The sequence below is a fragment of the Sus scrofa genome, chromosome 14 (genome assembly GCF_000003025.6).
Source record: "Sus scrofa isolate TJ Tabasco breed Duroc chromosome 14, Sscrofa11.1, whole genome shotgun sequence".
Taxonomy (NCBI): domain Eukaryota; kingdom Metazoa; phylum Chordata; class Mammalia; order Artiodactyla; family Suidae; genus Sus; species Sus scrofa.
In genome coordinates this window covers 102,783,726-103,072,083 of record NC_010456.5, presented here as the reverse complement: position 1 = coordinate 103,072,083, position 288,358 = coordinate 102,783,726, and the positions used below count along the sequence as shown (strand labels likewise).

Sequence of the window (288,358 nt, the reverse complement as noted above, 5' to 3'; positions counted from 1 at the left end):
CAGAGGTCCTTGAGGAACTTCCAAAGAATCTTTGACCCTCGCACAAGAGCCAGGCTTCAGTCCTCTGTCGTGACAGAGGCATCAGTGTCTAAGAGAGTGCTACCCAAAGTGAAAAGTGCTACTTTTCTATTTCTCTCTTTTCCCCTGACTCTGGAAGACCCAGAAGCAGGCAAAAGAGGAAGATTAAGAAGTAATGAACAGGTCCCTGAGCTGAGTCAAGCAAGCTGAGATAGTGAAAAGGGTGGGAGTAGAGCAGAAGCTTTTATGTTTTGGGATTAGATGGGACTTTTTTAATATTTGGAAATAAGGCTTGTCTTTATAACTCAAAGTTTCCTGAAGCCTCTTGTTCAAAGACCAGGAAGGGAGAGCTGATATAACATGATGGAAGGCTGGAGGAAAAGAAAACCATTTCCCATTTCTCCCTCATCAACTTCAGCTAACAAACTGGTTGAAAGTACAAAAACCCTGTGAAGTATGATTATTGTCCAATAACACTGCAGTTCCAAGAAGTTACCTGCCCGAGCCCACATGGCTTGGAAGTGGTCTCAAAGCTGGAAAACTAGGGAGTTGCCATCAGGGCTGAGCATAAATGAATCTGACTAGCATCCATGAGAATGTAGGTTTGATCCTTGGCCTTGCTCAGTGGGTTAAGGATGTGAGCTGTTGTGTAGGTCACAGACACAGCTCAGATCCCATGTTGCTGTGGCTATAGCTCCGATTCAACCCCTAGCATGGGAACCTCTATATACCCCAGTGCAGCTCTAAAAAGACCAAAAAAAAAAAAAAAAACCTGGAAAACTGGGACAGTCTGTCCAGAGCCTTCTCACTGTATCCCAACTGCCCACTTGAAACAGAGCGAGGCCTCATTTTAAGAAGAGGCAGAATTTTGAAAAGGCTACAGGTGAGGGCACTGTAGGCAGATAGGAGTTTGAAGCCTTGGGATACTGAACTAAGCTGGGTCTGAATGCAGAGAGAAGGGTGCTAAAGGGAGGCCAGGTATAGTATAGCTGGGTGATAAAATCTGGGAAGGGCTGCCTGGGTCTGATGGTCCTCCTGGTAATCCCAGCCAGCAAGTGAGATGATGAAAGCCATGAATAAGCACTCTAGTGGGGCTGAGAGAAGACAACACACAAATCAGATCCTCTCAATAGCCAGGAGGTGAGATAATGAGAATTAGAACAATTAGAACGGTAATGGTGGCAACAGAAATTGGCAGAACATAAGGACCAATTTGATGGAGGGAATAAAGAGGAGGCTTAAATAACAGGTCACTGAAGAAAAGAAGCTGTTGGGGGCCATCCCTAATCTATCATGGCAAATAGCTTGAAGGGCAATCTGTCAGTTACCACTGCTATTAAGAGCCCAAAACTGCCAGGGAAAGAGAATTGGTCTAATTTAGTTTAGTCTTTCTTCTGTGCTGTTGCTTGACTGGCGATGCAATGTGAATGCTCATGCATGTGGTTCAGGGTATTCACAGTGACATCAGCCAGGAAAGCCAGCTGGCTGGCAAGACACAGCACAGGGTGACATGCAATGGAGTGAATTGAACACAGTGGAGCGTCTGGCTTTAACCCTGTAGGCAGATAAGGTTTTCCCTTCTCCTTCCCCAGGGACATGGCAGGCAGCCAGCTCCTCTAGGTCAGGAGGCACTAAGCAAGGGTAGCAGAAAGGGTCTATGGTCCACCAGATTGCTCCACCAGCAGGGATTGGGAACGGTAGCTCCATCCTAGAGGAGAATGAAGAACAGAAAAGCAGACAGATTAGAATGATTGACAACACAGAGCCAAAGCTGAAGAATGGAAGAGAGGAGATGACAGAGAGAGAGAGGGGGAAGGAGAGGAGGGATTTGGAAAACTAGAGGTGGTAGGGAGTCAGAAGCACTGGGAAGAAAGCGGTGGGACTCTCCAGAGCCCTCGGAGAGGGCGACGGTGGCAGCGTGGGTGGCCCTGGGCATTGGGAACAAAGGCTGGGTGGGGGTGGAGCTCAGAGTTGGGTAGATGCTATTAGGATTAGAGCAGATGGTTCAAGCAGGAAGTTACTGTTCTGAACATTCTTCTGGACGTGTCAGTGCGTGAGGAGATTGATCAGCTGACAGTGAGGCTCTGTTTTTGTCTGGAATGCCAGAAAACCGTTTTTGTCTGTACTGCAAGAGGAGAAGCTCTACTTTTCAGGAGTGACCCATAGTAAGCAAAGCCACAGAAAGAAAAGTATAAGTGGATACCAATCTATTGATTTATAATGAGAAAGACAGCTGTTCATAGAGCAGCTTCATGTCAGCAGCTCTGCAGCTTCCCTGCCTGCAGTCAAGTGACAAGGGGAGTCAAATTATGGCCTGAAGCTTATAGACGAGCCCACAACCAGAACTAGGGTAGTTTGCTGCATCATTCACAGCTGCCATGCAGCCAGCACAGAAAGACTGTTCCCTTGCAGCACTTAAAGGACCTCAGCAACATTAGGTGCTTTAAATTCCCCCCCCCCCACTTTGTAAAAATCATCTAAACCATAGTTTCTCAAAGTCTGGTCTAAAAACACCTGCATTCCGAAGCTGGATTGCATATTCATGGTAGTAAAATGTTATTGTTATGTATATAGGTGGGGTAATATAACTGCAGGGGTTTGTTGTTGCTTATTCAGATACATACAATTGAAATTATAGATGAAGTGATATGATGCTTGGGATTCATTTCAGAATAATTCAGGGCCAGAGAGAGTGCTGGGAGAGGTGGGTGGGAATATAGATAAGATTGGCTGTGAGTTGATAATTGTTGAAGTTAAGTGCCAGGCAGGTCAAGATTCATTATGCTATCCTTTCTACCTTTGTATATGTATATGTTTTATACAAAAAAACAAAATAGATTTTTACAAGCAAAACAAATTGAAGATAATAATACCAATCACAAGAGCAGAGCTGACAACTTCTTCCTACTATTAGCATTTTGTCAGCCATCCAATGAGATAAAACAATGATAGACAAAGACCATATGATATCACTTATGTAGAGAATCTAAAATATGGCACAAATGAACTTACCTACAGAACAGAAACACATTCAGGGAGAGCAGACTTGTGGTTGCCTAGGGGGAGGGGGTGGGATGGACTGGGAGTTTGGGGTTGGTAAATGCAAACTATGACATTTAGAATGGATAACCAATGAGGGCCTACTGTACAATACAGGGAACTATATCTAGTCTCTTGGGGTAGAACAGGATGGATGATAGTATGAGAAAAAGAATGTATGTGTATAACTGGGCCACTCTGCTCTGCAGCAGAAATTGACACAGCACTGTAAATCAACTATAATACAAATAAGAGAAAAAAATGTTCTATCTACCTGTGAGAAATGACATTACATGACTTTTAGTCTCTCTTGATGAATGAAGAGAAAATTTACATTAAAAAAGAAACAATGATAGTCTGATTAGAGCTGACACAAAGTTGGGGGAAATCTCTGAGTTACTAAGACCATTTGAAATATTTCTAAGGATAAACCCTCAATTAACTGCATGTTGTGCCTCAAGACATTAGCCAGTGCTCAAAGATCAAAACCTCAGTTTTCTATATTTTGCCAGTTTTTAAAATCACTTGACTGAAAAAAAAAAAAAAACAGACAAAATATATGAAAGAGTGGTTTCCAGACATTGGAGGACAAGCAGAACATGATCCCTGAAAGAAGGGAAACAAATGAAGTGAGTGCTGTGATTACCCCAGCTTACTGCTCAGAGATTTCCCAGGGCCAAGACGTGGGGAAGGAAATCCCAAATAGCCTGGAAGGCACCCTGTGTTCAGGAGAAGGATTTGAGAAGTTAGAGGAGCCAAAGTAGCCAGAGCCAGAGGGAAAAGTACTGAAGAGAGGAGCATCATGGAGACAGAGCTCTGGAAATTGACAGAAGAGTTCTTTTGCACTTCAGCTGAAAGCTAATTGGCACATGCGTGTAAGGAAATTACCTGAGACCACCAGAAAGGAACAGAGAAAACAATTCTTGGATATCTCACAAGGCTTAGAACAGCTCACCTTCCCCATGGTCAGAGCAGAGAAATTTATTAATACATGGGACATCTGAGTGCTAGGTAGAACAGTCAGAATGGTGTTGTTTTAAGTAAAGGAACCAAAACTGCCCTAGAATATTGTTTCTCAATCTTGCCACTATTGACATTTGGGGCTAAATAATTCTTTTTCTTGGGGGTTGGCTGTCCTCTGCATTTTAGGATGTTTAGAAGATTCCTAGACACTAACTGAGAGATACCAGTAGTACTCTCACTCCTGTAGTTGTGACAACTGAAAGTTTTTCCATACATAGCCAAATGTCCCCTTCCCATAGGGTCAAAATTGTCCCTGGTTGAGATGAGTTCCTGGGACTAAAAGCTTCTCTGGTCCTGCCTAATGGAGCTTAGAATTAAGCTACAAAAGAAACAATTTCTAAGGTACTCCACTGCATCTCAGGAAAAAGTTTAGGAGTACTGAAAAGAACACAAACAATCCAGTATGCCAAAATACAAAATTCATCTTGTGTAGCACCCAGCCAAAATTCTAGACAGGCAAACAAACAAACAAAACAAAAAACTAGGCAGGAAAAAAAACAGGAATGATAACCCACAATGAGGAGGAAATGTAATAAATCAGAGACAGATTCAGAAATAATACAGATGATAGATCAAGGAACAAGAATGTTAAAATAGCTACAATTAATATATTCTATATATTCAAGTTGTACAGAGAAACACAGTTTTAGAAAAGATGTAGGTGATAGGAAAAACCCTTATTGACCTTCTAGAGATAAAGACAAGAGCTAAAATGAAAACACACTGAATAGTACTAATGGTAGATTAGATACTTCAGAAGAAAAAAATTAGTGAACTTGAAAACATAGCATGGAAATTATTCCACTAAAACACTAAAGAGCATGGGAGCTTTGGGCTAGATGTCTGGGGCCTAATATAGACATAGAGTTTCAAAAGAAGAGGAAAGACTAGGGACAAAGACAAAGAAATAATGGTTGAAATTATTCCAGATTTTATGAAAACTATATGTCTACAGTTTGAAGAATCCCAACTACAGAAGGGGGCAGGCATCAAAAATAAAAGAGGCTACAACTCTATTGTCTGCAAAAAGAATACCATTGGAGTTCCCGTCGTGGTGCAGTGGTTAACAAATCCGACTATGAACCATGAGGTTGCGGGTTCCGTCCCTGAGCTTGCTCAGTGGGTTGATGATCTGGCGTTGCCGTGAGCTGTGGTGTAGGTTGCAGATGTGGCTCGGATCCCACATTGCTGTGGCTCTGGCATAGGCCGGTGGCTACAGCTCCGATTCAACCCCTAGCCTGGGAACCTCCATATGCCACGGGAGCGGCCCAAGAAATAGCAAAAAGACAAAAAAAAACAAAACAAAACAAAAAAAAAACCATGCCAAAAACCTATAAAAGTGAAAAGGCAGAGAACTATACCTCAGATAAGGAAACAACAAGAACAAAACACCAGAAAAACAGCTAAGTGATCTGGAGGTTATCAGCCACCAGGAAAAAGACTTTAGACTGATGATGCTGAAGACGATGCAAGACATTGGAAATAAACTGGAGGCAAAGACTGATAATTTACAGCAAACACTGAGAAAAGAAATACAAGATTTAAAACTTAAGCAAGCAGAGATGCAAAATATAATAACTGAAATAAAAAGTTCATTAGAAGCCACCAACAGCAGAATACAGGAGGCAGAAGAATGAAGTGGAGGACAGACTAGTGGAAATCACTGATTCAGAATAGAAAAGAGAAAAAACATTGAAAAGAAATGAAGGCAGTCTCAGAGAACTCCAGGACAATGTTAAATGCACCAACGTCTGTATTATAGATGATGCCAGAAGGAGGAGAGAGAAAAAGGGACAGAAAAAATATTCAAAGAGATAATAGCCAAAAACTTCCCTAACAAGGGAAAGGAACCACTCACTCAAATCCAGGAAGCACAATGAGTACCATATAAAATAAACCCAAGGAGGAACACCCCAAGACACATATTAATCAAAATGACCAAAATTAAAGACAAAGAGAAAATCTTGAAAGCAGCTAGGGAAAAGAAACAAATAACATACAAGGGAACCCTGATAAGGTTATCAGCAGAAACTCTGCAGGAGAGGGTGACATGATATACTTAACATGATGAAAGGAAAAAAACCTCCAGACAAGATTTCTTTACCCAGCAAGACTCTCATTCAGATTTGAAGGAGAAATGAAAAGCTTTACAGACAAGCAAAAGCTAAGAGAATTCAGCAACACTAAACCAGCTCTACAACAAATACTAAAGGAACTTGTTTGGGCAGAAAACAAAAGGCCACAACTAGAAACAAAAATACCGCAAATGACAAGGCTCACCAGTAAAGGCATACATATGGTAAAGGGAGGATATCATCCACTCACAAATATGCTACCCAAATCAGAAATCATGAGAAGGGTGTAAATGCAGGTGCACATGCAATTAAGAGACTAACAACTTAAAACAATCTCATATATATACTCCTATATCAAAACTTCAGTGTAACTGCAAATAAACAATCTATGATTGATCACAAAAATCAATTCAAATACAATACTAAAGATAGTCATCAAACCACAAGAGGAGAGAACAGAAAAAGGCAAGAAAAAAGCAACAAAAACAAATCCAAAACAGTTAATAAAATGGCAATAAGGAGAGTTCCCGTCGTGGCGCAGTGGTTAACGAATCCGACTAGGAACCATGAGGTTGCGGGTTCAGTCCCTGCCCTTGCTCAGTGGGTTGATGATCTGGCGTTGCCGTGAGCTGTGGTGTAGGTTGCAGACGCGGCTCGGATCCCGCGTTGCTGTGGCTCTGGCGTAGGCCGGTGGCTACAGCTCCGATTCGACCCCTCGCCTGGGAACCTCCATATGCCATGGGAGTGGCCCAAAGAAATAGCAAAAAGACAAAAAAAAAAAAAAAGCTGGGGTATCAATACTCATATCATACAAAATAACTCTGAAAATAAAGAATATTTTAAGAGACAAAGGGTCAATCCAAGAAGAAGATATAACAGTTTTAAATATCTATGCACCCAACATAGGATCACAAAAATATATAAAGCAACTGCTAACAACCTTAAAAGGAGAAATTGATAATAACACAGTAGTAGTGGGGAACTTTAACACAACACTTACAGCAATGGACAGGTCATCCAGACAGAAAATCAATAAGGAAACACAGGCCCTGAATGAAGCATTAGACCAGATGGACTTAATAGATATTTATAGGCTATTCCATCTGAAATAAACAGAATACAAATTATTCTCAAGTGCACATGGAACATTCTCCAATATTGATCACATCCTGGCCTACAAATCAAGCCTTAGTAACTCTAAGAAAATTGAAATCATATCAAGCATCTTTTCTGACCACAATGCTATACAACTGGAAATCAACAACAAGCAAAAAACTGCAAAAAATGCAAACACGTGGAGACTCAACAACATGCTACTAAACAACCAATGGATCACTGAAGAAATCAAAGAGGAAATTAAAAAATACCTAGAAGCAAATGACAATAAAGATTCAACACCCCAAAAACCTATGGGATGCAGCAAAAGCAGTTCTAAGAGGGAAGTTTATAGTAATACAAGCCTACCTCAGGAAACAAGAAAAAGCTCAAACAACCTAACTTCACATCTAAAGAAGCTAGAGAAAGAACAGACAAGACCTAAAATTAGTAGAAGGAAAGAAATCAGAGAGATCAGAATAGAAGTCAGTGAAATAGGAACAAAGAAAACCATAGAAAAGATCAATGAAACGAAAAGCTGGTTCTTTGAAAAGATCAACAAAATTGATAAACCCTTAGCCAGACTTATCAGGAAAAAAAGAGAGAGGACTCAAATCAATAAAATTAAAAATGAAAAAGAAGTAACAGCAGACATCATGGAAACACAAAGGATCATAAGAGACTACTGTATGCCACTATATGCCAATAAAATGGAAAGTCTAGAAAAAATGGACAAATTCCTAGAAAAGTACAATCTTCTAAGACAAAACCAAGATGAAATAGATTAATGGACCAATCACATGTACTGAAGTTGAAACTATGATTAAAAAACTTCCAACAAACAAAAGTCCAGGACCAGATGGCTTCACAGGTGAATGCTATCAAACATTTAGAGAAGAACTAACACCTATCCTTCTGAAACTATTCCAAAAAATTGCAGAGGAAGGAACACTGCCAAACTCATTCTATGAGGCCACCATCACCCTGATACCAAAACCAGACAAAGATAGCACAAAAAAAGAAAATTACAGGCCAATTTCACTGATGAACATAGATGCAAAAACCCTCAATGAAATACTAGCAAGCCAAATCCAAGCATACATTAAAAGGATTGTACATCATGATAAAGTGGGATTTATCCCAGGGGTGCAAGGTTTCTTCAATACCTGCAAATCAATCAGTGTGATACACCACATTAACAAACAGAAGAACAAAAACCATATGATCCTCAGTAGATGCAGAAAAAGCCTTTGACAAAATCCAATACTCATTTCTGATAAAAATCCTTAAGAAAGTGGGCATAGCAGAAACCTACCTCAACATAATAAAGGCCATATATGACAAACCCAGAGCTAACATCATTCTCAATGGTGAGAAGCTGAAAGAATTCCTGCTGAGATCAGGAGCAAGACAAGGATGTCCACTCTCGCCACTACTCATCAACATGGTTTTGGAAGTCCTAGCCACAGCAACAGAGAAGTAAAAGAGAAAAAAGGAATCCAAATTGGAAAGGAAGTAGTAAAACTATCACTATTTGTAGATGACATGATACTAGAGAATCCTAAAGAAGCTACCAGAAAACTTTTAGAGTTCATCCATGAATTTGGCAAAGTCATAGGATACAAAATTAATACACCAAAATTGCCTGCATTTCTATATACTAACAATGAAAGGTCAGAAAGAGAAATTAGGGAGGCAATCCCGTTTATCATCACATCCAAAAGAATAAAATACTTAGGAATAATCCTACCTAAAGAGACAAAGGGCCTGTAGTCTGAAAATTATAAGACACTGATGAAAGAAATCAAAGATGACACAAATAGATGGAAAGACATACCATGCTCGTGGATTGGAAGAGTCAATATTATCAAAATGACTATACTACCCAAGGCAATCTACAGATTCAATGCAATCCCTACCAAATTACCAAGGACATTTTTTACAGAATTCGAACAAAATATTTTAAAGTTTGTTTGGAAGCACAAAAGACCCAGAATAGCCAAAAATATCCTGAAAAAGAAAAATGGAGCTGGAGGAATCAGGCTCCCTGCCTTCAGACTATACTACAAAGCAACAATCATCACAACTGTATGGTCCTGGCACAAAGACAGAACTATAGATCAGTGGAACAGGATAGAAAGTCCAGAATTAAACCCATGTACCTACAGTTAACTAATGTATGACAAAGAAGGCAAGAATACACAATAGAGAAAAGACAGCTTGTTCAGTAAGTGGTGCTGGGGAAACTGGACAGCCACATGGAAAAGCGTGAAACTAGAACACTTCCTAATACCATACGAAAAATAAACTCCAAATGGATTAAAGGCCTCAATATAAGACCAGACGCTATAAAACTCTTAGAGGAAAACTTAGGCCAAACACTCTCTGACATAAATGACAGCAATATCTTCTCAGAACTACCTCCTAGAATAATGACAATAAAAACAAAAATTAACAAATGGGACTTAATTAAACTTAAATTTTTCTGCACAACAAAGGAAACCTAAACAAAATGAAAACCCATAGAATGGGAGAAAATATTTGCAAATGAAGTGACTGACAAGGGGTTAATCTCCAAAATTTATAAACACCTCCTACAGCTCAATACCAAAAAAAAAAAAAAAAAAAAAACCCACCAACAAAAAACCCCATCAAAAAATGGGCAGAACATCTAAACAAACAATTCTCCAAAGAAGACATACAGGATGGCCAAAAACCACATGAAAAGATGTTCAGCATCTTTCATTATTAGAGAAATGCAAATCAAATCAAAACTAGTATGAGGTACCACCTTACACTGGCCAGAATGGCTATCATCAAAAAGTCTACAAAAAAATAAGTGTTGGAGAAGGCATGGAGAAAAGGGAACCCTATTACACTATTACATTTTTGGAATGTAAATTGGTGCAACCACTTTGGAAAACAGTACGGAGATTCCTCAGAAAACTAAAAATAGAATTACTGTTTAATCTAGCATTACCGTTTAATCCACAGTCCCACTCCTGTGCATCTATCCAGAGAAAACCATGACTCGAATAGGCACATGTACTCCAATGTTAATTGCAGCACTCTATGTAATAGCCAATACATGGAAAAAACCTAAATGTCCATCCACAGAGGAGTGGATAAAAAAGAAGTTGTATATATACACAATGGAATATTACTCGGCCATTAAAAGGAAAGAAATAAGGGCATTTGGAGCAACATGGATGGACCTAGAAATTATAATGCTAAGTGAAATTAGACAGATGCCAATATCTATGCTATCATTTATACGTGGAAGCTAAAAAAAAAGTACACAATGAACTTCCTTGCAGAGCAGATAATGACTCACAGACTTTGAAAAACTTATGGTTTCCAAAGGAGACAGGTTGGAGGGTAGAAGGATGGGCTATGGTTTGGAGTTGGAAATGCTATAAAATTGGGTTGTGATGATTGTCATACAACTATAAATGTAATAAAATTCATTGAGTAATTAAAAAAATTTTTTGTTAAAAAAAAATGAAAAATAAAGTTGAAAAAAAAGAATCTCAACTATAAACAGATGAAAGATAAGAATAGTACACTAAGGCATTTCCCAATCAAATTGATTAAGAGAAAAAGAAAAATCTTTAAAAAGAATTAAAACTCAAATTATATACAAAGGAACAAATAACGACAGCAGACTTATTATTGGAAACAGTGCAAGAAAAAAGAGATAGCACAGCTATATCTCTAACGTTCTGAGGGAAAAAAATCTGTTAGACTTCTATACCCAACAAACATATCTTTCAAAAATGAAAGCAACATAAAGATTTGTTTTTTAGCATATAAAAGCTGGAAAAAATTCACTGACAGCAAACCAAAAGTATAAGAAATTTCAAAGGAAGTAATTAGGGTAGATGGAAAATGAAACCTCATGGAAATATGGATCTATGCAAATAAATGAGAGCCCCTGAAATGATAAATATGTGGGCTAAACAAAACACTTTTTTTTTCTTATTTTAAGAGGACCTGGGTATTATTTTAGTGATAGCAAATGTTTCTTTTTTTCTGAAATCAGTAAATAACATGATTTTACCTCATCCTTTAAACATTTCTGTTTTTATATTATTATATATTACTATACTAGTGCAGTGTTCATGCATATTTATCAATCAAGTAATAAAATATCAGTAATATAGGAGTTGCATGCTCATTTTTTTCAGACAAGAATGAATAATTAAAATCTTGGAGATGACTGCCATGATTTATAAAGATCAACTGGAGTGTTTTGAATAGTGATAATTATTATCTGATTTCACTTTTAGAAAAGCCACTAGAGTTAACAATATGGACAATTACTTAAAGCTGTGGGGAACTTAGAATGAGATTAAACTGCTGAATGTGAGCTCTCAAAATCTGAGATCATTCAGAGGACACTAAGCTAGCTTTATAATATGTGATTTTGGAGGATAAATTAAAACAAAAATATGTGTCTCATCCTATATAGTTGTTTTAGCCCGTTTGAAAAAAAAAGTCTAGTTTTTACACTAACTAAGCATTTTTAGTGCCTTAAATATAAGCTAGCACAAGCCTTAAATTTTATGGATTTGGAAACTGAGGCACGCTGAGATGAAGTTACTTGCCTAAAATCATACAACTAGTTAACTGAATTGCATCTGGCAGTCAGTCACCTTATGTACTAGAGTGTGAGGATACCAACACACTTGAATTTCAAGTAGTAAGATGACTCTCAATTATGACATTCTCAGGACTCCTTGTCTGCTGTGCAGTTTTGGTCACTAGGTGACAATCTAGACAACAGTACCTTCTGATCCTGTGATTTCTCCAGTTTTGATTACTCACTTATGGCAAGTCAATGCTATCCACTTTTGTTACCATAAAATAAACTTCCTTTAAAACTTACCTGGTCACTATAAAAAAAAAAAAAAATGAAAAACGCCATTTTCAGCAACATGGATGGACCTAGAGATTATCATACTAAGTAGGTCAGACAGAGAAAGACAAATATCATGATGTCATTTATAAGCTGAATCTAAAAAAGTGACCCAAATGAGCTTATTTACATACAGAAATTGACTCACAGACATAGAAAACAAACTTATGGTTACCAAAGGAGATAAGGAGATGGGGGCAGAGGGATAAATTAGGAGTTTGGGATTAACAGATACATACCACTATATATGAAATAGAAAATCAAGGACCTACCACTATATACGAAATAGAAAAGCAAGGACCTACTTAGAACATAGGGAACTATATTCAACGTCTTGTAATAACCTATAGTGGAAAAGAATATGAAAAAGAATAGATATCCATATTTGTATAATTCAATCACTTTGCTATATACCTGAAACATTGGATATTTATGTGATTAATCACAGTAACAGTCACCAGCAAAAATTTAAGAAGTAAAACACAGGATATCTGTTTTCAGATCACAAGAGATGTGGGGAGAAAGAAGCAAAGATAAACCATAGAGTTAAAATATAGAAAATAAAGGAAATAGTAAAGAAACTTTTAAGGAAGAACAGTAAGGAGTCCCTGTCATGGCTCAGCAGGTTACAAACCTGACTAGTATCCATGAGGATATGGGTTTGATCCCTGACCCCGCTCAGTGTGTTAAGGATCCGGTGTTGCTGTGAGCTATACTTTAGATCACAGTCGTGGCTCAGATCCCACATTGCTGGGGCTGAAGTGTAGTCTGGTAGCTGCAGCTCTGATTTGGCCCCTAGCCTGGGAACTTCCATAAGCCAAAGGTGCAACCCTAAAAAGCAAAAAAAGCAAAAAAAAAAAAAAAAAAAAAAAGACAGTGAAAGACCAAGCATGTCAATTATGACAATGACAATAAGTGTAATAGTTAAATTTTCCTATTAAATATCAAAGGTGCTCAGATTAATTACAATCTATATGTAGAGCAATTACTAGAGGCAGTTCTAAAACAAAATTTAAAGAGAGAGGTTAAAAGAAATGTGGATTTTAAAACAATTCCTGTTTTCCTTGTAATTGGGCCTAGCACCCACCTCTCCCCATTCTAATGTAAAAGCTCTACTGGCTGATGGGCCATCCATCTCCCTGCAAGTCTTACTGAGAAATGTCATTTCATTAGAGCTGATACTCCTGCCTCCACATCCCCTTTCCCCAACACAGAAGGCTTTAAGGTGAAGGAGGAAGTAAAACTTAGGTTTACTTTTGGGAGTACCCAGTGTTTACAGAGGCAGGGAGTGCTTGACACGTTCTCCTTCCCACAGGCAAAGAAAAGCTCAAGGTGGAATCAAGTTTGAGATTTTTTTTTTCTTTCTTCTGTGTGAAAAGGAGACTGATATCTTTGTCTCCAAATGAAAGTCCAGAAAGCTATGGTGATTGCTAAGATGCCCCAGGTAAAGAAAGAGCCAAATTGAGGGGTGACAAAAGGCTTATCCAGGGAAGCTGCCATTTGAATTCCTGAGATTTTAGAATGTATATGCTAACAGTCCCTTCAGAGTCTCCTAGAGCTTAGGTTGAAGACTGTAGATGAGAAGGTGGGAGGTGCATCTTGCTAGAGACCACATAGCTTGGGTCAAAGAGGGACATATATCAAAGAGTATCACACACTGCTGGGTACCATCTGGGGGTCAGGAGGAAGATGCATTTGAATCTACAAGGGCTCTCCCGTGCCTAGGGGAGGTTCTTGGGATTGAAACTCAATCCAGTAATTCCCTATCCACGCCCACCAAATTGATAGATAATGAGCTGGTTCAGCCAGGATGAAAAGCAATAAAGAGTCATCTGTCTTATCACCACTGACTGGTGGTTGCTCAAAAAGGCAATAACATTTGCAGCCAACAAATCAGAGGTCCTATAACTTCCCTTGCACAATCACTAAAAGTCTTTTCTCTTTACCAACTGAGACAAAGTGACAGAGATGAAGAAGAAGGCAAGAGAGGAGTTCCTGTCATGGCTCAGTGATTAATGAATCCGACTAAGGAACCATGAGGTTGCAGGTTCGATCCCGGGCCTCACTCGGTGGGTTAAGAATCCGGTGTTGCCATGAGCTGTGGTGCAGGTCGCAGACACGGCTTGGATCCCCGCGTTGCTATGGCTCTGGCGTAGGCTGGCAGCTACAGCTCTGATTAGACCCCTAGCCTGGGAACCTCCATATGCCATGGGTGCAACCCTAGAAAAAGACGAAAAAATAAAAAATAAGGCAAGAGAGCATAGCATGTGTTTTGCTGAACTCCTCTCCTTTGCCCACCCTCACGGACTCTTTCCCACCTAACTACTGATAGCACAGTACCAGCCTATACTTGGAGGAAGGGGAGATATGGATACTTTGACTGGGGAACCTAATAGACACTGAAAGTTATAAGATCAGACTGAAACATTATAGGGTCTATTCAGTTTAGCTCATAAGTTATTCGTATAATAAACTCTTCCACATTTATATTCCCAGTGAGTCAATATGCCTCAGTTAAAATGGTTTTAAAAAAGAGTCATTATAATATTAGTGTAGAATTCAAGAGAAAATGCAATAAAAGGTAAAAAATTAATACTTTCATTTTGATCAAGTATAGTTTCTTCCGGGAAAATAAAGTCATGGGTCCTTATGAACCAAATGATAGTCAATGAAAATTTACAATAAAAATCTGAAGGAATAAAAGGAGAAATAGAGAAAATCACTGTAGATGTAAAACCTTTAAAGTGTGATAAGACAACTAAAACTTAGTGAGGTGAATTTATTTGCCAAATGTTAGCAGCAAGAGAATGGTGGTGTCAAGCCCAGAAACCAGATCTCTTGACCACTGGTCTGTGTTCTTTGCCTGTCAGCAAACTGACTTCTTTCCCTGACATATGCACATGTGCACACATACATACAAATTAAAATGTGTCCCCATACCTAAAGCTGACACTTAGGGCCTTTTTTGTTGTCATTAATTGTATACATAGGTTGAATCTCAAAATCCATGAGAAAGAAAAGGTTCTCTTGACTCTCTTTAGGAGAATTATTGTTTCAATAGGCAAAATAACTTTGGAAGCCTGGAATAATTTAATAATATTTGGCTTTTATAAGTCAGTTTGCATTCATTAAAGCAAGAGCAAATAAATAGCCAAGCACCAAACAAAGGCGAGAAAAAGAATCTTACTGCATATGAAAGAGACCGGCATATGTCAACTGCATTCTCCCTCCCTTTCTTCCTTCTGAATAATTAGGGTAATAAATGAAACTAGAACAGGAAAACGATTTAGTTTACTCTGATCTCCAGACCCTTGAAATAACATTGTAGTCTGGCAGTCTGCTACAGACCAGATGCTGATAGACACACTGTCTCTTAAGCTGTATTCAGAAAATGCCAAAAGAACAAATAGCTCCCAGTGTAACAGAACATGTTTGTGTCTGAACAGTTTTCTCTTTATAGCTATCTTTACCTACATGGAATTAGCAATTGGAAATCATATAAAATCATGTACATTTCAGTAAAAGAAGGAAGAATGGGGGAGGGGAGGGAGAGAAAGGAAAGGAAGAAAAAAGGAATTTAGCACATAAGATACTGGGAAATATTAGAAATGGCCATTGAAAACTTCCGTCTTTTGCCTTTTTTTTTTTTTAAGGTCTGCACCCAGGGTATATGGAGGTTCCCAGGCTAGGGGTCTAATCAGAGCTGTATCTGCTGGCCTACACCACAGCCACAGCAACGCGGGATCCGAGCCACATCTGCAACCTACACCACAGCTTATGGCAACGCCGGATCCATAACCACTGAGCTAGGCCAGGGGTCGAAACTACAACCTCATGGTTCCTAGTCAGATTCGTTTCCACTGTACCACGACGGGAACTCTGGCCATTGAAAACTTCTAATTGGCATAGAGTAGATTGAAATATGAATCAGGAGTTCCCGTCGTGGCGCAGTGGTTAACGAATCCGACTAGGAACCATGAGGTTGCGGGTTCGGTCCCTGCCCTTGCTCAGTGGGTTAACGATCCGGCGTTGCCGTGAGCTGTGGTGTAGGTTGCAGACGCGGCTCGGATCCCGCATTGCTGTGGCTCTGGCGTAGGCTAGTGACTACAGCTCTGATTCGACCCCTAGCCTGGGAACCTCCATATGCCGCGGGAGCGGCCCAAGAAATAGCAACAACAACAACAACAACAACAACAAAAAAAATATGAATCATACAATCCTACTGTGATTCTACTGATAATGCATAATCATAGAATAAATTCTAGTTCATTGGCATTTCTTTGGAAGTTTACTTCCTGGGAAAGAATAAGGAAGAAATTATGATACTTGTGGTTTAACAGAAAGGAAGAATTCACCTATATAACTAGTGAGACCAGATTTTTCATTATTTCACCAGGACGGGGGTAGAGTAGGGGCTGGTTTTGCCTAGAGTGGGGAGGTCTCAGTGCCACCATCTATAAAATGTCAATGCATGGTTCTTATAAGTATTCATGGTTTAGGCTTAGTAATCAGAAGTTAACAATCTCATAGATCAAGAAGACATCCTTGTCACTCGTAAGCCTGAAAATTCCTTCTCTGTAGACCTATTTAAATTCAACACTTTAATTGAACACTTCTTTTTAAGTAGTCTATTGTTCTTGTTACAGTACTACCATATGTGTTACTGTAACACATATGCCACTATGTTCCTGATCATGAGAAATAGCCAGTTCTGTTCTGATCCCTCATGATTCTATTATTTTTACTTCCATCAACTTCCATTAAGTACCCATATTCCTACCTTTTGTTATCCCAAAGGTGATAATTTCCCAAGAACCTTTGTGGTCTGTTTTTATTCTGAGTCTACTTGGAATCCCTAAGGAGTGAATTCAGACTGAGAAGGCTAGAGAGGTCATAGCAAGGACACAATAGATATGTGTTGCTATCTGTCAAGTAGTTAACCTTTAACTTTATACCACTCAGCTACATGGCTGAGTGATAGATCATTCAGCGTTCTATGGAATAATATCAAGGATGAAATAAAAATAGATGGTATTCATTCTATTTTAAGCACAGGTAGATTACTAAGTCAAATATTTGGAGTGGCTACATAGGAAAACATGTAAACTAAACCTAAACCTGTCTCTCTCTCTCTCTCTCTCTCTCTCTCTCTCTCTCTCTCTCTATCATCTCTGTCTACCTATTGTTACCAATGACCTGAATGGATTTATAGTGCATTGAGAAACTCTCAAGTATAAAGCATTTAATCTCAGTTGTTTTATACACCTATGATACAAAATGAATGAATTGCATGCTGCCTTATCAGCAGTCATTAGATGAGAAGATTTGCCTGGATATATAGAATATGGTAGTTTTGATTCCCATCAAAAGGACTAACATTAGCATCTTATTGCTAAAAATACTCTGTACTTTAGTTGTGTAAATCTGTCTTGTTATCTTACAGCGAGCAAGTGGTGGTGGTGGTGGGGGTGACTCAGGCGTACAGGAATAGGAGAGAACAGTGACTTCTTCGAAATGAAAAGTTGAAATAAAATCTTTTGAGTCAACAGAGAAGATGCCACAATTGTGTGCATGCACACACACGCAAATCTATATTTAGAGATATGATTCACAACCCAGAAGAATAGAGATTTTATATTCATGCCTTATAAAATTCCCCCTTTCCCAGTTCTTCATGGATCAATAAGAAAGAATAGGTGCTTTTTTCCCCTTGTGATGTTGTAAATTATGCACACATTATTCCTCACAGTCTCTAGTAATCTAGCAGAATCCCAAGATTTATCCAAAGAATGTTTGAAAAGTAGACACTGAATTTGCCAACTCATCACATCTTGAATGCAGTGGTGATGTTTTAGTGTCATTCCTATGTTGGAAATTACTGATCTTATTGTTCCCAAGATAACTTGGGATACTAATTATCCCAAAGGTGATAATTTCCCAAGAACCTTTGTGGCCTGTTTTTACTCTGAGTCTACTTGGAATCCCTAAGGAGTCAATTCAAACTGAGAAGGCTAGAGTGGTCATAGCCAAGACACTGAAACTGGAGCAGGTTCAGGGCCTATGAAGGAGTTCAGAGCCCACTGCAGCACTGGGTAAGGGGGAAAGGGGGCAAGCTTTCCCAGATTCTTTCCTCCAAGACCACAGATCAATCATCTATGCCTGGCATGTATTTCCATGGAAAATCTGGATCAGTATATATCTTAGGGTAGTCCCTAGCATGCATCATCATGGACTTGTGGGATTAATTTGCAAAGGGAAAAATAATATAAATTAAAGGCAGGAAACAAAAGGTAGGAATATGGGTACTTCATGGAAGTAAAAATAATAGAATCATGAGGGATCAGAATAGAACTGGCTATTTCTCATGATCAGGAACATAGTGGCAAAGGACATATGCAGTCAAGTTTCTAAGTTTATGGGAGATATTAAATTGAGTAAAATGTCAGCCAGTAAAGATAATCATAGAGAGTGCTCCAAAAAATTAGCAGTTGAGTGTCAGTAAGGGGGAATGGAAAGCAGTATATGAGAAAAATATAATGGTTCAAATTTTGCTTAGGGAAATTGACCTTGAACTATCACATATGCTCAGTGAAGCCCTAAAGTCAATCTGTTCCAGGGGATAATTTTACAGTGAAGGCTGGCTTGACATCTCAGGAAGACCCCTGGGAACAAACCAAAAGAATATCTTCCTACCTGGGTTAAGAACTCTGGTTCAGCCATATCTGGAAGAAAAGAAATCATATGGCATCACTAGGACTCAGAAAACCATAGCTGAAGTGAAGCAATTTCAGAGAAAGGCAATGGCATGATCAAGATGATGGGGGAAATATAGACAGCAGGAGAGTCTGAAAACCAAGTATGCTTGGTTCACGAAATATAGACAATCATCTTTGCCTAAGAAACCATAATGGAAACATGAATGAATTGTGATTTGTTTCCCAATTCCTAGAACAACATATCTGGAGATACCATTTGAAGTGCTAATTAGTAACAATAATTATGATGATGACAGCAAATAATTTTGTTCTTGCTTGAGAGCTTATGCTTGGGAAATGCTTGTTGATGAAATGGATCACCTTTGTTGCTATTGTTGTCTAATGCTTGAGAAGCTAAGCTTCCAGGACCTCCCTCAGGGACAAAGGAAGACAGAGCCTGTTTCTTATGTCATTGAGCCATACTTCCCAGTCCCAACCTAAACAGTGCAGTAGGCAGCCCTATGTGGTAGCCCAAGGCATCCTAGTCTTTTTAACTGTTTAGTGATGTAGGCTGTGGTCTGCCTGATTGCTGCAGTTTGGTGTCTCCAGGAAACAGACCCCGAGTTGGATATTGGCAGGCAGAATTTTTATGGCATGCCCTTGAAATCATCTCCTGTGAAATGGAAGAAAAGGAAGCAAGACTGAGCAGAGGGAAAAACTGAGCTGTGATGCTATCTTAACAGATACCTCAGCCAACTATTTGGGTGGTTATGAAGACAGAATGAAACTGTAGGGGTGTCATATGTTGGGCCTTTCTCTACTGTTAATCAGTCATTAGAGATAGGACCCTTTGGGAAGGAGGGGTGATCTTGGTCAAGCCACAGGGAGCTGATGGCTAAGCGTAGAATGCCATTGGCAGTCCCATTGGCAGTCCCAGCAGCTGGGAGGAATTGGTTCTCCATTCCCGAAGAGGGATCTCAGCAGCATATCCCATCTCAGCATCCCCGCACCTGCCTCCGTCTTGACCTCCAGTTCCCACGAATTACCTGGTTGCATAACAGGAGTCTGCTCAGGCTCTGTTCAGTGAGAGACCATGGCTTAGCTGCCAACTACAAGACCAGCCCTTGGGGAAACCAAGGAACTGACGGGTTTGTCATCAGTGGTCCTAGCTTCCCTTCCTGAACTCCTTGCTCTCTTTGCCAATGCTCCCTGCTCCCCTCTTCCTTGCCTGGTGCTCGTCTGCTTACCTTCCCATTGCTTCTATCACCCCATCTTTCCAGCGCAAGTGGTTTCATAAATTCATTCACCCAAACCTGTCAATGACAGGGACTGGCTTTGCATTTCAAGGTAGAGTCTTTAGGCCCAAAGCGTGAAGTGAAGCCCTCTGTAACTTGAGGCTGTCTTGGATGAGCAGAAGCATTGATGGGGGAAGGGAACATCCTTCTGACTCATAGGAATGAAGCGGTATAGGGAGTCATCAATATCTGCAGGTTAACATGGCCCTGGAGAGATCCTACTGGATTGGTGTGGTTGGGCCAGCAAGAGAGAGAAGAAAAATAAGCTTTTCATGGGAGCTCCTGTTTCTGGGCATGATTGACAACTGCTGATAAAAGCAAGATCTGGTTTCCTCAGTGTGGCAACTGTTGCTGCCTAGCAACTCAGGCTAAAGAATCAAAGCAGAGGTTTTTATACCCTGAACTAAGAATTCATCCCTTGTCAGTTCTGATGAGTTTTTTAAAGTGAGTCCAAGTGGAGACTGGAGAAGCTAGACCTGTTACAAAGTGTTGATGGTGAAGATAGTTTGCATAGGACTAGGGTTAGTTCATCAGCCTTCTTCTCCCTCAGTGGTCCCCACCTCTTCTAGCTACCAGCATTTCACTTTTTAGCAGCAAGAACCTTTGGTAACCTAAAAGAAGACTTTAAAAGGGAAAAAATTAGAATATTTTATTGATATATCATAACCCTCTATTGTTCAAAGTGGGGCAACTTTCTCAAAGATTCCACATGCTCTAACAGGCTGTAAAACAGTTTTTACAGCTCTGTCTGATCTCATCTTATTTGGGGGGAACTTAATCTCTTCCCTTGATAATCTGTAATTTAGACCATCTCCAAGTTTGATATTGTACTTTGAAAAATCTCAAGTTACCTCCATTTTAAACATCAATGAGTTATTTCCTGGAAGAAGCACATGGGGGAATAAATGAATTCTTAAAGGTGTAGATTTGAAAAAAAAAATTCTAGCTGAATTTACCTTTAATTCTGCTTTTATCATACCTCTTTATTTTCAATATAATTCTTCTGTATCAATAGTAATCTTTTCTTATGTCCCACCAGCATGTAAATCGTATGCTTGTTTTGTTCAAAGATATATTTCTGTACTGAGAACATAGGGAATCAATACATGCTTGTGAAATGAAATTAATATTTCCCATTACTGTCTAGGGGCTCAAAATTCTCAAGCTACTCTTTGGCTTCTTGGAATATCTTCCCTTGGCCCTCATCAAAATGTAACTGTCTTTGCTCCAGTCTTTCTTTTTACTGATGATGACTTAACTAGTAATCCTTTTGGCTTTGTATATTAGAAAGAGTTGACTAGGAGTCATGATTCCCAGGATTAATCCAGAATCAACTAATGATTAGTTGGGAAACTGTAGGCAAATCACCTATATTTTTGGGGTCTCCATTGGTTCATCCGTAAACAGGCAATTTAATAATTCCTTTATCTTGAGGGACATTGGATTGAATCTAATGCATAATAAATAGCTTAATGGTTAAAAGCAAGAACTCCGTATCTAGATGCAAATCCTAACTTCTTTCTTTCTAATTGTATGACCTTTGGCAAGATATTTAATCTTTTTACACTTTAGTTTCTTCACATGTAAGATGGAAATATTTATAGCACCCCCCTTAGAATTAATGTATAAATGAAAATAGTCAATACATGCAAAAACACTTAAAATAGTGCCTACTACATAGAAAGTACTCATAACAAATGTGTTATGATATGTAGAACAGTTTGGAAAGTGTGAGTTGCTGTACAAATGTAAGGTAATTAGATTTCCATTTAACCAGGTTACCAGTGGCTCATGCTGAAATGAATAATTAATGCTAACATCTTAGGCCGTATGCTAAGTTAGGAGGTGGATGATTTGGCATCTCTCAAATTGCACCCCATAGTTGGCCATGTATTCTCTCTACTCCCTGGGCTGGCCTGGGCTGTCCCTGTGAAAGGGCATGACTGGTCAATTTACTCACAGTGGCTCTGCCTCCTGAGTTCTGTCATCACCTACCTGTGTGATGTTGGATAAGTCTGTTAACTTGTTTGATTCTGAGTTTCCTCATTTGTAAAATTGGAAAGATAACAGCTCACTGCCTTTTTCAGAGGTTTGATGAGAGGCCCAGTGAAGAAATTCACTGTTCAAATATGAAGCTGTATTGTCCTTTTGTTTATTCTTTCTAACATTTTGATAGAATTTTAACTATCCTGCTCTAATAGGCTGTTTGCTGTGCAACTCTAAGTGTAGCTCCTTACAGACTGAAATATTTTCTATTTTTCTATCCAGACTCCTCCATTATGCAAAGTTAAAAACAGACCCTATAAACCATCCAATTTGCTAAGGCCTCATTTCTAAAAGACTCTGTGGGCCATGGCAGTATAGGAAGTCTCACTAGCTAATCATTCAGTTTTAATGGCCCTTTTCTTATCAGTACAGTGTTTGCAAATGGCCAAGTTGGTCTAATTGGTTTAGTTTTGCAAGTTTGATATATTAAACAATTAATGAAGTAGAGCATTTACATTCTTATGTTACATAATTATGAATATTATAAAGGTGGAAACTTGGATGTAGAATATGTAAGAGATTCTGAGGATGTTTTCATTTTTGGTTTTTGGTTCAAATCTTGTATAGATTCTGCTTGGGGGACTGTGATAGAATAACTGGTATTGGATTATCTCTCCTGTGGTAAACAATCACAAAACAAGAAAGATACATGAAGCAACATCAGAATTGGAAAACAGGAAATGCAAAGGATGATCCCTGAGAGAAACTTGGGAGGTAAGGCCCACGGGGATATTTTCCAAGCCATGGTGTGGAGACCTGAGATAGGGGCAGAGATCGCTAGTCCTGATGAGCTGAGGAAACAGATCACTTTGGGGTTGCTGAAGTGGCTGGAATCTGCAAAACAGGACAGTAGAGAAAAGGAGCTGCACAGAGCAGGAGGAAGTTCTCCCTGAACCCTTGGCTGAAGATGATGCTACATATGTGCAATGAAATGGTAAATGGTAAATAAGAGGGTACATTTAAATGGCAATGTTACTTTTTCTTTTCATACTTTTCTTAAAAGTGAAAGGACTATTTAAAGCAAAATCAATAATGTAAGGGGGTTTTACATTTGTAGAAGCAAAATATATGACAGCAGTAGCACAAAAGACAAGGGTGAGTAAGTAAATGGAATTATATTATTGTAAATATTATGCTTGTGAAGTGCAAAGTGGGAAGTGAAAAGTGTCAGGTGGAAAGTAGGAAGGATGAAGTAGGAAATGCAAGGGTCAGATAAGAAGTGTGAAGTTTGAAGGAGTACAATATAATCCTGTGTTAAGGATGTAAATCATTAGTCTGAGAACAATCACTAAAAATTTAAAATAAAAAAGGGATATAACTAAGAAGCCAATGGAGAGAACAATATGGAATACTTAAAAATATTCAACTAACCTAAAAGAAGGCAGGAAACAATCAACAGAGACAAAACGCAGAATAGACAAATGGAAGACAAAGAGCAAGCAGGTAGATTTAAATATAATCTTATAGGCCATTTCAATAAATGCAAATGGACTAAACTCCAATTGAAAGGCAGAAATTTTGTAATTGGATAAAAAAGCAAAGCTCAGTATATGATATCTTTAAGAATCACACTCTGAAAATAAAAACACAAATAGAACAGAAAGAAATATTCCATGCAGCAATAATCATAACAAAACTGGCAATTACTATTAACTAATTACTATAGTAATATCAGATAAGTTAGACATCAAGATAGAAAGTATTAGAAAAGATAAAGAGGTTAATTCATCAAAAAGACACCATAGTCCTAAATGTGTATGTGCCTAATAAAAGAACTTCAAATTGTGAGGCAAAAACTAAAAAACCAAAAGGACAAATCCATAATCACATTTGGTGATTATAGCATCCCTCAAGTTATTGATAGAGTAGGTGGATAAAAAAAAATCAGTAAGGATATAAAAATCTTAATGACACTAACAAACATTTTAGAAGGATTGAAATCATAGAGAGTATATTCTCTGACAACAGTTAAATTAGAAAGCAGTTACAATATGCTATCTAGAAAATCTCCCATATTTTTGGATATTGAAATGCATCTAATTTAGGTTAAATCAGGAGTTGGGATTAACATATATACGCTACTATGTGTAAAATAGATAACTGACAAGGACTTAATGTATAGCAGAGAATTATCCTCAATATTTTCTAATAACCTATAAAGGAAAAGAATCTGAAAAGAATGTGTATATACGTATAATTTGGCTGTACACCTGAAACAAATACAGCATTGTAAATAAATGATATTTAAATTTTTAAAAAAACTGGAGTTCTCATCTCAGTGCAGTGGTTAACGAATCCGACTAGGAACCACAGAGTTGTGGGTTCAATCCCTGGCCCTGCTCAGTGGGTTTTCTTTTTTTGTGGTATCTTTGTCTGGTTTTTGTATCAGGGTGATGGTGGCCTCATAGAATGAGTTTTGGAGTATCCCTTCCTCTGCGATTTTTTGGAATAGTTTCAGAAGGATAGGTGTTATCTCTTCTCTAAATGTTTGATAGAATTCACCTGCGAAGCCATCTGGTCCTGGATTTTTGTTTGTTGGAAGTTTTTTAATGACAGTTTCAATTTCGGTTCTTGTGATTGGTCCATTCATCTTTTCTATTTCATCTTGGTTTAGTCTTGGAAGATTTTACTTTTCTAAGAATTTGTCCATTTCTTCTAGATTTTCTGTTTTATTGGCATATAGGTGCATAAAATAGTCTCTTACGAGCCTTTGTATTTCTGTGATGTCCGTTGTTACTTCTCCTTTTCACTTCTAATGTTATTGATTTGAGTCCTCTCTCTTTTTTTCTTGGTTAAGGGTTTATCAATTTTGTTGATCTTTTCAAAGAACCAGCATTGATCTTTTCTATGGTTTTCTTTGTTTCTATTTCATTGATTTCTGCTCTGACCTTTATGAGTTCTTTCCTTCTACTAATTTTAGGTCTTGTCTTTTCTTCTCTCTTGAGCTGCTTTAGGTGTAAAGTTAGCTTGTTTATTTCAGCTTTTTCTTGTTTCCTGAGGTGGGCTTGCATTGCTATAAACTTCCTCTTAGAACAGCTTTTGCTGCATCCCATAGGTTTTGGAGTGTCGTATCTTTGTTGTCATTTGCTTCTAGGTATTTCTTAATTTCCTCTTTGATTTCTTCAGTGATCCATTGGTTGTTTAGTAGCATGTTGTTTAGTCTCCACGTGTTTGCATTTTTTGCAGTTTTTTCCTTGTTGTTGATTTCTAGTCATATAGCATTGTGGTCGGAAAAGATGCTTGATATGATTTCAATTTTCCTAAAGTTACCAAGGTTGGATTTGTAGCCCAGGATGTGATCAATCTTAGAGAATGTTCCATGTGCACTTGAGAAGAATGTGTATTCTGTTACTTTTGGATGGAATGTCCTATAAATATCTATTACGTCCTTCTGGTCTGATGCTTCATTCAGGGCCTGTGTTTCCTTATTGATTTTCTGACTGGATGATCTCCATTGCTGTAAGTGTTGTCTTAAAGTCCCCCACTACTATTGTGTTATTATCAATTTCTCCTTTTAAGGTGTTAGCAGTTGCCTTATATATTGTGGTGAACCTATGTTGGGTGTGTAGATATTTAAAATTGTTGTACCTTCATATTGGATTGATCCTTTGATCGTTATGTAATGACTTTCTTTGTTCCTTAAGATATTCTTCATTTTAAATTCTATTTTGTCTAATATGAGTATTGCTACTCCTGTTTTCTTTTGATTCCCGTTTGCAGAGAATATTTTCATCCATCCTCTCACTTTCAATTTGTATGTGTCGCTAGAAGTGAAGTGGGTCTCTTGAAGACAGCATATATATGGATCTTGTTTTTGTATCCGTTCAGCCAGTCTATGTCTTTTGGTTGGAGCATTTAGTCCATTAACATTTAAGGTAATTATTGATATGTATATTCTTATTGCCATTTTATTAATTGCTTTGTTTTTTTTGTTTTTTTTTTGTTGTTGTTGCTCTTTTTTCTTCCTTTCTTCTCTTGTTCTCTCCTCTTCTGGTTTGATGACTATCTTTTGTGTTGTATTTGAGTTGGTTTTTCTTATTTGTGTGGGTATCAATTGTAGATTTTTGGTTTGCAGTTATTCTTAAATTTTGATATCAGAGTCTATATGTATATGAGATTGTTTTAAGTAGTTGTTCTCTTAATTGTAAGTTCATCTCCAGTGTCCTGCATTGTACCCACCTCTTCTCATGATTTCTGATTTTGGTGGCATAATTGTGTGTAGATGATTTTGTATCTTTACTGTATATATACCTTTACTGGTGAGCCTTGTCATTTGTGATAGTTTTGTTTCTGGTTGCAGCCTTTTCTTTTCTGCCTAGAGAAGTTCCTTTAGTATTTGCTGTAAGGCTGGTTTAGTGTTGCTGAATTCTCTCAGCTTTTGCTTATCTGTGAAGTTTTGATTTCTCCTTCAAATCTAAATGAGAGCCTTGCTGGGTAAAGTCATCTTGGTTGGAGGTTTTTTCCTTTCATCACGTTAAGTATATCATGCCACTCCCTTCTGGCCTGCAGAGTTTCTGCTGAAAAATCTACCCATAACCTTATTGGGGTTCCCTTGTATGTCATTGTTTATTTTCCCTAACTGCTTTCAATATTTTCTCTTTGTCTTTAATTTTGGTCAGTTTGATTAATATGTGTCTCGGTGTATTCCTCCTTGGGTTTATTTTATATGGTACTTGTTGTGCTTCCTGGATTTGAGTGAGTGGTTCCCTTCCTATGTTAGGAAAGTTTTCGGCTATTATCTCTTTGAATATTTTTTCTGTCCCCCCCGCCCTCTTCTCCTTCTGGCACCCCTATAATACAGATGTTGTTGCGTTTAACATTGTTCCAGAATTCTCTGAGACTCTCTTCATTTGTTTTCAATCTTTTTTCTCTTTTCTGTTCTGCATCTATAATTTCCGTGTTTTCCCAGGATGTCTTCCAAGAATTGCAGTCACGTTTGACCCAGATTCCTATGGAGACTTTGCTTTGCCCTGGGACCCAGTGCACGTGAAATTCTGTGTGTACCTTTTAAGGATGGGGTCTACATTTCCCTCAGTCCTGTGGAGCTCCTGCACACAAGCCCCATTGGCCTTTAATGCCAGATGCTCCAGGGGCTCTTTCTCTCCACATTTGGGAGTTTGATGCAGGGCTCAGAACTCTCATTCCTGTATGTGAGTCTCTGTGAACCAGTTTCCAGTCTGGGGGGCTTCTCATCCAGGAGGTTATGGGGTTGTATATATCATGTAATTGCCCCTCCTACCTCTTGATGTGGCCTCCTCTTTATCTTCTGGAGTAGGATATCTTTTGTAAGGTTTCTGTTCCATTTGTTTGAAAATTGCTCAGCCTTTATTTGTGAATTTTGTTGTTTTTATGAGAGAAGTTGAGCTCCAGTCCTTCTATTCCACCCAACAAGGATGTGTTTTATAATTTATTTTATTTTAAAAATTTATTGGAGCCTAGTTGACATACAGTGTTATATTAGTTTCAGGTGTACAGCATACAGCAAAGAGAATCAGTTATACATATACATATATCTATTCTTTTTCAGATTCCTTTCCCAGATAGGTTATTACAGAATATTGAGTATATTTCCCTGTGCTATACAGTAGGTCTTTGGTAGTTATATATTTTATATGTAGTAGTGTGTATATGTTAATCCCAAACTTCTAATTTATCTCTCTCCTGCCATGGTTTCCCCTTGGTAACTATAAATTTAGTTTCAAAATCTGTGACTTTGTTTTATCAATGTTATTTTGTATCATCTTAAAAATTGGAGTCCACATATAACTAATATCATATTTGTCTTTTTCTTTGACTTACTTCACTCAGTATGGTAATCTCTAGGTCCAACTATGTTGCTGCAAATGGCATTATTTCATTCTTTTTATGGTTCAGTAACATTCCATTGTATATATGTACCATATCTTTATCCATTCCTACGTTGATGAACATTTAGATTGCTTCTATGTCTTAGCTATTGTAAAAAATGCTGCAATGAACATTGGAGTACATGTATGTTTTCAAATTATGTTTTCTCTAAGTATGTACCCAGGATTGGGATTGCTGGATCATAAGGCAGTTCTCTATTTAGTTTTTCAAGGAACCTCCACACTGCTCTCCACAGTGACTGGCACCTCTTACATTCCCACCAGCAGTGTAGGAAGTTTCCCTATTCTCCACACTTTTCCCAACATTTATTATTTGTAAACTTATTGGTGATGGCCAATTCTGACTGGTATGAGGTTATATCTCATCATGATTTTAATTTTCATTTATTTAATTATTAATGTTAAAAATATTTCATGTATTTTTTGGCCATCTATGTCTTTGGAGAAATTAATATTTAGATCTGACCAATTTTTAAATTTTTTATTGTTTCCATTATAGTTGATTTACAATGTTCTGTCAATTTTTTCTGTACAGCAAAGTGACCCAGTCATATTCTCTTCATATTATCCTCCATCATGTTCCATCACAAGTGACTAGATATAGTTCCCTGTGCTACATAGTAGGATCTCATTGCCTACCCACTCCAAATGCAACAGTTTGCAACTATTAACCCCAAACCCCCAGTCCATCCCATTCCCTCCCCCTCCCCTTGGCAACCACAGGTCTGTCCGCTAAATCCATGAGTTTCTTTCCTGTGGTAAGTTTCATTTGTGCCATATATTAGATTTCAGATATAAGTGATATTATATGGTATTTCTTTCTCTTTCTCATACTTCACTTAGTATGAGAGTCTCTAGTTCCACCTATGTTCCTGCAAATGGCATTATTTTGTTCCTTTTTATGGATGAATAGTATTCCATTGTGTATATATATACCACATCTTCTAAATCCACTCATCAAAAGATTTTTCTTTTTCTTTATTTTTGCTTTTATTTCTGTTGCCTAGGGAGACTGACCTAAGAAAACATCTGTACAGTTGATGTCTGAGAATATTTTGCCTGTGTTCTCTTCTAGGAGTTTGATGGTGTCTTTTCTTATGTTTAAGTCTTTAAGCCATTTTGAGTTTATTTTTGTGCATGGTGTGAGGGTATGTTCCAGTTTCATTGCTTTACAGGCAGCTATCCAGTTTTCCCAGCACCACTTGCTGAAAAATACTCTCTTTTTCCCATTTTATATTTCTGCCTCTTTTGTTGAAAATTAATTGCCCATAGGTGTCTGGGTTTATTTCTGTCTTCTTTATTCTGTCCCATTTGTCTGTATGTTTGTTTTGATAGCAATACCCTACTGTCTTGATGACTGTAGCTTTGTAATATTGTCTGAAGTCTGGGAGAGTTATGCCTCCTGCTTGGTTTTTGTTCCCCAGGATTACTTTGGCAATTCTAGGTCTTTTATGGTTCCATATAAATTTTTGGATTGTTTGTTATAGTTCTGTGAAAAATGTTATGGGTAATTTGATAAGGATTGCATTGAATCTGTAGATTTCTTTGGTTAGTATGGCCATTTTAACAATAATAATTCTTCCAATCCAGGAGCATGGAATATCTTTCCATTTCTTTGATTCATTTTTAATTTCATTGATTAATGCTTTATAGTCCTCAGCATATAAATCTTTCATATCCTTAGTCAGGTTTATCCCTATGTGTTTCATTTTTTTGTGGTGCAGTTTTGCAAGGTATTTTATTTTTATATTCCTTTTCTAATATTTCATTGTTAGTATACAGAAATGCAACTGATATCTGAATGTTAATCTTGTGTCCTGCTACTTATCTGAATTCTTTGATCAGTTCAAGTAGTTTTTGTGTGGAGTCCTTAGGGCTTTCTATATATAGAATCATGTTATCTGCATACAGTGACAGTTTTACCTCTTTTCTTCCAATTTAGATACCTTTTATTTCTTTTGTTTGATTGCTGTAGCTAGGATTTCCAATACTATGTTGAATAAAAGTGGTGAGAGTGGGCTTCCTTGCCTTGTTCCAGATTTTAGTGGGCAGGCTTTCAGCTTTTCTCCATTGAGTATTATATTTGCTGTGAGTTTGTCATAAATGGCTTTGATTATTTTAAGGTATATTCCCTCTATACCCACTTTGGTAAGTGTTTTTATCATGAATGGATGTTGGACTTTGTCAAATGCTTTTTCTACATCTATTGAGATGATCATGTGGTTTTTGACTTTTCTTTTGTTAATGTAGTGTATGACATTGATTCATTTGTGTATGTTGAACCATCCTTGTGAACTTGGAATGAATCCCACTTGATTGTGGTGTATGATCTCTTTATGCATTGTTGGATTCAGTTGGCTAAAATTTTCTTGAGAATTTTTGCATCTATATTCATTAAAGTTATTGGCCCATAATTTTTTTTGTATTATCTATGTCTATTTGTGGCATTAGAGTGATAGTGATTTCATAAAATGTCTTTGGGAGTATTCCTTCTTCTCTAACCTTTTGGAAAAATTTAAGAAGGATGGGTATAACTTATTCCTTGTTTGTTTGCTAGAATAGCCTGTGAAGCCATTTGGTCCTGGACTTTTGTTTGTAGGAAGTGTTTTTATTACATATTCAATTTCATTTCTAGTGATCAGTCTGTTCAATTGATCTATTTTTTTCTTGATTCAGTTTTGGTGTCACTAGAAAGTTGTCAGTTTCTTCCAAGTTGTCAAATGTGTTGGCATGTAATTATTCATAGTATTCTCTTATGGTTGTTTGTATTTCTACAGTATCCACTGAGATTTTTCCTTTTTCCTTTTTTTTTTTTTTTTTTTTTTTGAGTTTTTTCTCTCCTCTTCTTGGTGAGTATGGCCAGAGGCTTGTCAATTTTGTTTACCCTTTCAAAGAACCAGCTCTTGGTTTTATTGTTTTCTTTCCTATTACTTTTTTGAATCTCTATTTTATTGATTTCCTCTCTGATATTCATGATTTTCTTCTGCTGATTTGGGGTTTTGTTTGTTCTTCTTTTTCTAATTCTTTTAGGTGCTCAGTTAAGTTGTTGATTTAATATTTTTCTTTTCTGAGGAAGATTTGTATCACTATGAACTTCCCTCTAAGCACTGCTTTATGGCATCCCATAGATTTTGAATGGTTGTGTTTTCATTATCATTTGTCTCAAGGTATTTTTTAAATTTCCATCTTGATTTCCTCATTGACCCATTGGTTTTTTAGTAGCATGTTGTTTAGTCTCCATGTAGTCATTTTTTCTTATTTCTTTTCCTGTGGTTGATTTCTAGTTTCATGCCATTTGGGTCAGAGAAGATATTTGAAATAATTTCTATGTTCTTAAATTTGTTGAGGTTAATTTTTGTGCCCCATTATGTGATCAATTCTTGAGAATGTTCCCTGTGCACTTTAAAAAAAATGTCTATTCTGGTTTTTTGGATGTAATGTCCTGAAAATGTCAATTAAGTCTAACTTTTCTATTGTTTCCTTTAGGATCTCTGTTGCCTTATTGATTTTCTGTCTAGAGGATCTGTCCATTGATATGAGTGGGGCATTAAAATCTCCTATTATTATTGTATTCCAATTAATTTCTCCTTTTATGTTTGCTAGTATTTATTGTATGTATCTGGGTGCTCATATATTAGGGACATATATATGGATGATTGTAATATCCAATTCTTGAGTGAATCCTTTTTTATCATTAAATAGTGTCCTTCTTTGTCTTTCTTTATGGCCTTAATTTTAAAGTCTATATTGTCTGATATGAGTATTGCAACTCCTGCTTTCCTGTCTTTTCTATTTGCATGAAATATCATTTCCATCCCCTCACTTTCAAGTTAGTGTCCTTTGCCCTAAGGTGAGTCTCTTGTAGACAGCATATTGTAGGCTCTTTCTTTTTTATCCAATCTGCCATTCTAGGTATTTTGATTGGAGCATTTAGTCCATTGACATTTAAGGTAATTATTGATAAATATGTATGTATTGACATTTTAAACCTTGTTTTCCAATTGATTGTATGTTTCTCCTTTGTTCCTTTTTTTTTTAGTTGGATGATTTTCACTTATTTTATGCTTGTGTTCTCTTCTTTTTAGTTGTCGTGAGTGTATTGTTTGGTTTTAATTTTCAGTTGCCCTATTTTTCAAGTATTTTAACCCCTTCCTATATCTTCTTGCTTTAGCGTAATAGTTATATGGGCTTGAACACATTAAAAAAAAAGTCGATTTTCTTACTTTCCTTCCCCATGCTTTATGATTTTAAAGTCCTTTTTAAATATCTTCATGTTTGTCTTTTTGCTATTCCTTGTGTTTATTGTCACTTTTACAATAGGTTTTTTTTTTTTTTTTTCTTTTAGATCTGTGTACTGGCTTATTTTAAGTGATTGCTTTCCAATTGTAATTTCCTTCATCCTATTTCTTCTTACTTTTTTACTTAGACAAGACCTTTCCATATTTCTTTTAGAATGGGTTTAGTATTGCTGTAATATTTTTATTTTTGTCTGTTGGAGAAATTCTTTATTTCTCCTTCTATTTTAAATGATATTCTTGCTGGGTAGGATATTCTAGGATGCAAATTTTTCCCTTTTAGAACTTTGAATATATTTTGCCACTCTCTTCTGTCCTGTAGTGTTTCTACAGAGAAATCAGCTGCTAGCCTTTATAATTCTCTTTATATTTAACTTTTGCCATTTTTATTATAATATGTCTTGGTGTGGGCCTGTTTGGGTTCACTTTTTGGGATCTCCTACTTCCTGTATCTTGATATCTTTTTCCTTTAGATTTGGAAAGTTTCAGCCATAATTTCTTCAAATATACTTTCAATCCTCTTTTCTTTTTCTTTTCCTTCTGGAATCCCTATTATATGAAGATTGGCCTGCTTTATATTATCCCATAGATCTCATATATTGCTTTCATGTTTTTTCATTTGGTTTTCTGTCTGCTGTCCTGATTGGGTAATTTCCATGATTCTATCTTACGAGTCACTAATTCGTTCATCTGCATTATTCATTCTGCTCTTTAGTGCATTTAAGTCAGTTTGCATCTCTGCAAATGAATTTTCTAAATTTTCTTTTCTCCTCCTTACATTTTCTATTTCCTTTCCAAGGTAATCTGCATTACTATTTATATCCACTCTTAATTCCTTCATATTCACCCTTAATTCCTTCAGTATTTTCACTGTCTCCTTTTTGAACTCAATGTCTGTCAGAGTGAATTGCTGCTTTAGGTGAATTCTTCTGTTCTTTTAACTGAGAATGGTTCCTGAACTTCTTAAATTTTGCTTATATTTTTCTTATTCTGTGAGTTTAGGAAAATCAACTACTGTAGTCTTAGAGACCTATTTATATGCAAAAGCACCCCTTTGTGTTTTCTGGGCGCTTACTCTTTATTTTTGGCATGGGTGTTTGAATATTTGCTTTCTCTTTCCTCAGTGTGAGCAGGCTGTTATCCCCTTTATAGGGTGCTGCATGTGTTTCCAGGGAGAAGGAGGCAATGGGCAGGGCTAGTAGTCAGTGCCTGGTTACTGGACTCTTGATAATAGCAAGGATCCATGGGAAGGTGGCTTAGGCTACTCCTAGTTGCAGGGCCCTGGGAAGTGGTAATAAGCCTCAGACAGATTAGGTGGTGCCTGGAGCATTTGGCAGTGGCAGCAGCAGGGTGTGTAAGTTCCCGGGGGGGCGGGAGAGGTGAGAGAAATAACAGGTGGTGTTTGGCTGCAGTGCCCTCCTCCGGGGTGGCTTCTGAGGTGATTGGGGCCGCAAGTGTTACCTGTTCACAGACCCCTAGTGGTAGCAGGCCATGTACCCCTCTGATTTCTGGGATGACTGCTGTGGTTTGTCCCTGCTGTCTGTAGATCCCACAAGAGGTTCCACATTGCACTTAGCACCCCTGATGTCCTTAGCCCACACAAGAGGTGCCAAGCCACCTGTAGCCTACACAAGAGGTGCTCCATCTCCCACAGCCCAAGCAAGTTGTGCCTCACCACCTGTAGACTGTGCCAGAGTCTCCCCACCCTCTGAGAGTCCACCATGCACAGGGAAATAGATTCCTATGGCAGTCTACCCCTCTTCCACTCCCCTCCCCCAAAATGTCACCTTACTTCTCCTCTGGGCCCAGACCTCCTTCTGGGTTCCCTTGGCTCTGATGTATGTTTCCCAAGCCCATAGCACACTGCTCCCTAGCCCCTCAGGCTGTCTCCCCTCAGTGAAACCCCAGTCCTCCCCTTGGAACTGACCTCCAGAGCCTGCATTTCTGCCCCCAGCCCCTGCTTGAGCATCTCAGTCTGTGGTGTCTGGGGAGGTGGTCTGTGTGGCTCTCACTATGCTTTGCCCTCCTCAGTTCAGTTGCTGTACTTTTCTTTGAGACTTTGAAGTCCCTCTGTCTTGGCTGATCTCCCTGTTGGTTAGGGGGCTTCCCACGGTATGGATTCCTTTCCTCTTTAACAGCTCCCTCTCAGGGGTGCTAGTCCCATCCTGATTACATTTCTCTCTCTCTCTTTTTTCCTTTTGTTCTACTCAGTTGTGTGGAAGGTTCTTGCCCTTTTTGGAGGTTTAAATTCTTCTGCCAGCATTCAGTAGATGTTCTGTGTGAATCATTCTACATGTAGATTTTTTTTTTTTTTGTCCTTTTAGGGCTGCACCTGCCACATATGGAAGTTCCCAGGCTAGGGGTCCAATTGGAACTGTAGCTGCCGGCCTATGCCAGAGCCATACCAATGCCAGGTCTGATCCGAATCTGTGAGCAATGCCAGATTCTTAACCCTCTGAGCAAGGCCAAGGATCAAACCTGCAACCTCATGGTCCCTAGTCACATTTGTTTCCACTGCGCCATGACGGAACTCCAGGTTATTACTATTTTTGTGGGAGAATGGGAGTGCCACATCTTACTCCTCTGCCATCCTGATCCTTTTCCCAACCATTTTTTAATTGGGTTGGGTTTTTTTGATATAAAGCTGTTTGAGATGTTTGTCTATTTTGGAGATTAATTCCTTGTAGGTCACCTTGTTTCCAAAGATTTTCTCCCAATCTGTGGATTGTCTTTTCATTTTTTAAAAAATGGTTTTCTTTGTTGTGCAAAAGCTTTTACGTTTAATTAGGTTTCATTTGTTTATTTTTACTTTCATTACCTTGGGAGGTGGATCCAAACAGATACTGCTGCCATTTATGTCAAAGAGTATTCTGTGTTTTCCTCTCAGAGTTTTATAGTATCCAGTCTTATATTTATGTCTTTAATTCATTTTGAGGTTATTTTTGTGTATGGTATTAAAGAATGTTCTAATTTCACTCTTTCACATGAAGCTGTCCAGTTTTCCGAGCACCACTTATTGAAAGGCCTGTCTTTTCTCCATGTTTTAGAATTTTTGAAAGATGAGAAACAACCACTGAATAGTGACAGGAAAATTTATTCAGGTGAATGTAAGAAAACTCCTCCTGGAAATAGAAAACCTAGCATTCTATTCTGGCATGTGCCATCCCACAAAAAGTAATAAACACTTGGATTTTCTAAGAATTGAAAGATATCGAAATGCACTCAACATGAAAACTCTGCTGAAGAGAACTGATCCTTTGATGAGTCACCAGGCTTGTCATCCCCATGAGCCAACATTTATAAACATTGTTCTGGCAAAGAACTGGAAGATTAATATCAGAGATTAATATTTCCTGTTTATAGAATGTGAGCTACTTGGGAATTTAATGCAGCCGTGTTTTAAAAGAGGCCTTTGGGGAGTTTAATGCAGGAGATTTCAGGAAGGACAGAGCAGAGTGAGGGAGGCGCCATTTTCATCGCCCTTGGTAACTTGTTACCTAAAGCAAGCTTTCTTCCCCCTAATTCCTGCAGAGGAGGCCTGCAGCTATTTTTCTTAGCTGACAAACAAGTCGAAATAAACACTCAATATTTTGGAAAGACACAACTATTTAAAGAGGTTTTGGATTTTATCTTGTTATCGCTCAAAAAAAGGGGGGACTTACAAATGAAAATGAGACAAATCAACCAATTAAAATGCATGGGTCCTGACTATTTGGACCCTGATTAGAAAAAGCACAATGTAAAAGCAAACAAAAATTATGGGGCAGTTGGGGAAATGTGGATACTAATTGGATACTGAATGGCATTAAGACATCATTACTAAAACTTTTTAAGTGTGATGTAACTTTGGTCTTGTTTTTAAAAATAATTTTTTATACATACTGATGTACTTATGAATGAAATGATAAGATTTCTGGCATTTGCCACTAGATAATATAGGTGAAGAAACACAGACAACTTTGACTTAATATCAGAGTTTTAAAGGAAAATTGCCCATGGATTAATTTTTATGAGTGAGTCTGAAGGTTTCCTTCAGTGTGATTCTCTGGGTAACAGATTTGGAGCTTCCCTTTTAAGTGTTTGCAGGATGCTCCTAAACAAGGCCATGATGAAAGGATCAGGAGCCCCTATGGCTTTTTACTCTTTAGTTTGGGGATTGCGCTATGCCTGCTCCCTCTCCCTCTGTTCTTGACTTTCAGATTTTGCCTTACTTGGCTTTTACCTGGTTCTGTCATTTTCTCTGGTGCTGGTTCCAGATAGATGCTCTGGTCCAGCTCTGGCATTTCCTTGGCTGCCATTTTCAGTGTGGATTCTTTATGTATACACACACCACTGCCATAGCCAAGTGGCACCATGTCCCTCTACCTTGCCAGGCTTCATGGGTGAAACACTTTGGAAGAAGCTACCTAAGACTCTGTCTCTGTGAGGATGTAGAAAGGAGTCTGATATAATTATACAGTTTTTACAACTTATCATCAGAATTGGAAAAGGAAAGTGTGAAATTGTGGGTACATTATAATTCCACCAAAGAACTGGATGAGCAATATTAATGATCCCACAGGAAAAAAAAATCTTGGAAAATGCTAATTAAATTCACTTTTTAGTTACACTTTGTATTTCATCAGAATACTCTAAACTGTCCTTTAAACCACAGTTTAAGTAATATATTTTTCCAAATTGTGGGTCATATTCCTTTAATGGGTTGTGAAATTAATTTAATGGACAGCAAAAGGCATTTTGAATAGTCTAGACTAGTTTAAAGAATTTTTTAGAGTTCCCATCGTGGTGCAGCAGAAACAAATCTGACTAGGAAACATGAGGATGTGGGTTTGATCCCTGGCCTTGCTCAGTGGGTTAAGGAGCTGGCTTTGTCATGAGCTGTGGTGTATGTCGCAGATGCACATCCGATCTGGTGTTGCTGTGGCCAGCAGCTACAGCTAGAATTAGACCCCTAGCCTGGGAACCTCCATATGCCGCAGGTGCAGCCCTAAAAAGACAAAAAAAAAAAAAGATAATAACAAAAAACTATAGTTTATTTTTAAAAATCATTTTTTAACTAAAATTTTTTTTTATGGCCACACATGTGAGCATATGGAAATTACTGGGCCAGGGGTCAAATTGGAACTATAGCTGCCAGCCTACATCATAGTCACAGCAATACTGGGTCCTAGCCACATCTGCCACCTACACTGCAGCTGGGTCCTTAACCCACTGAGCAAAGTCAGGAATTGGATTCGCATCCTCATGGACACTACATTGAGTTCTTAACCTGCTGAGCCACAGCCAGAACATCTAGTCCAGACAAATTTAGAATAAAATGGAACAGAATGAAAATATTGAAGTGAGTCATATATAGTAAGAATATATTTTTTGTAGAGCTTTTAGGTGTGTGTGTGTGTTATATCACAATGTAAAAATCAATTTCTTACTGTGGTCATTGCCCCATAAGCTTAAAAAATCTATGTAATGATTTTATACATACAATATATAAATAACAAAAGGCTCAAGGGGAGACAACAAGATAACTCAATTTAAATTTCTTTCCAACCCAAATCCCAATAACTTGTCACCTGAATCAGAGAATGAAAGCCATGCCAACCAGTCAGAAATCAGAGATAACCTAGCAGAAGAAACAAGCTATCAGGTGCTACCTAATTTGTTGTTGTCTTTTTTCCCTTTTTCTTTTAACTTTATGGCTGCCCCTGTGGCCTTTGGAAGTTTCTGGGCCAGAGACTGAATCTGAGCCACAGCTGTGACCTACACCACAGCTGAAGCAACACCAGATCCTTTAACCCACTGTGCTGGACCAGGGATTGAACTTGCACCTTTGCAGTGACCTGGGTCATTGTAGTTGTATTCTTAACCCACTGGGACATGATGGGGAACTCCTGATTTGTTGTTCTTTTCAGGTGGTTTTGCTTGCTATGTTTTCCTATTGACTTTGTAAAGCTCTATGCATTTTCGTTACTTGGTAACTGTCACCTCCAGAATCGAATTGGTCTGTCTCCACATGCAGGTGATATGATGTCAGCTGATGGTAGGAGGATGAGTAAGGCTGTGTAACTTTTCAGTTGGTTGGCCACAGCCTAAATAAAGACTTTCCCCCTCCCTCTTTCTGTTTAGGTCATGGTAAGAACAAGGTAAGGTGACAGGAGTCGTCAAACCATGGATTCGGCATGCAATGTCCAATATGCCTACAAAGTTGGCTATGTGCCAAGGCCGTATTTGGCCAAAGAATGCATACCCTTTGAAATCCCAGCAGGCACACACCCACAAATTCTCAGCTGATGAAAGGTGCATCTAATCTTGTAGTCCTAGGGTAGGGAAAACAGTATCCCCTGGCCAAATTTTCTTTTACGTAAAACTTGAAACAAGAACTTCATAATGCCTACAAACCTGGAAATTTTAAATTCCAATCCTTTAAAATTTTGTGGCACTTACAGCCTCTCATTGCTGTTTGAGAGCCATTGTTGAATGGATTTGCATTTTTCTATGCCAGAAGGAATAAATCCTATAAAAATAAGGAACATAACTAATAGAGGGGTGACTCCCCAAATGGAAAGACACTTTGAAAAGGCATAATTCAGCCAGAGAATCTATCTCGGCATGACATGATCCTTTGGAGAATGAAATATACAAATTCTGACTGAGGGGTTCAGGAGGAAATAAGTCCTCAAGTCTTAAAAATGGGAGTACATTGGGGAACACAAATGGTTTAGAAATGATGAGGAATGCAGAGTTCCCATTGTGACTCAGCAGGTTAAGAACCTGACATAGTTTCCTTGAGGATTTGGGTTTGATCCCTGACCTCAATCAGTGGGTTAAGGATCCAGTGTTGCTGCAAGCTGCAGCGTAGGTTACAGGTGCAGCCCCGATCTAGTGTTGCTGTGGCTGTGGCATAGATCTCAGCTGCAACTCTGATCTGACCCCTAGCTGGGAACTTCCACCTGCAGCCCTAAAAAGAAAAAAAAAAAAAAAAAAAAGAATGATGAGGAATATAAAATGTCTTTATCAGATAGTTTCACAATGTGATCAGATTGGTGGTGGGTCCCTGGGTGAGAAGGAAGCCAGGCCTACTGTATTGAAAGCAGAATGGTGGGGACATTGGCATGGCTCTCTGAGCAGTCACTGGTGATTCATCTGGAGGCACAGCTGGGGCCCCAGGCAGCAGGGAGAGAGTGCAGTCAGTGTGAGCCCTGTGGTTTCCAGGAGCTCTAACTCAACTCTGATGCAAACTAGGGCCCTGACAAGCTGTCCTTTCCCAGAGAACAGAGTCTGCTCGGGTTCATGTTCTTGCGTCATTGCAAATTTCAAATGAGGTAACAAGAGTGGCATCTGGAATGTTTCCTGGTAAGAAGGCTTTTCTCCTTCTCCTCTCCCAGACCCTGTTTTCCATTTTTAATCTCTCTCTGCTCCTGTGGGAGTGAGACCAGCCTGCATTCAAATCCAGCCTCCCCACTTGCTTGCTGTGTGGCTTGGAGAAAACCATCAAACTTCTCTAAGCCTCGGTTTCCTCAGCAATAAAATGGAGAGATAGCTCTTACCCGATAGGGTTGTGTGAAGATTTAGTCAGCATTTCTCAACCTCAGAATTTTTAACATTTTGGCTAAATAATTCTTTGTTGTGGAGGCTTCCCTGTGCATTTTAGGATGTTTAGCAGTATACCCGATCTCTATAAACTAGATGGCAAAGGTACCCCATCTCTTCGGTTCACTTCGACTTCCACCTTGCCTCTGTCTCTGTTTCTCTTTCTCTCTAGAGAAAACAGAACTGCCGTGTTATGGAGTAGTTCAGGTAGCAAGGAATTAATGTCTCCAGCAAATAGCCAGCAAGACACTGAGGCTAGTCTGCCACTAAGTGACCAAGCTTGGAAAAGGCTTTTTCCCCAGTTGATCCTTGAGCTGACTGTGGCCCTAGGCAATACCTCAGTTGCAGCCCTCTGTGTCCCGCCTGGTCAGATGCACTCAGTTAAGCCATGCCCAGAACTCTCCTGCCCCACAGAAACTCTGAGATAGTAAGTGCTCTTTTTTAAGCTGCTAAGTTTTATGACAATTTATCATTGTCACAGCCTAAGACAAGGACCAACAATGTATTAAGTGATATATAAAGTGTTGCATTGAAAAGCAGATGAGTGAGATGGAATCTCCACTTAGAAAGGGCTTGAGAGTAGCCTCCAGGGCAGATCCTAAAGTTTCCGTGGTTTTTTTCTTTTTTTCTCTTCCTTTCCCCTCTCTCTTTCCCTTTTACTTTCCCTTTCTTTTTCCTTTCCACATTGGCATCCATTGCATTAGGTCTAGCCCACAGGTATCACATGGTTGTCCAGTAACGTGTAGTTCTCTGTCTATATGACTTATTCAGACATCTTAGAATAAGTGGTCACTTCCTCTTTGTAGGGCTATGGCTTACCTTTTAAAAACCACAATGAGATATCATTTGATACCTGTTAGAATGGCAGTTATAAGAAAGATAAGACATAACGAGTTTTGGCAAGGGTGTGGAGGAAAGGAAACCCTTGTACATTGTTGTTTTCCATACAACCACTGTGGAAAACAGTATGGAGGGTCCTCAAAAAAATTAAGAATAGAACTATCCTATGTTCCAGTAAATCCACTCTTGAGTATTCAACCAAAGAAAACAAAACACTAAAAATAATCTGCACTCCCATATTCACTGCAGCATTATTTACAATAGCCAAGACATAGAATGAGTAAATGTCCATCAATAGAAAAGTAGATGAAGATATTGTGTGTATATATATGTAATGCATGTATGTATATAATGAAATGCTATTATAAAAAAAAAATGAGATCTTACCATTTTGCAAGAGCATGGAGGGACTTTGAGGTTGTTATTCTAAATGAAATAAGCCAGACAGAGAAAGACACATACTGTATGCTCTCACTTACATATGGAATCTAAACAAACAAACTAAAAACCAAGCTCATAAATACAGAGAACAGATTGGTGGTTGGGGTGGGGTGGCAGTGGTAGGTAAAATGGGTGAAGGAGGTCAAAAGGTACAAACTTCCAGCTATAAAATAAATAAGTCCTGGGGATGCAATGTACAGCATGGTGACTATATTTAATACTGTGTTACATATTTAAAAGTTACTAGGAGCATAGATCTCAAAATCTTCATCACAAGAAAAAAATATTATAACTGTGTGTGGTGATAAATATTAATTAGGCTGGAGTTCCTGTTGTGGCAGAGTGGAAACAAATCCAACTAGTATCCATGAGGATGCCGTTTCGATCCCTGGCCTTATTCAGTGGGTCGGGGATCCAGCATTGCTGTGAGCCTGTGGTATAGGTAGCTTAGATCCTGCATTGCTGTGGCTATGGCATAGGCCACACTAACATGTGCTGTGAGTGAAGGCCTAAAAAATAAAAAGAATAAAAAAATTTTAATTATACTTATTTTGGTGGTCATTTCACAAAGTATAGAAATTCCAATTTTCATGCCGTATACCTGAAATTTATATAATGTTTATTATACCTCAACTCAAACAAAGAAAAATTTGTATTTTTTCTGTGTTTATTTTTTTTTAATTTTATTATTTTTTTAAATTTCCCTGATACATTATTTTTTTTTTCCTATTGTACAGCATGGTGACCTAGTTAAACATATGTATACATTCTTTTTTCTCAAATTATCAGGCTCCATCATAAGTGACTAGATGTAGTTCCCAGTGCTACATAGCGGATCTCATTGCTAATCCATTCCAAAGGCAATAATGTGCATCTATTAACCCCAAACTCCCAGTCCATCCCACTCCCTCCCCCTCCCCCTTGGCAACCACAAGTCTATTCTCCAAGTCCATGATTTTCTTTTCTGTGTAAAGGTTCATTTGTGACATAGATTCCAACATAAGTGATATCGTATGGTATTTGTCTTTCACTTTCTGACTTACTTCAGTCAGTGTGAGATTCTCTAGTTCCATCACTGATTATTAGAGAAATGCAAATCAAAACTACCATGAGATACCACCTCACAAGTCCACAAATAACAAGTGCTGGAGTGGGTGTGGAGAAAAGGGAACCCTCCTGCACTGTTGATGGGAATGTAAGCTTGTACAACCACTATGGAGAACAGTATAGAGGTACCTTAGCAAACTATATGTAGAATTACCATATGACCTGCAATCCCACTCTTGGGCATATATCAGGACAAAACTTCCCTTGAAAAAGGCACATGCATCCGTATGTTCATTGTAGCGTTATTCACAATAGCCAAGACATGGAAACAACCAAAATGTCCATTGACAGATGATTGGATTAGGAAGATGTGGTGTATACACACAATGGAATACTACTCAGCCACAAAAAAGAACAAAATAATGCCATTTGCAGCAATAACTGTTCATTTTTTTTAAATTGTCTTAAGAATTTAAGAAATTTTACTTAGAAAAGGGGCATAGAGAATGTTAAGCTAAATGTCCATTATTCTAAATTTATTTCCCAATCTTGTTCAATGTACAGTATTCATACATTTCTTCACTATCATCAGTGCTTATACTATTTTGTGTTCCTCTTTTCCTAAATGTGTTTTATTGCAGAAGTAACAAATAGTAGATATAAAGAAATTAAACTAGTCACAAGAAAGCATACAAAAGAGTATGTCACTTGTAGTTTTCTCATGGCTCAGTGGGTTAAGGATCTGGTGTTGTCACTGCTGTGGCTCTAGTTGTAGCCATGGCTCTGGTTCATTCCCTGGCTTGGGAATATCTGCATGTTCCAGGCACAGCCAAAAATATGGGTGGTATGTCATTTATCAGAATTAATATCTGTTAATAATTTTGTATGTATCTTTTCAGGTGTTTTCCATGAAATACAATTGTACCACATGTATTTTTATTGAGATTCTTTGGATCCAAGGAATAGGAACAAAGACAAATTGGCTTAGGCAAAAAGAAAAACTTAATTAGTTCAGATACCCCCACATTTTGGAAAGACAAGAGTAGAATTGACCCCTTAGAGCTGGCTGAAACCAGGACTAGAACATTGGGAATCACTCATTTTGTCTCTCGTTTTTCTCTCTCTCTCTCTCTCTCTCTGCAAATGGGCTTCATCCTTCCATATTGAGCTCTCTGTGTGTTAGGAGATATGACCACCAGCAGCTCCCAGCTCTGAGCCTTACAACTTTGTGACCAGAGATGAAAGGAGCATCACTCTTCCGACTTGAACAATCCCAGAGAATATTTCTGATTGGTTTACTCTGTGGATTCATCACACTAGCCAGGAGTGTGAATTATTATGAAAAGCTCAGCTGTGGTCACATGGTCAGCCCATTGCTGGAAAAAAGTATCTGTTACTAGAAAAAGCAGAGGAATGGATGCCAGGCAGCCAAAAACAATAGGCATCTGTCACTTGTTTTAATCCAAATTGGATTATAATGTGCATATTGTTCTCTAGTTAATCAGTCAACTAGATATTGTGTTGTGGACATCTTTCCATGTCAAGATAGATTATGATCAGTTTACTAAATAGTCCATACTCAATGGAACAGAACTAAGAAATTTTTAGTTTTCTCCTCAATCACTTCTTTCAATCATATTCCATGGAAATATCCCTTTTTGACCTTTAGTCTTGGCAGATCTCAGAACTCTCTGGACACTTTTTATTATTAAAATGACCTGTCCTGTTAGAGTAGTTTCAACCTAAATCTCATATCCAATTTAATATTCCTTCTCTTCCTCAAACCTGCCAGTGAAGAGTAGACTTCAGTCAAGGGGTTTGGAAAGGAGATAGATGTGGGTTACCTTTTCACCTTTTCTGCCCTCTCTCTTCTTTGGTTGGAGTGTGAAGGAGGCATAAGAGAGACAAGTGTCTCCTATTTTTGACATTGAATTGAGAACCCTCAAAATTCATATTTTGAAGCCCTAACCTCCAATACATCTAAATGTGACTATATTTAGAAATAGGCCTTTGAAAAGAGGTGATTAAGTTAAATGAGGCCATTAAGGTGGCCCTCACCCAACCGGGCTAGTGTCCTTAGAAGAAGAGGGAATCTTGGAGTTCCCATCATGGCTCAGTGGTTAATGAATCCGACTAGGAACCATGAGGTTGCAGGTTTGAACCCTGGCCTTGCTCAGTGGGTTAAGGATCCGGTGTTGCCATTAGCTGTGGTGTAGGTCGCAGATGTGTCTTGGACCCTGCGTTGCTGTGGCTCTGGTGTAGGCCAATGGCTACAGCTCTGATTCGACCCCTAGCCTGGGAACCTCCATATGCTGCAGGAGTGGCCTTAGAAAAGGCAAAAAGACAAAAAAAAAAAAAAAAAGGAAATCTGGACACACAAAGACACCAGGGGCTCCCATGTGCAGAGGGACAACCATGGAAAACCGAGGAGAGCAGCCTGCAAGGAAATAACCCTATAGCCCCTTGGTCTTAGACCTTCAGCCTCCCGAACTGTGAGAAAATAAATTTCTGTTGTTAAAGCCACTCCATCTATGGTATTTTGATATGGCAGCCCATGCAAAAGAATGCAGTGGCCGTTGTTGGGCTGTTCTGACAATGCTTATTGTACTCTAAAGGCTCCCTTTCATGGGGTATATGTTCATGAGACATATGCATGGCTTCTTCAGGGAACACACTGAAAATTCTCCTCAGGATGCAGCTCTTTGGCCTGGCAAACGTGCTAGAGCTCAACTTTTTCCAGTCCCCTCTCAGCACCCACTCAGTTCATTCTACAGTCTCTTGTTCCCAGCGGTCTTTCTCCAGGTGACCAAGCCACGTGGATAAGGATACCCATCAGGGTGTCTGGAGCCTGGCTACCTCCAAGATCATTTCAATCTCAAGAAGCCCACATAGCCTTGTCACACCCAAGCATGGACAGGCAGACTGCTCCATGCCTATGTCCTCCAGCTTTCTTCCTCCTTCTATTCCCTGATCAAGCTGACATAGAGGACACATGTGCAGTTGCACTGAATAAGCGGGGAATACAATGTGAGGACCTCCCCTGCCTTCTTGCCTGCACTTCCAATCTCTGAGTGTTTTCTCTTACTTAATTCTTTTGAGGGACATTTCCTTTCAAAAGGGAAGAAAGGGAAACCTCAGCACTCCCCACTAGGCTGACATCTCAAGGCTAAAAATTCTTCTTGAACTTTGTCTCCCAAAGTGGTCTGCATATACATGGGTAGATTAGAGGGGATCGTGTACTGGCAACTGGGTAGTTGAGCCAATCCAGCTGTTTCTTACCTGCCCTGAAGAGACACCCCCAACTGCTTTAGGCTCCCTTTAGAACGTGAATTATTTATCACCTCAATCTCAGCCAATTCTGAGACAGCATTGTACTACAAGTCAGTTTACTTAAAGTCTATTTTAATGACTTACATAGTATGCAAACATTATAATTTAACTTGTCCTCTGATGATACACACTTGGGTAAGGTCCAGGTTCTCGCTATTGCTTCAGTGAACATACTCTTACTATTTGGGGGAACATCTGAGTGTTTGTGTGTGTTTGTGTATGAATGTTTCATGGGCTAAATTCCTATATTTAAAACTGTTGAGTCAAAATAGTTTAGAATAATTTTAAAAGTTATTCTGTACATTATCATAAACTTTTACTTTTTTTTATTATCACAGAGTAAGGATTTCTTAATGTTGGTGTAGGGTCCAACGAATGTTAACCCATATATGGGTTCCTATAGTCACTACTAGGATCAGGATGCAGAACAGTCCATCTCCCCAAAACACTGTCTCATGGTGTCACTTCATTTTGCCCTCTCTCTCCCTTGTATAACCCCTAATAACAACTCATCTGCTCCAGCATAATTTTTAATGGTAATAACCTTCTATTTGTTTGGTTTGATGGATTGACAAAGCAATGATTACTCTGTCATAAACAAGTTCAAGACATTAGTTTCTAGATCTGCAACTATGATCATGTTTCCATGTAATTAACATTAATGAGAAGATAAATTATTTAAAAAAATTTTTAAGAGCATTTAAGTAGAAGAGTTTTTGAAATACCCTAGGCCTTAAGAAAGGTAAGCCTTATCAGCATAGAATATTCTATCATATGGAATTCTGTGTTTTTTAAAAATTATAAACTAAATCACATAACAGACGAACATACAAATACAATTTAAATAAGAATAATAAAATAGATACCCTTATATATGTTTCCCAACTTAAGACCTAGAATATTATAGTACCTTTGGCGCCTTGTCAAAGCATCCTACTTTCCTAGGCCTCAGGGGACCCCTTCAAACTAAATTTTTTTTGTGTGTGTGTGCGTTTTAGAGCCACACAAGGGGTATATGGAGATTCCCAGGCTAGGGGTCAAATCAGAGCTACAGCTGCTCTCCTACGTCACAGCCACAGCAATGTCAGATCTGAGCCACGTCTGTGACCTACACCACAACTCACGGCGACTCCGGATCCTTAACCCACTGAGCGAAGCCAGGGATTAAACCTGCAACCTCATGGATATGAGTCTGGTTTGTTAACTACTGATCCATAAAAGGAACTCCCAAACTAAAAATCTTTGAATAATGTTTAATATTTATTTGGGTGGGGGATAGAATTATTTCTTTATATTAAAATTTGAATTACTCTATAGTAAATAGGATAATGGCTCCCCAAATATGTTCACAACCTAACCCCTGGGGCATGTGACAAAAGGGACTTTGCAGGTGTGATTACATTAAGGATAGGAGATGGGGAGATTATCCTGAGCTATCTGGGTAGGGGTTCCAATGTAATCACAAAAGATCCTTGTAGAAGTCAGGATGGTCAGTGTCAGGAAAGGATACGTGATGACGGATACAGAGGTTGGAGTGATTAAGGAAGAGGCTATGGAGTTCCCGTCATGGCTCAGTGGTTAACAAATCCGACTAGGATCCGGCGTTGCCATGAGCTGTGGTGTAGGTTGCAGACGCGGCTCGGATCTGGCGGTGCTGTGGCTCTGGTTTAGGCTGGTGGCTCCAGCTCCAATTAGACCCCTAGCCTGGGAACCTCCATATGCCATGGGTTCAGCCTTAAAAAAGACAAAAAGACCAAAAAAAAAAAAAAAAAAAAAAAAGAGGCTATGAGCCAAGAAATGCAGGAGGCTTTAAAAGCTGGTAAAGTCATGTAATATGGTAAGTTATTAAGTCACTAAATTTGTAGTAATTTGTTACAGCAGCAATAGGAAAGTAATACACTATTTACATTTTAAAAAGATTTATGGCATTGTCTAAATATAACATGATATTTAAATATTTTTATTTAATACAATTCCAGACTTTCACAAAAGTCAAAAGAATGTTTAAGAAACATGTATTCCCTTTATCCAGATTCACCAATTGTTAATATTTTGCTCATTTGTTTTATTATTTGCTATTTTTTTTTTTTTTTTACCTTTTGAAAGTATCTCAGCGTTCCCATTGTGGCTCAGTGGAAAGCGAATCTGACTAGTAACCATAAGGTCACGGGTTTGATCCCTGGCCTCGCTCAGTGGGTTAAGGATCTGGCATTGCCTTGAGCTCTGGTGAAGGTCACAGATGCTGTTCGGACCCTGTGGTGCTGTGGCCTAGGCTGGTGGCTATAGCTCTGATTTAACCCCTAACCTGAGAACCTTCACATGCCACGGATGCAGCCCTAAAAAAAAAAAAAGCAAAAAAAAAAATTTTTTTAATGAAAGTATCTTGCAGATATTATGAACCTCTACCCATAAATTCTTTAGTATGTATTTCTTAAAAGCAGGGGCCCCATCTTACATAACCACACTACAATGATCATAAACTGTAACTGTGACATAATACTGTGACCTAACATTCATATTTAAATTGCTCCAGTGGTGCCAGTAATTCTTTTCACAGTCATGATTTTCCCTGGTCCAGCCAGGATCCAATCCAGGAGCATACACTGCATTTAGTTGTCATGTCTCTTTAGTTTCTTGTACCCTGAAGCAGTTTCTTTATCTTCTCTTCTCTTTCACCTGTTTGATGATTGTGAAGAGTACAGGCTATGTAACTTATAGGATTTTTTAAGTTTTTACTTCGAAGTTTCCTCGTGATTTGATTCAGGTTATGCCTTTTTGGTGGGGACACCAGAGGTGTGATACCGTGTCCTTTTCTGTGCCTTACATCAGGAGGCACACAGGGTAGGCTTGTTCCATGACTGACGATAGTAATCCTCTGGGCAGTTACTGTGTCCCCCAGTGTAATTAATAAGCAATTTGTGGGGGAATACTTGGAGATTACCTCCTCAACTGCATAAACTGTAGTTTGACTCTAGCCTTCCCTGTTTCCAGTTTTTAACCCTCCCTTCTTCTAATATTGAGAAACCTGACTTCCATGATCTAATCCAACATTTGAACCTATTTGGAGTGATCTTTTGTGTCACCATTTCTCCATTATTTACAATTCAAAGTCATTCACTGCCCCTCTGATTTATATGCATACAATTATGAAATCTTTTTCAAATCATGTTTAAAGGTTTTTCTTGGATTTCATGTTGCCAAAACATTTCTCTCTCTTTCTACAATGTTACTATCAGTTTAATTTTGTGATTTTGAAAAGGAGAACAGACAACTTATTGGAATGTATATAAAGAGTTTACAATTTAGGTAGTAAAACAAACCATTCTTTAATTGAAGAATTTCAGCTGATCTATAGGTATTATCATGGAAGATCTCGAGGTTGGTGGCACAGATATGATTATTCAAGTTCCAGAGAATATCACAAAGGCAGTCATCACAGTTGGGTATCTTGGGTGGTAAATGTTTCTCTTTTTTCCCCATGAGGGCACTTGTGACTTTGGTGGAAAACCTGAGTTATCAGACTTGTGATTGGGATGTCTTAGTAACTCTTAGTGATGCTGCCTCAGGAAGTTAACTGGACTGTACTTCCTTTAACACAAGGTCAGGTTGGGCAGAACTGAATTTTCTAAAGGATCATTTAAACTGATTGGTGGTTTTCCATTTTCTGGAAATTAGAAATTTAAGATCTGAACCCACTCTTTGGTAAACTGGCTTGACTTGCTCAAAGACAGAAGAGTCAGGGAAGAGATAAAATTAGACTGATGAAGAGCTACTCAATGATGGGAAGAATTGTGATACTCTGAGCATACTGTGGACCCAAGGGACCTCAGAAAACATCCATAAAGTTACCTGACATGCATTCCCAGGAAAGGGCAGAGAGGTTATGCATATGGGCTTGGCACCAAGCAGACTCTGGTTTGAGTCTTAGTTTATGGAATGACTCTGTTTATGGAATGACTTTCAATAATTTGTCTTTTGAATGACTCTAAGTTATTTAACCTTTTCGACGTTAAGTTTGCTTCTCTATTAAATAGGGATAATAAAGATGCTAGTGTTGCATGGTTGTTGTGAAAATGTATTAATGTGTGCCAAATACAGTAAATGTCAGCTGGTGGTAAGTTTACAGAGTCCATCCAACAAAGAGTTTAATTTGTCAATTCTTCGTTTTGTGAGTATCAAGGGAAAGGGTCAAAAGTGATCACTTTCAATTGGCAATCTAATTTTTAAAACAATAAGATCTTATTTTGCAACCATGTGGGTGAGGATAATGTGTGAACTCCAGAGTGGTGATGATGCTACAGCTGAAGGAAACTTGTCATCCCTGTATAGTACCAAGTACTTACTGTGATAATATAGAGTGTGTAGGCATAGTCCAGAACATGGTGAGCTATACCTATGATGGCGTAACTGTGTGCATATAAATGACCAGTCTTTTTTTTTTTTTTTTTTTTTTGCAAATGGTTTGTAGAACTACTATGTTTCCAATATGTTATGACAGGGGGAAATAAATGTTCAGGAAATTCTGTTGAGAAAAAGAAAAGCAGGGTCCTCCTGGCTGACTCCCTTAATCACTACCAGTAATTAGGAGGCACGTAAACTTATGTCAGAACCCCTGCCTACCTCCCAGTATGCTACAGCCTGTGGGCATGGTCCTGTAGCCCTGTTGTCTGTCCAGTGCCAGAGTTCTGAGGACTCTCCTTGGTGGTCAGCTTTGCTCCTAGCTTAGTCCCTAAGCTTAGTCTCTACCATATGTTCTCAATACTGACTTCCTTAGTGTCTGTAAGTAGTATCCACTATTGGTCCCTGAAGCCCCAAGCTCCATGCTCTGAGTCTAGGATATCTGGGATTTTTACTTCTTCCAGGAGACATCCAGGGAGGATAAGGCTAGGCGGAAGGAAACTTTGGAATCAAACATGATCACCTCAGGCCTTGTCCAGGATGAATCCAGATCACCAGACCAAGGGATTACCATATTCCAGGACTTAATTGGAATCTAGGACCCAGGAACTTATCTCAGTATGCCTCCTTTGGCTTCCTGCTACCTGGATTTTAACTTCCTAGCCAAATCTGTTGGTTATATAAAGCAGATTCAGCTCTAGCCCACATCTGAGTAACAGACATCATCATCAACGCTTGGCAAAAATGAAAGTGTGAAATGTGAGTCAGTTGTTTTATTCCACTTCCTAGTGGAGAGAGACAGTTTCTAATCCTATGTGAATCGAGTCATTCAGGAAGAAGCTCTATCCCGGAGAATTATTCAGACAGCAATTGCAGTCGCACTTCATTAGCCCCAGGCTGACTCAGGGGGCCCAGGACCTGACATCTCGGGCTTGCTGTAGAACAGCTGCTGTTGGCCATCATACCAGGCTGGCCTCTTACTCAGTCTCTGAGCACCTGTATTTCTTCCTTTAGCAAATGACCACAATTATCATTATTACCTATTTAAGTGTAGCACAACCAGTTTTTGATGTTATATTCATCCTGCCCCAACACACATGCTATCTTCTGTGGAGGTAGGTTCCAGCCAGTGGAAGGCATGTTCTTTGTTGGACCCTGAGATGATGCCAGTGAGCAAGGCTGGAGGCAGACTCAGAAGCAGCACTGAATTGCTCACCATGATGGGGATGTGAGGGGAATAGGAAAACTAAAGTTCTAGAGGGAAATCTAGGAAGAAGAAGGTACAAAACAGCCAGGTCCAGAACTGCTTCAGCAAAGGATAGCGAAAACTCAAAGATGGAGATCAGACACTTTCCAAGAGAATTTGGAGTATTTCACTGAGGTGTGTAACAATGGAAACCAAACTCCTTTCTCTATGTCCTAGATGGAATCTTGGTCAACACCTATGTTTTTCATTAATGCTTTTAGTGTAGAAGAGATTGTCTATTTATTTATTTGAAAGAAGAGAGATGATTTGTCTTTCATCCAGGTTACCAGGAGATCAAAATAGAGTCAGCTCAGAGGTCAGTGACATTTGAGTTACTTGTGTAATTAAGGTATTTGCTTAATGCCTACCCCCCTACCCCAACCTAATCTATGAGCTGCATGAGGATAAAAATTGTGCCTCTTGTTAGCATATCCCAGTACTTGGCACAATGTTGGCACATAAAGGGTGTTCAATTATATGTTGGATGAATACACAAATGAATGACTCCACTTGGTGGCTCCATACAACTTCTGACCCCCAGCTGAAATGAAGTGTAAAAGATGATATTCCTTTGTCCCTTTGCCCAGAGTCTAGAGGGCGCTATAGTAGACTAATGATTTGGAGGATGATGAGTCCAGCAGCAGCAGCTTTTAGGGCCATCCTTTTACACAGACACTTTTTGGCCCCAGTGTGGTGGAACCATTGGCTGACAACAGAGCTGGGAATAATATACCATATGTGAGAAAGAATACAGGCCATCCATGTACCCTCTTTCTTTGCAGTGGAGGAAGCCGGTCTGATTTACATAAGTATTAAAGTCACAACAGTGCTATGGCATTTTGCATGCTGATTTATAAGAAAATAAAAATAAAGCTCTGTGTGAAGAATTGCATTCGGTCTTTCCCTGTTTACCCTCTGGGAACTTTCATTGTAAAAAGAACTTGAACTCTCAGTTGTACTCAATTGTGACACTTAGGAAGAAATATAAAGTATATGTAGTTGCAATAACCTTCAATTTTTTCCTTAGGCTAAAATGAAACTTATTAAGTTGAGAAGGAAACTGTACAGCGGCTGCAATGTATCACTAAGAGTGGTATTTTAAATCAGAAGATGTGGGTTGAAGGCCCACTTCGACCATTTACCAGCTATGTGAGCTTGGAGCGGTAAATTGAATGAATGCTCAAGGCTTCCATTTACTCATGTGTAAGATAGAAATATTAGTAAGATGTGTGTGCATGTACGTGACATTTTGATGAAATTGTTTTGATATAGCTGCTTTGGCTTAGCCATTTTCATATGGCCTGAAAAATAACAAATCCTTTACACTTTTGCCTTTTTTTGTTTGTTTGTTTTAAAGCAACATATGGATGAGAATCCTTATTGCATTCTTGGGTCACACTCTAAGCCTGGCCCAGCATGGAAAGTTAGGCATCAAAGATGAATTAATAGCCAGCAATAGCTATTGCCTATAGAACTTGATCATTAAGAAGAAAAATCATTGTTGCCGGGGGAAAAATTTGCTATTTATTACCAAAAAAAAAAAAAAACAAAACAAACACCCAGCAGCAACGTCTGCTGCCTGAGTAGTGATATCATTTGTGTCAGGGTAGATGTTTTATGTAGGGAAATATATCGAGAGCCCCTTTGGGAGTGGGCTTGGTCTGAAAGGTGAGAGGAGACGAGAAAGAAATGGAGAGAGATACAGAGAGTGAGAAGGCTGAATCTCTCTGCAAAGTAAATTAAGGAAATTGTGGGGTTTCTCAGAGGCGAGCTAAGAGAGGGAAGGCAAGTGGCTCAAATCAGTGACAGAGGGCAATGCAAGGTGAGAAGGGGAGATGCCAATACGGTGACAAGCTTGGTCCTGAAGGAGGATTCCCTGACAGAGAAGGCAATGCAGTTTAGGGGCCTTCCAAGTCTTTTTATGTTAACAGCTGGTTTTGATCTTAACTTCTCAATTTCAGAGAGCAAGCAATAAGTATAATTTTAACTCTAAAAGCAGTAACACCTGAAATGTGGGAAGATGAAAAACTGACAAGCCAGAAAAATGTTCCCAATTAACATTTCTTCCTATTTTTAGTTTTACTACTGTGTGTCTAGGTATGGGCTTTTGTTTTGTTTATTCTTGTTTGGGGCACAATGTATCTCATAAATCTGAGGACTTAGGCCATTCTTTGATTCTGAAAAATTCTCAGACTTGATCTTTTTCAAATTCCTCTAGTATTTCCATCATTCCTCTTGGTCCTCTTAGTCTCCTTAATTTTGTTTCACTTTAATTTTTTTTATTGGCATATTGTTGATTTACAATATTGTATTAGTTTCAGGTGTACAGCAAAGCGATTCAGTAATGTACATACATATATCCATTCTTTTTCAGAGTCTTTTCCCATATATGTTGTTATAGAATATTAAATGGAGTTCCCTGTGCTATGCAGTAGATCCTTGTTGATTATCTATTTTATATTTTCTGGTGCGTATGTGTTAATCCCAACCTCCTAATTTATCCCTCCCTTACCTCTCCCCTTTGGTAACCATAAATTTGTTTTCAAAATATGTGAGTCTGTTTCTATTTTGTAGATAAATTCCTTTGTATCATTTTTTAACTTCCACGTATGTGATATCATATGATATTTAAATCTTTCTCTGACTTACTTCACTATGTTGCTGCAAATGGCATTATTTCATTCTTTTTTATGGCTGTGTAATATAGTTCACTTTGTTTTTGATATATTAGGGATGTGTAGGATTAACCTTCTTACTTGTCCTCCATATTTCTACTTCTGTTTCATAACTTTCACCTCATTATCCCTCCGTGCTGCATTGCATATAATTGGCTAACATCTATCTACTATGTCACTAATTCTCTATTCAGTGCCTAATCTTATAAATAGGTTTTCATTTCTGAAAGTTCTATTTATTCTCTCTCTGCTTGTTCTTTTCACATCCTATCATGTTCTTTCATTATATAGTCTTTAATTATTTTAAACATACATCTATCTTAGTCTTCTATTTGGCACTACTTTCTTCAGACCTTGAAAATGCTGCTTCTGCCAGTTCCACCTCATGGTAGATGGCTTCCTTGTATATTGTGAGGTTATCTTAGTCTGCTGTTTTGTTTTTTTTTTTTTTTTTCTTTTTCTGAGGCTGTGATTCCTGTGTTCCCTGAATTGTAGAACTATTCCTAAGAAATTATTTTGAATTTGCTTCTTCTTCTGTCCTAGTAGTTCCACCAATTTTAGTGTTAGTTTTTCACTTCAGTTTCTGCAATCTAAGGGTAGCTAAATTTTGGATCTTATATCCTTACACGGTATGGGCTTTGATGTCTCATGATGTACATTTTTTCCACCCAGAGCCCTGGTTACCTTCAGCATCTATTGGCACTTTCCAAGGCTAGTTGGAGGGTTTTTTTTTTAAGTGCCATTTTCATGGAGGGGATAGCTTTTCAAAATTCTTAGCCTTTTATTTTTTGGCTAAAGACCTGGTTCCACTTCCTTCTTCATGTGGTCTTTCTATACACATAAGCTTTCTAAATGATCTCTCATCAAGAACAAACAAAACTCAGATCTGATACTGTAAGGCTTAATTTGTCAATAGTGTTCTGTAGATCCCTATACAATTTTCACACTTCTGTTATCCTAATATGGTAATGTATCATGCATGTAAACCCTAATTTCCAATCTTGATTTCCAATACAAATTCCTCTTCTGTTAACTGAGTCTTGTGAGATGAAGATCTCATTGTAGTCAGCAGTGGTGTGACCAAACTCAAATTTTCTAATGGTAAATAATGGAAGAATTTCCAGGTACAGAGGAAATTTTGAACTTTAAAAGTGAACCCCCAAGAGATTCCCCTTCCCTTTGCTGGTTGCTATTGCTGCAACCATGCTGCCCATACATGGACACACACCCTTACCTTAACAAAGAAGGAAAACAATCAGGGACATAAAATGAAACCAGGAATGAAGTTATCACAAGAATGCATATGAATGGGTCCCCATACGCTTGCTATGGGAGGGACCTGAATTTGTCTCTACACTTTTCAACAGCAGTTCAAAGAGGGAAGCAAAACTGATTAGATATTTCACAGTGACTAAAAGATACAAGAAATTGCTCAAATGAAGCCTGGGTTGCTAGTAAATAAGGAGAGCTAATGTAATGGGGGATTTGAAAGTAATGTTTTGATATCTCTCTTGGTCATCTCAAGCTGCTGTAACAAAATACCACAGACCAGGCGACTTAAAGAATAGACGTTCCTCATAGTCCTGGAGGCTGAGGAGTCCAAGGTCAAGGTGCTGACAGATTTGGTTTTTGGTGAGGGCCCTTCTGGCTTGTACATGGCCATCTCTTCCCTGTATCTTCACACAGTGGAGAAAGGAAACTCTGGTGTCTCTCCTTCTCATAAGGGCACTAATCCACCATCGGGCCTTTACCCTTATGCCCCATCTAAACCTAATTATCTCTGGAAGGCCCCCCCTTCTTAATACCATCACATTGGGGGGTATGGCTTGAACATATGCATTTGGGGGCACACAAACATTCAGTCCATAACTATAAGCCACTTAGAGTAGGGAATTTGAGACCCCGGAGTTCATGCTTGAGAAAGAGTAAATACATACTAAGCTGCTTTTTAAGGAGGGTGGGTTTTAACAGATATTTTGTTTTGTCAGGTAGAGTTTGTATGTTTAGAGTCAGAGCTGAGGAGAGACTAAGAGCTACCCTGGTGGTCTTTCCTTGCTTTTCTCCCGTATTTCACTCAGCTTCCCTCTAAGTGAAAGTAGCATTTAAAGTGGCACCAAGGATTTTGTTTTGTTTTGTTTTGTTTTCCAGTCTGTCTGGGGAGAATCCACATGTTTCCATCCAGGCCTGTTTTGACAGTAAATTTCTCCTGACACAGGCCCTTCTCTGTGTGCCCAGCTAATCCTTTCATTATGTCTATATTTGCTTTCCTCTTCTAGTTTCTATTATTCTTTGATCTCCATTTCTGGGTCTCTCAACTCTTTCAGATTCATGACTGCTACCTGTCACCCAGCACATGGGGCCAAATAAACATCAGCTCTTTTCCTGAATGGGGCAGCTCCATAAGAGTCCCATAAATTAGGGGCAGGACTACCAGGGGATGGATGATGTGCTCCTGGGAATTCTAGTCCAAAACAGACTTTCTCTAGTTAGTCATAGTTTGGGTACTGCCCCCTTTACTCTTTTTTTTTTTTTTTTTTTTAGGTTACAATTCCTTCAGGAGACCCTCTTTCCCAATTGATTTTAATTCAGGATTGTGTAAAGAACTCTTAGACTTGGGAATATTTGGGTTATAAAGAGCTATGTTACACTGAATAAGAAATTTACATTCCAGTTTTCATTTTCACAGCTGAAAAAAAAATTTGAAATAAAAGAATAGATTTAGGAGTTCTCTTGTGGCAAAGTGGGTTCAGGATCCAGCATTGTTACTACATTGGCTAGGGTCACTGCTGTGGCAGACATTTGATCTGTGGCATAGGAACTTGCACATGCTGTGGATGTGGCCAAAAAAAAGTTATTCTCAGAAGGCTGTATATAATACACCACTGTTAAAGGGAAATAAAGTAAAACAGAATTATACATTATTTTTTAAAAAGGAGGAATAGATTTAAGCTTTCTAAGATCTTGTCTTCTGAAGAAACTTTAAAAGGCAACCTAACAGATAGGAAGAGAGTTGCTGTATAAAAGTGGAGGTTGTAGCGTGGTAATGCTGGGTGCTACCACCCTCTCTTCACTCTCCAACGGAAACCTTGGTGCACCTTTACAGAATCCAGCTTTAAAGAGCAAAGTTGGGAAAACCACTGGTCTGGATCCAAGGTCAGCAAATTTTTTTTTGTCAAGGGCCAGGTGATAAATAATTTTGGCTTTGGGTAACATATCATCTTCGTCACAACTTAACTCTGCCATTGTAGCATTAAAATAGCGATAGACAATATTTAAACAAATGGGTGTGGCTGGATTTGGCTGATGGGTCATAATTTGCCAACCCCTGATTTGCAAAATCCTTAGATTTTTTTTTTTTTGCCTTTATTTTTTTAGGACCACACCCATGGCATATGGAGGTTCCCAGACTAGGGGTAGAATCAGAGCTACAGCTGCCAGCCTACATCACAGCCACAGCAACACAGGATCTCAGCTGTGTCTGCGACCTACACCACAGCTCATGGCAACACCAGATCCTTAACCCACTGAGCGAGGCCAGAGATGGAACCTGCATCTCTTGGATATTAGTCAGATTCATTTCCATTGAGCTATGTTGGGAACTCCCAAATTGTACATTTTAACCATGTGTAATTTGTTGTATGTCAAATAGACCTCAGTAATTATGTTAAAATGTCAGTTTTTTGAGAAATACTAGACCTTTGTAGGTATCACAAGTCATTGGAATAGATTTTTCTGTTAATGAATTGGTGGACCCTCATTTGCAGGATTCAATTAAGGCTCCAGTAATTTTTAACAGGGCATAGACCTCTGGCACAGAATAATGTAGTGAATCTCAATCGTTTTTATTTACCCAGGGTCCTTCTTCACATTTTCTGTTAACAGCATTCCCTCCTCCTTGGGAGATCCTTTCTTTTTGCAGTTACCCATCCAACACTCTTGCCTGTTTGTGCTAATAGTGCCCATCACATTGTCTTAGCCATGGAGGTCATGGGAGCCAAAACTGTCCAGATATGGTACCCTACCACCATCCATGGTCACTGGTCAAAGAGGTCGGTATCAGACTCAGAGAATAGAAAGTCTTTCCTGGAAGATTTAGATGTAAATATGGATATAGACAGAGATATAGAGATATACTGAAGACAAATAAAAGAAGGCTTCTCTTGGGAGTTCCCGTCGTGGCTCAGAGGTTAGCGAACCTGACTAGCATCCATTTGGACATCGGTTCCATCCCTGGCCTTGCTCAGTGGGTTAAGGATCCAAGTTGCCATGAGCTGTGGTGTAGGTCACAGATGCGGCTCAGATCTCAGTTGCTGTGACTCTGGCATAGTCTGGTGGTTACAGCTTCGATTGGACCCCTAGCCTGGGAACCTCCATATGCTGTGGGTATGGCCCTAAAAAGACAAAAAGACCAAAAAAAAAAAAAAAATAGAAGGCTTCTCTTGCCTCTGGGGTCAATAGCTTGATTGTATAATTCAACATTTGACAGTGAATATCTGTGTGAAGGATGCTTGACAATATTGTAGAACTTACATGTTCATTTACCTCATTTTTTTTCTTTCATTTTTCTTTATTATTTTTTTTTCTTTTTACAGCCACACCTGCAGCATATGGAAGTTTCCAGGTCAGGGGCTGAATCTGAGATGCAGCTGTGGCCTATGCCACAACAACAGTAACAACAGATCCAAGTGCATCTGCAACCTATGCTGCAGCTTGCAGCAATGCCAGATCCTTAACACACTGAGAGAAGCCAGGGATTGAACCTTCATCCTCACAGAGACAACATCTGGTCCTTAATCTGTTGATCCACAATGGGAACTCCTACCTCATATATATATTATTGCATCCTTGCTACGTGTCAGTTACTGGTCTAGTTGTTGGAAATACAGTTGGGAACAAGCAAAGAGACATGTACTTGATGAAGAAGGAGAGAAAGTCCAGGTGACATTAACTATCACAGGCACTCTTTTTTTTCTCACTTACATAAGGTCATTTAATTTTCCTTCTTGCTAAAGATAGTTTAAATTTTTTTCTTTCTCTTGAATGTGAAAGAATTCTGACATAATAGAGTGAGAAGGGGTAATGAAACCATTATTTTTAATTTTTTGTTTTCAGAAGTAATATTGATAATTATTATTTTAAAGACCTAGATATGCCAAATACTTTTCAAACATTGTATCTCTTTCAGTCCTCAAAACTACACTTCAAGGAGGGTAGAAATAGTTGGTTAGGATCTTGAGAGGATCAAATAGCCACTCTTTTCTTCACCTAAGTTCTAAATAACCTGAGAAACAAGACAAAAGAGAAGATAGAGGCAAATATCACTTTTCTTACTGCAAAAGAATAAGTCAGAGGATTTAGATTAGTGGAAGAGCCACATGTCTCCTTCACTGAGCCCATCCAGTCACTTGAATGCTGGACCAATGCAGACCTCTCAACATGGGAGCTGTCCAAGGAAGCCCTGTAATATAGAAGAGGAGTTCACTCCTAAGAAGGAAAATAAAGAATCCGTGCCAAGAGCACTCCCTTTATTCTTACAAATTTACCCATCAGATAAGGCACTTTACCTCCCTTGAGATGAGTGATTAAATGGGTGGAGAAAGGACCAGGAACACATCCTTATTTGAGTTCCTTCAACTAGGATGGAACTTCAAGAGTGTGGAAGTGTTTCCTAAACATAGTTCAATCTTACAAATACAGAAAATAAGGCCCAGAAATGTTGAATAATTTGGCCAAGATCGCACAGTTAATGAATGGCAGAACCAAGATTCAAGGTCCGTTAACCACCAAGTCCATCTCTTTTCATTACACTCTGCTTCTGTTGCACTTTAAAATGTTTGTGTGCAATTCCATTACTAGGAATTTAACAATACACCCCCATAGGTACACCAGTTATATTTAGAAGGACACTTGATACAGCATATTTTTAGTGGAGAAATTAAGGAACCCAAATGTTCTTCAACAGAAAGTCATTAATTACACTATAGCATATCCACAGAGTAGAATGATTTGCAGCAATTTTTTAAAAACAGGGGTGATTATCTTTGTAAGAAAAGAGAAAAACTCATAATATTTGAAAGAAAAAAAGCATGTAAATGAATAGCATGTGTAGTTTGTTCCTTTATGGATTAAATTTCAAATGTGTATATTTACATACACATAGGCCATTTCTGTAGAAGTATAAAAGAAACCTAATAACAGTTAACACTTGTGAGAACACAAGTGCTCATGTGTGAGTGGCTGGGCATTCTTCCCAGCCATTGGAGGGAGCTGGAGCACTCCTCTTGAGTCGGTGATCAATCAGTTGTGGTCCAGCATGCATCAGTGAGTGGTGAAAGACTGCAGAGCTGATGGGTTGTGAGGATATAAGTGCATCTGAAGGCTCTCACACTCCCTACTCCAGGATAAGGACAATCTGTATTAAAATGTATGCTTGAGGAGATGAGATTAAGATGGTGGAATAGAAGGACTGGAGTTGAACTTCTCTCCTAAAAACAACAAAATCACAACCAAATGCTGAGCAATCTTCAACCAAATGGACTGGAAACTTTCAAGAAGTTATCCTACTCCAGAAGACAAAGAAGAGGCCACATCAAGAGGTAGGAGGGGTGATTATGCAATATAAGCAACCTCATACCCCCCTGGGTGGGAAGCCCCACAGACTGGAAAGTAACTGTATCACAGAGAGTCACCTATAGGAGTGAAATTTCTGAGCCCCTCATCAAGTCCCCATGCCTGGGGATCTGGCATTGGGAAAAAGAGCCCCCAGAGCATCTGGCATTGAAGGCCAGTGGGGCTTGTGCATAGGAGCTCTGCAGAACTGGCGAAAACGGAGACCCTATTCTTAAAAGGCACACACAGACTTTAACATGTACTGGATACCAGGGCAAAGCAAACTCTCCACAGGAATCTGGGTCAGACCTGACTGCAGTTCTTGGAGGATCTCCTGGGAAAACAGTGGGTGACTGTGGCTTGTTGTGGGGGAAGGGCTTTGAAGCTAAGCTCTTGGGAATATTTATCAGCCTGCCTTTCTCTGGAGGTGGCCACTTGGCCCCACCTGTCAGTCAGTGCTGAGAAGCCCCAGGCCAAACAACAATCTGGGTGGGATCACAAACCCACACATCAGTAAAAAGTCTGCCTAAAGAGCCCCCCAGGCACACAGCTGCCTCCAATCTCACCCAGAGACAAAGCCCCACTCACCAGAGGGATAGGAATCAGCTCCTCCTACCAGTGGGCAGGCACCAGTCCCAGCAAGCCTCCCTACCAATGTTGGCCACAAGGGGTGTGGGAGGGGGCAAGCACCAGAAGCCTACAGCAAGGCCCTGTGCCAACTTCAGCCACAAGGGGGGCAGACACCAGAAGTAAGAGAGGATACAACTCTATTATCTGTTAAAAAGGTCACCATGCCAAAAACCTATAAAAATGAAAAGACAGAGAACTATAACTCAGATAAGGGAGAAAGAAAAAAACCCATAAAAACAGCTAAGTGATCAGGAGATTCTCAGCCTGCAGGAAAAAGACATTAGACTGTTGATGCTGAAGATGATGCAGGACATTAGAAATAAACTGGAGGAAAACATGGATAATTTGCAGGAAACACTGAGCAAAGAAATACAAGATATAAAACTTAAGAAGCAATGCAAAATACAATAACTGAAATAAATTCATTAGTGGCAGCCAACAGCAGAATACAGGAGGCAGAAGAACGAATAAGCAAGGTGGAGGACAGATTAGTAGAAATTACGGATGCAGAACAGAAAAGAGAAAAAAGATTGAAAACAAATGAAGAGAGTTTCAGAGAACTCTGGGACAAGGTTAAATGCAACAACATCTGTATTATAGGGGTAACAGAAGGAGAAGGGGGGGGGGGGACAGAAAAAGTATTCGAAGAGATAATAGCCGAAAACTTTCCTAACATAGGAAAGGAACCACTCACTCAAATCCAGGAAGCACAAGTACCATATAAAATAAATGCAAGGAGAAATACTGCAAGACACATATTAACCAAAATGATCAAAATTAAAGACAAAGAGAAAACATTGAAAGGAACTAGGAAAAATAAACAAGTGACATACAAGGGAACCCCAATAAGGTTATGGGTAGATTTTTCAGCAGAAACTCTGCAGGCCAGAAGGGAGTGGCATAATATACTTAACGTGATGAAAGGAAAAACCTCCAACCAAGATGACTTTATCCAGCAAGGCTCTCATTCAGATTTGAAGGAGAAATCAAAACTTCACAGATAAGCAAAAGCTGAGAGAATTCAGCAACACTAAACCAGCTTTACAACAAATACTAAAGGAACTTCTCTAGGCAGAAAAGAAAAGGCTGCAACCAGAAACAAAACTATCACAAATGACAAGGTTCACCAGTAAAGGTATATATACAGTAAAGATACAAAATCATCCACACACAATTATGCCACCAAAATCAGAAATCATGAGAAGAGGAGGGTACAAATGCAGGACAATTGAGATGCACTTGCAGTTAAGAAACCAACAACTTAAAACAATTTCATATATATATAGACACATCAAAACTTAAGAATAACTACAAACCAAAAATCTACAATTGATACCCACACAAATAAGAAAAACCAACTCAAATACAACACAAAAGATAGTCATCAAACCAGAAGAGGAGAGAACAAGAGAAGAAAGGAAGAAAAAAGAGCAACAAAAACAAATCCAAAGAAATTCATAAAACAGCAATAAGAACATACATATCAGTAATTAACTTAAGTGTAAATGGACTAAATACCCCAACCAAAAGACATAGACTGGCTGAATGTATCCAAAAACAAGACCCATATGTATGCTGTCTTCAAGAGACCCACTTCACTTCTAGCAACACATACAAATTGAAAGTGAGAGGATGGACAAAAATATTCTCTGCAAACGGGAATCAAAAGAAAGCAGGAGTAGCAATACTTATATCAGACAAAATAGCATTTAAAATGAAGACTATTTTAAGAGACAAGAACATTACATAATGATCAAAGGATCAATCCAATATGAAGGTACAACAATTTTAAATATCTGCACACAATATATAAGGCAACTGCTAACAACCTTAAAAGGAGAAATTGACAATAACACAATAGTAGTGGGGGACTTTAACACAACACTTACAGCAATGGACAGATTATCCAGACAGAAAATCAATAAGGAAACACAGGCCCTGAATGAAGCATTAGACCAGAAGGACGTAATGGATATTTATAGGACATTTCATCCAAAAGCAAGAGTATACATATTCTTCTCAAGTGCACATGGAACATTCTCCAATATTGAACACATCCTGGCCTACATATCAAGCCTTAGTAACTCTAAGAAAATTGAAATCATATCAAGCATCTTTTCCGACCACAGTGCTATAAGACTGGAAATCAACAATAAGGAAAAAAACTGCAAAAAAAAAAGCACAAACACGTGGTGCCTAAACAACATGCTACTAAACAACCAATGGATCAGTGAAGAAATCAAAGAGGAAATTAAAAAATACCTAGAAGCAAATGACAATAAAGATTCAATGCTCCAAATCCTGTGGGATGCAACAAAAGCCGTTCTAAGAGGGAAGTTTATAGCAACACAAGCCTATCTCAGGAAACAAGAAATAGCTCAAACAACCTAACTTCACGTCTAAAGAAGCTAGAGAAAAAACAGACAAGACCTAAAATTAGTAGAAGGAAAGAACTCATAAAGATCAGAGCAGAAATCAATGAAATAGAAACAGAAAACCATAGCAAAGATCAATGAAACGAAAAGCTGGTTCTTTGAAAAGATCAACAAAATTGATAAACCCTTAGCCAGACTTATCAGGAAAAAAAGAGAGAGGACTCAAATCAATAAAATTAAAAATGAAAAAGGAGAAGTTACAACAGACGTCATGGAAATACAAAGGATCATAAGAGATTACTATATGCAACTATATGCCAATAAAGTGGAAAACCTAGAAGAAATGAACAAATTCCTAGAAAAGTAGAATCTTCTAAGACAAAACCAAGATGAAATAGAAAAGATGAACAGATTGATCACAAATACTGAAGTTGAAACTATGATAAAAAAAACTTCCAACAAACAAAAGTCCAGGACCAGATGGCTTCACAGGTGAATTCTATCAAACATTTAGAGAACTAACACCTATCCTTCTGAAACTATTCCAAAAAATTGCAGAGGAAGGAACACTGCCAAACTCATTCTATGAGGCCACCATCACCCTGATACCAAAACCAGACAAAGATAGCACAAAAAAAGAAAATTACAGGCCAATTTCACTGATGAACATAGATGCAAAAACCCTCAATGAAATACTAGCAAGCCAAATCCAAGCATACATTAAAAGGATTGTACATCACGATAAAGTGGGATTTATCCCAGGGATGCAAGGTTTCTTCAATACCTGCAAATCAATCAGTGTGATACACCACATTAACAAACAGAAGAACAAAAACCATATGATCCTCAGTAGATGCAGAAAAAGCCTTTGACAAAATCCAATACTCATTTCTGATAAAAATCCTTCAGAAAGCGGGCATAGCAGGAACCTACCTCAACATAATAAAGGCCATATATGACAAACCCAGAGCTAACATCATTCTCAATGGTGAGAAGCTGAAAGAATTCCTGCTGAGATCAGGAGCAAGACAAGGATGTCCACTCTCGTCACTACTCATCAACATGGTTTTGGAAGTCCTAGCCACAGCAATCAGAGAAGTAAAAGAGATAAAAGGAATCCAAATTGGAAAGGAAGTAGTAAAACTATCACTATTTGCAGATGACATGATACTATACCTAGAGAATCCCAAAGACTCTACCAGAAAACTGTTAGAGCTCATCCATGAATTTGGCAAAGTCACAGGATACAAAATTAATACACAGAAATCAACGGCATTTCTATATACTAACAATGAAAAATCAGAGAAATCAGGGAAGCAATCCCGTTTACCATCGCATCCAAAAGAATAAAATACCTAGGAGTAAACCTACCTAAAGCAACAAAAGACCTGTACTCTGAAAACTATAAGACACTGATGAAAGAAATCAAAGATGACACAAATAGATGGAAAGACATACCAGGCTCTTGGATTGGAAGAGTCAATATTATCAAAATGACTATACTACCCAAGGCAATCTACAGATTCAATGCAATCCGTATTGAATTACCAAGGACATTTTTTACAGAATTCGAACAAAATATTTTAAAGTTTGTTTGGAAGCACAAAAGACCCAGAATAGCCAAAGATATCCTGAAAAAGAAAAATGGAGCTGGAGGAATCAGGCTCCCTGACTTTAGAAAACAGTCATCAAAACCATGTGGTTCTGGCACAAAGACAGACATATAGATCAGTGGAACAGGATAGAAAGCCCAGAATTAAACCAATGTACCTACAGGCAACTAATCTTATGACAAAGGAGGTAAGAATATACAATGGAGAAAAGACAGCCTGTTCAATAAGCGGTGCTGGGGAAACTGGACAGCCACATGGAAAAGAATGAAATTAGAACACTTCCTAACACCACACACAATAATAAACTCCAAATGGATTAAAGACCTAGATATAAGACCAGATACTATAAAACTCTTAGAGGAAAACATAGGCCAAACACTCTCTGACATAAATGACAGCAATATCTTCTCAGATCCACCTCTTAGAGTAATGACAGTAAAAACAAAAATGAACAAATGGGACCTAATTAAACTTAAAAGTTTCTGCACAGCAAAGGAAACCCTAAACAAAACAAAAAGACAACCCACAGAATCTGAGAATATATTTGCAAATGAATCGACTGGCAAGGGATTAATCTCCAAAATTTATAAACACCTTCTGCAGCTCCATACCAAAAAGAAACAAACAACCCTATCAAAAAATGGGCGGGAGATCTAAACAGACAGTTCTCCAAAGAAGACATACAGATGGCCAAAAAAACACATGAAAAGATGCTCAACATCACTCATTATTAGAGGAATGCAAATCAAAACCACTATGAGGTACCACCTTACACTGGTCTCATCAAAAAGTCTACAAACAATAAGCGCTAGAGAGGGTGTGGAGAAAAAAGAACCTTATTACACTGTTGGTGGGATTGTAAATTGGTGCAACCACTGTGGAAAACACTATGGAGACTCCTCAGAAAACTAAAAATAGAACTACCATTTGATCCAGCAGTCCCACTCCTGGGCATCTATCCAGAGAAAACCATGACTCAAAAAGACATATGTACTCCAATGTTCACTGCAGCACTATTTGCAACAGCCAAGACATGGAAACAACCCAAATGCCCATCAACAGAGGAGTGGATCAAGAAGATGTGGTACATATACACAATGGAATATTACTCAGCCATTAAAAGGAATGAAATACCAGCATTTTCAGCAACATGAATGGAACTAGAAATTATCATGCTAAGTGAAGTCAGTCATACGAAGAGACACCAACATTAAATACTATCACTGATATGTGGAATCTGAAAAAAGGACACAATGAACTTCTTTGCAGAACAGATGCTGACTCACAGACTGAAAAACTTATGGTTTCCAAAGGAGAGGTTAGGGGTGGGGGGTTTGGGGGTGGAAATGTTATAAAATTGGGTTGTGGTGATCATTGTACAACTATAGATGTAATAAATTCATTGAGTAATATAAAAAAGAAATAATGGTTAACACAAAGTGTTGCATTGATCAATGCATTGACTTCCCGTTTTCAACATTTCCGTAACAGTTTTTTCTTCTTCTTTTTTTTTTTGAGATATATTTCACATACCATAAAGTTCATGTATTTACAGTATATATAATTTCATTGGTTTTAGTATATCCACAGGGTTGTAAAACCATTACCACCTATTCATTAACTCCAGAGCATTTTCACCACCCTAAAAAGAAACCTCATACCCATTAGCACTCATTCCCCATTCCCTTATATCCCAAATCTTGACAACCTCTGATCTACTTTTTTGTCTCTAAGGATTTTCATATTCTAGATATTTTACATAAATGGAAGCATACAATATGTACCCTTTTGTGTCTGACTTTCACTTACTATAATGTGAAAGAGGTTCACCCAGCATTATCAATATTTCATTCATTTTAAAGCTGAATAATATTCCATTGTATATGTATATGCCACATTTTATTTATGAATTCATCAGGAGATGGGTATTTGGGTTGTTTCCATTCTTTGTCTATTATAAATAATACTGACATGGGGAGTTCCTGTCGTGGTGCCGTGGAAACAAATCCGACTAGGAACCATGAGGTTGTGGGTTTGATCCCTGGCCTCTCTCAGTGGGTTAAGAATCCAGCCTTGTCGTAAGCTGTGGTGTATGCCACAGATGTGGCTAGGATCTGGCATTGCTGTGGCTCTGGCGTAGGCTGGTAGCAACAGCTCCGGTTAGACCCCTAGCCTGGGAACCTCCATATGCCACCCTAGCTCAGGATCTGGCATTGCTATGAGCTGTGGTGTAGGTTGGAGACACAGCTCGGATCCAGCATTGCTGTGGCTGTGGCATAGGCCAGCAGCTATAGCTCCAATTGGACCCCTAGCCTGGGAACCTCCATATGCCACGGGTGCAGGCCTGAAAAGACCAAAAAAAAAAAAAAAGCCCTAAATAATTAAATAAATAAATAAATCTGATATGAACATATTTGTACAGCTTTTTGTGTGGACCTGTGTTTTAAATTCTCTTGGTATTTAGAAATGGAATTGCTGGATTGTATAATAACTCCATGTTGAACCTTTTGAGAAATTGCCAAAATGTTTTCGAAAGCAGGGAAGCCACTTTATACTCTCATTCAACTTTGAAGGATTATATTTTGTTCGGTATAGCATTATTGGTTGACAGTCTCTTTCTGTACTCTGAAAATGTCATGCCTTCTAACCTCCATGGTTTCAGATGAGAAATCGGGGGTTAATCTTATCAAGGATTCCTTTTATGTGTGGAGTCACTTCCCTCTTGCTGCTTTCAAGATTCTCTTTGTTTTTGTCTTTCAATATTTTGTGATGTGCCCAGGAATAGACCACTTTGAGTTTATCCTACTTACAGTTTTTCTTTTGGTTTTAGCTTTTTGGATATATAAATATTTTTCATTGAATTTAGGAAGTTTTTCTAAAAATATTTTGGGCAATTTTTCTTTAAATTATTCTTTCTGCCCCCTTTTTGTCCTCTCCTTCTGGACTTTCATTATACACATGTTGTTATGCTTGATGATGTCACACAGGCCTCTGAGACTCTTGGGATTTGTTTTTTGTTTTTAAGTATTTTCTTTCTGTTCCTCAGATTGGATCATCCCAATATTATTTTCAAGTTTGCTAATTCTTTTCCTGGTAGCTCAAAATTAAGCCTCTGTGATACATTTCAGTTACTGTGCTTTTCTATGCTAGAATATCTATTTGTCTCTTTTAATTAATTTTGAAGTCTTTATTGGTATTCTCTAGCTTTATTGACATTTAGTGAGACATTCTTTTCATCCTTTACTTTAGTTATTGAAAATCCATTTCCTTTGATTTTTTCAAAAATATTTTAAATAGCTGATTTACATTTTTTTGTCTACTGCCTCCAGTGTTTGGCTTGTTTAGCAAAAGTTTAAGTTGAATGCTTTTTTCACCTCTGGGTATGGGCAAAACTTATTTATTTGCTTGTGTGGTGATTTTTCTGTCCAAAACTGACATTTAAAATAATATAATATGGCAACACTTGAATTCATGTTTCCTTCTTCCCTAGTGTTTGTTCTTGTTTGTACCTGTTTGTTGTTGTTTCTGTTTGTTTGCTTAGTAACTTTCCTAAACAAGTTTTGTAGAATCTGTATTCTTTGTTATTTTTCACCAATGAAGTCTCACCTCAATTAGCTAATGATTAAACCAAAACTTCCTTAAATAGCTGGAACTGATGGGTCTCCCAGCTATTACTGGTGGGTCTGTATGTATTTTGAAGAATTACTTTTAATGCTTAAGCAGATGATTTACAATTCTGCCTAAGTCTTCACTTCCTACTTACACAAAGCCTCAAAATCAGCTAGTGGTGAAAGCTTAGGGTGAGGCCTTTTTAGGTCTTCTCTGGGCATGTACACAGCATTGTGTACTTAACATTGCCACTTTACACATGTGCATGTCTCTCTTTATTCCCAAGACTCTGTTGGAACCCTCTAAAGCCTGCTTTGGACGACTCATTCCCCATCTTTTTCCTCTTACTTTTTAAATTAGCTTTTTCTTAGTTCCAATTGCTACTCTGCCTCAGGCAACTGTGATGTTAAACAACTGTGACTGATTGTTTTCAACAAACACTTCCAGGAAAGAGGTAATTTGAAATGAGAGAGGTCTGAGTCATGTTAAATAAAGACAAGCCTTGCAAGTGCGCATTTCTAAAGAGCTTCCAGACAGGTAAAAAAATGACAACCCTCTAAGAAATGTGTTTTTTGGTAGCTCCAAGCTCATTCTGTCCTTCCAGGAGTTGCCAACATGATGGTTTTCACCATGTTTGCAGAACTTTTTCTCTTTAAGACTTCAGTGAATCTTGACAGAGAAAGACAGAAATAGGACAAATTAAAACATCACACATTTTACTGTTTTTACTTAGATACAGCCATTTATCTTGAATGAACACTCTATATCGTTGCCAGCTTTTGGTTTATTTCTAGAGTTTTGAACATATTTATTTTGACCACTTTTGCCAGTGTTTTTGTTGCTTTTATGGAGGAGAAAATTTTGGAGTTTCTTAATCTCTTTTCCTACTGATGTTGTCCTCTGTAGTATTTAAATTTTAAAAATCCATAACCATGTATAAATTTTTAAATAAAAATAATACATGATGTAAAATGAATAAAATAAATGTTGGCCAAGTTCTAGAATTTTATAAACAGTGATTCTCTTCTTATGTAACTTGGTGGCAGGGAGAAAACTAATCCATGGAAAGGCAGCTGTACATCCATGTGTCCCAAACCCAGGATTTCCAAGTGAACTATAGGATGCCCAATTAAAATTCAATTTCAGATAAAAGTAATAACATTTTAGTAAAGCATATCTCAAATATTGAATGGGGACAATTATAGCAAAATTTTATTACTTATCTGTAATTCAAATATAACTGAGAATTCTGGGGTTTTGTTTTTGTTTTTGCTAAATCTTTCCAACAAACAAGACAAGTTCTGGGACTGCAGTAAAAAGAAAAGCCTTTCCTACTGACGTTGTGGGCCTCTGGGGAGGTTCTCAAAGCAAGTCTCAATTATTAGCTGAAGCCACTGTGGAGTTAAGAGAGTCACAGATTGCAAACCTGTGGCCTGAGGGCAGGTGAGTTTCCAGCTGTGGGGAAGGGGCAGAACATTGGGAGTCAATGAGAGACAATTATTTGAGAAGATTTCACTTGCATTTTAAAATTTTCTGTGCTACTCAACTATCTTATAACAAGTATGTATTCCTTTAAAAATTTTTATATAAAGTTAATTTAAATAATTAGTTTGTATTAAAGTATGCATATATGCAGAAAAGTGCAAAAATCATTAGTATTTAGCTCAATAAATTCTCATAAATTTTTGAATTTATGTGATTTTTTGTTAATATCTTAACTAGATTCAAGATGGTATATCTAGACTTTGAAGTCTTTTTTTTCTCCCACATTTCCCAGAACCCTTACTTCCTCTTAGAGACCTAGTTATCCCCTCAGTCTCCAGTTTTGCACATCTAAATCACTGAATTACTTTTTTCTGGGTCATTATATATTAATTGCCAAATGCTGGTTTGAATCATGATCTATCTTGATGTGGATGTGCCTTGTCTCCTCAATTTTACTCTAAGATTCTTGTTGTTGGAGCCATTTGTGTTCATCTTTACATTTCCACTCCCTTGTATTGCTCTCAGTAGTTCAATGAGCTTTAAATGATAATTGATGGATAATATATAGAATTAGCTCCTTAGGTGGCCCTTGGATTGTCCAAGCTTGATTCTTGCTGAGTCAAACAGAGAATTTTTCCTGGGTTTCTTTTAGTTCTAGGATTGTTTTCTATTCTAATGGGACATGAGGCAGAACCATGGGTTTGAGTTGCCCATAATATACTTCTTGCATTATTTCCAATGCCAATCTTCCATATTCCCCCATCCTCACACTGGAAAATTGTTTCTGATGAAGTAATAGGCAATTTCCAAACACTTGAGGCTTATTTAGAAAGCCTTGTATCCAGATAACCAAAAGCTGTCAACCAGTTGAACCCTTGGATAATAATGATGGTTACAAATTTTGTTGCTTGATTTTCAAAAAGGTATTGTTGCCTTTAAAACTCAGCCAGAAAATCAATATAATGCAATCAGCAATGATTCCAGTAGGCTTTCTCACCACAGCAACCTAGTTCCTTTGGAAGATAAATAGCCCTAATAAAAATGCATTAAGAAATTTTTTTCTTGAGTTTTTCAAGAGGGTTCTTCAGTTTTGTTTTCTAACAAATTTACCCAGTTTTATTGTATTCTTTTATTCTCAGATCCTACATTCACATTGGTATAACGACTATCAGGAGTTGACTTTCAGGAATTGACTTATCTCCATACCCCGTCAGTTATTTTGCATTTTTTATTGAGACCAGGGTTTTATATAAAATGTCTTCCCAGCATGGAGGTGGGAAGGAACTCAAGAATGGGCCACTTTCAGCATGGCAATGCAGAAATTATTCATTATTGTTCTTAATCCATGATATGATTCCTAGACAGGAGCTATTCACTTTCATAGACATCCTTGCCTGGACATAGCTCTCTAGTCAAATTTATTTTGTAAATCTAGGAGCCTTTACCTCTAGTAATTAAGAATATTTTTCCATAGAGTTCTACTGTTCATTAAAACCCTCAACTCCAATTGAAACCAAAATGGCTTTTCTCTAGAATAAATCGACACAAGTTATATTTGTTTGAGTTTTTCAAGAGCAACAATACTTTCTACATATTCTCACAACTTCAGGAGTCAGGCTGCCTGGATCCAAATATATTTCTGGAACTTGCCAGCTCTATGTCCTTGTGGTAGTGGGATACTGCATTTCTTTATTTCCTCCTCTCTAAAAAGGTGACTTAGCAGAACCAGCATTCATAAAGGTGATAAGGATTATAAGAGAGAATGAAAATAATTATATTGCGTGGCACTTAACTCAGTAAAGCTCAACAAATGGAAGCTGTTGCTTTCACTGTATTTGGCTTCTTGTTAAAGTCCATGGAGTTTTTAAAAGTTAGAGAAATTCCACAGTTACAGAGAACCATAGTTAAATTTTTTAAACCTCTGCTCTCTGAAATGCTCATATTTCTCTTGAGGTCTTACTATTTCACCAAATAACCTGCAGTTGTTTCTTCTCACTGGTATCCCGCAAATAAGACCATCCCCTTCTCCATTTCTTCTAACCAAATATGGCAAAACCGATCCAGCAGAAAACTGGAAAGAGAGAGTAAAGGGAATAATCTCAAAATAAGCTAAACAACCTTTGTCCCCTTTCCAAGTATTTCTGGCAACACAAGACTAGTGTTAATACCAGTGGAACTGAGTGTATTCAGAGAGATACAGGGAAATGCTTACTTTCACAATGAGTTGAAATTTTCATCTCAATAGGCTGTCTACACATTAAACACTATGACATTAGGGTGAGTGGTTGGTCTTCTCCCAAGATTAGCCTTTATGTTAAAAGATGCTGAGGAGCCATTGTAAAAGCCTTTTTATCTGCATAGATTCTGGGCAAGATATACCCTGGGAGTGGATAGAAATGCTCTGTGTCAGGGAGCAGAGAGCAAGTCTTTGTATGACTCCAGTAGTTCAATGCACACACTAATATCACTAACAACAACTAATAAGCACCCACGGAAAATTATGCCCCCCAAATATGTGACAGGGCTTATATTACATGGCACAGCAGGCTTGTGAGGTCTGTCAAGTGCTAGGGCAATCATCCTAGATGAAGAAACCAGTGGGAAACTGCAGCTATTATACATTCATGCTTCTCAGGCAATAAGCAGTGTTGTCCATTTTGACTATATTGGGATTAATCCACCCTTCATTTCACAAAAAAAAAAAAAAAAAAACCTGCTAGTCAAGGGATGGCCAAGATTAAATCTGCTGAATTTTCTCTTTGGCTATTTTTCCAATGAATAATGTGTGCGTCATTTGCTATCATACAAAAATGTTGAGCATTCAATGGATTTGTTGGCTGTTACCTATGGAAACTTCTGGATTTATGGCTAGAAGGCAAATCAAAATATGCAATAAATGATATCCATAAATGTGCAGTGAACAACATGTGCAACTGTACCTGATATCCCTGGATGATTTATCTATTAGTGAGTTTGAGAGAACTGAGTATGTGTAAATCTGCCCCTTCCACCTACTTTTGTATTTGGCATCTGCCTTTCTGTGCAGAGATCCTTTACATTATAATATATACAAGGGAAACTTCTTTCCTCTGCAGGCCTGCAGACTTTTAGCCCTATCTGTGAACGGGGGCAGGGGGAGGGGTTATGTTCAATTCTGGGATACAGTATTAGAAAGCCCTTTGACAACAAAGGCCTCTTTCGCCAGTTTACTTTTGGCCTCTCTCTGTCTTGAGTCTTTCTTTCAATTGATTCTGAATAGGCAGAGAGAAAGAGAGCAATATTTATTGACCCTTTAAAGCTCCGTGCTTCATCATTTATTGAGCCACTACTATATGCCAGTTTCTCTGATCACATCTCATTTGATCCTCCCTATGCCTGCGAGTTTTGCCTTGTTATCCCCATTGTACAGAAGATTTGAGGTCAGAGACATTTAGTGAGTATCAATAAGAGGTAGCAGAGCTGGGATTTAAGCCAATAGCCTTTTGATTCTGAAGCACATCCTCTTTCTACTCTACAGTGGTTTCCAAACAATTTTTAGGGGCATCACTGTTTTTCCAAAAATGAAATGTTCATAGAGGTTAAGGACCCTGTGTTTTCCCTGCTGTAGCTCAGGTCAGGTTTGATCTCTAGCCCAGGAACTTCTGTATGACATGGGAACAGAAAAAAAAATTTTTTTAATTGCTTTTTAAAAATAATAGTAAAAATGAAATGTGTCAAGCCAAATATGTGAAAAAGAAAAAAAGATGAAACTTACTGATTGTCATGCGGATGGGGCCTTAAGCTCCACTCACCTCATTCCCCCACCCTCTGGTCTTTGTGTTCACCTCTAGGAGTTTTTCAGAGCACAGTTTGCAAGCCATTGCCTCTCTGCGTTGCTCAGGGATCTTTGCAACAAGGTTGCTCAAGGCAGGGTTCTGCCAAGAAGCGGGTTACCATTCTCAGTTGTCAGTGCTGGGGGTAGCCATAGGGAGCGGGCCTGAGCAGTGGTCATTCCCCAGGAACCCCAGATGGCTGCCTCATGTGCTCTTCCCCTTGGGCTGCCCTGGTCCTTCCAGGCTGGGAGACAGATCTGTGATGACAGCTCAGCTCTTTTTGAATTGTCCCCCAGGCCAGGCTGAGCCAGTTCTTCCCAAATACGGGGAGTGCTATGGAGGTGAACAGAAAAGGGCAGACACGGAAGGGCACAGCCTTGGAAAGCCTCCTCCTCAGCTGCACAAGGATGGTGCAGTTTTTGATGGGGCATGTTTCTGATGGAAAGGGGAACAAAGCAAGAAAAAACAAATGGTCACATGTGCAATTCTTTCCTTTTGTGCAACTGAAAGGTCTAATTTATAAATCCTGCAAACCCTACTGACTAGGGAACGATTTGACCATATGGAAAGGTTTCCTACTGTTGCCTCGGCTGGAGAGAATACTTGTAAGTTTGGACTAATTGTCGGAGATTAGTCATGGGGATGTTGGGGGGCGGGGGGAGTCAGCATCTTGCCCCCTCCATGGGGGCAGAGCTAGCTTCAGTCACAAGACGTTTCTGGGAGTGTGTTTTCCTTTCATTGCCTTTCAGAGGAGAATAATTTCTGAGCCTTTCTAGTAACTGAGTCTTTGTTCAGTAACTAAGAACCATCACTTTCTAGAAGCCTCGAATCATTATTCGTGCGACTCTTAGGTTTTGCACGTCTTACCTTAATTAAGTAGACTGCTTCCATTCCAGAAGTCGTGTGTGACTTTTAATTTACATCTTGATGGAGTCTGCATGTGCAAGCTAAGGATATTGTTCTTACTTATGGACCAAGACACTCACTGATAAATGCTTGTGTTGGTGTGTCTTTCTGCATGCTTGGTCTGAAAATCAGCAGAGGGTTCAACTGCCCCCTTCAGGAACATGGGAGAAAAATTCAAGGATTTTCTATAGGATTAATCCCCAGAGTTAATAGGGTTACTTATTATTAATATGTAACAAAATGCCCCCAAATTTAGCAGTTTAAATCAGCCATTTAATTTTTAATTTATTTTTTATTGAAGTGTAATCGATTTACAGTGTGTGTTAGTTTCAGGCGTACAGCAAATTGATGCACTTTACCTATACATATATCCATTCTTTTTCAGATTCTTTTCCCATTTAGATTACTACAGAATGTCGAGTAGAGTGCCCTGTGCTGTAGTATAGTAGGTCCTTGTTGATTAGGTATCTTATATATAGTAGCATGTAAATGTTAATCCCAAACTCCTAATTTATCCCTCCCGACCCCTCCCCACAGTTCCCCTTTGATAACCCTAAGTTTTTTTTTGAAGTCCGTGAATCTTTTTCTGTTTTTGTAAATAAGTTCATTTGCATTTGTTTCTCATTTGTCTTTTTAGGGCCACGCCCACAGCACATGGAATTTCCCTGGCTAGGAGTCAGATTGGAGCTGCAGCTGCCAGCCTACACCACAGCCATGGCAACATGGGATCCAAGCAGCGTCTGTGACCTACACCGCAGCTCATGGCAATGCCAGATCCTTAACCCACTGAGCGAAGCCAGGGCTCAAACCCAAGTCCTCATGGATCCTAGTCAGGTTTATTATTACTGAGCGACAATGGGAACTCCTGTATCATTTTTTTTTTTAAGATTCCACATTTAAGTGATATCATGTGATATTTGACCACTATTTAATTTTTCTCATGATTTTGTGAGTCATATTTAGAAACAGTTTGGTGATTCTTACTGAGGTCTCCCATGTAATTGTTGTCAGATGTCTGCTGGGGCTGAAGTTGACCAGAGCTCTACAGACCTGGAGTCCAGAGTGAGTCACCCACACAGCTGGCAGCTGATGTTGGCTGTGGACTGGGAACTCAGCTGGGGCTTCTCCAGCATGGTGGGCCCAGGTGGTCAGACTTCTCATGTGGTGGCAAGGACAGGCTTTCCCAGAGTGAGCCTCTTAAGAGAACCACATGGAGGCAGCATGGCTTTTTCTGACTTAGTCTCTGAAGGTATGCCACATCACTGCCACCGCGTCCTAGTGGTTACAGCTGAGTCACTAAGAGAAACCTGGATTCAAGGGGAAGGGACATAGACCCCATGTCTTTTTCTTTTTCTCTTTTTCCTTTTTAAGGCCACACCTGCAGCATATGCAAGTTCCTGAGCTAGGGATTGAATCAGAGATGGAGCTGCTGACCTACACCACAGCCACAGCAACACCAGATCCAAGCTGCATCTGTGACCTACACCACAGCTCATGACAACACTGGATTCTTAACCCACTGTGCAAGGCCAGGGATCGAACCCACGTCCTCAGATATTAGATTCATAACCCACTGAGCCACAACAAAAACTCCAACCCCATGTCTTAATGAGGAGATTGTCAAGGAACTAACCTTGCTATACGCCTTCTCGAGAACGACAGAGCCCAGAGAGTTAGACCACCGCTCCCCTTCATTGATTTTATAGCTAATTAAGTATTGAATATGCTCTCTCTTTTCCCTTCTTTATTTTATACTAAGGAAAGAAATTGTATTCCATTTTCCTGCTTTATCTTAAAATTCTCAGTTCACAGAGAAGGAAAAAAATCTCTGCTGTTTATTCATTTATTCTTTCATTTGATAAATGTGTCACGTGACCTTGGCACTTTATCGGAAACTCAGACTACAGAGGGGTGCCCCACCCTCAAGGAACTTAGGATGTGGCAAAGCAAGAAAGATTGCTAGTGATTCTGCAGCCATGTGTCTGCAACTTGCAATAATAAGGACTATACCAGTGGTAAGAGCAGTGCTATGGGAATTGGAAGGCAGCTGTTAATTCTGAGATTGGAGGAAGAAGGAAGGAGAGGCAGAGTTTAAAGAGCCTCACTGGGACCAATCATGACCGAAGTTTCAGGGCTGAACCTGGCTTGGAATCAGGTATTTGGGGTGGAGGAAGAACATGTAGATAGAGATTCATCCAGGAATTTTAAACTCTCAGCTCTGTTCAGAGCTCTACCTGGGAGGGAGCAGATGTCAAGAAAAATGACTTGAGTTCCCCTCGTGGCTCAGTGGTTAATGATCCCAACTAGTATCCAGGAGGATGTGGGTTCGATTCCTGGCCTTGCTCAGTGGTTAAGGATCTGGTGTTGCCATGAGTTGGGTGTATGTCACAGACATGGCTCGATCCCTCGTTGCTGTGGCTGTGGTGTAGGCTGGCAACTACAGTTCCGATTCGACCTCTAGCCTGGGAACCTCCATATGCCTCAGGTGCAGCCCTCAAAAGACAGAAAAAAAAAACAACAACAAAAAAACAAAAACACAAGACTCAAAAGTCTAATGAAACAACACATGATTTTGAATATTCCAAAAATATGGCTTCTCCACATCTGCTTCCCCTGCTTTGTTAGTAAACTGCAAAAAACTCGGTGTGACCAGTAAGATGTTCAAAGTCAATGCTGTTTAATAAATAAGCATGTCTCTTTTCACTTATGCCTTTATGAGTAAGTATGTACTGAGCACCTACCATGTGCCAGAAAGGTGCTAACCACAGGGATGAGCAGGTGAACATGATATACCGTATTAATCTTATTTTTGGAATGTGGTTCTGTTTTGGTCAAATGTGTTGACTTTGTGTAAAGGGAGTTGATTAACCATCAACTCCAAACCAAATAGGAGTATTTACTTCTGGAAGGGAATTTGATTTGGTTTCAATAACATCAAAACTTGTGACACCAAGCATGGTGAGAATTCGACCACCAGAACCACATGGGGAGTCTTGGACGCTGGTTTAGAGATGGGACCACCAGGACTTCCCAGTTCCAAAGATTCCGTGTGAGTTGCCTGTTTGTGCAGCATGTTGTCAGGTTGGAATGTTAGCTTCGAGTGCAGAGATGAGAGGGCTCAATGGAACACAGCACTGATCTTTCTCTGAGAGGTTGTGGAGGAAACTCAATCAGCATTAGTGGACCACTGATGAAGAAATAAGCATCCTTCTTAAAAGTGCACTAGGGGAGTTCCCGTCATGGCGCAGTGGTTAACGAATCCGACTAGGAACCATGAGGTTGAGGGTTCGGTCCCTGCCCTTGCTCAGTGGGTTAAAGATCCGGCGTTGCCGTGAGCTGTGGTGTAGGTTGCAGACGCGGCTCGGATCCTGTGTTGGCTGTGGCTCTGGCATAGGCCGGTGGCTACAGCTCCTATTGGACCCCTAGCCTGGGGACCTCCATATGCCGCGGGAGTGGCCCAAGAAATAGCAAAAAAGACAAAAAAAAAAAAAGTGAACTAGGGCTGTCCATGATGGACAGAACTTCATGTCACGTTTTCTAAATGTGAAAAATCTCAGTAAACACAGAAATTCTGTGTTACACTCCCATTTATTCTTCTGATCAAAAGAATGGTTCCCTCCTCATTTTGTAACAAGTGTATTTTAATGGATTTTCAGATGTTTATTTTACACTGTGTGCTGCAACTTAGGTTTCCAAACCCAGGTTTCCAAAAGGGGTATTCAAGTCCTTTTTCAAAAGTGTGTCTACATGTGAGCAAAAAAGCCTCCCTTTGCTCTAGATTCTAAAACAATCTTTGGAAAAGTAGAGTCAATAGAGAAAACTGAATTTTACTTATATATAAAGAAAAAATGCAAAATTGATGTTTCAAGAACTGAAGTGTGAGAGTTCTCTTGTGGCACAGTGGGCTAAGGAGCCAGCACCATCACTGCAGTGGCTTGGGTCCCTAGAGTGGTGTGAGTTCAATCCCTGGCCTGAGAACTTCCACCCGCTGAGGGTACAGCCAAAATAATAATAAAGATAGATAAGTAAGAACTGTGGTGTGGTCATTCCTGTCTTCTGCTGGTAGTCAAGTCCTTCATTTCTTCCTATATGCGGATCTTATGGATTTAATAATGGCAAAAGCCATATTCCAAAATTTCTGAGCTCTGAGTTCTCTAGTCAAATTGTCAGCTGTTGGACCCCAGGCCCCTGACCCTATGCCTGAATAGACTGTAGGATTAAAGATCCTGGTAGAAAAATTATAGGGAAGATGGTAGGAAAATTGGGGATATTGGTGCATGCTGGTTATTTTTTATAGCCTTCCAGAAAGGGATAGTCTGAGGGGCAAATTTGGATGAAGAATGGCATACAGGAGTTCCAGTTATGGCTTAATGATTTCTGAATGCATCTTGTACGCACGAGGATGCTGGTTCAATCCCTGGCCTTTCTCAGTGGGTTAAGAATCCAGCATTGCCATGAGCTGTGGTGTAGGTCACAGAAGCAGCTCAGATCTGGTGTTGCTTTGGCTGTGGGGTAGGCCAGCAGCTGCAGCTCCGATTTGACCCCTAGCGCATGAATTTCCATATGCTGAAGGTTTGGCACTAAAAAGCAAAAAAAAAAAAAAGAGGGGGGGCATATCTGAATGCAGAAAGGGAAGTAGAGTTTTGCTAATACAGACTCTTTCTGCATCTAACCTGCAATCCAAGTTGACTTTAAATTCCTGTAATTTGTAGAGTTTCAAGATTAGAAATTCTAATTTTGTTCAAAAATGATTCAAAAATAAAAGGTGGGGAAAGAAGAAATTTAGCAGGAGCTAAGATGGATAGGGCTGGAATAAAAGCAAATCTGCTTGCCTGCATTTCCCTTTAATATCTCTCTTCAAACATTCTTCTCAAGACAAGAAGCACAGCCTAGCTCAGATGCTCTTGGGAAGGCTGGGATTCCAGATGGCACCCACTCCCTCCTTCTCCTCCTCCTCCTCCTCCTCCTCCTCCTCTTCGTCCTCTTCCTCCTCCTCCTCGGCTCTGCTCCCTCTTCCACAACTGCCTCCCCCTTCCTTAACTGCCTAAGTTAAGGCCATTAAACTTTGGGATGGAGGGTGGGCAGAACATGGAGAAGACCAGTGAGGAGACAAATTGTGGGGCTCAAAGGCTTTATTTAGACAAGATCATTGGCCATTATGATTTCCTGGAATTGACACAAGTGAATCCCAGACTTGACTCATGAAAGTTTGGGACATATGAGCCCTAAGGTGGACCTGTGACCATAGAATTGGTACCCACAGGAAGTGGGCTGCTAAATCTGGCAGCCTCCAGGAGGGCATCATTTTCAGTGCTCATCCCAGAAGTGGCCATAAAGGCCAGGAAGCAAAGGAGGTCCTCCAGGAGAACAACGAGGGATGGCCAGAGTGGCTGGGTCTTGGGAATGGCACTTGTAAGTCCTGTGCTGTGGGAAATCCTATGTGCTATGGACCAGAGAGCACAGTCACTTTTTTCAATGGGAATTTTATTGGATTTATCTTGCTTTTTCTTGATGAGACTCTAGGTTATTTCCACTCATGGAGTAATGAGCATGTTTCGCACAATGTTTGAAACACGGGATGTGCATGGCTGTGGGAAAGCCAGAGGTGGGCGGTGAAAGATGACACTTGGGTGACAGTGAGACTGGTGACCTTTCTCCGTTTTTTCCTTGCCACTGGAATTGTTGTTCTGTTTGAAGGAAACTCAGGCAAGGGACCCTATTCCTCCTAATTTTAGGGATAAACGTTGTGGTTATGTGTTAAGTATGGCAATCCCATTTCTTCCACTGTTGGCTGGCTTTACCCATGGGTCTGCATTTAATCCTGACTGAAGGGGAGTGATGGGGTTCTGAGGAAGGAGAAGAAAGAGAGGGATGGAGGAAAGAGAGAGAGAGCTTCATTTGCAGCTGGAAGCTGTTATTTCTTGATTTGCCTCCTGGAATGACCTCAGTCTCCCTGAATCTATAGGGTGCTCACTGGTGGACAGTCTGGTACAGAAGGAACTTAACATCCTTTTTGGTGTCACTGAACCAATTTAACTGAGCTCCGTATTACTTGTGACGGAAAATAAGAAATTCCTCATATTTGTTAAACCAGATGAATTGAAATTTGTAATGATTTGCATTCTAATTCCCATGGAGAATAAAGAAGGAAAACTATAGGTATTGATGGAAATTATGTTCAGAATCAGTACCTCAGGGCTGGTATGGAAAGGTTGGACAGAGAGCCCTGTGGAAAATTACTGTTTGCTTGCTTGGTAAAAATTAGAAGAATGGTGTTGTCTTCCAGAAATTATGATACAAATTGCAGTAAAGGATTATTTGTCCTTCGAATCACTGAATGCTATTTGCTGAAATAAACAATACGCGATCTGATTAGGTTTTTGGAAGGGTCACTTCTGAGGGGAGCTGTGCTATGTTTTTCTCTCAAAAGCTCTGTTCTGAACAAGGATAGGAGGCAGGTCATGTGTTGTTTTTCTTCCTTCATAAGAAGGAAGCAGCCTGTGTCCTCACTTGAGCTGAACGGTGTAATAATCTTAATAAAACTTCCAACATCGGAAGAGCAATTACTCTCTTCTGCAAAGTTCCAGGCAGCTTGCCTGAACTAGCTTCAGAATCAGCACATCATCAGGAAAACAAGCAGCTCCCTCCACTATGTCCCCAGTACTGGGTTGCAGCCTACTTTACTTAAGGACAAAGAGATTCAAAATACAAAGCTGAGGACACTACTCAGCGATGAGAAGGAACTACAACCACACACAACGGCATGGACGCCTCTCATAAACGAGAGACAAGCCAGAGACAAAATAGAATGTGCTGTGTGATTCCTGCACATACAAAACCAAGCAAAACTAATCTCTGAGGTCAGAAGTAAGGAGAGTGGCTGCCCCGAGGTGGGGAATGGGCCTCTGGCAGCAGGGCAGGAAGGAGGCTCTGGGCCACGGGAAGTAAATGATCTGATTTGTGATCTGGGTGTTGGGTGTCCTGGCATTTTTTGAAGAGTCATGATTGCCCAGTGTTTTGGTGTTTTGTGTATGTGTTATAATTCAACTTTGTTTAAAAACTTTATAAAACTGACCTGTAGAGGATATCTGAATTTAATAAAAATCCACGTGTTTAAGAAAGACATGAGGCAGCAGAAAATAAGCCGGAGTGCTTGCTCCATTTCTCTTGTGTCTTCATTTTCATCACCCTAAAGCTGCTCAAACACCTGTTTTGGCCAGGGCTATGGTTGCATGTGACAGACCAGAATTCCAAAGAGCTTCATCTCAAAGGGGGAATGGGTTGGGTCACAAAAGCTACAGACATATTTTTTAAATACTGGGCCTGGGAAAGAGCAGGGAGGCAGCTGGGTCTTAGGAATAACTAAAGCCAGGTTCTCCAAGAGCATGAGGCCCCCTCCCTGTACCCTGCTGTTCTGTCCATGTGTGGTCAGCCGTCATGTTCTCTTTCCTTACAGACTGGATCACTCTTCGTGGCCAGAAACACGTCCCAACTTTGTGCCTCATACCTTCCAGCTTCAGTCACCAGAGAGAGACTCCCAGCGAGAAATAAAATCCCAAGCAAAGTCCATAGGACAAATTAGCTGTGGTTAGGCTTCTGAGTCATGCAACAAAACAAACTTATATGTCCAGATCCATTCCCATGAGATACAGGGATGGGATGGGTGACTGTTTCTAGAAAAACAAGTATAGTGAGCATTGGGTAGACAATCCTATAAATCTTCATTATAACTGCTGTTGTTTCCACAGCAAAATGGAATTTCTATAAAGAAAAACAAAGAATATAGAATTAGCTATTAAATATTCAAATAACAGAGTTCCCGTTGTGGCTCAGTGGGAACGAACCCATGAGGGTTACCGCTCGGGCTTCGATCCCTGGCATCTCTCAGTGGGTTAAGGATCTGGTGTTGCCCTGAGGTGCATGTAGATCATAGATGCGGCTTGGGATCCCCAGTTGCTGTGGCTGTGGTGTAGGCCATCAGCTGCAGCTCTAATTCAACCCCTAGCCTGAGAACTTCAATATGCCGCATGTGTGGCCCTAAAATATAATATGTATATTATATAATACATTTCTATATAATGCCATTATATATTATATTATATTTTATATACACAATATATATACAATCTTATTATATATAATATATTACATTATATGTTAATTATTTAATATAATATAGAATTATTTATAATAATCTATATTATATAACACATGTAATATTATATATAATATATTATACATATTATATATAACATTATTTAATATAATTTACAATATTTATAACATATAATATCTAATATATATATATTCAAATAGCATTTTACATTTGCAAATATTGCCTCTTCATTTCAGCTACTTTGTTGGGGAGGCTAGCACAGGCTAGATGTGGTTGTGACTTTCTCGTTGGTGTTTCTGCCACGGGACCCTTATTTTCCAGGATTCCTAAGCATTAGAGCCTCTCCTGGGTGTCAGAAGTGGAGACTGAGTGGGCAGGATACGTGGTTGCTTCACACCTTGAAGAACTGCTGTAAACTGTGTCCTGGGAAATCACTCAGTTGGAACATCCAAAGCATCGTCTCTGCAGGTGATGAGGGTGTGAACAAGACCCAGATTCCTCCTCTGGTTTCCTCTTAGTTTACCCACAAGCTGAATTCTGCCATCATCGCAACCTATGTACACAAACCCTAACATTTAAGAACCATTTCTTCTCTTGGAATTAGCTATGGAATGTTCCCCAAACTCTCTAGTACACCCTTTGCAAGTTAAAAATAGCGCATTTAGGAGCTCCCACTGTGACACGGGGGTTAAGAATTCAACTGCAGCGTCTTGGATTGCCATGGAGGTGCAGGTTTGACCCCAGCCTGGCACAGTGGGTTAAAGAATCCTGCATTTATTGCCACAGCTGCGGTGTGGGTCAAAACTGCAGATTGTATTCAATCCCTGCCCTAGGAACTTCCATATGCGAGGGCGTGACCATAAACATGTTTTAAAAAGAGTACATTTAGGCATGTGATTATGAGGGTCGGGGGTCAGACCAGTGGGGCTTTTAATCCTGGCTTCTCACTTACTGTGTCACCAGCAATGTATTCACTCTTGGTAAACCTGTTTCCTCATCTTCAAAATGGGAATAATACTAGAACCCCCATCACAGGTCGTGGTGAGGATTAACTAAGGTCGTTAAGAGGATTCACACATACACTCCTTGCACTCAGATAGACACACAGAAAGGGCTCAATCAGCATTAGCTATCTTGTGAGCTTACTGTCGCTATAACTCCATCTCTCTGAAAGGCTCTGGTATCTTGCCTTCCTGTCTGCATGTGTGTCATGCCTATTAGATCCTGTGCTCTTTAAGGCAGGGCTGAGACTCACCTATCTTTCTAATGCCCTCAATAGTAGCTTGATGCCTCAATAAAGGTTTGTGCAGTAAATGTTGGCTAAACCGAGTGTGTGTTGTGTGGCATTTAGTGACCTTTGGTTCCATTGATTGACTCAAGAATCCAGTAGCACTGCAGAAAGACTGGGCACACAGCTGAGGTCAGAGTCACCCAAGCTCTTCCACCTCAGGCCACACAGGTGTCTGCACCTTGATAAGATGGAACCAGGTACTTTTCTTTTCACAGGCTTACTTGGTGATGGTGGAAGTGGAACTCCTGGAGGTGTGGGAATCAAGAGCACTGGGACTCATTAGAGAACCTAAGCCTTGATCATGCATTGGAATCCCCCAGAGAGTTTGGTAAAACACGGACTCCTGGGAATTGGTGGGTCTGGGATGGGCCTGAGAGTTTGCATTTCTAACGAGGTGATGCTGACATTACTTGCCTGAGACTGCAGGTTGAGAACCACCAGGTTATTAGAGCCGTGCTTCTTGCACCTGGCTCCACCTTGGACTCCCCTGGGAGCCTCAGCAGAAATGATGGAATCTGAATCTCTGGGCCAGGGATCCCGGGTTGTATTTCATCCCTCTGGATGATTCCAATGTGCACCTAGAGTTTATAACCACTGCATTACATCAATCAAAACAAATGAAAAACCTAAGGGGCTGAGATAGGAGCTTGGAGGGAAATTTAGACCTATGAAGTAGAAACCGAAATTCCAGTATTGATGAGTCGACCATGATTGATGCTGACTGCCAAAGAGCAAAAGAAGCCCTCACTTTATGGGGGCTCAGGTGTTGAAAGTCAAGAAGTTGTTCAGTTAGGCAGTTTTCAAAATGTACTGGGCACTTAGAGCTGCAGAGGAAGTTACCACGAAGATCCTTGGGTGTTTGGGAAGCTGCTGTGTCGGCTGCAGTTACAGGGACTGACCCTCAGGGGACACAGAGCTCGGGCTGGGCTCAGAGCCCTCATTCCAGACTCTGATCAAGCAGGGGCAGCTCGAGCACAGAGACCCAAAGTACTGGCCTAGTGTCTCCATCAAATTCCCTGCACAAGCCTGCTTTTCTAGGCCCTGTCTGAAAACCTAGCAGTTCTGTGGCTCAGTAAGTTTTTTTGCCCCTTTTTCTGGTGTGAAGTTTCTAAATATACTTTGATGGAAATTTATCTCTTGTTGATTAATAATAGCTTACATTTAGTGAGCACTAATATTTGTGGAGGTACTTTTCCTGCATTATTTTAATTAACACTGCTTTTTAGCCCATGAATTAGGTACTCTTATTAATCCAGTTTTACAGGAAATCAAAGTACCAAATGGTTAAGTAATGTGCCCAAGGTTATATATTTAGCAAGTGGCAAAACCATGATTCATATGCAGGTTCTGGCTCCAGAGGATTTTAGTGGTGTGGCCTGGAGACCTCTGGGGTCTTAGAGGCTCCTACGGGGGGGGTCTATGAGATCAAAACTATTTTATAATTAAGACTAAGACCTTAGTACATTTCACTCTCATTCTCACAGAGGAATTTTCCAGAGAATATATAATGGGTGATGAGATCTCCACTTTGTATGGGTACTTGCGTATTCTTGTGTTTAAAATTTTTCTCCATTTAAATTCCTAATGATAAATATTGATAGATATAACCCTCATAAACAAAAGCTCCTTGGAGTTCTCCGTAGTTTTAAGTGTTGTGATGGGGTCCTGAGGGCAAGAAGGTTGAGAACTAGTACCACCCCGGTGGGAAAGGATACCATTCTCAGGAAGTGCCAACCTGCAGGGACTTTGGGTACCATCCAGCCCAGGTCCATCATTTCACAGATGAGGGAACCGAAGTCCAGATTTCATGTGGCTTGCCAAGAGGACACACAAGAGGCAACACCAGAACTAGCACTGGGCCAGCTTCCATACTTTTCAGTTCTGTTAAAAGATCAACTGAGGTGTATTAAAAATTAAGAGGTTATTTGAGCAAACATCTCTTTGAAACAGGCAGCATCCAATCTGCAGATAGAAAGGAGCTCCAAGGAGCTGCATAAAGTGAAAGGATTTTATACACAGAGGGAACAAGACCATAGAAATGGTAGTAGGCAAAAAAGTGAGTTGGTATCACAAGATTACTTTCTTTTAGGGAATGACAGGGGGTCTGTTAGACAGTTACCCAACTAGGGTGGATCTGGTGATTCCTGATTGACTGCCTCAAGAGTTCTATTTCTGGGAAAGCCAAAACTATAGTCGAGTCTCAGTTTGGTGATGTGGGGCTTAGCATATGTGGCTCCATTTGGGGGCCTGTGTTCTTGTTTTGAACAATTTGAACTGATGAGTTTGAGACAAGGAGATTATGCCAACCCTTTCTCACAGGTGTTCCCAGATTCCCAGAAGATGCTGGGCACCCCCCAGGCCCCCCCCCCTTTCTGTTTTCTGTGGCACATTCTCCAATAGAAGCTGACCCCCTGGTGGGCCTGGAATCTCGCCCTAATGTTCACTGTGCTCACACAAAGCTCTCCTTTGAAGTAACCGAAGTAACTGTTCTTTTCTCAGAACATTTCAAGTGGAATAAATGTACACCAATCAGCATGCTGTGCAATCAGCAATCAGCTCCCTATTCATTCAAGCTGGTGACCCAGAGGCCCCAGCGCCCTGTGAAAGCAGCTGGGTGACAGGGGTACCACGTGGGAGGCCTGGCCTCACCATTACCTGCTATAAACAGACTGTCAGAGTCCTTTCTTTTGAGGGTATAGATCCCTGAGAGATGCTGAGATGAGGTTTCTCATTCTTTGCAAAGCTAAGGAGGCCAGCAAAGTCAAAGCAGAAAGGAAAAAGCTTCAGTCTTAGAAGATGGAGGTGTTTATCTCAGCTGGGGTTAATAAGAAGGATTTGGGGGCACACCTCTAGGTTGTAAATACCTTGTTCTTTTTTTTTTAATTTTTATTTTATATTGGAGTACGGTTGATTTACAATGTTGTGTTAGTTTCACATGTACAGCAAAGTGATTCAGTCAAGCATATACATATAACCATTCTTTTTCAGATTCTTTTCCCATTTAGGTTATTATAGATTAATTGTTCTTTTTTTGTTGTTGTTGTTCTTTTTAGGGCCGTACCTGTGGTGGCATATGGAGGTTCCCAGGCTAGGGGTTGAATTGGAGCTGCAGCTACTGGCCTTTGCCATAGCCAGAGCAATGCTGGATCCAAGCTGTGTCTGTGACCTATACCACAGCTCCTGGCCAGATCTTTAACCCACTGAACAAAGCCAGGGAACAAACCTGCATCCTCTGGGATACTAGTTGGGTTTGTTACCCCTGAGCCACAGCAGCAACTCCCTTTTTTTCCCCATTTAGGTTATTATAGAATATTGAATAGAGTACCCTGTGCTATGCAGTAGATTCTTGTTGATTATCTATTTTATATTTTCTAGTGTATATGTGTTAATCCCAAACTCCTAATTTATCCCTCCCCATCTTTCCCCTTTGGTAACCATAAATTTGTTTTTGAAGTCTGTGAGTCTGATTCTGTTTCATAAATAAATATATTTGTATTCTTTTTAAAGATTCCAACTATAAGTGATATCACGTGATGTTTGTCTTTCTCTTTCTGACTTACTTCACTTAGAATGATAATCTCTCTCTAGATCCATCCATGTTGCTGCAAATATCTGACCATTTTTTGATTGGGTTGTTTGTTTTTTTGATACGGAACTGCATGAGCTGTTTGCATATTTTGGAGATTAATAACTCCTTGTTCGTCACTTCATTTGCAAATACTTCCTCCCACTTTGTGGGTTGTCTTTTCATTTTTCTTATGTCTTCCTTTGCTGTGCAAAAGCTTTTAAGTTTAATTAGGTTCCACTTGTTTATTTTTGCTTTTATTTTCATTACTCTAGGAGGTGTATCCAGAAAAATATTTTTGCGATTTATGTCTTAAAGTGTTCTGGCTATATTTTCCTCTAGAAGTTTTACAGTGTCTGGTCTTACATTTAGGTCTTTAATCCATTTTGAGGTAAACACCTCATTCTTACATGCCCCACCACTAAAGGTGATGGGTTACATTCTCTTCAAAGTCCATCTACTTCTTCCTGACGCGCCCCCCAAAAGGCAACAGAACTATTGCAGGCTGATGGCACCCCCTGGAGGCCAAAGTGGGGAACTATGGTCTTGACCACCATGACTGCCCACCACCCCATCCTCAGGGGCTGTTGCACAGGTCAGATCCCTTGCCTGGTCTCTCTTCTGAGTATATTACACGCGCGCACACACACACACACACACACACACACACACACTTTCGTGTATATATATATATATGCACATCAATAACAAAACACCCAGAGGCATGTATATCCCTCCTTAACCCCTTGAGTCTTCTCAATTCTTAACCAGTTATCTCAGGGGAAAAATAATTCCATTTCCCTCTTTCCATTCCATTTGTGTTGCCTAGATTTAACTCTAATCATATCTGACGAGACTCACAGGGGAGCTAGTGAGAGAACTCTACTAAGAGAAAGAAATGTCACTGGCTTTGAAGTGAAATTGAATGCCGACAAGATAATCCTGTAGGACCTGGTTTGGGAGTCAGGCTCCCAGGCAGACAAAATAACCATCTCATTACATAGGACTGATGGATTTCCTTGGCCACGGGACTTTGAAGACTTAGAACTGGGACAGTATGGGGAAAACCAGGTCAACTGATCACCCTGGGCCCAGCACCTGGTGGTGGTCCTGGGCAGGTGTTTCCTGGGGGCTTTCTCCTTCATGCAGTCTGGAGGATCGGAAGAGCTCTGCAAGAGGGGAGAAAATAAGCAGCTCTTGAAAGTGACTACCATTTGGGAGACATTAAAGTTCTCAGACGTTTAGATAAGGGTGTGCATTATACTCAGTTAGATTTCATGCTGACCTAGTATTGATTCCATTTCTCACTCATAGTAAGATTCATTAAATAACATAAAAGCAATCCAGAATTTCTGCCAAAGACATTCATTTTCATCTACGTATGTATGTTTTGTGCAACTTCTTATTATTCAAAACAGCTTATGCATCTCAGAAAAGCTAAATAGTTATGAAAAGTAATGACTGTTTTTTAAAAATTGAAATATAATTGCCATGGAATATGTTAATCGTTCCAAGTATATAATATAATCATTCCATACCTATATATCGTGAAATGATCACTGCAATAAATCTGATTAACACTCATTACCATGCATGGTTATACATTTCTTTTCTTGTGATGAGAACTTTTAGCATCTACTCTGTCAGCAGTTTTCAAATATGAGTTATTATTAACTGTAGTCACCATGTGTATGTTACCTCCCCAAGAGTTTTACATGGTACACCTGGAAGTTTGTACGTTTTGACAGCCTTCACCCATTTTGCCCATTCCCACTCCCCGCCTCTGGCCGCCACCAATCTCTTCTCTGTATCTATCAGTTCCAGGGTTTTTTTGTTTCTATATATAAGTAAGATCATATAGCATTTCTCTGTCTGGCATATTTCCTGAGCATAATGTCCTCAAGGTCAAAACATGTTGCTGCAAATGGCAAGCTTTCCTTCTTTTTATGGATAAAAAATATTTTATCATGTATATGTACCACATATTATTTTTTAATAGAAGCATAATTAATTTTCAATATTAGTTTCAGGTGTACAACATAGTGATTCAGTATTTTTATAGATTGTACATCATTTCAAGTTATGATAAAATAATAGCTATATTTCCCTGTGCTGTACAATATATCCTCGTTACTTATTTATTCTTTACATAGTAGTTTACGTCTCTTAATCCCATGGCCCTATTTCCCATCCCTCTTCGCTCTCCCCAGTGGTAACCACTAGTTTGTTCTCTATACCTCTGAGTCCATTTCTGGTTTTGGGGTTTTTTGTTTGTTTGTTTGTTTTGTCTTTTTAGGGCTGCACCCATGGCATATGGAGGTTCCCAGGCTAGGGGTTGAATTGGAGCTATAGCTGCCAGCCTACACCACAGCCACAGCAACGCAGGATCCCAGCCGCATCTGCAACCTACACCGCAGCTCACGGCAATGCCACTGAGCGAGGCCAGGGATTGAACCTGTGTCCTCATGGATGCTAGTCAGATTCGTTTCTGCTGAGCCATGATGGGAACTCCAGTTTCTGGCTTTTTAATATACATTTAGTTTGTTTAATTTTTTAGATTCCACTTGTAAGTGACAAGAATATTTGCCTTTGACTTATTTCATTACACGTAATACTCTCTAGGTCTATACACATTGTTTCATTCTTTTTATGGCTGAGTAATATTCATTGTGTATATGCACTACATCTTCTTTATCCATTCATCGGTTGATGGGCACTTAGTTTGCTTCTATATCTTGGCTATTGTAAATAATGTTTCTGTGAGCATTGGGGATGCATGTATCCTTTTGAATTAGTGTTTTTGTTTTCTTCAGATATATATCCACCATCAGAATTGCTGGATCATATGGTAGTTCAATGTTTAGTTCCTTCTTTCTCTTTCTTTCTTTTTTTTTGTTTTTTGTTTTTTGTCTTTTGTCCTTTTTTTAGGGCTGCACTCACGGCATACGGAGGTTCCCAGGCTAGGGTCTATTCAGAGCTGTTGCTGCCGGCCTACACCACAGCCACAGCAAAGCCAGATCTGAGCCGCGTCTGCAACCTACACTACAGCTCATGGCAATGCCGGATCCTTAACCCACTGAGCGAGGCCAGGGAACAAAGCTACAACCTCATGGTTCCTAGTCAGATTCGTTTCTGCTGAACCACGACGGGAAGTCCGAGGGACCTCCATACGGTTTTCCATGGCTGCCATGCCAATTTACCATCCCACCAACAGTGTATTAAGGGCCCTTTTTTCCACATCCTTGCCAACATTTATATTTGTAGCTATTTTGATGATAGCCATTTGACAGTTGTGAGGTTTTGATTTGCATTTCTCTGATTAGTGATGCTGAGAATTGTTTATGTGCCTGTTTGGCCATCTGTATGCCTTCTTTAGAAAAATATCTATTCAAGTCTTCTGCCCATTTTTAAATTGGATTGTTTTTGGAGTTGCTGAGCTATATAAACTGTTAATATATTTTGGTGTTTTGGATATTAACCCCTTTGCTGTGCAAAAGAGTTTAGGTTTAATTAGGTCCCATTTGTTTATTTTTTGCTTTTTTTTTTTTCCTTATGAGATTAGATCCAAAAAAAAAAGTTCCTAAGATTTATGCCAAAGAGTTTTGTTTTGTTTTTTTAACCTGCATTCTCTTCTAGTATGGATTCAGGTCTCACATTTGGGTCTTTAAATCTTTTTTTTTTAACTTTTTGTTGTTTTTTAGTTTACTTTTGTATAGAGTGTGAAGAAATGTTCTAATTTCATTATTTTACATGTAGCTCTCCAATTTTCCCAGTGCCACAATGGACTTCTATCCATTGTGTATCTTTGCCTCCTTTGCTGCAGATTAATTAGCCATAAGTATGTGGGGGTTTTTGTGGGGGGGCTCTCTGTTCTGTTCTGACAATCTATGTTATTGTGCCATTACCATGCTATTTTCATTATTGTAGTTTTGTAGTATAGTATGAAGTCAGGGAAGGTGATACCTCCAGCATTGTTCTTTGTTCTCAATATTGCTTTGGCAATTTGAGGTCTCTTGTCATTCCATGTAAATTTTAAGGTTATTTGTTCTAGTTCTGTGGAAAATGTCTTGGGTATTTTTATGGGAATTGTATTAAATCTATAGATTGCTTTGGACAGTATGGACATCTTAACAATAGTGATTGTTCCAATCCAGAAATCATTCCATTTCTTTGTATCATTTTCAAATTCCTTCATCAATGTTTTACAGATTTCAGAGTACAGATCTTTCACCTCCTTGGTTAAGTTTGTTCCTGGATATCTTATTCTTTTTAATGTGATAGTAAATGAGATTGTTTCCTTAATTTCTCTAATAGTTTGTTGTTATTGTATAGAAAAGAAGCAGATTTCTCATATATTAATTTTGTATCCTACAAATATACTGAATTCACTTGTTAGTTTTAATAGTTTTTTTTTGGTGGAGATTTTAGGATTTTCTATATATACAGTATCATGTCATCTGAAAATAGTGACAGTTGTACTTCTTCCCTTCCAATTTGGATCCTTTTTTTTTTTTTTTTTTTCTTATCTGATTATTGTGTAACTAGGACTTCCAATACTATGTTAAAAAAAGACATGGCAAGAGTAGAAATCCTTGTCTTGTGCCTGATCTTAATGGAAAAGCCTTAGCTTTTCAATGTTGGTATGATGTTAGCTGTGGTTTTGTCATAAACGGCTCTAATTATGTTGCAGTATGTTCCCTTTATACTCACTTTTATGAGAGTTTTTATCATGAATGAGTATTGAATTTTCTCAAATGCTTTCTCTGCATCTGTGAGATGATAGTGTGATTTTTATCCTTCCTTTTGTTAACGTGGTGTATCACATTGACTTGTGAAAACTGAACCATCCTTGCATCCCTATAATAAATGCCACTTGATCATAGTGTATGATCCTTTTTATATATTATTGAATTTCATTAGCTGGTAATTTGAGAATTCTTGCATCTATATTCATCAGAGATAGTGGCTTATAATTTTCTTTTTTTGTAATATCTTTATCTGGTTTTGTTACTGGGGTAATGGTGGTCTTGTAGAAAGAATTCAGTGTTCCAACCTAGTAATTTTTTTGAAATAGTTTGAGAAGGATAAATATTAGTTCTTTGCATGTTTGGTAGAATTTCTCAGTGAAGCTGTCTGGTCTTGAACTTTAGTTTGCTGGAAGTTTTCTAACTTACAAATTCAATGTCACATCTAGTGATCAATCTGTTTAGATTGTCTGTTTCTTCCTTATGGATCTTTTTCTTTATTTTTTTGTTTTTGTTTTTGTTTTTTTGGTTTTGTCTTTTTAGCGCCCCACCCAGAGTATATGGAAGTTCTCAGGCCAGGGGTCAAATCAGAGCTGGAGCTACCAGGCTACAGCAGAGTCACAGCAACACCAGATCAGAGCCATGTCTGTAACCTTCACCATAGCTCAGGCAATGCTGGATCCTTAACCCACTGAGTAAGTTCAGGGATTGAACCCACATCCTCATAGATACAAGTAGGGTCATTACCACTGAGCCACAGTGGGAACTCCTCCTTATTCAATTTTGGATGTTTGTATGTTTCTAGAAATGTGTCCTTTTCTTCTAGGTTGTCCAATTTTTTGGCATATAATGAGTTTTCTCTTATGATTTTCTGTGTATGTGTATCTCTGTGGTTTCAGCTGTTATTTATCCTCTTTCATTTCTTATTTTGTTTATTTGGGTCCTCTCTCTCTTCTTCTTGATAAGCCTGGCTAAAGGTTATCAATTTTGTTTATCTTTTTGAAAAAAACAGCTTTTTGTTTCATTGATTTTTTTCTATTTTTTTGGTTTTTTCTCTATTTTATGTATTTCCTCTGATCTTTATTATTTCTTTTCTTCTCTTGACTTTGGGCTTTGTTTTTCTTCCCTTTCTAATAGCTTTAGATATTAGGTTAGATTGTTCATTTGAGATTTTTCTTGTTTATTGAGGTAGTCCTGTATAACTATAAAACTTCCCTCTTAGAACTGCTTTTGCTACATCCCATAGATTTTGGAAAGCTGTGTTTCCATTTTTATTTGTCTCAAGGTATTTTCTGATTTCTTCATTGACTTTTTTTTTTTTTTTTTTTTTTTTTTTGTCTTTTTGCCATTGCTTGGGCTGCCCTTGTGGCATATGGAGGTTCCCAGGTAAGGGGTCGAATCGGAACTATAGCCATCGGCCTACACCAGAGCCATAGCAATGCAGGATCCAAGCTGTGTCTGCAACCTACACCACAGCTCATGGCAACGCCAGATCCTTAACCCACTGAGCAAGGGCAGGGATCGAACCCGCAACCTCATGGTTCCTAGTCGGATTCGTTAACCTCTGCGCCACGACGGGAACTCCCTGACTTTTTTTTTTTTTTTTTGGCTGCACCTGCAGCTTATGGAAGTCCCCAGGCTAGGGATTGAACTAGCACCACAGCAATTACCCAAGCTGCTCCAGTTACAATGCTGGGTCCTTGGAGTTCCCATTGTGGCTCAGTGGAAACAAATCTGACTATCATCCATGAGGATGCGGGTTTGATCCCTGGCCTCACTCAGTGGGTTAAGGATCTGGCATTGCATAAGCTGTGGTGTAGGTCACAGACGTGGCTCAGATCCCATGTTGCTGTGGCTGTGGTGTAGGCCAGCAGCTACAGCTCCAATTCAACCTGTAGCCTGGGAACCTCCATATGCTGCAGGTGCAGCCCTAAAATACAAAAATAAATAAATAAATAAAAATAAAATCTATTTTTGGGAGTTCCCATTGTGGCACAGTGGAAATGAATCTGACTAGTATCTTTGAGGATGTGGGTTCAATCCCTAGCCTTGCTCAGTGGGTTAAGGAGCCGATGTTGCTATAAGCTGAGGTGTAGATTGCAGACACAGCTTGGATCTGGAGTTGCGGTGGCTGTGGTTGTGGCCGGCAGCTACAGCTCCAATTTGACCCCTAGCCTGAGAACTTCCATGTGCCATGAGTTCAGCCTTAAAAAGACAAAAAACAGTCTATTTTTTTCTGAGTATTGCTACCTCCACTTTCATTTCTATTTGTATGAAATAGTTTTTCCATCCCTTTACTTTCAGTCCATTTGGCTTTAGTTCTGAAATGAGTCTCTTGTAATCATCATATAGATGGGGCTTATTTTTAAAATCCAATCAGCCACCCTATGACTTTTCGTTGGAACATTTAGTCCATTGACATTTAAAGTAAATTATTGACAGGTATGTACTTATTCCCTTTTATTACTTGTTTTCTTTTTTTTTCTGTAGTTCTTCCCTATTCTTTTCTTTTTTTAGTTTCTTCACCTGTGGTATGATGATTTTTGTTAATGGAATACTTGTTTTCCTTTCTGTCTAGTTGTTGTGTGTCTATTGTAGGATTTGATTTGTGGTTACATTGAGTTCATATAGGTGAACATATAACCTATATTTTTTTGTTTTAAACAGGTAGTCTTAAGTTCAAACACATGCTAAAATATAACATTTTTTACTCCTTTCCCCCACATTTTGTGTTTTTGATGTTGTATTTTGCATCTTCATGTTTATTCCTTTACTGATTATTGTAGTTATACTTGATTTAAAATTTCTTTTCTTTTAATATTTGTACTAGCTCATTTAAGTGGTGGATCCCCAGCCTTTACTATATATTTGCCTTTGCTAGTAGGATTTTTTTTCTTTCCCATAGATACTTAGTTCTTACAGCCTTTTATCTTACATTTAGAGAAGACCCTTTAACATTTCTTTTAGAGTCAGTTTAGTATTGATGAACTCTTTAGTTTTTGCTTGTCTGAGAAGTTGCTTATGTATCCTTCAATTTTAAATGGTAATCTTGCTGGATAGAGTATTGTAGGATGCAAGTTTTTCCCTTTTAGCACTTTAAATATATCATGCCACTCCCCTCTGATCTGCAAAGTTTCTGCAGAAAAATTAGCTGATTACCTTATGGAAGTTTCTTTTATGTTGTTCTTTGAATTCTCCTTTTAACTTTTGCCATTTTAATTATCATATGTCTCAATGTGGTTCTGTTGGGTTTGTCTTGTTTGGGACCCTCTGTGCCTCCTGCACCTGGATATATTTCCTTGTTTATGTCAGAAAGTTTTCAGTCATAATTCCATGAAATATTTTTTCTTCCCCTTTCCCTCTCTTTCTCTCTCTCTTTGCCTTTCTTCTCTTATAATGTGAATGTTGATATGCTTGATGCTTGACAATATTCCAGAGATCTCTTAACCTGTTCACATTAGCTGTTGTTTTTCTTTTTGCTGTTCTAATTGTGTGATTTCCATTACTATCTCTTCCAGATCATTTACATGTTCTTCTGTACAATTTAGTTTGCTATTCATTCCTGATAGTGTGTTTTTTATTTCAGCTATTGAATTTATTTCTGATTGGAACTTTTAAAATATTTTCTAGTTCCTTATTAAAATTCTCCCTGTGTTCCCTAATTCAGTTAGCATTCTTACTACTAATGCTTTGAATTCTTTATCTGGTAAATTGTTCGTTTCTGCTTCACTAGTTTTTTCATGGGTTTTTTCTTGCTCTGTCAATTGAGACAAGTTCCTCTGTCTTCTAACTTTGCTTATCTTTCTCTCTATATATAAAATTAGATGAAATAGTTACCTATTTCAGCCTTAAAGGGGTGTCCTTATGTGGGAACCTCCTGAAACAAGCCACTTGTGCCCAGGTGTTCTGGTGGGAGCCTGGATTTAATATGAACACAAATCACATCTTTCCTCATGGTGTGCTGGCAGATATCACCTTGGTAGGTGATGGAGCTGGAAATCAAGGGTCTAAGGCTGGAATCAGTTGTGATTCAAAGGTTTTCCTATGCTCACTTGTACTACATTTTATTTATCCATTCATCCATTGATGGACACTAAGGTTGTTTCCATAGTTTGGCTATTGTAAATTATGTTGCAATGAACCTGAGGTGCATATTTCTTTTTGAGTTAGCATTTTCATGTTCTTTGGTTTAATACCCAAAAATGGAATTGCTGAGTCATATGTAGTTCTATTTTTAATTTTTTTGAAAAGAAAGTTATTTTGTTGAGATAGAGATGCTGCTAGTGCAATGAGAGGACTTCCTGCTGATCAGGAAAAGCTGAGCTTCTATTTTTAATTTTTTGAGGAAACTCCGTATCATTTTCTATAGTGGCTGTACCAATTTACATTAACTACCACCATCAGTGCACAAGTGTTCCCTTTTTCCATGTCCTAGGCAACACTTGCTATTTCTTGTCTTTTTGATAATAGCCATTCTTAAAGTTGTGAGGGGACTTCCTGTTATGGTGCAGTGGTTAATGAATCTGACTAGGAAGCATGAGGTTGCGGTTCAGTCCCTGGCCTTGCTCAGTGGGTTAAGGATCCGGCATTACTGTGAGCTGTGGTGTAGGTTGCAGACTCGGCTCAGATCCCGCATTGCCCTGGCTCTGGCATGCGCCAGCGGCTACAGCTCCGATGAGACCCCTAGCCTGGGAACCTCCATATGCCGAGGGAGCAGCCCTAGAAAAGGCAAAAAGACATAAAATAAATAAATAAATAAATAAAAGTTGTGAGGTGATATTTCATTGTGGTTTTGAATTGCATTTTTCTCATGATCATCTTTTCATGTACCTGTTTTCTGTGCAAAACATCTATTCAATCCTCTGCCTGCTTTTTTAGCTTAATATTTGGATGATTATTATTTATTGCTCTTGAATTGTATGAATTCCTTATATATTTTGGATAGTTAACCCTCATCAGATAGTGATATTCAACTATTTTCTCTCATTTGGTAGTCTGCTTTTTCAGTTTATTGATGGTTTTCTTTGTTATGAAGAAGCTTTTGAGATTGATGTAGTCTATTTTTGCTTTTGTTGCTTTTGCTTTTGGTGTCAAATCAAAAAATCATTACCAAGACTGAAATCAATTTGCTTATTGCCTATGTTTTCTTCTAGGATTTTTATGGTTTCAGGACTTACTTTTTTTTTAAATTTTATTTATCTTTTTTTTTTTTTTTAGGGCCGAACCCACAGCATATGGAAGTTCCCAGGCTAGGGACTGAATTGGAGCTACAGCTGCCAGCCTACACCACAGCCACAGCAATGCCAGATGCAAGCTGCTAAGCAATCTACACCACAGCTCATGGCAACACTGGATCCTTAACCCACTGAGCAAGGCCAGGGGTCAAACCTGCATCCTCACGAATAGTCAGATTTCTTTCTGCTGAGCCACAATGGGAACTCCGCAGGTCTTACATTTAAGTATTTTATCCATTTCAAGTTTTTACCAATTTTGAGCTAATTTTTGTGTATGGTGTAAGGTAGTGATCTATTTTCATTCTTTTATTTGTGGTTGTCTAATTTACCCACCACCCTTTATTGAAGAGACTGCCCTTTCCCATCTTTGGCTTATAATTGCATGTTCTTGAATACACATTCCACATTGTATATTCATTGTATATTCTTTGTCATAAAGTAATTGACAGTATAAGTATGGGTTTATATCTGGGCTTTCTATTCTGTTTCATTGATCTATATATCTTTGTAATATAGTTTGAAATCAGAAAGTCTGATGCCTCCAACTTTGTTCTTTCTCAAGATTGTTTTGACTATTGGGGATCTTTTGTAGTTCCATGCAAATTTTAGGATTGTTTGTTGTATTTCTGTAAAAAATGCCATTAGAATTTTGATAGGAATTACACTAAATCTGTAAATTGCTTTGGGTTAATGACTACTTTTTACTGAGCACTTTCATGTACTCCTCTGAAAACACTGTCTTTTCATTACACCGAATTGACAGAAAATGAATGTGTGCCTTAGAAAGACAGATAAGTAGCCCAAATGTCAAGTGGCAGAGAAAGATTTGTACCCAGGTCTCTGTGACCGCAAAGCTGCTCTTGACCATGAATATTGGATTTGTTTTGCTTATGCTCTCTTACCTTATCAAAACACATTGTTTAAAATTTATAAGCATCTCCCCCCATTTCCATCCCAATAATTTTTTTGCTGTCTACAGTTCATCCCCCTCCAGTTTTTTTTTTTTCTGTGCCTTTGAATTTAGTTCTCTGATGAGGTTCAAATGTTCCCTATAAATTCCCCAGTCTGCCAAGAGAAATCAGATTCAGTCTGTCATCATACCTTGAGCTGGTATTTATGGAGGACAACTGGAAAGAAGCCACAAGTGCTGGCTGATCCTCAGGGGGAGAGAAGTGACTTCCCAAGAAAGATCCCAAGGAACCTATGAGGTAATGTTAGCTATAGCACTTGGAGAAAACCATAGATTTTTTCCTTTCTGAATTCACTCTTTATTCCTTTAGGTTTATGTATTTCCTGATTCTTGAAAGAAATTCAAACAATACAGAGCAGAATGAAACTCAAACTGAAAGTTTCTCTCTCTCTTCCTCCCTACCTCAAATTATACACCTTTATTATTCTGTAATTATTGCCCTTAAAATGAAATTTAGGAGTTTCCATCATGACTCAGCATAAACAAATCTGACTAGTATCCATGAGGATGCAGGTTTGATTCCTGGCCTCACTCAGTGGGTTAAGAATCCAGAGATGCCCTGAGCTGTGGTGTAGGTTGCAAACGAGGCTCAGATCTGGTGTTTCTGTGGCTGTAGCGTAGGCCAGTGGCTACAGCTCTGATTCGAGCCCTAGCCTGGGAATTTCCATATGCTGCAGGTGCAGCCCTTAAAAAAAAAAAAGAAAAGAAAAAAGAGGAAAAAAATAAAAAGAAATTTAATCACATCCTTTTGTACTTATAAACTTTTTTTTTTTTTAATACTTTCACCCACATTGGATGAGACCATATTGAGCTGCTGTCATGGAAGAGATCTTTATAAATAAAGACCCACAGGTATGAAATAATCAGGTATTGAGCTGGAGTTTGTTTAGGCTGTTAGCTTTTAATTTCCATAAGCTTCTAGCAATTGAATTTAGCAAATTGCATTTTCTCCCATCTCTGAATAGGGATCAAATGTGTCCTCATTCCTCCATTAAGAATTCATTGAGTATCTTTCTGTCCACGGCCAGACTGTGCACTGACCTTTCCAGTAGCCTGTTGATACAGGAAGGAAAAACCAAAACCCAGATATGACAGATTATGTACTGTGACATGCAAGAAATGAGGATTCCCAAACCCAGAACTATTAAATTTAGTGATAGGGACAAACAGGCTCCCTCCTTTCCTTTCCCATTTGCCCAGAGGTGGAAACCCCTAAGTTTTGGAATCCTTTGGCTTGACCAGTTTCTCTCTATGCACTTTGGCTTCTCCACCTTAGGAGCACTGCCATGAGAAAAGGGGAGAGAGCCTGTGTGTCCTTGAGCTCACATGTCTCCTTTGCACTGCTGCGTGTTGGTTTTGCAGTAAAGCAAAAGGGAAATTGAACAGTCACACAGTAACCACAAAATACATTTCAGTGCATATTTTTGCAGATCTTTTCCTAAGCTATAATCTATTTTACTTTTGTGGTTTTGTTCAATTCTTCTAAACAGCTTAAACTATTTGGTGGTTAAACAGTTGTGACCTTTCCGTTACTGAACATGTGATGTGTTTGTTATTCATTGTGTTCTTTTTTAGCACCTAATTTTTTTGAATGGGTGAACTTTATTTCAATTTCAAGGTTTCTCTTAAAACCACCACTTCTTTGTCACTTGAAGCTTTATCACTTGAGAACATTGAACCTGCCAGGCTTTTCTATACTCATTTGTGGGGGACCTTGTGGGTTTTCAACACATTTGCCATGAGAGCCAATGATGTGGAGAAGAGGTCAACCTTGATTCAGGGCCTACAACGTGCATATAGAAAGTTAAAAACACATACATAGATATATACATACATACATGGAATTCCCATCATGGTGCAGCAGAAACAAATCTGAATAATAATCATGAGGTTGCAGGTTTAATCCCTGGCCTCACTCACTGGGTTAAGGATCTGGCATTGCTGTGAGCTATGGTGTAGGTCATAGATGCAGCTTGGATCTTGTGTTGCTGAGGCTGTGGTGTAGGCCGGCAGCTGTAGGTCCGTTTCAACCCCTAGCCTGGGAACCTCCATATGCTGCAGGTGCAGCCCAAAAAAAAAAAAAAGAAAAGAAAAGACAATTTTAGATTCCTCAGCACCCAACCAGTTTCCCAGATAAGGACACACAGCAGGAGGAGCTTCTAGAGACATCTTTTGTGATTTTGTTAAAATGGCGTTTTCTTTAAAAAACAGATTCACCATTTACGGAAATATGCATTGAGCACTTATTGCATGCCAGGCACTGTTCTAGGCACAGGGGGTCCAGCAATGAGAAAAGACATCCCTGACCACATGTGATTTGCAACCAAGTAAATATATTATCTATATATTGGACTTTTTAAGTTAGAAATATATTATCTATATATTGGACTTTTTAAGTTAGAAATATAACATGCTTTTGCCCCAAAATCAGATCATGTAGAAGAGTATACAGCAAGGTTACCTTCCCAAGCTCCCTTCAACTCCTTCCTCAGAGGTAACCACCATTAAAATTTATTGCGTATCCTTCCAGATTTTTTCACCATGCCTATATAAGCATATACCCATGTATTTGTTGTGGAGGAGGGATAATTACATACTGTGCTTCAACTTTTTCCATTTTAAATTAAGATATGCAACTCTCATCATCAGAACATGGAGGTCTACTGCATTCTTCCCAATGGCATAGTATGGGTTTATTAGTCCGTTTCTCTATTTTGTGAACATTTTTATTGTTTCTATTTTCTCACCATTACAAAAATGCTGCAGTGAATATTCTTTTGTAATTACATCACTTGCAATGATAACATTTCTGTATGCTGGAGTCCTTCAGCTGGAATGTCTAGAGCAAAGGGCATGCTTATTATTAGATTGATTTTTCTGATAGTGAAGTCATTTGAAAGTCACATAGGAGTGAAGAAGGAAAGGATGGGTGAAGAGTTACAAAAACAAAATGTCAGAAAAAATAGCTCTGAGGGAAGGGCGCACCCAGAACGAGATGGGAGTATAACTGACCACAGAACGCAATTGCCCAATTTTTTGTCTGCCCTCTCATGAATTTCCCATTAATTTCACAGTTGAACCAAGTTATCTGAGCACCATGAAATGAGTATCAGAGAGTTCTCATTTCATGCTATTTGTCTTCACTCAGACTAAGTATTATGGACGTCCAAAAGGCATTGTCAGATTCAAACCACCAAACGTATATTGAATTCTTCCATTCACTGCATTGAATTTATTTAATTTAATCACTTGATAAATGTTCCTGGAGTACCTACAACGTGTCAGGCACTGTGCTTGGCCTCTCATGGGAGGACTAATCCCCATGAGAGGATTTCCATGGAGGTCAGGAAACATTTCCCTGAAGGGTCTTCCCAAGTTGAGTTGGGAAAGTTTATCATAACCTTTTACATTTTTTAGGGTTTTAGGTAATGAAGACTAAGTTGAGTGGAGGATTTTTTGGAGTTACTTAAGAGAAAGCATATGCAAAGCCTCAGTAATGGGGAGAAACTAACCAGGATAAGGGATAGAAGGAAGCCAGGTGGCTCTAGATGGAACTTGTAGATCATGACTGTGATATTAGATTTATAATAAATACATATTTGATCTTCATCCCCGTAGAGCGCCTAAAACCCCTGATATTTCCTAAGTGATAAATGTGATAAAATTGTCTTGATGTTTATAACAAACCCCTTTTAACCACAGCTGAGTTTATGTTAGTGAAGTGACCTTCAGAAAGCATCTAAGGATGAGAACTCGTTGCCAGGGGAACCGACCATGTGATTAGAGGGTTGGAACTTTCGGTCCTCCCTGACCTCCAGGGAGAAGAGGCTGCAGGTTGAATTGATCACCAGTGGCCAATGATTTAATCAATCATGCCTATCTAATGAAGCCTCCATAAAACCCCAAAAGTATGGGGTTCAGAGAACTTCCATGTTGGTGAATACCTGGAAATTTAGGGAGAAGGGTCTGCTCAGAGTTTTCCTATATCTTGCCCTATGTATCTCTTCCACATCGCTGACCCTTAGTTAAATCCTTTTATAATAAACCAGTGATCTAATAAGTAAGATGCTTCTCTCATTTATGTGAGTCACTCTAGCAAATTAACCAAACCCAAGGGCAGGAACTTTGGAACCTCCAATCTACAGCCAGTCAGACAGAAGCACAGGTGATAACCGTCTCTGGATAGAGACTGTCAGAGCTCTGTTGAATGGTAGGACATCCAGTTAGTGTCACAGATTTTCTTGTTGTGGGAACCCCACCCCACATTGGAATTGGGTACAGAATTGTTAATGACCAAGCATGAGGCAAGATGAGGCTGGAGGGATGAGCAGGGCCCAGAGCATGAAGTTCCTCACAGGTCATGCTCAGGATTTTGATTTGTCCTAAGAACAGTAAGAAGACTTTGAAAGGCTCTGAGGAAAGGAGGAAGTGGTGGGAGGCTAGAGGATGGATGTGGTGGCAGAATCAGACTTGCAATTTGAAAATATTGTTCTGGAAACAGCATAGAGAATGGACATTAGGGATGAGTAGGGGAAAAGCTCATTTTGGGAACCAGATAAAGGGCTTTTATAGCCATCCAGTTAAGAAAACGTGGTAGCTTAGGCTAGGGCAGTGATACACTAGATGGAGGCTTCATGAAGAGTTATTAAGGAGGTAAACAGATGGTACTTGGTGGATTGGACAAGAATTCAGAAGAGGATTGTATCAAAGATGACCCCAAAGTTTTAGGTGTAGGTGACTGCAAGGATGGTGAACCATTTACTGAAGCTGGGAGTACTGAGAAAGACTATTTGAGGAGTGGGTGTCCTAAAGTTTACTTTGAGAAGGTTTAGTTTGAGATATCTTTGAAACAGCCAAGAGAGGCTGTTCCTCTTGCCTAATTCTTAATCAATCAGTTATGAAATTTTCAAAAGTTACTTAAAAGACCAAGAAGGTTAAAAAAAAAAAAAAAAAGACTTTATGTTTTGGAGCGTGTGTATACAGGGTCCTTTAAAACAAAGGTCCAGGGCAGGGCCCTTCTTGCCCCAGTCCAGGGCAGTAGTGGTGCTGCAACCTGCAACTATGTCTCCACTGAGCACAGTATCTGTGAGTTCATAGTCACTGGCTGTATTGATGACTGAGGTTTCTCTTTTTCCCTTGAGCACTGCCGTGGGCCAGGCTCACGCAGAATGGACCCCACAGATTGGCATGTGTACTCATGCTACTGGCAGCCTGGCTGGGAAGGCAGATGCTACACAAGTAACCACCATTGAGAAGAGTGTCAGGGAAGGGAGGAAGAGGACCAGAGAGGGGAATTAACTTGCCCAAGGTCACACAGCTAGTGAGTGGGTGAACTGTGAGTGAAGTCCTCCTTGGTCTGACTCCTGGATCTCAACTCATTTTCCTGTCACCCCTCCGCATAACTGGCTGCTCTGGGGCTGCCTCAGATGGAACCCCCAGTGACAGCTCTGAGATGCTTTATAGTGAGCACATTTCTAACAACCAGAGAGAGAGTCTCTATGTCCTTGGGCCATTTCCATCTCCCTTCCTGGTCAGCCAGAATGGGAAAACTTCCCAGAACGTTGCCCTCATCCCTCCAGCAGCTGCTCACCCAACTGCTTCCCGGTGGGGAGCTTGAGAAATAAAGGCAATTGGATGTGGGAGGTTGTACTGACCAGGGCCGCCCAGCTGGCTCAGCCCCATAGGCAGGTGACAGAGCCCCTGCATAGAGGATCAACAGCATGATGCTGGTTTCACTGACACTTTCCCAGTCCCTGGCTGGGTCACTCTGCCCTCGCTCAGATGCCAGAGTGTCAGCAGCTGAATTGGACTCTGCTGGTTCAGGCAGGACTTTACTCTCCTTTCCTTCAGCCCAGCTCTCAGCTCTCAGGGGGCAGCTGTTTGGGAAGAGCCTGGCCTGGGCTGGTGCCAGGGCCTCCGTCCCTCAGTCTGGGCGCCAGATGCTGCAAGGCAGGTGCAGGCGAGTCTCCTTTCATCTCCTGGAGCCATCGGGAGCTGTGTGAAGGCTGCAGGCTTGCCTCTGACACAGTGGCCACAGAGAGAGGCCACCTTGGTCACTTTATGGGCTCACCTTCACGTTTTTCTTTTTTCTAATTTGTGTGTGTTTTAGGGTCGCACCAGAGGTATATGGAAGTTCCCAGGCTAGTTCCCAGGGCCAACAACAAGGGATCTGAGCTGCATCTGCAATCTACACTGCAGCTATGACAGCGCCAGATCCTTAACCCACGGATCGAGGCCAGGGATTGAACCCACATCCTCATGTATATTGGTCAGCTTCATAACCTGTTGAGCCAGGACAGGAACTCTTGCCTTCATGTTTTTCAAAGAGATCCTTCAGGAGTTAAAGAAGAAGGATGCACGCAGAGTGAGCTGGGCTGTGAACACCCTTCCTCAAGGAAAGAGGGTGAGGCTCCAACAGCACCCCAGGAAGGCTTGATATGAGAGACTGCAGCTGTGGGGACACTTGCCTGGAGTCAACACACCCAGAGAAATGAAAGGGCCGGACAGAGGCCACACCTCTCAGTCCAGAGGATCAGGGCAGAGGAAGGGCCGCTGGGCTGATAGGAAACAAAGACTCATCTTTGATTGTGGGTCAGGGTCGATGACCCTGAGGGACCTTGTGAGGGTCCCGCAGTAGAAATAGCAGCCAAGATCTGCTTAAACAGGATGCTGCACAAGGTGGCAGCCTGGAAGAGAAACCCCAAGTAGTAAGAGGCTGGCATGGAAGGAGAGGAACACCAGGAACTGCCACTGAAACTGGCATGGCTCCTGGCAAGGTACATGGTGGCTGAAGGATCCCAAGGGGACCCTCCAAAGAACCCAGAAAGACCGCTGAGAAAGAGGAGGCTTTCAACATCAGTCAGGTGCAGGTTGCTGGGAACTGGCTTCTATGCTGTTCTGCTCTGTTCATTTCCACTTCTTCCCCACCACGTACCCAAACCAGGGAAGGGGGGACCATCACCCTCTCTTTTCAAAAGGAAGGTGACTCTTTACAGCACCCACGTAGGAACAGGGAAGAAATGGAACCTTGCAATAAATAAATAAATTAATCCATATACTGAACTGGGCTTTTTAATTTCTGAACTGAGACCACATTTTGTGATTTAAAGTGTGCTGAGAAAGTCCCAGGGCTGCTGACATTTTCATCCAGGGGAAGGGATCTATGAGAGATAGAGATTCAAGGAGTGGGTGTGATAATTGCATCTCACGAGTTCTTTCCATTAAGAGTCTCATTTACCATTGAGGAGATACTATGTCATTCACCCATCCTTCAGGTAATCAGCGGGAGAGCCCTTACTGCAATTTAGGGCTGGACTGCTCCCACGCCTGCCTCTGACAGGACAGGGCTGTGTAAAGGTTTATGGGGACAGAGTGGGCACAGACCACCTCTGGGGGGTGGGGTGGGGAAGAGAGCAGCTCCTGAGGCCTGCGACCTGCATCCTGAGCAGGGGCTAGGGCTGGGTCTCCAGTGGGGAGTAGGGGCCTGGTGGGTCAAGGTGGGTGCTTGACAGCACAGCGGGTTCTTGTGGGAGCCCTGATCACCAGGCTTTTCAGGATCCTTTCTCCCAAACAGAACTGGCCTCCCTGCTCAGGGTTTCCTCAGGCAGTTTTGGGGGTTTGGTGTGGCTGCTCCTCTTAGCTTCATGGCTTCTTCCCACCCTTTTGGTCTGAATTCCCCACCTCCATCTATAGCTTCACCTATGGCTTAAAAAGTAAAAAATAAAAAGATTTTTTAAAAAGGAGTTCCCATTGTGGCTCAGTGGATTAAGAACCTAACTAGTATTCATAAGGATGTGGACTTGATCACTGGCCTCACTCGATGGGTTAAGGATCTGATCCCACACAGCTGTGGCTGTGGCATAGACTGGCAGCTGTAGCTCTGATTCCACACCTAGCCTGGGAACTTCCCTACGCCATAGGTGGTAGTCCTAAAAAGAAAAAACAAAACCCCTCAACTTTCGTTTAATACAGGCATATTGCAGCCAGGGTGGGGGGATACATGAAAGAAACCCCCTTCTCTCCATCACCAGATATGTTTGATCTTGAGTTCAATCGCTCTGGGCTGGGACCCTTCTGCTTTTTTTTTCCCTGAACTACTGCTTTAGGCTTTTAGCCTGTTCCCATGTCTGTTCTAGCCCCTACCCCTTTACCATATATGCTCTGCAAAGCTCCCAGGGTGACCATTTAAACATGTAGGAATTATCGCTGTGGTGCAGTGGGTTAAGGATCATGTGATGTCACTGCAGCAGCTTGGGTGGCTGCTGTGGCATGGATTCGATCCCTGGACTGGGAACTTCAAACAAGCTATAGGCACAACCAAAAAATAATAAGTTAAACATGTATACAAGATGCTGTCAATCCCCTGGGTGAAACCTTTCTGCTGTAACCAGAATAAAACAACAGCTTTTAAATAGGGCTTAAAAGTGTCTACCTGACTAGCCCTTCCTTCTCCAGAATCCTCCCTCTCACCACGACCCCTCTCCCTCCTGCAGGTGGCTGGGTGGGCAAAGAGCTCTCACTGCTCTTACTTGTTCTCAGGAATGCTCCTTCCAGGGCTCTGCCTGCTAGCTCCAGCCTCTCCTTAACATCATTTTCTCAGGAAGGTATGGACTTCCCATTCTTTCTCATACAATTTTTTTTTTTCAGGTCACCTACCACTCTTTCCATTATGCATTAAGAATGTCTTTGTTTCCTGGGTGTCTCTTTCCCAGACTCATTAGTATAAGTGTGGAATCTGTTTGGCTCCCCTTTTGTGTCCCAGAGCCTCGCAGAGCATCTGATACACGCTGGGTGTGCAAGACGACGTGTTGACCACAGTCATCTTGGGCATGTCCTGGCTGCTGAAGGATTCTCCTCTGTGTGAGCCGGGAGGGCCTGAGTATAATCTTCTCTAGAGCTCTCAGCTCTCAGATGCAAAGAGCAAGGGCCCCTGAGGACAAAATCACCTTTGGAAATAGGCTCATGGTGGAGAACCAAAAACATCTTTGTGATTTGAAGTTAGATCACTTTCACAGCATTAAAATTGGGCTAAGAATGGCTGCCTCACTGATCTGTTCTGATTAAACCAGGAAGGGAAGACCTGTGTAAAGCACCTACTACGTGCTAGGCCCTGGGCTGCATCCTTTATGTATTAGTACATTCAGTGGGAATGAGTTTTATGAATGACCATGTGATTGGAATAGCTCTAGGTAACCAAGGTTTGACTTGCTTGTGGTCTCCGCATGTGGATGGAAAAACAATTTTCCAGATTCAAAGCAAGAAGAAAAGACAAGTTTATTGAAGCAAGAGACACTGTTAACGCAGCAGGCCGACTTCCTGATAATTAGGGGGAGCCGACCCTGGGCACGTGGTCGTTCTGTTTTTATAGCCCAGAAGACAAGGAAGTGTGAGGAGAGGTCCTGCCATATACCTGTTGACCCGCTGATTGGTTTGGGAATAATGGGGTCTTCTGATACACTTGCTGGTTGTTTGGGGGTGTATATTGCCCCTATAGAGGCTGGATAAGGAGTGGGCCACATACCTTTCCTAGCAGGGGGCAGGAAGGAGTGGGCCAAGCTGCTGGGGTGAGGAGGTCCTTAGGAACATTGTAACAATTACAGTGAGACAGGTTGGATAATAAGCGTCTTATCTCAGGATTCTTATCTCAGCCAGAGGCTTTTTTGAGTCTTGTCTCCTTGTAGAGGACTTAAAGTCCCACATTGCTTATTGGTATTTTCGCTCCCACAAGTCAGAGACAACGTTGTACAGGTGTAACACTGGGTTGCAGCCTGGGATGATCCGATGGCGATGGAACACAACTGTGCTGTGCTTCATTGTCTCCACTGGCAGTGCTCCGAGCACCTCCTGTGGGCTCTCAATCCTCCACAAAGCTGTGAGCTAGAGATACTGTTCCTGCTTTAAGTAGGAAAATGAGACCCAGCCAGTTAAGTAAAATTGCCCAAAGTTACACAACAGAATGGCCCTGAATTCGATCCTGGTCTGTGGGACACCACATGGCTATTAGGAACTGAGTGGTGAAGCCTGAATCCTAACATCATCTTTGAGGCAGGGCCTTCAGAGAGGTGAGATAAAGTTGATGAGGTCATAAGGGTGGGGTCCTAATCCAATATGATCCATGTCCTTAGAAGAGGGATGGGACCAGGAGATGGGGTAAATGGCTGGAGATTCTAGCATTGCCTCTGCTCTCTGAAGTCTGAATTCTCTCTTCTACCTTGGTTTTGTGGGGAACAGTTACTGTGCAAATGTACTGTGAGGGTGAGGATACACCCAATGACTGTCGACATCCCTCCCAAAGCTCATAATCCAATGGTAAAACCAGCAAACATCAATTACTATGGTTGAGATAAAAGTGCTAAGTGCTACGAAGGAGAAGAAATTCTGGATGAGCCTGCTTGAATCCGTGGGATCTGAACTGGACTTGGGAGGAGCAGGGCTTTGGTTGCTGGAAGGCAGGGGGGATCATTTGCTGTCTATTCTCCATCTGATAACAATCCTGGCACCCCAAATCCCACAGCAGGCATATGGATGTCAAGCAGGGCTCTGCGTGGCTTCTAGCAAAATAGTGTCTGCTAATTCCTTGGCCACACAAGCAGAGGCTGGTTCCCCAGCTTCTCAGGCCCAGCTGGAGGCTCCTCCATACCTTTCTAGCGAAAAGACCAGGGCTGAGCCTGTGTTGATAAAAACTAAGAACTGGGTAAAGTGACCCTTTTCACAAGTGGAGACGTGGCGGAGACCGATTAGCACCAACTGTTTGTTTCCCTTTTCCATGGGCTGTCCTCCAGCCTCTCCTAAGGCCCTCACTGTCTTGCTCAGAGGATGCTGCTTGCCTGGCTCACTGAGGACCTGGAGTCCTAAGCCACCCCCACCCCCCCCATGGTACCACTGCCCTAAGACAAAGCTTCAGGCACTGTAACAAGGGGCAGATATACATGACTGAAACCCTGTGACTTGAATGTCTTACTTTAGCCCACCCTGAATTGCCAGAGCAAGGTATTAATAAAACAAAGCTGTTGTCTAGCAAGCTGAGGGGAGCAGTCTGTCTTTCAAATCACTTGGGCCTTACTTTGATACTCCATTACGTTCAAAAGATGATTTGGATTTGATTAACAAAGTAAGAAACTGTTCTGAAGTATATGTGTGTGCCTCAAGTGTTATTTGAGGGCCAGTCTGCCATCTTCAAACTAAACAGCTCAAAAATCTTCAGAAAATGTTTATCATCTCAAATATTTACTAAACATTCATAAAATTTGCTACAGTAATACTCGATGGAGACTTTTAAATGGAGGTTGTGAGCTACAACTACTGATATGAAGGATGACAGACAGCGAGAAATTATGCAATTGAATTTTTTAATAACAAAGATACTATTTTTAACATGGTCAAATATACTTGGCTAAGACCAGATTTTAAAAAACAAAGGTATCTAGCCCAACAGTACAATCATACAGCTTTGTACAGAACACTCCATAGATAAACAGAAAATACATTTGAGCACAAAAATAAAAAGTATTTAAAGAGAATCTCTAAGCAGCATTTTATTTCTGCAAAACAGACATATAGTACTGATTAAATATCTACAAGTGCTTCTCCTTTACAAAAATACATATATTCTTAATAGACTAAGTCATTAACAATGACCTGGTAATCTTTCACTTCAATTTGAATGATTTATAAGCTAAATCTTACAACCACAAAAAGGTTTTTATTTGTATTAAGATGTTACCACTTTTGACAAAAAAAAAAAAAAAGCTTAAAATATTTTATATTTCAAAGGAAAATTAGCAACGTAACTATACAATATAGTCTGTGATGGTTTTATTTAATGTGAGGGCTACTCTAGTAAAAACATGTTTGCTGTTGTGTTGCCAGATGCAGGAATGCAGCAGAGCACTGCCGCTCCCCCACAAGCTCTTGTTGTTGACCACAGCTTCATAAGGACACTTGGGCCCCCATCCCCATTCAAAGAATACAGCAAAAGAAAACCAACCCCAAAGAATGTTAGGCTGATCCCATTCCATTTCTAATGTGTAGAACTCCTGCTCTGATGGACTGGCGTGAAGTCCATGGATAAGTAATGTACTTACTATCTCTACCTTGCCTAAAAACATTTCATGTTCAATTTGTACTAGATGATTTTCTTATTCCATGAAGTTCTGAAAGATGGAAAAAAACTGGACCCAGGATTTAATGTTTGATTTGATTCTAGATTTAAAGATGATTAAAATTAATAAGCATTTCTGAACAATGTCTCAAGTTTTGAGTCCTAGAAAAAGGGGCATAACAAGCATACAGACACATTTTAATGACCATCAAAAATATTTTTAATTTCATAACTTTCTGAAAAGGAAGTGCTCAAGCATTTTAATTCTATTTGAAAATATAGTAAGGATAGCAAATAAACATGCTACTTGTGAAAACTACATTACACTAGGGAGAGAATCACTTTTAAATTATGGGAAAATGCCACTGCTTTGAGAAAAAAAGATGAAAGCCCTGTAATGTATATTTAAGTACATTTTAATGAACTTTCAATTTGAACTTTTTTCAACAAAATACTACTGAACTAGGAATATCAAGTAAATCCAGAACTGGGTGGTTATTTTGTGCTTTCAAAGGGTTTGAGTCTGTAGCATATTTAATATTTTTCAATTTTTCATAAACCAGATCTGGCAGACATGTTATGTTTCTTATTGCAGGGTTATATATTTTAAACTAATAGCATTTCACGTTCTTGTGTTTGTAACCCAGAGAATTTAAGTTATGGCAAACTCACTCATTTTTGAAATTCCCACAACCAACATCTACATCTCACTGGTAATTAAACATATAGCCTGCCAGACAACTCCTTATGATAAATGAGAGTACGCAATGGCGAGCATCCATTTTTATCCTAACCGAGGAGGTCTGCCTAGTGGCCTATCAGAAAGACTCCATAATGTGAGCTTTACTCAAGGTGGCCCCCCAGCTTGGGCTCCCCGAAAGAATGGTGTGACCTGATGTGTATGCTCTTCATCTGGGGCCCATCTGGCCCAATTTGGCTATATGGCTAAATTCTAATAACAAAGTAATTGCTGAGGAACAAGACAAAGAGTTACTTCAAAACAAAACAAAACAAAACAGGTCTTTAGGAAAATTTTTGCTTGTGAATACAGCAAAAGCATTTTCTCATGAGTCCAACAGAATGTACTATTTTCTATAAAAGTGAGCATGTCAGCATTTTGACCAAAAAGCCTGTCTTTAATAAACTTTCTCGTATTACCAACAACCCAGGAACTAAATAAGCATAAATTTAGTTTATATCACCTCCCTAAAATAAAAAGCTTCTTAAAGTAGAATTTAAAATCTTATTTTCAATTTTCTTTTCAAAGTATGTGTTTCTCCCACTTTTCATCCAGAGAGAGGCTATCTGTTGTGTTAACCCCAACTTTGAGGATTTCCTAAGACCTGTCAGATGGTGCTGGAAAAAACGAAAAACATAACTGAAAGGAAGTAAGCTCTGAATATTGCAAGAAAAACCTTCATTTGATTGATCTTACCACGAAAATTCAGTTTAAAGCCTTTCTTTGGTGATATTTTAGCAATTACTCAAGGTTATTGCCTAATTATATAAAAGTAAATTGCAATCTAAAAATTTCCAACCTCCAAGCAGTTAAAACTCTCTTCCCTAACATGGTTATTAACAGTAAAATGTCTTTGGTGATAACTATTTTCTTATGAAAAATCTTTCAAAAAGAGATTAACTTACAAGAGCCTATTTAGATACAAAACAGTTGATAAGAGACAGGGACAGAAAACTCATAATTTATGCAGTAAATCTAAAACAGAAATGCACTTTAGCAATGAGGCACTTTCTCTTAAATAGTTCAATAAAGCTAAACAGTTCACAATATTATATAACACACTTTTTTTCCCTTAAAGAATCTTTTAATTTAGGTTACGTTTAAGTGTAAAATATAGTTGAGCAAACTCATTACATTTAGAAAATGTGGCATATTAGTATGGGACAGATTTTTAATGAATAAAGGGATAACATACTTTTCTAAAAGTAGTTAAGACATTATCTAAGGTACCTGAACCCCAGACTGAATGACCTCATATTGCCACATCAATGAGCCTTAGAGTTTATTTTTTTGAATACTTCTGAAAAGTATTTTGTTAATCTAGAGAAAGGGCCATATTTAGATTTTTTAAATTAACTAACGTGATTGCTTCACTTAAAGTGATGTCTATAAACCACAGGCCTTCTTTAGATTCAAGGTTCCTTGAACCTTGTACGTCTATGATATCTACAAGCAGAGAAATCAGATTACAAAATCTTTTATGGAAGTAAAGTTTTTTCAGTTTGTTGCTCAAGAAACAAGAGATTAAAGAAAAACTTATTTTAATTTTATTCTCCAATTTTGCAGATTCAGATGACTATTCTATAGGTTATTTGTATAACACCCTAACTTTGTAAAACTAACCACCTATATATTTTTGCCTGTATATTTTTTCTATACCTGGTTTCATGCATATTCCACAACCTGACTTAGGGGGTAATTAACTAAGGATTACTGTATTCCTAGACATTGATAGTAGTCCCATACTGAGAAAACCATAGTCGAATATACCAAAAGACATGGGCTGAAAAAGTCTCTAGTTCTAATAGTAATACCACATTACTCAGGACCATTATAAATCTGTACCTTTCCCCATATGACACCCTTCTTTGTGCAAGGTTTTCACATATTTTGGCACATATTCCATTGTATTTCAATAAAAATGTCAATATTTTAACATTAAAGGAATTTTATATAAAACTATCCTCAAGTCCATAATTGCTTCCCATATATTTCCTTGGAAAATAGTGACATTACATAAGATGAGGCAGCAGGCCAAATTTAAAGAGATTGTGTATATAAAACTCATTTAAGGCTGAAAGTTTTGGCTGGGGACCTAAAAACATCCAGGTCTCACTTGTGGTTTTTTAAAATGCACTCTCAATTCATTTTGAGTTAATTAAAGATCACTTCCACATGCAATCACTGACCTAGACGTGACAAATTTATAATAAACGTAAAAATTTCTTAGGGATGTCAGGGAATTGGATTTCACAGCATAGTGAAATAATTTCTGTTGCTAGAGAGTAAATTCAGGTTTTGGTTTACTGTAATGGTCTGTTTCAACCACTGTTTAAGTGTTAATGAAAATCTGCCTTTTAAATTCTGTTTGTGAGCCCTTGCAAGCACAAACACAGTCTAACAAAATGAAATTTTTAAAGTATTGCCATAACTTTTTTCACAAAAGTCAGACCAGAAACAACAGAAAACTTAGACTTTTTGACTTGAAACGAAGGTATATGGAAAAGAGAGATAAGAAGTTTCAGCCTTTTATATTGTGAAATGCATTGAGATTTAGCTGTATTTTGTACGTGTTTCTTAGAGTCGTGCACTGTTTGATTTCTAAGAAGCATTCTGAGATTCAGAAGGCATTAACTTGTGATACATTTTACCAGAAAATGTAGCACACTACTTATGTATATAGTATAAAAACTATGTGTGTAACACACAGATTGTGCTCATGTCTGATTTCTAAAACAAATATTTTTCCTAACTTTCAAGATTATTTCCTAAGTTTCAGAGGTTACCTTTGTTTCAAAGCAATTAATAAAACTTAATTTCCAAAGAAGTTAATGAGAACAGTTGTACATTTAAAAGGGTTAAAATGAAGTTCTTCATATAATTTAAGGTAACAAGGCTTTTTTTGACTTGCGGACTCATCTCAAAATGAATGGAAGACTTAACAAAACTGTAAAATCAAGGACATTATCACAGCTCTGACCTTAAAGAACTTACGTATAAAACAATAATCCCACTTCCCCAATTACTACAGGATCTAAAATGAAATATCCTCAAACCATTAATTTTGGTTAGCATATTTATCTACGACACTGCATTTGATCTACTTTACGCAGAAGGTTTGGAAATGTGACAGGTTACTAACAGTTTTAATCTACAATTGCTTTGAGATTTCTGAAATCCGTAAAACAGCTAATGTTATCTGCTCTAAAAATCCTAATACTTAAAATCCTCAGAACCTTCCACATGCCACAATGACACACACCTAAGGCCAGCTGATAAAGAGAAACAGTGTACTCAGTACATAAGAGCCAGAATATAATGGTGCATACATAAAGTGGGCTACGTGAAGGTAATGACGGTCGTGAAGCAGCACCCACCCGCCTGAAGACATTATCAAGGATGCACCTTACTCACACATTAATTTTGTTAGAAGTAAATGTGATCAGCTGCCAACACTTTAAATGGTTGTGAATCTCAACTTTTGCTCTCCAAGAAGTCACATACGTTTTCAATCTTGAGGGTGAACAGGCCTTCCTTGTGCAACTGGTAGACTACACGGACGGATGACTTAAAATGCCTACAGTTATAATGTGCTCTAAGGTTTAAAAAAAAAAAAAAAAACCCGTAGGAATTCTTTCCAAAAGGACTTGTACACTCAAGAGTGAACTATTTTGCACACAGAAAGCTTATCGAGAATAGGACAGTGGCTCCAGAAATCACTTTTCTAAATGTATTTCCCATATGAAATAATTTCAAGATATAATTATTAGTTTCTTGTACAGTACTCTATTTAAACAAGAATAAAATAGTAAGTATGTGAAAACTGCAACACCACAAAGATTGAGCCATATTACTAGTGTAATCAAACATTAGAACAATCTTGGAACAGGCAAGCAAAGTATTGAGAAGGCTGGATTGTGGCTGCACAGCTAACCGATTTCAGCCACGACTTGTACTGGACACTGTGAGACAGCACAAATACCTTATGCAGACGGATCAGGAGCAGAATGGCACTTGGTTTGCTCTTAATAGAAACAACATAAATGCAACTGATAGTTTAGAGACAGACGATGGCCTTATTCGCATGCTGAAAACCTGGCTGTGTCCCTCTAGTCCACACACGGTTCACTGTGCAATCTGCCGATGCGTAAACACTTAGTGCAGGATTCAGTCAGTGGGATCTAGGCCCCTTGGTCTAACCGAAATCAATTCTTGGTCGATACTGCAATACCATGGGGTATGACTATAAAATAAAAACAGATGATGAGTTAAGACCGTGTTTACATAAAAACAATACAGATTATACATAAAAGATTTTAAGAATGTGGCTTTATAATTTACAGTATTTCCTGGTACTAGTGACTATGGCAATTAAGACTGTAGTTATCATTAAGACTCTATATCTTTTAATTCTGTTATTTTCCTGAATCAGTCCAGTTTTCCATAATATGTCAGGTTCAGAGGCCTGCAAATGTCATACTGGTTGCCCATGCGAATAGTGCTGTTAACGTAAGTGTGAGGCAGGGCCTGTGGAGGGTGGAAAGCTTTCCACCTGCTTAGAAGCACTCACTCATTCACCTGTGGGGCTGAACAAAAAAGCCCACCGGCTGGGCGCCGGCAGAGCTGCTGAAAGCTCACTGCGTCACAAATTAAGAGAGAGACTTCCTGCTACAAATCTATGAAACTGAGGTAGAGTTCACAAGCCACACTTAAGTGTGGCTTGTTTTAAGTTGAGTTTGATACTTTTTTTGGATTTGACTATTATATAATTGAAAGGTTCAGACTGTTCTTCGGGTTGCTCTATGTAGGGAAGGTATCGTACATCAACACACATTAGACAGGAAACAGCTGCTTGCGGATAAAAGCCACGTTGCTACTTCTGCATCTATTTTTTACCCTGTTTTGCCATATCATATAGAACTCAAACATCACAAAGTCGTAAAGGGTCTGAAGAAGCAATGGTTTTCCTTTTCTTAAAGCTGAAGATTCCCCTTTTTAAAATGAAATTTCCAGGAGCTACTTTTATGAAACCAAGAAAGGGCTGAGATAGTCAATGACTTGTTTCCCTCTCATCTCTGTGGAGGTGAATGCAAAAATCCAGTGCTGAGGGAGTTCCCGTCGTGGCACAGTGCTAAGGAATCCGCTAAAAACCATGGGGTTGTAGGTTCAATCCCTGGCCTTGCTCAGTGGGTTAAGGATCTGGCGTTGCCGTGAACTGTGGCGTAGGTCGCAGACGCGGCTTCAATCTGGCATTAGTGTGGCTGTGGCGCAGGCCGGCAGCTACAGCTCCAATTCGACTCCTAGCCTGGAAACCTCCATATGCCACGGGAGAACTCTCTTTTCTATAGACGAGAGGTGTAGACTGAGTTTCCATAACCCTGAAAATGACCGTTTCTGTGTGTATCACAGCTATGTTATGTCCTGGGAAGCCTCTCTCACCATTCAGCTCAGGATGAAACTACAGGATAAGAATGAAAATTCCTAGATCTTGCTGTACACAGCTGAAGAAGTAAAGTGGTCTAAATTTATTTTGGTTAAATTTTTGCTCATTTGTTTTTTACTTTAAACTTTATTCGATTCCCTCTGAATCAGAATATCTGTGGCTGGGACACAGAAATCTGCATTTTACAAAACTCCCTAGGTCATCTTAGTTGAGCCAGATTTGGGGACTGCAACCCAGACATCCTACAACCTAACTCAACTACTGCCCATTTCTACTTGACCCAACCCACAGATTGCCTCTTATTACAATAATCCTTCTAGCTTTGCTTTCCACTCCTCTTTGACTCTGCACACTTTCTGCAAATAATTGTCACTCGTGCAAGAATCCATTCATCACGTATTGAAGACTCCATCACCAACTCTACTGGGACAAAGGAAGAGAGGGAATTAAATGGCTTGGTTGTCAGTGGGTGGGATTTTTTCAGTTTTTTGGCTGAAAATGGTCCTGTCTTCCTCTCCAAGAAACCATTGTGTGTGTGCGTGTGTGCGCGCACACGTGTGTGTGTGTGTTCTGTGACAATGAGAAGTTGAAGAATTTTACTGGTGTTACAATGCTGGAAATTGTTCGGGTATACTTGAAGTTCTATTTGAGTTTTAGTTTGCTTTCTCAAGTAGAATGGCACTGCACTATGATGCAATATAGCCTGACTCCTCTTGGTGCTCAGTGACTGCACTGAATGGGGAGTTGCCAGTCCTCAGGCTCATCATTCACTAAAAGAATATATACTTCCAAAGTATACATTTTAAATGTGGTAATTTTAGAAAATGAAAAACAGTCATTTTCATTTTTCTCAAAAAATACATTATTCGCCATAAAAGTAACTTGGCTCTACAGCAGATTTGGAGAATACAGAAAAGCACCAAGAAAAAAAAGGAAAGTCATTTCAATCCCACCATCCAAAGATAACCACCACATGTACATCCCTCTAGTCTTTTTGTCTATATACATAAACTTTTCAAAACTGGAATCATGCTACATATATTGTCTGGTAAATAATTCTGTCTAGATGAGAAGTCTGTCCATTTAAAATTCCACAAACTTATTTCCACACCATGTAACATGGCCCTATGCCATCATTTTTAAAGGCTATATATGCCTCTATAGAAATGAACAAGAAATTATCAATAAATATTTTACTGCACATTTTAGTTTATTCCTTTTAATTAATTTTTTTATTTTTGCTATTGTAAATTTATTGTGACCCAATGATCTATTCTGTGCTGCCCAACCAACCTCCCCTGAACCCCCAGGGGTGGTTCCTAGAAGTGGAACTCCTGATTCAGACGGCATTTTAAAAGGCTATTTGATAAATGCCATCACACTGGACTTCCAGAAAGTTGTTCTGTTTTTACATTTCTCAAAAAAATAAGACTGCTCATTTTTCAATAGCTTCATCAGTAATGAGTCTTATTCCTTTCCTCTCTTAATTTGAAAATTTTACAAACAAATATAGAATTTATTCTTTCACTTCTTGACATTTAAATAAGTTAATCATTTTCCTTCTTTTGTGACTTGCCTAATTATGTCTTCTGTTCTTCTGTTTCCATTTTTCTATGGAAAGGTGAACTTTCCCCTACAGATTTGGTATGGATTCTTTATGTACTAAAGGACATCCAATCTTTCTGTCATATATTGCAAATATTCCTTAATTATGGTATTTTGCCATGTACTTTTCCAATATTAATGGTCAACTTGGTTTGCCTATTTTTTTTTCCTTTCAACATGTACAATGCGAAAGGCCATCCTCACTCTGAGATTACTTAGTTATGTTTTCTTCTTGATCTGACTGTATTACTTTTAATATGTACATTTTAGCCATGAGAAACACATATAATGTGAGGTATGGATCAAATCCCCACCTCTTCCATCACCACCACCAATAGGCTCAGTACAATTAACTGAAAATAAACCCCACTAGGTCACATCCCACCCCCAACCTCTACCCTCCAAGTTCACCAATTCCCCAGGCCTGCTCCAGGCCTGTTGGCAACCTAGCAGCCCTCAAACAACCACAAGGGATCTCTGCACTGTGTGCCCTCAGCCTGGAGTCCCCTGCTGCTCAAAGACACATGGCTATTACTCTCACTTCTTTCAGACTGAAAGTTGCCACCTGAAATAAGTCTTTCCTTGGCTGTCATCTGAAATATCTATTTACCTTACTTTTCTTCTAACACTATAAATTTTACGCATTTATTTTTCATTTGTTACCATCATTAGAGCATAACGTCCATGCAGGAAACAATTTTTTTTTCATTTTTGCTTCTGTGTTCCCAGGGCCTAAGAGTGCCCAGTGCATCAACGCTCAACAGACAGCTGTTCATGAATCTTTTCACCCTCTACTAGAGGTACTCTCTTTAGAGAGTCATACACACTAAAGTGTATTCCTGAGCTATTCTTTTTTTTGGGGGGGGGGTGTCTTTTTGCCATTTCTTGGGCCACTCCCGCGGCATATGGAGGTTTCCAGGCTAGGGGTCTAATCGGAACTGTAGCTGCCAGCCGACGCCAGAGCCACAGCAACGCGGGATCCGAGCTGCGTCTGCGACCTACAGCACAGCTCACGGCAACGCCGGATCCTTAACCCACTGAGCAAGGCCAGGGATCAAAACCGCAACCTCATGGTTCCTAGTCGGATTTGTTAACCACTGCGCCACAATAGGGACTCCCAGCTATTCTTTTTATTCTGTGTCTGTGTTTAAGTTATTTCCCTATTTTAATTATTTCAGCTTTAAAGGAGATTTCAGTAGGTGGCAGTGCATGTGGCCTGATTACTCATTTAAAAACATGGCTGACCAAAAGCACAATTTATATCTCCAGGTGAACTTCAAATGACTTGGTCAATTTAAACAAGAATCTGGTTAAAATGTGTTTGAAACTATATTAAACTGCATTATTTCAACTTTTTTGTTGTTTTGGAAAATTTCAAAATAAGGCTTATAGGAAAAATCAGGATTTAAAATTGAATTTTATCAAGTGTCTTTTCAACATCTACTGATATTTATTTGACTTAGTGTGTTTCTAATATAATATTTCCCTCCCACTATTAAGCCATTCTTTTATTTCTGATAAAAAATATTATTTGGTCTTGGTTTATTATTCTAGCATATTATTTTTGTATATTTAGTACATTATTTGTTTTTATATTCAAGATGAGATTTGATACTTGTTTTCTAGTTGGGGCTTGTCAGTTTTTACTTTCATGATTATGTTAGCTTTGTAAAATGAACTTGGAAAAATTTTACTTTTTTCAATGACTTAAAACAATTTAGAATGGGAATGATCTATTATTTGAAAACTTGAGAGAATGTGGCCATAAATAAGAAGTTTTATATTTAGCTATCCTTTAAGGAAGTAATTCTTTAATAATTTTTTATGCTTTTTATGACTTAGTGATTTATATTTTCTTTCTTCTTGGGTAAATGTTAGTCCACTAGTATTTTCCTGGAAAACTCTTTCAGGAAATGTTCACAAAATTAAAAAAATTTAATAGTATAAAGCTGCACATATAATATTTTCTTGTAAAAATAGTGATAATCTTTTCCTTGACATTTTCCAGCTGATTTTTGGCGAAAGTTACATCTTATTAACTAACAAGTTCAGCTTTCTGACAGGACTACACTTCATTATAAAAAAAATTGAGGGAAGAAAATGCATATGGATTTTTGAAAATTTGGTCTTATTCTAATTGTTTTCCAAAACTTTGGATCATAGCTTAAGAACATCTTCATTTCTTAGGAGTAATAGCAAAAAGCCATGTATGTGCGAGCTCTAAGTAAAAAGAGCAGGAGCAGCGCTAAAATTCACCCCAAATCAGCTGTGAAACTAAAAGAGCTGAATATCTACACAATCTTACCAGCTCAGTTTAATTATTTACTCAACCCCCGTTCTCAATAGCATAATATAAGGAAAAGGATGATTTTTCCCCCTAAATGATTTTCTCTTGGCCTTCACAGTCGCTAACTTTGCTTATTCCATTAAAAAAAAAAAAAACAAAAAAAACAGAACACCACAGACTTAACCAGTGTAAGCACACATTTTAATGACAATGTGGGGATTTCCAGTATCACAGCTCTGACAATGAGACTGAGGGAAATTCTAAATAGACTGCTAATTTAACATTTTTGATTTGAAATGGTTTTTTTAAATACTTAACATATATTTATTTGTCCCAACTCTAAAATGCAACATCACTGTTAAGTCTGCGAGTTAAGGTCATTATATAGTAACAATTCTCCTTTCTTGGCTCCAAAGAAATAATGATGAAGACTACTTTATGGGATAAAAGAACAGAGATTTTTAAAGAGATGCCCTGATTAATCCATGGATTAAGGCTGATCATAGATCATCTCTGTACTGAACAATAACCCTTACCATACTACACTTAGTCTCTTCTGTTTTCCAAATTTTTTAAATGTATTTTTATTTTAGATAAACTTTTCTCAGAGGCATGTTCAAGTTTTCTCAGTGGGTTACTAAACTGCTTCACTATCATTTCTGTTCTGTAGGAGTTAAGTCAAGTTCTTAGGGCGGGGCCTAGTTAGCAAGCTCACAACTGCATTTGGTGGTTGCTGTTATTTAGAGTCACTTAATCTGGCATTCTCTCTCTCACGTGTGGGTCTATGATTCATTAACAACAACAACAACACAAAGAAGTGTTAAGTATGGAGCAGAGATCCACAGTGGAGCAGAGCTTTCTCGAGGGCCGAAACTGGTAATTACTAAGAATTCCTGACTTACATATAATGGCCTTTGCACTTACAATTTCATTTTCAGTTCAGTCAAATCAAATGTATAATTCAAGGGAACTGAAATAATGGGAAACTTTTGGGTCATACGTTGAAAAGATGAAGTTTCGCAAATAAGAATTAATTTTGCAGAGTTATGTGTTTTAGGAACTGGGCTTGGGATTAAAGCTGCTGCCTTGGTGGCGGCATCACTGGGTCACATGTGCAGTCGTGAGTGCCTCTTACCTGATACAAAGGGCCATCCTGAGGGCAGACTTGCGAAGCTGAGCAGTTCAGACACCGAAACTGCGGAGGAGATGAACTCATCAGATAAGAGGCATCCACAACTGGATACATATTTAAAACTGATTATTTAAAATATTTTAACGTTAAACACGAGTCAACATGATTAATTTTAAGTAAACACTCTCCAATATATGGTAGTTGTTTTTGGAAACAGATTTTAATAACTTAGTGACTGGTATATTTTAGCTTGAAATAGTTTTAGTATCTAAATAGGAGTTTTGTTAATCTTCTGCGAATATTTACTAAAATGGGGACCTCTCCTACATCTCCGCTTCAAATACTAAATTCCTCGGCAAACCTCACTGTCTCAATCTGGGAGGGGAACGCTCTTTGTTCTACCCTTTCCTGCAATAAATCTCTCCTAGACCTCCTCTTCAACCACCCTGAAAGTGATCTTTAAACACTCTTTACCGATCTCACTCAGTGCTCTCAGAGGGCAGGGAACTTGCCTCACCCTGTAAGGGATCCATTTTCTGTTTCTGATTAGGTTCTTTACATCACTCAGATTAGACTTAGTCTCCATAACTATTTTAATGGCATTAGATTGTGAGCTCCTTGAGTCTGAGTCTTATTTGTAGTCTTAATAGTTAAGGTGCAAAACAGGCACACAGTGGCCTCTCAAAAAATGTTTTAGGAGTAAATCAATGAATGCATATATTTTTAAACTAGTGAGTAGATTCATTTCTAAATCCACTACCTTTTAACAGGTTAACGATTCATATGAAAAAATCATTCCCAAGTCTTGAATTTTCAGTATTATGCTGAATATTTATTAAACATAAACATGTTAATGGTAATGGAATTATGAGACATAAAAATATACTTTATAATTATACACATATGAATTCAACATCGCAAGCCTCTTCAAAAAGACACATAAAAAATATGTGAGGTGTAAATTAACCAGGATAAATCTAACAGCCCAGAGCAGGTTTTTAAAATATAATTTGGAAGAATATTTAAGGAAACAATTATTCAAAACAAATATATTGGTAGCTTTTAAAATAAAATTTTAGAAATTTTCCACTTCTTGAAAGACCTTAGCAATTTTTTTCCATAGAAGTTAGTCTTTGAATTTCTGTACAGGGCTCATCAACAGGCTGTAAGACATACCCAGCCCTGCTCTGCTCGGCCACCTTCCCCTTTCTCTCTCAAGTCCCCACACTCTGGCCTATCAGACTTGGCCTAACCATGCAAGTGAAGAGGGTGGAAAGAGGCAAATTTCACTAAGATTTTTTTCCCTATTAATCTCTTTGTTGTCAGTCAAGGTAAATGTTTGCTTTCCCTAAAATTACTTGGTAATACAAACAAAGCAAAGCAAGACAATGTCAGGCACTAGCTTTAGGTAAGGACTGGCGGTGGGAGGGGGGGTTTGCTGGAAGAGATAAAACCAACTAGGATTATCTGGGAAAAGGGGGAGTCTTGAGAGCAGATACTCAGCCCACCCAAGGAAAAGTGAGCAGGAAGAACAGGAGTTCATGGTGAAAGCTGAGGCTGAAGAGAAAGAGACTTTAACAGTAAGCCTGCAGGGATGAGATGAAATTAAGAGGAGAGAATTCTAATAATGAAAGAGAACATACATAAACTATTAATAAAATAACATTATATCAGGCACTCTTGGTACTTTATTATGTAATATTTCATTAATTCTTACTAAACATTTTCAAGATAGGTATTATTACCCCAATTTTAAGGATCAGGAAAAAAAAAAACAACAAAAAACAGATAAAAATAGGCACAGGACACAACTGGGAGGAAATAGCTGTAATATACACAACAAAAGATGAATATCCAGAATACATAAAGAGCTCCTAGATGTCAGTAAGAAAAAGACAAACTTTACAATGGAAAAAAAGGGCAATGGATATGGAAAGCTATTTCACACAAGATACATAAAACTGAAAACAGGCAGCGTTGGTGAGAAAGTCAGAAAATAGGCACGCACACATTACTGGCATTGATTATAAATTTCGAAGACTTTTTCAGAGAACAGTTTATCAGTACTTATCAAATTTAAAACATGCATACTCTGCTCTAAATTCACACCTGGAATTTAGTCAGTGAATATGCTTCCACATGTGCAAAAAGATACATGTACTGAAATACAGCAGTTTTTGTAATGTCAAAATATTTGAAAAAAATCTAAATGTTCACCAAAGAAATATGGTAATCAAATTATGCTACAGCCACACAAATGGAACACTATCAACTTGTTAGAACACTTAAAGTTTACTGATTCTCCACAAGATATTAATAAGTGAGAAAAAAAGTTGCAAAACAATACATGTTTCAAACTGTGACGAACACTGCATATGAAAAAGACTGCATAGATATTATAAACAGAATTCCTGTATTAGATTGGTGATTAAGTCTCTTCCAAACTGAGATCTAATTCTTTAATTCTATACCCTTCTTTAAATAGGTGTGGAAGCCACAGGGCAAACCAGTGATCATGGACCATGTCTCCTAAAATCCTCCTCAAAGGAAGGTCCAAAGATCAGAGGCACTGGATCCCCTGAGAGCTTGTTAGAAATGCAGAATTTCTGTCCTCACCTCAGATCTACTGAAATAGAATCTGTATATTACCAAGAACCCCAGGTGATTTGTGATTTGCCATTAGAGAGGAAATGGTTTAAAAAAAAGGTACATTTTCTCCCACCAAAAAGCAAAAGATGAATGTCAATCTTGAGGCGCAAATACTGTTATGAATAGAAAAATTTCTAGGACTTGGCTAAGTTTGACCAGATATTTGATTCCTAAAGATAAAAGTCTTTAAAAAATGCATCGCAATGGAGACAAGGATCCAGAAAGAGCACAGAGGACAGAAAACAGGCTGAGCCTCAAGTGGAACTGCTCCAGCCGAAGGTGAGGCACAGATGCTCTTTTGCACAGGCAGAAATATCCTGCTCTTGAGGAGTGGAAGCAAAATGGACTTCCCGAGATTCTTCCTATGAGTCTAGGAAGAGAACAGCGGGAAGAGGTGATATGAACACAGGGTAGCCTTGCCTGAGGTGAAAGACCCAGAAGAATAGAGGTGGCATCCCAACTGAAGAGGGAAGAAAACCATAGACTTTGCTCAGAGACACAGAAGAGGCCAGCCCACAGAACCAAACAGAAGAAAAGACTGCAAATGCCAGCCAGGTCAACCTAGAAATGTAATGCAATGCCAATCACTATCCTATTCTCAAGCTCACCTGAACAGATAAATGGGGAAAACTAGCAAACGCAATTAAAAAATAATAATAATACAGATCTTTGCCCTAAAAGATACTAATACATGTCATAATAGAACCTAGAAGGCCCAATTATTTTCCTTGTTAGTTTGGAATTTGTTTAAATTGTCCATTTCTCAAAGAAAATGGACAATTGAGGGGTTTTAGATAGGGCTGTTACATGATCAGACTTTTATAAAAGCTACAATGTGTAATGCTGGTGTAGGATGAATCTCACTCAAAAGAATGAAAGAGAATGTCCAGGAACATAGATACACACATCTGTGTGTGAACACACATCTATACACATATGCAATGGATAGTGCCGACATCTCAAAACAGGCAAAGTATGGATTACTCAATAAACTGTATTTATGTCAAAAAAAGTTAGAGTCTTAGCCTCATTGTAGGTATGTGTGTGTAAATGAACAAATCCCAGCTGGATTAAAATGCTTAATATAAAAAAGAAGTGAAAGAACGATCAAGCAGTCATTAGTTTAGGAAACACACTGACCCGAGCCCAAAGCAGAGCCAGTGAGCAATGCCAGTAGGCAGAATAATGTGAGCTTTTCAGACATCCTATCATCTTGCTAGCAATGAGGAGGGAGTTGGGAAGGGATGTGATTGCAATAAATATGCTGGTAGGGGCTTAATCAAGAAAACTGTTTTGGAGTTCCCATCGTGGCGCGCAGTGGTTAACGAATCTAACTAGGAACCATGAGGTTTCGGGTTCGATCCCTGGCCTTGCTCAGTGGGTTAAGGATCCGGCATTGCCGTGAGCTGTGGTGTAGGTCGCAGACACGGCTCAGATCCCGAGTTGTGTGGGCCGGCGGCTACAGCTCTGATTCAACCCCTAGCCTGGGAACCTCCATATGCTGCAGGAGCAGCCCTAGAAAAGGCAAAAAGACAAAAAAAAAAGAAAGAAAATTGTTTTACTGCTACTCTGTCCATTCAACCCAACTGTCAGAATTCATCAATTACTATTATAATAACTCATAACTAATTGAAACAAACAAAAATTTAAAATTTAACAGGAAACAAATGGGAAACAGATTAAAATAAACAAAATGATCTTTAGGACATATTTTGCAAAATTATTACCTTATAAAAGACAAAACTTTCATTCGATTTACTCTTCCAACAAACACTTACTGAGCATCTGCAATAGGCACTGCTTCAGGTGCTAGAAATTGCGGCAGTGCACAAATAACCACGCCTGCCCTCAGATTACGTCTTAGTGGGGGACAAATGATAAATATACACAAGAGGCTAAAGTATCAGATGGTCCGAAATACTATGGAAAATGGGAAGGCATGAGAAGGGATTAAGAGTGCCAGACTGGGAGGGGGTGGTAACATTCAGGGAAGTCAGAGGCCTGAGAAGATGGTGTAGAAGCAAACATCTTTGAGTGAAGGGGGTGAAGGGAGTAAGTTAGGTGAATACTTGGGGAGGCAAAGGCAAGCATGGCAAGTTAAAGGAAACAAACACAAGGGCAGTGAAGCCAGAGGGAGAGGGTAAAGGGTAAGACCATACTGGTGTCTGGGAAAAACTGTGTGGGGTCCCTGGAAGGACTCTAGCTTTTATCTAAATGACATCGGACATTACTGGAGAATTCAGAGCACACAAGAGATGTGTTCTAACTTGTGTTATGGGGGTCACTCTTCTGTGCTGGCCCAAGATGGGAGGGGGAACAGGTGGCAGCAAGAGTGGCAGCCTGCAGCTCAGCCAGGGGCCCCTCATAGGAATTCTGGAGAAGAGTGATGGTGGCTTGGACCACAGTGGTAGCAGTGGAGGTGGTGAAACATAAGTGGATTCTGATTATCATCTTTAGATGCCAGAAGTCAAAGAATTTGCTATGGATGGATGAAACCAATCAGGGATTCTGGTCTGAGAAACTGGAAAAATGGAACTACTAATCTTGGAACTGCTGACATGGTGAAGGCTGAGGGAGAAACAGGTTAACAAACAAAAAATTAGGTTCCCATACTGAAAAAATGAAATGGGCTACTATATTGCTTTACTGCAGTACTAAATATAAAATGTGGCAGTTTTTCTATTTATGGGTTTAGTTTTTACCTGAATAAAAATCATAAGGTACTAAACCATTTTCTTGAACCAGCTTTTATTAAAACATGTCTTAAACAACCAGGGACTTTAAATCACTCAGAAATGTGTGATCAGATGCATAAACTGCAGTAAGGACTGACTTCTCTTTATTAATAACAACTTCTATGAATGAGCTCTTTCATGCTTCGACAGTAAAATAACCAGCAATGGAGGACCTTTGGGAAGGAGCCTTGTGAAGGACACGGGAATGCCAGCAGAGATCTCGCTGTGGATGATGAGCTGCATCTCTCCAACCTTAAGGCAAACCTACTCATGATGATGATTTCAAGCAGTAACACATACTGACATGGCCAATGAACTATCAAAGGAAGCTAAGATTCTGTATTATGTGTAATATCACAAGATTTAGGCCCCAGCAGTGCCAGGCAATAGATAGATGACTAACTCTGGAATCTGCACTTGGTACCTGACACATTTTGGTTAGGGATTAAATGAGGGTGATATATGTATAATCACTTAAAAGTACATAAAATGTCACCGAAAGGCAAGTAGTAATTTACCAAATATGAAGAAAAGTAGACTACAAAAAGAAGAGCCCTAGAGAAGTTTCATGAGTTCTTCAAGGGCACACAACTAGTTGGTGGCTGGGACTAGAACAAAACATTCCTTTTGGTCACAAGAATGCAGCCTCACAAGGTTTCATCCAGTGGGCTGCACATAAAAAAAAAAAAAAAAAAAAAAATCTGACTTAAGAAGTTAGGTGCTTCATTTATTATTCAATCAAGATAGTTCTGGAAAAAAAACAAACAAACAAACAAAAAAAAACCAAACCAAAAAAAAGAACAGTTCCATAGATATTTACATCCAATGTAAATATGTTTTTTAACCACTGTAATTGTGTGAGGCTACATTTATTAATTTCATGTCTTTTATAATTACTACTACATTCCTTACTGTTACATATCAGCCTTATAATTCCTGGCCCCTCAAATTTCTCTGCTGTCAATGTTACATACCACTCAGATATGCCTGAACTGTCTAGCCCTAATCAAAATATAAAATTCTCCTTTTTAAAAAATTTTCTTAGTTTTCTCCTTTTAATCATTTCCCCCATATTGCCTGAGGACTAAAGCACAATAATCTAAATCTGGCATCAGAAACCACTGGAAACTCACTTACCCTTCAGTCCGATTTTAGACTTCAGTGTAAAGAAGGCACCTGAAAAGAAGATAATCTAGATTCTACTCTTTCTTTTCCCCTACCACAACCAAAAATAATACCTTAACCGTAAGATTTACCAGCCAGGGCAGTTCCTAAACGTTCCCATATTTGATTGGGATTTATATATGTTAAGTGCCATCTCCTCCATCTCTAGATTAGTAGAGTTCTGAACATATCCAGATTGGGGTTTTAAACTCACCTTACATATAACAAAACCACATTTAACACAGTCTTGTCCTTGGGACCAATTATCGTGAAGCAGCTGAGAGCAACAGTAAGAGGAACCAGTTTCTTCTCTGCCCTGAGTTAGTTTTATACAACTTCTTTAGGTTTCTCAGTAATACTGTTAAATTTCAGTAACATCATGGTAAATAAATACATATACTCAGAGGTAAATATAAAAGCAATTTACGTTTTCGCCTCTTAGTCGCCATCTGGTCATGTAGATGAACTCCATAGTATGATCCTTCCCCATAATTTCACCATTGCACAGCACATCCAACTTTAAAAAGAATAGTTACAGAGCCATTAACATAAATAATCTTGAATTCTTAAGTGCTTTACACATTTTTTTGGCCATATTTCAAAAATGATTCAAATAGTTATAGCAAAATAAAAGCAGTATCCATTATTTAAAAATAACACTGAATCTTTCTATTAAAAACACTGGTTCAGAGTTCCCTTCATGACTCAGCAGTTAATGAACCTGACTAGGATCCATGAGGATGTGGGTTCTATCCCTGGCCTCACTCAGTGGGTTAAGGATCCGGCATTGCCGTGAGCTGTGTAGGCTGCAGACGCGGCTTGGATCTGGCATTGCTGTGACTGTGGTGTAAGCCAGCAGCTGTAGCTCCAATTCGACCGATAACCTGGGAACTTGTACATGCCGCAGGTGCAGCCCTAAAAAGCAAAAAAAAAAAAAAAAAAAAAAAAACAAAAAACCAAAAACAAAAAAAAACACTGGTTCAACTCAGAGGTATTAACAATTCAGATATAAGTAACATGAACCACACCTTGTCCCAACCTCTACCTCAAGTTCATCACAGAATTTCGAAGTGCAATGTGAAGTTTCTTAGTTTATGTCTCTGTGCAACCTTTGAGGTGTCCCTTTATTTGCTTATAAATTTTTCTGTGATGGCCTTTTATTGAATGAGGAGAAACTGGAAACTTCAAGGTTCCTCAGGTCACCTAAGGCTCATGAATTCATCTCTCATTTGAAGGAGTGGCTTTCCCACTTTACATTAGTTGAGAGGGTAAATGAACGCATGTAGATACATGACTTCTGGGGCCCTCAAGGCATTCAAGTTGACAGAGCAGATAGGAACAGGCGACAGGCCTATCCTACGGCTCTCCACCTCTCTGCTTTGCTTGGTTGGGAACTTGCATAATACTTACAGGGCCCTTTCCCACCTCATATGTGATCTCAAAAAAAGGGGTTGTGCTTAGCAAGGCCCATTTTTGTTCTAGAGTTGCAGTAACCAAAAATCCCCGACCCTCCTCAGTCCTTAAGAAGGCCACAGGAGCTGTGGTTATGACTTATGAATTCCGCAAAGCATCATTAAACAAACATTTATCAGAGATCCCTATAAATAAGACAGAATTTCAATTCTCTAGATATTAAAAGCAGGATTGAATTTTAAGTGTGGAAATGGAGAAGAAGAATGGCTTTTAAATAATTCTTGTCTGGCTTGACGGAGACTGGAGTATAGTTCCAATTGTACTAGACAAATTAGCGAAATTATATTGATTTTTTGATAATTTATGCCTCAATGTTATTCAGACACCATTTTATTTTTAAAAGAATGAAGTAGATAATTTTATTTAATCTTGCCTATAAAATAAATTTATAAGCAAAGAAGTAAAGGGACTTACTTAGGATGCAATTCCTAATCAGGTATACTGCTTCTATTATTGCCATTTAAAAACCCATCTCTACTGCCCCAATTACCAATGCTACAGCTCTTAAGTATTTCATTAAATCATCCCCTTACATGTTGGACAGCCAAATAAGGAGGGGAACAGCAACTATTACTAAAAAATCTTGGAAAAGTTCTTTGCATTGGGGTAGATCAGGAGCTGTCAGTGGATGCGGTCTCTTCCCCGTCCATCCTTTTCTATAGAGAAAAGTAGTAAATGCCAGTAGTAGGACTGTATGAGAGAAATAGTTCTCACAACTCTAACAACTTCCTGAAAAACGAGAAAATAACTCAATGGGTGACACTTAAAAGTAAGGAAATAAAACTGTAAGTGGTATTTTGCAAGAAGAGAATAAAGAACAAAACCAAATTATAAATACAATTTCATTTTCTATTTTCACTATCTATATATGGTTATCACCTTTTTACTTTTATCAAGTACATTCAGCTTTGATTAGCTTTCATAATTTTCTTTCTAAGCTAAAAGTTGCTATCTCTGGAAATTTTTTTATATTTGTAGGACCAAATACATAAGAATTAATTCTTAATCCATAGACTAATTAATCATCTGCAAGACATTTTAAAATAATTTCAGGATCAGAGATTTCCTCAAAATACAGACTTAGTACTTGAACTTGTCAACGCTTATGTTCAAAACCTATTTTATTTCTGCTATGATGCTGGCATGTGACTATTACCAAACATAAGCCTGAAAATCTATGTTGCCTTTGATGTCTTTGTTTATATAAGAAGCTAGCCTTAGTCTTTAGTTTTTTTAGCTGCTATAACTGGAACCCGAAGAGGAAATTAATACAAGTTGCCAGACAACCATTTGGGCAAGTGAGAAATGGCAGCCACGTTTCCTCATTAGGTTATAGCCATAACCCTAGGATCATAAACATTCTCTAAACACTACATACTTTACAAGCTGTGCTGTGATCAACATCAGGGCAAATGACTTCTCCTCTAAAGACACTAGTAAACTACATTTATGCAGATGCAATACATTGGTTTTACATAGGGCTAAACAATAGCACTTATGCATGTTACAGAACTAAAGGGAAATTAATTACAAAATCCCTTTTGACAAAAAGACAATGTTACCAATTAGACATTATGACAAAAAGAAGTCTATAATGAACTGGTTAAAAATGGATCTAAAAGGTCTCAGATTGAAAAAGATATACCATAAAGCATGTTGGCATTTTAAAAAAAGGATCTATTTAGTTGGGATATTTATTTCAAGAATACGATCTATTTAGTTGGGATATTTATTTCAAGAATACTTAAGTTATTTAAGTATCTCCTCTAATTATAAACCACTGAATTTATTTGTATCACATTTTAGGACATTAAATTAAAAAATACAGGTTACACACATAGAACATTACTTTCTAAAAATTAACTTTTTAACATGAGAATAACCAAAGTTTCCACAAAAATTACTTTAAATACATTCTTAGTTAAATTTTACTTTTTTGTTAGAATTTTACTTCAAATTAGAATTATTGAAATGATCAAGATTAGATTATTAACTTACCTCATAAGAACTTGGAAGTTTTAGTTTTAAGCTTAGAAATTTTTTAATAGTTCCCACAGTTACACGTGTAGAACACCGAATGAATTTCTTCATTAAACCCTAAAGGAAATAAAGATAACTAATGAAAGTATTCTACCTTGCTTTTAATAAAATAACAGGTGCCATTTCCACTATCATTTTGAGTATTTTCAAAATGCATTTTGAAAATGTTTCAAAATTTAAAGCTCTTTAGTACTTGTGAATAAAAATGTTCCTAATTCTTGGAGTTCCCGTCGTGGCGCAGTGGTTAACGAATCCGACTAGGAACCATGAGGTCGCGGGTTCGGTCCCTGCCCTTGCTCAGTGGGTTAACGATCCAGCGTTGCCATGAGCTGTGGTGTAGGTTGCAGACGCGGCTCGGATCCCGAGTTGCTGTGGCTCTGGCGTAGGCCGGTGGCTGCAGCTCCGATTCAACCCCTAGCCTGGGAACCTCCATATGCCGCGGAAGCGGCCCAAGAGATAGCAACAACAACAAACAACAATAACAAAAGACAAAAGACAAAAAGACAAAAAAAAAAAAAAAAAAAGTTCCTAATTCTTGAATACTTACATGATATTCTATCATGTGTACTAGGAAAACCCTTGCAAAAAGACAATCTGCATTCCTCTAGACATTTTGGTAAAGAACACTTTATGAGTTTAACTGAAAACAAGGTCATAAAATGCATATAAAATATTATATGTCACTTCCAAAAGAACTAAGCACATTAAAAAAAGTTTCATAACATTTAAATTTTTTCTTTAAAAAAAGCAGTGCGGAGTTCCCGTCATGGTTCAGTGGAAACAAATCTGACTAGCATCCATGAGGATGCAGGTTCGATCCCTGGCTTTGCTCAGTGGATTAAAGATCCAGTGTTGCTGTGAGCTGTGGTGCAGGTCGCAGACATGGCTCAGATCTGGCGTTGCTGGGGCTGTGGCGTAGGCTGGCGGCTACAGCTCCGATTAGACCCCTAGCCTGGGAACCTCTATATTTTGCAGGTGCAGCCCTAGAAAAGACGAAAAAAAGAAAATTAAAAATTTTAAAAAGCAGTGATTTCAAATGGGGCTCTGAGGAGACCTAGGGTTCAAAAGAGAGGCAGCTGGGCCACAAGATCCCAATCAACTAAAAGTCATGTAAAACGGACTCTTGATTGGGGAAAAACACACCCAGTCAGTGTCTGAGGGGCTGTGGCTTTGATTTTCCTTATTTCCAGAGCAGTGTCAATTCATTCATTAAGCTTGAACACCAGTAAAATATGAGAACCATTCTAGAATGGACAATCAAACTGAAAATGAGTCGAGATGAAGTTGTAGACATGATAAACATGAACCAATGTGTGACACAAAACTATATCCCCAAACCTTAAACATTATCAGTATTACAACAAAACCCAGCAATTGAGTCTTTTAAAGACATAAAGTATTACTTCTACTTATATGTTTAGGAAATTAGGTGCATAATTTGGAAATGTTCTTAAATTCATTAAGGCAAACAGCAGAAACCATCAAGTCAAAATGTATTCCTAGCAAAATATATTTCCCAAGCAAAGAGCAACAGAAGCTAACCTACAAGTGACATTTGATCACAAGTCAGATGGTAAAGTATCCACTGACAGAAAACAGAAGTTAAAAGTCACATCTAAAGCAAAATAGTCTACCCATTTCAAATGGGAAGACTGACTTTCTAGACAGCATGAAAACAAAGGGAGAGATACACATCTTTTCTGATTGATTTAATTGATTATTCCTTTACTTTTCCTTTGGGAGTGTGGAAAGAGTTAGGAGAGCCATCTCTTTTGGTTTCACATTCACAAAGTGTCTCAAAGGTATACTTTTGACATTAACCGTAAATGTGGTTAAAATGACACAAATCATAAAATCACACTGACAGGATTGTTTTTCATTTAACTTGCGTCCTATTACTGGATTGTACCACATGCTATGCACTGTAAATTAATATTTTTATAAATCATGTGATAAATTTATCTTTTGACTGGCACCATTATTTGACTGCATTTTTTGGTGTTAAGATAATTACTCTAAAATGTAAATTTCTAAAATACATCATTTTGTAACCCTCAAAAAAAAATTCTAGTTCTTACAATAATGAACTTTTTGTTTCTGTCTTTAAATTCAAATACCTTACAGTACTTTTCTCTCATCTTTAGAATGATAGATCAACATTGAACTGATCAACAAATTCAGCAAAGAAGCAGGATATAAGATTAACACTCAGAAATCAGTTGCATTTCTGTATACTAACAATGAAATATTAGAAAAGGAATATAAAAATACAACACCTTTTAAAGTTGCACCACAAAAATCAAATACCTGGAAATACACTTGACCAAGGAGGTAAAGGACTTATAAGCTGAGAACTATAAAATATTAATCAAGGAAATTAAGAAGATGTAATGAAATGGAAAGATATCCCATGCTCCTGGCTTGGAAAAATTAATACTATAAAAATGGCCATTCAACCAAAGCAATCTACAGATTCAATGCAATCCTTATCAAATTACCCATGATATTTTTCAAAGAACTAGAACAAACAATCCAAAAATTTATATGGAAACAAAAAGACCCAGAATTGCCAAAGCAATCCTGAGGAACAAAAACCAAACAGGAAGCATAACTCTCCCAGACTTCAGGCAATACTACAAAGCCACAGTCATCAAGACAGTGTGGTACTGGTACTAAAACAGACAGACCAATGGAACAGAATAGAGAACCCAGAATTAAACCCAGACACCTATGGTCAATTAATCTTTGACAAAGGAGGCAAGAACGTAAAATGGGAAAAAGACAGTCTTTTCAGCAAGTATTGCTGGGAGACCTAGACAGCTGCATGTAGATCAATGAACCTAGAACACACTCTCACACCATGCACAAAAATAAACCCAAAATGGCTTAAAGATTTAAATGTAAGACAAAACACCATCAAACTCCTGGAAGAGAACATAGGCAAAAACATTCTGTGGGATTGACCTTATGAATATTTTCTCAGGTCTGTCTCCCAAAGCAACATAAATAAAAGCAAAAATAAACCAATAGGACCTAATCAAAATGACAAGCTTTTGCACAGCAAAGGAAACCAAAAAGAAAAAGACAACTTACAGAATGGTAGAAAATAGTTTCAAATGATGCAACCGACAAGGGCTTAATCTCTAGAATATACAAACAACTTACACAACTCAACAGCAAAAAAGCCAACAACCCAATGGAAAAATGGGCAAAAGACCTGAATAGACATTCCTCCAAGGAAGAGATACAGATGGACAGCAAGCACATGAAAAAATGCTCAACATCTCTGATTATTAGAAAAATGCAAATCAAAACTACCACAAGATACCACCTCACATGAGTCAGAATGGCCATCATGAATAAGTCCACAAACAACAAATGCTGGAGGGGGTGTGGAGAAAAAGGAACCCTCCTGCACTGTTGGTGGGATTGTAAATTGGTGTAACCACTGTGGAAAATAGTATGGAGATTCCTCAGAAAACTAAAAATAGAACTACCATTTGATCCAGCATTCCCACTCCTGGGCATCTATCCAGAGAAAACCATGACTCAAAAAGACACATGTACTCCAATGTTCATTGCAGCACTATTTGCAATACAAAACATAGAAACAACCTAAATGCCCATGAACAGAGGAGTGGATCAAGAAGATGTGGTACATATACACAATGGAATATTACTCAGCCATTAAAAGGAACAAAATAACAACATTTTCAGCAACATGGATGGACCTAGAAATTATCATGCTAAGTGAAGTCAGTCATACAAAGAGACACCAAAATCAAATGCTTTCACTGCATGTGGAATCTGAAAAAAGGATACAATGAACTTCTTGGCAGAACAGATACTGACTCACAGACTTTGAAAAAAAACTTATGGTTTCCAAAGGAAACAGTGTGGGGGATGGGGGGATGCGCTGGAGGCGTGGGATGGATATCCTATAAAATTGGATCGTGATGATCACTGTACAACTATAAATGTAATAAATTCATTGAGTAATTAAAAAAAAAGAAAAAAATATCCTGTAATACACCATAATGGAAAAGAGTATAAAAAAGAATATATATGTATAATATATATTATAACCATGTCACTCTGCTATACAGTAGAAATTGGCCCAACATTATAAAGCAACTGTACTTCAATAAAAATTTTTTAAAGTGTGAAAAAAAATTAAAAAATAAACTCATCAGAGATATATGTATTTATTTCTGACTCTCTGACACTTATGCCAGATTCACTGTCTTGATTATCAGAGCTCTGAGGCAAGTTTTGAAACTGGGATGTTGAGTCCTCCAAATTTTTTGTTTTTCAGAAGTTTTTGACTATTCCAGGTCCTTGGATTTCTATAAGACTTTTAGGAACTGTCATAAAAGGCTCTTAGAATTTGGGTTAGAATATTCAATGAATCTGAAGAGCAATTCGGGTAGCACTGCCCATTTTAACACTATTAAGTGAACATTCTAATGCATAAACATGGGGTTCCAGCGCATTTACTGACAACTTCTTAATTTCTTTCAATGTTTTTTTTTTTTTTGGTTTTATTAATTTTCTCTATTGTTTTTTGAGTCTCTATTTTATTGATTTCTTCTTTGATCTTTATAATTTCCTTCCTTCTGCTGACTTTCGGACTTTTTTGTTCTTCTTTTTCTAATTCGTTTAGGTGGAGGGTTAAGTTGTCAATTTGGGATCTTTCTTCTTTTTTGAGAAAGGCCTGGATTGCTATAAATTTCCCTCTGATCACTGCTTTCGCAGCATCCCATAGATTTTGAGAGGTTGTGTCTTCATTATCATTTGTTTCAAGGTAGTTTTTAATTTCCTTCTTGATTTCCTCATTGACCCATTGGTTTTTTAGTAGCATGTTGTTTAGTCTCCATGGAGTAGGTTTTTTCTCTTTGCTTTTCCCATGGTTGATTTCTAATTTCATGGCATTGTGGTCAGAGAAGATACTTGAGATAATTTCTACGCTCCTAAATTTATTGAGATTCGCTTTGTGTCCCAATATGTGGTCGATTCTTGAGAATGTTCCATGAGCATTTGAGAAGAATGTGTATTCTGCTTTTTTTGGATGTAGTGTCCTGAAGATATCAATGAAGTCTAACTTTTCTATTGTTTCCTTTAGGATCTCTGTTGCTTTATTGGTTTTCTGTCTAGAGGATCTGTCCATTGATGTGAGGGGGGTATTTAGGTCTCCTACTATGATTGTATTCTCATCAATATCTCCCTTTATGTCTGTTAATATTTGTTGTATGTATCTGGGTGCTCCTGTATTTGGGGCATATATGTTGACAATAGTAACATCCTCTCCTTGGATGGATCCCTTAATCATTAAATAGTGTCCTTCTTTGTCTTTCTTTATGCCTTTTGTTTTAAAGTCTATTTTGTCTGATATGAGCGTTGCGACTCCTGCTTTTCTGTCATGTCTATTGGCGTGAAATATTTTTCCCCACCCTTTCACTTTCAATCTATATGTATCTTTTGTCCTAAGGTGAGTTTCTTGTAGGCAGCATATTGAAGGTTTTTGCCTTTTTATCCACTCAGCCACTCTGTGTCTTTTGATTGGGGCATTCAGTCCATTGACATTTAAGGTGATAATTGATAGATGATTATTTATTGCCATTTGAACCTCGTGTTCCAGTTGATTCTATGGTTCTCCTTTTTTTTTTTTTTTTTTTTGGTTGGATGGTCTCCTGTTATTATCTGCTTGAGTGGTTTTTTTTTTTTCATTTTTTGCAAATGCAATATTTGGTTTTGGCTTGTGATTGCCCTGTTTTTTAAGTATGCTAACCCCTTCCCATAAATGTGTGTTTTAGCCTGATGGTCCTGTAAGTTCAAACACTTCATTACTATATTAAAATTAAGAAGAGAGACATACATATAAACAAAAAGGGTTATTTACCTCCTGACATCCCTTGCCCACATTTTATGGTTTTGATGACTCTTTTTTATTTTTTTCTTTTTAATTTTATTTTGTTTGAAGCATGTTCATGATTAAATCTGTATGCTGGCTTATTTGAGTGACTGCTCTCTGATTGCAGTTTCCTCAGTCCTAGTTCTTCCTCTTGTTCTTCTTCTTTTTTTTTTTTTCTTTTCTTTTTTCTTCCCTTTCCTTCCTTTCTTTTTGGTTTAGAGAAGCCCTTTCAATATTTCCTTTAACCTGGGTTTTGTGTTGCTGTATTCTTTAAGTTTTTGTTTGTTGGGAAAAATTTTTATTTCCTCTTCTATTTTAATTGATATTCTTGCTGGATAGAGTATCCTAGGTTGCATATTTTTTCCTTTTAGCACTTTAAATATCTCTTGCCATTCCCTCCTGGCCTGTAGTGTTTCTGTAGAGAAATCAGCTGATATTCTTATGGGGGTTCCCTTGTAGGTAACATTCTGCTTTTCTCTTGCTGCCTTTAGGATCCTCTCTTTATCACTAACTTTTGCCATTTTTATTATGATGTGTCTTGGTGTGGGTCTGTTTGGGTTCAGTTTCTTTGGGGCCCTCTGTGCTTCTTGTATCTTGAATCCAGTATCCTTTAGATTTGGGAAGTTTCCAGCGATAATTTCTTCAAATATATTTTCCATTCCCTTATCTTTTCTACTCCTTCTGGAATTCCTATTATGCGTAGATTGGCCCGCTTTATATTATCCCATAGGTCTCTTATATTGCTTTCCAGTTTTTTGATTCGGTTTTCTGTCTGTTGACCAGATTGAGTGATTTCCATTATTCTATCTTCCATATCACTGATTCGTTCTTCTGCATTATTCATTCTGGTTTTTTACTGCCCCTAGTTCAGTTTGCATCTCTGCAAATGAATGTTCTAGTTTTTCTTGGCTCCTCCTTATATTTTCTAGCTCCTTTCTGAGGGTATCTGCATTACTGTTCATATCTTCTTTTAATTCCTTCAGTATTTTCACTATTTCTCTTTTGAACTCCAGGTCTGTCAGACTGTCGAGATTTGTTTCATTGTTGACTGTTTTAGGTGAGTTCTCCTGTTGGTTTGACTGGGGGTGGTTTCTCAGCTTCTTCATCTTGCTTGTTGTTTTCTTTCTCCTGAGGGAGTTGTACTCTCCGTGATCGGGCAGTGTTTGCCTTGTCACTGCCGTGGAATATTTCCTGAGCGCTGGCGTTGTTGGTCAATCTTTTTTGAGGCAGTGTGGCTTTTCTGGAGTGTTGATGGGGCTAACAGTGTTTCTTTGAAGCAAAGGAGGACTTCCTGAGGGCAGACAGGACTGAGAGGTCCACACCACGATGGTAGCAGATTTCACTTGGTCATGCAGAGCTTGCTCTGGTGTTTTTAGGCTGTGGGGTTCTTGCAGGGGGTTGGCGGTGTTGGGCAGCTGCTCTTTAGGGGTGCATCACCCCCTGGGGGCTGGAGCAGCTATCTGGGGCACTGAGAACCTAAGAGGCTCTTCCCTAGGGCAGCCCAACTCAGAAGGGCAGCCTGAGAATGTAGGCGGATCTTTTCACAGTCTGGCTGAGCTTGTTGCAGCTTTTCTGGGCTGCAGGGGGTCCTGCCTGGAGCTGGCAGTCCTATGCAGCTCGTCCACTAGAGCATCCCCTGGGGGCTTGGGCGGGTAGCAGGGCCGTTGGAAACCGAAGTGGCTCCTCCCCAGGGCAACCCGACTCCGAAAAACCGTCCGAGAATTAGGCCGATCTATTCACAGCCTGGCTAAGCTTGTTCTAGCTTTTCTAGGCTGCAGGCCTTTTCTCGGGGGCTGGTGCTGTTTGGTGCTGCTCTGCGGAAGTGTAGCCCCTCCAAAGGGCAAGCAGGCCTGTGCTCTTTCAATGTTTTATAGTTTTCAATATACAAATCTTTTACTTTTTTTGGTTAAACATATCCCTATTTTATTCTTTTTGATGCTATTGTAAAATGGAATTACTTTCCTAACTTCATTTTTGGATTGTTCATTCCACATTTATTCTTAATTCTTATATCCTTCAACATTGCTAAACTTCTTTATGAACTAAAGTAGTTTTTCTGTGGATCCCTAAGGGTTTTATATATATATATATATATATATATATATATATATATATACACAAGACCATACCATCTGCAAATAGAGACAGTTTTACTTCTTTTCCAGTCTGGATAATGTTAATTTTCTTTTTCTTGTCTAAATGGTCTAGCCATAGCCTGCAGTACAATGCCGAATAAAAGTAGTGAGAGCAGACACTCTTATTTCTGATTTTAAGGAAAAAGCTTTCAGTATTTCAATATTAACTATGATGACAGCTGTGGGTTTTTGGTAGATGCTTGTTTTCAGCATGAGGCAGTTCCCTTCTAGTCTTACTTTGCTGAATGTTTTTACTAAGAAAGAACACTGGATTTTTTTTTGGGGGGGGAGGTGCTGTACTTGTGGCATATAGAAGTTCGCAGGCTAGGAGTGGAAGGGTGGACTCGGAGCTGCAGCTGCCAGCCTACACCACAGCCACAGCCACAGCCATAGCAGATCCAAGCTGCATCTGTGATCTATGCCTCAGCTCATAGCAACAATGGATCCTTAAGCCACTGAGTGAGGCCAGGGATCTAACCTGCAGCCTCATGGATACTAGTTCTTAACCCACTGACCCATGATGGGAACTCCAGAATACTGAATTTTACCAAATATTTTCTCTTCACCTATCAAGATGATCACCCCTTATTCTATTAATACAGCATATGATCCAATGAACCAACCTTGGTCATGATGTACAATCCTTTCATATGTTGTTAGATTCAGTATTTCGTTGAGGATTTTTTGCATTTACATTCATGAAGAAAATTAGTCATAATTTTCCTTTTTTCCAAACTTTTTTTTTTGCAATTTTTATTGTGGCGAAAAAACAACACGTAACACAAAACTTACCATCTTAACTGTTTTCAAGTGTAGAGTTCAGCAGTATTGTGTATACTGACACTGCTTTAAAATAGATCGTCAGAATTTTTTTTCATTATGACAAATTGAAACTCTACACCTACAACTCCTTTTCCTCCCTCCCCCAAGCCCTGGTAATCACCCTTCTACTCCCTGTTTCTACGTATTAGATTAGATACTACAGACATACTGTCTGTCTTTTCGTGATTCTCTTACTTCACTTAGCATAATGCCCTCAAGTTCATCCATGTTGTAGGCTACGACTGGATTTCCTTCCTTTAAAAGGCTAAATAATATTCCACTGTATACACCAATTTTGTTATTTGCTAACAGACATTTGGAATGTTCTACCTCTTGGCTACTATAAATAGTGCAGCTATGAACGTGGGTGTCCAGACTTTACTTTCAATTCTTTTAGATATATACCCAGAAATGAGAATGATGGATCATAAGGTGACACTGTTTTTGTTTGGTCGCACCATGGCATGCAGAAATTCCCAGGCCAGAGATTGAACCTGTGCCACAGCCAGGACAATGCCAGGTCCTTAACCTTAAGCCACCAGGGAACTCCAAGGCAATGCTGCTTCTAATTTTTGAAGAACCCCACACCCCACTGTTTTCCATAGAGGGTGTATCATTTACAATGACACCAGCAGTGCATAAAGGTTCCCATGCCTCTTATGTCCTCACTAACACTTGCTATTTTCTGTTTTGTTTTTGATAGTAGCCATCCTAAAGGATGTGAGGTGAAACATTACTGTGGTTTTGATTTTCATTTCTCTGAGGATTAGAGATGTTGACTGAGCACTTTTCCATTGCCCATTGGCCATTTGCATATCATCCTTGGAGAAATGTCTATTTAACCCCTTTGCCCAATTCTTATTTGGATTATTTTTGTTGTTGAGCTTTAGAGTTCTTTATATAATTCGGATATTAACCCCTAAAGTTATGATTTGAAAATATTCTCTCCCATTTTGTATGTTGCCTTTTCACAATACTGATTGTGTCTTTTGATGCACAGACATTCTTTCATTGGTATCAGGGTTAATACCGGCCTCACTGAATGAGCTGGAAAGTATTACTTCCTCTTCTCTCTCTTGGAAGAGTTTATGACAGACTGATGTTAATTCCCATTTAAACATTTGGGCTTTTCTTTATGGAAACTTTTTTTTTTTTGGCCACATTTGCGGCATGCAGAAATTCCTAGGCCAGGGATGGAACCCGTGCCACAGTCGTGACCATGATGGATCCTTAATGTGCTAGGCCACAGGGAACTCCAACATTTTTTTCTCTTTAAATTACTAATTTCATCTCTTCGCTTGTTATAGGTCTTAATATTTTTATATTTCTTCTTAAGTCAGTTTTTGCAGTTTGTGTCTTTGTAGGAATTTTCTGTTTCATCTACATTATCTAATTTGTTGGCCTACTACTGTTCATAGCATTCCATTAAAATCCTTTCTATTTCTGTAAGGTTGCTGGTAATTTCCCTTATTTCATTCCTGACTTTAATAAGCTGAGTCTCCTCTTTCTCTTAGTCTGTCTAGCAAAAGTCTTGCCGATTTTCTTTCTTGAACATCTCAAAGAACAAATTTTTGGTGTCGATAATTTTGTTGCTTTTCTATTCTTTCATTTTTTTCCCAATCAATTCTTTATTGCTTTCTTCTGCTTCCTTTTAGTTTGATCTTCCTTCTTCTATTTTCTTTAGATAGAAGAGTAGGTCATTAATTTGAAGTCTTTTTCCTGTTTTAATGTAGGTGTTCATAGGCATAAATTTCCCTCTAAACACTGCTTTTGCCACATTCCATAAGTTTGGGCATGCTGTGCTTTCATTTTCATTTTCATTCATCTCAAAGTGTTTTCTAATTTCCCTTGTGATTTCTTCTTTGACACATTGCTTATTTAGGAACGTATAGCTTAATTCCCACACATTTGTGAATTTTGCCAAATTTCCTCCTGTTACTGATTTCTAATCTTATTCCACTGTAGCTGGAGAATACACTCTGTATATCAATCCTTTTAAATTTATTGAAGCTTCTTTTGCAGTCTAACATAAGGTCTATCCTGAAGAATGTTCCACATGCACTTGAGAAGAATGTACATCCTGCTGTTGTTGGATAGAGCATTCTGCTAGGTCTAGCTAGTTCTGGTGCTATTGTTGGATAGAGCAGTCTGCTAGGCCTAGCTAATTCTGGTGCTATTCAAATCTTCGATTTCATTATTGACCTTTTTATCTCGTTGTTCTATCCATTATTGAAAGTACAGTACTGAAGTCCATTATTGAAAGTGGTATTACTGTTAAACTGTCTTTTTCTCCCTTTAATTCTGTCATTTTTTGATTCACAGATTTTGGGACTGTGTTCTTAGGTGTATTTATATTTAAAACTGCTATATTTCTTTGATGGATTAACACTTTCATCATTATAAAGTGTGCTTCTTTGCTTCTAATAATTTTTGTCTGAAAGTCTGTTTTGTCTGACATTACTATAGCCACATTTCTGCTCTTTCAGTTACTGTTCACATGGTATCTTTTCCAATATCCTACTTTCAGCTTTTTCGTGTCTCTCAATCTAAAGTATGTCTCTTGCAGACAACATATGGTTATATCATATATTCTTAGTCCAGTCTGCTAACCTCTGCCTTTAACTGAAAGTTTAGTCCAATTCCATTTAAGGTAAACTAGTAGTGCAGGATTTATATCTGCCTTTTAAAAAATTGTTTTCTATTATGTCTTAGACCTTTTTGTTCCTCTATTTCTCAATTACTGCTTTATTTTGTATTAAAATTATATACTAGAAACTATCTCTTTAATTGCCTTGTCATTTCTTTTACTGCATATTTTTAAGTTACTCTTTAAAATGTGATTTCCCTGAGGATTACAATTAACATCTAAATTTATAATGTCTACTTTGGAATAATACTATCTATCTTAATTTCGATAGCATATAAAAATTTGCTTTTATGTAGCTCTGTTCCCCACCCTCCCCCATGCTGTTGTTACAAACTATATCTTTATACTTGTGTGCCCATTAAGACAAATTTAAGGTTACTGCTCTATGCAGTCATCTTTTAAACCAGATAGGAGAAAAAAAGTTTACAAACAAAACATACCTTAATTTTGTGTTTTATATTTACCTGTTTAGTTACCTTTACTAGTGCCCTTTATTTATTAATGTAGATGTGAATTATTGTCTAGAGTCCTTTCATTTAAGCCTGAAGGATGCCCTTCATTATTTGCAGAGAAGGTCTGGTAGTGACAGTTTCTTAAAATTAATACTCTCAGATAAAAATTAATTTCCCTTTCCTTTTTGAAGGATATAGATTTTTAATGGACATAGAATTCTTGGTTGACAGGTTGGATTTTCTTCTTCTTCTTTTTTTTTTTTTAAAGCTTTGCATATATTATCCTACTGCCTTCTGGCCCCTTAGCTTCTGATGAGAAATCAGCTGCTAATCTTACTGACCATCTCCCTTTTAAGTGATGAGTCACTTCTTTATCGTTGCCGTTAAGATCCTCTGTCTTTGACTGTAATGAGTCTTATTATGAATTTCTTTGAGTTTATCACACCAGATCCTCAACCTACTGAGTGAGGCCAAGGATTGAACCCACATCCTCACAGAGACTATGTCAGGTTCTTAACCCACTGAGGCACAATGGGAACTCCTATTCTTGTACTTTCATTCAGATATTTAGATATGATTTCTTTTAGTTCTTTGCATATATTTTAAATGAATGATTTTTTTTAAAAATCTGTATTTCGTCAAGTCCAATGTCCAGGCATCTTCACAGACATTTTCTGTTGACTGCTTATTTCCCTGTATATGGGGCATACTGTTTTGTTTCCTCAGAATTGTTTGTTGAAAACTGGACACTTTAAATAATGTGGCAACCCTAGAAATCAAATTTCTGTGTGCCCATCAGGACTGTTGTTAGGGGTTTTTCTCATTTCTCATTTCTTTCCTAAACTCATTTTGTAAAGCTTGCATTCTTTATAGCATTCTTTATAGTATGTGGCCACTAAGTTTCTGCCTAGTGGTCTGCTAACGACTGAACAGAGATTTCCCTACACACTTGAAACCAATAAGCCTCCTGGTCTTTGCTGAGGGACTCTGTATGAGTTTGGAGCCACGCCTTCAACACTCAACTCAACCAGGTTGCTGATAGCTCCATCTTAGTCTTCACTTCCCAATTGTGCAGCTCCTTAAGGGTCAGACAAAGGTGAGAGTTTAGGGCCTCCTAGTATACTATGTATGTGCTTGGCTTTCTAGATTCCCAGGAATATTTTTAAGCTTTTCAAAGCCCCTATATATTTTGATATCTATAGGCATCTCATTCTCCAGTTTTTCCTTTTAAGCTTTTTGGTTGATTGTGAAAGTTTTTTACAGTTTTTTTCCATTGCTTTTATGGAGAAGCAAATTTTTGGAGGTCCTTACTCTACTATTTTCATTGCCTTTTTGCTCTTGACTTTGACTTTTGAATTGCATTAGGTTTACTATATAAACTATACATGCAGCCACTGTACACCACATCTGAGAATCTCATCCTACTACAGAGGAATGAAATGGTTGAGAAAGTTATAAAGGAACACAGGCATAATTTCTCTGTCTTTAGTGCTATACAACCCAGTTTCAAAGACAAGATACATACCAAATAATAGCAATAATAATAAAAGACAGTATGAGTGCCTAGTACCTTTGGGAACATAATAAATGTTGATTTAATAAATAACAAACTAAGCCCTAACTGAGTGATAAATGCAACTCTTAGAGAATTTCAGAGAAGGGGTTTACTAGGATGGAAAAAATACCACAAAGAATAGAGGTCTCCTGGATCTTGACAGAAGTCTAGGACAGTGGTAAGAAGAGGGAAGAAAATGCCAAAAAAGAAGAACCATTTGAAGTTTTAAAGGGTTTTAAATATTCTTTTTTTAAAAAAATTGAAGTATAGTTCATTTACAATGTTGTATATTAGTTTCAGGTATAGAGCAAAGTGACTTAGAGATATATATACATATTTTTTTCAGATTCTTTTCCCTTATAGGTTATACAAAATATTGAATACAGTTCCCTGTGCTGTACCATAGAACCTTGTTGGTTATCTATTTTAGTAGTGTGTATATATTAATTCCAATCTTCTAATCTACCCCACCCCCCTACTCCCCTTAGGTAACCTTAAGTTTGTTTTCTGTGTCTGCGGGTCTATTTCTGTTTTACGTATGAATTCATTTGTATACTTTCTTTAAGAGTCCACATAAGAGATATCATATAATATTTGCCTTTTGTCTGGCTTACTTCACTTAGTATGATAATCTCTAGGTCCACCCATGTTGCTGCCAATGGCATTATTTCATTCTTTTTTATGACCGAGTAATATCCCACTGTATAAATATACCACATCTTCTTTATCCACTCAACTGTGGATAGGTATTAGGTTGCTTACGTGTCTTGACTATTGTAAACAGTGCTGCCATGAACACTGGGGTACCTGTACCTTTTCGAATTAAGGTTTTCTCTGGATATATGCCCATGAGTGGGACTGCTAAATCATATGTTAGTTCTATTTTTAGTTTTCTGAGGAACTTCCATACTGTTTTCCATAATGGCTGCACCAATTTACATTCCCACTTACAGTGTGGGAGGGTTCTGATTTTTCACACCCTCTCCAGCATTCATTGTTTGTAGACTTTCTGATGATGGCCATTCTGACTGGTGTGAGAGATTACCTCTCTGTAGTTTTGATTTGCATTTCTCTCATAATTACAGCTGTACGTCTTCTTTAGAGAAATGCCTATTGAGATCTTCTGCCCATTTTTTGACTGGGCTGTTTGATTTTTTCATACTGCGCTTTGATCTATTTGTATATTTTGAAAAAAGGTTTAAAATATTCTTAATACAAGCCTTTATATATTCTGGATAATTTTTTGTCAGATATGGGTGCCAATATATATGGTACTCATAATATGGTACTCACAAATAAATGACAATAATAAAGTATTATGAGAGGAGGATTCACTGAGGGAATAATGGGAGATAAACTCATCAAGATTGGGGTTAGGGAAAGGCTTGAACGCTAACACAAGGAGTTAGGAGTTGATTCTACAGGCCAGAAGATGGTAAACTATGGCTAAGGCCTTCAAGCTAAATCTTGCTGGCCATCTATTTTCCTACGTAAAGTTTTACTGGAACACAACTGGGCCAGTTTGTTCCCTATAGTCTATGGCTGCTTTCACAGAGTAAGTTCAGTTGTTGCAACAAAGCCCATGTGGCCCAGGAGCTAAAATATTTACTATTTGACCCTGATATTGGCCATGACTCTGGCTCTCATCTTCTGCCTTGCACACACTCAGGCTGCAGCCTTAGCCCTAGATAATAAAAGAATTAAGGATACAAGAAACACTTGAGACTACTTTTTAACATCTAGATATAAAGTGAGAAGCAGCAGAGTGAGGGAACTTTTGCAGGACTTATGACTAGTTGAAGGAAAAGGGTAAAGGGTCAAAAACAACTGAGATTTTGAACTCCTATGATTGGTGGAAAGGTGGTAGTGATAAATGAAAATTCATGTTTGGAGTAAAGCTTGGTAAAAGTACAGTATTTATACAGTGAATTTGTCTTTAAACATGTTACATTTGAGGTATTAGTGAAACTCCCAGTTGGGATACTAGCAGTTGTTAGAGATACAATACTTCCATGTGGGAGAGACGGCTGACTTGGAAAAGGGGATTTAAAAGTTCTTTGCATAGTTGAAGCCACAAAAAATAGAAGTGACCTCCTAGGATGAATACAGAGAAAAGATAACCAAGTAAAGGACAAGGTGTTAGGCTATCTTCACAAAGATCAAGCAAAACACAGGTAGAAGTGGAGACAGTATAGGAATGGCCAGAGAGAAAGGTGGGAATCAGGGTAGCACAGGATGAGTCATGTAAACTATAAAAGTTGTTTTAAGACTGAAGGCACAAGGATGAAGAAAAGTCTATAAAGATGAACAGATAAAAGGTCAACTGGAATGGCGAAGTGTCAAAGATGCCAAATAGAGTATCAAAGTAGGGGACAGTTAATTTTTCAGGTGAATTGCAACAATTCAGTGCTTTATAACTTTCAAACTAGAAATCCTACAGAGAAGTAGATTTCACATTCATTTATGAAAAGATATTCCACCTTTCTGCTGACTTAATTTTCACTACAAAACAACTCATGTATTAGCTAAAAGATGATCATAATCTCTATTAAGAAGAACCTCCCAAAAAGAGGATTACAGAAATGACTGGGGATAAGAAAGAAATGCAAGGTTATTGAAAACTCTGATGAAAAGACTTACAAAAAGGAAAGGGTTTTGCACCAGAGCACAAAATAAACCAAGAAAAGCCTGGAAGGATAAATAGGTGAAGTGGCCACTTCTCTGAAGATTGCTATAGTCTATTGCAATGCCTTGTCCAACCAACCTCTCTTAATTAAATCAATTATCTTATTGTATTGTAACAGTCTGTCTGTATGTGTGAGACCTAAACAAAGATCACTGAGTGAAAAAAACCTTATTTACATCTTCAATAACTAATATCCACATAGTGGATAAATATTCAGTGAATCACTATACTAATACATATTTCTTTTTGCAAAATGCTGGGAAACTTCGAGTTAAAAAAATAATTATCTGTTTTCAACTTCCTAACAGGAACATGTCATTAAATGTATCAGGAAAAAATTCAACCCACTGGCCTACAGATCACACAGAGGAAGTAAAGGAAAAGTTCGCAGGTACTTTACGACATTCAATTTTACTTCAAAACTAATTACAAGATATATTAGCCATGACATAGCTTTTGAGTTACAGATAAGGAAATAAAAGAGAAAATTAGAAGAGGATAAAGCAAAGGACATGACATGAAATGAGTCTATGTTGGTGACCATGCTTAAAAAAAGGAAAAACAGTGTATATGAACTCCCAACAAAAGTATAAAAGGAGGTGGTAGAAACACAAATACAGGAGTGATTCTCTGCATTGGCCACTAGGTGGTGGCATTGACCCAGGACGTTTCAGTAGTAAGGGTTAGCAATCAGAAGCCTGAAGGAAGCAACTACTTGGCTATTGGCAGGTAAGGGACTGTGTAGAGAATGACATTCTATTTGTTTATGTTGATAAAAAAACTTTGAAAACAAACATTCTGAAACATAAGGAAAAATCATCAACAAATTATCAAATGTTTACTATACATTGCTTATGAAAAAAACAACCGTATTTGTCCACTCACCTTTACTACATTGTCCCCCGATTGTCCATTATTTCTTAAACAATCTAGACATATAGCAATCTGTGGGTCACTTCTGTGATAGTCTTTATCATCTTGATTTTCATCACCTTCTTCATCTACTTTAGGTTTGTCAACTTTTGAAGTATCATCTGTATAATTTAAATAAACCTAAGTTAGATATAACTTGAAGTTGACTTTATAGTTAGGCAACAACATACTAATCATGAAAACAAAAATCAACTTTTTAAAACATTTCCTAACTTTCTGATGAAGAATAACTGTAAATTTTAGTACATTTAAAATGTTTCAACCAATTCAACAGTGGAAATTTTTTTAAAAAACCATGAGTGACTTATTACCACATCTTATGACTTCTAGGCTCACTGCAATATCCAAATGAAAGATTCAGGGATTTTCCATCATGACTTAGTGGTAACAAACTGGACTCATATCCATGAGGATGGGGGTTTGATCCCAGCCTCGCTCAGTGGGTTAGGAACCAGTGTTGTCATGATCTATGGTGTAGGTGCAGACACAGCTCGGATGTGGTATTGCTGTAGCTGTGGTGTAGGCTGGCAGCTGCAGCTCCAATTCGACCTGTAGCCTGAGAACTTCCATATGCTGCCTGTGAGGCCCTTAAAAAAAAAAAGAAAAGAAAAAAGAAAAAAAGAAAGATTTAGGACTAGCTTTATTTTGGTCACAAAAATGACTGCCATTAGTGATTAGACCACTTAAAAACTGACAGGATAGAAAAAAATACTTCCAAATTCTATATACATATTCAAACTTAAAACCAAGTACTTTTTAAAACTAAAACGTTAAGTTCTCAGAATATTAAATTATTAGATATAAAATTGGCTAATGAAATAATGAGTAGAATGAATTAACTTTTTTACCACATGCATAGCCATATAACATATTAAAATGCTATCAAAGAAATCTGAATAGCATATTTTATATCATAAACAAAAGTATTTAACCTCTGAGAGTCCAGCAGCCTAAATGTAATGCAACTATAGTTTCTGGCTCATTTATTGAATAGCTTACTTTGTTAAACATGCATTGTGCTAAGCCTGAGGGAACAATATTGAAACTGGAGTGTTACCGTCCTCATCCTGATCGTGTCAGGGTATAGAAGGAGATATGGGCAAGGAAAGGAAAGAGACAGATGGCGAAGTCGATAGGGGCTTTGATGGAAGAAGTAAAACAGAACAGGTGGCATGCGCATCAGAAGTAATGAACACAAACTCTGGGCTGAAGCAGAGATTCAGGGAAGATTTCCAGATAAAATGTCTCTAAGCTGAAAACTTGAAAGAACTAGCCATCCAAGCATCAGAGTACAGAAAAGCCCAGCGAGGGGGGTAAGAGGCCAGTTACCTCCCCTTTGATGGCTGTAGCTAAAGCATTACAGGGTGTATCATACAGAGCAAGGGGGTTCTTTATTTTGCCTTTTTATATGGAACCCACATAGACAGGAGCTACCTCTTATGAATCAAACTCAAGCTCCAAGAAAAAGTCCAAATTCTCCACCCAAACTAAAGACCAAAAATGATAAAATACTTTAGAAAGGGAGAAATATGAGAAAAGGAAGATAAACACACAGTAGGTTGTAATCCTTTACTAGTTACTCTGTATGACACAAAAAGTCAGGACTAACCTGACCACACAGTTTCTGATACCAATCCCTGGACTCCTGGTTTCTGGAAAAGGTATCAGAAACTGGAACATTCAGTCAATTTTACCTCTATTTTTACTATAGCACTACTGTCTAAACTGCAATTTATACTTGGGTAAAACAACCCTTTACTTAAGTCATTTTTTTTTCCAGGCTTGTTTTTTTTTTTTTTTTTTTTGCCTATTTTGATGTCATAGATCAAAAATAATCCTCTGCTATCTTATTCCAGTCATTCAAAATTATTCTCAACCTCCCCTGCTATAGGAGGCCAGCCCTGCACAGATAAGTAGAACTAGTAAAACTCTGATCCCCACATTACACATGAAAAGACAAAGCCATTTTAATGATACATAATGATAATCCTAGGATCTTATGGGAAATCCAGGGCTAAAGACTGAGCTCACAAGTGAGCCTATAAAAATACACATCCATCCTTCAAAGATTTCAATGGTCATCAGGCCATCTTGAAACAAATCTCATATTAAATAACAATGGGAAGGGATACTAAAAGCCTTTTCTCTGCCCAGTATTGTCTGCCATTTTGTTTAAATTATTACTATTACTATTGTTATGATTATTATTTTGGAGCTGTACCCACAGCATATAGAAGTTCCCGGGCTAGGGGTCGAATCAGAGCTGCAGCTGCTGGCCTACGCTGCAGCCACAGCAACTTGGGAACCAAGCCACGTCTGTGACCTAAATTATTATTAAAAATTACTGACTGCTAAGGCTCCTGGGATGCGAAAGGGAAATTTGGACACTTAGCATAGGTGACAGGGAAAATTCCCACGAGGGCCTAGAAATATTTTTCAAATCTCAGAATGTATAAATTGTATCATCCAAGATCCACCTATGAAAAGTTCACTCTAGATTATCAGAGCATAGCAACATCCTGGCTGTCAAGCTATATCCCAGTTCCCTCTCCTATTTAACATACAAAATATAATACACAAAACAGCAAACTCCTCACTGTTGCAGGATGGGACTAGTTCTTACTTCAGTTTCCCTTAGCTCTCCAGCAAATACTGCTATGAAAAGTGACCAGTTTTCTGTTTTATCTCCTTTTTCTCTCCCCAAAGTCCAATTTCCTCTATTTCCAATTACCTTCAACTGGACTGACTTCAGACTTAGACGCATTTATATAAAATCTTGTGATTTACACAAAAGGTTCATAATCAGAGGCTCAGAATGTAAATAAAGAGACATGTGAACATCAAATAGGAGAAATTTGAGCTTTAAGACAGTGGTTAGTTCACCACAGCTACCAAGCAGTGACCAGCTTGAGAGAGTTCTATTAGATACAGAAGTTTAAAAAAAAAAAAAAGTCACCTTCTCCATTTTCTTGAGGCTTATTCTTCTTCCAAAATTCAGATTCACGCTCAAGTTCTTCTAATTTAAAAGAAAAAGGTATAAATGGAAACAATTGTGAAATCTTTAGTAGAAATGGTGATTATACAAAACACAAAAATCTGCAAGAACCCAAAGAGCAACTTACGTTCTCGTAGTCCAGGGACCAACTTAAATATAATTTCCTCTAACGTGTTATCCAACCTTTCAGAGAGGAAAAAAGACAATATGCTAACAATGAAGACACAAAATCCAATATGTAAACAGTTTAAGATCTGTATCCCACACACTTTATAAAATTCAGAACATACACAGTCAGCAAGTACCACACTCAACTCCACTGCAGGTGGACACAGCAGCCTCCAGTCTGTCCAGGGGTGGACCAGATTACAGGCTTGTCCCCAGCTCTCTCTACAGGACTTTGAAATTGCTGCCTTGATTAAGGAGTGGAGTCCTTAGGTGGAGAGAATATAACACAAGTGACACTGCTCGTTCTGAGCCTGAGCCTCATGGGGCTCAACACATGCTTTGTTTGCCGTGCTGTCCTTAGAATCCTGCCACCGTGAGAACAAGTCCAGAGGAGGAGACACTGTGTCCAGGAGAGCCAAGCTGCGGAGCTAAGGCCATCTCAGACTAGTTCACGGACAGCCCAACCCAACAGGACAGAACCCGGCCCATGTCAGCAGGGCTGGGGCCTGACCAGCTGCTGACTGCAATCACCTGAGTAAGCCGAGCCAAGACCAGAAGAACCACCCAGTCTGTGAACCACACAGAGTTGTGAGGAATGATAAATGCTTTTATTATTGTTTTAAGCATGAAATTTAGGGGTATGGTTTACTATGCAGCAACAGCTGATACAGCCACTTTCAAAATCTCCACCACAAACTCTGGCTCTTTCCTATGCTGGGAATAACCTCCATTCCTCTCTTCCAAGAAATTTAAACCATTTGTTCTATCTTGCTAGATTAAAAAACTGTAAATATTTACCTTAACATTTTTCTTGCTTTCTTTTCCTGCTGCATCTGAGTGTAACCCTTCCCTTTCATGGCTTTCATTTCTTGGTCTCATGCCTTGCTCTTATAATACCCTTTTCTCTTATCTCCTTCACCCTGCTCAGCTGCATTACCTTCTCTGACTAAAAATACGTATACTTTTCTCACATCTGAAAAATCCCCCATACCTTGGCTTAACCTACTGTCTTTTCAACTGTTAGCAGTTTCTCAACATTTTCTTTCAATTTGAAAGCATAACTGACACTATTTCTGCTTCTTTTACTTGACTGAACTCCCCAAATTATCCATATCTTCCAAACTGAACAGATTTTTAAAATTTTTTAGAATTAAAATTTTAAATTTTAAAATGACTTTTTCATGTCATTTTTCTCCTACCTTGCTCTGCAGCAGTCTGTCAGTGCTGCCTGACACTGCCTCCTTGAAAATTTCCTCTCCTGGTTTTCTTTTTCTCTATTGACTTTCTGTCCCTAAATAACTTTCTTTTTCCAACCGCCTCTCCATCTGCGTATTCCTCTTTGCTCTGCTCTCTGAACTCTGGCCTTTTTCTACAGGTTGCCTTCCTTGAGGATCTCATCCACTTGTCTGGCTTCAAAATCTATATACAGACAGATAACCTACACCCCTAACGCACACACCCCATCTCTCTGCTGAGCTCAAGGTCAGGATTTCCAACAGATGTTGACCGCTCTCTGTCAAGACTCATCTAGTCTCCTTCAACAAAAAACTGAGCACCTCCGTTAGTTTTAAAAATTAAATTTAGAAATGATACCACATCACTCCCAAACAGGCTCAAAATGCAAACATTCTTAACCTACCTCTGTCTCTCTCTTGCTTCACACTCGCCTTCCCGTGCCAAGCCCCAGACAGCTCCTGCTCAATGCCTCTCCCACCCAGGCTTCCCTCCCCACCCCCCGCTTCCATTCTCTCAATCACCATTCAGAGGAGCAGCACAGAGATACTTTCCTTCACCTTGACATGCTCATAAGGAATCTTCCTTAAGCAGTAATTTGATCATTATCTGCCTGCTCATTTCTTCCCACCACCTGCCTTGGAGTGTTTATACAACTTGAGCCCACCCTACCAGCTGTAACTGGTACTACTCGCCTGTCACTCTTCTCTAGCCAACTGGCTTATTCAATTACTGCTGAGAACGCCTTGCCTTTTCCAAACTGTGTTCTCCCTCAAGCTTTCCATCCCAGCTCAGATACTCCTTTCCTTTTCCTCCTCTCCAACCAAACCAACCTTATCTTGTTCTTCAGGACTTACATACTAATGCATTCACAGTTTTCCTAGACTATTTAAGAGTAGCAGTATTTGAAAGAAGCATTATTTCTCTTCTTGTTTTATCAATGTAATCCATGTAAATAATTTACAAATCAAGCATTACGTTAAAATACAACATTCTCGGGAGTTCCTGTCATGGCTCGGTGGTTAACGAAATCTGACTAGGAACCATGAGGTTGTGGGTTCAATCCCTGGCCTTGCTCAGTGGGTTAAGGATCCAATGTTGCTGTGAGCTGTGGTGTAGGTCGCAGGCACAGCTCGGATCCCGTGTGGCTGTGGCTGTGGCTGTGGCCAGGAGCTACAGCTCCAATTAGACCCCTTGCCTGGGAACCTCCATATACCGCGGGAGTGGCCCTGAAAAAGGCAAAAAGACAAAATAAATAAATAAATAAATAAATAAAAAATAAAATAAAACATTCTCATGCCCCACTCTCCCTGTTTCTAATTCTTACAATCCCAGGGGCAACCATTTTCAAATCCACCCTGTCCCTGGGGGTCTAGTAGTTAGGATTCAGTGCTCTTAAATCAAACCTGTTTCTTCTAGTATTTACTTCCATATTTCTATATATATAATAGATTAAAAACAAAGCCATATTTTTCTGTCTAGCTGTTTCCCACCTCCTCCTAAGGAAGATGAAGGTCGAGCTCTCTGACATCACACTCTTACTACGCCCCTGTCCTTCCAACATATGTTTTCCAAACTCTCATCTTCCCAACAGACTTGATGCCATCTTTTAAATAATCAGTGTTTTTACATGATTATGATTTAGAAATATTCATAGTGTACGCTGATTATAGATATACCCTCACTCAACGTTTTGTTCCCTGGAGTTAGCAATTGCTTCTTTTTCTTCACTTTCTACATTCCCAAATTGTCTAAAAGAATTTCCTCTTACTATGTACAAACAGATCAGGGATCGAGTAGTTTCATTTCTGTCCCTGTTAGACATCATCTATCGCCAGTGAGAGGTGCTCTCCGCCCTCCTCATCCAGTTTAGGATTTACTCCCGTCAGTCATTAAGGCTTGCAGACACTTGCCTCCCCTGTCCCTCCCTCACTTGCTCAAGGTTATCTGGTAACACTAGTTAGATCCACCTCTCCATTATCTTGAGCTTGTACCTGTGGGCTGGAAAAAAAAAACACAACCACACCTCTTTGAATTCGTAACTACCACCCAGGTGTGCCTTTAAGGTCGCCAGGAATTGTGCCACACTTGCCCAATCCATTCGTCCTCTTACCTTCCTGGACAACATGCTTTTTTCTCTCCTCAAGCCCCTACAACCCCTTTTCCATCCTTACTCTTGGCTGACAGTCCCACGCAGTGAGACACATACTTCCACACACTCTGACCACCATGCTTGCCTATGGCATCTGCACACCTGTTTACTCTGCCCTCCTACCTGCTGCTGCAGATAGCCTGTCGAAGCTTCTATATGAAGCCAATCTCTTCTCTTCCACTATGAGGTTCCATTCCCTCTCGCCCACCCAGGGACAACTGCTTCCGCACCGTCCCCGCCCCCAACCCCCCTAGGATTAACTTTTTGCGCTCTCCTGGATCATCCCCTCCAAACACAGCATTATTTCTCCCGTATCAAAACAAAACAGAGGGGTTCCCGTCGTGGCTCAGTGGTTAGCAAATCCGACCAGGAACCATGAGGTTGCAGGTTCGATCCCTGGCCTTGCTCAGTGGGTTAAGGATCCGGCGTTGCCATGAGCTGTGGTGTAGGTCACAGATGCAGCTTGGATCCCGTGTTGCTGTGGCTCTGGCGTAGGCCGGTGGCTACAGCTCCGATTAGACCCCTAGCCTGGGAACCTCCATATGCCGTGGGAGTGGCCCAAGAAATGGCAAAGAGGACCAAAAAAAAACACAGAAACCATCTTGACTGTATGCCCACAAATAGCTACCACCCCATGCTTTGCTCCCATTTGTGGCAAAACTTGAAAGAGTGTTTATACTCACTGTTTCTAATTCTTCTTCCTGCCTTTCCCTCCCAAAACAATCCTCACAGCTCTACTGAAAGTGCTCTTGTCAAGGCTGATGACCTCCATGTTGCTAAATGCAACTGTCAAGCCTCAGTCTTCACCTTTCAACATCAGACACAGCTGACCCCTCCCTCTTCTCTGTATGGCTTCCAAGCCACACGCCCTGGCATCTTCCTTCTCCCACACTGACTGTGCCTTGTCGGCTTCCTTTGCTGGTTCCTCCTCCTCCTCTCCCTGATCTCTCATTGCTGGACTGCTCCAGGAGTCAATCCTTGGTCCTCCACTCCCCTCTGCACTCACACCCATAGGGCTCTCATCTGGTCTCACAGTTTTAAATACCATCTCCACACTGAAGACCACCAGATACCTAACTCCGGCCAGACCTCTCCCCTCAGTCAGAGACTTGTCTATTCACCTGCCAACTTCCTCTTCTCTGAAATGATTAACAGACTCAAGGAGTCCAAATCCAAACTCCTGACCCACCCATTCCCCAAACCTCTCTATCCTTGGTCTTCCTTATCTCTGCTCACAACTCCATCCTCCAGCTGCTCAGGTCAGAAATCTTAGTCACACTCTACTCTTGACCTCACGCCCAACTCCCGTGCATCAGCAAATCTTGCTGGATCTGCCTTCATACTGTATCCAGGATACGACCACCTCCTGCCCCCTTGACTGCCCCCATCTCTTACCTTCTAACTGTGCTCCCTGCTTCCACCCTGCCTTGCTACATGCTGTGTATACTCAACACAGTCATCAAAATGACCCTTTTAAACTAAGCCAGGCCATGCCAATCCTCTAACCAAAACCTTGCAGTGGCTCCCCATGTCACTCAGAGTAAGAGAGAACACCGTGACAGTGGCCTACAACACTCAGGACTCCCACGATCTCTGAACTCCTGGCCCACTGCCCAGCCGCCCCGGCCCCCATGCTGCTCCTCAGACAATTTGCAGGTGCCCTCCTGACTCTCGACTGAGGCCTGCTGCACTGGCTGCTCCCTAGATCTGGAACAAGCATTCGCATTCCCCAGATTACGCATGGCTAATTCCCATGGAGACAGCAAGTCTGTGCTCAGATCTCACCTTTTCAATGACGCCCATCCTCATCATTTTAGTTAAAACTGCCATCTGTCCTCCTTTCACACTCCTGATGTCCTTCCCCACCCCTGACAGCACCTTCTCCTGTCCTCCCTTTGCACTTTTCACTTCCTAATGTACCATACAAGTTATGTGTGAGATGGCTTCTTGTCTCTCTCTACAAAAATATTAATTCTTCAAAGACAAAAATCTTTATTTTGCCCACAAATGGGCCTCAAGCACCTAGAATGGTGCCTGGACATAACGGGCATCCCTTTAATATCTGCCCAATGAATGATTCCTCATAGAGTTCTCCACCCTCCTCCTACCATCTGTATCAGTGATGTCCAGTAGAAATATGAAGAGAGTCAAATATCTAATGTAAAATTTTCTAGCACGTATATTAACAAATGTATTTTACATGTTCTTTTGAAAATATCTAAAGACAAAAAACAAATTTTAAATTAAAAAATAAAGGAGTTCCCATAGTGGCGTGGTGGAAACAAATTTGACTAAGAGCCATGAGGTTGCAGGTTCTATCCCTGACCTTGCTCGGTGGGTTAAGGATCTGGCGTTGCCGTGAGCTGTGGTGTACATTGCAGATGCAGCTCGGATCTGGTGCTGCTGTGGCTGTGGCATAGGCCGGTGGCCACAGTTCCAATTAGACCCTTAGCCTGGGAACCTCCATATGCTGTGGGTGCAGCCTTAAAAGACAAAAAATAAAAAATGAGAATATCTTAATATGTATTAAAATATATTTAATAATATATTCAGTTAGCCATTTTTATTTACTTTATAATAGCTTCTATTTAATGGGAAAGTATTTACGCTATCACAGGTATTTCATTTTATTGAATTTAAATTAAGAACTCCAAGGATGGAGTTCCCGTCGTGGCGCAGTGGTTAACGAATCTGACTAGGAACCATGAGGTTGCGGGTTTCGGTCCCTGCCCTTGCTCAGAGGGTTAACGATATGGCGTTGCCATGAGCTGTGGTGTAGGTTGCAGACGCGGCTCGGATCCTGAGTTGCTGTGGCTCTGGCGTAGGCCGGACGCTCCAGCTCCGATTCGACCCCTAGCCTGGGAACTCCACATGCCGCGGGAGCGGCCCAAAGAGATAGCAAAAAGACAAAAAAAAAAAAAAAAAAAAAAGAACTCCAAGGAGTTCCCTTCATGGCTTAGTTGTTAATAAGCCCAGCTAGGATCCATGAGGAGGTGGATTTGATTCCTGGCCTCGCTCAGTGGGTTAAGGATCTGGCACTGTCATGAGCTGTGGTATAGGTTGCAGACATGGCTCAGATCCTGCTTGCCGTGGCTGTGGTGTAGGCCAGCAGCTGTAGCCCCTAGCCTCGGAACCTCCATGTGCCATGGGCACAGCCCTAAAGCTCCAAAAAAAAAAAAAAGGAAAAAAAGTTAAGAACTCCACTCTTCAGGTGTCCTAGCTATATCGGCAGTGCTCAGCAGCCCCACGTGGCTCTGGCCACAGCCCTGAACAGCTTGACACAGGCTGCTTGTTTTCCCCGCCTGCTGTGCAGCTTCATACTCTTTCACCTCTCCCCATGCTACATGCTTGCCTCTCACAGCACATCCTGAGAAAGGGTACCGAGGAGGGAAGGTTGTTGATTGTGACCTACTGTAGAAGGCTAACTCTCCCTTACATCCTGCTGACAAAATACGATCATGTTCTGGCAGCAATGTGTCCAGCCTGAGAGATAAATCAGCTCAAAACCTCACACCACCAGCCAGGGTGGCACGTGGCCCAGTTAGGGCCACGGAGAGAAAGCCTCCTAGTACACTCAGGCCAGCTCCACCATCACCACCACCACTCTGCTCTCCATGTTCACGCTGCTACCATCCCTTCTTATGCTTTCCATAAGTATTTACTGAGAATTCATGAAGTTCCAGGAGTTATTCTGGGCCCCAAGAATACTCAAGTTCTTATTCTTATTATCTCTCTGAATTTATGTCTTTAAATAAACTTCCTTTGTAATAGCTTTAGTGGAATAGGAGGAGAAAAAGGCTCTATAAAGGATATCATTAGATAAACTGACGAAATGGGGGGTAGATTACAATGTTAGACCAATGTAACAGTACTGTGGTTATATGTTGGATGAAATACACACTACAGTATTTAGGATAAGGAGCCATGATGTGTGTAACTTACTCTCAAGTGGTTCATAAAAAGTAGAGAGCAAACAATCATGCATGCACATGACACAATGAGATAAAAATGTTAGCAAGAGAGTAATCCGGCTAAGGTGAAAAGTGCAAGTGTTCCCTGCACTATTTTTTTTTTTTCCTTCTTTTTTGGCCCCCTCCACCCTCTATTCTCCACACCCTAGCATGTGGAGTTCCCAGCCAGGGATCAGGTCTGAGCTGCAGCTGGGACCTACACCACAGCTACAGCCCATGTCAGATCATTTAACCTACTGTGCTCGGCTGGGGATCGAACCTGCATTCTGGTGCTTCAGAGACACCGCTGATCCCACTGCACCACAGCAGGAACTCCTGAACTACTTTTATTTTTGCAACTTGTTGTAAGTTTTAAATTAATTTCAAATAAAAAGTTTAAAAAATATATATGATGGGAGTTCCCTGGGGGCTCAGTGGGGTAAGAATCCGGTGTTGTCACTGCTATGGCTCTGGTTACTGCTATAGCATAGGTTTGATCCCTGGCCTAGGAACTTCTACATGCTACAGGTGGGACCGAACAAATAAATAGATTAAAAAAATAAATATGTGATACACTTAAGCTAAGGGATTAGTGACTTCATGTATCTAACAGTCAAAAACAAAAGCTAAGATAATTTGTCAAAACAAAAGCTGAGATAATTTATCTTAACAATATAGCACTTTAAAATGGAGTAGGTAATAATTACGAACTGTTATAGCTTTTTCTAAAGCATCAGGAAAAAGATTTTTTGAGAGAAAAGTTTGTTCTGTTATCCTTTGAATTATTTAAACAGAGGCTCTTGACTGACATTGTGGGCTGGATCTCTGGGGATGGGGCTGTCCTTTGAAATGCAAGATGTCCAGCAACACCAGCATCCCTAGGCCTTACCCTAGGGCCAGCCGCAGACCCCTCACCCCCAGTCCTGACAATTAAAGGTGTCTCCAGACACTGCTAATCGTGTGCTGGGGGATAACATCGATTCAAAACACTGATACAAAGCCACCTGGCAGAAGCCCTGTTCAGGACTACAGACTACAACAGACCTACAGTTCTTGGAAGGTCAGCATACGTCAGAATCATGTGGTGGTGGGGGGGGAGCTTGCTGAGATGGGCTCCCCTCTCAGAGTTGCTGACACAGTGGGTCTGAGAACTATCATTTCTAACTATGAATGGTTTGGGGACCACACTTTGAAAACCAACGGGCCTGACATTTACGTGTAGACAAAGTACTCCAACCAAAGGCACTTACATAGAAAAAAAAAAAGTCTGAAACCTAAGACTTGCAAATCCAGATTTATAGAATGAGGCAAACATCACTGAGAGATGAACATTAATAATGGCTCTCTAGAGAAGAGCTAGCTCTGTTTTGTGATAGGTACTTCCCTGAGATCACACAGCTGCTCTGTGGTAGAGCTGGGGTGGGAACAGTGGGAAGAAAATGAGCTCAGCGGTGAGGACACTTGGATTGTAACTAGAAGTGATATCTGAGGTTGTTGAGGCCTTACCCAATGTCACGTCACTTCTGTAAATTTCAGTTCTTAATGCTGAAATAGGATTTGGATTAGGATCTTACACATCACTTCCAGCTTTAAAAATATGTGATTAAAGGAGTTCCCGTCTCGTGGCTCAGTGGTTGATGAATCTGACTAGGAACCGTGAGGCTGTGGGTTCGATCCCTGGCCTCGCTCAGTGGGTTAAGGATCCGGTGTTGCTGTGAGCTGTGGTGTAGATCACAGACGCAGCTTGGATCTGGCGTTGCTGTGGCTCTGGCGTAGGCTGGCAGCTACAGCTCCAATTAGACCCCTAGCCTGGGAACCTCCATGTGCTGTGGGTGTGGCCCTAGAAAAGACGCACACACAAAATGAGATTATGCTTCTTTATATTATTACTATTTGGTGTAACAATTGTACCTACCACTAAGTAAATGGTCAAAGGGTAGTCATTAAAAAATTCTTTGTTTTACATAAATGTTTATACATTCTTTTTTGAATGTATGATAAATTTTTAAAAATTAATAGTACTAAGATTAGCCTTCCTCATTATTTTGTTTTAACATTCTTTTCTTTTTCATATTATCCTCCGTCATGTTCTAACCCAAAAGATTGGACATAGTTCCCCGTGCTAAACAGTAGGACCTCATTGCTCATCCATTCCAAATGGTAACAGTTTTTATCTACCAACCCCAAACTACTAGGTCTGCCCTCTTTTCCACTACTATGTAGCTGAACCTGAACGAATACAGAGTATTATGTAGAATATTAAAATGCTGAAAATAATTACAACTAAAGTAACTCTAAGAGCCTGAGATAAAGTTATAATTTTTAATTTGGAAATGCATTTCTTAGATACTTAATATGCACAGATTTATTTCCTCTTTTTTTAAAATTTTTTATTTTTTGCCTGTGCCTGAGGCACGCAGAAGTTCCTGGGCCAGGGACCAAACCTGCGCCACAGGAGCAACCCAAGCCGTAGCTGTGAGAATGCCAGATCCTTAACTCACTGAGCCACCACAGAACTCCTTTATTTCCTCTTAATAAAATGCTTTAAATTGAAATAAATGTTTTAAAATGAAAATCAAGAAATTCATAAAACCTCTATCAACTGAGTCAAGGCACCAACAAATATTTTGATGCATAATAAAAATTATTGAGTTTATATAATTTATTTAAGTTAAATGAACTAAAAGTGAATTTACTTACCTCAACATTTCTAATGGGTTTGTCTCATGAACCTGGTTGCCACACCTTGGACAATCATTGCTATCTTCAAAGTGCTGGACAATACAAGTCTTACAGACTGAGAAGAAAGAAGATAGTAAGTTAAAATGCATCACTCGAACTTGGAGTAATTAGAAACAGTCCTTATAAATTATCTACTATATATAGAACCCTGTTTTGTTTTTTTTTTAGGGCTACACCAGTGGCATATGGAGGTTCCCAAGCTAGAGGTCAAATGGGAGCCGTAGCTGCTGGCCTACGCCACAGCCACAGCAACATGGGATCCGAGCTGTGTCTGAGACTTACACCATAGTTCAGTGCAACGCCAGATCCTTAACCCACTGAGTGAGGCCAGGGATTGAACCTGTGTCCTTACGGTTACTAGTCAGATTCGTTTCTGCTGAGCCATGATGGGAACTGCGAATGCTCCTCTTTAAGCAAATTTTATAAAACCTTAAAATTATATCACTATTAAAAAACACAGCTGAAATAAAGCCTCCTACCACAATATAGAAAGTATAGACTAGTTTGCTTGTTTTCGTTAAATATATTCACAAAACAAATAACTTATTCACATACTATTATTTAAAAAGCTGATACATAAAACAGTATGTTTTTCTCATTTAAAGAAGTAGGACACAGAAAGGTAAAAACTGATAAGTCGGCATTTATTTCTTTTGCTAAGAATGTATTTGAGTGCAACATAAATAGTTCTTAATAGTACTTTAGAGCCGCCAACATCTCTGGCTTACTTTTTTCAGCAGGGTGCTCCTGGGATAGATCAGGAGCTACAGGGGGACTTCTGGCCTTTGCAGACTATGATGAGTCTGTGCTCACAGCTCTCATAACACCATAGAACACGAAGCAAGGGTAGTAGCAATGAGCTGGTACAAAAGCACCAGAGGAAAACCAAAAGAACGACTGAGAAACTGACAGGAAAAATTAAGATTTTTAATAAAGACTATAAACAAAGACAATGGAAATGTGATTTGTGGCTTTTCAGCCACTCTCCCACCTTTTCCCTAACTTCTCACCTACCAACTCTTACCCAAAATCCTTAGACATATTTCCAGCATCTGAATTAAAAAAAAAATTTAAATCCTATCCCCTATTGCAATGTGCCCCCATCTCATTACCCTGGATTATCTGAATTTTTCACCTGGTACAGGTCAGCTCTCCCTCTGACAACTCTGTTGCAAAGTACTCCCCCCCACCCCCCTTATGCCACACACCATTTAAGAGGAGTAAAAATTCATCTAAACGACTGGTCAAGGGTAAACACTAGGATTCCTACCACCGAGGTTAGGTCTGAAAATTCAAACATATCACATACACTGGTCAGAGCAACAATGGTCAGGGAAGAATTCTGCAAGGTATCTATATTTTAAAATTATTAGTACAGACAGAGAACAGTATCTTGGTATTGTCTTTCATTCATTCATTCATTCATTCGATAGCCAAGCATTGTACTAGGAGTCGGGGATGCAAGGGGGTAAACAAAACAAAGTCCATACACTGAGTCCATGTGGAGTTTATACTCCATTTGGGAAGTTGAACACAAAGTGTAGTTCGTAATAAGCAATATTTACAAAAAAACAAAAACAAAAACCCATAAAAAACGGCAGAGAAAGAGCATGCTGGGGGCTGGTAGCTATTTAGGTAAGAATGTTCAGGGCAGGACTTCTTAAGAAGGTGACATCTGAGCAGATTTTTCTGCTGGAAGAGTGCACCTGCATCTCACATTCTTTACCTCTTTTCACCATTACATACAGCTATTAGGGTATCAACTTTTTACTAAAATTCTCCTAAACTTTGGGTGAAAGACAGTATTATTAGCTTAGATATGAACACTTCTGTCCTCCAAATTTCTTGGCCCCCAAAACATTCTAAATGTCTTGTGGCGTGATGTGTCTAAATGTCTTGTCAGTTAATGTCTGGGAAAGGAGGGCTGTCTAGTTAAGCCATACTGAAGTAGGGCAAAAAGAAGCTAAATTCTTTAGATTTCAGGTATTTGCTCTATTCCCAGGGACACTAGATAAGTCTCTGAGGTTTGGGAAAGAAGGCAAACAGAACCGATAAGAGGCAAGAATGAAAAGGTATAACAAAGCCTGATCCTGCCCCGGAGCTCTGATCTTTGTGGTTCAAAATGTTTATCATACTCAAGGAGTTCAGGAATTCCTGGCTGTCCACCAATCTGGGCCAAAGAGAGAGGCACGTGACATGCACAGAGCAAGTCCTCACCTGGGTCAGCCCAAAGGCTACGGGTGGGAGCCTGTTTTCTCAGGGGCAAAGACGGATGCCTTGCAGCACACTAGATGTACAGCTCAAAGCTTAAAATCCAAACCACTATGCAATCATCTTAAAGTCAATTTCATTTCATCCCAGGTACCAAGATTTCATATTTTAAACTGATCTTTATATTTATCTCATCAACCATCATTAAACTTCTGCCCAAAACTTACTAAGTGAAATCATTCCTTTAACCATGTCTTAGATTTGAACTAGGTTGTAACACAACAGAGAAAGTCACTGTGTCCTCTAAAGCAGGGGTTCTCAAATTTGAATGGGCACCCCAATCACCAATGAGTTGGCTTAAAAGAACAGATTCATGGGCCCCATCCCAGACCAATTAAATCAGACTCTCTGAGAGATGAGCACCAGGACTTTGGTGCAAACTCTGCAAAGCTTTCTCACCAAGGCAGCCTGAAAACAACTGGGAAATCCTGGCCACAAAATCCTTACTGGTTAGTGCCACTGAGGCAGCGCCACTCCAGGATTTGGCTCTCTGCCAAATCATAACCAGAAATTACTTTATTATTAACCATTAGGAAATCACCGTCACGGGCCAAAACATAATCAAAACAAATATGGGATTAACGTGCTCTCTCCCTACAATGCAGATCCTAGGTAGTATAGCATAGTTGCTTTACATTAAAGATAAACTTGAGGGTAGTTCTCATCGTGGTGCAGCAGAAATGAATCTGACTAGGAGCCATGAAGTTGCAGGTTCAATCCCTGGCCTTGCTCAGTGGGTTAAGGATTTGGCATTGCCAAGAGCTGTGGTGGTAGGTTACAGATGTGGCTCAGATCTGGTGTAGGCCGGCAGCTGTAGCTCCAATTGGACCCCTGGCCTGGGAACCTCCATATGCCACAGGTGCAGCCCTAAAAAGGCAAAAAAAAAAAAAGATAAACTTGAGGCAGGCAGCTGGATCTGAATCCCAGTTCTGCCGCTAGGCAAATTACTTACTTTGCGCTTCTCTGTACAAGAGAGATGACAAGGGGACCTATCTCACAGGGTTCTTATGAGAATTAAATGAGATAAAATATGTAAAATGTGTAAACCAATGTCTGGTAACTTATATTTAATAATGTGAGCTATCACTATACATCAGATTGCTGGATGAGCATAAAATCATAACAAAAAGAATAGTAGTAATCAAATATGGACTGGCATCAGACAGGATTAGTCTGATGTGTCCAGCTTACATAACAGATGATCTTGCTAATGGAACTTGAAATGTCTATTAATACTGGTATTAATCCTCTGCAGCCACATTCACTCTACAGATCGTCTTGCAGCTCAAGTATATTTATAACACCGGAATGGGAACTGCCTCTCTGTGCATGTGTGACCCTTCTTTTTCTGGGGTTGAGGGTCCAAGATTGACCAACATATCTTCAGTATACAGGCCTTCCCTAACTTTTATGTCTGATCCAATCCCTGCACAGTCCTGTTGGTCTAAGAGCTACCTTGCTGTATCTCTTCCTGAGCACTTTGCACATCCCTGCTCTGAAGCATTATTTTATGTTGATCCCATAGTTTAACTATTAAAAGGCTATCCTCCTTTTTAACTTTCAAGTTCTTGAAGGGGACAGGTTCTTCACAGCAGGTCAAGGTCCACCTGTTGTTGCTATCTTGGATGTGTGGTCCACCCACATCTCTTAAGAGAGCTAGCTTCCCAGCTTTGATGCCACAAAGAGATCTACAGAAATTTTTCTTGAACACCAATTCTGCTATTGCTGATAATAAAGCAACAATAGTCTTTTCTCTCCATTCCTTGGGGGTGTCATTCATTAGTAACGCTCTGTTTATTAAAAGTGATCAAATGCTGACTTTGTTAAAATCAACTGAAAGTGTTGGTTTTATCTGTCAACACAGAAGCATATTTCTTCTTCCTTCCTTAAGTATATTGCTGTCTTTATGGGCCCTTCTTGATAACACTCAATTGATACAATTTGCCTTTGAAAAATGTGTGTTATCTGCTAACAGTTTATAAGCAAACTGGACATCTGCAAAGAGAAGAAACATCAGTTTGTTACTTTTGATATGGATTTACATGTGAACCTGACATCTTTAAAGTTACCCAGAATAGCTCTAATTTGCTTCCATGAGACAGTATCTCCAAGTTTTAAAGAACTCATGCACATACTTCTCTTATGTTATACACGGCACATCTCTTTCAAAGGCCTCCATGGGTTGCAATTTCATGGAGAACATGAGTGATAGCATCACTTTCTACTGAGGAGAATGCTTTATTCTTATTTTGCCAGGACAGAGGACCAGGTAGCAAGGCAGGGCTTTCTGGACAGGGTCAGGACACCGTCGAGGTTGATGGGGTTGAAGCATGGCAGGGGGATCTGAGAGAAAGCAGGCCAGGAGACCATAAGGTCCAGGCAGGCTGGAAGGGGTACCTCACCTCCATAGCAGGCTTATGGAGTGAAGTGGGATTCCAAGGTGAGGGTAGTGATGCCCTCATTCCCCCCTCCTTATCAATGCCAATTTCCAGGTCAATCAGAATAATTACTCCTCACACACACACCTGGTAGCTCTGCTCTTCTCTACCTCAACTCTTCTACCTGTCTCTTCCTTGGTCATACTTGTTCAGTTAAACTATCAACCCTGGCTAAATCTATCTCTCTACATACCCTGCTTTAAAAGATTACCACTAAACATTGTGGGAGAAAAACATGCACCATGCTGACTAGTCCCTCACCTTAAATTCATGACCAGCACCCTCAAAAGTGGGCCCTTCACCTGTCAGGCTGTCACACTCAATGCCCTAATTCCATATGCTCCTCACCAACACGTCTTACCTTCTCCTCCCCCACAAACCCCATTTATCTTCCTCCATCCTCACTCTCCACTCATGACCTCACTTCCTGTTTTACTGAAAACAAAAGGAAAGAAGAAAAAGAAACAAAGAGAATTTATACCACCACCCTACTCACTCACTAGCATCTATACGGCAGTGCTCTTGCTGTTTCTAAAACATTCACGTGCCAATCTCTATTTGCTAGATCTCCTTCTAGTGACCTGAGAACACTGCTCCACCGCTTGTTCCTCTCGCCTGTCAGTCTTCTGCAATCTACTGAAGATGCCCATCAATATTCAAACACACTACTTTCTCATCTTAAAAAAAAAAAAAAGGTCACACATCTGTTGACCCTCTTTCCCTTGTCGGCTTTTACCCCATTTCAGAGCTACCTGTACACTCTCTCAGTTCTTTTCTTCAGCCTTCTTAATTTGTTAAGATGAAACTTACACAGTCACTGTACAATTATTAAAACATTTCCATTTTCTCACACCCCCTGGGACTTTGCCCCTCCCACCCCCGAAAGTGCTCAGCCAGAGTACCCAGGACCCCCCTTCACACTCAGCCCAGGGCTCAGTCCCCTCTTACTCAAAGCAGCTAACTTGGCTGATCCTCCTCTGGCATTGGCTTTGCCTCCGGGGACCTCTAGCTTTCCTCCTACTGCGCTTACTCCTCCTCAGTACCCAGGGCAAAGTCCTTCAGCCTCTTTCTTCTCTTCTCTAGCAACACTTGCTCCCTTGGGGCTCTCACGGATTATTAAATTAGATCTAAATGCCAATAATCTACAGACTCATGTGTCCAACTCCCAACTGGGCATCTCTGTTTGGATGGCTCACAGTTTACATTCAAATCCTAAAATATAACCTCCTGATCGTCCACCCTCATCCTTTCCTAAATGATTTGACGGTATCTCTATCCTTGGTCTAAGTATCTTAGAGCAAATATCTCAATGCTATCCTGACTCCTTTCTCTTTTATGAGCAACATACAGTTCACTAGCAAATCTGGCTCTACCTTCACAATGTAACCAGAATCGATGTGTCCTGGCACAAGCCATTGTCACCTCTTGCCTGCACTCCTGTGGTAGCCTCCCCACAGGTCTACTTTTTGAAGCAATCTAAGGGATGCTTTCATTTTGTCCTTTTTTTTTTTAGGGCCACCTCGTGGCATATGGAAGTTCCCAGGCTAGGGGTTGAATTAGCTCTACAGCTGCGACCTACACCACAGCTCACGGCAACACCGAATTCTTAACCCACTAAGCGAGGCCAGAAATCAAACTCACATCCTCATGGCTACTAGTCAGATTCTTTTCCGCTGTGCCACGATGGCAACTCCAGGGATGCTTTTAAACATAAATCAGACCATGTCAATCCTGCCTGAAATAGATACTCTTTTCTCTCAGAGTAAAAGCCAAAATCCTGAAAAGGGGCCCAATGAGAACAGTGTGCTGTGCCTCTGCCCGTCTGCCACCCCACTCCATCCTACCCCTCCCTGGACTCCTTTACTCACTGCTGACTGGCCACTCTGGCTCCCAACCATCTCTCAATGTGCCCAGCATCCTGCCTTACAGCCTCTGCTCATTATTTCCTCTACACGGAATACTGTTCCCTCAGATAGCTGGTTGGCAACTCCTCCACCTCCTCAAGTCTGGTCAAACGCCACCTTCCTAGGGAGGCCTACCCTGAACACAGGCTTATTTTCAGTCCTAACACTTTCTCACTGACCACCCAACTTCCCTTACCCGGCCTAACCTTCCACAGCATGTATTACCTGATCACATACACTATGACTTTCTGCCTACGACGTCGCCTGATGTGCCCCAGGTGCCCAGAACAGTATCTGGAGGAGGAGGTGCTCAGTAAGTATTTGTGGAATAAATGAGGACACAAGGGTTAGGAACAGAAAAGGGAGCCATGATTTTAGGACCTGCAGGTATATTAATTACTCTAGTCAAGTCAGAAATCAGCCTACGTTTTCAACTAAAGCAAGGGAAGAGATTCTGAGTTGACTAATAATTTTCTTGACAATTAAAATGAGTTAATTTGATATAAGCTAAGTAGTTTCCTAAAATAAAATGATCATTTTCTGTTCTCTGAGTAAAGAAGTGTCAGTGGTTGAGCGTTCTGAGAGAATATAGCTTTGTTCACTGGTTTTTGACACTCTGATAAATATACAGTCCGGTAAAAATCAGGACATTATAATACCAGAAGTTACCAAGTATCTATTTTCCATTTTAAAGTAGCCAAATGGAAATGATCTTTTGTTTTGTCTATACTGGCTGGACTGTACTTCTTCATAATGGTTACATTCAACCTTTGTGCTAGACTCTTAAATATACCTGAACATGGACCGCAATTTCTAACTCTGAGTACTTTTGGGTTTTAGGTTACTTATTTTTTTCTCACCCATCACTGGAATCAGTTCCAACTCATCCTGACCTAGATATAATTTATTCTCAGAAACCAATACAGAAGACAGTTTATTTGTTATCTCCTAGTTTTGTCTTTTAGTGTCCACTATGAATTTGCTCAACTGTTTAAACATTCTTTATTATCAAATGCATAGTTTCAAAAACTAAGAGAACTATACATCTGATATAATTATTAACATAATTACTACTAATAATGACACCTAGATTGTTTAAGGCCTATGATTACCACTTCCTATTTAAAAAGAATCACCAAAATGAACACTGCAATCACTTTCAGAAATGAATGACTAGTTTCTGCCAAAATACTGTTTGAAACACGTAACGTCAGTTATATCAATGACCTTATTTCCACTACAACCCTAGGACATTATATTTGCACCTACTGAAACTTTAAATATAATTTCTATTTAGGTCTTTATTATTCTAAAAACAAGTCTTGACTCTAAAAATTCAATTTTATAAAGAATACATCATTGGAAAGTTCAATTTATATCTCTTCTTCATTATAATGGCTACTCATTCAGAATTATTTACAAGTTCAGATCCTGATTGGGTATATAATGATGGTATACAGTCACAAAAACACAGTTAGAGGATGCTTACTATCTATATTTTTAAAATTCATATGTTCCTTAAGGAATTTTAGAAAATGTAGACTAGCAGAGAGAAGAAAAAACAAAATTAGAAAATGTCCTAATTTATTACAAAAATGCACTCAAGTCAGCTATTTGGGATTCAGAACCTATCTCTAGCACTTATTAGCTGTGTTACTTAAGCTTTCTTAGCTTTATCTCTGTGAAAAACACTGGAATAAGAATCTGAAATACTCTTCCCTCAAGTCTTTTCAGAGCTTGCTTTCCTATTATTTATGGTCTCTGCTCAAATGGTAACTTCCAAGCAAGACCTTACTCTATTTTTCTTCCTAGTAGGTGTTATACATAGCATCTAAAATTATACCACTTATGTGCTCTTTGTCTCCCTCTTCTATCGGAACATAAACTCTAGGAGGGCAGACTATGCCTGTCTTGTTTATTGCTGTCTTCCCACTGGCTAGAGTAATGACTGGCCCAATGTAGGTGCTAATAAACATTTGCAGACTGATTTAATAATACCACCAAACTAGACGCGTCCTTGGGAAGATTAAATAAGGCAACATGTAAAGCCCATGACCCCAAATATGACATTCAATAAATAACAGCCATTATTTTAATTTTATTAGCATTTATTTCAATTACTATAGGATTAAAAGTACAAACTGCTGGGGAGTTCCCGTCATGGCTCAGTGGTTAACAAATCCGACTAGGAACCATGAGGTTGAGGGTTCGATCCCTGCCCTTGCTCAGTGGGTTAAGGATCCGGCGTTGCTGTGAGCTGTGATGTAGGTTGCAGACGCGGCTCGGATCCCGTGTTGCTGTGGCTCTGGTGTAGGCTGGCCGCTGTGGCTCCGATTGGACCCCTAGTCTGGAAACCTCCATAAACTGCAGGAGCGGCCCTAGAAAAAACAAAAAACAAAACAAAACAAAAAGTACAAACTGCCTACTTCAAGAGACATTGGTATTACAAACATCTGGTCCAAAGTGTGCTTCTTAAACTTTAGTGCACAACAGAATCACCTGAAGAGCTTGTTATTACACAGATTTCTGGCCCTCTTCCCAGAGATTCGGATTCGGTAGGTGTATGGCAAGGCCCCAGAATGTGCGCGTCTAACAACTTCCCAGATGAGAATGCTGCTGGTCTGGAGACTGCACTTTGAATAGCAAGTGTATGTGGCAAAAGATTTTTAAACACTGAGTTCCAATGTATCAAGAATTCTCTGTATCTTAATTAAATATTTGTGTATTCATGACACTTGTTCAAAAAACAATAAATGATGGAAGTAAATTTTACCATCTTTTGATTAAATTATTCCTTCATTCTTACACATTACTACATAAAATTACCATGTCCCTTAATTGTCACATCAACTGTATTTAATTATCAATTAACCCTTCTTGTTTGCCTAAGTTAAAAACTAAGTACAACACTGTTTTTCTAAAGAATTCATTCTTAGTTAAGGGATTACGGCCATAATCTCTGAAAAGGCAGAGAGAAGAAAGCTTTCCTTTCCTGTACCACAGAATTCTATGTCTATAACCTTCCTTTTTTTCTGAGGAAAGAATCATCAGATTCTTAAAGGGGCCTCTAACCACAAAAGAGTTAAGAACCAATGCACTGTGCTCTGCACATTTCAGCTGCTAGAACAAAGCTCCTTTGTTCTCAGTTTAAGTGAAAAGTCTTTCATTTTAAGTCAACAACCTATACAACCACAGAAAATACACTCTAAGCAACCTCAAAAAGTTTCTCAGGATCCTGGTGCAAGAGATAGAGCGTCCCTTAATGAAGAACCACCAATCTCTACTCCCTAATCCTGCATCTCTCCCTCTCCCACCCCCTCTCTGCTTAAAACCCACAAAGTTCCCACTTTTATTTTATTTTACTTTATTTTGGCTATGCCCATCGCATGAAGACATCCTGGGCCAGGGGTTGAACCCTCGCCACAGTAGCAACCTGAGCCACAGCAGTGACCACACCAGATCCTTAACCCACTGAGCCACCAGGGAACTCCTCCCACCTGTATTTCAGAAGACAGTTTTTCCAAATTCATAATTCCTAACTGACATTGCCTACATGCCTTTCAAGCTACCTATCACTGCATCTGAATTTTTGAAAGGAAAAAAAAAATGGAATAGTCAACAAACTGGCCATTTATATATTCATTTAAGCTTTTATTAAGAGCTCAAACAGCAGGTATTAAGGATATACTTAACTCAAATCTGCCTGTGGGAGCAGGTGAGTGGCATACCTTGGAGTAGGTGAGTTTTAAAGGATAGATCGCTGCTAGCCAGCCATATGAGAAGTTCCATGAGCAAGCAGCTGAACGGCAAAGGTGTGCATGCATGTCAGATGGTTGGGGAGGAGGCAGGCAGAAATCAGCTCAGTAGCTTTATATCCTGAGGGAAGCAGGGTACCTTTAGGAAATTTTGGGTCAGCTGAAGAATGAGTGATGAAGACAATGAGCTCTTAGAAATGATCACCATTGACACAGTTTGAGTGAGCTGCAGGTACTTTGGTGAGAAGGAATGAGAGCCTGAGCAAGAACGGTCACAGGGGATGGCAGTGAAGGGACAGACTGAGACAGCTTACAAGCAGAGACCCGACGGACTCCTGCCCTGTTCTGTTAGTGAGGGAAAGACAGTCAAGCATGGAGCGTACTTCTTAGATAACTGAGTGGTGGTACAACATCCATTCGCTTTTAGGTATGTTAAGTTCCAAGTGACTTCAGGATGTCTAAGTGGACATCCAGTGGGATTCTGAAGCTCAGAAGGACTATGCCAGAAATAAAGATTGGGGAGACATTAGCATAGGCAGAAGTCAGAAGAAATGAGTTCATATAAAAGAATATCCAAATATACCTGCAGAAATTTCTTCTTGGCTTATGAGTTTTGCTTGACAGTTTTAAGTTCCAAATTTACCTTTTTTTTTTTTTTTTTTTAGGGCCACACCCATGGCATATGGAAGTTCCCAGGCTAGGGATCTAATCGGAGCTGTAGCCACTAGCCTGTACCACAGACACAGCAATGCCAATGTCTGCCAACTATACCACAGGTCACAGCAACACCGGATCTTTAACCCACTGAGCAAGGCCAGGGATCAAAGCTGCATCCTCATGGATGCTAGTTAGCTTTCACTGAGCCACGACGGGAACTCCCTCAAATTTATCTTATTACCACCCTGCTCCAATGGCTAGCAAAGTGCCCAGTATCTAATTATTTAAACAATTCAATAATTATTTGTGTGAGCAAGTTTATTTCCTTAGGTTTAGGTTTAAAATTACCTCACTGACATGTAACCATGGTTAGTGTGGGTTTAGTTCATCTAGCATTAAGTGATTATTTAAAGAGAATAGTCCGTATTTTAAATTTTTACCTCATTGAGAAGTTTTATATCTTTTTATCGAATGTCCTTGGCTGGCTAAAGTGAACTGGTTTTAGTGGATGAGATATGAGCTTACTTAAAGGTGGGGGCTTTTAGAAGCCTTTTTCTTTTTCTGCAGCTACTTGTCAGGAGCGTGGGACAGCCTACAGGGCCACCTCTGCCTCACCTTTCCTTCTGACTGGCCTGCCCCCTTCTCTGCCTTCTACAGAACTGAGTGCTGTTAACACCAAGGCTGTGGCAATCAGACAGCCTGCTGCCATTCTGGCCTTTGCTCCTACATCCACATGGAAGCCAGGCAGTGTGAGCGCAAGAATTTCTCAATGGGAGAAGAATAGGGGAACAAGAACCTACCTGATCTGAGGAGGAGAGAGCGAGCTGAGTATTTACAGAGTATTCTGAAAGAGTGAAGTAAATTCCTTTATCCACATCAAAGGAGGGAGGGCCACTCATGACCCCGACCTTGCACTCCAACACACCTCTGCTGCAGCCACACCCAAGGGCTTCTGTCCCAGCCTGGGAAGGCCTGTGGCCCAAGGCTAAGGAAATTCAGAAAACACTCTGGGGTTCCTTTGCTGGCATTCCATTCTGGGCAATATCCTGACATATATATGCTATTACATCATTTTGTTTCATTATTTTCATCACACTTAACAGCATCCAAATTTATTTTATACATTCCCTAGCTTGATATTCTTTCTTCGCTTGACCAGAGAAGTCCAAAGGGACTGGGCCCCAAAGTCTGATTTTGCTTACCAGTAATAAAGATCCATTTATATGTTTCAAACTTGAATAGTAAGAACAACATTTTTATATTTTATTATGAGTTTTCATAATAAGAACTAATGTTTACCCCTTCTTTCCTTACAGTATCATAAAACTGTAGTCTATGTACAAAGTTATTTTAATAAGATATTCTTTTTATATGCCAAAGTCAAGATGGAAAAAATCATGGGGCACCTCTCTATCACTTAACACTTCTCCCTTTCCTCATGCCCCATTTGGCCATCTTCTCTACCAGACACTGATCCCAATCACAGTGCCATCACAACTCTTCCACTTTATACCTAAACCAGGGAGACACAAAGACTCAACCAATGACTGAGGAACACTGATTTGCAGTACTATTTATTCTATCAATACAAATCAGAGGCTATTTTGCAACTGCAACAGGTTTTTGGTTTGTCTGTTTTTGCCTATAAGCTCCAACACAAATACAAGCCAAAAAAATACACAAAAATCCAAGGACCAGAAAGAGCATAGGGATTAGTACTACAGAATCCTCTATAGACACAGGGTTGAATCCCTCACTCTTTCCTCTTTTACTCTACTGTTCTGTGTTCTCTGTGGATGATAAAGGTCACATTTGTGATTTACACTGTCTTTTAATTACATTTCTGCCATGTGCTATGCACATTCTCAGTAAAGGTATGTGCATTTCTCAGTAAAGGGGCCTGATGACTGCCAAGGGATTTTTTAGGCCAGAATTGACTTGAGCAGTTAAACTGTTGCCTACCCATTTAAACCTTAAATTGCTGTTGCAAACATAATCATTGCTTATAAATTGATTTTTTTTCTTTTTTTTTTGTTTGTTTTTCAGGGCGGCACCTGTGGCATATTGAAGTGCCTGGGCTAGGAGTCTGCCAGCCTATACCACAGCCACATGGGATCTGAGCCACTTCTGCAACTTCCACCACAGCTCACAGCAACAAGGGATACTTAACCCCCTAAGGGAGGCCAGGGATCAAACCTGCATCCTCATGGATACTAGTCAGATTCCTTACCCCTGAGCCACCATGGGAACTCCCAAACTGATTAATTTCTAGAATCTTTTATTTTTTCCTTCAAAAGAGTGGCATTCAAACCAGGATTTCATTCTCTCCCCCAAATTTTTCTTTCAGAAGAACAGATATAAAATCTGTATTATATAGGTAGAAATGGAGCATTTGTGGTTTCTTCTTATCTTCCAGAGTTGGCAGTTTTTGCTGGAGAAATCCAAATATAAAAACAATGCACTAGGCATTAAACTAGAGCTTACTGGAATTACTTTCATTGAAATAGGAGAATAAATTCACACTGGCAAAAACACAAAAGGTATGCGAAATCCTGGCCCAACTGGCTATAAAAATGTCCTTCCTCTATTGACAGGACAGGTGAAAAAGAAACTTGTTAGGAGTTCCACAGACATAATCATATTAAAACAGTGAGTCTCAAACTTGTGAATGAATGCTTCAGAATCGCCCAGAGGGCTTGTTAAACAGATGGCTGGGCCCACTCCTGGAATGCCTGTTTCAGTAATTCTGGGGTAAGGTCTGATAATTTGCATTTCGAACAAGTTCCCAGGTGATGCTGAGGCTGCTAGAGTACAAGGCAAGTCCTACAGATCTACTGTACAGAACAGTGCCTATAGTTAACAATACTGTGTTGTATACTTTAAAATGCGCTCGCTGAGACAGATTTTATAATATTATTATTATTATACTGTAATAATAAGAGGATGGAAGAAAACTTTTGGAGGTGAAGACACGTTTATGACATTGATGTGGTGATGATTTCATGGGTGTATACTTGTCTCTAAACTCATCAAGTTATATACATTAAATATGTACAGCTTTTTATGACAACCATAACTCAATAAAGTGGTTTAAAAAACCCACAATGAATTAAAGTATGAATACCCTAAAAAATCTCTGAGCATGTTCATTCTTTCAGTAATTATTTTTTTGGCCATGCCTGTAGCATGTGGAAGTTCCCAGGCCAGAGATGGGACCCACACCATAGCAGTGACTTGAGCCATAGCAGTGACAATACCAGATCCTTAACCCACTGAGCCACCAGGGAACTCCTCAATATAATTTTCAAAAATCAAAAACCTCAGATAGTTCACTTTAAAAAAAAAACCCATAACTCAGAGTTCCCATTGTGGCTCAGTGAGTTAAGGACCCAGATTGCCTCTGTGAGGATGTGGGTTCAATCCCAGAACTCGCTCAGTGGATTAAGGATGTGACATTGTCACAAGCTGTGGCACAATTTTCAGATGCGGCTTGGATCCTATCTTGCGATGGCTGTGGTACAGGCCTGCAGCTGCAGTTCCAACATGACTCCTAGCTTGGGAACTTCATATGCCACAGGTTTAGCAGGAAAAAGAAAAAAAAAATTTTTTAAAAACCTATAACTGGAGTTCCCTGGTGGCCTAGGCATTAAGGATCCAGTGTTGTCATTGCTGTGGCTCAGGTCACTGTTGTGGCACGGGTTCTATCCCTGGCCCAGAAACTTCCACATGCCACAAATACAGCTAAACAAAACCAATAAGCAATAAACACTTATGATCTTTAGAACATTTTACAATCATAGAAAAGTCAACTATTACGATTAAAAAAAACCAAGAAACATTTATACCACTAGTATCCCAACAAATTCAACTCTGAAAGTAAATTCAAAGTTAATTCTTAGGCTACTTACTATTTCACAAGTTACAATCCAGGGAGGGGGAGGAATGTGGTAGTTTTAAAAGAACAAGTGTAACCCAAAACTTCTGATGGGTTGATGACCAAAAAAAAAAAAATACTTACAAGTATGGAGGCATTCCGTCACTGTAGTTGGCTTGATCAGATACCCTTTACAGATATAGCAGGTGATGTATGGATTGAAATCTTTTACCAAGTGTTTCCTTTGGGTAGCCATTCGTGGTTAGGTAGGACGGGCTCTAGCAGTTCAGGCAAAGAGGGTTATTAAGTGGATGAAAGTCTAATCCCAGGAACTGGTGTGGAGTTCCCAACTGGATGTCCCAAGGCATGAGAACCAACATCCAGACTTCTTAGGAGATCGCTGGTCATCACTCTTTTTGGTGGTTCTGCTTTCCCATATCTTCTTCCACGATAACTTTTTTAAAAAATGAGAGAAGGCATCAAATTCCTCATACTGTAATAACATTATTATATTAGCAGCAAGTGTTACATGCTCCAAATTGAGTGAACAGTGTTTCCCTCATTGTAGCATTAATTTACAAATCTGCTATGCTTAATTCAGAATAATGACAAATCTATCCAATCCTGAGGCCTCAACTATCACCTCGATACAATGACACCTTAGGCTATTAACTCCTGCTTTGGTATCTTTACCTCTTCAGTAACCTATTTTAACTATCTGCTAGACTGTTCTTTTAGGAGTTCCTGCCAACACAAGCTAAAAGATTCAAAATTGAAGTCTATTATCCTTCCTGTTTCCATTTTGTACTCCACACCCAGTCAGTAATCAAATCAAACTGATGTTCTTTTCCATTCCATCCAGTTACCCTACTTGACTACTGCCTTTCTATCTGCAGCTCAACTTAGTCTACCAAGTTTATTTCATTCTGTTAGATTTGGATCCTCTTCTCAAAGAATGTCAGTGTCTCCTCTTTACTCTGAAACAGGAAGGCGTTTAAATTTCTTACCTTGTCATATAACCCTCCAGAGGCTGACCTTAACATACCCTTCAACAAACATGCAAACTGAAAGGACTGGTCTCGCCATAGTCCATTCTGCAGGTTCTATGCTCTCCATCTGACAAGCCCCCCTCCTCTCCTCTATCTAGGGCCTACCTATTATTCTTCCTATTCTTTTTTTGGTCTTTTTAGGGCCACACACGTGGCATATGGAAGTTCCCAGGCTAGGGGTAAAATCAGAGATACAGCTGCTGGCCTACACCACAGCCAGAGCCAAGCCACATCTGCGACCTATACCACAGCTCAAGGCAATGCCGGATACTAACCCCACTGAGCGAGGCCAGGGATCAAATCCACGTCCTCCTGGATACTGGTCAGGTTCGTTACTGCTGAGCCACAACGGGAACTCCCGAGAACCTACCTATGCTTCAAAATATTTTTCCAAAGCTAGCCTCAGTGTAATCTTGCCCTGGTTTTTTACACCTTACTTCTCTCATATTTTCCCTTGTATTTTGATTTAGTTACATTCATTCTTTATCTCTTCTATTACACTGCAAAATCTTTAATGGAAACCAGTCACAATTAGCAAATGTTACCTGGGCAATGCTACATATCTTCCCTAAGCCTCAGGGTTTTTTAAACTGAAAAATGAAAACAAGAATGCCAGCCTCCTCCAGCGATGACAATTAAATGAGACAATATATATAAAGCTAGTACACTGTAAAAGTTTAGTATCATTAACTTTTTCTTCCCAGAAACGTTTAGTATGACTTACCCATATGGTTACTTTAAAAAAAAAGAAAAGTTTTAAAGGTTTCTTACAACAAACGTGTCCTCTGAGAAAACACAACACGAAAAAAGATGTTGATCTCCTGAGATAATTCAATAAACAAAAACTTTTCTAACTTAGATGTTAACTCATAGGTAAGTGTAAAGCAACCAGAGAGGTAAAACACATCATTCCATCTTCCATCGACAGACACATCGTCATTGAGAAAGTGAACGGAATAGGTTCTGCAAGTAATCATCCTACCCGCTCAGGATATCGTGTAGATGGTGTAACAGAAGAGAACATAATTATCAATTAGGGGGTCTGAGTGCTGATCCTGAGCCCTATATGACCTTCAGCAAGGCACTTAATATCCGTGCCTGGGTCCCAGCTTCCTCCTCTATATTCTGGTATTAACTGCCCTGCCTTTCCCACAGGTTTGCCACAAAGCTCCAAAGTCTGAAAAAGTCCACTGAAGGAGAAGATGCCCGGTCCCGATCTGGGGTGGCATTAGATCCTAAGCCATAGAGCCTCGTCACCAGGGCGGTTAAAGGAAGCCAAGTACTTGCAGGGGCGGGGCGGGGGCAGGAGGGAACTTTTCCGCGTCCCCCGGACCGACCGGGTAGTAGCATGGCTCTGGGCGGTCCGAGCCCCAGCCGCCCCGCCCGCCTGGCAGGTGCGCGGGCCCGGGCCCGGCCTGCGCCAGAGAGGACGCGCTGCCTCTCCCCGAGCTGGCCGCCCGCCGCCCTCTCCGCCCCCGAGCGCACCGCGCGACTTCGAAGCCCCCAGACCCCGGCCGGCCACCCCTGACCCCAACCGGGAAGGGCTCTCCTGGCTCCAGGCGGGGCCCGCCAGGGCAGGTGCCCGGAGCTGCCGCTCAGGCTCAGGGAACAAACTTGGGCGGGGAGCGAGGGGGCGGCCGGGGTCCTGGCCCCTCTGCCGCTATCCCGCCCGCCGGGTACCTACCCCGCGGCCGCCGCTGCCGTCGCTCCGCGCCCGCCAACGCGCCGGCCTCAGAGGGAAGGAAAGTGAAAGAGAAACAGGGCCCGCCGCGGCGTGGCCGGTCCCGGCGCCCCGTCCGCCCTCCCCCTGCAGGCGGGAGCGCGCCGGCTCCGCGGGGCCACTCGGCTCGGGCCCGATAGGGCGCGGCGGGCCTCGGGGCCCAGGGCGGGTGCCGCCTCCAAGGGCAACTCCACCCCCTTCCAACCGCCGGCGCCGCCGGCCGGCCCCGCCCCCGTCACGCCCCCCGCCACCACGCCCGCAGGCCACGCCCGCCGGCCCCGCGCTCCTCGCAGGTGCCGCGGGCGCCCCGCCCGCCCTGCTGGCCTAGCTCCAGGGCGACTGTAAGCTCTGGCCAAATTTTACCTCGGTTCTTCTCCTCACCACCAACCCTCCCGATTGTTTTCATCATAACAATGCCTGGCATATTTTCCCTGGCGGGTTTACAAGCAATGGTCAGTGCTGAGAATGAGTCACCCCATGAAACTGTCTACTCAGCTGTATCTTCCCCACGCCAGTCCCCCAAGGGCCGGGCAGGAAGACCGCTTGATTAGCACCTTAAGAATCACCAAAGGGAATTCTCCTTGTGGCTCAGCGGTTAAGACAAGACTGGTATCCATGAGATGCATACGGTTAGCTCCCTGGCCTCAGTGGGTTAAGGATCCTGCTTGCCCTGAGATGTGGTGTAGGTCACAGATGATGCTCGGATCCCTACTGTGGCTGTGGTGTAGGCCGGCAGCTGCAGCTCCGATTGGACCTCCGGCTTGGGGAATTTCCGTATGCAGCAGGTGTGCCAATAAAGACAAAAAAAAAAAAAAAGGAATCACTAAGGAACTTGTTACTGTGGGGTGGGTCTGGAGATCAGGATCTGTAACCAAACAGGAGAGCCGTGGGGGTGGGGTTGTTAGAGGAAATGTAAAGAATTATTAGTGTTTGTAAGGTTCAAACAAGCAAAAAATCCCAGTTTTCTTTCTAGAGGACTTTGAGAAGGACAAGAGGCCATTCATTGCAAAACATTTATTCAAAAGCATACATTAACGGATTCCTCAAAGTCTTTCAATCCTAATATACTGCATTCCACAATCTTACAAATTTCTACGACAACCACTATTTTCCTAACATAAATTAGACCTGGTTCTTTGCTGCTTAAAAGATTGCAGTCCAGTAATCCTGAAAGAGCAGGCAGATCAGTGTGGTCTCCACCAGTCAAACAAAAGTTCAAAAGAATATCCCGAAGGTTATCTGCCAAGGGCAACTTTCAATCTTTAGTGTTAAAAGGAGAAAAAGGTGCTGCAATTACATCATCTTTGTTTCTGGAGAAGTGTGAGCAGTGATAGCGAGCAAGTTGACAGTAATGGAGAGAGGGTGGGGGAAAATTAATGCAAAGTATTTGCTTCATCTCCAGTTGAGTCACCTTACTTACTACCAGAGTGGAGATGGCTCTAGTGGCAAACTAATGAACACAATGCCCACTGGTCTAGCAGAGTCTAAGTATTCCAAGATCTACTTCAAGTTTAAAATACACTAAGAGGTAGATAAGGCAGATTTAAAAATATCCAATTTATAATAAACTTACGTAGAGTGGACATAACATTTAAAAATTACCAATTTTTAACAACCTAGCAGGGGCAATACATTTTCTGAAAGTTTTCAATGACTGCATTGTCACAGTCCTTATAAGAACCATTTTGCAAAAGCATACATGCCAATTTCCAAGCTGGGATCAACTTCAATAAGTCCCAGCAATCGCAACGAGCAAAAAAAAACTAACTAGTCAGGTAAATGACTTTTTTTTTTTTTTTTTTTTTTTGGCCGAATTTGCGGTATGTGGAAATTCCCAGGTCGGGAACTGAACCTGCACCACAACAGCTACCCCAGCCACTGCAGTGACAACACTGGATCCTTAACCCACTGCACCGCAGTGGAACTCCTAAAATGACTTTATAGCTGAAGGATTGCTCTCCAGATCTTTCATCTTGGAAACTAAACATATTAACATGTGAAAAGTCACCCTATTTCTAGTGCATTTAAAATATGTGATGGAAGATATTATTGTATATCCTTAAAATATATACACTATGACTTGGTATGTTCCTAATTTGCATCTGAAGTTATTGTAAGTATATTTTTAAAGAATAACACTTAATGAAGTCCAGGGGCCTTAAGTGTGATTGGTAATCTACACTAAATGGAGTTAGATAGCATCCCCTGGGGAAATGAGCTTAAGGCTGGGTATTAGGCGAATTTACATTAGCAATGCTGAGAGGGGTCACAAATATGCCACAAAGCACTATCTGAAGATAGATGTGGAGGTGGGGTTGCCATAATGAAACTGTAAATGGGAGACTTGGAAGCAAGGAAAGACAGCTTTTGTAAGAAAATCTGTGCTTTGTGTCTCGAGAGGCAGCATGGTTTGCAGAAAAGTGTTCAGTAGTTTCTCCTTTCCCCTCTTCAGCTACCACCCACCTTTCCCATGCCAAGGAAAAAACGCACACACGCACAAGAAAATCAAAACAGACAAAGAACTCAAACGCTTGTCTGGGTAAAAATATAATAAAAGTTATGGCAAGAGGGAATGTTACAAAGGGGCAAGTTTCCTGACTTAGGTGTAGGTTCTAAGGATTTAAACATAGGACCATTAGCTGCTGGGTTGTGTCTCTTCCTTTGGGACTGCTTTTCAGTAACTCAACCCTTCCTCCCTTGGTTCTGACTGTGGCAACTAGAACAAACCATAGTAGCCTCAGTATGAGGGGGTGGCTCTGATAACAAATTAAAAAAAACAATGGGACCCTCAAGTGAACAAAGGCCTAGGAGCAACTGGATATATGGAACCAGGAAAAAGAAAAGGCAGATAAAAGAATCATAGCTGAAATTCCCCTTATCACTAATCTACTTGGGCGTTCTCATTTTACAGATGTAGAAACCCAGATTCTGAGAATTTAAGGGCAGTTAGGTAAGAAAAAGATTAACTTAGAAGAAAATAAAGGAACAAAGGGAGGGAAGAATAAATGAAGGGAGGGAAGGAAGTAACAGACTAGAGAGTATTTGGGAGTGAATTGGATGCTGGTGATTTCCTACCAAAGCAGCATAACCCAGAGTTCCCAGTGTGGCTCAGTGGTTAACGAAATCCGACTAGGAACCATGAGGTCGAGGGTTTGATCCCTGGCCTTGCTCAGTGGGTTAAGGATCTGGCGTTGCCGTGAGCTGTGGTGTAGGTTGCAGATGCCGCTCAGATCCTGCGTTGCTGTGGCTCTGGCATAACCCCAAAGTGATGACGTGCTTCACTCTCTCGTTATGAGACTGAGGTGCTGCCTACTGAACTAAGGAGGTAACTTCATTTGATCATTGATCCAGACTTTTCCAACGTACCACATATGGCTCTTGACAACCCCTGGAACTGCTTGGAGCTATCTGCATACCTGAAAATCTTCTCATTATTTTACAACTTATGCTTAGATTTTTATTTCAGTTAAGGCTGGACAAAAGACGGGTAATTATGTACTGAGAAGTTCACATTCCTTCCTTGCCTAATAAATATATCATCAATGAACAGATGTTTAACAGGATAAGAGGTGTATCTTGGAGTTCCTGTTGTGGCTCAGCGGTAACAAACCCAACTAGTATCCATGAGGACATGGGTTCAATCCTTGGCCTCACTCAGTGGGTTAAGGATCTGGCTTTACCCATGCTCCGATTCAACCCCTCGCCTGGGAATTTCCATATGCTATGGGCGTGGCCCTAAAAAGACAACAACGACAACAACAAAAAAATAGGGTTATATCTTTACATTTCCCTGAAAGATCAAAAAATAGTTATATCTTTACATTTCCCTAAAATATTAAAATAAAAAATATTTATTAAATATTAAAAATATCTATCTCTAACATAAAACTACCTGCTGTAATCTAAAAGTCTTCTACAGTGATTTTAGAAAATATTAAAATTTAAAGTGTCCTACTGGGCCCAAATGTATTTACTTTATGGCCATGGACACAGCTCAAAATCTATGACTGCCCAAAATCAACGATGGAGGAGTGGGAGGGAACCGAAAACCAAAGGACTTCCAATCACCCTTGACCAGGTGTCTTTTTCTCTTAATGCAGCCCTCCGTTGTAATCAATAATTCTCAAGGACTCTCTCTGCTAAATGTCCCTTGAATCCTTCCACTTAACCCACCCTGGTTTACCATCATCTCTACCCCCCATTACTTCAATGAACTCTTAAGCCGTCTCCCTAACAGCTCTTCTCTGCCAAACCCTTCTCTGCAGCACAGCCAGAGCACCCTAACGGAAAATTTGATCATACTGCTCCCTGGCTTGAAAAACCCCTGTTCTTAAGATAAAGCCCAAATGCTTAATAAGCCCATCCCAGACTCCCAGGCACCTTTATAGCCTCTCTATTAAACTCCATGCTGCAAACGTAATGAACCTTTTTACCTTCTCACTAGAGAGATGGGTGTTCTTTCAAATGAGCATTCTGTCCCAGTCCCATCCCAATCCTCTCCTCACCCTTGCTAAATCTGCCCAGCACTTATTTATCCTTCAGGTATCCAATGATCTCAAAGGCCACCTTTTCAGGCAGCTCAACGTAGCTGAGGCGCCTCCTTGATATACATACACCATTTATATGTAAAATGACTCATATTTATTCTCTCAAGTCCCACATTACACCGTCTTGGATTATCTGGTTTAGTTGTCTGAACCTCCTGCTAGCGTGGAAGCCCAATGGATCCAGCACTTGACCGCTTCCTTGGCAGAGTGGATGGCAAAGGCAATCATTCAAATAAATATTAACTGAAAAAGTGAGTAATTTCACACACTCTGAGACATGTTCTGTGTATTTTTCCTTGAGTTTCTTCTCGGAGGGATCCTTACAAAGGGTATGTTAAGGCATAATTCCTGCCCTTGAGGACTACTAATTAAAATCACACCAGGGAGTAAACTCTTATCCATAAGAAACAATTATGGAGAAATACACCAAATTTATTAACAACGTGCTAAATGGAAGAGGGCCAATGACAAAAACTCTAATTGAAAGAAGACATACTATGGGTGGTCAAGAAATTAGCCCTACACACTTAAGACTACCAGTCACAAAGACCTCAAAGCAAAATACCAAAAGCTATGGATATGGAAAATAAATAGGAATGCCAGAAAAAAAGAGAGAAATTAAGTCAAAATACTAAAAGTGAGTACAGATAAACAACATCAGGAATAGAGGTAAGATTAGTCTGCAACTAGTCTGTGCAAGACTGCAACTAGCTAAATATTTTAAAGTGCTTTAGGTATATAATGTAAAGTGACAGGCCAACCAAATTTTCTTTTCTCTGAGAGGGAGAAAAAAGTAGCTGCATTTTCTTTACTGAAATGTTAACCATTGGCTGTAAAAAGTTCTAGTTATACTGGAAGAACAAAGACTATAACTAAAATGGGTGCAGACTATACGGGAAAATAGGATTTACACCCCCTCCCCCAACTCATCAGGGCTACCATATTTTAAAACATCAGTATGGAACCACAACTGTCATGCTGAGAGATCAGATTCAATTCCTGAGAATCATAAATGGACAAAAGACTTAAATGCATCAACTGAGACTATCCCGTCAAGTCTGAATGTAGATGATTCTAAATTAGGAGTGATTATAGAAAAGTTTAAAAAAGGTTCTGACCAAAGAAAGGTAGGAAATTCAATTGGAGCAAACTGAGTGACATTAACAAACAGCAGAGAAAAGCAGGTACATGACTTGAAAAAGTCCTAATTCTACAGGAAGATGTGGTTGAGAAAAAAGGATGCTGCATCCAGAGTCAAGAGAGCCTGGTTTTTACTCAAGGCAAGTTACTTAACTTCCCTTGGCTTTATTTTCTTGCTGTGAAAATTAAGACTAATATTATTATCTTAATCATTGGTCTTCAGGGAAGATTTTCTTTACATATTTGTGCATTGTTGCAATGAGCATATCTAAGATTAAACAAGTGAAAAATGCTTTTTTAAATTTTTTAAGAAAAATTTTTAAAAAAGATTAAATAAGTGAAAAATGTTTTTTAAAAATTTTTTTAAAATGTTCATAAACTTGTAAAGGACCACAAAAATATAAAATGTAAGTAAGAATTCTGTGGACCACCAGCAGTGGAATGGTACCCTGTCCCACCTAGCAGAGGTCCTGATATTAAGATACTTCCAAAGAATGTCCGTAGAATAAATGAGACACGCCCAGCAAGGCAATGGAACCAGAACACAGAATAAATAGAGTAAGGCATGCAACGCTCAGAGAGCATTCCTTCCTCTTCATATTTGCCACACAATTTTTAAAAAGAAGATGGGGAAACCTAAATATTTCACTGAGCAATTCAAAGTTGTACAAAGAAGGAGTTCCTGTCGTGGCTCAGCAGAAATGAATCTGACTAGTATCCACGAGTATCCTCAGGTTTGATCCTTGGCCTCAATCAGTGGGTTAAGGATTCAGCGCTGCCTTGAGCTGTGGTGTAGGTCGCAGACGTGGCCCTGATCCCGCCTTGCTATGACTGGCATAGGCCAGCAGCTGGAGCTCTGATTCGACCCCAAGCCTGGTAACTTTCACATGCCAAGGGTGTTGCCCTAAAAAGACAAAAATGAAAACAAAAAAACCAAAACAAACTATTTCCACAAAAATGGTTAATAATCTGGGTTAGTTCAACCTTGTAGAAGAGGTATGTTAAATCTTTATTTACTCCCCCTCAAATGAAGGGGTAGCAGAAAATGTTTTGCATTAAAATGCAAATTCTCCAGGCGGGGTCCTAACTAAGCCCTCAGGAGCCACCTCTTGACCTATGTGATCTCAGTTCACCAGGATTAGAAGGGCTCTTCTTCCACAGGCAGGGAGATCATCAGCCAGAGAGGGACATGAGGCTCTAGTATGAGTTCACACTTTAGCAGGGTATTTAACTGTAACACTTTGCTGGCTGGGAAGCTGGGGGAGCCAGCGGGAGGAAAAAAAGCAAATCTGATAGAGGAGGGGGCCAAACCACCAAAGATAATCTCTCTCCTGCTTTACCACTCCATCTCGGACCCAAACCAAAAAAAAAACCCACAAAAATCTCTTTTGAAAACAAGCAAATAATTGTCTTCATACTGTCTTCAACTATTCCAAGATTTAATAACTAAGACATGGATTAATTTTGGTCCAGATTTGCAGAAAAGCTAAGAGGAAATTGACCCAAATTAAAGCGGGGGGGGGGGGATGGGAAAGATTAGCTATAGTATAAAATAGCCTTAATTCCTGGCCTTCAGGGAGATAAACCCTACAACAGAAATTGTGATCACTTGTTCTTGACAGTTCAAGGAGAGAGAATGTATCTTAGGCAGTTTCTTCATCTCTGGTGAAAGAGGTTCTCCCAAATGATTGGAAAAACTCCTGCAAGTCAAACCTTCCTTTGATACCTTCTTGTTGACAAGTTGAACAAAGCATAAGCTGCTTCAAACCATCTTAGGAGTTCCCATTGTGGCTCAGCATATTAAGAACTCGACACAGTGTCAGTGGGGATGAGGGTTTGATCCTTGGCCATGCTCAGTGGGTTGAAGATCCGGCATTGCCACAAGCTGTGGCAGAGGTCACAGATGAAACTGGGATCTGGTATGGCTGTAGCTGTGGCATAGGCCAGCAGCTGCAGCTCCAATTTATTTGACCCCCCCTAGCCTGGGAGCTTCCATATGCTGCAGGTGTGGCCATTAAAAAAAAAAAAGAAAAAGAAAAAAAAAGTGTCTTAGATTAGATGATGAATGAGAATGGCCGCATAGAAAATAGTTAACAGAGCATAAACTCTATGAGAGCCAGGACTTTTACTGCTGTATCCTTTGAATTGAGTCTAAAACATAATAGGCTCTTATTAAATATTTGTTGAATGAAGGAATGAATAAATAAATGGACAAACAAATTCTGACTCTACAGCCAACTGCCCATATTCAAATTCTGGCACAATCTCTCACTAGCTCCGTATTCTAGGGCAAAGAACTATTTTCTGTCTCAGTTTTCTCCCTAATTAAGTGAATAAAATGAAAATACCTATCGGAGAGGAGTTTTTATGAAGATAATATATGAGATAATACAAGTAAGGTACTTAGTACATAGTAAACAAACACATGCTTGCTGAATTACTTTTAAGAATTTCTTATCTGGACAAAAACAATAAAGAAACAGGACATAATTTAAGGCCCAATGATAAACAAATACTTAGAACAAATGCCTTTGTATAATTCACTTGCTTTCAGGATATACATAGAGGTAATGAACAGTTAGTCTTCCAGGTGCCCTCCCTCCTCCTACAAGAACTTTAAAATGTGTTAGTGTGTAAAATACAAAAATCATGGCTTAAATTACTCATCAGGATGAAATCAAGAAATAGGATGTACCCAGCAGCATAAAAGAGTTTTATGAACATTTAAAACTCCAACTGAATGACCTGGGTATAATAGTCTCAGGAAGATAGAACCGAAATACGATATATTTAGTAAACTAAAACACTTATGTTCTACTCTGGCTAGAACAACTGTATATAAAGAGAAAAATAATGAGTAATGAGGAGCACAGAAAAGGAAGTGCAAGGGGCAAGATGTGGGCAGTGGGGAGGCAGCACCCTCTAGGACAGGGAGACACTGAATTTGCCAAATTCTGAAGTAGAAGTATCCTACCCAGGAGTGGTCCATGAGACCTCAATGACCATCCTTGGCTCTGATTCCAGTGCCCACAGTTACATCCCTTTTTTTTTTCAGGGCCACACCTGGCGCATGTGGAAGTTCCCAGGCTAGTGGTCGAATAGGAGCTACAGCTGCTGGCCTACACCACAGCCACAGCAACATGGGATCTGACCTGTACCTATGACCTACACCACAGCTCACAGCAATGCCGGATCCCTGATGCAGTGAGTGAGGCCAGGGATCGAACCCACATTCTCATGAATATTAGCTGGATTCATTTCCACTTCACCGCAACGGGAACTCCTCACCAAGTTACTTTCTGAGTATCAATTTGAGTTCTTTTCCACCAAAATATTGGAACCAAATACTTGATCTGCAAAATTAATATTTTGTGACTATGCCACTGTTCATTTTAAGATCTTCTTTTTCTACTTTAACTAATATCATGACACTGTGGCATATTCTTCAAAGAAGAATATGAAAGTGTGCCAATTGAGAGCTGAGGACATAAGGAAAGTTGATCAGCTTACCCTGGGCCAAGACAAGTGGTGAATTAGTCAGGGACAAGGCTAGGATTTTCCAGGGTTTTTTTTGGGGGGGGCCGCACCCACGGCATATGGAGGTTCCCAAGCCAGGGGTCAAATGGAAGCTGCAGCTGCCGGCCTACGCCAGAGCCACAGCAACGCCAGATCTGAGCCACATCTGCGACCTACACCACAGCTCATGGTAACGCCGGATTCTTGACCCCCTGAGTGAGGTCAGGGATCGAACCCGCAATGGTTCTTAGATTCGTTTCTGCTGCGCCACAACCGGAACTCTGGATTTTCCTGTTCCTTCCTTCTGAAAGGAAGCACATTTCCTTCAATTAAAAAGTTATAGACAAGCTAGTCACAAATATTGTATTATTCCCCTTATAAGAAGTAGCTAGAGTAGTCAAATGCATAGAGTCAGAAAGATGAAGGGGGGTGACCAGGGACTGGGAGCATTGGGTGGGGATGAGAATGAAGACTTATTGTTAAATGAGTACAGAGTTTCAGTTTGGGAAGATGAAAAATTTCCAGAGATAGATGGTAGTAATGGCAGAACAATAATACGAATGTGCTTAATGCCACTGAACTGTACACATAAAAAAAGGTTAAGTGGTAAAATTTGCATTACATTTATTTTATCACAGTACAAAAAAAAAGTTATGAGGGGAAAAATCTTATTAAAAAAGGGAAAGGAAATCACCAGCAAACAGTAAGACCCTTGGCAACTCACTTTATGAGCCTTGATCTGCCCATCTATAAACCCGCTTTAGACTTGAGATATTTCATCTCTAATGGGCCTTGAAGATCTTCAATTACACGGTTGTACAATTTGGAATCATCACCTAGAGCGAATTGTATCTATAATGGGTTAAGTGGGAGCATTTTAAGCTTTGTGGGCCATATGATTTCTGTCACAACCACGCAGCTCTGCCCATATAGGGCAAAACCTGCCAAAGACAGTAGGTAAACAAATGGATGTAGTTGTGTTCCCATAAAACTTTATTTAAGAAACAGGCAGTGAGCCATATTTGGTCCTTGGGCTGTAGTTGGCCAGCTCCTGACCTAGAGAATATCTCTGTGGACATGCATAGATGACAGCAATTAAAAACTTCCCTGTGGGGTGAGGAGTCGGGGAGGGAAGGATTGAGAGTTTAGAGTTAGCAGATGCAAACTAATATACACAGGGCGGGTAAACAAGGTCCTACTCAACAGCACAAGGAACTATATTCAATATCCTATGATCAACCAGAATGGAAAAGAATATGAAAAAGAATGTATATGTATATATAACTGAATCGCTCTGCTTGTACACCAGAATTAACACAACACTATAAATCAACTATAGTTCAATAACATTGTTTAAAGAAGAAATTAAAAAAAAAACCTCTCCCCTGTATACCAGGGTTGAGAACTTATACAATTGCAATAAGCTTTTGATGACTGGTCTCAGAAGAAGCTTTGATTGACAGGGCAGTGAGAATTCACCATCCTAGCTCCTTTATCCTTTGAAGGACAACATCTACAACAAGAGAGGGCACATTTGGAATAAGGATACTGTGGCTACGGGAACTAGATCTGGCCTCCGAAGAAGGAAGGACACTTTTATTTCTAAGATGGCAAACAAAGGAATTTACACAGCCCAAGTGTTAATGATATTCTCCTCTTCCAGCTTTTTAGATGACTGCTACACATCAACCACGAAGACTCTGGGAACAGGGGAAAAGAGTTTCAATGTACTTTTCACACATGTCATCAAGACTGAGAACCATTCGCTTACCTATACTCTTGAATTACAAAAGGGGAGGCTTTGACATTAGAGAGTGGGAATGCTGGCATTTTAATTTACTAAATTAAGAAAAGTCCAAAAAAGAGAGGTAATCACATAAATAAATTCACTCATGCTTCTAAAAGGTAAGTTTTGTCAAGCATTGTCCTTGATTTGAACAACTTACAATGACATTTCACTTCCTAAAAATTTAGGAGGATGATACTTAGCACAAATACTGCCAAGGAAGTTAATTGGAATTTGATGATTATAAATTAGTAGATCACCCTTTCCCTTACAGTATTTCCTGAACAATTTGTTCTTTAACCCTCTTTACCAACAAAATCTGAAGTTTTAAGTGGATTATTTATTTCTACTGGAAAAGAAAAGAATTTCTGTAATTAAAATTAGCATAGGCACAGGTGCTTGTAGGTAGTCTTTATGTCATGTGAATTAATTCACTTTAGAAGTATCTAACAACAGTCATTAAAAAAACTGAATAGATAGAATTTATCTTTTCACAGTTGACATATATAATACCTATACTCAACAACATGACCATTTCATACTTTTGAACTTTATTATTATTATTATTATTTTGACTTTGGCCACGGCATGTGGAAATTCCTGGGCCAGGGTTCAAACTGGCGCCATAGCAGTGACCTGATCTGCAGCAGTACAACACTGGATCTTTCACCCACTGCACCACAGCGGGAACTCCATTAACTTCATTCTTTTAATATGCCACATTCTTTAATATTACATGTTAAATATCACACAGATTTAACAGAGTTCCCATTGTGGCTTGGTGGGTTAAGGAATGGATATTCTCTCTGTGAGGATGCGGGTCTGACCCCTGGTCTTGCTCAGTGGGTTAAGGATCTGGCATTGCCACAAGCTGCAGCATGAGCTGCAGACGAGACTTGGAGCCAGTGTTGCTGTGGCGCAGGCCTCAGCTGCTGTTCCAATTTGACCCCTAGCCCAGGAACTTCCATATGCTGTAGGTGTGGTAGTAATTAAAAAAAAAAAGAGTTCCTGCTATGGCACAATGGAATCAGTGGCGTCTTGGGAGCACTGCAATGCAGGTTTGATCCCCAGCCTGGCACAGTGGATTAAGGATCCAGCATTGGTACAGTTGTGGCTTAGGATGCAGCTGTGACTCAGATCTGATCCCTGTCCTGGGAATCCCATATGCTTCAGGGCAGCCAAAAAGTGGGGGGGGGGGAGATTTACTCAAAATGCCTATTATGAGTTGAATTGTGTCCCCCTCAAAACATATACAGGTAGATAGATATTGAAGTCTTGACCCCTGGAACCTGTGACTATGACCTTATTTGGACATAAGGACTTTGAAGGTTGAATCAAGTTACAATAGGGTCACATTAGAGTCCTGGTCTGGACTCTAACTTAATGGGACTAGTGTCCTTATAAGAAGGGGAGATAGACAAACAGGGAGAACATCATGTGTGGACACAGAGGCAGAGAAGATGGCCATATGACAACAGAGGTAGAGATTGGAGCAGCAGCACAGAACATGAGTCACTGGGGAGGGGAAATTCTCTCCTGGAATGTTTCTACCAGAAGGGACTACAACTCAACCACCACTGGGTTAAAGAATTTAAGGACATTGATCAAATTCAGGATCATGGCTACAGGAAATGAGAGAATTGGTCCAGGCGCATACAAAAGGATTTAAAAACAGGCAAACAAAACAACCCAGCACTGAGAACCCAGTTGAACCGGATACCATATTTCTTTCTTTGTTTTGTTTGGTTTGGTTTTTTAGGGCTGCACCTGTGGCATATGGAAGTTCCCGGGCTAGGGGTTGAATCGGAGCTGCAGCTGCCAGCCTATACCACAGACACAAGCAACTCAGGATCCAAGCCACATCTGTGACCTACACCATAGCACACATTTAACCTGCTGAGCCTCAACGGGAACTCTGTGGATACCATATTTCTAGTAGCACTGATCTGCAGATGGCCACAATGGACAACAGATGAATGGACTGACCAAAAGGCTAAAGGACTGGAAACATGTGGTACAGGAATAGAGCAGAGAAAAGGCTAAGGGTGACTATACTAGGGTCTGAGGAAGATAAAAAAGGGAAGGGGTTGACAGAATTGAACAGAAAGGGAGGAGTAGTAAATCTCCATTTATACTGATGTAACTCTTCCAAGTATATAAGCCAGAATATGTTTTTTAATTTTTATTTATATATTTATTTCTTTATTGCTTTTAGGGCCATACCTGTGGCATTTGGAAGCTCCCAGGCTATGGGTAGAATCAGAGCTGTAGCTGGCCTACGCCACAGCCACAGCAACGCAGGATCCGAGCCTCGTCTGCAACCTACACGACAGCTCACAGTAATGCCAGATCCTCCACCCACTGAGCAAGGCCAGGGATAGAACCTGCATCCTCATGGACACCAGTCGGGTTCATTACCACTGAGTCATAACTGGAACTCCAGAATATGGTTATTTTAAAATCAATTTATACTGCACTTAATTCTAGATATTCTTTTGGATTAGTTCAAAGGAATCTGATATAGCATAATGGTTACAATATCTAGCAAAGAACTAATCTGTGCTACATATAGTCAAAAAGTTACAGAGATTACTTGATATATATACATAAACATACATATTTATACAATGTACTCACATATGTGCACAGTGTATTTTAACAACTGCACGGACTAAGAACTAGAGAGATGTATTTCTTCAAACATTAGAGTCATACCCACTCTTCCCTGCCACCCTCGACACTTCCAAAGCAAACTGAGCCGCTGCACTTGGATTCTTTTTTTTTTTTTTTTTTTTTTTGTCTTTTTGCCATTTCTTGGGCCACTACCACAGCATATGGAGGTTCCCAAGCTAGGGGTCGAGTTGGAGCCGTAGCTACCAGCCTACGCCAGAACCATGTCTGCGACCTACACCAGAGCTCACAGCAACGCTGGATCATTAACCCACTGAGCAAGCCTGGAACCTCATGGATCCGAGCCATGTCTGCAACCTACACCAGAGCTCACAGCAACGCTGGATCGTTAACCCACTGAGCAAGGGCAGGGATCGAACCTGCAACCTCATGGTTCCTAGTCGGATTCATTAACCACTGAGCCATGAGAGGAACTCCTGTACTTGGATTCTTAATGCTCTGCACCACAGCAGTAACTCTGAATTCTGAATCACACACTCACTCTTTTTTTTTTTTTTTTTTTTTTTTTTTTTTTTTTTTTTTTTTTTTTTTGCTTTTTAGGGCCACACCTGCAGCATATGGAGGTTCCTAGGCTGGGGGTCTAATCAGAGCTACAGCTGCTGGCCTACACCAGAGCCAGAGCAATGCCAGATCTGAGCCATGTCTGCAACCTACACCACAGCTCACGGCAATGCCAGAATCCTTAACCCACTGAGCGAGGCCAGGGATCGAATCCAAAACCTCATGGTTCCTAATTGGATTGTTTCCCCTGTGCCACGACAGGAACTCCTGAATCACACTTACTCTTAACTGGTTATAAAAGACACAAATATCATCAAGACTAATTAACAACTATTGATGCTTGGCATTACACATGGACCGCTACACCAGAACTACCAGCATTTGTAAACCTCGACCCTGGAAACCATTTAAACTACACATTAAGAACATTCTATACCACATATGTTAACCTCTATAATATTTAGAATATATATTAGAATATAAACAAGTAGCAGTTAGGTAAAACTTCCTGTGAGAAACAAAAGTGTGAGTGTTTTACGGTGTTATCCTTTGAAGATGCTGTTTCTTCATGCAGTGTAATGCTCACGCTATAAATTTTTTCATACAATTTCTACCATGAAGATAGGTCTGAAATGCCACTTATTCATATCTTTCCAAAGACAGAGAACATCAAGCTTAGTAAAACTTCAGACTTCCTACTGCATCAGTGAATTAAGCCCACTTTCAGCCAAAAGTTTTATAGTTAAAAGAAAGATGAGCTTCAAAAAAAGGTAGGAAACAGAATTCTTGTTTTTATATAGGTAGGTGGCTTCCATTTTCTTATCCACCCAAAGTGTAAATAATATAAACAGAATTAGGATGCATGAGTTACTGAAGTTAGACACTATAATCTTGTAGGGATAGTCATAGTTATTTTCCATTTTGGTTTATTCAGATTCAATACTTTATCTCATCCCTGTCAGCCAAGCAACCTATGGTACACAAATATAAAATATTAACCAAGTTACTTCTGGACCAGTACTTCATTTCCTCTAACTGACCAGCATAAGTGTTCTCTGTAGCTGATAGAGGACACTGCCAAATAATCTAGCCAAATCATTTCTGAATGGCTGTCAAGCATGATTATTCCTAAAACTCTGCGGGTTTTTTGTCTGTGCCCATAGCATATAGAAGTTTCTGGGCCAGGGATTGAACCCGTACCACAGCAGTGAAGTTGTTGCCACTGCAGTGACAATGCCAGATCCCTAACCCCCTGCACCACAAGGGAATGACCCTAAAACCAGTGAAATGGACATGGCGTGGAAACAGAATAACCTCACTCAACACGTCATCCTCTGTATTTTCCTGTGCCTTCCTGTACACAGAGACTGGAATTCAGATGACATCTTTAAAATCCTATCTCAGACTCCATGTAGGCAACAGCAACCCCACGAACCCTCCTCAAGCTCATCTCACCTTATCCTGCAGTTCAGAATCAGCTTCCTAAAGCCACTACTTCTCTCTCTTAGCCAACAAAGAATAATGAGGAGTTCCCATTGCAGTTCAGTGGGTTAAGGACCCGACATAATGTCCATGAGGATGCCAATTTGATCCCGGGCCTCGCTCAGTGGGTTAAGGATCCGGTGTTGCCGCAGGCTGCAACATGTGTCACAGATGCGGCTCGGATCTGGCATTGTTGTGACTGTGATGTAGGCCTGCAGCTGTGGCTCCAGTTCGACCCCCAGACCAGGAACTTCCATATGCCACAGGTGTGGCCCTAAAAAGAAAAAAATAAAAATTAAAAAAAAATAATTAAGAATAATGTAACAAGGTCTACCGAGGCCCCAGCACTGTAGTAAGTACGCCATGTGATTATGATTTCTCTTATTCTTTACAGCAACCCCGTGAGATAAATAAAATCATTGTCCTTGGAGTTTTCCTGTGGTGCAGTGGATTAAGGATCAGGCATTGTCACTGTAGTGGCTTGGGTCTCTGTTGTGGCATGGATTCGATCTTCATGCTACGGGAATGGCCAAAAAAAAAAAAAAAATCATTGTCCTAGTTTAATAAATGAAACCATGGCACAGAGAGTTTTCAGGACAACCAGGATCATAGAGCTCATGAGGGGTGGAGGCAGGAGCGGAACCCAGCAGGGCGGCTGCAGGATGTCCTGGTGCTGCTGAACCACCTTCCAGACCACTTCACTCTGCACAAGCATAGCGCCTCTGGGGCCTGCAACCAAACAGGCTTCATCATCCTCTCTCCTCCCTCCCCAACAGCGGGAGTGGGCTTCTCACTGACAGGCAAACACAATGTGACCAGCAAACCTTGCTTATTTCTATAGCTCCCCACCAGACCAGAATGTTCTCTTTCCTCCTCCTCCTCTTCTTCCAGGAAGACCAACTGCAATTCTACATCTTCTCAAACTGCTTCTTCTTCCAGTCCTTCCACCTCATTTGAGTCTCTCTTCGCTGAGAACTGCGGGAGACCTGTCCACCTGGTAGCTTACTAGTTCAGTATGAGCGTGGATGTCTAGTGTTTCTGTGGTCCACCAGGCCAGGTGGCAAACACCCTGAAGGCAGCAGGACAAAGAGGTCCCAGCACAGGTCTGCGAACCTAGCAGATGCTCCATAGCTGCTGGCTGAATTCTTCACAACCTTGCAGCAGTACAGTAAGTGAAATGCATGCAGCACACTATTATGAAAGAACCCCTGGGAAAGGATCTCAAGACTTTTGGGGTAAAAGTAAAGGCACACATAACTTCCAGAGTATTCTCCAACCCAACAATTAATTTCCCCAGCTAGTCATGCCAACGAAGCAGGCATTTCTGTGTTTAGATATCACCAGTCTATGCATATGTGAGTGTGTAAACAGCCGGGAACTCACACTAGAGCAGCATTCAAATACAGCATTGGAAACAGAATGAGGCATCCCAGTTTGCTGGAATCAAAATGTTTGGAAATGGCTGATAAGATGGGAAATGAAAATAAGATGCACCCAGCTGCCTTTCTTTTTAGCTCTGGATCATTTACTTAACAAACACTTTCCAGTACCTACAACGCCAAACACGTTTGGGGCACTGTGAAGGATCTGCCAAAGTCCTACAGAGGTTTTTGTGAAGCAGCTCACCTGTCTTGAGTATTTTTTCAATGTCAGAATGAGCTCTTTATTCTTTTACATTTGAAGGAGGTGAAACCTGCTCTCCGTCTATCACCAGAATTCAAACACAGTTTTGAGATGTGATAAAGATACATAGGGATCTGGGTCAGAATCTGAAATGCTTCTGATTTTCAGGGATTTTTATTTTTTTTATTTTTTATTTTTTTTTTAAGAGCAGCTCACAGAAGAGAGAAAGGGAGGGACCAAACAGCAGAAAGCAGGTGTGGTCTAATTGGTACCAGGTGCTGAGCACGAGGCACTGAGATAGCCTTTCTGCTTTCCACAGGGTCTTGGCACCCCACCACAGCCAAGCCCCTGAGTACCCTACAGTGGCCCGCATAGACTGCAGGTTCTGCTGGCCCCTGTGCTTCTATGGCAACCCCAGAACCTCTGCAGGACAACCATCTCTTACCAGGCTAAGCCAATTATACAGTTTGATATTAGAAACCTTTGAGTGGCATATCCTCTAACAAAGGACACTTAAAAGGCATTTACCTGTTGATGCATCTTATTAGAGATTGCCAGGTTAGCTTTTAGATACAATATTTTTATAGTGTAGCTAATTAAACACCCTTCTGTCATACAAACTTTACTCAGGGAGGGAGAATACAATGCCTCCTAACTCCACATAGTTCAGTGAGCACGCAGGTATGTGCTGTGAGCATAAGAGGAATCAGGAGAGCAAGTAGCACGTTCTGGCAGAGAAGGGTGCTTCCTTGCAACTAGGGGAAGAAGACCTGGCACCCCTCAGCAGGGAGGAGGGGGCCAACCTCCTGGAAAGAAGGGGAAGCCAAGGGAGAGCCCGGAGATGCACAAAGTTGTAAACCATTCCTAAGTTAGAAAGTGTTTAAGCTTTTTGGAAGTCTAATACTATTATCACCTACCTCCTGAAACGTGAGAAACAGCAAAAGCTACAAATGGTAGAGACCAAAAAAAACAAAAGCAAACACTTGTTTCGAAAACCTTCTGAATTCTGTTAACTGACTTGGCATGTGCACACTGGTTCCACATTCTCTCACTCCCCAGGACTGATCAGTAACTACTAAACTAGGATGACTACAATTCGATATCAGCCCAGTGTCTTAGTTGAGACTGCTATAACAAAATACCATAAACCAGATAGCTTATAAACAAAAGAAATTTATTCCTCATAGTTCTGGGGGCTGCAAGTCCAAGATCAGGGTGACATCAGGTTGGGTGCTAGTGAGAGCCCTCTTCTGGTTGGCAGGTAGCTGACCATCTGGATCCCCACATGAGCTAAGGGCAGAGCAGAGGAAGCAAGCTCTTTCCAGATTCTTACAAAGGCACTAATCCAATCATGTGGGCTCCAGCCTTACGACTTTACCTAATTTTAATTCCTTCCCAAAGGCCCAACTTTTAATATCATCATATTGGGGAGGGGGCACAATTTCACCACAGGAATGTTGGAGGATACAAACATTCAGCTCATTTGATCAGGTGTCCTCTGATTTATGATGCACCCTTGAAGACCACCAGAGAGGGATTCTCACACTTATATAAAGTGCCCTTCTTCTATAAGGAAGACCCCCAACAATTCTTTTTTTTTTTTTTTTTTCCCCTTTTGGTCATGCCTGTGGCAGGCGGAAGTTCCTGGGCCAGGGTTCAGATCCATGCCACAACACCGACCACATCAGATCCATCCTTATCCATCCTTAACCCACTGAGCCACCAGGGAACCCCTGGACAATCCTTAGTAGAATGAAGTAAGGAGAAATGTAAAAATCAGATGACAAATGAGTAGACGAAATTATGGTAGGAAAGCAAAGATTACCAATAAAAACGTAAATAGATTAAACAAGATTATTAAGAAAAATAAAGTACCACAGATATTTGGAATTTTTATGAATGTAGTGCCTGCAACTGCATATGACCAGAGTGCCAATGACAGTCCATCTAGAAATAGCTTTTAATGGGACAAATAAAATAATTTGACTAAAAGCCACTGAAATCTACCAATGACAAGAAGCTCATAATGCCAACAGAGAAAAACAAAGGAACATATATTTTGTTTGTTTTTTAAGGCCGCACATGTGTCATATGGAAGTTCCCAGGTTAGGGGTCGAATTGGAGCTGTGTCTGTGACCTACACCACAGCCCAAGGCAACACTGGATCCTTAATCTACTGGGCGAGTGCAGGGATTGAATCTGCATCCTCACGGAGACTATGTCGATTTCTTAACCCACTGAGCTGCAGCAGGTACTCCGAACACATATTTTTTGATGAGGAAAGTTCAAGCTACCTATCTCCTCTTGGTATCACAAAAGCTCCATCTGATGAATAGAGAAAACCAGTAGAGATATCCTCCCCTGAGGCTGTCACCGTTTCCCTTGACCCCAGGAATCATTTGAAGCCAGTGCAAGGTCAGGATTTCTAAGGAAATGCAAAAGTAACATGAGTGAGAGGAATACAGCATTCCTCATTATCATGATTTCTGGGAACTAAGTAACAGGGATGTGGCTCTATCTCTCCCACGTCCACCCGAGCTCATACAGGTTTCAAAGGACCAGTCTCAGATTCCCTGGGGGTGCAGTGGATTAAGGATCTGGCATTATCACTGCAGTGGCTCAGATCGATGCTATGGCATGGGTTTGATCCCTGGCTGGGGAACTTCCACATGCCCAGGGCAGAGCCACAAAAACAAACAAATAAAAACCAGTCTCTTCCACATGAATGGGGAAAATTTTTCATGGTAATACCGAGAGGGCTCCTACACCTTGGCTCCATCAATGGCAGCCCACAGACCATTAGCACCAGCATCAGCAGGCAGCTTATTACAAATGCAGAATCTGGGGCCCCAAGTGATTGGGATAGAGCTCAAATTTCAGAAGTACTGTGAAAGTACTAAAAATATTTATTACTCCTAGTATGAGCTATTTCTCCCCATATGCTAGGAATCAGGGCAGTTAGGCCAAGTCTAGAACTAACTGAGTATGAAAATGAATGACAGAAGGGATTATAACACACTGAATTTAAGGAAAATAGCCATGAGTCCATATTTATAACAAACGAATGAATGGGGTAAGAGGAAGCTCTTCTTTAAAACAGAAGGCCAATTCATAACTATATGAGGAACCAAGGAGTTAGAAAATCTCCATTTTGCAACCACCATCACTTTATGATGCATTTAGGCAGAATCTCCAGAGATTCTAAGGTCATTAGGTGAAAGTCTGTTGAGGGACTAGGATTTACACTGTTATGCAGTATCTCGCCACATATTATTTATGAATTATAAAAGGAAAAAGATATCTTTACTGTGGAGAAATGTACTGGACACTACCTAAACCAAGTGATCAATTTAACATCACTATAAACTGGACCACCTGACATAATGTACCTGCTAAGGTGATGCGGTTAGGAGGATACAATAGCATTTATGAAATATTTGTGCCTCCAGATGCATAATATGACTCTAATCATGGACAAACATGAATAGGCCCACATCAAGTGACATCTTACAAAACAAATGGTCTGTACTTTGCTTTGCTTTGCTTTCTTTCTTTGTTGTTGTTGTCTTTTTAGGGCCGCACCCTCGGCACATGGAAGTTTCCAGGCTAAGGGTTGAATCGGAGATGTAGCTGCCGGCCTACGCTACAGCTACACCAACATCAGATCCCAGCCGCACCTGTGACCTACACCACAGCTCACGGCAATACCTGATCCTTAACCCACTGAGTGAGGCCAGGGATCGAACCTGAGTCCTCATGGATATGAGTCAGATTCATTTCCGCTGAGCCACGATGGGCACTCCTACATTTTTCAAAAAACCCTTAGTGCTATGAAAAAGAAAAGCTGAGAAAGATGAAAGAGACTTGATAACTAAATGGAATGTGTGATACTGGACTTTTTCCTGGATTAAGACTTCCTTTTTGCTGTTATGTGGCTATTATTGTTACTAAGGACATCACTGAGAACAGGCCCCAACATTGGCGAATGCTACTGTATCAATGTTACATTTCCTGAATATGGTAACTCTATCTCCTTTTTAGGTGATACAAATTGATGTATTTAGAGGTGAAGGGTCATTTCTGAGACTTATTCTTAAAACAGTTCAGCGAGAATTGTATAATAATATGTATATAGAAAGAGATAAAGCAAATGTGGCGAAATGTTAACAAATGGCAGCACACCTAAGTGAATGGTGCATAGCTGTTCAGTGAACTATTGTGGCAACTTTCCTGTAGATTTTGAATGTGTAAAAACAAAAATTTGGAAACAGAAAAAAAAAAAAGTGGAAGATCAAAAAGCAATGCAATTAAAAACAAGCCCCAGCCCACAAACTTTTAAGAATTAGAACACCACTACCAACGGCACCCTCCCCCACCTAGAGTGGGTTTTTTTGTTTGTTTTTGTTCGGGGGCTGCACACAGGGTATGTGGAAGTTCCAGGGCCAGAGACTGAACCTGTGCCACAGCAGTGACAACACCAGATCCTTAACCTGTTAAGCCACCAGGGAACTTCCCAAAGTGGTCTCTCTCTCTTCTTTTTACAGCTGCACCTGCAGTATATGGAAATTCCCAAGCTAGGGGTCGAATTAGAGCTGCAGCTGCGGGCCTACACCACAGCAATAGCAACATGGGATCTGAGCCGAATCTGCTACCTACACTGCAGCTTGTGGCAACGCCAGATCTTTAACCTACCGAGCAAGGCCAGGGATCAAACCTGCATTCTCAGAGACACTGTCAGGTTCTTAACCCGCTGAGCCATAACAAGAACTCCCAAAGAATCTTGCAAGAAACACAAGTGACAGGTTCAAAAACATCCCCTCTTTAAAAGAGTTTTAGGGAAAAGCATTTTCCAGGCTAAAAGCCTCTTCTTTGCAAGTGCACCTCTCTTTGAAAGTGCACCTCCCAATTCCTTCTATAATGTTCTTGGCACAGGAAAGAGAGACAAAGGGTCTGTTCTCTTGGAGCTTATATTCTTGTAGAAGGAAACACAATAAAGAAATAAACAAGGTCAAGTAGCAATTAAGTGCTACAAAGAAAAATAAGGCTGAGAGGGACTGTGAGGGAGTGCTATTTAAGACAGGTGGTCAGAGAAGGACTCTAGTCAGGTGACACTGAGCAGAGACCTGAATGAGGTGAGGGATTAAACATGCAGGTAACTGGGGGAAGAGTATGCCAGGCAGAGGGCCCAGCATGTGCAAAGGCATGGAGGCAGGGCAGTGCTCAAGCTGAGGCAGAGGAAGAGGGAGACTGGAGGCAGTGAGGTCATGCATCCCCTCCCAGGCCTTTATCAAGACTTTTCTCTTTACTAGGCCGACTGCTGCCACTCACCTTTCTTTCCATCTTTCTCTGGACAGTCAACCACCCAGCCTAGTAATGAAGGGATCCCCCCCGCATGGGGGAACAGCAGCCGGGGAGGGCAGGGGTGGGGGGTGGTGCTTGCTCGGTGCAGAGGCATCCCCTTTTTGCTAGCTCCATCTCAGGTTGTTTCTTCCTCATACTCTATACTCGGGAACACACCCTGCCTTTCTCCTTCCACTGTCATTTAACGCTCATTCAAAGAGAATCTCCTAGAGGTTCTCTCTGGGATGAAGAAAAGAAAAGAAAAAAAAAGCCCCACCATAGCTGATTCAAAACATCCAGTGCCTGTGCTGGTTGTCACAAATGGCGTCATCCCTTCCCGGAAGTTACGTTTTTATTTTTATTTTATTTATTTATTTATTTTGTCTTTTTACCATTTCTTGGGCTGCTCCCGAGGCATATGGAGGTTCCCAGGCTAGGGGTTGAATTGGAGCCACAGCCGCCGGCCTACGCCAGAGCCACAGTAACGCAGGATCCGAGCCACGTCTGGGACCTACACCATAGCTCACAGCAATGCCAGATCCTTAACCCACTGAGCAAGGCCAGGGATCGAACCTGCAACCTCATAGTTCCTAGTTGGATTCGCTAACCACTGAGCCACGATGGGAACTCCAGGTTTTGAAGGGACCTGGGGCATCAGCACTAAAAAGTCTTTGAAAATGCCCAGAAAGTGTTTCAGAAACCATCTGGGAACTACCTCTCCACTCTTCAAATTCTGCTGTAAAGGAGGGGTCACCACGATCCCTCTTTTAGTCCTACTTTCAAGCAAGGGGCCCAGCATACAGCATACAGCAGTTCGTCTATGTTTGTGGGACTATTTCATAGGAAAAAGATGAGAAAACCAATTTCTTGTTAAGCTGGTAGAGGCTGCCAAAACGTTAATACAGGTGCCTTTCACCTCTATTACTGTACCTATAACTGATTCAGGCACAGTCTGATGCAGGGCCTGGTGCTTGGCACACAGTAGGAACATAAGTATTTGGCAGGAGGAGGGATGGTTAGACTGATGACTGACCACATACCAGATAGGAGCTGTGGGGCTGGCATGTGAAAGCAATCATTTATAATACTCATAACATTGTTCTAGAGGGAAAAAATGTATCTTGAGCTTGGTTCATAACAATTAGTGTATAAATGAACTTCAGAACACAAGCAGGTCACCTATAGAATGCTTTTCTGGGACTGCAGGTATGTGTTCACTCGCAGACTGTGGGGGAGTTTGAGCCATGACTGACCTGGGGTAGGGGTGGATACCTACTCCCTATTAGCTGGGCTGGGCCAAGGATATAGAGATTAACAATTTCTAGTAATTTGGAAATGCAGGGGGAAAAAAAGGAAATGAATAGTACCCTTTCAAAACGTTTGGGAGCAACTGTGCTCAAGGATAGATGGCATGGAATCAGAGAAATGAAGATGTTACTCAACTTAGCAACTCTAATGAGAGACAGAAATATAGTCAGTGCTTTAAAAACAATTATATTTACAGATTGGATTTCACTGGGCTAACCAAAAAAAAAACAAAAAACAATAACAACAACCAAAAACAGGGTCTTACACCTGTATTACATGCAATTTGATTTACCTCTCTATTTTTTTTTTCAAGGCCACATCTGCAGCATACAGAAGTTTCCGGAGTAGGGGTCAAGTCAGAGCTGCAGTTGCAGTCTATACCACAGCTATGGCAACCTGGATCCAAGCTGCGTCTGCGACCAATGCTGCGGCCTGTGGTAACGCTGGATCCTTAACTCACTGAGCAAGGCCAGGGATCGAACCCACATCTTCATGGACTCTATGTCAGGTCTTAATCTGCTGAGCCATAATGGGAACTCCTACCTATAACATTTTTAAACATTGTTTATACAGATAAAAATTACAAATTTCTTCAATTTAAATATAGCTACAAACTCTGATTTTTTAGGAAAATCCTCAATTTTGGCATTTCACGAGAAAGAAGCTATAACTTAACACCAAGGAAACCTTCAATACTGTGCCCAGATGAAGGCATTTATTGCATTTCTTGAACTTGGTCACCTATACAGTATTCAATCGATACCAAAAGTACTTATTTTCATAAAAAGAAACTGAGGCAGTCAAAGGGGAAAGGCATTTGAGGAAGAGAGAGAAAGGACAGAGCAACAACCAACTGCGAGTAGGGGAACTTGTGCTGTGCACAACCAACTGGTTATTCTCTGAGCTCTCCTTCTGCACTGTCTGGGTTCTCGTGGGTGTCACCTTCCACAACTTTTGAGAACCAAAGGTTTGCCTGGATAGAAATGGCTCTACCATTTCATATCTATTTATTCTCCATTTTGGCAATTTTCAAAGAGGCTCATTAAAAGCAAAACAGGGAGGAGTTCCCATCATGGCGCAGTGGTTAACAAATCTGACTAGGAACCATGAGGTTGCAGGTTCGATCCCTGGCCTTGCTCAGTGGGTTAAGGATCCTGCATTGCCGTGAGCTGTGGTGCAGGTCACAGACGAGGCTAGGATCCCGAATTGCTGTGGTTCTGGCGTAGGCTGGCGGCTACAGCTCCGATTGGACCCCTAGCCTGGGAACCTCCATATGCCACAGGAGCGGCCCTAAAAAGGCAAAAAAAAAAAAAACCCCACACACACGAAACCACAAAAAAACAGGGAGTTCCCATCATGGCTTAGCAGAAACAAATCTAACTAGTATCCATGAGGATTCAGGTTCAATCCCTGGCCTTGATCAGTGGGTTAAGGATCCGGTGTTTATTTTTTTGGTCTTTTTTTTAAGGCTGCACCTGTGGCATATAGAGGTTCCCAGGTTAGGGGTTGAATTGGAGCTGCAGCTGCTGGCCTACACCACAGCCATGGCAATGCCAGATCTGAGCCACATCTGCAACCTACACTACAGCTTATGGCAACACCATATCTTTAACCCACTGAGCAGGGGCAGGGATCAAGCCCACATCCTCATGGATACTAGTCAGGTTCATTACCACTGAGCCACAATGGGAACTCTTTTAAATTCCTTTTTTTTTTTTTTTTTTTTTTTTTTCTGGTCTTTCTAGGGCCATATCCATAGCATATGGAAGTTCCCAGGCTAAGGTCGAATTGAAGCTGTAGCTGCCGGGCTATGCCACAGCCACAGCCACAGCAGTTTGAGATCTGAGTCGAGTCTGTGACCTACACCACAGGTTACAGCAATGCCAGATCCCTAAGCAAGGATCGAACCTGCACCCTCACGGATACTAGTCAGATTCATTTGCGGTGAGCCACAATGGGAACTCCCTAAGTTCTTTTTTTGACAGCACCTGTGGCATGAGGAAGTTCCCAGGCCAGGGACTGAAACCCATGTCACCACAGTGACCCCTGCCACTGCAATGACAACACCGGATCCTTAACCTGCTGAGCCATCAGGGAACTCCATATTAAGTACATATTAGTTAAGAGTATCTAAAAGAACTGAGAGCAAACTTTTTTTTTTTAAATAATGGCATAGTACTTTCGATTTTCTTTAATGAGAAAAATAAGCCTCGTGTTTCTGGGAGGGAGACCAGGTATCTGGAGGCTTGACTCTGGGTGTTTGGCTATAGGGCAGACCCCAACCCTGGACAGTCAGGACCCCCCTTGCTGCTGCCCGTGAGGGCCAGGGTCCTCGTGAACAAGCATGGAGGAAGGACTGGGCCTGGAAATGGGGTGTGTGTGTGTTGGGGGAGAGACAGGGGTATGGACCGGGCACCACTGTGGTCTCCACGAACCGGGGTGGCCACACAGCCAAGTGAGACTAGGCACACAGAGCACACTGGGGAGCCTGGCCAGGTGGTCAGTGTTGCTCTCCCACCTTGTGCCCAGGACTTCAGAAGCACCAGTGTGGAGTGGCCCTGAGACCAAGGTCTGGGGCAAGGAGGGGAGCAAACTTCTAACAAAAGGAAGAGGACTAATATAAAAAGTTTTTCATGAAAACTACAGGATCACATTACTCTAACAATTCAAGAGACCTTAAAGGTCATAGTTCAATAGGCAAACCATTCTCTGATATAAACTGTACCAAAGTTTTCTTAGGTCAGTCTCCCAAGGCAATAGAAACAAAAGCAAAAATAAACGAGTTGAACTTAATCAAATTTGTAAGCTTTTGCACAGCAAGAGAAACTGAAAAGACCACCTATGGACTAGGAGAAAATATTTGCAAATAATGTGACTGACAAGGACTTAGTTTCCAAAATATACGAACAGCTCATACAACTCAGCAACAACAACAAAAAAAACCCCAAACATCCCAATCAAAAAATATGTAAATAGACATTTCTCCAAAGAAGACACACAGATGACCAACATGCACATGAAAAGATGCTCAACATTGCTAATTATTAGAAAAATACAAATCAAAGCTTCAATGAAGTACCATTTCACACCAGTCAGAAAAGCCATCATTAAAAAGTCTACAGATAACAAATGCTGGAAAGAGTGTGGAGAAAAAGGAACCCTCCTACACTGCTGGTGGGAATGTAAGTTGATGCAGCCACTATGGAGCACAGTACTGAGGCTCCCTTCCTCCAAAAACGGAGTTGTCATATGATCCGGCAATCCCACTCCTGGACATATATATCCATACAAAACTATAATTTGAAAAAATACGTGCACCCCTATGTTCACACAACACTATTTACAATAGTCAAAACATAGAAACAACCTAAATGTCTATCAACAGATGAATGGATAAAGAAGATGTGGTACATACATACAGTGGAATACTACTCAGTCATAAAAAATGAAATAATACCATGTGCAGCAACATGGATAGACCTAGAGACTGTCATACTAAGTGAAGTAAGTCAGACAGACAAAGGCAAATATCATATGATATCGCTTATATGTGGAATATAAAATATGACACAAATGAACTTACCTATGAAACAGTAACAGACATAGGGAACAAACTTGCTGTTGCCAAGGGGGAGCAGTGGCCAGAGAGGGACGAACTGGGAGTTTGAGACTAGCAGATGTAAACTATTACATATAGAACAGAATGGTTAAACAACAGGGTCCTATTGTGTAGCACAGGGAACTATATTCAATATCCTGCAATAAGCTATAACGGAAATGAAACAAACAAAAAAAGAAAGTCATAAGTTCAATTTATTATCCAATTCTGGGATCCTGTCTAAGACATCCATAACAAATAACCTTCTTCCCTATTGCAAAGTTTGTCAGAATACTTTATGAGGAGTAAAGAATGGAGAGAAATAATACAAATTAAGCATTATATTCATAATTCTAAAAATATTCTTTATAAAAACCAATACCTATTCAAAAACATGTTCTCTCAATTTTATCACTATCTCATTTATAGTTCTGGTTACATGAAATGGAACATTTTTTAATTTTTATGTCATGCTCCATAAACCCAAACAATTTCAATAAACAGCAACTAGTTGCACAATCACATTATGAAAACTGTTATAAAAGTGTTACATTAACTTATATTGACATAACACTCATTTCAGAAATGTGGACCTTACTGAAATCCTTAGGTTCACAACTAAACTTAGCCTAGACAATCAGGTTTAAAGCTTTTGACTACCTACATTTGCTTCTGTTCTTCACAGAATGCCTACATTGAAAGAATAAAAGATCTAGAAAATATTTCAATTCGCAATTACAATGTAAAGTAAACAAAAACGTTAGAGAAAGTGGGAAAGAGTAAGGAAGGAAATCCCTGTACTATATAGATGGTTTGCTAGGATGCTTTTTTCAAGAAATTAAAAACATAACTCTTGGAGGAGTTCCCATTGTGGCTCAGCAGGTTAGGAACCCAACTAGTATCCATGAAGATACGGGTTTGATCCCTGGCCTTGGTCAGTGGGTTAAGGATCTCGTAGTGACACAAGGTGTTGTGTAGGTTGGCAATGTGGCTTGGATCCCGTGTTGCTGTGGCTGTGGCATAGGCAGGCCAATTCAGCCTCTAGCCTGGGAACTTCCATGTGCAGCAGATGTGACTGTGAGAAGAAAAAAAAAAAAAAGAAAATGTAACTCTTGGAGTTTCCTGGTGACTCAGCAGGTTAAGGATCTGTTTTTACCACCACTGTGGTGTTGGTTCAATCTCTAGCCTGGGAAGTTCTGCATGCTGTGGGCATGGCCAAAAAATAAAAATAAATAATTGAAAAATGAAAATGAAAATGGTACGTTAATACGAATATAAATTGAGCCAAATATAAATTGAGCGTGTGTCTGCACCCCTATGTTCACTGCAGCATCATTCACAATAGCCAAGACATGGAAACAACATCAACAGATGAATGGATTAAGAAGATGTGGTACAACAGAATACTACTCGGCTAAAAAAAAGAACAAAATAATGCCATTTGCAGCAACATGGATAGAACTAGAGACTCTCATACTAAGTGAAGTAAGTCAGAAAGACAAACACCATATGATATCACTTATATGTGGAATCTAAAATATGGCACAGATTAATCTATCTACAGAACAGTAATAGACTCACAGATATGGAGAGCAGACTTGCGATTGCCAAGTGGGAGGGGGAGGGAGTAGGATGGACTGGGAGTTTGGGATTAATAGATGCAAACTGTTAACATTAAGAATGGATAAGCAGGAGTTCCCGTCGTGGCGTAGTGGTTAAGAATCCGACTAGGAACCACGAGGTTGCGGGTTCGAATCCTGCCCTTACTCAGTGGGTTAATGATCCGGCGTTGCCGTGAGCTGTGGTGTAGATTGCAGACACGGCTCAGATCCCGCGTTGCTGTGGCTCTGGCGTAGGCTGGTGGCTACAGCTCTGACTGGACCCCTAGCCTGGGAACCTCCATATGCTGCAGGAGCAGCCCAAGAAATAGCAAAAAGACAAAAAAAAAAAAAAAAAATGGATAAGCAATGAGGTCCTTCTGTATAGCACAGGGAACTATATCCAATCACCTGTGATGGAACATGATGAAAGATAATGTGGGAAAGAAAGTGTGTATACATGTATAACTGAGTCACTTTGCTGTACAGCAGAAGCTGACAGAACAATGTAAATCAACTATAATAATTTTTTTAAGTTGAGAAAATTTAGATTTCATTGAATATCTGTATACAATAGTCAACTAAATGATATCTATGTACTATAAACATAGTTCATCAAAAACTTAGAACCTCATATTTATAATATTTGATTTCTGGATAATGATTTCAAAATAAATTTCCATTAAATGATATTTAAACCATTTAAAAAATTAATTGAGCGCGTGTCAAAAATTTAAGTCATTAATAACAAAATCAGCAGAATGATACATCCAGTTCATGGAGTATAGGAAATCCTGAAGTATATATAGTCAATGAAAAACAGAACATTGAAGTAAGATTGCTAACTCAGATAAAAAGCTGGTTAATGTGCTACAGTTTGATATAACCATAATCTTTCCAGGTTTTCTTCTCTATCAGACAAAAACTATTTGCAAGTTACCAATCTTCAAGACACATCTACCTTCATAGAATCTGGGTCCTAATCCATGTTTAGTAACTAAAAAGTTAAACAAAGGTACAGTTTCCTAGAGAAGTATGTGCTCCTTCACTGCATATGATAGCTAACGCTTCAGCCTAACACTGAAAGGACATGCAATCACCTCTGTGCCTCATTCCCAAGAGTTAGATATTTTTTCTTAACACTCTGCTGTGCAATAAAACTTTGGCTATACATAATCCTCAGGCATGGCTTAGTTTTGATAGTGACATGGTCCAGAAACCTAAATTAGCCCTTAAAATGCTTAGTACCAAGAGGTACACTGGTGGCTGGGAGAAGAACATCCCCCCACCGCCCCACTCCTACTAAGACTACAAAATCACTGGTTTTTTGCTTGCCTGTTTTTGTTTTTAAAAATCTCATCTGGCCTCTTCTGTATCAGAAAATTTGCTGCCTACCTTGTATTGCTTCTAGTCATTTCTTTACTGCTTATTTTCCTTAAAAAAAAAATCTCCTTTTGAATACTAACCATGCCAACCTTTTAACCAAAAGAGAAAAGAAAAATCTAACTCTTTCAACATAAGTACATCAAAAAGTTCTGATTCAGTGTTTGATAATAAGCATCACATTTTATAGCAAAAATGGTTAATCCCTCCACCCATCCACTCCTTGTTTCAGTATGAAGAAGCACATTGAAAATGTTTATTATTTAAGATAAATAACAATGCTATTGAGTGAAAAACAAGTAATCAGAGGAAATTTCTGAAGGCTTCTTTCTAAAGGGGTCAATATAGTAAAAACTTCTGGCTCTATTGTTATATTACAGTATCCCTCATTTAGAGCCTTAGTTATTTGTAGTAATGATGGCTATGATACAGTGTGCCAGATACTGTGCTAAGTAAGGGCTGTCCAAATGTTATCCTGTTTAGTCCTATGAATTGCATTACTAGCCCCATTTTTCAGATGAATAAACGAATCACAGAATTAAATTAACTTTCCCAAGATCACAGACGTGGTGGGATTCAAATCCTGGTTATTCACCTTCAGTGCTCTTAGGTTAAACCACTGTGCTACATCAAAGGAGAAAACAGAAGAACTCTACAAACAGAAACATTCACCATAACAAAAATAACACTTGCATGTTACTTTTTATATGCAGGCACCATTCTAAGGAATGAACATACGAAAACTTACTTATTTCTCACAATAACCCTCTGGAGGTAAGTATGACTATTCTTCCCAATTTTCAGAAGAAACTGAGGTGAAGAGAGGTTAAGAGGTTAAGTCACAATGCTAAGAAGATGCAAGGCTGGGACTCCAACCTGGATAGCTTGGCTTCCAAGTCCAGGACCTTCCCCTGCTGCCATGCTGCCTCTTGTAACAATTTGAAAAGCACAGCACAAGTAAACAGTCCTAAGTCTTCAGAACCTCTGAGGTTGGAAATCACCACATCAAAGCACAGACCCGTAACTAAATGTTCATTACTATAATCAAAAGTCATTAAGAACAGATTAAAAGGTTTTCATTCAGCCTTGTTAAGAAGGCACAAAAGTAACACACTTAAGCAAAATATCATTCAAGATGAGTTTCTAAAAAAATGTTTTTCTGGAAAACAAACTCAATACAGAACAAATGAGGTGTTACAGTAGCTTTTAAAAATCTTTCTGTAGAACTTGTTTTTGTTCTTGCAGCTTTGGGGTTTCTCAGAATTCCCTCAGGGGCTGTGGGTGGAGGGGAAAGAGGAGGAGACAGGACCCCTGTTCCCCGCTCCACCTTCAAATGAGTGGCTCTGTATATATTTTTTACATACTGGGTTTCCCCATAAACTTTTGCTCTGATGGGACCTAGGCTCCTATGAGAACTCGGTCGGGGTCTGAGTGGGCAGCTTCAGGAAGCTTTCCCCATCACTTTCGCAGCAAACCATCTAAGGCGCACTTCACAGCCATTTCTCCTCTTGCTTCTCGACTCTCTTGCCCTGGCCATTCTCCCACATGACCGTACCTTTCCCGTCTCCTCTGTCAACAATCATCACGAACTGCCGCTAATGTTTACCAACCTCCTTCTACCTGGCAGGCTCTCAGTTAAAGAATGTTCACTAACGGTGCTCAACATGGCTCTGAATGGGATTCTACGATGCCATTATTTTATAGAGGAGCCCACTGTGCAATGACCATGGAGCGATGGAAGTAGGATGAAAAACTGGCCTCCAACTCTTAACCAATACGCCATCCTCTCAGTCCACATGAATCCATGTTCAAAATTTCCCTGAGACACTGATCCAGACTCAACCTCTCAAAAACAAACAAAACAAAACACAAAGCCCCTTTCCTTCTGGAGCCAGCTTTTGTAAGCAGCACCTTGCTTGGCACTGACACAGGTGATGCACAGCTTTCAATACAATATCATCCACATGTACTGATGCCAAGGCTCACGCCATCTTCTCTTGTGTTCTCCTGGACATGTATGTCCGTTAGGCCCTCCAATTAGACTGTTTCTCTGAAGGAGGGACTGTAGCCTCTGCATATTCTACAGCTTCATGCTCCTCACCAGATTACCCAGAATACATTCGGGCACAGTGTGGGAAGATGTTCAAGAGTCAGTGTAAAGAGCTGGCCACAGGGCACTCTGGTGGCTCAGTGGGTTGGGGGCCCAGCATTATCACTGCTGTGGCTCAGGTTACAGCTGTGGCATAGTTCCATCTCTGGCCCAAGAACTTTCACAGCTGCAGGTGTATTCAAAAAAAAAAAAAGAGTCCTGGCTGGTGATCAGGACACCTAGACACCTGGATTCTAGTCTTCTCTGGGGCAATGCCCTGTAGACAATGTCATCATTGTCTCCCCACGCTCCTGGCCCCCAAGTCTCATGTCCATGTGCTGCGGGCAGCCTTCTGTGGCCCCTGTGCTTTTACTGTGGCCCTGGGTGCAGGCTGGGCCCACTCAGCCAGGCAGCTGGGGATGCAGGGCAGCTAACGTGTCCAGGAAACCACCCTCAGTCACGGGCAAATATCCCTGCCTCCCTGCCTTTGGGGAGGGTAACTCCCAAGTGTGTGGACCATTTCCCTGAGTTCCCTCGAGGGACTGAGCTCCATGCACACACAGAAGTAATTTTCTTAAAAATGCACCTTTATTTAAGGTTCTCTGCCCTGTCCACTCAACCCCTTCCCTGCTGACATTTCTGGGAGAACCTCTCCAAGAAACTGCTTCCTATCAAGTCTTCATCTTGGGGTCTGTTTCTGGGGGAAATGGAACTGAGATTTCCTCTCCTTCTTGACTCCATTTTTCTATCTGCTAAACAAGGGGGCTGGAGAGAGAGTCTCTATGCCCTCTTTAGGCTCTAAGATCCTTTGCTGTCAATCAAATACAGCACATTTCAACATGAAATTAAACCTGACAGTGGAGGTTACGTCTCACCTCAAACATGGTTCCACATCTTGGAGCCATGGCTACCTGAGTGCAGACGAAGCTGGGCGGCCCGGCCCAGAGGCCCCATCAGGGAAGTCCTCCTGGCTGCATCAGAGGCGGGGCAGCTTCTGTCCTCTTGCCCAAGGTCACACTTTCCCAAGGCCACCATCACACACTGACTAAAGAATGCCTGAGTGGAAAGGTCATCTCAGCCCAAGTCAAGACAACGCTGAAGGGCATTGCAGCACCACACTCCCTGGGGGCCACCAAGGTGGCCACCCGGCCTGTTCCACAGCACAGCTTCTGCCCCCTTGCATCCTTCCCACCTTTCGCAGGGCTGATAAACACCCCGAACGCTCAACTCTACCTCACAGCCGGCTTCCCAGAGGATCCAACCTAGGACAACTTCATTTTAAATTTTATTTATTATGGCATGAAAACCATAGACTCTGGAACTTTGCCTGTGGAAGCAGGGATAGCCTTTTCAATGCTGTAAGACCAGGAAGTGGTAGAGACGAGGGGGGAAAAAGTGAAGTTTTTTAATAAAACAGGAATGAGGTAGATACAGACCAGCTATATATGAGATGCAGTTTCAGTTTCTGACAAAAACAAGAAATACATAAAAGGTCAGCATAGTCACTGAAACTGAAAGCTGAGAATGCAGATGAGGCGCTCACAGAGAGCGATGAAAGAGAGAAATCTCTCCCAGAAAAGGAAAATAAGAATGGCCTTGCCAAGGAGCAGCAGCAGACTAAACATAGCAAACACACCCTGTCAGAAGTCATGCAGTAGGAACTGTCCATCTGAAAGAGGACCCTCCATGCCAGGAGACTACATCCAACCCATACAAGGGGCACCATCCCAATGACTGAGGCAAACACCACTCTGGGAATTCCCACGAATGAAGCTCAGGGTCAGATCCCACTCCTGAGGGGCTGGGAGATTCCATGGTGCTACCACTAGGCAGGGCCTTTATTGAGACTCTCCCAGCAATACTGAAGGACAGAGACGGCTTTCCAACCACCAGTGAGGCTGCTCTGCCAGTTGCTGTGCCCAACAGGTGGCATCCAGTCACCTTCTCTGCTGGGCTATGACCTCCTGGAAAGGAAGGGTGTCAGGGGTGGGGAAGGAAGGGGATTGGCAATTTAAAATAAAGATGGGGGAGCTCCTGTTGTGGCTCAGCAGGTTACAACTCCAACTAGCATCCATGAGGATGAAGGTTCGATCCCTGGCCTCGCTCAGTACGTTAAGGATCCGGCATGGCCATGAGCTGTGGTGTAGGTCACAGACGCAGCTCAGATCAGGCACTGCTGTGGCTGTGGCATAGGCTGGAAGCTACAGCTCCGATTTGACCCCTAGCCTGCAACCCTCCATGTGCCACAGGTGTGACTCTAAAAAGCCAAAAATAAAAAGGAAAATTTTAATTTAAAAATAAAACAGGAGTTCCCGTCGTGGTGCAGTGGTTAACGAATCCGACTAGGAACCATGAGGTTGCGGGTTCGATCCCTGCCCTTCCTCAGTGGGTTAATGATCCGACGTTGCCGTGAGCTGTGGTGTAGGTTGCAGATGCGGTGGCTCGGATCCCGCGTTGCTGTGGCTCTGGCATAGGCCGGTGGCTACAGCTCCGATTCAACCCCTAGCCTGGGAACCTCCATATGCCGCGGGAGCGGCCCAAGAAATAGCAACAATAACAACAACAACAACAACAAAAAAGACAAAAAGACAAAAAAAAAATAAAAAATAAAAAAATAAAAATAAAAATAAAACAAAGATGGTAGGTTGCAAAGGCACCAATGAGAAGGTGACATCTGGGCAAAGACCAAAAAGAGATGAGGCCTTAGTCTTATGGTTATCAGGAGGAAGAGTGGCTACACACAGAGAAATGAAAGTGCCATGAGCAGGAGTCAAGCCGATGCCCAAGGCACAGCAAGGAGGCCAGTGTGGCTGAGGACCTCAAGGGTGTGAGGTCAGGGAGATGAGGGGCCAGGTCATACCAAGCCTTCTGTGCCACCATAAGGACTCTGGCTTCTACTTGGAGAAGATGAGAAGTCCTAGGAACACAGCTGGGCAGGTAACATAATCTGATACTTCTATTCCCTTCTCTGGATTGATTTTTCTCCATGTTTCTTCCCATCTGACAAATTATACATGTTCTATATTATTGACTATCTCAGCCCATTAGAATGGAAGCTCCAGGAAGGCAGATGATTTTTATCTGTTCTGTTCACTGCTGTAGATTCCTCCCATATCTGACACTTAGTAGATGATCATCATGAATAAACGAATGGGTCATCTTGAGAAAAACCTGAAGAACTCTTTTCTAAATGGCAATATGAATCCAGACAAAGAGAATGTTTCTACTTTCTCCCAAGGTATTTAAATCAGAGCTGCAAGTACAAAACAACAAATTGTCTATTTTCTCTGTTAGGTGCCTAGAAGCCTAAGATCAGATATATATTTCTAATTTCTAAAAACTGGATGCTTAGATGCAGGGGAAAACCACAGAAGCGTCAGCAGTTTGGGAGGTTTTACATGTAGGGAATTCATACCTTAAAACACATATTGTATAACAGTGTCTACGAGATGCTCAGTCAAGTGGTTTAAAATGAGTAGGATTCAGAGCTCCTGCCTTTCTGGGTGCAACAGGCTGGCCCTCCTCAGGAGGAAGGGAAGGGAGGAGATCACTAACAAAGGATGCCAGTTCCCTCCCATCAGGATGGAGAATCTCCTTTGAAAGCTACTGAGCTAGGTGATTCTCAGGGGTGCCTTCTGGTTGCAAAAAAGTTTTGAGATTCACCAGTCATGTGTCCTGTGTGTGTGTGTGTGTGTGTGTGTGTGTGTGTGTGTTTCCAACATATCAACAGTGTACAATTTAGAAAGTTTTTAAAAAATCAGTTTAGGGAGTTCCCGTCGTGGCACAGTGGAAACGAATCCAACTAGGAACCATGAGGTTGCAGGTTCAATCCTTGGCCTCGCTCAGTGGGTTAAGGATCCGGTGTTGCTGTGAACTGTGATGTAGGTTGCAGATGCGGCTCGGATCTGGCATTGCTGTGGCTCTGGCTGTGGCCAGAAGCAACAGCTCCGATTAGACCCCTGGCCTGGGAACCTCCATATGCTGCGGGTGCAGCCCTAAAAAGACAAAATACAAAAAAAAACAAAACCAAAAAAAATCAGTTTAGTTGTATTTTCATAACATTTATGTTTCCCAATCAATCTACAGACTCAAAAACATAACTGAAATGGTTTACATGCATGGTAGGGGAATATAGTATAGGAAAACATCACTGACATGTAATGGAAATACACTGACACCAGAGGAAAGAAGACAGAGGAAGGGGGGTGGGGCAGACTGCCAGGAGCTGCTGAAAAAGGGTCAGGAAGGGGCCCATGGTTCTGTTTCCCTCTGGGAGTCAGGCCCCCACCTCCTCCCTGCTATTAGCCCTTTCATCACTGAAGTCAGGAGTCCTACGTGAGCTCCCACCAGTCAGTTAACCTGTCTCCTTGTCGCCTTGTGAAAAGGCAGCTACCAGAGTTCCTGTCGTGGCTCGGTGGTTAACAAATATGACTAGGAACCATGAGGTTGGGGGTTCGATCCCTGGCCTCGCTCAATGGGTTAAGGATCTGGTGTGGCCGTGAACTGTGGTGTAGGTTGCAGACCCTGGCTCGGATTCCGCGTTGCTGTGGCTGTGGCGTACAGGTCTGATTAGACCCCTAGCCTGGGAACCACCATATGCTGTGGGAGCAGCCCTAGAAAAGACAAAAAAAAAAAAAAAAAAAAAAAAGGCAGCTACCTTACAAATCGCACCTGCCAGGGGGTAAATAATATAACACATCCAGCACATAACACAATGCCTGGTAAGCCCTCAATGAATACAGCAGCCAGTGCAGTGATAATACTGCCCATGAGACTTTATTTTCTAAAGACGACCACACCAACATAGACCTTCCATCCCTCATGGTTCTTACAGTATGGCGTGAACACTCCTCCATCAAGAGATGGGTCTGTGATTCCTCCTCTTGAATCTGGGCAGGGCTATGACCAGGCAGCAGTGACTCTATGTGACTTCCTTCCAAGGCTGGTCATAAAACATGACATGACTTTCCTCTGGATCTTTCTTGGGACATGCTCCTTGGGAGCACCAGGAGCCATGTAAGTCTGGGTCCCTTGATGCCTCCATGCCAGAGAGACCACATGGAGAGGTCACACAAAGAAAAGGACACGTCCGAGGAGCTCAGGTACCTCAGACCAGGCCCCAGGGAAAGGAGCACTGCCTCACTCTTCGCCTTACTTAACCCATCAGCCGCATCACCCCATCTTCCTTGACAAGCCTTCTTCGCCTGCCTTTCAGGACACCGTCCTACTGTGTCTGCCCCCTCTCTCCTTGACTCATCATTCTCAGTGTGCTTTGCTGTTCCTTTTTTTCCCCTGACCTCCTGACACTGCCAATGGTTCCATGCTTTGTCCTCTTCTCTATTTCTACTCATTCTATTAGTGATTCATTTTACTCATTCAGCCCCAGGGCTTTAAATACTCTCTAACAAGTTCCGTTGGGCTCAGTGGAAATGAATCCAACTAGTATCCATGAGGATGTGGGTTTGATCCCTGGCCTCGCTCAGGGGGTTAAGGATCCAGCATTGCTGTGAGCTGTCGTGTAGGTCACAGATGCAGTTCAGATCCCACGTTGCTGTGGCTGTGGTGTAGGCCAGCAGCTATAGCTCTGATTCTACCCCCAGCCTGGGAACTTCTATGTGCTGCAGGTATGACCCTAAAAAGCAAAATACATACATACATACATACTCTCTAATCTTTCAGACCCTTCTCCCCTCCCCTCCAGAGTCATGTAAACTACCACAAATTTAGTGCCTTAAGACAAATTTATTTTCTTATAGTTTTGCAGGTAGCATATGAGTTTCACTGGGGTAAAATCAGATGTTGGGGAAGATTAGTTTCTTGGCCACTTCCAGCTTCTAGAGGCCACCTACATTCCTTGGCCTGTTGCCCTCTTCCTCTGTCTTCAAAGACAGCAACACCGCATCTCTCTGACCATTATTCCAGAGTCACTTCTCTCTCTGATGACCAAAGGAAAGATTCTCCACTTTTAAGGACTCAGGTGATTAGGGCAGACCCACTTGGATAATCCAGGGTAATCTCTCCATCTCCAAGTCCCTAATTAATCACATCTGCAAAGTCCCTCTTGCTACCTAAAGTGGCGTACAGATCACAGGATCTGGAGATTAGGATGTGGACATCTTTGGGGGCCGTGGGTCTGCCTGCCACATGCTGCATCTCCAAATGGGTATCTAACAGACATCATACTCACTGCGTCCAAGCTGAATTCCAACTCTTCCATCATGGATCTCCTCTACCCACAGCTTTCCACTCTTAGTTGACAGCAATTGCATATTTCCAGTTGTTCAGGCTCCAAACTATAGAATCATCTTCGGCTCCTCTCTCTCTCTCATATTCCATATTTAAGTCACAAAGTAGACTTTATCTTCAAAATACGTCTAGAATCTGGCCACTTATCATCTCCACTACCACTTGTTGAAGCCATCAGCATCTTGCATCAGGATTTCTGCTGTCACTTCCTAATTGGTTTCTGGCTTCTTCCCTTCAGTCCATTTTCCTAGCAGCCACCATGATGCTTTTAAAAATTAAGTCAGGGGAAAAAAAAAAAAAAGTTCCCGTTGTGGTGCAGCAGAAACAAATCTGACGGGGAACCATGAGGTTGAGGATTCGATCCCTGGCCTCACTCAGTGGGTTAAGGATTTCGGCATTGCCATAAGCTGTGGTGTAGGTCACAGATGAGGCTCAGATCCAGCGTTGCTGTGGCTGTGGTGTAGATTGGCAGCTGTAGCTCCAAATTGACCCCTAGCCTGGGAACTTCCATATGCTGTGGGTATGGCCCTAAAAAGACAAAAGAGAAAAAAAATTTTTTTAAATAAAAAATTAAGTCAAATCATATTGACTTTTTTTTTTTTTTAGGGGTTGAATTGGAGCTATAGCTGATGGCCTACACCACAGCCACAGCAACATGGGATCCACATCGCATCTGCAACCCACACCACAGCTCATAGCAATGCCAGATCCTTAACCCACTGAGCAAGGCCGGGGATCAAACATGCACCCTCATGGTTCCTAGTCGGGTTCATTTCCGCTGAGTAACAACAGGAACTCCCATATCGCTTTTCTGATCGAAATGCTCTAAGGACTCCCTAGATAACTGAGAATAAAAGCCAAAGCCCTTCATGGTCTCCACCTTCCACCTCCATGGCCTTTCTGGCCTCCTCTTCCTCCTCGTCCCTTGCTGCCTCCACTCCAGCCACACCAGCCACTCACTATGCCTCTAACACTCCAGGTGGACTGTACTTTAGGTCCTGGTTCTCCTCGTTCTCTCTGTTAGAATACTCTTCCCCAGAGACCCTTGGCTATATTCTGCGGCGCCTGTACTGGTTTCTACTGCTGCCGTGAGCAATTACTACAGATTCAGGGGCTTAAAACCACACCCACGTATAACCTTTCAGTCTGGCTATGGCTCACCTCTGCTGGTCCACTGCTCAGAGTCTCACACGGCTAAAATCAAGGAGTCAGCAGGGCTACATTCCTTTTTGGGGGAATAAAAAAAGCAGATAAGTCTTTGGGAGCAGACCATGGATAAATCTGCTTCTGGGCTTATTCAGGTTATTAGCAAGATTCAGGTTCTTGCCAGCTATAGGACTGAGGTCCCGTTTCCTTGCTGGTCCTTCTCCTGAAGGGTGCCCTCCTTCCTTCTGGTGCTTTCCACATGGCCTCTCTCCAGCACTGACAGGTGGAGTCTCTCTTACATTTGAACTGCTCCAAATGCAGCCACATCTCTCTGACTCAAACCACTTAACTCTACTGTGAATGTGAAGAACTCATCGATTAGATTGGGCCACCTAGATAATCCAGGATGATCTCCATATTTTAAGGCCTGCAACTTTTTTTTTTTTTTTTTTTTTTTTTTTCCTTTTTTAGGGCTGCACCCATGGCATATGGAAGTTTCCAGGCTAGGGGTCACTGAATTGGAGCTGCAGCTGCCAGCTAACTATAGCCACAGCAACGCAGGATCTGAGCCACCTCTGTGACCTATACCACAGCACATAGCAACACTGGATCCTTAACTCACTGAGCGAGGCCAGGGATTGAACCTGCATCCTCATGGATATTAGTCGGGTTTGTGGCCACTAAGCCACAACGGGAACTCCAAGGCCTATAACTTCAATTAAAGCTGGAAAGTCACTCTTCCATGGAACTTAACCTATTTACATATCCCAGAGATCAGAGCATGGACATCTGGGAATCCTCTCTGCTCACCACACATCTCCTTTCCTGACCATGGTGTTTACACTGCAACCCAGCTCTCCACTCTCTACCACCTTTCATCTCCTTTTCCTGCTCAACCTTTTCATTTTTCCATAGCTCTGACCACTTATGTTTGTTCTATCAGACCAAGTAACAAATATGTTTATTGATTATCATATGTCTTCTCCTGCTAAAAAAATAAACTCCATTGAGTCAAGGATCTTTTGTTCACTGATAACCCAAAGACTAGCTGGAAGGCACTCAGTGAGTATTTCTTGAATGAATAAATAGATTTATCCTATCCTAGAACAATCCCCTTTTTGTTCTTCCTGGACCTGGGTCTTCATCTCCTGCCCTTAACTGAATTGGAAGCCTCTGCCTCCTGCTTTGTGTGTCCTGGCTCCCGGGTTGTGGGGAAGCCACGTAGACACCCCTTTCTTCCCTTGCACACTCGCTAGCAGCTGGTACGATCTTCAAACCCTGATTCTTCCATTTTCTGCCTGTCCACAGACCGTTTCTAGTTTCAACAGTTGAAAACACTTGAGTACAAAGCTCTTGATTGGTGATGAGGAATATGGCTAAATATCAAAAGACTGCGGTCTTAACATTGCCCCGTAGCTGAGGTCAACAGCATCCAACTACCTTAATACCCAACAGTATCCAATTAGTTCTTGTAATAAAGACAGAAAGGCTTATTGGAAAAAAAAGTTTGTTATTCCTACAAAAATAAGAAAGCTTTATTTTGATGCTATTATCCAGGTACATAAGCAAAACAAACTGAGTTGTTGAGTTCACCTGGTCTCAAATGCACAGAAAAATAAATGGCTAAAATTGTCATAAGTGCTCTTAACTTCTACAAATGCCAGTGCGGTGGAAAAAAATGAACCATCCTAGTTTGAGGAACAACCAGGAGAAAGAGCTGAGACTTGAAGTTTAAGACTCCTGACTGCCATCAGTCAGTTCACGGCCAGAGAGTGGATGACAAAGCAATAAAGAAAAAAAACTGCTTTTGAAGCCAAGTCATTTTAGTGATCAAAATCCAAACTTCATAAAGGAGGAAACTGAGGCTCAGAAAGGGTGACCTATCTCATCTCACACAGTTAGGCAAGGATGTGATTCTTTGGTTACATATTCTTACAGAATAGAGTGATAATTAAACTTCTATAACCTTTCTAGGCATCTAAAATGTTCATTTAATGACCTAATTCTCTCCTTTCAATGGGCTGGATTCAGCAAGGATGCTGACATACAGGGAGACTCTACCTATCAGCACTGAACTTGGCCCATCTAGGTCAAAACCGTCTCCTTCCAGATGGAATGCTCCAGACAGGGGACAGCCCCTGCAGGCATGGAGGAGCCACAGACCTTGCAACTTCAGGATGATTTAAGGAGGACCGTTTAGGATATCACTGCGCTGCAGACAGTATAACACATCAAGAAATCAAAGGGCTGGCATTCCCACTGTTGTGCAGCGGAAATGAATCTGACTAGTTTCCATGAGGAGGTGGGTTTGATACCTGGCCTCACTCAATGGGTTAAGGATCCAGTGCTGCCGTGAACTATGGTGCAGGTCGCAGATGTGGCTCAGATCTGGCGTTGCTGTGGCTGTGGTATAGGCTGGTGGCTGCAGCCCCAATTCGACCCCTAGCCTAGGAACCTCCAAATGATGTGGGTGCAGCCCTAAAAAGCGGAAAAAAAAAAACCAAAAACCAAAAAACGAAAGAAAGAAATCAAAGGGCTTAGGGATAAAACATAATGATATCAGATTAGATTACCAATATGTTAACAGAGGAAAATAATTGTTACCTAAAGATCTTGACAAAATCTGTAAGTATTTATAGATATGGACTTGGTGCCAGCAGAAAGACAAAAATGAAGGGGAGCATATTTTAAGAGAAGAATAAATAAGACATGTTTTGAATGGAGTTCTCACACAAACACAAAAGACAGCAGGGACTGATGCGAAATAGTTTCTAAATTTACCAAATCACCACCTTCTGCTTTCTGAATACCTACAACAGGAATGCAAAAGAGCACAATAATTCAGTTCTATATTTAAAAACAAGAAACAAGAGTGATTTGTTTGGTATTTCTTAAGACAATCTTTCATTCACTTTTGAGCACTTGGCAATAAGAAAAAAAATCAAGAAATTGGTTTAAGGTAATATACACAGAGTGACTTACTCAATGGGAACGCATTAGTGTTATACAGGAGAAAATAAGCCTATTTTTGGAGTCACCGATCAACTTTCCTCTCCATGGTTACAGGATGTGTTTCATAACTTTCCAGAATCATAGATGATTCAAAATGACCTTGGTAATAATTTAGACCAAACCTCATATTTTATACATGGGGAAACTAAGGCTTAGAGAGGTAGGAAAGACTGCCTGACATCACGGCCCTTTAATGACAAATCCCAACAGAACTCAAGTCTCCTCACTCCTAAGGAAAGATGTGAAATTGTCACCTCTGAAAAAAGGTACCCCTTAATTGCTCTGCAGGTTTTATTCATTTGTAAATGATATGAAATTATTTTGGCAGTTAAAAACCTCCCTATGTTTCTATAGGACCAGGAAAAACCTTTTCAAAACTACATTTTTATACTCGTAACTTCAACACAACACAAAAATATAGATATGTTCGATACTGGCTCACATGTTTCTTAAGGTTTTAACCTGTTTCCTACTAGCCAAGGAGGCCCATCTGAAAGAGAACCGATAACAATGTGCATTGTGCAGGCCTCTCTGAGATCTGTTATCCCAGATAGTTAATATTTATGTATACTCTTTGATCTCTTTAACTTTCCTCCATTTTCATGCAGATAAGTATGTATGTGTACACACATACACATACACACGTGCACATATATGAGTATGTTTGTTTTTTAAGTTTTATTAAAGTATAGTTAATTTACAAGGTGGTGATAATTTCTCTGCACAACAAAGTGACCCAGCCATCCATATGTATGTGTGTGTGTGTGTGTGTGTGTATCTGGAAAGTGTTTGTTAACTTGGATATTTGGTAGGGGTGGATCAGACGAAAAATTAAAGCAATACAAATTTTTGTGTCATGTATGACTAAGTGGAATTCCCTTTTAAAATGACCTCCAATCTAGCAAGGACAGAGTCTCAAAACTCTACAGAGAAATATTATATTGATTCATCCAGTATTTATTGCATGTGTCTATTACGTGCCAGGTACTGTGCTATGCACTGGACGCCAAAGATCACTGCCTTGCCCCTGCCAGGTCCACAGTTTAGTAGAGACAAGTATGAACAGACACTCGCCATGCCTGCTGGCTAATGGGAAGGTGGGGACCGAATGGAGGGTGATGGCCAGATACCATGGGAGTAAAGGGATAATGTCTAGAAAGGGGAGGAAATTGCCACAGGGCTTCTTAAGGGAAGAGACTTTTTTCTAGACAAAGGTAAGTGTTTTAGATGGAGGAGCTATCAAGTGCAAAAACAGAGATAAGAAGTGGAATGGCCTAGCAGGCAAGTGACAGGATGCAAGGCTCCACCTTCTCCACACCTATACCCCTGCAGCCAGTGTACCTGCTCTCACTCTCCATCCATCGTCACCTGCCCAGCAGCCACAGTTCATATCCCTAGTGTCATCTACTCTCCCCTTCTGCTAAACCACTCTTTCAAATCGCCCACATTTTCCCCCCCTATTGGTCTCATGGATAAGGAATGGATAAACTGTTGTCTAGGGAAGTGATGGGTGATGAGGGCGGAGAAAAGGCAGGGCCAGGTTAGAGGGCTCTGCATGACAGGATGCTCTGGAGATCTGGATTTTATCTTCAGACAAGGGAAAGCCATAGATTTACCTCCATAACAGAGGGCGCTGGCAGGACCTGTGCTGAGGGACCAGACTTTTGGGAGCAAGGTCCAGTAAGGAAATTCACATTAATGAGAAGTAATGAGACTCTGACTGAAGTCAGTGGCCATGAGGCAGACAAGTTAATGTTAAGGAAATAAAATCAAAGCCTGATTTTATGGTTGAAGGAGAGGGAGATGGCGGAGAGGATTTCCAATTCCAGCACAATTATAATTCATTTTAATCCACTGGTTTTAATGCTTTATTGTTTCCAAGAAATTGTAATTAACATAATTGTAATATACATAAAATTGTATCATCTGCTTCTAGAAACATCTTTGCATTAATAACAAAACAATATTTGAACCTAGCTAAGGCCTACGATTTCTGAGCAAGTAGAATCATCAACTGCCATCAGCACTGGAAGATCCTGAGAATAACAACTGACCCTTTACTAGGATGGTAAGTCCCTTAACTTTCAGGACAAGTTAGACCTAAAAGTAAATGTACAGGAGATACTCTCAATTTTTCCAAATATTTGGCAAAGGAAAAGTACTAGGTTTCTGGCCATGCCAAAACTTTGCAAATACATGTATCTGTAGGAACATATATACACAGTAAGTAAATGTATATCCTTCTCTGGAGAAAACATAAAGCATCAAAATTTATAACATAGTTTTCTCATGAACTTTTACTGAAAGAGCGAGAAAACAGAAGGATCTCCTGAATAAAGACATACCAACTTTGTATTTTGGTCATCATTTTAAATATCCTTCCTGTATCAGGTGATATCTGAGTTTTAAAGAAAAGTCTATTTTGGGGAGTTCCCGTCATGGCTCAGTGGTTAACAAATCTGACTAGGAATCATGAGGTTGCAGGTTTGATCCCTGGCCTTGCTCAGTGGGTTAAGGATCTGGTGTTGCCGTAAGCTGTGGTGCAGGTTGCAGATGTGGCTGGGATCCCACGTTGCTGTGGCTCTGGCATAGGCTGGCAGCTACAGCTCTGATTCGACCCCTAGCCTGGGAACCTCCATATGCTGTGAGAGCAGCCCAAGAAATGGCAAAAAGACAAAAAGAAAAAAAAAAAAAAAAGAAAAAGAAAGAAAAAGAAAAGACCATTTTTAATTCTTCGGTGTGCCCCCTCCAACAGCCACCTGCACTTCATCTCCAGGAACCAAACAAGCCAAGAGGAATTCTTTCTCTATGCACTGTATCCATAAAGCAGGTGTATCCATATCATAAAGGCTATTTAAGGTGCTTTCCAGATTGCTACAAAATCCACATGTGACCATATTTACCTATGAGTCACAGCAAAAGTGGCCAGAGGTTTTAACAATGGTTCCAGGAATTCTTGCTGTGGCTCAGTGGTAACGAACCCAATTAGTATCCATGAGGATTCAGGTTCAATCCCTGGCCTAGCTCAGTGGGTTAAGGATCTGGCGTTGCTGTGAGATGCAGTGTAAGTTGCAGACGAGGCTCGGATCTGGCATTGCTGTGATTGTGGTGTAGGCCAGCAGCTGCAGCTCTGATTCGACCCCTAGCTTGGGAATTTCCATATGCCACAGGTGTGGTCCTAAAACAAAACAAGAAACAGTGGTTCTAAACCCAACTGCGCATTATCCTTACTTGGAGAGTTAAAATGCACACACATACACACATCATGTCTGGGTTCTACCCCAGACCAGCTGTATCAGAATCACCAGGGATGGGTCCTAAAAGCCCCCAGATAATTCTACAGAACAACCAGGGTTGAGAACCACTAGCTAGAACCTTGCTTCTCTAAGTATGGTCTGAGGAGCTTATTAGAAATGCAGAATCTCAGGCCCCACCTGCGATCAAATGACCTAAAGTCTAAAATGCAACGCCACCCTGGGCGATTTGTGTGCACACTGAGGCATGAAAAGCACTGACCTAGAAGAGACTTGCACTAAGCGGGCAAGCTCTTAGGAAGACTTATTGATGGGACGAATCAATCCCTCACCTTAAAGATCACACTTTGGCCTCAACGCATGAATGTATTAAACGTAAAGCCATCTCTCAGAAACCAGCCAGGACAGCTCCTTATGCACTGGACAGAATGCTGGAGGTACGTTCTCTTCCTGTATAGTGCAGGGCAATGGCTTAATGTGGAACAGATACAAGCAGATCATCAATGGCTGATTCATAAGTGCAGATGAATCTAGGGAGGCAGCCAATGGGACTGGGGAAAGGCGCAAAGGAAACCATGTCTATAATTATTATATTTGAAAAAAATCTAAAGTTAGTTTTTTGTTTTTTAAATAAAAGAAGGTCTTTCCTGGGGTCTAAACTGTTTCTCTCATCCACACAACAAACATTTCTCTTTCAAGATATACAAAATCTCTGTAGTCAAAATCTAATTCAACAAGACCTCTAATCTTAGGAAATTATATAATTCTTATATACCTTTATCCCCTGCTTCTTTATCTCCTTTCTAAGAATTCCCTCACAGAAAACTAGGGAGCTATGAAACTGCTGGTGATTCCAGGTGCAAAATGGAAATGCTGCTATTGGTGAATATCTGGTAAACCACAGCTGGGAGCATCAAGGGCAAACCCTGGAGTGATAAAAGAACTTGAGGACAACCTGAAGATGCAGTAGCTGACTTAGCTCAGGAGGCAAAACTTAAGGTAAAGTAATAACAAAATGTCATTAAGTTCAAATTTACTTGAACTTGAGCTCTAAAATTACCCCATCAGAAATTCAAGATGAGGCCATCAATTTAAGCAGTTTCTGCAAAACAAAAGGAAACAAATACTGGCTCTCTGTACATCCATTTTCATTATTTACGGTCATTTAAATGACCTCTCCCATGCATCTCCTGTCTCTCCTCTTCCAACCATATCAGTTCAGAATTGAGAGACAGAGAAGATCAGACTAGAAGTGAAAACAGTGAGAACAGGCAGAATACAAGAAACATTTAAGCTGCAGAAGCAAAGGTATCTGAACTACTTGGCAAGAGTCAGCCCTAGCTATATATCAGAAGCAGCTGGGCTTCTTTTACAAATTACTGATTCCCTGGGGGCCAACCAAAGCCAAGTAAGTCAGAATCTCAGGACACAGGGAGCCATTTGAATGTTTTTAAAGCTTCCTCAATGATTCTTAGACAGAGTGATTCCAAAGGACTAGAATCAGAGTCAGGAAGGAGGTTCTAACTTTAAAACATTTTTTAACATTATATATATATAACTGGAAAGTATACTTTCCAGTTCATTCCTTTTTTTCTTTTGCTGCTCCTGAAGCATGCAGAAGTTGTTCCTGGGCCAGGGATCAAACCCTCACCACAGCAGTGACAACACTGGATCCTTAATCACTAGGCCGCTGGGGAACTCCCTCAATGTATAGCTTTGAAAGCTCTGGATCCATGTAACTCATTCTCTAATCCACTTATTAGCACTGCAATACTTTTTTAAAAACCACTAATTTTATTTGTATCAATATAACCCGCGCAAATTGCTTAAACTCTCAAATAGCACTACCAGGCTTAAAAAACACAGGAGTTTCTGCCACGGTGCAGCAGAAACAAATCCGACTAGGAACCACAAGGTTGCGAGTTCCATCCCTGGCTTGCTCAGTGGGTTAAGGATCCAGCATTGCTGTGAGCTGTGGTGTAGGTGGCAGACATGGCTCGGATCCCAAGTCGATGTGGCTCTGGTGCAGGCCGGCAGCTATAGCTCCGACTGGACCCCTAGCCTGGGAACCTCCATATGCCACAGGTGCGGCCCTAAAAACACAAAAATAAATAAATAAAACAAAAACACAGCAGTAACCTCACATCTCCACTCAACCTCAAACTTACTTTCCAAAGACAAACCGCTTTTAAAGTATTTAGCTTTTTACATTTAATTTTACATTCCTAAACAATATGCATGTACTGATATTTCTCGATTTACTTTTGACTGGAATTTACAATTAGTATAATTACTGGGGTCCTACTATGCACTAGCTTATCCTCTTCCAGTCTGCTAAGATATAGTTGTTTCAACATCTTTTCCCAGCCTCTCTTGCAGTCCTGTAGGTCAGGGTTAATAGTCTGCACATTTCAACACATTGCATCAATCGTTAGGAAAATACTTCCAAACCAGCTGATAAATGGCCGCTAGCTGAGCTTCTGTCACTCCCTTCCAGGGACCCTCTCCTGTCCCCATCCTCCATAATCCAGCAAACAAAGGGCTAACATCTGATAAAGGAGGAGGCTTCCAGAGCAGACCTCTGTAGGAGACCTGTGTTCTGGTGGGTCAGTGTCTGGGCTACTAGTTGTTAATGTTAAACATTTTGAATATTGTCCCTAGGCGTGGCCATGTAATTAAACTGTTGCCACTGGAATATAAGAGAAGGTGATCTGTGCCACTTGCAGGCTTGAACCTTAAAACTTTGTCCCTCTTTGCTCTTTCCCTTTCTCCTGAGCTGGGACAAGAGACATGCTGCATCCAGGTTTTAACTACACATGTAGGTCAGGACAATGCCTTAAAGGATGGCAGAGCAACAAGATGGAAAGAATCTGGGCTCATGAAATGCTCAGCCGTGAACTGTCACACAAAGTAAAAATAAATTTATTTATTCTTGAAGTCACGGTCCTGTGGAGTCGCTATACAGCAGCTTAAACTCTAGTGTATTAGTGATTTACATTATTATGACCTATGTAAATAGTATTATCTGCTGAGCTAATTTCACAGTGTGCTTTTTCCTGTATAGCTATTTTTCTGGAGTTTATGAATGCTCATTTCCCCTACCAACTAGGTTTTTCAAATCTATAATACATCCCAAACGCTCCAGAGGAGGATCTAGAAAGTCCTACACTTGGTCAGATGTATCAGATCATCCAGCAGTTTTGTTTTTGTTTTCTATTTCTTTCTTTTTTTCTTTTTAATTTTTAGGGCTGAACCTGCGGCACATGGAGGTTCCCAGGCTAGGGGTTGAATCAGCTACTCCACAACCACAGCAATGCAGGATCTGAGCCCTGTCTTCGACCTACACCACAGCTCATGGCAACACCAGATCCTTAACCCACTGAGAGAGACCAGGGATTGAACCCGCAACCTCATGGTTTCTAATTAGATTCGTTTCCACTGGGTCACAGGAACTACTGTTTTTGTTTTCATCTGGAAACTCGCTCCTGGAATGGGTCTTCCTTCTATTCTTATCTGGACTGGCTTCTCTCCAGGAGGCCAGCTGCACTACTGCCATTTCCAAACTTCTCTCCACTGTAGTCCTAGAATTTTCCTATGTTTGACTCTCTGTTTCCAGAATATTGTATACTATTCTTTCTTGGTTTATGCTCACAGTTTGATAAAATATACCATTCAGTAGCTTCCTATAAAAAGATGCATAGAGAATAAACTTTTGAGACCTCTCACACTCTCAAAAATGTCTTTATTGTCTCTCCCACTTGATAGTTTGTGCTTGAAATTCAATTGAAAATAATTTTCATTGTTCATTCTAACTCCCAATCTTTTTCTAGGTGATCTGTTTCTCCCTCCACTGTAAAATTTAGTCTTTCTAAATTTTACAGTGATGGTGTCTTACACATTGGTTGTATGGATCTTTTTTTCATTTATTCACCTGGCTATTTGGTGAACTCTTTTTAAAATCTACAAATGTATGTCTTCCAGTTTGGGGGAAATACCTTGTATCATGTCTCTGGTAATTTCCCCTCCTTTACTCTCCCCCGTCGTCTCTTTCTGAAACTCTTATTAGTATAAGACCTGATCAACTGATCCTCCACTTCTACTTTTTCCTTCCTTTTTCTTTCTTTCTTTTTGGCTTTTTTTTTTTTTTTAATCTTTGGGCCCTTTCAATGGCTTTTTTTTTTAATCACTGTGTTTTTAATTTCCAAGACCTATTTCTTATTCTCTAATTATTACTTTTTAATAGTCCTGTTCTTATTTCCTTAACTACAGGTGGTTTGGTTTTGGTTATTTTTATTTTTCTTCTTTTTGCATTTGTCTCCTCCATGATTTCTTTCTCAGTTGTTTAGTTCCTGCCTTTCTTGTTGTTGTTGTTTTCCTCACCTGTCTCATATTCACTGGCTACCTATCTGCATTTAAGAGCAAGGCACAAAGAAGCTGGTTGCAAGTTCCACGTTCAGGGGATAGAGGGACTAGGGTTGTAGACTAGTGGTTTCACTATGGGAAGAATGGAGAGTAAGTCAGTTTTCTCACTGCAGACCTCAAAGATCAGTATCTGCAGATATTTTCTCTAAGGCTGTTCATTTTAGCCAGAGGGGTCCTTCAATATCCTTCCAGGGCTGCTAACTACTTGACTATCCTAAGATCAGGGTGGGGTAAAAAGAGCACCAGATCTCACTGTTCAGGATGCATAATTTCATTAAATTCCTCTGTTTTCAGTTGAGCATTTCATCCTTAACGTCTTTTTTTTTTTTTTTTACTTTAGTTTCACCAGAGAAAAAATGTCCAGGACTTCATTTTACCCTATGGGGTAGGGGAAGTGAATGGCGGGTCTAGTTCCTTTCAAAGACTTTCAGCCAATGCCTTATTTTCAGCCCCATGTCCCACTCCAGAGCCTCTAATTCCAGAGCCTTTCAGGGGCCCTGGGGGATAATTTGGCTGTTTCTTCTCCGCCCCTCCTCCAGTATCTATTCCCAACCTCCTTTAAGGGCACTTAGTATCAACTTTCTCCACTACATGAAGTCGATGCCACAAGTCTGCCTGCTTTTCAACCTCCAAACGCGTGTGACCGTCTCCCATCTCTTGTTGATGCTCACTACGGTGGTGCTTCAGGCGAAACAGACAGTAAACACATGTTCAGTCCACCAAATTCTAATCTGAAGTCCCCGTAACTCAATCTTACCACCACAGAAACTGCCCACTAAAGATGAGCCCTTCTTTATCCATTTTTAAAATACTCGTAGCTTTTCTGTTTTTACAGACATATCTGACTAGCTAAGATACTTTCCCAATTATTTTAATGTTTACCATCATTTTCTGACTTAATCATTAAAAAGTTATTCAAGAGCATCCTTTCCTGGATACCACAGAAGACTTGTGATTTATTAATTCATGAATTAAGCTTTCAAAGGTGGTAGAATTTAGAGTGCTCTACTATAATTGGTGTTTTCTCTGATAAGGGTCAAGTATTTCTAAGAAGAACTTTGACTACTGTACAAAGTCCTCATCAACACTGGAGTCTTATTTATTGTGCTTCCAACAACAGGTAAAGGAGCGATGGTCAGAACATTTAAAAAATAATTAAGCATGAGACATTTTCTCACACTCCAAGGATCACAACTTTTTCACTCCCTTTCAAAGGACACAAAATCTGACAACCGGGAGCCCAAAGATTTTGATCTTTAAGGCTGGAAACCCAGGACTTACAAATTCATAATTATAGAAATAAGAAATAATTACAGAATAAAACATTAATATTACACCTTTGATCTAATTCCACTCAAAGAAGCACATATTTGGGACCTGAAAATATTTATAATTGCCTCTTGCTATTACTCATAACTTCCCCGAAAAGAAAACCAAGCACCTAACAAATAAAGATTCCTTTGGTGGGGGGGAGGGGTGAAACTGTCCTATTGCTTGAGCTGGGAGGTAGTTACAAAGATGTTCACTTTTTAAATAATTCATTGAACTCTACATTTACATTTCAAAAGTTACATATGTGTTATATTTTACAGTAAAAGAGATCTTTTTTAACAGTTAAAAGAGAAATAGATAAAAAGGCAAAGTTTTCATTTGTCATAAAACACAGTGCTTTAATCTCACTTTGGCCAGAATTATTATACATACTGACATGGGTAAAGGCAGAAAAGTAATCCTGATTTACCTTAAGTGTCTAAAACCAGTGTTGTTCTATTTAAAACATTTTATTTTTAAAAAGTTCCTAAACTTCAAATTTTACATCATATTCTTTTTTAAGGCCATACCCTCTGTATATGGAAGTTCCCAGGCTAGAGGTTGACTTGGAGCTGTAGACACTGGCCTACCTACATCACAGCCACAGCAACACAAGATCCGAGCTGTGTCTGCAACCCACACCACAGCTCACAGCAATGCCAGATCCTTAAATCACTGAACAAGGCCAGGGATTGAACCCTCATCCTCCTGGATCCTATCAGGTTCTTTAACTGCTGAGCCACGGAGGGAACTCCTACCTTGTATTCTATATGGTAATATTGATACCTTATATTTGCATGAGACTATTTATTTGCCAAAAGCTTTCACATTAAATACTTGGGAAATAGAACGGGCATCATTTTCTCCCATGCTGCAGATGAGGAAACTGAGGCACATAATAATTAGTAAAGTCACTAATAGTGAGAGAATCAGGATAAATTCCAAGTGCCAAATGTCCAATGAAAAACCCCTTAAACATTTTATAAGGAGAAAGAACTTTCCATTTTTCCAATTTTGATGTCAAAACAGAGTATCAGGGCTGGTGGTCTCCGAAGTTCCCTGGTGGCTCAGCGGGTTAAGGATCTGGCATTGTCATTGCTCTGGCTCTGGCTACTGCTGTGATGCAGGTTTGATCCCTGGCCCAAGAACTTTTGCATGCTGGCCATGGCCAAAAAAAAAAAAAAAAAAAAAAGTTGGTGGTCTTTGCTTTGATATCTGTGAGTTTCCGGAGATCCCCAGAAAGGAAGGAGAGCTCTATCAGGCATGGCTATAGAACTAGGGACCTATGCTCAAGGTCTGAGGCATTTCACTCCTAGTTAAGACAAAAATGAGTCTGCAGTCTCAGAAGTTAGTTTAACTCAAACACAAACATGTAAGTTACGAGCGGTCTATAACCTGTGTGCCAGGGGAAAAAAAGGCCTCTCTTCCACTCACGGGGTTTCTGAAGGAGCGGTATTTCCTATCCACTCCTGCCTTCTTGCCCCATACATATTCTCCCCACAGAGATGGTGCAATTCACTTGGGTGGTGTGTGACAGTCATGGACCTGTTTCTCAATCTGCAAATGGATGGAGTTTTTCTATCAAAGATAGAGAGATGTGGCCTCTTTCTCTTTGCATGAACAGTGAAAGGGAGAAACTTGGGTCTTTCTGCTCTGCAAACTCAAACTTTCTACCCAGCAGGCTGTTCCCAAGTCTAGCCTATGGTGTTGAGGGGGCACAAGACCACTTTGGGCTTCATACCAACCTATGTTGCCACTTTTGTCTTCATCAATGATGAAGTTAATATTTTGCCGGTCAGCTGATTCTTATATTCTTGTTTTATTAATGGGGAAGAAGGGTGTTAGAAGTCAGAGCATGTGGACATGACCCTACAGCTCTCCTCAGTGGGCTTCCATGCCTCAAAATACTGGGGCTCTAAAAGCGGTGGGCGAGCTGTATGGTGCAGAAGCATTCTAAGACTTTGTTCACTGGGTATTTTCATTGCTTCTTCTGTCGTGGAGGGCAATACTGAGATCCAGGGATTCTGGTTCTTTCCAGAGCCAGCTCTGCTATACATGGCTGTGATCTGGCATGGGTCTAAATCTCCCAAGAATGCCTGTAAAAAACTTTAGCTTCCTCATCTTTTCAATGAAGGAATAACTTTCCTCTCTTTAAGGAACTCTCCAATTCTATGGATATGGACTAAAAGCTCAAAAAGGTTTTCCTTCCTTCCTCTCCCTCTCCCTCTCTCTCCCTCTCTCTCCAACACCCACCTCTTCCTTTCTGGCTGCAGTGTGTAGCTGCTTAAAGTGGGATCTCAGTTCCCAGACCAGGGATTGAACTCAGGCTGCAGCAGTGAAAGTGTCAAATCCTAACCAGTAGACCACCAGGGAACTCCCTCGGAAAGACATTAATAAAGGTATTCAAGAATTTTTAAAACAGATACTGACATATAATATATATACATATACATATTCTGTATCATATAATATACATATTCTGTATCATATAATATATACTGTGTATCACATAATATGTATTATGTATCATATAATATATATATTATGTATCATATAACATATATATAATCATTTGACACCCTGGCCTCACATTTCCTGAAGATCAAAGAGCTTCTACCACATGCTTGTGTCATTTCAAAATCTTCAAGTTTAGCCACACTTTACATCATCACTCATTACTGATCCCTCCAGCAAGGTAAGATACTCCGGAAGTCCCTCAGGGCCTTTACCAGCAGCCCCAGGACTCCTCCTCCACATTGCCATTCCTCCCTTCCCTTCATTCTTGCTGAACCATCCACTACACATTCTAATCTCACATCTCCTGCGCACTCGCCCAGTCCATCAACACTCTAGTTTCACTTGCCTTCCTACTCAGCCCAGGACCCATATGGACTTGGCAGTTTCAATGAGCCTCACACCAACTCCACTTCCAATTTTCTGAGTACTTCTGGAGAAAGTTATGACTACATGGAAGATTCGTTCCATCACAAGGCTAAGGCCAAGGCCCCTTAGCCCCTTACCAGGCCCTGGTCGTCTCTGGCTCCCACCATGCTCAGATGCACAGCTATTCCAAACATTTACCCCTCTCCTCCTCCCCCCAGTTTTACCCTCACTCTCAATGTACTCTCAGCAAATCACCTGGCCTCCTCTGTTTTTCTTTCTTCTTAAAAAGGGGAACCAACAACCCATTTCAAATGCAGTCACACTCCCTCCCTGCTGTCAACTTTCCTCTCTGTTTCTTTTTGCCCTCATTTAAACTTTTTCCCTCTGTCACACCTGTTTTTCCATGAAAAACTACTTTTGTCATGATCAAATGACTTGTTATTCAAAAAGGGACTTTGTTTTCTGATAAAAATAGACATCATTTGTCCAAATATTTGTAATATTTGTCCAGATAGTATCCATAACGGGACTGGGATAACAAGTGTGAATGGAGACTGTGCTGGGCAATGTGACATACGGTCACCTTGTCCAGCCCCCAGCCCTCCTACCTAAGAGGGGCTTGGGGCACTGACTACCCTCCCGCTCCCACCTTCAGTCTCTTCCTCTCCACTGACAGCCACTGTACCCACAGCACTCTTGGGCCTTTCTCATGGTTTTGCCTTAAGACGGTTTCCCTGGCCATCTCATCACCTCAAGTTACAGTCCAATCCTAACTCAGGTCCTTAACCCACTGAGTGAGGCCAGTGATCGAACCTGTAACCTCACGGTTCCTAGTCGGATTTGTTTCCACTGCATCCCAACGGGAATTCCCCACAAATACCTTTTTTTTTAAGCTCAGCCCTGGCCTTTTACTCTTCTCATCCATACTTTGAACCCTTCTCACAGCTTCACCATCCACCTTCATAAGGGTGCCCTCAAATCCATCTCTGTTTTTTTTTTTTTTTTTTTTTTTTAGGGCCACCCCTGAAGCATATGGAAGTTCCCAACCTAGTGGGGGTCTAATCTGAACTACAGATGCTATCCTACTCCACAGCCACAGCAATGCCAGATCTGAGCCATGTCTGCGACCTACACCGTGGCTTGCAGAACACTGAATCCTTAACCCATCGAGCAGGGCTAGGGATCGAACCTGCATCCTCACGGATACTAATTGGGTTCTTAACCCGCTGAACCACAATGGGAACTCCTCCATCTCTGTCCTTACAAGCTTCCATCCATTTCTATGGTTCACAGGCACAAAGAAATTAATACATTCGAATCCAAACTTCCATTAATTACACAAATATTTACTGACTGCATACTGCTTACAGGCGCTTTACTAGTGGCCCATCCTATTCCCATTTCTGCCATCACCAGTGTTACTCAGCTTCAGTCTTTGATGTCTCCCTCAATTCCCCCATCCAATTAGCCACCAAGTCCTGGTGCATTTACTATTTCTACAGTGTCTCAGCCAACCCAACCTCCCCCACTCTAATTTAGGTTCTCAGTGCTTCTCTTCCGGAAACTATTTTGGTAGCTTTCTAACGGGGATTACCCCAACTCCTCTGATACAGATTAACCTCCTTAAACCATAGCTTTAATCACATCATTCCCCACTTAAACTACCTTTGATAGTTATCTACTGCCTACTCAACAGGCTTCTTATCCCAGTGTTCAAGATGCTCACAATATGGTCCTAACTCTGCCACACAGCCTGCTGTCCCACCATCCTGCCTTGAAGCTCCTCACCCTCCAGCTTGACTACTTTCCTCTCCATTCCTGGATATGCTCATACATCCTTTCCTTCAAGTCTTGGTACAGGCTGATCCCTACACCTCTGCCAGCTGAAGTTCTACCAATTCTTCAAAGCCTTGCTCAAGATTCCTTAATTAAATCTTCCCCAATTTTTCTGCCCAGAAATAGTGTTCTCCTCCTCTGAAATCACAAAGCACTTATGGTATGCCTCTATAACCATGAAATGAAGCCTTTGGTTACCTGTCTTATGCTCCCTACATGCCTCCTAAGCCCCTCAAAGAAAGGGTGACCACATGTCTGTACACTCCTTATACTTCCTTATATGTAGTAAGCTGAATGAAAGGCTGAAATAGTCAAGTTAACTTCATATTCGTCATACAGTTTAGAAAAGAATGAAAATGTAATTAATATCATCAAGGCAAATTCTTAGGAAGGTCTAGAAATTAACCATTTTTGCAGTTGCTCTTGTTAGATCAAGGCTATATGAATCATTTCATTTAAACTAAAACTGTAGGAGAATTGTGTTTTGTTTTTGTTTTGTTTTGTTTTCTTTTTCTTTTTAGGGCCACAACCATGGCATATAGATGTTCCCAGGCTAGAGGCTGAACTGGAGCTACAGCTGCCAGCCATAGCCACAGCAATGCCATATCTGAGCCTTGTCTGCAACCTACACCACAGCTCAGGGCAACACCAGATCCCTAGCCCACTGAGTGGGGCCAGGGATTGAACCCAGAGTCCCCATGGATATTAGTCGGGTTCATTGCTACCGTGCCACAACAGGAACTCTGAAATGTGCTTTCTTTATCAGTTCCTTAGACTATATACTTAGATAAGATCTTCGAGAGCATTTAATTCCTCTCCTCCCATGCCAATCACCAATTCTCCAGTTGAGAAAACTAAAGTTTTGAAAAATTAAGCTGCTCCCCTGGTCACATAAATCGGAAGTCATAACTGCTACTTCTTATTAAGAACCTAGTATACCTGAGGCACTCTGCATACATTATCCCAGTCTCACAATAATGCTTCAAGGTAGGTGGTATTATTACCCCCATTCAGAGATGTAAGAATGCTCCAAAAAGTTAAATGTTTTGCTACAGAGAGCCCTGCTGAGGGCAGAGCTGAGCTTCGGCCCCAATTCCGTCTGGCTGTAAAGTCCAGGCTTTTCTAACTGGACACTGCAGCAAAGGCAAGACCTACCAGATGTACTGAAACAGCATCCAACTGCTTCTCCAGTGAACAATGACACCAACTAAGCAAGTATGTACACTTTTACGTCGTAAGCCATTTTTATTTGAAATCTTGGAGGTATGAAAATGAAACAAGAGTCATAAAAGTCCCGAGGCTAATTACTGCCAACATTCCGACTCTCTTGTTAAAAACATCTTCACTCTAGAAAAGAGATAGGTTTTCCTGCTTTTTCCATTCTTAAATGTATTTTCAACCTAAAATACATTTGTCCTACCACACCTAATAAATATTTATTGAGCCCCTGGATGTCCAAGGCACATGAGAGGATACAAAGTTGAACAAATAAGACCGACATTTACTCTCTGAGAGTTCACCACGAGAGGCTAACTAATGATAGGAACCAATTGGCCCTCCAACTACCGAAGGGAGCCCTGGCTAAGCCTAGGACTTCCAGTGAGAAGTCAAGAGGCTTGGTTCTAATTCCAGCCCTGCATACCAGGCAAGTCATCTCACCATGCATTAGCTTCTCTAGTAATGGAGGGATAAAAAGGAATGAACAATGCAATTTTAAGGTCCCTTTTAGCTTTAAAACTATATTATGTCTGAATACACTCTTGAGATTATGCTTCTAAACGCCATCACAGTATGAAACTAGAGCCTCTCATACTAAGTGAAGTAAGTCAGAAGGGGAAAGACAAATACCATGTGATGTCACTTATATCTGCAATCTAACATACGGCACAAATGAACCTATTTACAGAAAAGCAACAAACTCATGGACTTGGAGAACAGACTTGTGGTTGCCAAGAGGGAGGGGGAGGGTGTGGGAAGGACTGGGAGTTTGGGGTTAGGAGATGCAAACTATTGCATTTGGAGTGGATAAGCAATGAGATCCTGCTGTATAGCCCAAGGAACTATATCTGATCACTTGGGGTGGAACATGATGGAGAATAATATGAAAATAAGAATGCATACATATATATGTGCGTATATATATACATACACACACACATACATACATATGTATGAGTGGGTTACTTTGCTGTACAGCGGAAATTAACAACATTATAAATCAACTACAATAAACAAAATTTTATAAACTTTCAAAAAAAAGAAATAGGAGTTCCCGTGATGGACTGGTGGAAACAAATCAAATAGGAACCATTAAGTTGCAAGTTCAATCCCTGGCCTCTCTCAGTGGGTTAAGGATCTGGCATTGCCATGAGCTGTGGTGTAGGTCACAGATATGGCTCAGATCCCAAGTTGCTGTGGCTGTGGTGTAGGCTCACAGTTGTAGCTCCTATTAGACCCCTAGCCTAGGAACCTCCATATGCCACTGGTGCGGCCCTAACAAAGGCAAAATAAATAAATAAAAGCCATTACAGCTGTGCCTATGGAAAGGGAATTACTGGAAGTCCACTCTTCTTAACAGTGACTTCAGAGGTACTGAGTTCTGAAAATATTCCTAAAAGTTGAAAGCAGACTAATAGGCCTCCAAAGTTTGTTATTTATAGTAAAATTTTATTCAAGTTTATCCTTTAAGAGCATAGTATGAAGCACTATGTTGGAATCCTTCTTCGATTACATCACTGACATAGCCTTAATTCTTTACAATTCATTTAAGATGTTTAAAATTTGATTTAAAACAACTCCTATCTACTCTTCTGTGAAGTTATCAACATTAACAACAACAGAGCAAGGCTTCTGCAGAGATATAAATTTTGTATTCCTTTAGTTAAAGTACTACTTCATACTATATATACTTTATATTATATTAAGAAAGTCCTACTTAATACAGACCTTCCCAAACTGCAGATAAATTTGAGATTGGTGTGCAGCAAGTGGGAATGGAGGAATATAGAAATATTAGTATTTCAAATATGAATGGAAACATTTAACACTCTGGGAATTTGACTTTGCTGATTCCCTTTCAATATTCTATACTTTTTTGTTCCTTTTTTCTTTCTTTTTTTAGAGCCACAGCTGTGAAATATGGAAGTTCTCAGGCTAAGTAAGGGTCGAATCAGAGCTGCAGCTGCCAGCTTACACCACAGCCACAGCAACACCAGATCCAAGCCGCATCTGTGACCTACACCACAGCTTGCAGCAACCTGGGGTCCTTAACTCGGAGATCAAACCCACATCCTCATGGATTCTAGTCGGATTCTTAACCCGCTGAGCCACAGTGGAAACTCATGTACTTTTTTCCAACCAACACAGGTAATATTTTTAACTATCCATTAACTTATACAGTAGCACACTTTCCCTTGAAAGGAAAGGTAAGTCTCCATTGACCTTATCTTCCTTCACACTCAGCATCTTAGGATGATGCTCAAACCCATCTTGTGCTGTAAGTTAATAGCACAGAAGAGGAAATGAATCTATTAAAAGAAAACTGGAAGAATAAAAAAGTTAGAACTACACCATCTAAGTGCCTTGCCTACTACACAAGACAGTGAATTTCAGCTGCCAAAGATAGTTGCACCAAGAAATCGGGGAGAAGGAATTTATTCATTCACATTCACTAGCCAATAAATTCTGAGGGCCTAATATGCCAGGCACTGTTCTTGGTGCTGGAGTTCTAGCAATCAGGCAAAAATTCCTATCACAATGGAGCTTACCTTCTAGTGCAGAGGTAGGACCTAAAGAACCCACAGAAAAAGCCGGTTGGATAGCATGATTAAGTGCTATGAAGCAAATAAAGGAGGACTAGAGATGGTCCCTGAAGTGAGTGGTGAGAGAGTGATTAAGAGGGCCTTGCTGAGTGGATGCCACTGGAGGTGAGTCCTAAATGATTAGAAAACTTGACTCGCAATCCTGCAAGTTTGGGGTGTGGTGGTAATGAGTCAAGTTAGTATTTAAAGGTGGCCGCCGTGGTCAAAAGTTCTGAATTAATGGCAAATTAGGTTCCTTTTAAGATTTGGCTTTTAAAAGAATCACCCCAAACCTAAACCTTTACATAGGACTGCTCTACTGAGGAGCCACTTATTTTTCTTTTAAGATCCACTAACTTTCAAAGTTTTTGTTAATTACTTGAGCGGTACTTAACTAGAGGCAATTACTAGAAGGATTCCTTCAGAGCCCAAAACCTCACTTGACACGATCCAGATTCTGAATGAGAGACCCAACCCTGCAGCGAATCAGCGCTCCTTCCCTGACTCATTAACGCAGCCAGGTGAAATCTTGTAACCCTTCTAAGAATGGGAAACCAGTCTCGGGAAATCTGCGGAATCTGACACCCCTCCAAAGTTCCCCCAAATCGCGGGAGGAAGGGGAAAAATAAACCTCCACCCTTTAGCATTACCTCTCCCAGGCCCTCCAGGCGTCATCGCTGCAGAAGGGCCGCTGTCCCCGGGTCAGAGGCACCCAGCGAGTACGCGCGGGGTGTACCCCGCATGAATCATCGGCGCCCGGTCCGCGGGGCGATGATTCATTCACCGCCCGGGAGCCCACGGTCACACGTTCCGGGCGTACTAGGACGGCCGCACACGCAGCTTCCTTAATTTTAAACAAATGTTTCAAAGTACAAACGCCCGGAGCCAGAAACGTGTCGACCCAGGCTAGGCGGCCGAGAGGAAACGGCACGTTCCGGCCGCTGCCCGTGTGTTCCTGGGGCCGGGAGGGGAGTGACGGGCACGTCCGTCTATCCGGCCCCCGCCACCCACCTCCGCGTCCCCCGCTGGCGCGCGGGCTGCACCCGCAGGGAGCGCGGAGGGCGCACAGGTGGGTCCCCGCCCGCCCAGCCTCTCGCCCCTCCCCGCCACTCGCGGAAGGCCGACGCGCCCTCGCCGACGCGCCGCCCGCTCGCCCCTTTCCTCTCCGTGACATCTTATATAATAACCCAGGCTAATCAAAACGGAAGCGACGCGCGCTGCCGGGCCCCGGCTCTCGGCCGGCACTGGATGCTCGCGTCCCGAGGCCCCGGCCCCCGAACTAGGCGCCGGGGCGCGCGGCTCCGGGCGGGGGAAGGGCCCGAGCGCCGCCTCGGCTCGTCCCTCCTCGGAGAAGGCGCTGCCGCTGCCGGTCCCCGTCAGGAAGCCGCGAGCGTCACAAACTGCGTCAGCTTCTTCAAACACATTTCATGGGCTCCTTCCAGCCAGGGAGCCGGCTGCTCCGGCGGCGGGGCCGCGGCCGGGGCTGGCAGGAGCCCCTCCGGGGAGGAGAAAGTTCCTCGGGGCCCTCCCCTCGCCCGCGCCGCGCCCGGCCCCGCCGCGCCTCCAGCCCCTCTCGGCGCGACGCCCGCCCATCCGCGCAGCCTGCCAGCCCGCCCCGATGGCAGGTTGGGCAACTTGTGACCCCCGGGCGCCGGGCAGCCCCCTCCCGCCTGCCGGGCTCGCCCGGAGCCGGGGGCCTGCCCGCCGACCGGGCGGAACACAGCGACGCCAGAAACTTCCCCGGGCCCCGCCGGGCGGGAGAACCGCCAGAGTCCCCGCGCATCGCCCTTACCTTGCTCTCGGGAGGCCACGAGCCGGGCGGGCCGCGAGGGGCGCGTGGTGCGCGAGCGCGCGCGCGTGGGGCGGTAGGTGAAGGCGCCCGCGCCGGCGGGGGCGGGGCGGGGCCGCGGGGGTGCGGGCGGCGCGGGGCGGGGGGGCCGGCCCGGCAGGCGGGCGGGCGCGAGGCGAGCGAAGCCGGCGGCGGCAGCTGCGGCGGCGGGCGCGGGGCGAGCGCGCCGAGGGGGCGGAGGAGTTGCCGTGGGTTTGTTTACGCATTGCTGCCCGGCTCGGGGCACAGCCCGCACTCCCTGATTGGACACAAACTGGGGCACAGCCTCTCGCCGCCGCCCGCCAGGCCTCCTCGAGCAGCCGCCGCGCAGCTCCCGGAGCGCCCTGCCCGGCACGGCCCGCGGCGGCGTCCAGGCCTGGAGGGGACGAGCCGTGGAAGCGGCCGAGGAGGGCGCGGAGCCACACGTGGGGCCGGGGCTCGCAAGCGCCCACCTGTAGGGGCCCGACCTTGGCAAGGAGAAATTCGAAACTTGTGAGCCAGGAATCCTTGTGGCATCCAGTCTTGGAAGGGACATCCCCTCCGCACCCCGCCCCACTCACACCCCCCACACCTCCAGACAGAGGACGCTTACCCTTGATGGAGAGAAAAGTAGCTCAAATGTTAATCTGTCCCTTTGGAGATGATCAAGCTGATGCTTCCTTAAGAGCTGTCCCTGGGAGCTCGCAGTTCCTTCTCCTGTCTCCAGTTTCTCTGCTTGTAAATCCGTCCTCAGCGCAGCATTCAAAGTTGCCATCCCAAAAGTGACCTTGCCACATGACGCTCAAGAGCCTCCAACGACTCTGGTAACCTCAAGCCCCAATTCCTTAGTCTCAGAGTCCTCCATAGCAGGGCCTGCACCTTTCAGCCTCCTCCCAGTGACCAACCCTAACCCCCAAAACCCTTGTGTCCAGACAGCACCTCAGCTGCCCCTCCCTGCCCTTTCAAACTTGGTTTTGATCTTGATCTGTTCTCTGCCAGAAAACCCACAGCCACTTCCACTTGTCAAACTCGCGTGGACTCAGCTCGTCCACCATCTCCTACTATCTCTGTGCAGCCTCCTCAACCCCTGTGCAGAATCCCCCTTGTGCTATCTGCTTGGCTTGAGGGTCAGTCGTGTCTCCACTCTCTGCCCCCAGTAGGCTGTGGATTCCTAGGAACAGGAACCTGGTTTTAACAGGGCTCTGGGGATGAGAGAGAGGTGAATGCTCAAAGAATAAAATTGTGTCTGCAGCTCTGCTGGGACTGCAAAAACTCAAGACAGTCTCTGTCAAGAGAGTCTCCTGATAGACCATCCACAAACCTTATCTTGCAGAAAGCAAACATTTCCATAAACTGAGAATGCCCTCCCAGTGTGTCTCCACCTCAACACCCCTAGCTCTGTGCCCTCTATTCTCATCATGGGCACTTAATAATCCTTGGAGGAATACTACTGAGATGTTCCTTAGGCTGAGGCTCAAGGTGATCAAAGAGAGTATGATAAATCATGAAGGAATAGACACAAATGGCCACAAATCCAGTTGTTTTTATAGACAATTCCCTGGCTGAGTCTTTTCTTGTCTGGCAGTCACTGTGGATTCATCACTTTCCAATCAAACACTGGAGAAATGACCCTTCCTAACTCTTGGGGTGGCTGGATTTCTTTCTCTCACTAGCTGTGCTGCTTCCAGCCCTCCTGGGAAAGCTGTCTTTGAACTTTGAATCCAAATGAAAGTGAAGTTTTCCTTCCCAGGTTCTTCAATAGTGATAATTTAACCCAGATTATTAATTACAAAGCTGTGGAAAAGAACTAGAATTACAACTAGGGGAAGGTGAGGCAACCCTGAGATTAGCAACTCCTGGATGCCTCCCCCACTAGGGCTGGGGGGACCATGAAGGGCTTGTCCAGGGGGAGCTGGAGCCATGAAGGACGTGCAGCTATGGCTGGAGATACCTCCCAAAGCCAGAAGGAATCCCCTGGCTCCTTCCTTCCTCTAGCCTCCAGGACCACCCAGGGGTAGACCACATGGACAAGATGCAGAGGGCAGGGGTCAGAACCCCACCAATACAGATCAGAACCTAGAAAGGTGAAGGGAGCTGAGAGCGCTCTGGACTTGAGTGCTTCACTTGGTTACCTCTGGGACTCTTCCTCTGGGGTCGGGTTCTGCCTGGGCAGCACAGATTTTTCTTTTCAAGCCCCAGAACTCCTTTCCTCTTTTTCTCTTTGCCTTTTGTTCCCATTTCTCCTTCTATCCTCTGTTCTACCATGACCCCCATATGTTTCCTTTTTCTCTCTTACCTCCAGCTGTCATTTTTCCCTTTGTGTTCCCATATACCTCCTCCTGACCTCTCCTCCCGCCCCCACACACACCCTCCAGTCTCTTCTCACCTTTGCATATCCTACTCCTTCCTGGTCAGGATGGCAGCTTTCTCCAGCAAGGAGGTGAGCAGATTCCTATGGAGGTGATGGAATTTCGAACTATTGTTGTTATTATTATTAATTATTATTGGAACTATCATGTTGTTGTCTCTCTAGATACCATCCTAGATATTGCACCTGTGTTACCTCATTTAATCTCCACCTCACACTTGGCTGGGTACCATCGAGTAGAACTCTGGTGGTTTCACAGTTGTCTATCTCAGGGAAGGCTTTGCTGGTTCAGCCCCCTTACCCTTCCTCATCTCCAAGTGTCTCCCTCCACCCTTTCTTTTCCTTATCCTACATCTTTTCCTCTTATTAGCACAGATTATTTTGCCTAGATCCCAACCCCCAACAGTCTAATACATCTCCATTCTAAATATTCAAGGATTGAGAACAGCTACTTGAAGGGGGTGGCATTCCAGCTGGCTTTTGAAGGCTGTATAGAATTTCAATAGACGGAGATGGAAGGACATTCTTGTTGGAACAGTGAATAGTATGGTCCAACTTGACAGAAATGCAAGCAATGGCCAGGAAATAAAACCAGATTTCAGGCATTTGTTCTTTTGATTTCAGTTCTCTAAGACCACTTCTGAGTGGAAATGGTTTGTTTCTGAACACAAACTGACCCTAAGTGTATCAAGTATAATTCATATAACTCAAACCTTAACTTTTAAAGCCAGAAAGAAATCTAGACATTGTCTGACCCAACATGTCCATTTTTCAGGGCAGTGAGGCCTAAAAGACAGGTAAGTGGAATATCATGGTAATTACACCTGGGCATTAGAGTTTGATTACATGTATCAAATCCCTGCTTAGACAAATGTTAGGTTATAAGATTTTGAACTTCTCTGTGTTTGTTTCCTCATTTATGAGTAGGAAAAATGATAGAATGTATCTCATTGGGCTCTTGTAAGAATCAAATGTTTTTACAAGTGAAACACATAGCACAGTGCCTGGTATACAATCTGTCTGCAATAAATATAGATGAGTATGTTTTCCCATCGTTATTCAGCTAGTAAATATCAGAGCCAGAACAGGTTCCCCCAAATCTTTTAAGCATGATTTCACATGACTACTTAGCTTGTAAATACTAGCACCAGAACTGGTCCCCCCAATCTTTTAAGCTGTAGTTGAGTGTCCTTTCCATTACTAGAAGTAATGGATGCTTATTGAATAGCATGCATGGGACTGTGGTGTGGAAGTGCTCAGTTATCCTTCCAGATCCCATTGCTCTCGCATTTCCTGCTGCCTGCTCTGTTCCACCCTCTGCAATACCACTGTGCAATCAGTCCTGCACATGTGAAGTCCAGGAGAGAAGACGGACATGAAAATTAGCAACGGACGTGTTTTTTTACAAGTTCTGATATAGTCAAATTCTGCTAATTTAAATTTCAAAGGACCAGGAAAAAAAAGTCATTGAATTCAAGGGGTTGGAATGATCTGTCATTCTGCAGCCTACCAAGTATCAAACCTACTAGTTTAAATTTTGGTAGTTCCTTAGGGGAACTCACTGGGATCAAGAAAAAGCCTTCTTTTCTTTTCTTTTTTTTTCTTTGTTTTTTAGCTGCACCATGGCATGTGGAAGTTCCCAGGCCAGGGATTGAACCTACACTGCTCAGCGAACTGAGCTACTTCAGGGATAACACCAGATCCTTCATCCACTGCACCACAAGGGAACTCAAAGAAAAAGCCTTCATTGAATCAAACGTCCAGTCATTCAACAAAATTGTCACAGTAGGACTCTTTGTCCCTCAACCTTTCCTTTCTGAGTCCCCTGGTCCCTCTATTCAAATCTCCCTCAGCTTCAGGAACTTAAGGCCAAACACTGTCTGGACAGTAAGCTCTTTTTTTCCCCTTCTTTCTTTTTAGGGCCTCACCAGCAGCATATGGAAGTTCCCAGGCTAGGGGTCAAATTAGAGCTGCAGCTGCCAGCCTATGCCACAGCCACAGCCACGCCAGATCCCAGCCTCATCTGTGGACCACATCGCAGCTTGCAGCAACACCAGATCCTTAACCCACTGAGCGAGGCCAGGGGTCGAACCCAAATTACCACGGATACTAGTTGTGTTCTTAACCCACTGAGCCACAATGAGAACTCCTGGACTGTAAGCATCTTGAAGCAATGAACCACCATCTACTTACCTTTCCATCGATGGAGCATAGCTCAGGATCTAGGCACAATAGATACCTATGTGTTGTTGAAAAGACTGATGTAAGCAATGCCACACATATCAAAAGTATCTCTTCCACCGCCTCCTCTAAAGCTTTGTCTCCTTAGTTGATTGTCCTCAGCTAGTTGTCAGCCTGCTATACTAATTCACCAGAAAGCATGACAACAGCTGAATATGAAATAAATGTGCATTTTACAATACCAACTACATTCAAAGGGGTTTATTTTAATGGTGGAAACCCAGGCAGTATTTTAAGAGGGTCAGGAAGATATTTTGGGGGCAGCTGGACTTTCCTAACACCTTCACATCACACTACACAAACTGAAGTTTATCTCTGCTATAAATAAAGTCTACTTGACTTTGATTGTTACATATTTTAGTGTAGATTTCTTAGGTTAATTTGTAGACAACCTCCATGCTACATATGGCTGTATTAATTATCTTGCCTAAGTCATTTCTTGAAAGGCACATTTTCTTTAATCTTAAAAGTGTCAATCATTGTTCCATTTTTCTCTTTCACATCAAAGCCAGACTAATGATGCAATATCTTTAATCCCAATATCTTTCTTTTACTTTCTCTATTTCATTTACATCCTTCCTCTAGGAAGCCAGAAAGATTTCAAAGAATTAATTCCAGATCAACTTCTTATTTTATAGGAGAGGGAATGGAGGCATAGAGATGTCAGACTGGCAGAATCTCAAATTCTCAAATCCATCCCTCCAGCTCTGTCCATCTAAAAGCAAACTCCCAGAGTTCCCACTGTGGCACAGTGGGATCTGAGGCATCTGTAGAGTGCTGGGACACAGGTTCAAATCCCTGGCCTGGCATAGTGGGTTAAGGATCTGGCCTCAGCTGTGGTGAAGGTTGGCAACTGTGGCTTGGATCAGATCCCTGGCCGGGGAACTCCATATGCCATGAGATTGCCAAAAAAGGAAAAAATGATTAAAATTTAAAAAAAATAAATAAGAGTGAACTCCCCATTGCCAACTGCCCTCCTGACTTCCCAAGTTCTGCCCATCACCGCCATCCTTAGGGCCCTTTCGGATTAAAATGGGTGGTCTTTGACTCCTCCTTCTCTTCAGGCCTCCTCTTCCACATCAGGCTATCTCTGACTTGTCCTTCTAGTCTGAACTGGCTTATGGTTTAGAGCATTTTCTCTTTACAACTGTGTCACTGCAATAGGTTGCTGATGGTTTCATTGTCTCTCTCCAACCTCTTCCTCTTATATAGAGAGAACCTAGAAGAAACATCCTGAATATATAACTCAAATTTTTAATAGTTATAGTTAAATGGTGACACTTCATCATAGAAAGTCAAATTCAACTTTTGTTTTGACCATCAATAAAACACAACTTTATTATTATCAGTCACTAGTAACTGTGTGACCTTGGGCACATTATTTAACCTCTTTGAATTGCCATATCCTCCGTCTGTTAATTGGTGATATTATTAGTATCTTTGCCTAACTCAGAGGGCGGTTTGAGAATTAGGTGAAATAATAAATTTTAAGTGATGCATAATAATAGTTGTAATTGCTAATATTTATTGAGGTCTTACTATGGACTAGCTATTATTCTAACCTCCTTAAATGAATTCTATCACATTGACCCTTTAACATAGATTCCATTATTATTTCTAGATAAAAAAACTAAGGCCCAAAAGAGTTCAGAAACTTTCCCAAGATCAACAAGGCAAGAAGTGGCTAAACCAGGATTCAAAACTGGGCAGTCAAGCCTGGGCAAACCTGTATGCCACAGACTGCTATATAGAAAGCATTTAAAAAATGATAGTACTGGAGTTCCCGTCGTGGCACAGTGGTTAACGAATCCGACTAGAAGCCATGAGATTGCGGGTTCGATCTCTGGCCTTGTTCAGTGAGTTAAGGATCCAGCATTACTGTGAGCTGTGGTGTAGGTTGCAGACATGGCTCAGATCCCTCGTTGCTGTGGCTCTGGCATAAGTCGGCGGCTGCAGCTCCGATTCGACCCCTAGCCTGGGAACCTCCATATGCTGTGGGAGCAGCCCTAGAAAAGGCAAAAGGACCAAAAAGGAAAAAAAAAAAAAATGATAGCACTGGGAGTTCCTATCGTGGCTCAGTGGAAACAAATCCAACTAGTATCCATGAGGATGTGGCTTCCATCCCTGACCTCACTCAGGGGGTTAAGGATCTGGCGTTGCAGTGAGCTGTGGTGTAGGTCACAGATGCAGCTTGGACCTGGTGTTGCTGTGGCTGTGGTATAGGCCGGCAGCTGTAGCTCCAATTAGGCCCCTAGCCTGGGAACTTTCATATGCTGAGGGTACAGCCCTAAAAAGAAAAAATATAGACAGTATTTTATTCTTGTTATTTATTATCAGTATTATCACTTTAAAAAGGAGAAACCTTTTTCTCTGCTTTCCTTCTAGATATCTTTCAGAAATTGAGCCTTAGCCCCACTTTAGGAATTCATGATAATTCATTTTGCTAGGTACCACTTGTTTCTGCTTCCCAAAGAGAGGCTGGAAGGACCTGTAATCACCCTGGCCCTCTCCATCCCCATAATTTTCTTGATAAAATGAGAATCACACAGGCAATCTCCAACCACAGAATAGTTCCTAGTGACAGGTCAAAGATTTGTTCTCTGATCATGCTTACAGCTTCTTTAGGGCTTTCTCACGGATAGGACCAGAACATTCTCTCTGTCTAGCTTTATTTTTCTGACTCAGACATGTCTCCCTCAGAAGACAATTTAGGAAAGAGAATCTTCCCAGTTGCTTCCCCACAAATAATTCTTTTGGTATCTATTACAGTATTTAATTTCCTTCCCTTAAGGCACCTTTTGCACCATGCTCATCAAATGGTCTGACTTAAGTCTTCTTCCCTTTGATGATGCTAAAAACAAAACAAAACCCCTCATTACTGGTTTTGATGTTCCTTTCCAGGTGCTCCCTGAATTCTTCTTCGGCTCATTCTGTTCCTGCATTTACTCGGCACACCATGCCTTCCCCACTCTCTTGCTCTCCTCACGTATCTGTTGCCCCCTGAACATCTGGTTGTTTATATTTGAACATCTGGTCTTTTTGATTCATAGCCTTTGACCTTGGCCTTCCAATAATGAGATTTTCACTGATCCTAGAATCATACAACGTTAAAGCCAGAAGGACTTTTGTAGATAACAGAGGCCATCTGATTCCTTTTACAGTGAAGAATCAAGACCCAGGGAAGCCAAGAGTCAGATGCAAAGCCACACAGCCTATGACAGGGCAAAGCTAAAACCAGACCCGAGACTTCTACTTCATTTCTTTCTTGTGAGTTAGATTATGATACCTGGAAATAATAAGATGAGGACTTTACAAGCCTCTTCCCCCAAAATGTTTGTTTTCACATAAGTGGTTTTCCTAAAACACTTCTGGGAGGCTCAGAGGATCAGGCATTCCAAGACGGAAAGCAGCCATAAGGCGACCCACCCATTATAGAGCTGGGGCCATGTCTCTTAATGATCATTGTCTTTTCTAGTGGTACCTTGTACAGCGCACACAGCAAATTCTCAAAAATGATGATGATGATAATGGTTAATGATGACCAAATCTCCTATTTCTCTGCTTTCGGTTCTTTTCTGCCATCCAGTCCCAGCTATTTCTGAGTTTCAAGGCTTCTGGAAGCCTGGTTTCATTCAGCTTAAAGTTCTTTATGAGGGTGACTAGTGGGTATTCAGTAGCTGCCTTCCATAGTCATGATGATGATGACCTCAAATGGCTAGAGTTCTACCCTCAGACACAGGTATTTTGAAACTGCTCTAAACTTGAGGAAGTATGGGAGTTCCCGTTGTGGCTCAGTGGTTAACGAATCCGACTAGGAACCATGAGGCTGCAGGTTCGATCCCTGGCCATGCTCAGTGGATTAAGGATCTGGCATTGCTGTGACCTCTGGTGTAGGTTGCAGACATGGCTTGGATCCTGTGTCGCTGTGGCTCTGGTGTAGGCTGGTGGCTACGGCTCCGATTAGACCCCCAGCCTGGGAATCTCCATATGCCGTCGGAGTGGCCCTAGAAAAGGCAAAAAGACAAAAAATAAACATGAGGAAGTATGTTCTTAAAAGAATATCAGACATTGCATAAAAGACGCATTCTCTGGTAAGGTAGTGTGGAAAATACTGGCTGAAACAGAATTAAATTGTTTAGGGTTGATTTGTTTTGTTTTTACTGGAATTCACAGGATCTTTAAAATACTATGTGAATCCAAAATTCCTAAAGGAGGGCAGTAAAGTATGCAGACGTTCTCAAACATATTTAACCACCAAATCATGTATTCCTTGAAAATCTTTCTCACGGGAGTGGTATAACATGGAACAAACTTTGAGAAGTGTTGAACATCCTTTGGGTTTCAATTAGAGTATACAGTGCTCCATTTGTTCTAAAACTATGTCTTTCAAATGTTCAGGTACCTGTCCCTAGGGTTTGTTTTCTTAGATATAATGACTTAGCCTGTGCTACTTCTTTTCATATCATTTCAGAACCTGGACACTGTTATTTTTCAGCCTGGATTTCTCCAGTCAGAGAATCGTAGGTTATTTAACTCTGACCTCATGTGTGAGACCATAATCAATTTCCACAGTCATTTCAATTTTCCTGTTCTAATCTACCATTTTCAAGCTGCAGGATCAAAAAGTTCATGGTAACTCTAGCGATAACAACTAGCATTTTCGAGTATGTATGATGGGCCAGTTATTGTGCTAACAGCTCTGCAGGTAACATCCTTCTTAATTGTTGCCACGATTCTATGAGGTAGATATTTCTATTTCCATTTTACACCTGAGGAAAGTGAAGTGAGCTTAAGTAACTTAAGTAACTTTTCCCAAGAAGATTCTAGTTAAGGAGGAAAAGCTGGGATTTGAACCTGTGTTCAATTCTTAAGGGTTATTGCCTGTTGTTTCTGTTCCTATTTTTTTTTTTTTTGTCTTTTTGCCTTTTTTAGGGCTGCTCCTACGGCATATGGAGGTTCCCAGGCTATGGGTCCAATCGGAGCTGTAGCTGCCGGTCTACGCCAGAACCACAGCAATGCGGGATCCAAGCTGCGTCTTTGACCTACACCACAGCTCACAGCAATGCCAGATCCTTAACCCACTGAGCAAGCCAGGGATCGAACCTGCAACCTCATGGTTCCCAGTCGGATTCATTAACCACTGAGCCATGACGGGAACTCCGTTTCTGTTAGTTCTATTTTAATTTTTAACCTTTTTTTTTTTTTTTTTTTTTTTTTTTTTTGGTCTTTTTAGGGCTGCGCCCATAGCACATGGAAGTTCCCAGGCTAGGGGTCCAATAGGAGCCATAGCTGCCAGCCTACACCATAGCCACAGCAACGCCAGGTCCGAGCCACATCTGTGACCTACACCATAGCTCACAGCAATGCCAGATCCTTAACCCAGTGAGCAAGGCCAGGGATCGAACCCATGTCCTCATGGATCCTAGTCGGGTTCCTTAACCACTGAGCCGGGAGGGTACTCCCATGTTCTATTTTTAAATGTATGTGCTGCCTCCTCAACCAGAATGCTTTAAGCACAGAGGCCACACAGTCCAGACCTCAGTACAGTCTTCTGTGCTTGACAGCTCCTGACATGCTGTGTGTGGCCCTTATTCCTTTGAATATAAAGCTTATGCAACTTGCCTAAGCCGTCCAGCTAGTAAATGATGGGCCTGAGATCTGGAACCATCACTCATACTGTGCATATGGCCCCTGATGGATTTTCTCACCGGGACCTTGCTGGGTGTCCCAAATGAGCTTCCTCCTTCAAGGTCACCCTCACCAGGCTTTTGAGCATCTCAAACAAGGAATTTTGTCCCTCACAACCTCCAACACATTCATGCTGCCCTCTCCCAGACACAGGTCCTGGACACGGTGAACTAAATCTACATATAAGGCTAATACCCTGCTAAGCAAGAAAATACTTTTGTTTTTGTTGTGTGCCAATTCTGTTGGTGGTGGTTGAACAATGTTCCCAAACCCAGCACCTCACCTTTGGAATCCCTCCCAGACCCTCAAATCTTTCTTTCAAAGTAAAATACAAAAGCAACAACTGCCCTTAGGGGGCGCTGGGCAGAAAGGGTGGTGAACCCCCGCTCCACCCCCAAAGGGAGAGGGACGGTTGCCCTCCCCTCCCCGCTTTCCCCGGAGGAGCCGAAAGGTCAAGAGTCCTGCGGTTGCGGTTGGAAGCGCCCCACCTGATAGTCACCAAAATCCCTGCAGCCTGCAGGGTGGTGGATGGCTCGACACTGCCTGGCAAAGACTTTAGCGACTGTGCCCCTTCTGTGGCCTTGGCCTCTGTGACAGTCAGGCCTGGCAGCTGCCCCAGCACCTCCCCCGGCTGGAGCCCGTTTTCCTCACGTGTGTTCCCTCCAAACGTCATCATGTCAGTTTCAAATGGCGCTGTGAAGACGCCCCACAAGAAAGCCAGGACATCTCCGTACCCTGGCTCTAAAGTGGAGTGAAGCCAGGTCCCCGATGAGAAAGTGAGCTGGCAGGTTGAGTGGCCAGAGTACCAGCCTGTGGCGTACACTTCTGACTCCATCTTGACGAGACCCAAGTGGGCAGACCCCCTGGTGGGTGAAAGGAACTTCTCTCCTAAATTTAATGAAAAAGATGGGCAGGTGGAGAGAAGGAGCCAGAACGGCTGGTATAAGGTTAAAAATGGGAGACCTAGAAATCCTGTAGGTCAGACAGGGCTGGTTGGGCGAGGGCTTCTGGGGCCTTGGGGTCCCAATCATGCTGCAGATCCCATCTTAACCAGGTGGAAAAAGGATGGCAAGGGCAATAAAGTTACCCACCCTGTTTCTGGGAGAAACATCCTGCAATTTGTAGCCATCAAAAGGAAAGACTGTGGGGACTGGGCTATCCCAGGGGGAATGGTAGATCCAGGAGAGAAGATTAGCACTACATTGAAAAGAGAATTTGGTGAGGAAGCCATGAACTCCTTACAGAAACCCAGAGCAGAAATACAGGCATTGGAGAAACAACTGCACAAACTATTCAGCCAGGAACACTTTGCGGTCTATAAAGGCTATGTGGATGATCCCTGGAACATGGATAATGCGTGGATAGAGACAGAGGCTGTGAACTACCACGATGAAACAGGCGAGGTAATGGACCATCTTCCTCTGGAAGCAGGCGATGATGCCAAGGAGGTGAGATAGGTGGACATTAATGATAAGCTCAAGCTTTATGCCAGCCACTCCCAATTTAATCGACGTGTGTCTGAGAAACGAGGTGCCCACTGGAGGGAAGACGTGTACCCCGACTGCTATGGCTAGTGGTGTGGAGTCTCCTGTAAGCCAGAGGTCTTCACATGTATGCAGGTGAACAGGAAGCAAACAGCCCAGAACTCCTACTGAGCAGGACAGGGAGGGTCACTTCTTTTGGTGAAATTATTTCTAAAACTGCTCACAGTATATATGGAGGCTTTGTTTCAGGAAATAATATTAGATGAATATGGGGAATGGAATCTCAAACTTTTTGGCTTTCCAGTTGGAAGAAGAAGAATATACTCACCTATAAAGTCACATCTTTAACCAAATTGTACAACTAATGCTCTTTAAAGAATAATAAATAAAACAAAGATAACTTCTTACCAAACATAGCTTCTACTTTTCATCTAGCTGGCATTTGTCAATTCTTTCTTTCTCCTGATGTATTAGATTCTGGTTTAATCAAATTTATAATCTGATTTTGGAGATAACATTTATTTTTCCAATGTAGCTTTCTGTGATCTTGTATTTGCTGCTTTCAAGTACAGAAGCTCTCAGGTTATTCTTGTTTTTAGAAACTTCACTTTTATGGGAAAAGTTCCATCTCTATTTCAGTCCATAAGGATCAAAAATGCAATGACAAAATGAGCTTCGTTCTGGCTATCGGAACTGTTCTGTCTGAACAGAATGGACAAGCACAGGACCTTTGCTTCCTTCCTTCTCAGAAGATGAGACCCTCATCTCAGAGGACCCTACAAATGCCAATTCCTGTCATGAAGTCTCTGTCAGGCGTGTATATAATCTCAGCCTAATAAAAACATAATTCACAGGTACCTTCTCTCCATTAAAAAAAACCAATATGGGGAGTTCCTTTCGTGGCTCAGTGGTTAACAAACCCGACTTAGATTCATGAGGGACGAAGGTTTGATCCCTGGCCTCGCTCAGTGGGTTAAGGATCCGGCATTACCATGAGCTGTGGTGTAGGTCTCAGATTCGGCTTGGATCTGGCATTGCTGTGGCTGTGGTGTAGGCCGGCAGCTGTAGCTCTGATTCAACCCCTAGCCTGGGAACTTCCATATGCCATAAGTGCAAGCCTAAAAAGCCAAAACCAAAAAACAAAACAAAAACCCAGTATGTAAGTAAAATGTTTATAGGCAGTTTGCAAAGATGCCCCCTGACATAAGAATGCAGGGATTCCAGTAGCAACAAATACGCCAGAAATACATTTTTTCCCTCATCACCTTAAACAAGCCAGTTAACTTTATTTGTATATAATCCCATGTATGGAAAATCAGCTCAAACCACGGTGACAAGCGTTTTTTGCTAAAAGTGAAGAAAAGGCTATTGTAGGCATTGATAATCTCATCAGAAACCACTTCCATAATAATAGCTAACAGAATCCACTTACTATGTGCACACTTTTAAGTGTCTTATGTATTCCTTAAGGATCCTTCTTCCTTAAGGCCCAAAGAGGAAGATACTTTTACCTCGCAGGCTGGGCTCCCTAGGGAGCAGACTCTGAGCAGGTGATCAGCGTTGCAAGACATTTCTCAGGGAGTGGTCTTGGGATCAGCTCTGGGGGGAAAAGAAAGAGAAGGAGGCAGGACTGGCTAAGGTGAGACACTCCAGTTGAAGTCCAGTGAAGCCCTCCATCAACCCCACTTGGAACTCTGGACCTGGAAGTCTCTTCCAGCTGCCCTGAACTTGGGCAAGGGTTTGGGCCTCTGAACTCCTCCTCAATCAGTCACTGAATGTGAGCTGCGGAAGGAGGTATGACCCTGGGAGAGCTGGTTCCTTTAGCCAAGGCAACGCACAAAGGGGGCTAACAGGTGAATGGCATCTTCTCATAACACTCCCAGCAGCTGAGAAGGGGGGATCAGGGGAAGGGAAAAGGCAGGCATTTCAGGATCTACCAGGTATTGTCCCTATAATTGAGGCACAGAGAAGTTATAGAACCTGCAAGCTGCACAACCAGTGGAGGTGCTGGTGTGATTGGCCCACAGGTTTTGAGGCTCAACACTCCACCCTCTTGACCACAACACCACAGTCTCTCTAATAGTTACCCTCCTATAGTCCCCAGGTGCCCTGTGCACTGTTTCTTTAAAAAAAGAAAGGAGTTCCCGTTGTGGCTCAGTGTGTTACAAACCCAGCTAGGATCCATGAGGATACAGGTTTGATCAGTAGGTTAAGGATCTGGAATTACCTTGAGCTGTGGTGTAGCTTGCAGCTGCAGCTCTGATTTGGAAACCTCCATATGCTGCAGGTATGGCCCTAAAAAGACAGAAAGAAAAGAAGAGAGAAAAAAGAAAAGAAATTATCATGAATCTCTTCCTTCATGCACATTTGGTCAGAGGTCCCTTTCCTAAACCCAAAGGAAGTATGTGGTTCCTTTTGTTTTTGTCACCAAAGATGTATTTATATGGGTGATGACAGTTGTAAAGAGGTTTGTTGTTCACTCTCAGGCACAAATTTAATTCATCACTTTTCTTTGTGAATTCTCTAACTGCTTGTTTTAAGGATGGAGCCATTTGTCCTATGTATTAGTCTCATCTCAGTAATTTTTCCAGGTGAGATATGCTTCCTGTCTTTATTTGAATAATTGAGGCACTGAGTTGGTCTAACATATTTCAAATGTTCCTAAACCTACTTCATTTTTCTTTCAAAATATAAGCTCCTAAAAAAAAATACATTACACCCCCCCCACATATACCATAATTATTGCAAAAACTCTAAACAATGAGGGTCTAATGTCTCTGATGTAACCAGAATTCTTGATTTTATTTTCCCAAGAAAAGAGTTCCATCGCTTTTCCAAAAATCCAAGTTGCACAGGAAAACAAGGCATTTATCCTGGATTCCTTGCTTTACCTTACAGCCCACATTCAATCAATACACCTGCAAAATTTAGCTTTACCTTTGACACAGGGTATGTGGAATCGTTCACTGCTTTCCACCTTCACTGACCACCTCCCTCCTTCCCCAGGCTATTGCAGTTGGCTCCTAACAGGGCTCCCTCTTTCCACTCATGTCCTCCTGCAGGTCATTTTCCACAAAAAAAAAAAAAAGAAATGACATTTTTCTTTTCTTTTCTTTCTTTCCGTGTGTGTGTGTGTGTGTGTGTGTGTGTGTGTGTGTGTGTGCGCGCACGTGCTTGCTTCTTAAGTCCACACCCACAGCATATGGAAGTTCCCAGCTAGGGGTCTAATTGGAGCTGCAGCTGCCGGCCTACACCACAGCCATAGCAACACAAGATCCAATCCACGTCTCAACCTACACCACAGATCACAGCAACACTGGATCCTTAACCCACTGATGGAGGTCAGGGATCAAACTTGTGTCCTCATGGATACTACTTAGATTCGTTTCCACTGCGCCATGGTGGGCACTCTGAAACGACATTTTTAAGACTGTAAGTCACATATCCCACCCCTCTTAAAACCATCTAGGTAGTTCCTTTCTCACACAACTCTTTTACCCAGGCCTACCTGTTGAGGACAAAGCCTATGTTCTTATATGACCTGGTTATCTTCCACTCTGGCTGGTCTAGCCTTTCTTTTCCTGGTATCTTTCCTATTTTCTTCTGCCCCAGGGCCTTTGCTTCACTTTTCCCTGCCTAGAATGTCCCTTTCATGTCTTCACCAAGTCAGCAACTTGGGTGTGTCAGGTCTTGTTCAAATAACACTTCCCAGAAAAGAATTCTCCTGGCCACCTAATCTAGAACTGCTCACCAAATCCTTTTCGACTCCTTTATCCTGCTTTATTTTCCTCATAGTATTTATCACCCACTGAAAAAATTATCCCGATATTTCTGTCTATTTACAAGCAAGTCTAGCGATTTTTCTGCCTTGTTGACTACTATACTCCTAATATATACTGGCTGGCATGTCAACACATTATTTGCTGCTGTTAACATTTTTTTAGCATATACTCTTCCCTCTTTAAAAAATTATAAATATGATCATATTACCCTTGGCGTTGTTTTTTGTTTGTTTGTTTGTTTTTTGCCTTTTAGGGCCACAACTGCGGCATATGGAAGTTCCCAGGCTAGGGGTGGAATCAGAGCTACAGCTTCCAGCCTGTGCCACAGCCACAGCAAAGCCAGATCCGAGCCATGGCTGTGACCTATACCACGGCTCACAGCAATGTTGGATCCCCCACTGAGCAAGGCCAGGGATCAAAGCCAGATCCTCATGGATCCTAGTCCGGTTCCTTACCGCTGAACCACGATGGGAATTCCTAACTTTCTTATTTAAAAAGCTTTTTATCTTGAAATAATATTAGAATTAGGAAAAAATTTGCAAAAATAGTACACAGAGTTCCTGTATAATCCTTTACCCAGCTTCTACAAACACTGAGAATTTATTTACATAGTATAATTATCGAGACCAAAAAATGAACATTTTTAATACTTTTTCCTATTAACTAATCTATATATCTTATTCAAAATTTACTAATATCCCTTTTTTGTTTTAGAATCCAAGGATTTCATATTTCATTTAATTGTCAAGTATCCTTTGTTTCATCCAATTGTAGAAAGCTTCTCATTTGGGGGAAGGAGTGTCTTTCATGACCTTGACACTTTTCTAAGTATTGGCCAGTATTTTTTTCTGGATTGTAACACAATTTTGATTACTCTGACAGTTTTTCATGAACAGAATGAGGTTATGTGTTTTTGGTATGAATACTATAGGTGTGATGTTTGACCAAACTTTTTTTTCTTTTTCTTTCTATTGCCTCAACTGCAGCATATGGAACTTCCCAGGCTAGGGGTCCAACTGGAGCTGCAGCTGAGGCCTGGGCCATAGCCATAGCAACACTGGCTCCTTAACCCATGGAGTGAGGCCAGGGATCAAACCCACATCCTCACAGAGATGATGTGGGGTCCTTAACCTGCTGAGCCACAAGGAGAACTCCTCTGGATAAACCTTTATATTGAAAAATTAAAAGTTTCAATGTAGTCACTATTAAATAGTAAACAGTATATGCTATATTTTAAAATGTCACTGGGGAATTTCCAACCACCTTGTATGACTTTTAGCCAGTATTTTTACATATTTATGTACACTTTTGTGCACACACACACACAGTTGAATATATGTGTTCTAATACTCCCACCCTCTGTAAGAGAAGGTGACTAGGAAGCTTTGTTTCATTCATTTTCTCCTCTCTACTGACTACTTTTTTTTTTCTATTGACTTCTTCCTTCAAGTTTATGAGTTGACACTTGAATTCTATGTTATCTTACTGTATCAGTTCCCTATTCACCGACACACACACACACAAATTCTGCAAACAACCTGCAAACACAGTGGCTTAAGACAAAAATATCAAGTTTGTAAGTTTTAAGTTTGCTCACTAGGGCTGGGTTTGACTGGGTGGTTTTTCTGGTCATGTCTGGGCTCATGTCTGGGAATTATCTGACTTTGGGCTAATCTAGGATGACTGAAGAGAATCTGCTCTGTACCACCTGTCTTTCAATCTCCTATCAGGCTAATCTCAGCATGTTCTCCTGGCAATGGTACTGAAGGTCAACTGGAAACCTGCAAGGAAGGGTTCTTGAGTCCCAGGCTCAGAACTGGCAATGAGTCACTTTCCTGCATTCTATCAGACATAGCAAGTCATAAGGTCAACTCAGATTTGATGGGTGGGGAAATGACTCTACCTCTTCAGTGAGGGGAAGAGAAAGTGACATGGCATGGCAAAGGGTATGGATACTGAGAGGTTCAAAGCATTGAGGCCATTTGGGCACTCAATAACCCAACACCTATTGTGCCTTTTTTTCTAACATTTTATTAAGATAGAATTCACATACCGTAATGCTCAACTCATTTACAATTCAATGGTTTTAACTATATTCACCAGGTTGTACAGCCAGCACCACAATCACTTTTAGAACACTTTCATGACCCCATAAAGAAACCCCAGCATAGCAGAACTCTATTACAATTTCTTTTTATTGCAGCCGAAGACTGTATCTTAATCATTTTTACATCCTCAGTGTCTAGTGCATTCTTTGAGGCACAGTAGGTGCTCAATAAATGTCTACCAAGGAAAACCAAAGAGATACTAGGTTTTGCCTACTCAGTCCTGCAGTTCACCTATTAACATTTCTCAGGCTTTCAGTTTAAGTCCAAAAGTAGTTGTTTTGGTGCAACTTTCTGCCACTTACTACACCTGGCAATGGCTGAACAATTGTTCCCTTTGATGAATCATTTCCAGTTACTCTCAGCATTCTCTTTTCTTTTTATCAGGGTCTTTATCAAATAGGATGACAAACCATTGAAAGTAAAATTATGAGTAATTACGAAATAATAGGGTGTATAAGTAACTTGCTTAAAGTTTGGGATATGCTGTCCCTGTGCACTGCCCTTGTCCTTTCTGTTTGGTAGAAACAGTAACAGGTACACTTACTCCGTGCCAAGCACTTTGCATACATTATCACTTATACTTTATTATTAAGACCAAATGAGACGGAGTTCCCGTTGTGGCACAGCAGAAAGGAATCCGACTAGGAACCATGAGGTTGTGGGTTCAATCCCTGGCCTTGCTCAGTGGCTTAAGGATCCAGCATTGCCTTGAGTTGTGGTGTAGGTTGCAGACGTGGCTCAGATCTGGCGTTGCTGTGGCCGTGGCATAGGCTGGCAGCAATTAGACCCCTAACTTGGGAATCTCCATATGCCATGGATGCAGCCCTAAAAAGCCAAAAAAAAAAAAAAAAAGACCAAATGAGACATTTTAAGACAGACTTATATTAAGCCAGGACAAATCTATGTGTGCTACTTCAAACTAGCAGGATTTGGGGAGCAGAGGCTGTGCTTTTCTTCTTTAGAATCTACTATGGCTACATATGTAGTTAATAAGATCCTGAGGAAAGCATAAAAGCTAAAAAAATTTTCTACTTTGTTATTGAAAAACATAAAGCAAAGGAAGGAATCGAATATAGTAAAAGCCATTTTATTTAGCTTTGATGAGTTGCATTATGCTTGAGTTCACCTATGGCAGTAGTACACTTTCTAGGTGAGAAAATATTTGCCTTTTGGGAGTCCTTGAAAGGTTTGGATAGTATACACTTTAAAAATGCAAGACTGTCAAGACTTTCCTCTTGGCTCTATGTTATGCGAATCCTAAAATCACATTGCAGTGGGTGAAGTTTTGTTCTTGGATTTGTCACCGACTGTAGGAACTTGAGTAAGTTGCTTCACCTATCCAAGTTTCCTTGTGGCTTTTAATTCTATAAATGTCAAATTGACAAATATTTGCAATACTTTTATATGTACACTATTGGAAAGCATATGTAGACTTACACATTTATCAATATTATATATTGATGAAAAGCATAATTTTCAAAATAGGAATAGAAATTTATATATGGGAGAAATGTGAATCCTGTTAGGACTGTGATTTCTTTGAAGAAAATAGTTTAAGAAAATTGGTGTATTCATTATCTATTTCTTTTTTTTGTTTGTTTGTTATTATTATTATTATTTTTTGCTATTTCTTGGGCCGCTCCCGCGGCATATGGAGGTTCCCAGGCTAGGGGTCCAATGGGAGCTGTAGCCGCCGGCCTACGCCAGAGCCACAGCAACGCGGGATCCGAGCCTCGTCTGCAACCTACACCACAGCTCATGGCAACGCCGGATTGTTAACCCACTGAGCAAGGGCAGGGACCGAACCCGCAACCTCATGGTTCCTAGTAGGATTCGTTAACCACTGCGCCACGACGGGAACTCCTCATTATCTATTTCTATTTAGCAGTAGCATCTCATTATACTAACAATGACATGTATTTCTTATGTCACAGTTTCTGTGGATCAGCTTAGCTGCTTTAGGGTATCGAAAGGCCAGAATCAAAGTGCTAAATGGGGAAGGATCTATTTCCAAACTCATGTAGTTGTTGGCAGCATATCATTCATTTCCAGTTGTTTCACTGAAAGCCTCAGTTTCTTTCTTTCTTTCTTTCTTTCTTTTTTTTTTTATCATGCTTTTTAGGGCCCACTGAGCCACACTGGGAATTTCCTCTTGCTGGCTCTTAATCAGAGGCTGCCCTCAGTTGCTGCCACTTGGTCCTCTTCATAGGCCAGCTCACATAAACAGCTTGCTTCTCCAAAGCTAACAAGAGAGTTTCCTAGCAAAAATGGGGTACATGGAGTTCCCATTGTAGTTAAGAGGTTTAAGAACCTGACTGGTATCCATGAGGATGGGAGTTTGATCCCTGGCCTCACTCAGTGGGTTAAGGATCTGGCGTTGCTGTGGCTGTGGCTCAGGCTGACATCTGTAGCTCTGATTCAACCCCTAGACTGGGAACTTCCATATGCTGCAGATATGGCCCTAAATAGAAAAAAAAAAAAAAATGGGTTACAGTGTTATTTAATGGAGTCATGCACATGTGTTCGTGTATATCCTCTCACATTTGCCACATTCCATTGGTTAGAAGCAAATCAGGGCTGTCAATACCTAAGGGGAAAGGATCACACAAAGCCTGAGCACCAGGTAGCTGGGATCACGGGGATCATGAGGACCACCCTGGGGTCTACAGTTGGAAAATTACAAAATGTATGTGAGCGGTAGAGTAGGATGAAATTCAAGGATCCACTCCATCCCCAAACAGGCACACATATAAATCTTGCAACAAGGCAAGCATCCTGTTTCTTTGTTATTCTCCACCTCAGGAAATGCTATCCATAGCTCAGTCCTTTGTCTCTCTAGCCAGAGACTCTTTGACACTTTGTCTCTCTAGCCAGCCCAACCCTCCATCTAGTCCACCAATAAGGTACCAAACATAACCTTTTAGTTTTCCCTCCATGTCCAGTTCCCACCGTTTTTCCCCCAATATTGACCACACCTCTCAACTGGCCTTCTGGATCCTATGCTTGCTGTCTTTGTGATCCACTCTTCACATGGTAGCCAGCTTGATTTTCTTTTCTTTTTTTTTTAATTTTTTTATTTTTATTTTTTGTCTTTTGTCGTTGTTGCTATTTCTTGGGCCGCTCCCGCGGCATATGGAAGTTCCCAGGCTAGGGGTTGAATCGGAGCTGTAGCCACCGGCCTACGCCAGAGCCACAGCAACGCGGGATCCGAGCCGCATCTGCAACCTACACCACAGCTCACGGCAACGCCAGATCGTTAGGGCAGGGACCGAACCCACAACCTCATGGTTCCTAGTCGGATTCGTTAACCACTGCGCCACGACGGGAACTCCTCTTTTTTCTTTTCTTTTTTCTTTTTTTTTTTTTGTCTTTTTAGGGCTCTCACCTGAGGCACATGGAGGTTCCCAGGCTAGGGATCAAATCAGAGCTGTGGCCACTGGCCTACGCCACAGTCACAGCCACATGGGATCCAAGTTATGTCTGTGACTTACACCATAGTTCATGGCAACGCCGGGATCCTTAACCTCCTGAGCAAGGCCAGGGATCGACCCTGCATCCTCATGGATGCTAGTCAGATTCATTTCCACTGAGCCACAACAGGAACTCTGGATTTTCTTTCTTTCTTTTTTTTTTTTTTTGTCTTTTCTAGGGCTGCTTCCCGAGGCATATGGAGGTTCCCAGGCTAGGGTTCCAATTGGAGCTGTAGCCACTGGCCTACACCAGAGCCACAGCAACACGGGATCCGAGCCATGTCTGCAACCTACACCACAGCTCATGGCAACGCTGGATCCTTAACCCACTGAGCAAGGCCAGGGATTGAACCTACCACCTCATGGTTCCTAGTCAGATTTGTTAACCACTACGGCATGACAGGAACTCCAGGATTTTCTTTTTTTTTTTTTTTGTCTTTTTTTGTTATTTCTTGGGCCGCTCCCGCGGCATATGGAGGTTCCCAGGCTAGGGGTCGAATCGGAGCTGTAGCCACTGGCCTACACCAGAGCCACAGCAACGTGGGATCCGAGCCGCGTCTGCAACCTACACCACAGCTCACGGCAACGCCGGATCGTTAACCCACTGAGCAAGCGCAGGGACCGAACCCGCAACCTCATGGTTCCTAGTCGGATTCGTTAACCACTGCGCCACCACGGGAACTCCCAGGATTTTCTTAAAACTTAAATCAGATCATGTTATTCTCCTGCCTAAAATCTTCCACTGGCTTCCCACCAAACGCAGTAAAGTCCAAACTCCTTTATCTGGGACCCACATAAACTGACCTCTGCCTATTTCTCTAACTTCATTTGTTCTATTATATTTCTTTTCACACATATCTGCATTGTTTAATTTGTGATAATGACATATATTTTAGATTTCATACCCTAAAAGTAATTTAAAGTAGATAAAATTCCTAGGAGTTCCCGTCGTGGCACAGCAGAAACGAGTCCGACTAGGAACCACGAGGTCGTGGGTTTGATCCCTGGCCTCGCTCAATGGGTTAAGGATCCGACCTTGCCGTGAGCTGTGGTATAGGTCACAGACAAGGTCGGATCTGGTATTGCTGTGGCTCTGGCGTAGGCTGGCAGCAACAGCTCCAATTAGACCCCTAGCTTGGGAACCCATATGCCATGAGCGTGGCCCTCAAAAAAAGACAAAAACACACAAAAAATAAATAAATAAAGTAGATAAAGTTCCTATTATTAAGTAATCTAACAAAGAATATAATATCGCTTGAATGGGTAAAGTAGTTTTAACATAGCTAAGCACTTGAGGCTAAATTTTTTTAAATGAAGGAAATATTATTTAGCAATTATGGCTTTTTTTAAAATTTTTTTAATTTTTTAATTTTTTTATTTTTTGTCTTTTTGTTGTTGTTGTTGTTGTTGTTGCTATTTCTTGGGCCGCTCCCGCGGCATATGGAGGTTCCCAGGCTAGGGGTCCAATGGGAGCTGTAGCCACCGGCCTACGCCAGAGCCACAGCAACTCGGGATCCGAGCCGCATCTGCAACCTACACCACAGCTCATGGCAACGCCGGATGGTTAACCCACTGAGCAAGGGCAGGGACCGAACCCGCAACCTCATGGTTCCTAGTCGGATTCGTTAACCACTGCGCCACGACAGGAACTCCCAATTATGGCTTTATAAGTGATCCACCATATCATGTATCAGATAATTGGATCCAAAAGGAGGTATACTAAACTACATGAACTTTTCAGATAATATAAAAATCCCAACTTAAACTACTAATATACACTGATGCTAAAATAAGAGAACAGGTTTATCTACAAAGTGGTGAGTTTTATTATTTGGGGAGAGGGGCAAACAAAATTATTAGATAAGAAGCTTATTAATTGAGCTTAATCAAGATTTGAAGTTATAAAATCATGTCCATAATAAAATCTAAAAGTAGGATTACACGTTTATACAAGTTAATTTTCTTAGATTTCTTATTAGTTAAAAACAGGAAAATGCACTTTCTTATTATTTGGGTCCAAACTATTCATTTATCATAAATGACCCAAGCCTTGTTGGGATGTTCACCGTGGTAAGACACAGCCTTTAGAGAGAGACTGAGCGGAACTGAATCTGAATTCTACACCTCAGGAGCTGAACGACCTCATTCAGTGTATCCAAACTTTCTGAGCCTTGGTTTCCTCATAAGTAAATGGATAACAATACTTACCTCTCAGAGTTATTTCAAGGATTAAATAAACTTATTTATTGGCACATTGTAGTACTCAGCACATGGTATACATATGTGCATGTGTATATATATATATATATACATATATATATATGTGTATATATATATATACTTTTTTTTTTTTCCCATCACTGCTTGGTTAATCAACCCAAAAAGGATCGACTTGGGCAGAAGAAAAGAACTAGAAAAGTATCGTAATGGTGGACTCTTCAGGACTTATCTGCTAGAGGCAAAGAAGCCACACATGAGACTAAGATTTCAGTTGGAAGTGACAAATTACATAGGAATGCTGAAGGAATTTGTGTATGTCTGTGGCTAGGTAAGTCATGGAAAATGATAGGACACTTTTTGGTAAATGGTATTATATACTTATTGATTAGGCTATGCTGCTGCTCCCCTTCCCTGCATTTTGAATATAACAAATATTCATTTGAAATAGAAAATCTATGTGGCTGAGGTATTTCAGAAAAATTAATTATTAAGTATTGAATGCAATGCAAATTCTTTACTTATATTCCTCACCAGAAGGAGTTGTTTTATTAGATGAGTATTCTTTCACTATTATTTCATTTCCAGAGCAACAGGACCTTTGATTTTTTTCAGATTACTTTTGGGAGAAAAGACATTGCAGTTACTTGCAATTTAATGAAGAAAATTCTTTTATGGCTTCTCACTTTGGGATGCTGTAAGATTGTGTTGGCATGGTGTGCAGAGAATCTTATATTTATAAGTTCTTCAAATTCTTGGTGGTTTTAATGTTGTCATAGATTCTAAAATGTCTCTGTATAATTTTTATTATGGAGAAGCACTGTTTCATTAAGATAACCTGATTTGGTTAATAACCTACCAAAACAAACAATGAAAATTCTTTCACTTTCTTTTTTTAAATTCTAAATGCAACATTCCTTGGTTAACCATGGTGTGAGATAAGAGAAAATATGTATGGGTTTCTGCTCCCAGATCCTGGCACAGAGCACCTAAAACCCTTGTAATTTCCTTGGTGCTTCAGGCACGAGGAGCATCTTTTGTTCTAATGAGGTGACTCTAGGGGGGCTCCTGCTTGGACTGGTCACTAGAAAGACCAAGCCATGATTAGAAGCTTGGAATTTTCAGCTCCACCCTTCATCCTCCAGAGAGGAAAGAGGGGCTGGAAATGGAATTAATAATAGATTATGCCTATGTGAGGAAGCCCCCCTCCCCAAATCCCAATAGTTTGGGGTTTGGGAAGCTTCCAGGTGGGTGAACACATCCTCATCAGAAGGGCGATGCCCTCCGCCTCCATGAAGACATGAGCTCCTGTGATCAGAAGTGCTCTTCAGCTGATTCTTCATCTATATCTTTTATCATATCGTTTAATATACATAAGTGAGTTTTCTCTGAGTTCCACAAGCCACTCTAGCAAATTAATCAAACCTAAAGAGAGAGTCATTGGAACTGCCAATTGTCGCTGGTTCATCAGAAGCACAGGCAATACATAACCTGGCTTTTGATTGGCCTCTGAATGTTTGGGGCCAAGGGGGTGGGGGAAGCAGTCTTGTAGGAGTGAGATCCTGACCTATGGGATCTGAACTATCTGCCCGTAAATAGTGTCAGACTTGAGTTAAACTGTAGGTCATCCACCTGGCGTTGGAGAGAATTGCTTAGTGTGGGGGGAAGTCCTCACATATTTGGTGATCACAAGTGAAATATTTTGTGTGAACAGTAAAGGAAAAACCACAGGGAAGTAACGCACAGTAGGGAAGAAATGGTTTTTCTTCTACAAAGGAAGTAGACTAAACTGAATTTTTCAACATACATGAACACTCAAATTCTCTCTTCCATTTGGATCCACTAATAAGCAGAGTGACCAAATGACCCAATTTGTTCAAGACTTCCTGGTTTTACCACTGAAAGTTCCATGTCCCCCAAAGCCTCTCAGCCTCAGGCAAACCAGGAAGGTTGATCACTCTGTCAGGTTTGCTAGGCAAAACTGTTTATTGAGTACCTACTATGTACCAGGCATTAGTGTTACAGTGATGAGCAAAACACACACCATCCCTGCTCTCCTGGATACTAGTTCCACCTACATCACATGGCAACAGGCCATATCCATCAAGATTCCTATTTGTATGGGGGATTCTATTCCTAGGATAAATAATGAAGGAACTTTGAAGTTATAGTCAGATCCTAGTACCTCTGGGTCATATAGCTCAACATGGAGGAGATAAAGTTTCCCAACCCCTGGGATCAGTACACCTCCAGGAAGGTAGAGCATTTACTCTTAGGAGAAAACATGTATTTATGAGTGCTCATTACATATGGTGATGACTCTTTTTTTTCTTGTCTTTTGTCTTTTCAGGGCAGCACCGGTGGTATATGGGGTTCCCAGGCTAGGGGTTGAGTCAGAGCTGGAGCTGCCGGCCTACACCACAACCTCAGCAACGTGGGATCCAAGCCATGTCTGCAACCTACACCACAGCTCATGGGAATGCTGGATCCTTAACCCACTGATCGAGCCAGGGATCAAACCCGCCTCCTCATGGATACTAGTTGGGTTTGTTAACCACTGGGCCATGATGGGAATTCCCTGCATATGGTGATGACTCTTAAGTCATCTCTCCACCTCCTTGCTGACTTTGCAGAGTATTTTACCAAGTCCCTCTTCCGAGGGCTAAGCCAAAGAGACAGGCCATGACAAATGCTTTAAAAGAACTGTAATTGACCACTTTCTCAGACCTCAAAGATTGAATTAAAATATTGCCCCAGCTTCTAGAACTTCTCCAGTGACTGCAAGAAGGGCAGTAGAGCCCAGCACCAAAGGCACTGGACACATGTTTGCAGTGCTGGGAGGCAGTGGGGTTCCAGGCATGCATTAGAAGAAGCCGGGCAGGTGGTCGACCGCCAAAGAAACCACCAGAAGCGTAATACTAAGAAGGGTGTCAAATATGACATTTTGAGGTGGATGGACACAAACGGTCTTGCACTTGTCACTTGAAACTGTTAGATGCAAAGATCGGTATAGTTCAGGAGAATAAAGTCTATACAAAGAGGTCAATAGAGACCCTGAAGGCACAGCCCCCTTCAGTAACACAGCAATAGTACCACAGTTCCTGCCGCCCTCCTCTGGGCTCCCAAAGCCCTTTGTTAGTGCCAGTCAGAGTGGCTCATGTCAGCCTTTGTCTCCTCCATTAGAATGGACTCTTGGAAGGTCAGAGAGCATGGTCTTTCATATCATCTTTCACATTTGTGTCCTTAGAACACTCATTCCAGTATATGTTCAATACACATTTACTGAATAAAGTGATGAGTGTGAGTTGACATTTTATAGTAAGAAGGGAAGCTACAAAATCAGACCCAAATGATAACAGCCAGGGACTTACCCTCAAAGAAGGATTTATGCAAATGTAGCACTTCTTGAATTGGGAGCAGATCCAGAAATAAAGAGTTTGGGATAATACAAATTATTCTTTAAAAAAAGTTAAGTCTTTAAATCCACAGGGGGAAAAAAATTGTATTTTGTCCTAAGTGGTGATCAGGAATAGCTACAGAAAGTAGCTGTGGGTGAACTGTTACATAACAGTGACAACATGATTGAATTCAGAATCTAGAGGGAGAGGAAAAGGAAGAAAAAAAAATCCATTAAGATGCTTAATTTTAAAAAGGAAATAAGACTCAATTGCTAGATTGAAACAAATACCTGTAGTTCACTTGAAAAATAACACAAAGAGTTTAAAAATACCTTCTTAAGAAATGAATGTCACCAATTTTACAAATTAGATGTTGGAGGAAAAATCCTATGTTGTTCACTAGAGCAGCAAATGAAATCACTAGAGGTAAAGGGTTTCATGGGAGAAGGGAAACATTCCACAAATGACAGAAACAGGAAAGCATATAACTTCTGTCAGTTCAAATTCATATCAAAAATTAGTCAGGAATTCAAGGACCACATAGAACAGGGGATGCCATTTTAACGCGAGCCATCTCGGAGTGAGTAGGACTCTGGCGTAAATCGCTCTGGCTGCAAGACCAAGGAATACTGAACCAAGCATAAACCCTTGGGGGAAATTGTCCTATAAGGAGAAATCATGCCTGAAAAGTGCCCTAGGAACCCCTGAGGGGTCCCGTATACCTATTGATAATGGGGTCTCTATGGATGTGGTCAATTTGGACAATTATCAGCCTTTCACTAGACTGCACACCACAGACAATCCTAATGTTAAGATTTCATGAAACTAAGGGCAATGTTTGGTCAAGAGCAGACGTCTTTGAGGCCAAAGACATAGAGTTAAATGGGTGGCCTTTAAGGGTAATAGGTATAGAGGGAAATTCTACTTTTTCTTTCTTTCTTTCTTCCTTCCTTCCTTCCTTCCTTCCTTCCTTCCTTCCTTCCTTCCTTCCTTTCTTTCTTTCTTTCTTTCTTTCTTTCTTTCTTTCTTTCTTTCTTTCTTTCTTTCTTTCTTTCTTTCTTTCTTTCTTTCTTTCTCTCTTTCTTTCTTTCTTTCCTTCTCTCTCTCTCTCTCTCTCCCTCCCGCTCTGCTTTTTTTGGGCCACACCCACGGCATACGGAGGTTCCCAGGCTAGGGTCAAAACGGAGTTACACCTTCTGGCCAATGCCACAGCCACAGCAGTGCAGGATCCAAGCCGCGTCTGCGACCTACATACACCACAGCTCATGGCAGCACCTGATTCTTACCCCACTGAGTGAGGCCAGGGATCAAACCTGCAACCTCATGGTTCCTAGTCAGATTTGTTTCCGTCCCTACTTCACATCTTTATGAAGGACTTGGAAAGGCAAAATCTCCATGTTTTCAAGTAACACTAAGCTCCTCTGAGAAGTGGACTGAGAACATTCTTCAGTCATGCCCCGGGAGCCATGATAAATGCCATCACAAGCACAACCCAGGAGCCTCAGGGTAGGTCAGTGTCAGATTAGACACACAGATAAAAAGTAATCTGGCTTCTACTTTAAAGATGTTAGGTTTACACATTAAAGATGTTATGCCTGGCTAGTAAGTTATGATCAAAGACCTACAGGTTGAGTTATTCTAGACCACAGATTCTGAAATTTTGGTTCCAGGAAACCAGAAAAGTCTTTAGGCATTGACAAGCTGTCCAGTTCTCAGTGAGCAAGACAAGTTTTCTAAAATTCTAATTTTTGCTTGAAAATGTAAATTTTATCATTGGCAAAAAATACTCTCAGTTTTATTCCTTTGAAGTGACAGGCACACTTCATTTTGGAGAAAGTTTCTGCCAAATCCTATAGCCATATTCTGTCAGGCATCTTTCAAAAAAAAAAAAAAACAAAAAACAAAAAAACAAAAAAACAAAAAAAAACTGGTGTTTTGCGAAAAAGCAACAAGTATAGCTCAAAGTTTGATCTCATGAGTGCTTTTCCCCAAGACAACCTTCATATTCATAATGTATCAGAAGTTACGTCATTCTTGTTTTGTCACGCAAGTGAAAAGACATGTTCTGAAAGGACATAGAAAATTAATATTTTTGAATACATTATCAAGGACATTCTTAAGTGAGATGGGCTTCCCCCCTCCTCTTTTTTATGGCTGAACCTGTGGCATATGAAGGGTCAAACAGAGCTGCAGCTGCAGATCTACACCACAGCCACAGCAACGCCAGATCTGAGCTACATCTGTGACCTACACTGCAGCTTGCAGCAATGCTAGATCCTTAATCTACTGAGCAAGGCCAGAGATCAGACCCACATCCTCATAGACATTATGTTGGGTTCTTAATCTGCTGAGCTACAACAGGAACTCCTGGCCTTTTTTTTTTTTTTTTTTTTTTTTTTTTTAAACTGTGAGTGCATGGTGTGAAGAATGCAATGACCAGCAGGTCTAAGGTGACAGCAGTTTTCCCCACCATTGCTTTGGCACATCAGTGCTAATCCAGCACAGTGACAAATGCAAATAATCTTTCAGCATTATGATGAAAATAGTTTTGGCTTTGCTGACCATCTGAGAGGGTCTCAAGGACACCAAGCTTGTGGACCACACTTTGAGAACCACATTCTTAGGCTACTACCTGAATTTCCCGCCTTACCTCAGATGGCCCAAGAAAATGCTCTGTCTCATCAGCCTAATTTTGGAAATTAAATACAAAGTATTTCATGAAAAATTAAGACTCTGAAAACTTGATCCTTCTATAGACAAACACTTTTCTTGGCACATAAGGAAGATTATTTGGTGTGACTATTGTTATTCAGGATTGGAAGAAGCAGGTATAAGAGAAAAAAGACTTGGAGTTCCCATCGTGGCTCAGTGGTTAACAAATCCGACTAGGAACCATGAGGTTGCGGGTTCAATCCCTGGCCTTGCTCAGTGGGTTAAGGATCCGGCGTGGTCGTGAGCTGTGGTGTAGGTTGCAGATGCAGCTCGGATCCAGCGCTGCTGTGGCTCTGGCAAGGCTGGCGGCTACAGTTCCAATTAGACCCCTAGCCTGGGAACCTCCATATGCCGCCAGCGTGGCCCTAGAAAAGACAAAAAAAAAAAAAAAAATAAATAAATAAAAAAATAAAAAAAAAAAAAAAAGAGAGAGAGAGAGAGAAGAAAGACCAAAATAATCAGGATGTTACTCTGGAAAGAGGGGGTGGTTGTCTAATGCTTAAAAAGTCACAATTTAATTTGACTGGTGTTTACCAAGTCCCTGTAGTATTAAGTGTCATATAAAGAAGTATATAGAGAGACATAGATCCAGGTCCCTGCTCTTATAAGAACTAGATGGAGTTGGCAGTGTATTTAACTGTAATAAGAGAAATGAGAATTCAAGAACTAAATGGAGATGCGAGACAATAATAAGAGACTCGCTGCAAGGCAATGTGTGATCCAAAGCTAAGGGAGCAGCTCAAAGGGTCAAGGCTCTGCAGTCTTGGATGCACCTCATTCTCCTACTGCCAAGAGCCTACACCAAAGCCCGCTCCCCAGTTCTGCCTCCAGTGAGGTCTCAGTCTAGCAGGATAGAGGGAGCTTTGTCCTGACGGGTGTGACTGGGAGATTTACGGAGCTCTTAACTAGTTGCTTGATGTCCCTGGCCTGTAGGGTGTTTGTAGGACTAAAGGACTCAGAAGCTGCTTGAGGTGACTCTCTTTTCCTTGCTTTTGTGGAAGCCTGAACATTTAAGTCGAGAGGATTATGCAAGTAGCATGGGTAGTGCTACAGACTGAATGTTTCTGTCTCCTCAAAATTCACATGTGGCACCCTAACCACCAATGAGATAGTCATTTGGAGGTGGGGCTTTAGGGTGATTAGGTTATGAGGGTGGAGACTTTGTGAATGGGATTAGTGCCCTTATAAAAGCAACCCCAGAGAGCCCCCTTGGCTGTGCTTTGTTCTGCTGCTTGATACAGTGAAAAGATGACCATCTCTGAATTAGAAGGCAGGATCTCGACGGACACCGAACCTGCTGGTGCCTTGTTCTTGGACTTCTTAGCCTTCAGAATTATCAAAAATAAATGTTTTTTTTAAGTCACCCTGCTTATGGTCTGTTATAGCAGCACAAATGGACGAAGACAGGAGGGAAGAGAGAAGCCAAAGCAGGTGAAAGGCAGTGATTCCTAAAGATGGGGTTGGGGCTCAAGTAGGTGAGGAAGAGCCAGGGAGGTGGTGTGACCCCAGGGGGCTGTTTGGGGGGCACTTTGGTTGGTTTCTTTGGGCTTTTACTTGAGTAATGCCACTACATGCCAGGCACTATGCAGAGAGAACTTTAGTAACGGGCACAGTTCCTCCCCTGCGGACCTTTCTTTTCCTTTTTCTTTTTGTCTCTTTGTCCTTTTAGGGCCACACCTGCAGCATATGTAGGTTCCCAGGCTAGGGGTCTAATCGGAGCTGTAGTCCCGCCCTACACCACAGCCACAGCAACGCTGGATCCTTAACCCACTGAGCAAGGCCAGGGATTGAACCCACAACCTCATGGTTCCTAGTCGGATTCGTTTCTGCTGTGTCATGATGGGAACTCCCTGAACTGTTTCTATTTCTCACTGCACATGTCCTTTTTGTTTTCCTTTCACTTTTTTTTAGGGCATATGGAAGTTCCCAGACTAAGGGTCAAATTGGAGCTGCAGCTGCCAGCCTAACCACAGCCACAGCAATGTGATATTCAAGTCACATTTGCGACCTACACCACAGGATCCTTGACTTGGATCCCTAACCCGCTGAGCAAGGCCAGGGATCTAACCTGCATCCTCATGGATACTAGTCAGGTTCATAACCCATCAAGCCACAATGGGAGCTCCCTACACATGTCTTTAAAAATAATTACAACTTGGAGTTCCTGTTGTGACTCAGCAGAAATGAACCCGACTAGTATCTGTGAGGACATAGATTTGATCCCTGGCCTCGCTCAGTGGATTAAGGATCCGACATTGCTGTGAGCTGTGTTGTAGGTTACAGATGTGGCCCAGATCTGGTATTGCTGTGGCTGGGGTGTAGGCCAGCAGCAGCAGCTCTGATTCAACCCCTACTCTGAGTACTTCCACGTGCCATGGGTGTGGCCCTAAAAAAAGATTACAAATAGTTATAAAGCTCCCCTTTAGTACTCTGCATACTCCATGGTGCTCGTACCACATTCTCCACCTAGATGGCAATCCTCACATTGCTTTCTAAAACAGCCTAGGTTCATACAGAGAGTGGATAAGCATTTAGAATTAGAGGAAAAGAACCTAAGAATGACCCTGAGGGTCAGCTGGGAGGGTTAAAAGGAGATATAATCTCATGCTCCTAGTGTTGAACCCAAAGGAGAAAATAAACAAAAATGTGTTTGCACCCAGGTACTTTCCCAAGTGGGATGCTCTGAAAATGTCCAAGTCATGGCAGACCTTCAGGCTATGGAATAGCAAGAATGTCAACACCTGCTCAAAAGGCCCCACCAAGGTTTTAGTTAGACCCTTGGTTTCTTTGTCAATGTCATGAGAAAATGTCTTAGGCTAGGCCACCTTGGGATTGCTGTGGGAGAATAAACTTTCTTTTCCTTTCTTTCTTTCTCTCTCTTTCTTTCTTTCTTTCTTTCTTTCTTTCTTTCTTTCTTTCTTTCTTTCTTTCTTTCTTTCTCTCTCTCTCTCTCTCTCTCTCTCTCTCTCTTTCTTTCTTTCTTTCTTTCTTTCTTTCTTTCTTTCTTTCTTTCTTTCTTTCTTTTTCCTTCCTTCCTTCCTTCCTTCCTTCCTTCCTTCCTTCCTTCCTTCCTTCCTTCTCTTCCTTTCTTCCTTTCTTCCTTTCTTCCTTTCTGTCTTTTTAGGGCCATGCCCATGGCATATGGAAGCTCCCAGGCTAGGGGTCAAGTTGGAGCTATAGCCGCTGGCCTATGCCACAGCCACAGCAATGCCAGATCCAAGCCACATCTGGGACCTATGCCACAGCCCATGGCAATGCTGGATCCTTAACCCACTGAGTAAGGCCAGGGATTGAACACGTGTCCTCATGGATACTAGTTGGGTTCGTTACCACTAAGCCATGAAGGGAACTCTGAGAAGATATTTTCAAGATGTATAAGTAACAAAGAACAGTGTCCTGAGTATACAAACAATATAAAAAAATAAAAATTAGGAGTTCCCAAATAAATAAATAAAAATTAAAATTAAAAAAATGAAAAATATAAAAATTCTCTTTTTTTCTTTTTGGTTTCAGAAATAGCTAAATACCATATACAAAGCCTGTGTATGTGTGTAGGGGGCGAGGCAAAGGTTGGCTTTGAGAGTTAAAAATAAAAGCGGATAATATATCATGAAATGGAAAGGAGAAAGGAGCTGGGGTGTCACAGCTGTCTAGATCATGGCCTACCCTGGGGTAAAGACTGTCCAGGAGGGTTGTTCCCATGAATCTTTGAGAGGCCCCCTCCGATCCCTGAGGTCTCTCAGCCTGACCTCAGGGAGAGAGCTAAGAGGGAAGTAAGCATGTGAGGCCTCGGGACTGCCAGGATCCAGCCACAAACGTGGTGAGGATCTCCCAGGGGCGAACCCTGGCAAGCCAGGAGAATGGGTGGAAACAGGTGGTGAGACTTCTGGGGCCAGATGTGTAGGGCAAAGTGAATATTTATCAGTCGGCAGCTCAGCAAGAGAGAGAGGGCACACCCACTTGGGGTCAATGAGAAGTCTAATAACACAAATGAACTTAACTAGGAAACAGAAACGGATTCACAGACACAGAGCAGAGACTCGTGGTTGCCAAGGGGGAGGAGGATGGGGGAGGGTTGGATTGGGAATTTGGGACTAGCCGATGCGAACTGTAATATATAGAATGGATAAGCAACAAGGTCCTACTGTATAGTTCAGGAAACTATATTTGATATCCTGCAATAAACCGTAATGGAAAAACATTTTAAAAAAGAAGAAGAAGAGACAGATTTCAACCTTCTAGGGAAGGTGACAAAGAATGGTGCAGAACTCTGAAGCAGTCCTAGTGGGGAGCCTTTATCACCTGCAGGGACCAGGACTTAGGAGAGAAGTTAGCAGAGAGGGCCTGATGGGAGCTAGGGAGCTGTGGTTTTTGGCAGATCCCACCGCCCTCAATTTCCCTGCCTTGGGGTTGGCCAGATCCAACTGATGCCAGAGGGCAAAGGAGCCCAGTGAACGCAGATCAACATGGATTAGTCTACAGGGGCACAGAGTGGCATAGAGAAGGGGGTGGGTCTGGAGAAATGAATGGAAGATCTCAGCACAGAGCACATTTCTAGACTAATCCATCTGGCTTTGCATCTTCCTCCAATAGAGAAGCTCCACCTCCCACATATAAGAACAGAGAAAAGCGAGTGTGGGAGCTGGGACTCAGGGATGGGGCCTGATGTGGTCAACATTTATTTCTTTTGCAAAAGAATACCATAGGGGAGGAAAAATAATTATCCTCTCATCCTTCTGAGTCTGTTACGAGATCCCTGTCATAAAAGATAGATTAACACGAGAAAGACAAATAAAAGTTTATGAACATGTATACCTCATTTATGCACATAAGAAGCTCAAAGAAAATTGGTTAACTCCCTGAGGTGGCTTAGAATTTAAGCTTAAATACCATTTTAACAGGGAAAGGGGAGTGGAGGGGAGGCCTCTTAGCGGGGAGTAAATGATTTTTAGGTAAGATGAATGGGTCCTTCAAGGAATATGTGGGAGGTGTGATGGTTTGTGACAAAGTCTTCCTGGGTGTGGTGTCCACTTCTAGACTCCTCTCCTGGGATAAGAGTCGATCTTTCTTGGTCAATAAAAATCCTGCGGAGAAGACTTATGATAACTGAGTTCTTTTCAGAGGATCTGTTTTTAGGCAGATAAGGGGAGTTCAGAGAAAGCTGCTCCTTGCATCTGCTGTTTTTCAAGTGCCCACAGCTCAAAATAATCAATATACCAAAGCAGCTTATTTGGGGGCAGAATGTCCTGAAGTCCTACAGTCATATTTTGGGGTCACGGATACTGATGCCTTCAATATTTTTTTTTAAATCTTAGAAAAAATAATGTTTATTGTCTCTTATTAAAACAGAAGTACTTGTGGCACAGTGAATTAAAGATCTGGTATTGTCACTGCAGCAGCTCAGATCACTGCTGTGGCTCAGGTTGGATCCCTGGTCTGGGAACTTCCTCATGCTGTGGGCATGCCCCCACCCCTCCCCAAAAAAGAAATACATGTTTATTGAAGAAAAATCTATAAAATGCTGAAAAATATAAAGAAGGAAACAAACCATAATGGTAAGCCTGTCACCTAGAGATAAAACGATTTGCATTTTGGTGTACATCTTTCCAGTGGGTTTTTTTTTCCTGTATGTACATGTTTGTGCATGCACGTGCAAAGTGCATGGACATGTGTATGTGTATTATATCTGCAGATTAATTAAAAAACAAATTACTGGAGTTCCCATTGTGGCTCAGTGGTTAATGAATCCAACTAGAACCATAAGGTTGTGGCTTTGATCCCTGGCTTCGCTCAGTGGGTTAAGGGTCCAGTTTTGCTGTGAGCTGTGGTGTAGGTCACAGATACAGCTCAGATCCTGCGTTGCTGTGGCTCTGGCATAGGCCGGTGACTACAGCTACAATTAGACCCCTAGCCTGGGAATTTCCATATGCTGTGGGTGTGGCCCCAGAAAAGACAAAAAGACAAAAAAAAATTACAATATCCATTATACCATGTAACTTCTGCCTATAGGCATCCATAAAAAGTCTGTACTACTTTAATTCATAGCTTTAAGGAAACGAAGTAACAAATCCCAACAGTCGCTTTAACTGTGGATGGAGATGAGAGGATGAATCAGACTGAAGAGCTGATGGGAGCAGCATAGCATAGGGGCCCACAGTAACAGTCTATAGGAGCAGAGAAATAGATTTTGATTATATGTTCATAGATAACTTAGCAGTTACTGCATAATCCGTTTTTGTAAGTATCCATTTCTTTTATAATAATTCCATAATTTTTTTTCTTGCTTTTTGAAGCCACATCCATGGCATATGGAAGTTCTCAGGCTAGGGGTCAAGCTGCCAGCCTACACCACAGCCACAGCCACAGCCACTAGGGATCCAAGCTGCGTCTGTGACTTACACCACAGCTCACAGCAATGCTGGTTCCTTAATCCACTGAGCAAGGCCAGGGATTGAACCCGCCTCCTCATGGATACTAATTGGATTCCATAACCATTGAGTCACGAAGGGAACTCCCAATAATTCTGTATTTTTATTTATTTATTTATTTATTTATTGTCTTTTTGCTAATTCTGTATTTTTAAAGTTAAGACCTATCATATGTACAGTGTGTGTCCTGCTCTTTTCCCTTGCCACGATATTGTGACTATGGTCCCATGTCATGAACTAGTGTATGGAATGTACTGTTTCCCTGTCCACAATCCCTGGAAGGGACAGCCCTGATTATCACATGACCCTGCTCACTTCTCCACACTTTAGTCGTAACAGAGGTAGGCATCTATTACAAGATGGAAAAACCATACAGCCAGCAACAGCAAATAATGAATCTTGCTCAAGAATTTAGTTAGAGGGACACAGGCTGTGATAAATCGTGTGTGTGTGTGTGTGTGTGTGTGTGTGTGTGTGTGTGTGTGTGTGTATGATTACCTCCTTAGGGCACATTCCTAGAAGGTCAATTACCTTGTCAAAAGGATCGGCAACATTAGCCATCTTGATAGATGTTGCCACGTCACTCTCCAGGGAAGCTGTGTGCACAGCTTCATGCGCTGTAAAATGCCTGCTGCTGGCTCCTTTCTATCTGCATTAGGATGGAAATGATCATTTATTTGAGAAGTCTTCCTCTAACAGGGTTGTCATAAAAAAGGGTGGTGGAGTTCCTGTTGTGGCTCAGCAGAAACGAATCTGACTGGTATTCACGAGGACGCAGGTTCGATCCCTCCCTCAGTGGGTTAAGGATCCGGCATTGCTGGGAGCTGTGGTATTGGTCACAGACACGGCTCGGATCTAGTGCTGCTGTGGCTGTGGTGTAGGCTGGCAGCTACAGTTCTGATTTGACCCTTAGTCTGGGAACCTCCATATGCCGCAGGTGCAGCCCCAGAAAAACAAAAAATAAAAAGGGGGTGGTAATGAAAGTCCACAAAAGGAGCTTAGTCAGGCTATGTGTTTCCCTATATTGGTCTGTGTACACATTTTAAAAAAACTTTAATGGAGTCCAAGTTGCTTGAAAGGTCAGTTTCAAGTAGGCATCATGGGATCTAGGTTGGGGAAGGAAGCAGTGCCACTGAGAAGAAAGAGATAATAGAAAGAAAGAGATAAAGAAGATGCTTTAGTGAGGAAGAGGCAGACAAATTTTTTTTTCTTTCTTTCTTTTTTTTTTTTTTTTTTTTTTTTTTTGCTTTTTTAGGGCTGCACCTGCGGCACATGGAAGTTCCCAGGCTAGGGGTCGAATCAGAGCTACAGCTGCCGGCCTATACCACAGCCACAGCAACTTGGGATCTGAGCCATATCTGTGACCCACACCACAGCTCATGGCAGTGCTGTATCTCCAATCCACTTAGCAAGGCCAGGGATCGAACACACACCCTCATGAGTACTAGTCGGGTTCATTTCCTCTGAGCCACAGTGAGAACTCCAAGATAAACGTATTTTTAAATTTTAAGTTTATATGAGCAAAGATTTATTCAAATCATGCAACATCTAATCTAGCAGATATAAAGGAGCTCTGAGGGGTTGTACCAAATGAAAGGCTTTTATAGGCAGAAGGGAACAGGAAGTAATACTAGGCAAAAAAGTGTGTGTTGGTTATTGCGAAGTTGCTCTCCTTTAGAGGCTGGCAGGGTATATCAGGCAGATTGCTTAACTAGTGTTGATCAGGTAATTCCTGACTGACCAGGTTTAAGATTCCTTTTCTGAGAGAGCCAAAACTGGAATTAAGTTAAATTTTGGTTTAGTGACATGGGACTTAGCATAAGTGACTCCATTTTGGACTGGTCTTGTTTTTAACACTATGCAATAGTGGATATAGAATTTATCCATATTTTACATGTAGGAAAACTGAGGTTTTAAGAAATTAAATTTTTCATACCTGGTACAATGGTGGAACTTCCCTTCAAAGCTGGGTGTCTGACCGTAGAATCTGAAAGTTTGATTGTGGGCTCTGAAGAGTGGTCAGTAGATACTTCTCTGCAATGCTCTTTAGGCTCTGCTGTTTTCTCTGATCACTGTATCGTGATGAACCTGCTGCTGATGTAGAAGAGGAAGAAACATGGAAAATGCCTAGGAGAGGCCCTGTCCTAAGGCAGGTATTCAATAAATGTCAGCTAATAGCAATATAAAAATACAATATAATAATTAATAATGAAATATCCAAATGACTTATTTTGTCCCACATCTGATAAACTGTAATAGTTAACTTATCCTTAGGTCAAATTCTCACTGCCTATTTCACACACAAACACACACACACACTCACACACACACACACACTCAAACAATGCATATATATGCATGTCTGCATCTTCAAGGGCTTTATCTTGTGAGAAAGCTTTTTCCATTTCCCCCTCCCAAACCATACAGTGGTGCTGTTTTTGCCTTTTCTTTCAGGGTATCTGTTCCTTTTGATTTCTATTGTGGCTCTAATTTCTTCCAGCTGTTGCTGCAACTGCTCCGTCCCTCCTCCCTCCACCACATCCCTGATCCATCTCATTTCTAATTTCTCTGTAAAACCCAAATGGCTTTCTGTACCAGGAAAAAGAAGGCTTTGCTGCATGAGGAGGTGTGACATACCCATTGCAGTCAATAGGGCCATACAATGACACCATGACGTTTTTGACATTTAGATGCCTTTTATGAGCCATCTAGCTTTGTGAACTGCATTTTCTGTAATCAAAGATTCTTAAAGGTGGAATAGTTTATAAATCATTTAGGTCAACTTGTGAATATTGTTAGAATCTCTTCCAGTACATCCCTGACAGATGGGTGCTCAGGTTCACTTGGAAACTTTCAGTGCCTAAGGGCTAACTATCTCCCAAGGTAACCTATTCCTCTGTGAGAAACCTGATTGTTGGAAAGTTCTTCCTTATGCCAAACCGAGTCTGTGACTCTGTTACTAACATCTATCCAGGAGTGTCAGGATTCAGGTAAAAGAAGTCCACTCCTTCCCTAGGACCTCCAGTCACATCTTCGCAGTGAATACGTATGGCTGCCTAATCTCTCTCTTTCACCTTTTGGCGTGAATGTTGGTATCCAGTCCCCAATGCAGTCCAGATGGCTGTCTTTGGAAGGCATGCATTGTATTGTTATGATCTTTTAAATCACCTGGAGCAGCAATGGACAGAAAGCACCTCATGTGGTCTGGCCAGCACCAAATAGGGTGGATTTGGACCATTAGTGTGGCCATTCAGGTTGGGAATAAAAGTAAGGCAAAACCTAGGTAGATATTTGTGTATCTTATAACTAATTAATTGCAAGAGTTGTGTGATCCTGGGACAATCTCAAATACACAAAAAACACTAGCATATTCTATCAAGTACAAGAGCTTCTAGAGTTGGAAGAAAAAACACACTTCCTTAAGAATCAAAAAATGCAAAATTGAGCCAAATGGTCAATTTGGGTAGAAATTGTAGACATCTGTAAGAAGGATGCAAATTAGATAATATGTAAAACTTGAGTCCAAGGAAATGGGTTACTTGTCCTCTCTTCTCTCTCTTCTTCTACCTCATAAAGACTTTGAAGTTATGGAGTCATTTCCATAAAAACTAATTGGGTTCAAAGCATTCCATCAAGCTATCCCAAGAGGAAAGTGCAGACATCCCCCACTGAAATCTCTGATCATTTTGTAATCTTATGCAGAGAAGGCCATTGCCCATAGCACAGGAGAAGGTAATCCTCAAAATTGTGTAATAAAATAGTTAACTTAAGGGTTAAAATTATTCCATCCTTGGAAAGATTTAGAATTGCATAACACGTTTTAAGAAAATCAAACCAATTATATATATATATTTGTGTGTGTGTGCTTTTTAGGGCCAAACCTGTGGCATATGGAAGTTCCCAGCCTAGGGGTCGAATTGGAGCTGTAGCTGCTGGCCTATGCCACAGCCGCAACCATGCCAGACCTGAGCCAAGTCTGCAACCTACACCACAGCTCATGGCAATGCTGGATCCTTAACCTACTGAGCGAGGCCAGGGATGGAACCCATATCCTCATGGGGATCGTTAACTGCTGAGCCATGGAGGGAAATCATGATGCTAATATTTTTATACCAAGGAATGGACACATATTTAGAATTTGTGCATTTGAAGTAGCTAGAAAAAATTTGAGGAGCAACTTTATTATTCCTATTTAAAATGTGTAATTTCACTTAATTTGGAGTGAAAAATCTTACTAAGTGTATATACAGTATTGGAACATTTAAGAGTTTGGATCATCACGTTTATAAATACAATTTATTATTTTTAAAATGCATGTTTAAAAATGTAACAGACTATATTACATTTACAAACATAGTTTAAATATATACTTACTCTTCTTCTTCCCTCAATGTTCTAGTCAGGGGTGAAATGCCCAGCCCTCTGTAGCCAGCACAGAACTAGTGAGTGATCAATAGGCATTTGCTGAATGAAAGAATTTTCTTAGAAGAATCATTGCACAGTTTTCATTACCACCTGAGTGCAGATCCTGCCTCCACCATATACATATGTCTGATTTCTCAAACCCTTGCTGGGCCTCTCTCATTATAGGAGTGAGAGTAGTTTGTATTTATTAAATTCCTAATGTATGTGCCAAACACTGCTTCCAAGTGCTTTACTTGGACTATTTATTTGTCACATCTCTATGAAAGAGGTACTATTATTACATCCATTTAGCCAAGGAAGACATGAGTACCATGCCCCAGGTCACATAGGTGGTCAGTGATTAAATGCACTGGAATCCAAACGTCAATCACCTGGCTTCAGGATCTGCACTTTACAGGATGCCCAGATAGAAGTTTAAATGCAGATTATGTAGATGGAGCCTTATTTCAGGAAGGACTTCAAGTATCTTCTAGTCCCAGTGATCTTTAAATCTAGAGCATTTGTATTTCTAGGACAATGCGAAAAATTTTCAAGGGGGTACTAAAGGAAGATATTTGAAGAGAAACTATTTTCAGATCCTTAGATTTGGTATTATTGTTATTTAACTTTATCTTTTTATGAAATTTAATTTGCCCAAGAAGTGGCTCATTCTCCCACTTCACAAAAGACATTGTCCTTGTTCACCTTAAATCTTCTTTTGGTGTCTTGCTCTAAGGTGTAAAGCCTCCTGGGCACTAAGCCAAAGGGAAGCCTCTATCAGCAAGGGCACCATGGGGCCAGGCCAGCCAATCTTTTGGGAAGCATGTCTATGTAAGCATTTCTGGTTAATTACCTTTAAAGACAAACTCTTAAGAGGCTTATCCATGATCCTAAACTAGTTAATGATAGAGCTCACAGAGAAGCTAGGTTTTTTCAAACTAGGGATTTATAGGGAAAGGATAAGTTTTGACAGAAAGGAGTGGAGAGGAACTTTCAGTCCAAAGAATGGTACAGAGGGAGTTTAGAGGCTGAAATGAGCAAGCTCTGGGTTAGAGACCTATGCATTTGCTACTCTAGCTCTGATCGTGGGAAGGATAAGAAAATGGGTTAGCTGGAGGACAGTGAAGGGATTTGGAACTTCTCCCACTGTAAGTTACTAAATGGAAGAATTTCAAATGTTTTTAGCAAGTCAACTGAGTGGGATGGAGATCTTGAAGAAAGATGTTCAAAGGCTGTTGCAATAATTTTGGGGTGATGTATCTTGAGTTGATAGAAACTACAGAACTGGACAAGAAAGAGCAGATCTGAATGAGAGTACAGATGAAAAACAGGACTTTGGAGTAAATACCAGAGGAAGAGCAGATATGGCACCTGAGTTTTGAGGCCAGTGACTTAAGATCATGGTGGGGCTGTACTGACTTTGATAGGGATCTGCTGAAGAGGCAAGAATATGCATGCATGCATTCATTCATTCATTCATTCACTTTTAAATCCATTCAACAAGTATTTATTGGGCAAACAATATGTGCTATTCACTGTACTAGGTGGCAAATAAAACAGATTTTGTTTCCCATCCTTAAGAAGTTTGATCCAGGAATAAAGAAAGATAATAAGTAATGCAAATAGATGGTTGCAGCTAAGAACTATCAAGAAAAAATCGTGAGGAGTGACAGAATGATAAGGGGAGGAATTTCGACTTAGAGTAAGTGGGGAAGGTGACATCCTCCATTTAGGTGATATATGAGACTGAAGGATGAGCCAAATTTTTGATATTCTGTGCTAAGAGGAAAAAAGAAGAGGGTAACATTGGTTGAGCACTGAAGAAGACCTGAAGGTTTATACCACATTGCTAATTCCCATTCTACAGAAGAGAACTGAGGCACATGAGGGTAAAGAACCTGACAAAAGTCAAACCATCTGCTCATGTCAATCAATGCCTTGTAAGTATTCCTAAGGAGAATGAATCATCAAAGAGAATAATCTACTGCAAAGAACTTGGAATTTACACTGGAAGGATGATGGTAAACATTCTAAAGAGAGTAATAGCTATTTTCGGATAAGTTTAGGTGTGTGCATAGAACAAATCCTAGACACTGAAGAAGACTGGGGTTGTAAAGCTGCTATCAGAAATGTCTGAGGAAACATGGAGAACACATTAGAGATGAATACATGTGCCCCCTTTAAAAACAGAAGTGGGGGCAGCAGTACTGGGAAACAATAGCTCTATGGAATTGACACTGATAACCCTGCAAAATTCTGGGTGAGCACGCCAGCAGAGAGGTTAAGAACGCAAGCTCCAGCATCAGGGCAAATCTCAGTTTCTTCACTTTCTAGCTATGAGCACGTCACTTACCCTCTCTGAGCCTCGGGTTGTTCACCTGCAAACAGGAGGTGATTATGGCCCCTTTAGAGGCTGTGGCGGTGATGTAATAAACTCATGTATGTAAAGCATTCAGTACCATACATGGTAGATGGAAAGCACTCAATAAACACAAATAATTAGAGTCACAATTTCTCAAATATATTATTAGCTAACTGGTGAGAGCTTGGAGAAGGCAATGGTGAAAGTCAGTCTGTCATTCATTCTACATATATTTCTGGGATCTTTTCCGGGGAGAAATGAGAAGATTAAAAAAGGAATTGTGATTTATAGTCTATCTGAAAAAGAAAGATTTGGCTTATTCATTAACTATCCCAAGTTTCCATCACCGGGTACACTGTATACAGTCTTTTCTGCTTGATCTGGCAGGGAGGTTGTAATTCTGCATTTTTGTGTGTGGTATTGCAATCTATCTGTTGCCATGGAGAGATAAAGTGAAAAGAAGGCAAACCCTGGTTTCAATACAAACAATGTCAAAGAACAAACATAGAAAAAAAGTAATGAAAACAAATGGAAAAAGCGAAATGGCTTTCCACTTGAATGTGTATGTGACAGCATGAAATCTCTTCTGTCATGAGGTTAAATAGGAAATAGAATCAATACCCCATATTTTAAATATTGATTGGATTTCATATTTTTAAATGCATTGAACTAGCCATGAGGATATCATAAGCAGAATGGAAAGTATATTAATTGTAAATTTCTCCTATACTTTATTTTCCTAAATGGTTAGAGCTAATTTGATAGTCATGTTTTACTCTGGGAATCCGACACCTGGGCTGTTTGAATTGCAAAAATGATACAAGGGTGTGTGGTTATTTAGACTTGTAAAAAAACAATTAAAAAATTTTTCATTATAGCACTTAATTTCACATTCTCTTGCTCCAAACACACACCCTCCTATAGAAAGGCAGCGTTCTAGGGATGGTCTTAGAGACAATAAGGCAATCAATGTCTATTAAGCACCTATCACATTTTTTATACATTTTCAGTACATGATTTCACTTCATGCACATAACACACTCAAGAGACTTATATTAGACAAAGAAATGAAGGCTCAGAGAAGCTGTATGATTTGCCCGAGATCTTACTGCTAGTAAGATGGAGGTCAAGGATGTGTAATTTTTTTTTTCTGTCTTTTTCGAGCCACACCCACAGCATATGGAAGTTCCCAGGCTACGGGAGCTGCCGGCCTATGCCACAGCCATAGCAACACCAGATCCAAGCCACCTCTGCAACCTACACTGCTGCTTGTGGCAATGCTAGATCCTTAACCCACTGAGCGAGGCCAGGGACCAAACCAGCATCCTTATGGATGCTAGTTGGGTTCGTTACCACTGAACCATGACAGGAACTCCAAGAATGTGTAATTTGAATCTTTGGACCCTGGCTTTGACTCTGACCCCTTCATGTTACCTCCTATCAGACAAAGTGGTTTGGAGAATAGAGAGCAGTCTGGGAATGAGACCTGGTTCTCATTTCTAGTGTGAAAAGTGATGGGATAGTGGGAAACTATTTTACTCCTCTGGGGTTATTTTCACATTTGGGAAAGAAATATAAATACTTGAGGTCACTCTACAATCCCATCCACAGTCCTATGGTCAGAGGGGAATTTATTGTGAAGTCAATAAATCTGGAGCTTCAGAACCCCTCCCTTGTATTCTCCTATGAGTGCTGGTTATGGCAGCTGCTAGAGTATATTTTAGGTATAGAGGAAAAGCCAGGTTGCCAGGAAGCATCTCTTTGTAAGCATCTTTGGTAAACTGCCTGAAGAGGTCACAGAGGAAAGGCCCTGAATTTTTCTGAATCCAGAAATTTCAAGCCTAAATAAATATTCATGGTACAACCACTATGGAAAACAGTATGGAGGTATCTTAGAAATCTATACACAGAAGTACCATATGACCCAGCAATCCCACTCTTGGGCATATATCCAGACAAAACTTCCTTTGAAATAGATACATGCACCTGTATGTTCATTGCAGCACCATTCACAATAGCCAAGACATGGAAGCAACCTAAATGTCCATTGATAGATGAATGGATTAAGAAGATGTGGTATATATACACAATGGAATACTACTCATCCATAAAAAAGAACAAAATGATGCCATTTACAGTAACATGGATGGAACTAGAGAACCTCACACTAAGTGAAGTATGTCAGAAAGAGAAAGACAAATACCCTAATATATCACTTATATCTGGAATCTAATATACAGCACAAATGAACCTTTCCACAGAAAAGAAACACATGGGCTTGAAGAACAGACTTGTGGTTGCCAAGGGGGAGGGGGAGGGATTGGGATGGACTAAGAATTTGGGGTTAGTGGATGTAAGCTATTGCATTTGGAGTGGATAAGCAATGAGATCCTGCTGTATGCAGAGGGAATTATATCAGTCACTTGTGGTGGAGCATGATAGAGGATGATGTGAGAAAAAGAATGTATACATGCGTGTGTGTGACTGGGTCACTTTGCTATACAGTGGAAAATTGATAGAATACAGTCAACCAACTATAATGGAAAAAATAAAAATCATTTAAAAAAATAAATATTCACTTATTTACCTAATTTGCATTCATAGGTTTTTACCCTGTGCTATGTGATGGGTCTCTATGTGGTTCTGGGCAGGAGCCTCAGAAGTCTCCTGAAGCTGCCAGATGCCAACAAGCCTGCTGACCTGCTTTGTACACTTACAGGCCTGCCTGGGGGTGGGGCGCACCACGCACACCCCCAGCGTCCCTCAGACACATGACTACTTTGCAGAACGGCTGTCCCAACTTAGAAGTACCTGAGATGTCATGCGTGTTCATCAAGCCTGAGTGCAGATCCTCCCTGAGTAGAAGTCTCTGATGAAAAACACCTTGTAAAAAAGGCTGGTGAGTCCCTCTCATCACCTCCTCGTGCAGAAACCTCCTGGAGACAGTGGCAAAGAGAGGCCCACAGGCAGGAGGCCCCCGGAAGGGAAGAATGTCTGGGAGAACCAGTTTCGGCAGGCTTGCACTCTCTAAAGAAGCAACTGATAACCAAGATCCCCATCCGCACGCTCTG

At 40.7% G+C, this 288,358-nt stretch overlaps 1 protein-coding gene and 1 pseudogene across 9 annotated transcripts; one reads left to right on the top strand and one right to left on the bottom strand.

Annotated features, from left to right (window-relative positions):
- PCGF5 (polycomb group ring finger 5) lies at positions 110,222–244,944 on the bottom strand. Of its 9 annotated transcripts, none has more exons than XM_021073244.1 (10): positions 243,239–244,944; positions 177,682–177,991; positions 162,597–162,693; positions 152,521–152,576; positions 152,355–152,414; positions 149,351–149,499; positions 132,216–132,314; positions 129,172–129,261; positions 122,200–122,259; positions 110,222–115,972 (listed from the first exon to the last, which is right to left on the bottom strand). In XM_021073244.1, the coding sequence occupies exons 2-10, from the start codon at positions 177,791–177,793 to the stop codon at positions 115,925–115,927; spliced, it is 771 nt and encodes a 256-aa protein (XP_020928903.1). In that variant the 5' UTR covers positions 177,794–177,991; positions 243,239–244,944; the 3' UTR covers positions 110,222–115,924. The 9 variants fall into 9 exon arrangements, 8 of the variants coding, with proteins under 8 accessions (XP_020928903.1, XP_003133191.1, XP_020928904.1 ...); XM_003133143.4 differs by lacking the exon at positions 243,239–244,944 and adding an exon at positions 242,611–242,711; XM_021073245.1 differs by lacking the exon at positions 243,239–244,944 and adding an exon at positions 241,469–241,616.
- On the top strand, positions 252,662–254,840 carry LOC102157523 (annotated as a pseudogene).

What these genes read in the sequence shown, in the direction of transcription:
- PCGF5 (XM_021073244.1), bottom strand. Translation starts at nt 177,793, where the DNA reads ATGGCTACCCAAAGGAAACACTTGGTAAAAGATTTCAATCCATACATC. An exon ending in AACCCATTAGAAATGTTGAG is followed by an intron (nt 152,577 to 162,596) that starts GTAAGTAAATTC and finishes CCTCTCTGAAAG; the next exon opens with GTTGGATAACACGTTAGAGG. An exon ending in GGTCCCTGGACTACGAGAAC is followed by an intron (nt 152,415 to 152,520) that starts GTAAGTTGCTCT and finishes CTTTTAAATTAG; the next exon opens with AAGAACTTGAGCGTGAATCT.